At 31.5% G+C, this 288358-nt stretch overlaps 1 protein-coding gene across 1 annotated transcript; it reads left to right on the top strand.

Moving 5' to 3' along the window:
* The first annotated feature begins 141243 nt into the window (after window positions 1-141243).
* Cph (BCL11 transcription factor chronophage) lies at window positions 141244-265220 on the top strand. Its single transcript, XM_088226916.1, has 5 exons — window positions 141244-142072; window positions 237053-237205; window positions 237721-237942; window positions 239169-239351; window positions 261578-265220. The coding sequence occupies exons 1-5, from the start codon at window positions 142036-142038 to the stop codon at window positions 263623-263625; spliced, it is 2643 nt and encodes an 880-aa protein (XP_088083042.1). The 5' UTR covers window positions 141244-142035; the 3' UTR covers window positions 263626-265220.
* The last annotated feature ends 23138 nt before the right edge of the window (window positions 265221-288358 follow it).

Here is a 288358-nt window from a genome sequence, read left to right as displayed (position 1 = left end):
TTCTAACTACAGGCAAAAGTCTTGTTTAACATGTACAAAAGTGCATTAAAATGCAATCATTCTGCATTCCACTCTGATGCTGGGAAAACAATAAAAAATTAACACGAATTTTGGTCAAAGAGGGTTGCATACTTCTCGAATAAAATCTACAACCTTATTCCATGTCCATAAGGACAATTAGTAAGTACTCTCAATCAATAAAACTGCTAATAAAAAGCTGTTAATGGAAGAGGGAAAAGGAAAATTTGATGAAAGAAAAGAAAGCAATTGTACAAAAAAGAATATATTGTTTTTAAAGTAAATAATTTTTAAAAATTCATTAAGCTATTAAAGGTAGAATTCAAATTTTTCTAATTTCTTACTTCCAGTGTCCATTAACCAAGTCAGAAATATTTTTTTTTAACACTTAACAATGAATACAGCTTAATTCAAGGTTTTTAACAACTTCAATTAAATCAGGTCGCAGAAAAAGGATTATTAGATACTATAATACATTTGACAGTTATATGCCAATGGTTGTTAGAAAGGCCTTTGATGGTAAAAACCAGTACAAAAATATTTGTTCAATATATAACGAGTAAAATACGTATTACAGTACTGGACAGGGTCTCCACATGGTACGACTGGTACCATCAGATAAGAAGGTACCGAGGCAGACAATTACCTGAGTTGGGTTTCAAACAACCGATCAATAGTTTCCATAAAGTGTAACTTTTCCCCCCCTCCATTGTCTATGCGTGATGCATCGAGTTCGACTCGGGTTCAAAATATTTTTTGATGTTTTTGACTCGATGGCTGCTCTCAGATAAAAGTCCTGAACAAGGAAATCGAACGGAAATAAGTCCGTTTTATTGTGTAGTGGTTTCCGTGTTCGCCTACCATTCTTAAGATCTTACTTTCAATTCTTGGCAGGTTTGCGTGAAGTCATGAAATATTCGAATATTTTTTAAACTGCAATATTTCATTGTTTCTGGACTGGCACCTGAAGCGTAAGACAAATTACCTCACCTTTACTGACGATCGAACTGCCCGGTTTTTGTTTGCCAAAGCAATGTTCTATGCACCACTGGATGTGAAAAGAGGGATGATGATGCATTTAATATTTCATGGTCCCTGGCCCCTATTTTAGTGGAAAGTTTAGTTATTAACCAAGTTTTCTTCAACTGATGTCTATAAAGTAAAATACGTTTTCTAAAGACAATTGAAAATAAATATCTTAATTTCCCATTAAAAGCAATGCCGTCGACTAGCACTTGAAACCTTAAACTGAGTCATTTTTTCAAAGTCTTTTCAAAGTCATTTATTAAAAAAAATATTATGAAATGGGAAAAAACGTTTATAGTGAAAAAAAATATCCATATTTTATCTTAATATTTACCCTTTATTCTCTAAATATTAAAAAAAAAAACAAATTTATAGATTTATTATATAATTAAAAGACGAGTGATACTTTAATCCACCAATTTGGAATATCCAGTCACCGGTTTCATCGCTTTCGCGACATCTTCGAGACCGGTATCTTTATTAAGGAGTTCAACGTATTTATACAAAACAGAGGTATGGATAGATAATTCAAAATTATATGAAAGTTAATTCCGTTATTTTTATCTTAAGGATTATTATCATTTTTTTTTCAGGTAAACTAATGAGTTGATAAAATGCTATTTTAATGAGTTTAAGTATTTTATTTTTAGCGTCCCATCCTTCGTGAGTGTGATTTTTGTCAATTGTGATTATGAAACCGGTCACTGCATATTCTAAATTTGTGGATTAAAGTATTACTTGTCTTTTATTTATATAATAAATCACAATGAACTTCCATCACGAAATTTTCACTTACAAACTTAAATTTTTTAGATTTTATAGAGTTTTTGAACTTTTTCTTTTCGTTAACATATTACAACAGCGATGAAGAACATTAAAGAGAAGGTAATATTGAAGTCTAGGCATCTACAGGGCTTATGACCTATCATTGGCTGGTTTAAGTGGCCACTTTACACACTGTGTAACATTCACCATTCTGCCCATATTTGAACATCTATATTCCTTCAACTCTTTTATCTGTTGATGTTTGTGAAATATGTTATTTACACCAATTCCATTTTTATTTATTTTTCTTTTCAAACTGTTTATTTAAAAAAAAAAAATTGCGATACAAATTAGTACCCTAAGGGAATTAAAAAAAAATTTGGTATATTTACAAAAAAATGAAAACCTCGTATTAAAGTAAGTATTTGTAGTGTATTATATAAGTGGTAATCAAATCACAAAAAAAAATTGACTTGCCATAATTTTAGTTTTGCAAAGGAATAGATATTTGACACCAACCAAATGGCTCTCTGTGAAACTGATCCCTAGGAGTAATTTAAAAAAAAATAATTTATCGAAATTGCCGAAACTACTCAAAAATGTCCTAATATGTACCGACAGTGATAAGTTACATCAAATGCATTATCATATAAGAAATGATATCTGTACCTTAGAGAATTAAGCAAGGGAGTCTAATTATTACCGTTTGAAGGTAAACATGCAGAAATTATCACAATAAGCTATTTATATAAAAATGCTTCATTAAATTGAAATAAGAATCTGAAGGCAACTTTGTTTTAATGCCGCGATTTAACCTTTAAGGTACAGATATATATATTTATTTATTACATATACGGCCTAAGCCAATTACAACAGTTACATGAAGAAACATAAATACAAGAAACTGAACAAAAAAACATAAAACTATGTAGCAAAGACAAACAAGGGCAATACAATAATGGTATACAATATATTCATTAAAACGAAAGACATAAGACTTCAAACTAGACCATGCCAATCGATCTTTATCCCACACTGTTCTAGTGATGAAAAGATGTACGAAAATCCGGAAGATTTATCCGAAAGAATTCCAAGTCGTGTGATGAATTGACTAATCTACGCATTCTGGATATTGAGGCATAAAAACAAAAGTTGCCCTTGGAAGGTTTGATAAATAGCAGATTTTGACGTCTGGTAACATGGTTGGGAACATGAAAAAAAAATAATTGCAAAAGAGACGGGGCATCACTTATAACATCAAGTATTTTGAAAATGCATAAAATTACACTTGGACAAATTTGTACCGTGCGTCGGGAAGCAAAGGGTTATGTATTAAACTATTGTTACATTATAAGTATATGTAATGTTGTTATTTTTATTTATTGAATTTTTTGTACATAATGTTATTTGTACATTGGCGAGCTTATTGCCAAATCGAAATTTCTTCCAACCAACCAATAAAATAAAAGTTTTATTTTTATAATTCAAGTTACAGAACATATTCAGTAGAAAATAAAGATTAAAAAGCTGAAGATATATCAAAATATAAATAAATGAATTTGTTTATAAATTACCTTTAATCAAAACTATTACTTAATGGGAAAAAGGAAAAAAGAGGAAAGAGGAAAGGAGGAGAGATTAAGGAAGAGAAAGGAGATGTTTCTTCAGACTTGATTTAAACAGAGATAATGTAGTAACATCTTTTATGGTGGATGGGTGATGATTCCACAGTCGAGCCGCATGGACACTATATGAGTTAGAGAAGAAAGAGGAATTGTGGATGGGTATTAAGAGAGTGCCTTGAGAATTAGAACGAAGAGGTTATTGGAGTGCACATAAGAATTTATTATACATACTCGTATATCGGTCCCTTAAGAGTCAGAGAAACGTATCTCGATTTTGTCTACTGTACAGAAGAGGTCAAAAACAGGTTTAAAAAATAGTAAAAATTTAACTTATTTTTTAACAGACGACATGTCAAGTGTTCAAAAACAGGTAATTTTTTAAATCTGTTTTTGGCCTGTGTAAAGTAAGTCAATAATATTACGTTTCTCTGACTCTAAGGGACCGATATGTGTGCACTATTTCAAGAATTAAAATAAAATAAAAAAACAAAACAATTAATACGAATTAATAATAGCCTTTCGCAACACTCCCGCATGCTCGCAATCGCTCGATATTTCTTTATCGATGGACTTTCCCCCAATCCCATATTATTTATGTATATAGGCGTATGCAGCATTTAGCAACGTTTTATAACCGTGGCATTTACTTGCCGATCCCTCATTTACTGTTAGAGTTACCTATAGCGATATAAATAATGTTGTGTGCGCTAACGGCCTAGAGAGCTATATGAATAATGTCGTTGAAATTATTTTAACGTCGCGATGCGCTTAAGTGAAATGTTTTATAACAAGGACGATCTTGTATTCTGGTATTAAATGATGAGTATGCTTGTATTCTTAATTTACTTTTACTCCGTATATGAGGCAAGCGTCTTTGCAATAATACCACGGATACCTCCGATGTTTTTTTTAAAATTCATAATGAGAATGTTCTGTTCTTTGAGAAATTGGGTAGAAAAAAGATTTTCTCACATGCGGTAAAAATTAAAACATTCAATCGTAAGGCGGAGTTTCTCGATAGTGCATAAAAACAATAAACCATTAACGAATCAATAATGGGGCTGTTACAGAACCCGTTAATAAATTAAGGGTTAAATCAGTCTTGTAGAGCGTCGTCATTGTCATTCATACAATTAAGAAATATAACTTTTTTAAACATTTTTTAAGTAATAAAGATCAATAAAATAGTGTCCAGTACAAAAATATTATTTGCCAAATATTAGTAGCGTAAGAAATATTTTAAATTTGTAAGTTTAAATTCCCGCAAAAATGGTCATTCCTTCAGCCACGCCTCTAATACGTCACTATTCATATTTATTTATTTGTTCCTGGCCATTGAATTTTATTTAGAACATTATTATTTTTATGAAAAACTTATGAAGCGCCATTTTCATAATATAATACCTCAAAAGAGCTTTTCAAAGTGATTTTATAAGGATATAAATGTAATTTTTACTTTTTAAATTTTTAATTTAACAAAATACAATGTACTTTGTCACCACATGCCAAGGATTTATTCAAATGATTTAAAGAACAAGTGGGTTTTAAGTTTTTTCCGAAACATCACTTCACTCTCACAGTTTCGCACCTCTGCTGGATAGCATTCCATGCCGTAGGGCCTGCGACCGCAAATGCGCGTTCGCCGAATTTAGTGCGCTGTTTGCGTAGGGGTATAATAACATTTTCTCTCGCCATAGACCTTGCTGATCTGAGCGTAAGACGCCTGTCAGCTAGTTCATCTGGAATGCATAGTTCCCTTAGATATTCCGGAGCAGAGTTGTGCAGTGATTTATACATAAGCCAACTGAGTTCGTATTCCACCCTTTGTGGAAAACGTAGCCAATGTAATTTCCGAAGCAGTGGAGTGATATGACTGAACTTGTTCGGTGATTTTCATGCACCAGAAACAGCGCACAAGAATTTTGACTTCACAACAACTAAGGCCAAACACGTCACGTTTTTCTACGAACGTATTTATATTGAATTTCTTTTTTACATTTAAGTATGAAAACCTTTTTCCACAATTCCTTACAAAGTCAAACCACCGCACACCTAAAATTCTTCTCAGACACCTATTCTCAAAACTTAGATTTTTGCTATTTTGGGCCCTAGTGTGTTTAGGTTTGAATAAGTGTTATGCAGGCGTTATAAAGGTGGCAATTAGTTTTCACTGAGTAAATATCCGATCTCCAGACAGCCTTCAGACAGTTGAATGTGACGCCTGCTACTCCTAACCACACTCCTAGTTTTTTTTAAAAGCTATATTTACTCCTTAGGCGGTTAAATCCATTTCTTGTATAAAATACATTTGGACATACTCAAAATATTGTTGGTTAAAATATCGACGCAAGAAAGTAAAAATTACCAAGCGCCACGTAGCAACTTTACAGAAGAGCTAATTATTATTTTTTTAAATTTATTTTAATTAATAAAAAATCTCATAAATACATATAATCTTGGCGTGATTTCTACATATTTTAAATTTAAAAAATTGATACAAGATTCTCTATGAATTCAATAAAACATAAACTTTAATTGGCTTTTCTGTAGAGTTGCTACATGTCGCTTGGTAACTTTTTTCCTTTCCAGCGTCGATATGTATTTAATTTTTATTTTTAGATTATTTTGATGCGTATAATATTCATACAAACTGGACAGTCACGTCGAAAAAAATGGATTGTGCTTTTTCTAAATACCCCTTAAATCACCCTAGCAAAAACATCTATGATATTTAAAATTTACGTAAACAGCCACAATGGGAAATCGCAATGTCTATTGACCAGTATGCCGAAATTACACAATGCTGGATGATCGCCATTTTTATTATTCCAGTATGTTTATTGATATAGTACTTACTACCAGTATGCTCGATCAGATTTTGACACTAAAGCGTTATGCGAAAAAATCACCAAGGCATTCCATTCAGGGTTACCAATTCGATTGAAATGAAAACAACCGGTTTTGGATATTTTTTTTGAATGGCTATTTTTCGGATTTATTTATTATTTATTTATTATTACATTTATTTATTTATTATTATAATTATTTATTAATTATTTATTTTAAGATTTATTCGTGACGTTGGATTGTATTATTATTATTTATTATTATTGTATTCTTTTATTAATTAAGGTTCACAAACAGTAAGCAATACATATGACATTGGTATAAAGATCATAAATTGTTATTTTAGATATTCTATATCAATAGATCATTGATTCCAAATTTTCAAAATTTTCCTTCTTTTAAAAACACGCACTATCCTGGATTCAAACTAAAGATATAAACTCTTTTTTCCGATGATATATTTTGTTACCCTTTGATAATATAGAATATTTTTATGTTTTGTTAATATTTTTTATTTCCCATTTTAATTACTTTAAAAAAAAATACCATGTAATTTTTTACAGAATATTTTATTTTCTCTTTCTTATGATACACAAAAATAGTGTAACTGTCTATTTATTATAGGAGCGAAAAATCATTAACATTTCTTGTATACCAACGAACAGGCCATGCCTTTGTGGGATTTTTGTTTACTTTTTTTACTATTAACATGTATTTCATTGCTATGTAATTATCCTTTTTTTAATACTCTGTTTTACCTCTTATGCATATCGTAAAAAAAAAAACTAAAAAAAACTAAATTAATTATATGTGAACATAGCATGCACAAATAAAGAAAAAAAGGTTAACAATATATTTACTTTTTAATAAGCTGGCTTTATTGAATTCTATGATTGTTTTAAAAGTTTAATTTATAAATTTAATAACTAACATAAGTGACTATTTGATTTTATAATTTGAGTTACAGTTTTCCTATTATTATTTAATGTATCGTTTAATATATCAATATCAGCATAACTTTCTACATTATTATACAATCTGAACATATGTGATAATTCATTAAAGTGCGCCGTATTATTATTGAAGGTTGGAAGATAAAATGTTGTGAACGATCTCATTTGCCGACTGGGGACATTCAGAGGTATATTCTCTGAACAAAATGTAGAATCATCGGCATGGGTAACCTCAGTGAGGTCACATTATTTTTGATTATTGTTTATAGTTTGTACGAGTAAAATATGAATAAATAAATAATTATAGTTTAAATACATATCAGGGTGGGCACATTGCCTAAAGGCAATTTCTTCCTACCTATTCAAACCGTTCAGTTTAAGAAAATTATAAGTACATGGACATATTGCATCTTACACTTTTATACAACATTAAAAACAAAGATTAAGAAAATAAAAATACATTAAAAAATTTAAAAATATACAATGAAGAGAGGAGAGGGGACGGGAAGGAAAGAATAAGCATAAAGGAACAACTTAAATATTTAGATAGTGACATTTAAATCTTGACTTAAATGTAAATAAAGAAGGGTCTCTGACATTAGTGGGTAGATTATTTCACAATTGAGCAGCCACTACTGTAAAAGAGGAGGCAAGAAAATTAGAGCGATGAAGGTATTAAAAAGGTTATCTTGTTACTAGAACGAAGAGATAGTCCGTGTTGTGATAGAGGTTGGAAGAGCTCTCTCATTTAAACAGGCCAAGTGGGGTAATTTAAAATATTGTAAAGAAGTCACAGAATGTGAATGTTTATTCTATGCCTGATACTGAGCCAGTGTAGTAGCGTGCGATATTCGGTTATTGGTATCGATCGTCTTACCTTCATTTGACTAATGATCGTGGTACCCTTCCTTTAGTCTAATATATCATTACCGGGTGAGGGGCGTATAGGGGCATGATGATACGAGTTTTCTTGAAATATATTATTTCGATAGTTACTATATATTTATATATATATCTAAAAGTATGATGAGCATAAATAAAAATCAAATTATGAAAACACAAATATATTCCCTAAAATTAAACAAAAACCGATAAACCAAATCAGGTTGAATTCGACCTTTTAATAAAACCGGTTTGGAAGCCCTGTTTCTCATCCCCTACTTTTGCTGCCCCTTGTGCTAAACGCACGTGCATTTTGTGGAGGTGGTCGCAAAACGGACAATAAAGGTCTCGATTGGATTTATTGTGAAAAAATCTGGACATTTTTGCATCGTATTGTGTTTTTGTGATCATTTAATGAATGCATATTTTTGTAGACGCATTTGAATTGTAAGCCGGACCAGGTTCCCCCTGTAAACGGCAAATCGATCAATTACATGAGTGCATTTCTGTAGCAGTAATGTTTGTGCATAATTTTAATGCATTTGCGTGTGCAACATAAATGTTTATAATTTTTACAAAAAAAAATACGAATAAATGTATTTCTTTATGGTTTTAAAAATTTAGTATTGAGGATATTTTATTGAAACATTTTTGCATTTTTTTAATATTTAAAAAAAAAATCTTCTAATAACTTATTTTTTATTATTTAAATAGTTTGTTTCTAGTCAACAAAAATCAGTTTGTCATAAGATACCGGGTATGATTGTATTATACTTGACACTAAACTTTCTTTTACAATTCATATTGAACATGTTATCATTATTGATTGAGGAGTTTTAAGGATAGAAATAAAATAAAAAGGAATCAATTCATTAGTTAAGTAAACCTTGACAATAAAGCTTGTTTGCTTTGAAGCCGGTCGGTGAAAAATAAAAATTAGTGTTTAAAAACAAAGTCGTTTTATTTATTTTATTATAAATATAATTTCATTCCGATACTTTTTATAAAAACAAAAAAACCTAATTGCTTCAGTTTTTAGGTGTGGAAAACGGGACACGAAAACGTCGATTTTGTCAATTTTAGTTAGGCATAATCAGTCTAACTTTCCGTTGTCTTTTTTGTATCGAGGAGAAGGTATTTGCGAGAGAGTAGCTTGCCCACCACATACCGCACACCGCATCTGAGGACATAAGTCTCCTTGGCGGTGCCCACATACACGGAAAATTTGCTCGTTGTCAAACGAAAAAAACTGCCCGAAGGAGCTCTCTGTAATTTGGACTGAAAGAAAGTAATCCATAAGTATATAATATGTACTTCATTGGATTGAGAAAAGAGGGAAGTGAATTCTTCACTGACTGGGATTGAATATATTGGACACGATCAATTTGCCGAAATGATTAGAAAACTTTTTGAAAGCCATGAAATTCTTTTTGGAAGCCACCAGATCTGTATATCCGACAGAACCTATAACAGGGCCACGGATAGTAGCGAGAAGCTCCATTCGGTAATCATAGATATTTGCAAGAGAGTGTCAAGATAACAATGTTGTCAAATACCTATTCATCAAATGGTCTCTTTAGTTAGTGCATAACATCTTAAGAACTTTTGAGTTCGTCCAAATTTTTGTAGACAAGGAATGCGTTTCACTGCCCAGAGATAAGTAAAATATATTACAGCAAAAATCGAGAACATTTTAGACATGGATATAATAGTCTAGGCATTTACAGGGCTCATGACCTGTCATTGATTGGTTTATGTTGCTACTTTACATACTGTGTAAAATTCACCATGCATTCTTAGGGTAATGGTTAGCGCATTGTGGTCCCGGGTTCCATTCCTGGCAAATTGGACATGAAATATTTATTGGTATTGTAGTTTTACACTGTAATATTTTACTGTCACTGGACTGGCACTTTAAGTGTTAGGCTGATCACCTTGCTTTCCCATAACAAACAATTCTGGTGCCCTATGCACTATAAGGTGCGGATAAGGGTTTGAGGAACAACCAAAAAAAAACAGCTGGGAAAAAATTGTTCTTTCAAATACGAGTAAAAAGTTCTATTTATCAAATAAACATACCCGACATATTGTAACGCATCATAAAACCAATAAAAAAGTGACAAAATACATCCATTTTCAAAATAACAACCCTTTAGCGCCTATAAACTTAAGACATTTTTTATGCGGGAAATCGAGACCCCAGACAGTAATAAAAAATAGGCCGCTTGGCACGCGTGATCCGCGGACAAATGTTCAACCATTCCAATTACTTTCGTTAGCAACCTGTTATTATAGAGGGTTAAAAAACTTTATACCCCTTTTCACCCACGCCGGTAAAAAATGACCCCGGGATTAACATATTTTTTATTGCTAGTCTTGCTAGGGTTACGAATTATCCATGATACCCCTTGTAAAAGCATTTACTTGGCAAAACAGTAAGTGAACCAATTAATCCAATCGATCGAATCAAATTATTTACATATGATAATAAAATGGGGAGTGTCAGGCTGATTTTATACGATATTTTTTGTATAAATAATTGTTTTAACGCCATACGGGGAACTTGTTTTTTAACTAAAATAAATAAAACTCTTATAATACAATATTATTTTGAGTAAGATAGGTAGTAACGTTTTTATATCTTAAAATTTTTTTGCTAATCGAAACATTAAATTATTTATTATTATGTTTTTTAAATTAAATATTCTAGCATATAGATATGCTATTACCGAATTGAATTATAAAATAACTATACAGTATTAATAGCATATTTTAATGTACTATCAAATGACTTTTCTATATTCCATTTCTTAACTTGTATAAATTTTAATTATTTGTATTTTTTCAATTAATATTTTGTATATTTTTTTGATTATTTTGTATTTTTTTTTTATTATGTTCATATATGTTTAAGATTTATATAAAGAAAAGTTTCGACCTAACACGGAATTTTTTAACAAGTCGGGACATAAAAAAATATAACTTTGCTATGATAAAAATGTGTATTTTGTGAATTAAGTCAATTAATTCATTTCAACTTTAACAATGTTCCAAGAATGTCCAAATGTTTGCAGACTAGCTGAATTTCCTCCCTAGGAAGTCATTTAGATGTAAACTTGTTGCAACAGAGAGAAAAAACCTTTTTGAGAAGTCAATATGGAAGTGTAGGCATTTACAGGGCTTATGACCTGTCATTGGCTGGTTTGAAATTTAGATTTAGATATTAAATTGATTCATATTCACATATAAGAACACTTATCTTCACAAGATATCACACACACTCATTCTATACTTGCCAATGTTTTTATTTATTCTATTTTGTATTTTCTGTATTACTGTTGATATCATAAATGGATAAATAATCCAGTTTTGAGTGAGAAAATGAACCAAAACCACGGATGAGCATTTTTACTCGATGGCTACTCTCAGGTAAAAAACATGATAAAGGAAATCAGGAGGAGATAAGTCTACCTCGTTATGTACTGGTTAGCGCGTTGATTTATCGTTTTTGAAGTTCAGGGTTCGTTATCTGGCAGCGTTAACGTAAAAACATGGTTTAAAAGGTAATATATATAGCACCATTTTCATGATAAAATAACTAAAGAGTGCTTTACAAAGTGATTATTAAAAGAAATAAATTTTATTTAAACTTTTTTAAATTTGTAATTCAAGAAAAGAAACGTATTTTGTCACCAAAAACTAAGGATTTAATCAAATGATTTAGAGAACAAGTAGGTTTTTAGCTTTTTCTTTAAAAAAAAATATTTATTTATTTTTAATTTAATTTATTTACATATATATATTTTAATAAATGTACATTGTTATTATTAGAGCACACATAAAAAATGTAAATGTGTGTCCTATTTCAAAATTAAAAATAAAATATTGAAAAATAAATTTAATATTTTCAATTTTCCTGGACTGACGCCTGATGCGTATCACTGATCACATTTCCAGCTATCATGACAGCCTAAGAACGACTAAAAATATTTGCAATGCAAATGTTGATAGATGCGGAAATAGAGGAAGATCGAAAAAGATATTTCATGACCAATTCTAACAAATACTTAAAGATGGACATGTTGCAAGTCAGAATAATCAGCGCGCGTGCATGAGAAGATGAATGAATGTAGAGGAAGCGAGATCTGTATGCAAAGATAGCCTGATGTGGCGTTCTATCCTTTCTGCCTACAATTACTGACTGAAACGGCGTGGTGGTTTGTTGTTTTTGTTGTTAAGAAGTAAACTAGTGCAAAAAACTCTGTCAGTCGAACAGCTAATATCTAATCTAACGCTAAAACAAAAAATAAACAGTAAACAAAAGAACACAAATATTTAACAAAAATAATTTGGGCTATTTCGTGTCCACATGCCACCATCGATTAATGCACCTGCTCTAGGGCGTCGTATCGAAAAAACAAAAACAAAAAACGTGTTTCAAAAGCAACAAAAAATTATAAAACAAATGCGAAACTACCGAAAAAAATCCAGGCATGACATCTGACGACGGACCCTAATGTTTTTTAAGGGTAGTGTAAGTTGCAAGTTTTTAAGGCACCTTTTAAGGGTGGTATTTTTGTCTTGCCGCAAAGGGATGAAATGACATTAAAAAGTTTTTATTTCACCTGTGAGGGTCAGTGGAGTGACAAGAATCATAAGACGCAAAATTAATGCGAGTTGTTTTTAGTGGACACTATTTGACAAACTGCTTACTTACTTTACAAAGATTTTGTCAAAATCGTTCGGAGTATGAGTTATATTAATCTTGTTATTACGTACCATTTTTGTAAAAATAACTTCGTTATTATTTTTTTGTTTGCACCGCAACAAAAAAAATCAATTTGTTTGATACAGGCCAAAAGATAATGCATGAATAATGTGACCATTTATTCTGCCATCAAAAAAGACCATCTATTAGTTTTTAGGTTATAATATGAGTATTAAAAAAATCAAATGTGTGCATTGTTTTTATTTTTATTGTTATGAAAGATAACACTAAGTATCTTTAAAAAAATCACGTCCCTATCTAAATTGGTTACAAATAAAAAGAATACTGTTGTGTATGTTTGTTTATAATATATATATTTTAATTTTTCAACGTTCAAATGCACAAATACTTCATGAATAAGACAGTTTTATAAGAAAAAAATCATAAATATGTTACTAAAAATAAGGATAAAATAAGGCTGCCTAATTGAGCGAATGATTGGTGCAATTGAGTGGTATGTAGCTGGATGGACCGCCAGTTGATGAAAGTCCACCTATCCTACACATCCTGTGCTTTCCTAACATTCAATATTTATTTATTTTCTTCATCGCTATGGCCATGGGTAGCTACGGTAGCTTTGAGAACAATTTTCCATATCCATAGCAACCAACATTGAAAATCTCGGTTTTTCTCTTTGCATAATTTGTTCTGTCAACAACCGCATGTATCGTAATTTATCTGCCAGCATGCGCTTGCCTTTTAATCATCTGCCTGCATCCGCACACTTTTACATCTTTTGATCGCCGCGTCGCCACATTCATCGATATATTTTCCGCATAATAATAATGAAAGTGCTGTGTTTGCCGAAAAAAGGATACACTACTCAAAAGCCAAGACTTAGAGATTTAGCATCCGGATTCCTGTCCCTGATTCCCTTTCCTGACCTACAAAGGTAGGATTTTTGTCTGTTGTGGTTTGTTTGGCCACGTACTGTTTTGTCCGCATCTGCTATCATCGCGCAAATGCATTTTTCTTACCCCGCAAAAATTAACACAGATCAACGATTCATTCAAGTAATAATTAATAACGCAAATTATAAATCGCCACCCAACTGCCATTGAAAAAAAAAACAGAATCCCAAAAGTACATTTAACTAATTTATCTATAAGCTTACTTGAGAAATATATATTTTTTTTAACATAAAATCAAATATTCTTCCTGACTGATTGCCAGTGCGATAAAATATTGCATTTCTAGACTCTCCATTCGCCATTATTTCAGATATTTTAGTATAACTTTGTTACATTTTCCACCGACAATTACGCTAGAAAATCCGTCACCTTCTAAATCCTGTTGGACACATTTTTTTTTCGATTTGAGAAGACTCTTGATTCGCTAAACATGCCGTCATTGCCGCGCTACTAGACGCTATCTTCAAATGTTTTTTTTTGTTTCTAGCAACTTGATGAAAATGTGTTATGGGTGAATCTTTTTCTCAAAACGGGACATTTCGGCAGTATAAAGCTGTGCTTGAACACAATGGGACCGGCTGCCTAAAACCAGTAAAAACTATTTATTAGCAAAAATATGTAAAATGTTTATTTAAATAAAGAGAAAATTCAATATAATGGATTAATTCAACAATGTTTGAGATTGTCCAAATGCTTGCAGACTGGCTGGATTTCTTCCCTGGGGAATTATTAATATTTAAATTTATTGTAACAGAGAGGGAATTTTTTTCGAGAAGAATGACCTGTATTAATAATAATAATAATAAATTTTGACATTTTTTATAGCGCCGTTTTCGTGAATAATCACTTCAAGGGCGCTGTACATTATACTTAATTCTATCGGCTTACTCTTAATTACTATTCACTGACACACTAATTTTATAAATTACCCATACACATATGTATTATGTTTGTATTCTTTTTAAACAGTAGCACTTTTCAAATCAGGAAACGATTTCACAAATAAATGAGTATTTAATTTTTTTCTAAAAAGCGATTCTGTTGCACAATTTCATAGTTCTGAAGGTAAGGCATTCCACGCCAAAGGTCCGGCTATTGCAAAGCTCTTTTTACCAAATTTGGAACTCTGGTTGCGTAATTGGGGTAGTATCACCTTCCCTACAGCAGAACAGGAGGCTGAGCGAAGAGTGAGGCGCCTATCTGCCAACTCATCCGGAATGCAGAGTTCCTTAAGGTATTGAGGAGCTGGTTTAAGTGGCCACTTTACACACTGTGTAACATTCACCATTCTGTTATGTTTGAACATAAAAATTTCTTCAACCCCTTTTTGATACCATACTCAAAACATTGTTGAATTAACTACCAGGTAAAAAAAGAAGTATAAAATTGGAAAAAAAAATAGCCTAGTAGGAGAATTGGTTCAGCCAGATAAATCTCACCCACATGATAAAGGTTTCAGCTCTTTTACTTCACAAAAGCCAACAGACGGAAAAGTTGGGGAAATGTGGATGTTCGAAAATAGGCAGAATGGTGAATGTTACACAGTGTGTAAAGTGGCCACTTAAACTAGCCAATGACTGAGAGAGCTCAATCCAACCTCTTTAACAACACGGACTATCTCTTTGTTCTAGTAACGAGAGAACCCTTTTAATACCCTGTCATCGCTCTTACTTTCTTGCCTCCTCTTTTACAGTAGTAGCCGCTCGATTATGGAATAATTTACCCACTAATGTTAGAGACGGCTCCTTCTTTATTTACATTTAAGTGAAGATTAAAATGTCGCTATCTAAATATTTAAATTGTTCCTTTATCCTTCTTCTTTCCTACCTATCCCTTCTCCTCTCTTCATAGCATAGTGTTATTTTTTTATTTTGTTAATCTTTGTTTTTAATTTTTGCATAAAATTGTAAGATTCAATATGTCCATGTATTTATAATTTTCTCAAACTGAACGGTTTGGGTAAGTAGGAAGAAATTGCCTTAAGGCAGTATGCCCGCCCTTATATGTATGTATAATGTATATTGTATATGTATATAAAGTGTCAAATAAATAAATAAATAAATGAATGACAAATTATGAGCCAAGACTTCCATATTCTCTTCTAAAAAAAATTTTCCTTTATTGCAATAAATTTAAAAAATGGATTAAAATGATAATGAAAATAAAACTTTGCAATCAGTGTTGTACAATTATATTAGTTTACACGAACACTACTAACTACAGTTTCGGGAGAGCACTTCTCCCATCGACGGGTGATATAAATTTAGTAGTACATACATATTATTGTTTATTTATTTATTTATTTATTAACCGACATTGTCCATGTATACAATTTATAAGGTTTAAATATTACAATAATGGAATAGTTTAAAACATTTAAAAAAAAGAAGCATTGACAAACATAAGGGACATCGAGACAAGATCTGGACTATTTATTTAGTGCTCGTTTAAATCGTTGTAAACTTAAACCAAAAATGTCCAGATCTTGTCTTGAGTTAACAATACGACGAAGGCGGGTCATTGGAGAATTTAGGCCATAGTTTGTTCTATGCTGATCGATGAACAGCACTTCATTGTTTCTTAATCTACGAGTCGGAATATTGAATTTTACTTGTCCCAGTAATGATGGAACATCGATTATACCATTTAGTATGCCGAACATATATATGGAGTCAATATTAGTTCTACGTTTTGTAGACTAGAAATATTTAACATTGACTCTATTTCAGCATAAGAATAATTATCTCTCTATAGTCCGAGCATCCACGCTATTTTTCGAAGCAAGCGATGTTGGACTGATTCAATGTGATTTATGCGATTGACATAGAATGGAGACCAGACCACTGAGGCATATTCTAGAAGAGGGCGAACAGTTGAGCAAAAGAGTTTTGATTGTACGGACATTAGTAAAATCAGAGGATATTCTGTTAATGAAGCCAAGTAATTTCAGTGATTTATTTACTGTATTATCTATATGCTCGTTGTATGTCAGTTTATAGTCCAAAACAACTTCTTAATCTCTGATGGACTTGACTACATCAATTTTGGAGTTTTCTAATAGGTACTCGAAGGAAATTGGTTGTTTTGTTCTATGAAATGACATTATTTTGCATTTTTTAATATTTAGTTCTAATTTATTGACTTTACACCATCGGTTAAAAGAGTTAATGTCTGATTGAAGAAGAAAACAGTCTTGTAAAGTTGAATTATTTTGAGAATTTTGTTGTCGTCCGCGAAGAGCCAAAACGAGAGTAAGAGAATGATTTAGCAACATCATTAATAAACAAATTGAAAAGCAGGGGTGCCAAATGAGCACCCTGAGGTACACCCGATGTAACATCAATATTGTTCACGGTTTCACCATAGGATTTTTACAAAAAACCAACAAATTAATCAGTGATGGAACCTGAAGAAGGGAGGAAATTATTATTATTATTATTATTATAAATTCTGTGATCAAATTTGTCAAATAAAAAAATTGTGTAATACTGATAACCGAGTTTTATTTCCATAATAATTCATAATTAAGTGTAACGAATTGGACGCCTATTCAATTAATAATGTAATGGATTAACATTTAAACAATAAAGATTAATGTCATTCGCATTAACGCAATGAAGATGCAATTTTCAAAAAGTTTTTAATTGTCAATGAATGATTTATGTAAGTTGTTTTAAAAAAGTTTCACCCGTAAAAGGCCGGAAGGCATTTTTTATTCCAAATTATAAATATTAACGGTCTCATCTAGAATATTCTGTTATGAATATTTTATAATTCAAAACTGTCAGATCACTTTTCTTTTTTTCTCAAAGAGTTTTTGCTGTCATCTGTACGCAAGAATAAGGTTGTTGAATAAATTAGCATTAATTTGCATGAATCAACATGTTATTACGTAGATAAATAAAGTCAATTGTATTCCTGCTATATCGGTTAAGATTTATCGACATTTCGATAGAAATAAAAGTTTCGTATTAAGTTGTTGAAATCATAAATCACCATGGTACTTTCACGACCTTTTCTACGTATTTATTTGAACCAAACTATTTGCAGGTTAAATAAGTAATATATCATAAATATTATTGTGACCCATTTATGAGTTAAGATTTTTATTCAGTTTTATTTTGTGATTGCAGTCTTAACCTATTTGGTATCCATGTTTGCATTCCTGGACAATGTATTGATAAAATCAATTGATAAAACAAACATTGACAAAATCTCTATTTATAGAATTGAACTCCAATACTCGAAATATTATTTTATATCTTCGATTTGTGACTGTATTAGGAACTTTGGATTATTCTTGATTTGATGACTTCTATAAAAAATACTAATACTATTCATCGGTTAAGTTTTACTTTTTTAATTTTTTAAATTTTTTATTGTTTTTTTTACCATCTACATAAGAGGTTTAAAAATAAAGGATAGTTACATAGCAATGAAATACATATTAAAAGTAAAAATAAAAACAAAAAAATCCCACAAAGGCATGGCCTGTTCGTGGGTATACAAGAAAATGTTAATTAATTTTTGCTTCTATAATAAATAGACAATTATAATATTTTTGTGTAACATAAGAACGAGAAAATAAAATACTCTTTAAAAGATTACATGGTATTTTTATTAAAGTAATTAAAAGGAAATAAAAATAATAAAAAAAGTAAAAATTTTCTTTATTATTGTATATATTTTTTTTGCAACAGAGAGGAAAAACATTTTCGAGAAGGAAATATAAAAATATGTGCATTTACGGGGCTTACGATCTTTCATTGGTTGGTTCAAATGGCCACTATAAGCCTTTATAATGTGAGTGAGATTTATCCGGGTGAACCAATTGACCTTGATAAAAGTTTAAGCTCTTTTACGTTGCAAAAGTCAACAGATGAAAGATAATGGTTTTAGCTCTTTTACTTAAAATAAGTCAGCAGATGGAAAAGTTGAGGAAATGTGGATGTTTAAACATAGGCAAAATTATGAATGTTACAGTGTGTGAAGTGGCTACTTAATTCAGTCAATGACAATGTCATAAGTTTTCCCTATATGTTGCAATCAAATAGATCTTACTAACTCTCTAGGGTGGAAATCCAGACTGTTTCCAAACATTTGGACGCATTTGAGACATTTTTGATGAGTCCCAGTCAATTTAAACAAAGGTTTATGTCTTTTAGGGTGAGGAGGTATAGTATAATAAATATTTTGCAAACGTCCAAAGAGTTAAATAGGCTCTTAATAATGTTGTAGGACATTCAATATTTTTCTTTGTGTTTAAGGAATGATTTCGTTATTATTATGATTAATGTTGTCTACACACATAGACTCATAGCACTGCATTGATACATAATGTACATATTCGGTCATTTTTTAGTAGAAGAGCTGTCGCCCGTCATGTTCTGTAAAATTACTACTTCACTTTTGAAAACCTCAAAATTACAATTTATACATTATTTTTTTTTCAAATATTTTTGTGCAAACTATGAATTTTTTTCATTTATTTTTGTAAATACATATATCGTATTGAACTTACAATATAAAAACGTTTGAAAACGCTACTTAATACGCTTCATACCAGTCAGTCCGGAGAAACACATGATACCGTATTGACAAAACACAATTTAAAAATCGTATTATTTTAATCGCAAATCGAACCCAGCTCCCCAGCCAAAATAATCAATCGCGTAAACCACTATACCATGCTTTTTTACTCCCTAAAAATAAGATACATACAACAAAAAACGTCTTTGAGTCTCCCCAGCAAAAATTTACCCGCAACCGGTTAAGGAATGCAATTTTTTATTTTTGATAATTAAGAGTGAAATTATACCCTTTGGGTTGAATATATTAAGGCTGAGTAACGGAAAAAGAAAAAGATAACAAAAGATTTTTTACAATCTAGCCGTCAACGTTCATACAAGTTATTTGCAACTTTTTTTTTCATTTTTTGTCCGCAAAACTAATGCAATCGGGATCACCGGTTTAGCGTGATATATTTTTATGATAATTGCGTCAAATTAACATTCATATTACCATTGAGTTAAATTCTTTTATCTTGGCATCTCGGTACACCTAAAGTATTCAAGTTTTTGTATGTTTTTATGGCATAAAAAGTGCACCCTTTACTGGTTTTATTTTTTATTCAATGTTGTAAATTGCCAGGACTATGAATCCTTCAAATAATTAATAAGCTTCCTTGCGTTTCCGTTATCTTCATTATACGGAAGTTATCTTATTTTTTTCGTATAACCGACGCATAATTATTACTCGCAAGCAGACTCTTTTGTCATTTATGTTTAAACCAGTTTTACTTGATAACTTTTAAAAACATATTTCTTGAGTAACGCATATGTATTATGGAAGAGAAAGATGATTGAAATAAACAGCTAATTTTATTTTTTATTTTTATAAATTTATCAACAGAGTACATTTTTAACATTATGTTATGGCGAAAATTACAAATGTATACAGTTATATAAAACTGGAAACAAAAGAATAAAGTAATAGGCAAATATAAAAAAAATAATTCAGAAATATTATTTGATTTTGGTTAATTATAGGTGTAATGAATTTATTGAACGTCAATATTTATTTTTTATTAATGTATTAGCACTAAAAACCAAAACTAATATATGATGTTTTATGTTTTCATAACTTTTTATTTAAATTAAAATTAAATTTTTATTATAACTTTTACTAAAAATTTTTTTTTTATTGGTTAGACTTGAGAGATTGTAAAAATATTAAAAATAATAGTTTGATATTATGAAGATTTTAAATTTTTATTAATATTAAGCAAATATAGCGAACTTTTCCAAGTAATCTGAAAAAAGGAGAGATTTTAAAATTGGTTCCGAAGGACAATTTATTTTATTTCTACCAGCTTTCATTTATCATTTTGTATGCCAGGCCCTTCTAAACGTTTTTTTGTTTTTTATTGTTTTGATGGACATGTAAGTCTGTGATTTATTTTGATGCCATAAACAATTACTAAACATATTAATCATCATTTAACAAATATTTCATATTTAGAACCACAAACATAACCGAATATCGCACGCAACTACACTGGCTCAGTATCAGGCAAAAAAGAAACATCCAGATTCTATCACTTCTTCACAATATTTTAAATAATCCCACTTCACTTGTTTATCTGAGAGAGTTCTTTCAACCTCTATCACAACACGGACTATCTCTTCGTTTTAGTGACGAGAGAACCCTTTTAATATCCTTTCATCGCTCTTATTTTCTTGCCTCCTCTTTCACAGTAGTAGCTGTTCAATTGTGTTGCTACCCACTAATGTAAGAGACCTTCTTTATTTACATTTAAATCAAGATTGAAATATCACTATCTAAATATTTCAATTGTTCCTTTATCATTCTTCTTTCCTTCCCATCCCCTCTCCTCTCTTCATAGTATAGTGTTAATGTTTTTATGTATTTTTATTTTCTTAATCTTTGTTTTTATTTTTTACATAAAATTGTAAGATTCAATATGTCTATGTACTTGTAACTTTCTCAAACTGAACGGTTTAGGTAGGCAGAAAAAAATTACCGTAAGGCAATATGCCCGCCCTTATATGTATATAAACTGTATATGTATATAAAGTGTTTAAATAAATAAATAAATGAACGAGGAATGCGCCAACCCCTTGTTTTCACAAAAAATGAGTAGTTTAAAGCTCTTGTCGACTATTATGGAGCTATTTCGCAGAGAAACTTTTATTGTTCATCCCCCTGGACACAGAAAAAAGAGTGTTAAAATAATCGTAACTGTACGAAAATTTATTTAAAACCAGTGTAACTAATGAGAAATTCCTCACCCTATGACGTCATGCCACCGCCTTTCTAAGTAAGCCGTCTCACCCCCGAAGCGTCCGTGTGACCCGGCGCTACCCGCGGTCCGGCCTTGTCGTACCTCGTACCATACACTGCCGGTCACTACTGGATACCGAATCAATTATTGTAACTACCTGCTGGCTATAAACTATCAGAGTAAATATACGAATTATATGGGTAATTCGATCGAATTGGGGTGATAACACAAGAAACATTGGGCACGCGAGATTTTGATTTGTATGTCATCTAAAAACATAACTTTATTTTGAAAATATTTTTTCCCTGAACCGCACTTATTTATTCAGAATATTTTATTTTATAAGGGAAAATTACAATTTTCACACAACAATCAGTAATAATATATTTGCAATAATAGTTTTTTTTTAATTCGCTAATCTAATAATACAGGGTTTACATAATACGGAAATATCCCATTTTTTTTACAATTTTAAATTAATAGGGGTGTATGAATAAACGATGTAGAATAAAAAAAATGGGTTTGCACCTACTTAGTAACACAAAAACCTATTTTTGTCTATAATTTTTGATTTCCGCGGAAACGGTCAATTGCATTGGCCACGCTTCTAATATTTCACGATTCGGTTTAATTTTGAACTTTGTTTATGGCACATTAAATTTAAATAGAACATCGCCACGAACTAGCAGTCATATATCTTTTTAAATTTATGCATGAAAACATTTCTTCATAATATTCATAGAAAATACGATCAATTCTTCTTAATCCATTTCCCATAACTTTATCGGTATTTGTAATAAGTAATATTTCCCTATTGTGTGTATGCGACGTTTGTGTTAATGTGTGTGCGTATATGAATGAGGGTGTGTGCGTGCGCGTGTGAAAATGTGTGAGTGCGTGCATATGGCACTGTATTAGTACACTAATCAAACCATATCTCCGACTTTTTTTATTTATTTTTTTATATATTTATACATCAGCGGTTTAAAAAACCTTTTACAATAAAAAGTTTTACAGAAATAACTGCCGCAGTGTACAATTCATTATGTAATAAATAATATGAAATGTAATAGAATAATTAAAACAAAATAATTAAATGAAAATAAAAAAAAACAGCAAAAAAGTAAAAAAGAAACATAACATACTCGTATCTAAGATGACAAATAAAAGATAACAATTAACATGAGAAAATCTTATCTTCTAAATATAATTATAACAAAGTAAAGTTTAGAATAATTTAACATGAAAATAAAGTAGCAAGCATTTAGTTTATTTTTTATTTATTTATTTAACTTTTTGTACATAACGTTAACTGTACAGTGGCAGGCTTATTGCCAAATGATAGTTTCTTCCAACCAAATGCTAAAATAAAAGTTTTATTTTTATATTTCAAGTAAAAACATATTCAATAGAAAATAACGATTTAAAAAAAAGCTGAAGACACATCGAAATATAAATAAATAAATTTGTGTATAAATTACCTTGAATCCATAATATTACATAATGGGGAAAAGGAAAAAAGAGGAAAGAGAAAAAGAGGAGAGATTAAGGAAAAGAAAGGAGATGTTTTTTTAGACGTGATTTAAACAGAGATACTGGATACTGTAGTAACATCTTTGATGGTGGATGGGGGATGATTCCGCAGTAGAGCGGTGTGGACACTAGATGAGTAAGATAAGAAAGAGGAATCGTGAATGGGTATTAAGAGAGTGCTTTGAGAATTAGAACGAAGAGGTAAACCATGAACTGATAAGCGTTAAAATTTTTCACATAGGTATATAGGAGCGTTGGGACTATGAAGTACATTAAACAGAAGTGAGAGGGAGTGATTGTCTTTCCGCTGTCTAATTTTGAGCCATTACGAGCCATTGAGCCTACGATAATCAGAAATGCAGTCATATATTTCCCAAGACCAAAAATATACTTTATGCATGTATTCTTAAGTTGTTCAAGTTTATCGAGTTGCTCACATCTTAAATCAGTCATGCATCAGCGTAATCTAGAATGGGTAAAAATGGTAATAATTAACTAGGTAATAATAAAAAAGAAAAAAATATGCGACAATAATACTTGTAATGATATTATAAGTGATAATACTTATATCAGTGTAACGTACCGGATTCGTTGCACATAATCTGGGTCTTTTTAATATTAATATCAAGACACAGAAAATAAAACTTTACTGCCAGAATTAGCATCAATTTAGGAATACGTACTGGCATCATAAATACATAAATTACATATTTATAATCTTCTTCTGCAGACATTCGAAATATGACAATTCTATGTTAAAAATAAAAATTCTTGAGTTTTTCTCTTTCTAGTCCATCAAACTCCACGATAATAAAACTCGGCCTGAGTTATTGAGCTACCCCTACCCCTGCCCCCAGTGGGCAGGAGGGTGGGTGGGTGGTAATATTTGTGGTCGGGGGCGGTACCAGGTACGGCCAGCCATGACCCGTGGCCATTCGCGTGTACGGACAAACAACCCTCTCTCCACTCCGTGTATATATATATATATATATATATATATAATATTGTGCTCATGGTGAAATATATGGATACAAAAATAATGCTTCCGTTAACTGCAAAGTACCATAAAGATATTAATTGCATTTCTAGCAACAGAGTGAAAACATAATGACAAGTTTTAGAGCGGCAACCTTTACTGATGTGGGTGAGATTTATCTGACTGAATTATTTCACATGCATACTAGGCAATTCCTGAAAACATGATTTAATTTTGATTCTTCTTCTTTTTGCACCCGGGGTGCTATTATGAATCTTCTCGCGGAGGTAGAGAAGATTTCTTGTTGTGGACTTTAATTGTTTGCATCCGATTACCTTTTTCTTCAAATATGACCACATTGATATTTAAACGTCATTTACGTTTTAAAAACAGAAAAAAATAAATATGGTTTGGTTAGTTCAAATTAAGTGTTTTGGGTAATACTTAAGATCGCATTTCCAAATGGAAATTATTATGTTTGGTTTTACGTGTGCGTATTTATTATACGTATTTTAACGTTTATTCATCAGTGTGGCCATACATGAAGCAAAGTGTAGTTGCATGCAAAAAATAAAAATCCCAATTAGAAATCTTCTCTTCCCCCGCGAGAAGATTTATAATAGCACCCCGGGTGCAAAAAGAAGAAGAATCAAAATTAAATCATGTTTTCAGGAATTGCCTAGTATGCATGTGAAATAATTCAGTCAGATAAATCTCACCCACATCAGTAAAGGTTGCCGCTCTAAAACTTGTCATTATTATTATGGATAACTTATATACCGCCATTTTCGTAATATAATACCTCAAGAATGCTTTACATAGTGATTGTATAGATAAATCAATTTAATTTAAGCTTTTAATTTAAATAATTTATTTTGTTGACACGTGCTACGGATTTATTCAAATAATTTAGAGAACAAGTGGGTTTTAAGTTTTTTCCGAAACATCACTTCACTTTCACAGCCTCGCACCTCTGCTGGGAGAGCATTCCATGCCAAAGGGCCTGCAACCGCAAATGCACGTTCACTAAATTTAGTGCGCTGTTTGCGTAGAGGTATAATATCTTTTCCTCTCGCCGTAGACGTAGCTGGTCGAAGCGTGAGACGCCTGTCAGCTAGTTCATCTGTAATGCAGAGTTCCCTTAAATATTTAGGAGCAGAATTGTGCAGTGATTTATACATGAGCCAACAGAGTTTGTATTCGACCCTATGTAGAAAACGTAGCCAGAGTAATTCCCGAAGTAGTGGAGTGATATGACTGAACTAAGAGATTCCGAAAATAAGTCTCGCTGCATTCAATACAGATTGTAGGTGAGTCATTTTGTTCATTGGTAAATCTGCATAGATACCATTACAATAATCAACTCTAGACACTACAAACGCATTTAATAATTGACGGGTGGCATCAACCGACAAATTTTTGCGTATGCATTTAACTTGTCTCAGCTGGTAGAAGCATGAACTTATCGTTTTGGTAATTTGAGCGTCAAGAGAAAGGTCAGAATTAAATAAACCTCTTTAGTTTAACGGTGGGTAAAGCGAAACGTATGTATTTCTGAATCATCCATCTGTCATTTTTTTATGAAACAATAGAAGTAAAACTTTTATTGATGTTGGCCAGATTAATTTGGTGGAATTTTTCACCATCAGTCAACATTTAAAAATTCATTTTAATATTTTTATTTTTTTTACACCAGTTAGATTAATGAACAATGTTTTGAGTGTGTCCAAACGATTGTAAATAAAGCTGGTTTCTTAAAAACTGATTATGATTGATATGTGAATGTTACACAATGTGTAAAATGCCCACTCAAATCAACATGTGACAGGTTATAAACCTTGTAAATGCCTAAACTATAACGATTGAAATGTTTAAGGACTTTTTTTTGAAATATCTTTCGAATAGATAGATATTTAAAACGTATTGTTGTATTTAACGGAGTTTTTTTACGTAAAACCGTCGTTTTTCCTAAGGGTAGTACGACCTTTCAACCTCCCACCTACCCCGTGCGCCCCTTATTTTCCCACCACTCCCACCACAGACCATATCATCCACACGAAAGGCTTTGAACTTAACAGAATGACACGTCCGCTGTCCTTTCTAGATATTTTTATTTATTTCATTACATTTTTTTATTATTTATTATCAAGTCCTAACTCAATCGGACTAAAGTACAAGAAGTAGACAGAGAACTACTATGGGATAGAACAATAGGTAGTGTAGTACCAAAACTGTACAATTTAATACCAGCTGAAAATCGTGAGGAAAAAAACCAAAATTCATTTTAAAAAATAGTCAAAAAATTATTAAACAGCAAGTGAAACTTAAGTGTCTATATAAATATATTTTATTCTTCATTTATTATTAAACAATGTACTTACTAATAATTTTTTTTTTTAAATGCAATGTAACCCGCAGACCAGCTTCGGCTTTGCGGGAACAAAAATACAATTATGGATGTTACTGATTTGTTAAAATGAATAAAACTTTTAAAAAAAAAATATATTTCTAATTAAAACCACATATTTATAATTTAAAATATTTTCTTTTTTTTTAAACAGAGAGGGAAAACATTTTTAAGAAGGTAATATGGGAGTCTAGGCATTTACAGGGCTTATGACCTGTTATTGGCTGGTATAAGTGGCCACTTTACACACTGTGTAATATTCACCATTCTGCCTATGTTTGAACATCCACATTTCCTCAACTCTTCCGACTTTTGGAAGCTAGAACCATTATCATGTGGGTGAGATTCATCCGGCTGAACCAATTCACCTACCAGGCAACGCCTGAAAACAATTTTCCGATTTTTTTATACTTCTTCTTTTACCAGGTAGTTAATTCAACAATGTTTTGAGTATGTCCAAATGCTTGCAAACTGGCTAGATTTTCTCCCTAGGGAGTTTTTCATATTTAAATTTGTTGCAACAGAGAGGGAACATATTTTTGAGAAGGGAATATGGGAGTCTAAGCATTAACAGGGCTTATAACCTGTCAAACATAAGCAGAATGGTGAATGTTACACAGTGTGTAATGTGGCCACTTAAACCAGCCAATGACAGGTCATAAGCCCTGTAAATGCCTAGACTCTCATATTTCTTTCTCAAAGTGTTTTCCCTTTCTGTTGCAACAAATTTAAATATGAACACCTCCCTAGGGAGAAAATCCAGCCAGTCTGCAAGCATTTGAACATACTCAAAATAATTTTGAAAAATATTTTCGTATTGTGTTTTTACAAGTTTTTTTTGTATCTTTAAATTTTTGTCTTTGAGTATCAAATATTACACAAAAGTTATGTATAAATCGCTAAAACTGCATCACCTAATATCATGTTATACTCCATAAAAAATTTCTGGACGGATTAATTTTCAATTTCTACATTTTGGATCGCACAAAATCACACGCATCGAGCAGCTACTTAAGAGCTAGGCAACACAGACCGTTAATTAGTTCTTTGAGAAAGCAGGATCTATTGACTGATTGATCTGTTGAACGGCCTACCAAAAAGGTGAATATTTTCTATGCTAGAGTTACCAGTTTTAGACGTTTCCTTTCTAACAATATTTGAAAAGAAATGTTTGTTTTTATTCAATAAAATATACATATTATTACAATATTAATACATTATAAAGAAAACAAAGTATTAAGATATATTTTGTCCCGATAAACTATTCAATAATAGTTTGTCATCGGGTGCTCAGACATTAGTTTTAATCAATAATCAAATAAGAAGATTACAGACATAATACTGTATTCGTATAAAATAATAAACATGAAAATAGTTTAAAGAGATTTTTTTTTCTTTTTTTAAGTAAGAAAATAGAGTAAAATAATACAATTAAAATTAAGGATTAGTAATTTACTGAAATATATTTTAAATATAAGAAAAAAAAATAGACACATATATAAATAGTGTGTGCTCATAAATGTAATCAAAACAAGATAAAAAAATAAATTAAACAAAGTAAAGTAAATCGAGAATTTCAATTCATATCTACAGAAATAAAAATTAGTTAGAAAATTAAAAGTACATATTAAAATTAAGATCTAAAAAATGTAAATGAAATATGAAAGTAAGAAAGTAATAAAAGAAAAGAAAAGGTTAACCCAAGAAAATAACAAAAATGTATTCAATGAGGGATAAAAAAAAATTAAAAAAATAGTGGTAGAATATCAATATGTTTTTTAATATCAACCATTCTGATTAGATCAGCTCCAGGTTATATTTGTGGTTATGTGTGTTTTACAGTTTTTAAGGACGTGCATATTTATAGGTCTATGTCTTTAAATGATATATTACGCATTATTTTTTTCTTATGCATACATTTTTTTGGCAGGTGTGCTGAAATACACTTGCAAATTTTAAGTAAACAAATAAAAATGGCAATTTATTTCTTCCATTTAGTCAAATTTCATTCTCATCTGATTTCATCATTCGTAACCCTGCGATAAATCAATTACACATACATTCGTCTAAGATATCAAATTTTGACCGCGTTTACTCTGCTTTCATAATTTTTTCTTCCAGTCTTTGTTTTTCTTTCATACATAAGTTTTAAAACTAAAACTCTGATGTGCAAAAACCCTTCCTCAATACACTTCACTTGAAAGACAGTAAAAAAATAGTAAAACCTACGCAAGAATGCACATTAATAAAAGTTAATGATCATTTTTAAAACGATGGTATTATTGAGGTTATTTTGATTTAGATCATCAAAAAATATTGACATTCGAAACATTCATAAAAGCCTTTAGAAACGTTTTTAAATTCAATACCTTTTATAAAATACCATATTTTATACGCACGCCTACAATTTTATATCAAAAACCGACGCGAAATACCCTTCATCAAGTTTCTCTTTATTGTCCCATAAATACAAATACATATGTCCTTCGCCAGGTACCTATCTAAAAAAGATAATGCGTAATATTAAGGATAGGATCCAATACCATGCCATGATTATCTGTCCTCTTTAAATCGGGACGTGGCTTCCGTTACAATGAGCTTCAAATTCTCTATGCTTTTTATCAGTAACGGACATCGTGATTAAAGGACTAAGGACATACCTAATCTCTCTTTTCGCATCCTTTCTCGGTATCCCTTTATTAAAAAGATTTTTCAAAGAATCCTCCTTTGTCAGTTCGATGCGAGGGTCACCCTTTTTAATATTTTTTTTAATATATTTTTTTTATTCAATAGCGTATTTTTTAGTCACGTCTTTGCCACCAAAATTAAGCGTTCAATACTTTCAAAAAAAGGATGTCAACTTTTGATACTAAAAGTAATATTTATTTTAAAAGTGGTGACAATTCTATTCTTACTGAACAAAGCTTTATTTGATTTTTCAAAATATGCTGACGTTTCGTGACATTTATATATATTACTGATCATAGCATGATACAAAACGACAGATTAAAAATAATTCAAACGAAAATTCATAGTGTAATCATTTGATTAAAATCAAAGGCATTATTGATCATTTGCAGGCATTTAATACAAACAAATATGAAAAACTCACTTTAAAAAAAATTCAAAATTATCCGAACCCTCCTGGAATATAGAAATACCGCATTTTTCGAACCGTAAGATGCTCTTTTACGCTGTGAAAATTCAACTATAAATTTAGGTGCGTCTTATGGTCTTATGCGCCTTATCGTCCGCAAAATACGGTAATATATAAACAAAAAACTAAACATAACATTGACATATTACCAAAGAGATGACGAACATTTTAGAGAAAGTAGTATTTAAGTCTAGGCATCTACAGGGCTTATGACCTGTCATGGGCTAGTTTAAGTAGTCACTTTACACACTGTGTAACACCCACCATTTTGCCCATATTTTTTTATATTTATTTGGACCCATGTATTTAGTAGCCTCACGTGTCATGTATAAGGCTAAGGTACTCGGTAAAAAATCTTTTTTGTTTGTCTTGGAAATGGGAAGTTCGATCACTGATTTCAGTTTATTACCTTTATGAGCCCAATCACCATTGTTGCAAAGTTCAAGAACAATGGCGGGTGATAACTACTTTTAATAACAGTATGGATATCTGTTAAGGATATTCCATCTTTTCTGCATTCTGCTTTAAGATTATGGCGTTGTAAACTGAAAAATGGGCTCTGAAATAACAGATGTTCGATACTCTGTGAAGAAATATCATCGCATGGACAATAGTCATAATTCCTTAATTTAAACCTATATATGTAACTTTTCATAGCTCCGTGTCCGGTAAAAACTTGGGTCGTTTCAAAAGTACTTTGGTGATGACGACGGAAGTTTGCTACATCAGCCAGCGTTGGGAAATCATTTTAGTGATTTTACCTGTAGAAGAAACTCTTATTTTGCCCATATTTACCTTCTCCATACCTTCTTAAAAATGTTCTTCATCTCTGTTGTAATATGTTAATGTTAACTGCTCTTCGAGGAGTTGAATTTAGTCCTTGTCTACAAAAATTTGGACAAACTCAAAATATGGTTGAACAAAACATATTAAAAATCATCATCATTTCCCTTATCGCACGAAGTGGTGCTCAGGAAACTTCCGTGGTAAACCAAATTCAGCGTATTTCAATTATCTGTTACGTAAAGGTATGGTTTTCAGTATTTTGTTCCCGGAGCCACTCCCGAAAGAATAAAATATCGCAGTTTAAACAGCCATCGAAATAAATATTTCACCTCCATCTTTCCAGGAATCGAGCCAAGCATCTCGAGAATGGTAGGCGAAGACGCCAACTGCTGCTCTACGAGGTGGTTATCATCGGTTATATTACAAATTATTCTACTTGATTTCCTTATTCAGAATTTTTAATTAAAAGCAGCCATTGAGTCAAAAACGCTTATCCAGGGTTCTTGTTCTATTCCACACTTACATAGAACTGAATTCTCCATCCCCTGGAAAAAAATGTTTAAAAAGTATTTAAACAATATAATGAAAATATTATATTGATGGTTAAAGGGCTTAATGCCCAATCGGTATTTTTTATTTTATTTATTGACCTTTTACCATGTTGTGGTAATGTTATCCAGAAACAAAAATGAGAGCAATTAAATTAATTTGATTTGCATTATTTTTTACCTTGCTCATAATGTACGTACAAGGTTTATATTTACTTTAAAGCGATAGGTATTTATTTGTTCACTTCAAAAAACAATTATAATAAGAAAAAAACGTGTTGAGTTTTATTCCAGTTTTACTTATAATTTTTACCAGTGATCAGGTTTTGACGATAGCGACATCGTCTGACTGGTAGGTGAAATTGCCCCTAAAAAATAATATTAAACAATCAGGTAACACGCGTTATGAAATCCATTAAAATACAAATTATAACACTATTCAATAAGAATTAATAACCGGGAATTTTTCTTTGGTAAAAAATATAAATAAAAGTGGAATAAAACTAAATACGTATTTTTATTATTATTATTGAAATGTAGTTCCACCAAGAAATGTCAGTAGAAAAACTTAATCTATCAAAAAACAATGCTATTAAATTTACTTAATGAAAAACATTATTTAGTCGATATGTTCATGATATGTAAGGATCGGATGGGATGTTCCGGCTGTGACTTGTTTTAGAAGCTTCTCTGCATTTGCTCTAGTAAACCGAGGAAACCTCAGAAAACTCGTCGGGAGAAGATGGACTGATGTCATTCGTTCGTCAGTTCGGCATTTGGTGTCCTGCTATCATTGGTACCTTTTATTGCCTTTACTTTATCTATAATGTATAATGTAGCCTCTCTTGACAAGTCATTATGACTTATCTCTGTATGTACATCATGTAAATCGTCATCTGTCGCAAGAGACCAAAATAGTATTACATACAACAACACAAATAAATGAAATATATAATATAAAACCTTTAAAAACACTACAAAAAATACATAAGAGAATGTAACTGATTATTAACGCATGCGTTTCTAAAACATAAACAGTAAATAGTTGAAAAACATAATGAAATAGTTGCATTTAAAACAAAAATGATTAAACTTGAGTCTTGACTTTTAAATCTCTTTTGCTCTAGACAGTCCTTCCTAAAGCTAATTGAATAGCCGTCCTTCAAAAAATTCTGCTTTTCGGCTTTTATATGGAAGTCCTGTTCTCTGGACTATTCCATGTCTGATTTCGAGTACGATGTATTTATTTATTTATTTTTGCACTACAACAGGCCAGGAGTTATTAACCATATTCTTCATCATTATCAATTTTCAAGCAAACACAAATCGCTGTTTCGCACTAAGTATTTCAAACTAAATCACTAAAATGTCTATCATAAGTGCTTCGTTGTTGGATCCTTGGGGTTGCTAGTTTGCCATCTGGTCTCCAGATCTATCCCCCCTCGTGTGGCAAGATGCCCCTCTGACCCTAAGATTTTTTAGGGTCTCTGTGACGAGTTCTGTTTTTAGACGCCAGTTTTTTACAGCATATTAAAATGCATCCTTCTGAGTATGAAGTGTTTTACTATGAACGGGGTGTTTAAAAAATAATGAATGTAACATTTTAATATTTTTTTGTAAACTTTATTGTTATTGGTATTTTAATTAATAATTAATACAACGCCATTTTATTGAAAATCACATGAACAATAAATATTTGGCTCCATTAAATTTATAATATACATGAATAGTCAAACATTTCAATAAATGTATGGTAATATTTAAACATAAGTACAACCAGTTACACGTTGGTGTTAGTTACTGATAGCATGTGCCCAATGAGCACGATGCTCTTATATTTTTATGTAACTACTACTACTTTTGTGGAGATGTAAGGTGGTATATCCATGTTTGTGTAATTTGTGTCCTGACGAAGAGACGTGTAAGTCTTGAAACCGGTATACAGAGAAAGGCCGGAAAAGGCCGGTCATATTTAATTTTATTTTAGAGCAAAATTTTGGAACATAATGCATATAATTATACAAAATGTTATTAGAAAACCTAGCACATACTTTCCAAATACAAAGTTAAAAAATGCTAAGAAAAACGAATGTTTAAAATTCCTTAAAACAGTAATAATAATACAAAAGTTAAGATATTAAAAACAGAAAAAGAACAAATAATGTTTAATGTGAAAAATCATTTAAAAATATGTAAATCAATTAAAACCGTTTATAAATGTATTAATTTGTGACGCGAATGTACCAAGATTTAATTATCTGGAACACTAACAAGCTACAGAAAGTGGCTTTGAAATTTTTTGATTTCAGTAAAAATCAAGAAAATTGAAATTACATTACATTAATAAAATAAATAAAAAAAATAAAAAACTACCTTCCACAACAAATTACAAAAGTGCTACTAAAATGAACTTATTAATAAATACATAATAATTTTAAAATGTGCTTTCTAATAACACACAAAATAATACATCAATCCTTTAACCTATTTCATACATGCATGTATTTTTTAAAAATTGTAATGAATGTTAGAAAAATAAAAATTAAACAGGAATATTTTACCCATTACTAAACGAAACAATACAGACCAAAATGGATACATAGGCATCTACCATCTTCCATGAATGACTTATTACAGAATTACAATAGTAACTACCTACAATCTACGAAAACTACCCTATTTGTTCTAGTGTTCTCTTTCTGAGCACTGAAAATCAATATAATGTCATGCAGAAAACTCATAATAAGGGGGTGCGGACAATATTGAGATGTGGCAGATATACGAAAATTCAACATATGTTGACGGTGCTAAAAATGCTTTCGGTAAAGCTTTAAATACTTTAGCGTTGATTTTTAAATTTAAAAAATAATTATTGCCCAAATACATGTTTTGTGATCTTCAGCGTAATCACGAAATTTATCGCTATCCTACGAGGGAAGGTGAGGGTTTCAGACTCCCCAACACAAGAATCCAGAAAACTCAAAACAATCTGTATCATAAATGACATTAATGATATTTTTACTGATTTGCCAAAAGAGATTAGGGATGCTGGGTCTATAGCGTTGTCTCGTGGGATGGCCATGACTTTTGTTAAAAACAAACATCCATATTGGTAGAGTGTCATTGGAAAGCGTCTGGATTTTATAACAACGTTACGTTTTTGAAATATTTTTTTAAAATAAACTTAGTTTATTAGTTAAGGTATAACTAGATTAAAAATTATTTGTACAACTATCTAAAATAAATACAATACAATTATAGCACGTTTTGCTGTGCTACGGATGTTTTTCTTTGTTTTTAATCATAGTGTGGAAACGGTTCTTTATTTGTTAAGTTTTTTATTAGTAAAGTTTAAGCATGAACACTTGATAAATTTACTATTCTAGTTTAAATTTCCATCTGTAAATTTATTGATATAATTTTAAGTTGCTTGAATTCCACTCATTCATGCGCTTTGTAGCTGCTAGACGATAGGTAATCTAGCTTCGATAGGTAAATGTTATCAACTCGCAAATACCTAAATTTTGTAAATGGGGTTGAGAATTTTAACCGTCAATGCGCTCAGAAGCTGGAAGAATTGTTGTAATCTATGTCCTCTTTTTTTTAAATATCATAAAAACTCTAAGCCTTATTATCAAATAAAAAAATTAAATAATAGTGCTAGATTTCTTACTTTCCATGCTCTCTATAGCTGCAAGACGTGGTGAGATTTTTATTTATTGTAAAGCGCCCTTGAGGTGATTTTCAAAAAAAATACTATATATAAATTATACAAATATAATCATATGAAATAATAAAAGATTTTTAAAACCACCCTGTGTTTTTTAATTTGAAGCAGCCGATTCAACCGTGGGGTTAACTAAAGGCTTTGTTAAAAAAACTATTCGGCCGTTATAAAAAACTGCCACCCTTAAGACGGGGCAATATGGCCGACATACGCACTGTTTTTTTCTTGCGTACTCTCTCAAGGGCAGAGCTTTTCAAAAAGAACTATTCTGCCAATACACGATATTTAAAACCAATAATATCAACTGATTGATTTCGCACATAGCGGCGCATAGGACACTGCTTAGGTACAATAGATGCAGAGTATCCAGCTCATTAATTTGTTACTTTAAGTATTGCAGTGTAAAACCACATTGCAAACAAAATGTCGACCATCCAAATAATCGAAACCGTAATTCGATGTAGAAATATCTCCACCAAAAAGACACAAAAGTGGCCTTATGAGGTTTATGTATTTTTTCATTGATATTGTCTTATGTGTTTTGTATCATAATGTTTTTAAAATCTCATAGAGATTTATTTAAAATTCGTTGAAAATGCCGATCAAAATTGAAATATTTCCGTAAATTACAAGAACGCAAATATTTATTTTAAAAATTATAGATATTCTTATTTACAGAAACACTTAATTTTTACGCCATTCTTCTTTAAGGTCTTGTCGTAAATCGTAAATTGTTCAACTTGCGCTGGAAAGATGGGATAAAAAGATGGGTAAACAATTATATCGCAGGAGGCTAAAATAGCAGTTCACAATGGAGTTCTAGTGCCAACTCTAATTATAGAAGAGAAGTATGGAATTTGAAAAATTATTATGAAATTAGGTTAAATGCTGTCAAAATGCGATCCCTCAGGCGAATGTGTGGTAAAACGATGTTTGATAGGTGCACAAATGTCGATATCCGTGAACTGTGTAAGGCTGAGACATGCATTATCGACAGAATCAAAAAAGGCTGCGTTGGTTTGGACATGTAGAGTGAATATACAGCGAAAGAACGGCTAAAAGGTTCTACTATGCGAATGTTAATGGATGCAGAAAACAAGGAAAATCGAGAAAGACATGGCACGATCAAGTCCATCAAATACTTGAAGATGGACATGTCAAGAGTGAGAATAAACGGCGTGCGTACATGAGAAGATGTATGAATGTAGAGAAAGCGAGGTCTGTATGCAAATAAATAGTGATACGGCGTTCTATCCTCTCTGCCTAACACTTCGGAGAAACGGCACGATGGTTTGTTTGTTAGGTAAGATGGGAATGGAGTTGTGGTAGAGTGGGATTAAAACCTCGTACCTTTGATTTGTGATTTTACAACACTACCACGGGATGGCAGCCTGGGCTGGTATTCCAAACGCTCTCGCGGCCGTAGAATTTTTTTCATTGTCTTAGAACAGGATAACCTACCCTAGGGTCTAACTAGTTAGACATTCGAGGTAACTTTGCATTAATTATTAAGTAAATATATGTAAAATAGGATAAAAAAAATAATATTTTTTAAACACTTCACAAAAGAACCTTTCTTGTTACAGTAATGTATATCAAAACTAAATAAATGTTGGTTGGTAAAATAGAATGTCATGCTATAAATAGAAAAAAATACCTTTACCAATGGGTAAGTCAAAATCGAATGCTTCCTAATTTTTTTTTCAATTTAATTGTCAACTAATTAAATTTCAATTACATAGGTTGAAAACCACACTATTGACGAATTATTTGTCACTTTTCAATATAATCTCCATACGTTTCCACAGTTTTGGTCCATCTTTTAACAAGAACGTGTATTCCATTGTGGTAAAAATCACAAACATTTGAGGTTGACAAATAATTGTCTTTACTAAGGGAGAGAATACGATATAATGCATATCTACTTATCCCGCAGTCACCACGAATGATGTCATAATATTGGTAAATGTCGCGTGGAGTTACTGCAGTCAACGGCCTGCCACTCCATTTTTCGTCAGCCAATGGTGTTTGTCCTTCAGTTTCGTTACAGCAACGAGCCCAACGTCTAACAGTGTTAACATCCAATGCTGGATCGCATTACACATTTTTTAGTTTTTCATGAATGCAAATAGGCATTTCACCTTCTGCATTCAAGAATTCAATCACAGAACGCTGTTTAATATGAACATCGATGTCGGCCATTTTGCAATCGACTGCAGTGCTGCCACCTGTTGATGCAGAAAGTTACTACGGAAGTAAATTGTAGAAGGTTTGAGGACTAGCGTCCTTTTTTCCCGTAACTAACTTGATTTAAGTAGAGAGGAATACGTTTTTGACTAGCCTTCGTATCACGTAAAATAATGTACATTATTTGTTGTACGTTTCTAACTAAAATCTGCTTTATTTCATATCAAAATTAAACTCACATAAGTTAGATATTCTTGAGCAATTTAACAGTTATTTTGGTCCACATATGGTCCCGTTATGCGTTTTTCTGTGACCAAACTGATGACGAAAAAGGTCGGGTTTGTCTTTGTCCATAAACGCATGGCTTAGTTTAGTAATATGATAGTTTAAACAGGTAGGTAAATAAATATATTACTAAGAAACCTTTCTCTGCAGCTCGTATATTACAGTAAATATGAATTTGTTATTAATTTCTTCACAACTTGGCGTATAATGATGGATATGAGCTTTTTTTTATAAATTGCAAATAATGTAATCCACTCCCTAGTTAGAGTATATGGTGTTCACAAAGAGCCAAGTCTGGTTGAAGGTCAAACAGCACAAGAGCGTCACTGCGCTGTAGTGTGTGGCTCGTCGCAGCAACACGAAATATAATTTTATTTTATTTGGAAAATCAATAGTTCTACATACATATTTATAGTAAACAAACAGATATAGTGTATAAACTCAGAACTAATAAAAGATTTCCTATAGATAAGTTTACAAAGTTAGTAAAGAAAATATATTGCATATTAAATAAATACATATAAGTTTATACATTTAAAAATATTATTTTCATGTACACGTAAATATTTTTCCAAAATCTTACAATTTTTTATATATTTTTTAAGAACAGTAAGTTATTGTAAATTGGGCGAGAAAAGGATAAAGATGCTTAAAGAGAGGATAAGGAGGGGAAAGGAGATGTACATATTTATTATTTTATGTCTACTAAGTTACATAACGTATTTTTAGTGTAAATTTTAAATCTAACAAAATGATGTTTGTGTAATCGATATTTGTAAATTTTGTATTGTACACTGAAAAAGTCCAACGAATTTTTTTTAACAAAAACCAATTTTTACTCATTGGTACATGAAACAGGAATGAATGAATATTATTATTATTTATTTATTTTTAAACCCTTTAATCACATATAATATGATATATTTTACATATATACGAGGGCGGGCATGTTGCCTTAAGGCAATTTCTTCCTACCTACCCAAACTGTTCAGTTTGAGAAAATAAAGAGTAGATATATGGACATATTCAAGGTACATTTATATACAAGAATTGACATATTAATACATAGACGGGCCCTATAGAATAAAATATTTTTTGAGCTGGTGACAAAACGTACCCATAGTTACAAAGTTTGGTTTTTTTATACAACGGCTGCATTCATTGAGCATGCATATGCTACCAAAAATTGAAGGATAATCATTTTTGGTAAGTAAAAAAGTTAATATTTTACCGTTTACAATCTACGCTTAGTTTTGGTATCTACGCAGGTCTACCAACGAATAAAATTATTCGCTTACAGTCTGTATTGAATGCCGCAGCGAGATTAATTTTTGGAATCTCTAAGTTCAGTCATATTAGTCCACTACTTCGGGAATTACACTGGCTACGTTTACCTCAGAGGCTGGAATACAAACTATGTTGGCTTATGTATAAGTCACTGCACAACTCTGCTCCAGAATTTCTAAGGGAACTCTGTATTCCAGATATACTAGCTGACAGACGTCTTACGCTTAGATCAGCTACATCTGCATTGAAAGAAAAAGTTATTATACCTCTACGCAAACAGCGCACTAAATTTGGCGAACGCGCATTTGCGGTCGCAGGCCCCACGGCATGGAATGCTCTCCCAGCAGAGGTCCGAAACTGTGAGAGTGAAGTGATGTTTCGGATGAAACTTAAAACCCACTAGTTCTCTAAATCATTTGAATACATTCCTAGCATGTGGTGACAAAATTTATTATTTTTCTTAAATTAAAAAGTTAAAATTAAATTCATATCTTTATATTATCACTTTGTAACGCGCCCTTGAGGTATAAAAAGTTAAAATTAAATTCATATCTTTATATTATCACTTTGTAACGCGCCCTTGAGGTATTATATTACGAAAATGGCTCTTTATAAGTTATTCACAATTATTTTTTATTTTTTTAATATCCCAATCAGATTCGTTCTTTAAATTCCTTGTAATTTGACCCATATATTTATGTTCACTGAGTTTTGGGGAATGTAAAAATAAAATTAAGTTCCAATATTTCAAAAGCGCATTCCTATCAGTGCATTTCTGTAAGTTAAAAGAACAGCTTAGTTTGACGTTTCCAAAAAAAACATATTTACATTTGAATACATTTTTTTTTATGCTTTCTTAATCACTAATGAACAAATATTTACCAATGAAAAGTTACACAATCATTTCAACAATGTTCATTCAAAAGGTTTTTACATGCTTTTATGACACAAACAGACTTTTTGTTTTGATTCTAAACGTCTCGCCTGGCTAAAGAACGACTAAATGCGAGTTAAGTTTCATAATTTTTAAGGGCTCAGGGCATGTCTTTGTGTATTAATATGTCAATGCATACCAGTCTTTTTTATCTGTAAAAGACTACATAATTTCGGCAATAAAATAAATATATATATATTCGTCAACAGACCCTCACTAACTCAAACCTTTACTAACACAGCCCGACAAACATCCGCAAAACTGAGCAAACAACTTTTTTTATTTGTTATAAACGTTCTTTTTTGTTTGTTTTACGTCTTTGTAAAAAAAAAACAACTTTGAAAATCTGTATTTGACCAATGAGGAAGTTCAGTGTTTTTATTTATTATTTGTTAACAGACTATTAAACAAAGCTTTTTTTTTGTTTATCGTATTATCAGCGCTACGACTTTATAAAGTTTTGTATTTCTGAAATAACTTCGCGTGTGATGTCAGAGGTTTTTCTCTATCAGTTCTTCTGATTGGTTCCTTTACGACAAGCAAACCGGATATCATTCACAGCCCTCATATCATTGGTTGGTACATATGAACCAGTGACGTCGTTCAAAGTAGTGGGTTTTTATTATTGTTTTTGTCCTTTTTCAAGTATCTTTGCCTTTCAATTTAATGCTGTATTTTTTTCCACGCTCAAGAAAACATTTTTTGGATCTAATTTTTCAAAGGACTGAAGTTCCTCGTGGAATAGATTAAAAATTTATTAAATAAGTTTTAAATGTCAAGGCTGTAGATATCTTCATAAAAAAAAATATATTTAAAATATTTTTCTGTGTTAGGACAAATAAAGAATGACTACAGTTTTCGTGAACTATTGACGATTGTTTTTGATAAAAAACTCAATCAAGTAAAGATTAGTCTACCTTGTAGTGAGTGTTGTGGTTAAAACGTTTGACGAATATGCTTTTGGTCTCGGGTTCGATTCCTTGTAAGGTCGATAACATTGCATAAATTATAGTTCTTGATCTTTTAATTATTTATTTTAGTTTTTTTAAATAAAATATTGAATATGCGAAAGAATCATATGATTTTGAGATATTTAGTTGTGTGACACCTATCATTTGTAGGAATCGTGCTAAGATTACATATTGTAAATCTCCGATGATATAAAATGCATGTGTTTTCAAGTTAAGGCTCGCAATACAATAATGATTTAACATTTGTATTTTTTTCCATTCTTACAACTTTTAATTTTTGTGAAGTTATAATGGCCACTCAAACCAGCCAATGGAGAAATTCAGGCCACCGAGATATTGGATACAAAAAATGTATTCTTACGCGCGGTAAAAAATAGAGCCTTAAATAGTACGGCAAAGTCTATGAATATGTATTCAAAAAATAATTAAAATTATTAAAATAAAAACGAGCTCATTTGAATGACGCCACTAGTTCTTCCAATTCAACCAATGGTACAGATAAACTAGCTGACAAACGTCTTACGCTTAGATCAGCTACATCTTCGTTAAAAGGAAAAGTTATTATGCCTCTACGCAAACAGCGCATTAAATTCAGCGAACGCGCATCGCAGGCCCTACATCATGGAATGCTCTCCCAGCAAAAGTGCACAACTGTGAAGTGTGTTGCGGAAGAAACTTAAAACCCACTTGTTTTTTAAATCATTTGAATAAATCCGTAGCATGAGATAACATAGTGAATTGTTTTTCTTAAATTACAAATTTAAAACTTCAATTAAATTTATTTATTTATAGAATCACTATGTATAGCGCCCTTGAGGGTTTAATTTTATGAAAATGGCGCTATATAAGTTATAAATAATAATAATAATAATAATTAATGGTAATTGTGATAGATTTCCAGTTAACGGTAAGGTAACTGACCAATTAGCGGAACTCGCCGAAAGGAACAGAAAGAGAACTTGAGACGTCATACGCGGAGTAATTCCAAAAGTATAAAACTTTTGGACAAATTCAAAATGTCCATGGTGATGCGTAAAAATTTGAAACTTACCTAGTATTTACAATATGTAGATGAAATAATTCAGATATATGAATTTCGACTATTTTAATTCACAGAAATCAAAATCTGGAAGAATCGAAGGAATGAGGATGTGTAGTGAAACTCATGTGGAATTTAGATTTACCGAAAGTATTGTTACAAGATCGCGTGTATTAAATAAAATATTGTAAGTTTATATTTATCTGTAGTTTTATTATTTACTTAATTGAAGGAAAAATACAATAAAATAAATGCCGGCAATACTGGCTGAACCTAACCGTGATATTTATTATTATTAATTATGACATCTGCATGGCATGTGATGTTATCTACCTTAGTAGATTCACAATTTTTTTTTATTCTTAAGCGTTTGTTTTAAATGTTTATTCTGCTTGAATAAGAAAAGGTTTTTGACATGCATATTGTTGTGCTATATTTGGTTATAAGGTGCTAAACTTGCTTTATTTCTTTGTTGTTCTCATTATATGTTATTTTCTAAATGTTAATATTATTTATGTCCCGAATTGAGTTGTTGTAACTCCTGGGAATGTAATTCAACGAATTTTACTTGTAAAATACTTTGTGTAATATGATTTATAAATAAAAAATAAAAAAATACCATAAATGTTCGTAATCGTTAACAACGCCATATCAAATAAACTGAAATCAGTGTCGGGCGAAGAGTCCGAATTTAGTTTTGAAATTGTTGGTATCGTGTTGCGTTGGCGAAGTGTCAAATGTTGCAAGTGCCCATAGATTTTTTTTTTTTTTTTTTTTTTGCACCACAACAGGCCAGGAGGCCTAATTACAGTGGTGAATTACATCACAGAGCACCCAGGCTTGAGAAAAATCACATTTTAATTTTTGTGTTCTCACCGGGAATCGAACCCGGAACCTTCCGAGCGTGAGTCAAGCATCTTGACCACTACACCACGGAGGCCGCCGATGTAGATGTTCAAACATAGACAGGAATAACGGTTTCAGTTCTTTAACTTTACAAACATCAACAGATGAAAGAATTGAAGGAATGTAAATGTTCAAATATTAGCGGAATAGTGAATGTTACACAGTGTGCAAAGTGCCCACTTAATATAAAAAAAAAGTTTCCCACACTCACAACACTAGATTAAGAACTAGGGGCTCCCTGATCGTTCCCCGAATTATAAATTACTTCGGAGAGCGAACATTAAATTGCGTTGTTCCAAGATTGTTCAATGATCTCCCACAAGCCATCATTAACATGAAAGACATTCAAAAAAAAAAATAACTGAAAAAATACCTTCTAAATACTTTATAGAGCCTGTTTATAAATAAATTCGTAAAATATTAATAAAATAAATGTAATATAAACCATTCATAAAAAAAAAAAAAATTAGTCCCACCGAAAAGTTTTTAGACTTAGTGGGTAACAAATTCTTATTTGTAATTTTTAATTTTTTAATAAATGCTGCTCTGTAGTACTGAAACGGAAAAAAAACCAGCCAATATTATTATTATTGTTATTATGGATAACTTACATGGCGCCATTTTCGTAATAAAATACCCCAAGGGCGCTTTACATGGTGATTCTATTGTTCAATTAATTTAATTGAAGCTTAATTGAATTAAAACCATTTATTTTGCTGTCACATGCTACGGATTTATTAAAATGATTTAGAGAACAAGTGGGTTTTAAGTATTTTCCGAAACATCACTTCACTTTAACAGCCTCGCACCTCTGCTGGGAGAGCATTCTATGCCATAGGGCCTGCAACCACAAATGCGCGTTCACTAAATTTAGTGCGCTGTTTGCGTAGAGATATAATAACTTTTCCTCTCTCCGTAGACGTGGCTGATCTAAGCGTGAGATGCCTGTCAGCTAGTTCATCTGGAATGCATAGTTCCCTTAGATGTTTTGGAACAGAATTGTGCAGTGATTTATTCATAAACAAACAGAGTTTGTATTCGACCCTCTGTGGAAAACGTAGCCAGAGTAGTTCCCGAAGTAGTGGAGGGATATGACTGAACTTAGAGATTCCGAAAATAAGTCTCAATACAGATTGTAGTCTAGTCATTTGGTCATTGGTAGACCTTCAAAGATACCATTACAATAATCGACTCTAGACACTACAAACGCATTTATTAATTGACGGGCGGCATCAACCGGCAAATTTTTGCGTAGGTCGTAAGCGCTGTAGGTGCCTAGACTTCTGAATTACCTTGTTTTAAATGTTCTTCATCTCTGTTGTAATATGTTAAAATAGACAGGATGGTTAACGTTACACAGTGATTAAAATAGCCCTGTTAAATCAACCAATGACAGGTAATAATCCCTCTGAATGTCTGGACTTCCGTATTCCCTTCTCTAAAATGTTTAAGTGTGAGAAATGTATATTTCGAAAATAACTTGTAGCGCACTTGTTCACGAAACCATTTCAATAAATCCGTAGTATGTTATGGCAAAATACGTTATTTTATTTTATGTCAAATTAAAATCATGTGATTAGAATTCCATTCTTAAGCGCCCTTGAGGTATCGTATTACGAAAATGTACATTGAACATAATAATTACTAAATTGTATAAATATCAAGTTGAAAATCTCTGCTCTGTCTAATGCATCGATGCAGTTTATCACGAATGTTCCAACTCCGCATCAGTACATACATCGGTAGAATATGGAGATGTTGCATTTATACTTTATATCAACACGAAACCATCAAACTATGCAAGTAGACCAAATCCATATTTTGCTTTCAACTGCACGATACTTCGTGGATGTGTTGTCTGACAAAATGGAGGATCTTCAACACATTTTATATTTTCCACATCCGCTCTGAATGTATGTACATATATACATTTATGCTTATTTACCGCATTCCCATGATATATACAATGACATTTAATTTATTGACATTATGTACTCTTCATATTTATGTCTCGACTCGCAAGTAATAAAATCGGATTTTTTTATTTGATTTTTTAAAATTTTTTAATTTTGTTTATTTATTTATTGTTTTTTAAAAAACCGTGAAGGTTATAAAGGGCCGATAAAATGCATTAAGAGGTAAGACAGCGTTTGTTTTGAGCGTTTCAAGAAAAATATTATGAATTGAATACCAAGATGTATTAGAATTTTTGAAGAGCAAACTAAATACTAACTCGTACACATATTTTTCTGAAGCCATTTTTGGCAGTCGTCAAATTTTTTTAGGAGCAACAAGCCTACGTCAAGCAAATCGCTATTTTCAAAAGGCTCTGACTGTTTGTGTTCACACAACGACGAAGTGGCCGATGATGGGGCTAATCGCTGTTCCGCGGAGATAGCCTGCCCGTCTATCTCGGTGGCGATGTATCGGGAGAATTTTTTTTCCTAAGAATTGCTATATACGCGTGGACAATGGTCTAGTCCTGAGACAAAACAATGATGTATTTTCTACGTGTAAACGGCCTTTAAGACCTCTTATAGGGTCTTGTAATGTTATACCTCGTCTGGTTAATGTCGTAATTATGTGCTTTTTTGGATTGATATTAAATTTGTCTACAGTGTAATTTTTCAAATAGCAAGGTTAGTCATTGTAGTGTTTTAGTTAATTGTAAAGTATTTTCGACTACCCTACCGTTGTCTTTGCTTTTTTAATGTGATGGTGTTATTGTTGTCTGGTATTATATTTCTGTATGTCAGCATTGTTAGTTAATGTTATGTCAGTCTTGTGTTTTCCGGAGCAATTTTGAGTACAATTTTAATCGTCTCAATTTTAAAGTATTTAAAATAAAATTAAGGTATTTTTTCGCACAGTTCAGTCACACATATAAGGTAAGTTGTACATTAGTTTAACTATTTTATTTTGTTGTATTTGTATACTTGTTATATCTGTCTTTCTACCGGTTTTCCTGAAGGGGATCATGTAACATAATTTGCTTTTAACATAAGCTTCTTACAAAAACTAAATCTCAAAGCCAAATCCCTTTCCCTGGGTCATCTTTTTGAGGTTTGCAAACAACCAGAAGTCGCTCGAGTTCAAATGTGGAGAATACAGTAGGTGCAGAAGCGATAAGAAGTTCAACTCGTAAAACTTGGTAATTTTCACCATCACCTAGTGACACTGTTTACTGCTTCGGTGAAAAAGAACTTTTTTCAGCTTCATTTGGGGTCATTTTTCCACAATTTCGTCCATCAAACGCACCAATAACGCCATAAAATAATCACTATTTATGTTTTTTTCATTTTCAAGGTAAGCAAGAATAAAACAATTCGCATGTACGGACCTTGACATTTGCGCACATTTTTTTTTTTAATATTAAAAGAGAAATACTTGAGTTTGTAATTTTTACACAAATATTTAAATTTTCAGACCATTTCCTAAAGGTCGTAAATAACCTGTGCCGGAAAAAATTCAAATCGAGTTGTGGTAGAGTGGGATTTGCATCTCGGACCTTCGGCCCGTAAGTCTACAATACTACCACGAGACCACAACCCGGTTCTAAACTTTCTACTAATCGCACATAGTTTACTTATTAACACTAAATGCCAAGAAATGCAATATAATACATTTCGAAACACAAAGAAGAACCATAACGTGAACATAAAAATAAACAACGAATTTCTTAAAGAACTAGAACATGTGACTTACCTAAGACTCACAATGGACAGACAATTAAAATGGACAAAACACATAGACGGACTCACTAAAGTAATGGCATCACTACATAGCCTCTTCTAAAAAATTAAAGATTTTATACCAAGAAAAGAAAAAAATTATGATTTACGAAGCCTATGTCAAAAGTAAATTGAGTTACATGATCGCCTTCTGGGGAACTGGTAACAAGACAGACATAACAAGAATACAAAGACAACAAAATAAAATTCTTAAACTAACATACAACCTACCCTACCTGACCTCTACGACTGAACTGTACAAAAAAACACACCAGTTTGACATAAACTACTTGTCTAAAATTGAGACCTTAAAAATTGTGCACAAAATAACACTGGGAAACATACAAGATGACGACATAATATTAGCCAAAAATGCTGACATACACAAATATAACACCAGACAACAACAACACTATCATATTGAAAAAGCAAAGACAAACACAGGACAGTCAAAAATACTACAAAATGGACTTAAACACTACAACGACTTACCTTACTACTTGAAAACTTTTACTGGAGACACATTTAAAATCAATCTGAAAAAGCACATGATGACTGAACTAACTAGTCTAGACGAGACATAAAATGACTAGACAATATAAAATTTGTAATGTAACCCTAACGGGCTTTTTTAAATTGTAAATAAATTTTAAAAAATATTTAAAAAACCACCTATTTTTCTGAGAGACAAATTATAAGCAAGGAAAAAAATAAACAACTCCCGTTTAAAAAAAAAAATAACACCATAACAAAAAAATTCCAGGTAATTTACAAGGCTTATGGCCTGTCATTGGCTATTTCAATACAAAAAATATGGTTAGTTGATATTGTGATGAAATAGCGTGCCAACAACTTCACTTCAATATTCAAACATGTATTTTTCCTGCTAAAGTTTTAGTTCTTTCAGTCTGGGGTCATAGTGTGCCACTTCCATTTCGTAAATATCGGAAAATGGATTTAGAACGCCGCGCCGGTGCCTGGCCCGAGCAGTCACGACGCCCATAAATCCGAGGCGGCGTGATTCCATTGCACAATAGCTGTAGATGTCAGCAGGCTAGGAAACCTTACAATAATTAGGCATTGATAAATATATTTCAATTATTGTTAGCGAGTGGCGCACGCACACACATAGGCGCGGGACGATTCGATGCGACATTCCCACACTAAACTTATTTTTCATTCACTTCGCTCCATTGAGGAACTCGCCGTGAAAGTATAGAGCAAACATGGGATAACAAGCGTACATTTCATTACGCACACAATTCTTCGAAAAAAGTTCTTCGAAAAAAGTTTTTCGAAAAAAGTTCTTCAAAAAAAGTTTTTGAAAAAAAGTTCTACGAAGAAAGTTTTTCGAAAAAATTCTTCAAAAACAGTTTTAAAAAAAGTAATTCAAAAAATATTCTCCGAAAAAAGTTCACCGAAAAAAGTTCATAGAATATTTTACTGAAAAAAATAATTTTAAAAATTTCAATGTTTAGTTCAGCAACAAAAATTATAATCGTCATCTTTACCATATCCTTATCCGCTCCCGGTGGTGCATAGGGCGCTGCATTAGAAAAATATGTTTTTTTTTGTTACCTGGAAGGTAATGTTAGTTTTACGCATCAGGAACACTGAAATGTTGCAATAATAATAATAATATTTGGCTGATTTATATAGCGCCATTTTTGTAAAAAATCACCTCAAAGGCGCTTTACAATTGTATACCTACACTTCCATTCTAACTAAACTAAAGTGGTATATTATATTTCCAGATTTAAAATTGAGGGTATGATAGTCGAAAGGAGTGGGATTTTAGTTGGGATCTGAACTGACTGGAACTGTCGATGATTCGTAAGTTTGAAGGCAATTGGTTACATGCAGAGGGGCCGGCAGCGGCAAAAGCACGATCTCCAAATCTAGTGTTTGGGAGCGCCGGATTTCGACAAGTTTTCCTCTTCCTGAATCAAATGCTGACCTAAGAGTAGATTTTCTTTGACATGTATTTTCCCTAATACAAAAGTCCGATAGGTATTTGGGAGCCATTTCATGAAGGGATTTGAATACTGTCCAGCACAGCTTGTATTTTATTCTCTCTGGGTTTTTTAACCAATGCAAATCTCGAAGATGTTGTGAGATGTGAGAATATTTTTTTACTCCCGTAATAAGCCTTGCTGCTGCATTGAAAACAAAATGAAGTTTGTTAGTTTGATATTTTGGGAGATTTGCGTATATTCCATTACAGTAATCTAGACGCGGAACGACATAAGCATTTACAAGAGTTTTAGTTGCATCTATAAGAATATTTCTTCGCTCAATGCTGAACAATATTAAACTAACCGTATTTTATGTCCAGCCTGTCAGGAATCGAACCTGGGTCCTCAAGCGTGGTAGGAGGACTTATCTCCACTCGATATATTTTTTCAGATTTTTACCGGAGAACAGCCATTACATCGAAAACACTCGTCCAGGGTTCAATTTCCACTTAACACACATATGTGTATTCTTTATACGCCAAAACACACAAGATCAAATCAATAACTTGCATTAAAACACATATTTTTCATTTCATTCATTTTTTTAAATATGTGTGATATCGTAAATAAATGTTGATTGATGAAAAATAACCACCCTCTCAAACAACTGTAAGAGATGCAATCTAACTGCTATATACATACAAAGTATTATTTGTATTTTTTATTATTTATATATTTTAAAGTATACTTATCGCCAGACTCGTGGTATAATGATCGGCGCGTTTGCCTGCCATGCTAGAGGTCTCGGGCTCGATTCTCGACATGGTTGATATAAAATTTTTAATTAAAAGGGTGTTTTTTCACACAATAATATTTCATAGTCCCTCGACTGGTACCTGAAGTGAAGGACTGATTATCTTACCTTTATGTAAAAAATGATCAGGATACGTGGCGATTGGTGTAACAATACAGTGCCGTATGTACCAATAGGTGCGGAAAGGGAATGATGATGATACAGTAATGCCTAGTAGGAGAATACCTGTGCTAAGGCAAACTAACAAATATGTTTTTTTTATATGTCTCCATATACATACACACACCCGTCTGCACCCTTATAAACATTCATACAAATACACACATACATATATGTACATATATGTACATATCCACATACAAATACACATACATACATATATACACACACATATATATACACACCCTTACATGCACTCACATATATATTTAAAAAATATCCTTCTTGTCTTTGTATTGTATAATTGATAATTTAAAAAATCAATAAATAACTCGTATGCCCCGTAAATAATATGATAAGAATGCCTAGACTTTCTTATTACTTTTTTTTTAATGTTCTCTATCCCTGTTGATAACATCCTGGGGGATCAAATTCAGTCCTTGTCTAGAAAAACTCAGATAAACTTGAAATACCGTTCATTAGTAGTTTATACCATTTTGAATTTCCCACACACAATTAAAGGTACGACCGCGAATCCGGAAGGGAACCCTAAGCTTTTATGTTGGTAAGTAGTTGCGCAGAGCACGCGCACGGCAACGAAGTGGAACTAATTGTCAAATCATAAAAAAATAATTTTACATCGTCTTTAAACCAAATATATTATAACAGAGAACATATGAGTATGCAATATATATGAAGTCTAGGCATTTAGACTCGTCATTGGCTGGTTAAAGTAGCCACTTAACATACTGTGTATCAGATGAATCACTTCACAACAATAAAGGTTTCTGTTGTTACAACAACAAAGCACCACGGCGTTTCCCCGGAATTGTAGGCAGAGAGGATAAAAAGCCACATCACTCTATCTTTGCATACGGATCTCGTTTCCTCTAGATTTATACAACTTTTCATGCACGCGCGCCGATAATTCCGAATTTTAATCCGACATCTTCAAGTATTTCGTCATGCTATGTCTTTCTCGGTCTTTCTCTATTTCTGCATCCATTAACATTTGCATTTAAAATATTTTACCCCTTCTTTTGCTGTCCATTCGCTCTACATGTCCAAACCAATGCAGGACTTCTTTCTTGATTTTGTCGGTAATGCTTATCTTAGCATTACAAAATGAACGGATCTCAACATTTGTGCATCTATCGTAGATGGTTTTACCACAAATTTTCCTGAGAGATCGTATTTCGACAGCATTCAGCCTACTTTCAACCCTGTTTTTCCAAGTCCATACTTCGCTCCCATACACCAGGGTCGTAACCAGGACACCATTGTGAACTGTTAATTTTGCCTCTTGCGACAAACATTTATTTGCCAAAGTTAATATTTAAGTTTACCGTTTACTCTGTTCCTGGCACTCATCCTTCTTTCAATATCTTTCTGAGTTATTCTATCCCTAGTAAACATACTTTCTAGATACACAAATCCATTGTCAGTGATTTCACATTTAGTCATACTTTCATTTCTTTAAAAAACCATCACATTCGATTTGTCATTATTCATCAGCAAATCGCTTCCCTTGCATACATTGTAGACTTTTGTTCCCAAAAATTGCAGTTCCTTTTTGTTATTAGCAAAAAGCACGGCATCATCAGCATACAAAAGGCAATTGACAGTTAAATCATCATTTGCATATGCTATTTTACTTCGCTAAAATCAATTTAGTCGGCTTCGTGGTGTAGTGGTCAGTGCATTTACTTACCATGCAAGAGGTCTCAAGTTTGATTGAGAGTTTGAAGAAACTGGAAAATTCATGGGTATTCTGCGAAAAACAACTGAGTCATATTTACTACTTCTGAGATAATTGAAGTTCAAAGTTTGTAACGAAATGACTTTTTTTTATTACTAAACATTACTAAGCCAACTTGAAAAAATGGTAAATTGATCTATTTACTACATTTTATTTAATATTTAAATAAATAATAACTGAACTTTCAAAACATTTTTTTCAAAATAATAGTGGGTTGACATGGCTAAGTGCATTTTCGCTGATACATAATACCACAGTAAGGAATTCAAATTGAAGTCCCATTGTACCTACTATAGTCACTTTATGAGAAATGTTTTATTTTCTTTAATTTCTAAAGTTATGTAATCATTTTGTCTAATATATAGTACCTATTACATTAGGTAAAGTAATAATTAATCAGTAAAAAGAAAGAAAATTATAATTGCAGCGTTTGCTCCTGAGTGAAGCACGTAGAAATCTCCAGGATATCATGTCGCTGACTTGCTCCATAAGCTACGCTGAATACACCCAAAATATTGTTATTGATGGCTCACCAATACGGCGTCCCTTGTCCCTTGGTGCTTTTTCTCTGAACGGATTTATGTTATATTGACTAACTACAGAAAATATATCGACTTGTAGTGTAAATAAGTAAGTGTTAATATTTTGCAAATTATTTTTTAATCATTGAAATACTTAAGCATAAACTTTGATGCGTGGCAAGGAGCTGAGTCCTGTTGAAATACAGCCCCACCATTAAGACAACATTTTCTCAATTCTGTACTCAAGTGCTGTTCCAATAGAGTTTTAAACTTTAGGTTATTTACAATTCCTTCAATTTGTTTCAAAGATTCGGTCCTCAAACACGAAAAACAGCCCCAAAACATCTTCTTCGCAGGATATTTCACCCTGTTATCAATATGAACCACAGTAAGTTTTCATTCCCACTTTTTTAAACCAAGTCGGTGCGATATCCCTACACGAGAAAGTGGGTCTCATCTGAAAACAGCAGCTTCTTCTAGTCTTCTACAGTCCTTTACAGCTTGTCTTCCAGATTCAATAAGTCTTCTTGGTACTGTTGAGTCATGTATCATCATCCCAGTGGCTGCTAAATCTCGTTGAAGTTTGTCACTTGTTTTTTTGGTGTTAAATTTACTATTTCTGATTAAAAATATTGCATTTCGGACACAAGTTTTCCGGTTTCTTACACATTTACTAATTCTCTTTGCTTCAGCTAACCCTGTTTTTCTTTTCTGCTTAAAAATCTTGCTGACTGCTCCCCTGACTCACAAAACATTCATTTGCAGTCTCTTTTTGAGTCATTGATGTATGTTCACTTTGGGTTATAACCTGGGTTATAAATAAAATTTCTGGCGCTAAAGAACTGTCAAATTGACATTTGAGTGTTGCTATACGTAAAAAATGACAAAAATTACAATTGATTCCATTAATTCGCAAAATACTGTCAATTTATGTAAATTGTATAGATAAATTACTTCAAATTGTACGTTTTCTAGTATGTATCCTGGCTGAATTACCTTACAAAATAAAATATCACACGTCCAAACCAACTCCATTTTTTGATTGATTTTGTGACGTTACAAAGTGCATGAAGTGTGACAATGACGAGTCATGATCTGTAAATGCCCAGACTTTCATATTTCCTTCTTGGTTTTCATCTCAGTTGTAATTTGCTAGTATCGGTTATTAATTCAAGTTGATTGGCTTTACTGCATTGTTCGATCTTTTTTACAATCATTCTTGTGAAATTATAATGTTAACCTCGCATAATATGATAATTAATTATTTTCTAAGTAAATTAGTCCATTGTTGATTAGATAATGAGGAAGAATAAATATACACAAATATGACAGGAGAAAAGGCAGGCAGTGTAGTAACATAATAAAAACGTGAAAAGCAGGCATTTCTTTTGTTCAGTGCAATGGTTTTAATGAGAACTAATCAATTGTTACATGCTTTGCTATCATTTCCCCGGGAACTAAGTTGAAGCCAAGCTTTTTTTGTTTGTAAGGTATTTTACGTATTTCCTGACTTAAATACAAGTGAAACAAAACCGTACCACAAGAAAACTAATGAATTGAAATATATATATTTTTTAATTTATTCGGGATTTTTACAGCTTTTTACATATTTTTTATTTTTACATTTAAAAAAAATAAAAATAAGTACATATGTATCAACAATACTAAAGCCAATTAAAAAATTTACCGTTTATCTAACAATACATAATATAATATAAGAGTCGCCTAGTCTGTATTAAAAGCAGCAGGAATCTCTAAGCTCAGTCAAATCACTCCACTACTTCGGAAATTACACTGGCTACATTTTTCACTGGGTGGAATGCAAACTTTCTTGAAGTCGCTGCACAACTCAGCTCCAGAATATCTAAGGGAACTTTGCATTCCAGATGAACTAGCTGACAAGCTAACGCAAACAGCGCACTAGATTAGGTGAACGCGCATTTGCGGTCGCAGGTTCTATGGCATGGAATGCTCTCCCAGCAGAAGTGCGAAACTGTGAGAGTAAAGTGATGTTTTGGAAAAATTTTAAGCGTTCTTCTTTCTTCAAAAAAGCAAGACAACTAGGCTTGGCAATTTATTCTAGTTAAGAATTGAAGATGGAGAAGTTTTTTTGGTGAGGTGGAATTGAGGACGGAAAAGCTTCCAGTTATGACCCCGTAAATTTGTCCATGCTGTTTCCAACTGTCCGTGTACTCTGTAGCTGCATGATGTGATGGAATATTTAGAATGCGGCGACCTGGAAGTATTTTTTATAAAAATAGCGCTTTGTAAATTAAACAGGTAATCCATTGAACCCAATGCGCTACTAAGGCCTGTTGTTGGGTCAGTGACAATAGTATGGCGGAGGATTGATCGTTTTGTGGAGGAATTCTCCTTTTTAGTTTTTAAAGTAGAAAGGTGATAACATTCTCAGAACTGTTAGACTTACCTATATGAACGTTGGTTGCAGACCCGACGCCAACGGTTGGGTCTGGTTGCATACTGCGAAGAAGTTTGTTAATCAAATAATTTAACATGACATTGGTAAAAGCATCAAATTTAACACGCAATGCCATTTTATTGATTTTTTAATGAAAAAAAAACTTATTAAAAAAAACTTGTATGTAAGTTTGTCCAATTGTTTGTAGACAGGCTGGATTTCCTCCCTGCGAGTTATTTATATACATATTTTATCATATACACAATTTTATGTTTACTTTGCCCAGCTAATAAGGGTACATACCCCGTTCCAAGCTAGGCAATTACATTTTAAAACATGATAATAATTTACAAGTTAATAGAAAGCACAGACTAATAAAATATAAACTTACTCGTATACAAATTTTGATACACATACATACACATACACACGTACACATATATTTGTATATATATATATTTATATATATATATATATATATATATATATATACATATATATATATACATTTTATTTTATTTTATTTTTCTCATAAAAACTAAACACATTATGGAATTTATACAATGGTTACAATATGTCGGTAGAAATATATACGTTAAATGTGTCTCAATTACATATTTACACATTTACATACACACACGTGTACACACACCGATGCGCATATCCATACATACATTCATAAAACATAGACAATTCAGGTCTAAATTTGTTGCAACAGAGAGGGAACACATTTTTGAAGGGTAGATGTAAGTCTAGAGCTTATGACCTGTCAAGGGCTGGTTTAAATGGTCACTTAACACATTGTGCAACATTCTTAATTATTAATTTTGTAACTTTTTCTAATTGTAAGATTATTTTAATATAACTTATACTTTGCTTACTATATATAAGAAGAAGTATAGAAATTGAAAAAATAAATTTTTCAGGCGTTGCCTAGTATGTAAGAGAAATAATTCAATTAGATTAATCTCACCCGCATAAATAAAGGTTTCAGCTCTTTAACTTTACAAACATCAACCGATGAAAGAATCGAAGGAATATGGATGTTCAAATATGGGCAGAATGGTGAATGTTACACAGTGTGTAAAGTGGCCACTTAAACCAGCCAACGACAGGGCATATATCCTGTAGATGCCTAGACTTCCATATTACCTTCTCTTAAATGTTTTTCATCTATGTTGTAATATTTTAAAATTATGTTTATTGTAAAAAACAAAAAAAAATGAAAATATAATAAATCCTAGACTTACATATTCCCTTCTTAAACATGTTTTCCCTCTCAGTTGCTACAAATAAAGGTTATTGTAGTTTTTAGGCTCTCCCGAATATTCTGTTTTTATTTAGTTGTGACTCTATTTTATTGGATGCGCGCTATGTTTTATTTCACGTTCAACGCATATCATAATCATTACGTCATCATCAGCTACTTGACGATTTACAGTTAAGTCATCTCGATATTATTTCTGTCGCGTCGGCGCGTGCCGTTGTCACCGGAGCGATAACCCGCACGGATGACTGCGCAGGAGACAGGAGATCACGATGATGCTGATGACCGTCTCCATCATCATCGCCAGCCACCGGCACGGCTCCATCGGTTCCACTAGCTTCACGAGGACTAACGAACTCGGCCGAACTTTATCTTGATGGACGTCCGGAAGAATGCGTTTGGCGACATGTGCTATTGCAGCCGTGCATGAAGGTAACGGAGTTTCTTCATCAAACAAGGAAGAATTGCATTTGGCACATAACGATGCGTGCAAATTTAAGCATTATTACAATTTTTAAGCATTATTTTATTTTTTCAAGGATTACTAATAAATTTGAAAGTATCACACCAATCAAGTCACTTTATTGCTCCCTGGTTAGAAGTCGTTTAGAATATATTTCTCCAGTCTGGTCGCTGTTTGCCCCATTATCGTGTACATCATGATTCACTCGAGCGCGTCCAGAAGAAATTTTTAAAATATATTAATTTTAAACTTCATATTCCAGCTGCTTTATTTAATTATAATCAATTGTTGTCTTTAGCAAATCTTTTAAGACTTTCTGATAGAAGAATCGTAACTCACCTAATATTACTTCATAAAGTGATCAATTCATTGATTCACTGTCCTGATTTGCTGGAGTTGGTGTGTTTCCGTGTACCTGGTCGACATACCCGCCACAGATCTCCTTTTTGTTTTGCAAGTTCTAGGACCAACTATCACATGCACTCGCTTATCCCTAGGCTCAATAGATATGGCAATCAGTATGAGGACAGAATGATATATTTGGTTCTGGACTTGATAGTTATAAAACGAGTCAGATTTTTTTTTCTCTCGCAATATTATTCTTAAACTTTTCTTTATATTTAAAAATGTTTTTCCTTTTTTTGTTTTTTTATATTTATGTATTTATTTCGTTAATATTTTTAGTTCCTTATGTGTATTTTCCTTCTTATTACTATTGTTATAGTTATGCAATTTTATATTTTTTTGTTAAGTATTTATATCTGTATTTTTTTTTCATATTTATGTTCAATATATGTTAACTCATGTGTGGCTATGCGGTAACGGATGTCTACCTCGGGTAAAAAACATTTAATAACTCTGTTATTTTTTTAAATAACCAACTCATATTTTTTGTAATCCTTATATGGACTTTTTTACACCAAAATAAGGAAACATTTTTATAAAAAATGCACGGGCTTTTTCTATAAAAAACAGTTTCTTCATTTTGTAAAATAAATTAAAACAAACGAAAGAGATGCCAGTATTATAAGTGGTTTATTAAATTTTATAAGAAAGAGCACGAGAATATAGCATATCAGAAGACCGACAAGGACACTATTCGTTAGGGGCGGAGCTTGAGTGACCGAGAAAACAATACCGAAAGAGCACGATACAGAATTATACCACTTGTGGGACAGAGAACACATCAGTCGCGTGAAGTTTTTTGTAGCATAATGAGCTGACGCTGTATTTAACACACCGTGTTCCCGAAATGTTTCCATAATTTATTCACAATTTATCTGATTTAAATTATTTTTTGACAATTCTTGATGGAATTTCATTGTAATGATGAAATATTTACATACATTTACATATAAGTTATTAATCAAAAATACTTGGTACACTTCCACTCATTTCCACACTTAAGATAATATTTTGATTTCTATAAATCATCCTTACATTGTATAATATTCGCCAGTCTGAAGATGTCCATTAGAGGATGAAAGCGCTAATTGGTCAAACAAATAAGTGGAAGTGTACCCAAGGAAGTGTGCAAAGTTATTTCATTTAAAGTGTTCAAAAAATTTGTTCGTAACTAGTTTTAAAAAACGTGTTTACGTTGTCATTTTTGTGTATGTTTAATTATGATTTGATTATATCACGTATTACGTACTATTATTTTATTTCTTACAAGTTTTTTTTGCTATTTTTTTAGGTTTTATTTCAATATTATTCTAAGAATATGTTTTAACAGCGTTTTTATTTATTCCAATAAAATCTAGTATTTATTTGCAATAAAAATTTGATATTCTTTTTTGCATTCAAATAGTTGTATTAGCATAGCATACTTTCTAGTCTCCCGGTTGATCTATTTCCGCTAAATTCAGTCGTAAGTGTAATTCGGAATTCAGTCGACAACCGGACGCGGGCGGCAGCGCTTGCTGGCAGGATTTTAAAAGGAATGAACACAATTTCTAACTTTATTTTGCATAAATATGCTTTAATTTTATATTTTTTATGTAACATCTTTGAATAAAGATCATTTTTAACACATACCATTGTAAATAATTTGGTATTTTAGCTTACATTTCAAAATATCTCGACTTATGCTTGTGGTCACATTGTGTTACACCACCGGCTGCAAAGGGATTATTCAGCACAGTCTTTTAAGAGTTAAAGGCAATTTATGCCGTTTATGTAAAAAATTAATAAATAAATAAATTTTACTTTTTGTAGATAAATGTTTGGTTTTCTGATAAATGTTGATTAATCGGGTTATGGTCCCGTAGCTAGTGTCTTGGAGTCAAAGGTCCGTGGTTTGAATCTCACTTTACCCCAATTTGGTTCCTATTTTCTAATAGTAAGTTATTTAAAACTCATTTAAAATGGCCCTCAAAATTAAATACTAAGGCATAGATTATTTTTACATTTCTTACCTAACATTTTGTCATTCCTGAATTTCTTTCAAAAACCATCACATTCGATTTTATTTATTTTTTTTTGTAGGAAATATAAATATTTGCGTTCTAAATTATTATGAAAATAAAACTTTGTTTTTAGTGCTACACAATTTTTTTCTTTTACAAGAACACAACTATAGTTTCGGGAGAGCACTCCTCCCATCGACAGGTGATATAAAACTCATCACCCGTCGATGGGAGGAGTACTCTCCCGAAACTATAGTTGTGTTCTTGTAAAATAATAAAATTTTGTAAGACTAATATCAAAGTTTTATTTTCATAATTATAATGAAGTGTTACGAAGTGAATGCCGATTCAATTAAAAATATATTTGCGTTCTTTCATTTCTTTAAAAAAAACAGTACATTCAATTTTAATAAAAAAAATTGCAGGAAAAACAAATATTTGCGTTCTTACGATTAAAAAAAAATAATGTGATAGTTTTTGAAAGAAATGAACGCTTGACTAAATGTGAGGTCACTGTAAATAGGGTTAGACTGAAACAAAAAGAGAAATTCGTATATCTAATAATAATAATAATAATATTATTAAACAAAAAGAGAAATTCGTATATCTAATAATAATAATAATAATATTATTAAACAAAAAGAGAAATTCGTATATCTGGGAAGTATGTTTACTATCAATGGAAAGTTGCACTTAAATCAACAGTTGTCGCAGGTTAAGTTTGTCACAGGTGGCAAAATTAGCAGTTGGCACTGGAATCTTGGTGCCGACACTTATGTATACAAGCAAATAATGGAATTGGAAAATCAAGGATGAAAGTGCTGATTGAATTCTGTCGAAATGCGAATGTGAGGTAAAATTATGTACGATAGTTGCACAAATGTCGAGATCCGTACATTATCTAAGACTGAGATAAGGAAGAAAGGAGTTATGCATTGGTTTGGACATGTAGAGCGAATGGATACAGAAATCCAAGAAGACCGAGAAAGGCATCGCATGATTGAATCCAAAAAATACTTGAAGATGGACACGTCAAGATTCGGAATCAAAATACTGTGGAGTCATCTTTTATCCTCTATCAAACATGTTTCTATAGTAACTCAGTTTAAATCACGTCTGAAGAAGCATATATCTCCTTTTTCTGCCTTAACCTCTCCTCTTTTCTTCTCTTTTACTTTTTTAACATTTAAGACTTGTATTGATGTTAATAAATTAATATGCACATTTTGCTAGTTCTGTTCTTGTATCGCATAATTTTAAAATAAAATTAGATACATAACACGTACAATTTTAGTGGTTAGTTAGAAGAAATTACCATTTGGCAATAGGCCTGCCAATGTAAAAAAATATTGATGTTTAAATAAATGTATAAATAAACTAAAACGAGGAGTGAAGTTCAAAAGCTGTAAATGACTTAAATATTACAGTAAATGTAAATAGAGTAAAAAAAGTTGTTAATCAAAGTTTCATAACTGTATTAATTATTTACCCTTATTTGCCTAAAGAATGTAAGATTCATTTTATGAATGTTAGTTATAAAATAATCACGTGTATTCATTTAATTTTGTTACTGTGTTTTTGAAAATCTGTTATAAAACATTAAAATAAAGCTCGTCGAACACAAACACCCCTTATTGCAGTTTCTCAAGGAGCGAGTTTATTTACCCTGATCATTTCACACATTCTTTTAAGTCAACTCCACGCAGCATGTATGTATGTCTATTACCAATCACCACCCTATCTATGGTGATTTAACACTTCATCCCCTAAACATGACAAAAATAACCAAATCCTTTGCGATAGCGAGGAGAACATTTTTTGGAATTTGGCATAAATGCACTGCATTATAAAAATATAAAGTTAATCATCATCATAATTATACACTTATCGACGTTTTATGGTGCATATAGCACTACTGACTTATATCAAACTAATAAACTTCAATCTGTTTTCAATGCAGCAGCAAGGCTTATTACGGGATTAAAAAAATATCCTCACATCTCACAACATCTTCGAGATTTGCACTGGTTAAAAAGCCAAGAGAGAATAAAATACAAGCTTTGCTGGACAGTATTCAAATCCCTACATGAAATGGCTCCAAAATACTCATCGGACCTTTGTTTTAGGGAAAATACATGCCAAAGAAAATCTACTCTTGGGTCAGCATTTGATTCAGGAAGAGGAAAACTTGTCGAAATCCGGCGCTCCCCGAACAGTAGATTTGGAGATTGTGCTTTTGCCGTTTCCGGCCCCTCTGCCTGGAACCAATGGCCTTTAAACTTACAAATCATCGACAGTCCCAGTCAGTTTAGATTCCAACTAAAATCCCCCTTCTTTAGACTATCATACTTTAAATATGAAAATATAATGTGTCACTTTAGTTTAGTTAGAATGTAAGTTTAAGTATACAACTGTAAAGTGAATTTTCACAAAAATGGCGCTTTATAAATCAGCCAAATATTATTATTAATATTAAGGAAATTTGTCAGTTACATTACAATGCTTATAAGAAGTTGCGGGGCCGGTGGTTAAAAAGTTGTCTTTAATATCCGGAAAAAAAAAATTTTGGCATAATATTTTGTCTGTTTAAGCAACATTTAATCAATTTATATATAGAGTCGGATTCGAATCACGGACCTTTGATCCGTGAGTCCAAGACCCTAGCCACAGGACCACAGCCCACTTATAATGTTTTAATAAACATCCAGCCTAAAAACTAAAAATTCCTAGATAAATGTCCCAATAACAAGAAAGCTATGTGTTCATACAGTAAAACGGTAAAATAAATCAATTGCAGCGATCGCAAGACTCAATAATCTAGAAACAAAAAATATCTGCATCTAGTTTTGATTATATTTCATACACAGAACTGTACTAATTTTGTTCCAATACTGCTCCGGAACATCCAAAAGAACCTGATAGGCGTGTTACACTCAGATTAAGTACATGCGTTTGTAGTGTCTAGAGTCTAGAGATTATTGTAATGGTATCTACGCAGGACTACCAATGAATAAAACGACTCGCCTACAGTCTGTATTGAATGCCGCAGCGAGATTTATTTTTGGAATCTCTTAGTTTAGTCATATCACTCCACTTCTTCGGGAATTACACTGGCTACGTTTTCCACAGAAGGTGGAATACAAACTCTGTTGGCTTATGTATAAGTCACTGCACAACTCTGCTCCAGAATATCTAAGGGAACTCTGCATTCCAGGTGAACTAGCTGACAAACGTCTGACGCTTAGATCAGCTACATCTGCGTCGAAAGGAAAATTTCTTATACCTCTACGCAAACAGCGCACTAAATTCGGCGAACGCGCATTTGCGGTCGCAGGCCCTACGGCATGGAATGCTCTCCCAGCAGAGATCCGAAACTGTGAGAGTGAAGTGATGTTTCGGAAGAAACTTAAAACCCTCTTGTTCTCTAAATTTAAATAGATTCTTGTGCATGTGGTGACAAAGTACATTATTTTTCTTAAGTTAAAAACTTAAAATTAAATTTATATCTTTAAAAGCACCCTTGGGGTATTATATTACGAAAATGGCGCTATACAAGTTATCCATAATAATAATCTATGGTGATAGGAAAAGTTATTATACTCGTACCTGTACGCAATAAGAGCACTAAATGGAATGCTCTCCCAGCAGAAGTGCGAAACTGCGAGAGTGAAGTGATATTTGGTAAATTAAATTAAAAACCCATCCGTTCTCTAAATCATAGCGTATGACGACAAAGCAAACTATTTAAATGAAATGATTACAAAAGTAAAAATTCTTCTTTTTCTTGTTTTTATGCCTCAATGTTCAGAATGTGTAGCTTGGTCAATTCGTCACACGACTTGAATACGTCAGGATAGATCTTAGGGCTTTTTGTCGATCTTTTCGCCACTAAAACAGTGTGGGCTAAATAAACATGAATTATCATGGTTTAACTCAAAGTCTGTATGTTCTATCACTTATTAATTTTAGAGTCCCAGTAACGCCGACCAAAAACCAATCTCTTTTTAAAATTTCTAAATGTTCCACTAAATCTTTTCAAAATTCATTTGTAAATAGAACCTGCAATATGTGTAATCAGAAATTAAATTGTTTTGATATTATCAACATATCTTTAACTTCCTTGAAAAGTGAAATTTCCAAAAATAATTCAAGTTATGATGTTGAGCCTTGAATCCGCAGCCTATATTTTGCAGGTTATGTGCAGTTATGTATGTAGGCACATTATAAATGTACACTGTATGGTCAACTATATTTGTATTATATATTTTAATGTGCAACTGTGCGCTCAATATTCAAAAGTAGATATATTTTAAATAATATGTAGTACATTTACATTTCTAGTAATATTATAGTTACGAGTTTTGTATGATTAGTTATTTTATGGTATGTATTATTTTCATGTGACAACATTTACAATAACAATATTATGCGGAACCCTCTAATTAGACTTTATGATATGTATTTATGGTATAATTGTATCTTATAAATTTATAAATGTCTGTTGGCTTTCCGATGAAATAAAATAAAATAAAATGCTGATCGTGTTTGTGAATATATTGTATACCATTATATTATTGCACTTGTTTGTCTTTGCTAAATACTTTTATGTTCTTTTTGTTCATTTTCTTCATATATATAACATAGTAAAATGTTTTAATTAAACTACAAATTCAAAAAGTTAAAATCAAATTTATTTATTTATATAATCACTTTGTAAAGCGCCCTTGAGGTATGATATTACATTAAGGAAATAACGCTATTTAAGTTATCCATGATAATAATAATAGCGTATATTTCTTCATATAACTGGTTTTGATCGTATTTGTAATAAATAAATAAATAAACGTTGTGTCATAATAAAATCAATATGAATGTTTAATATTAATATCTTTTTGTAAAGCGCCCTTAAGAAGAAACCGCGGTCACGCTTTTCTTCATACAAACGTATTCTCGTATTTTCTCCCTAGATTATGGTGGGACTTACACATCATAGCCATATTTAAATTGCTTTTTTTTATCAATTGTTTATTATGGGTAAAACTATCCAAAATCCTTTAATCGCCCAGTTTTATCTGCTGTCTTCGGACGTATGGTATCCAATATAGGATTTTAAAAAACGAAAATGTCTCAGACACAGATAATTTTATTCTGATGCGCCTTCTCCATAGTAGTAATAATTGACTACAAAGATTAGCGTCGGTTTTTGTCAGCTTTGTGGTGAAGTAGTCAGTCGTTTGCCTGCCACGTAAGAGGTCTCTGGTTCGATTCCCGACATGGTTGTTATGAAATATTTATTTAAAAAGGTGTTTTAACACAAGAACATTTCATTGTCCCTTGAATGGCACCCGAAATGTTAGACTGATCACCTTTTCTTCATGCAGCAAAATTGATCAAGATACGCTGCGTTGTTGTACCAATGCAGTGCCCTATGCACCAATGAATGATTATGTTAAAGATTAACAAATAATTTCCCGTGTGCTTTTTTGTCGTCAGGACAGCACAGCATGTGTGAAGGTAAATGGGTCATTGCATCGTGGTTTAATATTCCGAAAGGAGTCAAACAGGGATGCGTAATGTCACCATGTTTGTTGAACATATACGTCGATAACTGTATGAAAGAACTAAAAGATTTAGGAATGGGAGCAAAAATGAGTGGTATAACTGTTGACTGTCTTCTGTATGCGGATGATGCCGTGCTTCTTGCTAGCAGCAAAGAAGACCTTCAACTTTTGGTAACAAAAGTCTATGATGTATGCAAGAAAAGCGATTTGCCTATGAATGTTGATAAATCGAAAGTGATGGTTTTTGAAAGGGATGAAAATATAACTAAATGTGAGATCAGCGTGAACGGAGATATTCTGAATCAGGTAGAAGAATTTGTGTACCTACCTAGGAAGTATGTTTACTAGGGACAGAAAGGCCGAGAAAGATATTGAAAGGAGGGTGAGTGCCGGGAACAGGATGAACGGTGCACTAAAATCTACTTTGGCAAACAAATATTTATCGCAGGAGGCTAAACTAGCAGTTCACAACGGAGTTCTAGTGCCAACTCTAATGTATGGGAGCAAGGTATGGAATTGGAAAAATGATGATGAAAGTGGGGTGAATGCTGTCGAAATGCGATCCCTCAGGCAAATGTGTGGTAAAACGATGTATGATGGGTGCACAAATGTCGAGATCCGTGAAGTGTGTAAGGCTGAGACTGAGATGCATTATCGACAGAATCAAGAAAGGGGTGCTGCGTTGGTTTGGACATGTAGAGCGAATGGACAGCGAAAGAACGGCTAAAAGAATCAACGATGCAAATATTGATGGATGCAGAAAACGAGGAAGACCGAGAAAGACATGGCACGATCAAGTCCATCAAATACTTGAAGATGGACATGTTAAAAGTAGGAATAATCGGCGTGCGCGCATGAGAAGATGTATGAATGTAGAGGAAGCGAGGTCTGTATGCCAAGATAGAGTGTTATGGCGTTCTATCCTCTCTGCTTACCCCTACGGGGAAACGGCGTGATGGTTTGTTGTTGTTGTTGTTGTTAACTAACAATCATTTCATTTCATTTCATTTTTTTCATTTCATTTTTTTGCACCACAACAGGCCAGGAGGCCCAATTACAGTGGTGAATTACATTACAGAACAACCAGGCTTGAGAAAAATCACATTTTAATTTTTGTGTTCTCACCGGTAATCGAACCCGGAACCTTCCGTGCGTGAGTCAAGCGTCTTGACCACTACACCACGGAGGTCGCTTAATCAAAGCAATCTGGAGGACTGACAAGACCTTTGCGATGCCCATTTTTATTAATATCCCTAACACGACCAAAATATGGGCGCGGTGAGAATACTTCAACACATGTCCTCAGTCCCCATATGGTCGTATGTCCTACAATATACATAAAATCTGTGTTCCACTTAAAAAATATTTAACATGGTGAACAGTGCACGATAATCAACGATTTAACATGAGCATATCATTAAGGAATTCTAGAACAAACCCTAGTGTACTTATTTTATTTTATTTATTTATGGATATTTATATAAAACGATGCATCTCAAAAAAGGTCGAACTGAGATAATCTCTTTTAAAATGTTTTATAGCAATTAAATCAGAACTTTTCGATAGTTACACTAAGTTGCCAATTGGCTAGGAAGCTTAATAAAAAATAATCTTAATTACCATATTACAGATCTCAGAGAGTATAATATTATGAGCCGGATTACGGCAAAACGATGCAACTATAGATGCGTCGTTTTGTTGTCTGACAGTAGAACCGTTCAAAGAACCTTTTACAAAAAAAATGTTTTACCGAAAAACCCACAGCAGTGAACAATATTTATGTAGTACCTACATGATATTAAATTTAAAAAAAATAATTAAAACTAAACAATCTAGTGAGCATAAATAATTTAAAAAATCAAAAAAGGAAAAAAGAAAAATAATATCTCTAAATAAACTATTAAAATTAACATGAAAAAATCTTAAAAAATCGCAAGTTAATTGTGTATTGTTATGTTATGTTTTTCCATAAAAAATATTTTACTGACAGGACTTTAAAAAAACAGGTACTTTTATTGGACGAACGTAAAATATAAATCTTCGAGACAGGTGGAGGTGACTTAGTGACAGTCTCGAAGATGTCACGAAAGCGATGAAACCGGTCCCTGGATATTCCAAATTATTGGATAAAAGTATCACTCGTCTTGTTTCGTTATTTGTAAATTTTAAAATTGACTTTATTCGTTATATTTATTAAAATTATTCAAGCGACCCCTGTGGTGTGATTGGTAACACGTTTGCCTCCTGCACGGGATGTTTCGAGTTCGATTCGGGGAATTATGTAGTGTAATTCCCTACTGTAATTAGGCCTTTTGCCGTATAATGCTAAAACCATAGAATTATAATATACCAGAAGGCGCGTAGAATTGTGTTTGCATGCATCGTACTGTGTCCAAAAGTCTGCTAAATGCCCCCTCCCTCCTGCCCGATAACCTGCCAGCGCGCATGCGTAATGTTACCAGACCGTAAACAATATATTATCTTAACACAAATATAACATGATTTTGTGTTATGTTATGTTATGTTTTATCGCAAAAACATTTTACTTACTGGAATATAATTCTATGCATATTACATTACCGGGAATTAGATATTTATGCTAATTCCGGAAGACGAGGAATTATTTATACACTATAAAACGCAATTAAAAACAATACGAGACATCAATATCATCATTCCGTTTCCGCTCCGAACGGTGCATAGGGTATTGCCGATCGCAGCGTATCTTGATCATTTTTGTTACATTTAGGTAAGATGATCAGTCTTACGCTTTAGGTGACTGTCCAGGGACTATGAAATATTTTTGTGTGAAAACACCTTTTTAAATAAATGTTTCCATGTCAACCATGTCGGGAATCGAACCCGAGACCTTTTGCATGGCGATAAGAGACTGATTTGAAAAAACTTTTTAAATGTTATTTTTTTAATTCTTGAAAAAGCGCACACCTACACGATAAAAACATATCGCTCAGAATGTTTTAGAACTGACTTAAGAAAAAATCTGTACTTTGAGAGTTTTGCTTTAATAGGGAAATATCACATACTACAAATACCGATAAAAACATATGAAATGGATTTAGAAAAATTGATTTTGAATCTTGTGAATATTGTGAAGAAATGCTCTCATTCATAAATGTCAAAGAGAAATTTGATAAAAATATGTTGCTAGAAAAAAGCGACGTGTTAGGCCTTGGTGTTGTGACATCAAGATTCGTGATTATGTTCCAAACAAATTTCAATGGCCAGGAATATATAAACATGAATCGTGACGTATTAGGGGCGTGGCCAATGGAATGGCCGTTTTTGAGGGAATTCTAAATCAAAAAATATTTTTTATGCTACTAATAATTAGCCAAAAAGTTTTTTTTTATTGGACAGTATTTTTTATACCTTTATTACTTTGAAAATGTTTTTTAAAAAGGTGATATTTCCCTATTTTACCGGGTGGAATATTCATATGATCGATCCGACAATATAATTAAGCGACTTTGTACATTATTATAATAAAAATACTTTCTAGTTTTATTCCACTTTTTTAAATTTTTTTTTTAAATATTTTTTTTTACCAGTGACCGGGTTTCGTCGTGACCGACATCGTCAGACTTTGTACATATTTATAAAAAAATATTTCTCAAATGTTTTATTTATATTTATTTCCAGGGATGTATGCAACTCAATGTGATTATGTAGTATCTATTTAACGTCAACGACACATGTAAATATTTTGTATTTTGTTCTTAGCTTTCTACTCTCATTACAAAACCTTGAATTCAAGACTATCGAGTGGAATGTGTTTTTAAATTCTTTGTATCAAATTTCGTCTTCCAGCGTCGAGGCATTTAGATTTCTTTTGAAAAAGGCAATGCGTCATTTTTAATGAATTAATAATTAAGGCTTAAATATGAATAATGCTTTGAAAAATGTTTATTGAATTAAGTATTTAATTTAACAAGCTTTCCTGAGCCATGCATAAATTACCAGGTTCGATTCCAGAAAATAAACCTGAATTTTCTTACCCACTAGGTCTAAAATTTTTTTGATGGGACACTTTTTAATTTTTTTTTAACATTATTTTATTTATTACCATTTAACAAATATTTTTAAGTATTTAGAAGATATTTCTTAAGTTCTTTTTTTTCAGCTGAAGATTTTTAAAATTCATGATGATTTGTGGGAGATCATTGAACAACATTTCGCTGCATACATTGAAATGTAATGTATTTGCTAAATATTATGAAATATTTGTATATAACCACTTACTGACTTTTATATGCCTACCGATTTTGAGACGTACCCGTCTCTTCGTCAGAACACCAATTAAACCGACATGCAAAACTCACTATACACCTTTTCTATAGTTGTTGCACAAAAATATATAGCCAACACGACATGCATTTTAATACGCACATTCACTGATTAGGTCAAACAAACACTGATTAAATTTTGAAAATATTTTACGTTGTTTGAGAAATAGTTGAAAAAAGGTAAAGGAAATAATAAAGGGCTAAGAGTAAATAATATAGAAATATTTTAAATTAGGAAAGCTCTAAAAAATGATGTTCCTTTGATCAATAATCAGATAACCTTTCAATATATTCCGTTATACGATGTTCCACTGTAATGATCACCCTAAAGTCATTAAGCTTACCTTCCCTCCCCTCCATCCCTTCTACCTTTTTTCAACTGTTGATGATTAACAACATTCTCCATTCTGCCTATGTTTGTACATCCACATTTCCTCAACTCTTCCATCTATTGACTTTTGTAAAATAAAAAAGCTGACACCTTTATCATGAAAATGTGGATATAAATGTGGAATTATTTCGATAAATTTAGAAAAAAATTAACACTGAACAGAGAAGTATCGATTTAATAAATTCTCCCGTATAAATGTATCTACAACGAATTACAGTGCACACTCGCCTATAAGGAGAATTCATGTGTTTGCAAATGAATACGCAAATGATATATATATATATATATATATTTTATATAACACTCTGGAATTTTAAAGGGCAGTGTATCAATTATTTTTTTATTTATTAATTAATTAATCTATTCATTATTCTCAAATTTAAATACTTAAATAATATTATGTTGTTTTAAATTATGTACCCTTTATTAACTTACATCTCTATTTTTAATCATTTTTTTTCTTACTTCTTCCAATTTTGAGATTTTTTTATAAAACCGTCTATTCTTTATATGTAAATATATTTAAAACATGAAAAAGTCTACAAGGCGTTTAAATAAATAAATTTTAAAAAATAAATTAAAAAGTAAACAATAAAAAAATAAAGCATTGCTTTATTTTAAGATTATGCTTCTTTGACGACTTTAAAGTTCACTGACCTTTAAATACCTAGAAAGTGCGAAGCGAAGACATATCGAAAAATTCCCACGAAATCCATGCAACATTTGCTTTGGTCATTCTTTTGTATCGTCTCCCTAGATGCAGCCGTTGCACCGAAGTGCAGTGAAAAAAACACAACTAATTGCGTCGGAGAGGCATCGGCGTCGCCTTAGTTTATTTTTGTTTTGGGTTAAATGTCCGGGCATGGAATATATTATGCATGTTATGGTAAAAACTGGCGGTCCCAGGGAGCAGGATGGCAGTCTTGTCACATGTGTGACGCACACGTGGTCCAGATCTTGGAGGTGATTCTTGGGCTAAATATCTCAGGCAGACCCCTCTTCAAGGAAACGGCTTTACGAGTTTGTTTTATGTTTATCACCCGTATTTGTTATTTTTAAAGTTTTATGCCACGCGGTGATCAATGGCCGAATTGGACAATATTATTAAAACCATGAATAATTTATACAGTGCCATTTTCGTGGGCGCAAAGTAATTCCATAAATAAACTAATTGAATTTTAGGTTAAATTTTGATTTTTTTATTGAAAAAGATAAATATTTGTATTCTTATAATTTAACAAAATATTTCAATTTTTGTGGCCATTTTCAAAAAGTTGTAAATAACTCACTTTTAGCGACCTAGAACAGGTGGTAATATAAACGATTTAAAACAACTACAGCGCAATATCACTATACTTAAAGAGAAATCTTTTTCTTTAATGAAATGAACAAAAAAAATTAAAAGTGCAGTCAGGAATAAAAAATATTTAAGAAAGAAGTGAATATTTACATTTATGATTACAGAAAGTAGCTTGGTAGGATTTTGGTTTTAGTAAAAATATAACAATTTAAATTTTGAAAACTGTTAAAATGTATAATTGTATTATTTAAATAAAAAAACATATTTTTAAAATATTGTTAGACGTCACTACCCATTATGTACAACGTTAATGGGAAACGTTAATGTTAATGTACGTATTTAATGAATATAAAAATTGTATTCCGTAGTAATAAAGCATACTTATATTTGTCCTCTGAAAAAAAAGGGAATCAAATTGGGGTAGAGTGGGGTTCGAACCTCGGACTTCTGATCCGTGAAACCCCAACACTTGCCACGAGACCACAACCCGGTTCGATTAATTTATGTAAAACAATTTACTTTGTAATCACATGCTACGGATTCGTTCAATTGATTATTTAGAGAATAAGTGGATTTTGAGTTTTTTCCGAAGTAACACTTCACTCTCTCAGTTTCGGACTTCTGCTGGGAGAACATCCCCTGCCACAGAGCCCGCGAGCGCAAATGCGCGTTCACTGAATTAAGTGCGCTGGTTACGTAAAGCTATAATAACTTCTCTCGCCGTAGATGCAGCTGATCTAAGCGTAAGACATATGTCAGCTAGTTTATCTGGAATGCAGAGTTCTTTGAAATATTCCGGAGCAGAGTTGTGCAGTGACTTATACATATAATACTTAGTGAAAATTATAAAATATGACAAATTATCATCGGAATAATATGTGTCATACTTTGTTGTGTGGACTTGCCTTAGATGACCAAAGATGGCATTGTTTTACATGGCACTGCAGAGAATTATTTAAATACAAAACTATCGTAACATTTAAATTATAATACACGTCAAAAACAATAAAATCTTGTATTTGTATATAATATATTATAATGTGCAACTGTGTGACCAATATTCAAAAGGAGATATATTTGAATAATATGTATTACATTTACATTTCTAGTAATATTATAAGCTTTGTATGATTAGTTATTTTATGTTATGTATAATTTTTATGTGACAACATTTACAATAACAATATTATGAGGAAGCCTCTAATTGGATTTTATGATATATGTTTATGGTATAATTGTATCTTATAAATTTATAAATGTCCGTTGGCTTTCCAATGAAATAAAATATTATTATTTTTTAATTAAAAAATAAGCCAACAGAGTTTGTACTTCACCTTCTGTGGGAAACGTAACCAGTATAATTCCCAAAGTAGTGGAGTGATTTGAAAAAAAAAAAAGTTTTGCTGCGGCATTCAATACAGACTGTGGGCGAGTAATTTTACTTTCTGTAATTTCGTTGTAATCAACCCATTTTGTCCATATTGAACTTAACTTTTTAGACGCAACAACTTTGTCATACTACACGATTGAAACCATTATTACGCCATCGTTTTTTCTTCTAAGACTAGAATCACTAGACATAGCTCAAAGCTTTTTCAAGTCACAAAACGAGACCCTTGTTTACCATGCCCAAATTAATGAACATTTCATGGCGTCCCAAGGATAACCACCCCAGACAGGACACACGTGGGGCTCACACGTGGTTTGAGATGAGAGAGAAGATGAAATGGAATTTAAGGATTGTGCAGAAGAATGCAATGTGGACCACATGTTTCTGCAAGAAAGATAAATGCATACCTTAAAAGGAATATGATTTCAACTTGTTTTATTTTTATTTGTAACTTATGTAGCGCCATTTTCGTAATATAATACCTCTTTATTTATTTAAGGGGAACTGGAAAGCTGAGACAGATGAAATGCATATGCAAAAACTTGCCAGTTGATGCCGCCGTCAATTAATAAATGCGTTTGTAGTGTCTAGAGTCGATTATTGTAATGTTATCTACGCAGGTCTACCAATGAATAAAATGACTCGCCTACAGTCTGTATTTAATGCCGCACCGTGACTTATTTTCGGAATCTCTAAGTTCAGTCATATCGCTTCACTACTTCGGGAATTACGCTGGCTCCGTTTTCCACAAAGGATGGAATACAAACTCTGTTGGCTTATGTATAAGTCACTGCACAACTATGCTCCAAAATATCTAAGGGAACTCTGCATTCCAGATGAACTAGCTGACAGACGTCTTACACTTAGATCAGCTACATCTACGCAGAAAAGAAAAGTTATTGTACCTCTACGCAAACAGCGCACTAAATTTGGTGAACGCGCATTTGCAGTCGGAGACCCTACGGCATGAAATGCTCTCCCAGCATAGGTCCGAAACTGTGAGAGTGAAGTGATTTTTCGGAAGAAACTTAAACAATTCTAAATAACAACAAACGTGTTTATTGCCGATAACTGGCAGAAGTCTAAACATGTGTCCCCCCCACTTCCCTACCACTTCACCATAGTGGTGGCGGTGCGCTCTGATACTTTTTTATTTAGAACTATACCACTGACTAGAAGCCCTGATGCTAACCAAGAATTACAGTTCCCAACAAGCGGTGGTAGCAATAGACATTGGTTTATAAAAATATATGCAAAACCTAGGCGGAAATAGTACGTAGTTATGCAGAAAGCAGTCAGCCATTGAAAAGTGAAACAGACATAATAGCTCTTTTGTCAAATCAACACAAAATATCGTATGTTAAAAATGCTTTTTTTCGTAGGGCTTTTTCAATGTACAATACAAAATTTAAAAATATGGATTACACAAACATCAGTCTGTCAGATTTAAAATTTACACTAAAAATGTATTATGTAACTTAGTAGACATTATAATAATAAATATGTACATCTCCCTTCCCCTCCTTATCCTCTCTTCAAGCATTATTGTCTTTATCCCGCCCAATTTACAGTAACTTAATGTTCTTAAAATAAATATTTTAAAAATCTTTGATTATTGAGTACATGAAAATAACATTTTTATATGTATAAACTTATTTGTGCTTATTTAATATGTAATATATTTTCTTTACTAACTTTGTAAACTTATCTATAGGAAATATTTTATTAGTTCTGAGTTTATACACTATATCTGTTTGTTAACTATAAAAATGTATGTAGAACTGTTGATTTCCCAAATAAAATAAAACACAACCGTTGAAATATTTTTTTCTTTGACAAACAATAAATAATGCATATTCAAGTTGTTTTAAAAAACAAAAATTAATTGGATTATGTATTTGACCAGTTTTCATGATTTTCAAAGTCCGGTTGACCACACAACCTAAGATTAGCATTAAACTCTGATGTACAATACTTTATGTTGTATCATTATTTATTAAACATATTATTTTATACTTATTTTAGGGTACTGACTGTAATGAATCACTTTTCAAGTTATAATAACTTTAAAATAAATTTTGGGGATTTTTTAAGTCTGGCAGACCACACAACCTTGAATCCAGATTTTGCAAAAAAACCAGCCAAATCTAATACTGAACAACACCTTATTCGAACATTGAATGTGTGAGGTGACATTCTGCACTAAAACGTATTTTTTTTATAAAATCAATGAATTTATAAAATTTAAGTACTTTTAACACTATTTCCAAAAGGGAATTATTATAGTTTTATGTATGAAAGCGACCTGACTGCTTTTAGCACAACATAGAATTTAACGTTGTTATGCAGAAAGCAGCCTGTCCACAATAAAGAAATAAAGAAATATTGGTGTTATTAGGTGCTGTTAACGAAAAGGCGGACTGTAAATGAAAGACGAATTTCATTCAGTTTTGTGAATTGGGAAATATTTGAGAAAGGAATAGGTACATGGAGTGGATACCTACCTTTAATATCTTTTTTTGTATTTTTTGTATTTTTTTTGCACCACAACAGGCCAGGAAGCCCAATTATAGTGGTGAATTACATCACAGAACACCCAGGCTTGAGACAAATCACATTTAATTTTTGTGTTCTCACCGGGAATCGAACCCGGAACCTTCCATGTGTGAGTCTAGCGTCTTGACCACTACACCACGGAGGCCGCCATTATGATCTGAATATGATCTGAATGTTCTTCAATTTCTGGCACAACAAATGAACTTTAATATAACAATGTTATCCTCGACGCGCGACGATTCCAACCACTATTTATCCGATTTTATGTCAAGTAAAAAAATTTGTTTTGTTTTTGTTCTAAATCCGAATCTTCTAATTTTGAATATCTTCTATCTTGATGTTGGGTAGGTACCATAAGGATGGGTCAAAGGAAGGATGGAAACGAAAGGTAATCGGCCAGGATTAGTATCGATAAATGCTGTTATTTACTTAACAGGTGCAGTAACGTCAATTTTACGTTCTGTCAAAAACAACTAGGCCGCTTTAGTACAAAAATCTGTAATAATGACTTTCTGAAAATAGAGTTGTGCCTCCAGAAATATAGATCTATCAAATAAATTGAAGTGGATAAATACACAAGTAATTTAATTGAATAAATAGATTAATCAAAAAATACCTGTATTTCAAATAACATGTTTTAACTTAGAATGTCACCTTATACATTCAAAGTTCGAATGAGGTATCATTCAATATAAGATTTGGCTATTTTCGGCAAAATTCATATTTGAGGTTGTGTGGTCCCGCAAGACTTTAAAAGTCGTTAAAACTGGTAAAATACATCAATGAATTCTTATTTATAAATAAAAAAAATCGAATGTATGCATAATTTATCATTTGTCAAAGTAAAAAACATTCCAACTGTTTTTTGTAGATTTGATTATTCACTTATCCAGAAAAGTGCTATTATCTCAGTTTCACTTTTCCATGGCTGGCTGCTTTCTGCATCACTATCTGCAATCGAGCCCTGGATCATGCGTTGTAAGTAATCTTTAGTTGTGCTTGTTACCACTACACCGCAGCGCGGAAGAGCAACGTTGAACACCACAGTTCCCACGTATCTATTTTTCCTCCACCTGATTTATCAGCACATCTAGCATTGTTACCTGGAGTTACCTGTGAGCATGCTTCTTCTTTAACAGCCGGCCATCCCGTGACACGTCCCTAATGGTTTGGCCACTTGAGCTCTGCCAGATTCCCTGGACATGATAACTTCATTATTTATCTCGGTGGCGTCCACACACGTCCACATGGGAACTCGAGCTAATTTGTACAATCGCTGCTGTATTATTTATTTAAACACTTTATATACAGTTAACATGCATAAGGGCGGATATATTGCCTTAAGGCGATATCTTCTTACCTACCCAAGCCATTTGATTTGAGAAAACAGAAAGTAAATATTATTTCGATTTACCAATACTTATACTACACCAGCTAGGAAACGAGTATGGTGAAATGGATAAATTTTCCTTTTTTATATTAAAAGCGATAACTTTGTTGTTATTCTTTGTAATAAAATAAATAAAAAAAGCTTTGTTTTTAACCACTTTTTTTTAAAAACTTTTTTTACTGACCGGTTTCAAAGCTATACAAGCTTCCTTATCAAGATATACTTAACTAATGAATTCTATTCTAAATTATTATGAAAATAAAACTTTGTTATCAGTGTTACACAATTTTATTCTTTTACAAGAACACAACTATAGTTTCGGGAGAGCACTCCTCCCATCGACGGGTGATATAAAACTAATATAATAAACACAGAATATTGTTCACAATGTCGTCGAATCTAAACAAAAAATCAACAGATTAATCAGTGAAACATGATGACATTGTGAACAATATTATATGTTTATTAAATTAGTTTTATATCATCCGTCGATAGGAGGAGTGCTCTCCCGAAACAATAGTTGTTTTTTTGTAAAAGAATAAAATTGTGTAACACTGATAACAAAGTTTTATTTTCATAATAATTTATAATGAAGTGTTACGAAGTGAATGCCGATTCAATAAAAAAAAAATCTATCCTATTTTATTTTATCAAGTCTTTGATTTATTTGCTTCATACGCAGGATTAATTCATTGGTTAAGTAAACCTTGATAAAGAAGCTTGTATAGCTTTGAAACCGGTCGGTAAAAATAATGTTCGAAATGCTACTCTCCAAATAGAGAAGGTTCTAATTATATTCGTAATCTGCGAGTGAACTCAGGAAGAAAAATATACCTTTTGGGTTTTGAGATGTTAAAATACAGTATAAACTTTGTATAGAGAAATAAGCTCCAGTAATTGGCTAGTTTCTTTCTCCCACCGGGAACGGGCTAGGCACTGGGTGTGTTAATGGATGTTTATATATATTTTGAGGAAAATATAAACGGTTACGTTATTTAATAATAAATAAAGATAACTTTGTTTATTTTCCCATAATTAGAACTAAAATATTTTTTTATTGCTGATAGTCAAATATAATGGTAAGCTGCGCGTAATCAATAATGTGGACAATTCGCCTCTGCTAACTGGCGTATTTTTTCATACAGTTTAGTCGACCGTGTTCACTATAGGCGCTAGGGCTCTGCACCGTGTTTTTGTGTATATATAGTTGGTTATATTAGTACCTTCCTATCTTTAAATTCTAATGCACACTTTTAACTTAATGTTTATGTTTGAAATTTTTTTGGATGTTTACCAATAAAATTATTACATTTTTAAGCCATTTTATGAAAGTCGTAAAAAATGTGCTAAAAACAGGAATTAAACTGTAGTAGTGCGGAGCTCAAACCTAGGACAATTAATTTGTAAGTCTCAGTAAGAAATGGTGTTGCAATAGGGCATTTTCACAAGTCGGGAATAACGTCAAAAACACAATATAAATTTAAAGCGGATTTTAACGATTCTAATGATATAACAATCAATGTATTGAAAACATGTTTTCATTTATTATTTTCGGGTTTAAAAATGAGCAAATACAAAACGGCTCGCAGTCGGCATCACGTCATTTTGACGCCACGCATTATAACCACCGACTGCGCTTCCAATAAACATTTTGTACAAGCTTGAAGCTAAAACGTCATTCATGCCGCTTTTCCCACAGTGCGCGAAACGTCTCGTTTTCGGGTAATTCAAAATAAGCATATTTAAAACCCTTGAAGAAAATTTATCCGACGTTGCATGAAAAAAATATTTATTTCTTCTTTGTATTTTTTTTTTCTTATTTATAATTAAAAATAATAAAAAATCTTGAAAACTCCATATTCTTACCAGAGAGTCATTTTTGGGTTAATGTTAATATTTTTTTTAAAATACGTACAAAGCAAGAATTTACATCGAGGTATTTTACTTATTTCCTAGCACACTGACACCGCATTAAAAAATTTGAAAAATTCCCTAATTAATATTTTTCAGCATTTTAACAAACAGCGTTTTTGATAAAAGCATTTTATCTTAACAACTATTATGATTAATTTTGTGTTTTGGTCTGGATAGTGTACGAATGCTTAAATACGTGATAAATGAAATCCTCCAAAAATGAAAATAACAAGAGGTACGTAGTAAAAAAGTGTTGACCGGTTTAAATGTATATAAATCTGATATAGTTTTCAATGAAACCTTTTTATTTATTTTTCAACTTTCATGTTACAAATATTGTCACGTATTTTAAAGGTAAAATTAAACTTGATAAGCTGACCAGATTAAAGTTTTAATGGTTGAATTTCTTTTCTCGGAAATTTAAGTCACGGTTTTTTTCATAATAATAAAAGTATGTTTTTTTATAATATGTAAGTATTCATAAATATGTGTATGAATATAGTTTTGTTGAAACGACAGAATAAATAATGAAAAAAGGATGAGATAAGCATTTTCGACAAAACCAAGAAAGTAGTTCTCCGTTGGTTTGGACATGTAGAGCAAACGGATGGCGAAAGAACGGCAAATGTTAATGGATGCAGAAAACGAGGGAGACCGACAAAGACATGGCATCACAAAATCTAACAAATACTTGGTGAAGGACATCTCAAATGTCGGAATTTTCGGCGCGCATGCATGAGAAGTTGTATGTATGAATGTGAAGGAAACTAAGTATGTATGCAAATATTGCAATTTGGCGTTATATATACTCTGTTGATCCCTACGGGGAAACTGCGTGATAGTTTGTTGGTTCTGTTTATGTTTTAATAAATATAGATTTTTTTATTATTTATTATATTTAAGAAGTATCTTCATTAAAAACTATATTAATATACGATTGACAAAAGATATTTGATAGGGAACATTTTGGAGAAGGGAATTTGAAAGCAAATAAGCACTACATATTAAAATAAACTCATTATGTGAACTATATTTGTGCTCCAAATCCGGATAAATCATTATTTTGTTATTTTTGACTTGAATAATTTTATGGTAATAATTAAAACAAAATCTAATTCTACAACTATATGTTTGTATCCTACACGCATATTCGTATAAGGGAATAGTTATTTCCAGGGCTAATGATCCATCATTAGCCGGTTTAAGTGATTACTAAACACACTGCATACAATTTGCCATTCTGCCTATGTTTGAAGATTCATATTTCCTCTACTCTTCCATTTGCTGACTTTTGTGATGAAAAGAGCTAAAACCTTTATTTACGACGGTGATATTTATCTAGTCAAACCATTTTACCTGCTTAGGCAACACCTAAAATATAGATCTCACCCATATAAATAAAGGTTTTCAAGTCTTTTACTACACAGATGTCAGTAGATGGATGAACTTAGGAGAAATGAATATTTGAACATCGGCATAATGCTAAAGTGAACACTTAAAATAGGTGGTTACAGTATTGGTTCCGTGGTAGTGTTGTGGACTCACAGATCAAATTACGGTCCATAGAATTCCACTTTCCATAACTTGATTCTCACTTTTCAAGCACACGACTGAAGATATGGTGTTAAAATTGAAATATTTGAGTAAATAATAACACCTTGAATATTTGTATTTTTTTAAATCTAGCCAAAAGCTCTAAAAATTCTTGTACTTCACGTTTACTTCACAAAAATGTGTGTTTTAAAACAATTAAACTTAATTTATATTGAAGTGTTTGTTTATTTCAAAAGTGATTCACGTCATACCAATCGTAGAGTCCTATGCACCATAAGATATGTTTGGAAATTTAATAAATAATATTCTTAATCTTTTCACGAGTCTTTTCTAAAATAAAAATCAGTTCCATTTATTTCAAAATTCAAATTGATCGAAATACATCAATAAATATTTTTCTCAAAAATCTCCCATGTATTTTTTATCCATCTTTGTCAAAATAATCACGTGCGCCATTATGGCTTCGTTTGGCCATTTTAAAAGTCCGAGATGTCCCTGATTGGACGAATTCAATTTAAATTCCGAACGCGTTCTATCACTCCAATCTTTAAAATCGAGCCTATAGAGTTTCATATATCAAAAGACCCTTATTCATAATCGTGGACAGGACTTTCCAAGGATGAATTGAAGGTGTGGGTCGTCCTTGAATTTGGACACACGGAAAAGGTCAATTCATTCCATTTTAGACAGGTGAGATAGTACCTGCCTACGTTTCCGAAAATTTTATAGTTGGATCTTAATAAGTTGGCAGAAACAACTTAATTAATTACCACATTTCCGTGTGAGACACATTAACACCCGTCATAAATTTTTCATTTTATTTTTTATTGTATCCTTTACATATTCATATTTTTATAATTTCTTTCTACATTGGCCAGCATATTGCCAAACTAATGGCAACCAATCTTTTTTTTAGCGTACGAACGAAGAAATATAGCAGTTCAAATATGCCATTTAAACCAGCATATTCTTATTCTTAGAGGTGACGGTCAGTGTTCAGTGCTCCCGACATAACTGCAACCTGTGAAAATCTATTGTGACGGGTCCTGTAAATAATTCTCGCTCTCCAAGTCAAGGCCCTTAAATATCCTGGCTACTCAGTGAAAGGCGAGAGTTTACATTTTGCTAAATCTCTCCCTCTAAACCCAGATCCGTAAAGTATCGGGCTATAAGGTAGAAGGCAAGCTCTTTCACATCCTCAGGTTTAACCAGTGGTCCAATTCCGGTAAAAACTCAAAAAATAAATGTGATTTTTCTCAAGCTTGAGTGTTCTTTGTTGTAATTCACAACTGTGCCAACAAGCCCAATGGCTTCCTAGCTTGTTGCAGTGGATTTTTAAAAATATATTTTTGAATACTGCAAAGGTTTCGAACTATAAATGGCAACTTAATTTCCATAATTTCATCATCATCAGTAGCGCTACAGCCCATTGTGGCCCTTGCTTCCTCCAGAATCTATCTCCATCCTTTCCTGCACCCTGCGGCTCTTCTCTACTTCGTCAGACCAATTATTCTCATGTCACTTTCCATATTATGTAGCCAACTTAATATTTAGTCTCCCTCTGCTTTGTCTGCCTTCCGGAGTGGTTTAAAGAACTTTCAAGGATACGATTATCATTTATTCTCTGCACATGGCCCAACCATTGTAAGCTTATTTTTATGAATTGTCCAATGCTAGGTTTGCCATATAGTGCCTCTAATTTATAATTTAAACATCTCTACTCTCCGTTTTGATTGACAGCCCTAAACATCATTTGTACCGTTTTTTAAAGTTATTTTATATTGTAAAGTAAACACTTTACTGATTACATATACACAGAGAGTTACTTATGGTAACAATAATTAACTAAAATAATAAATTATCTAAAACGGAAAAATGTGGAGAATGCCATTTTTATTTTAACACGTCTCTAATGTACACTGCATTCAAAAATTTCTGAAAAACGGTTTACAGCAAATAAACTACAAGATAAATAAAAAATATCAATATTAATGTTTAATTTACTGAATGTCTTAATTGATGTACCATCATTACTGGAACAAGTGGCATTCAATGTTCCAATCCGCCGTTTGCGAAATAATAATGTGCTGTTCCTGGATTAACACAGCACAAACAATGGTTTGCATGCACCAATGTCCCGATTGTGTCGTATTGTAAACTCGAGATAAGATCTGGACTTTTTTGGTGTAAGTCTTTATAGATTTAAAAAATCACTAAGATAGACCGGATCTTGTCTTGAGGTAATATATTTTTTTTTGTCCTAGATTTAATTTCATTTAGTTGTATTTTATTTTATTAGAACCTATATTTATTATAAGAAATTGTATTTACCATCGTTAGAATGTGGACTGCATAAGTCCTTCAAATAAAAAAATAAAAAGAAAAGCAGCCACGTTGCCAACTTTCTTTAACTCTAGTATACTTATATTCGGACGAGAGTGACCGTGTAAAATACAAAAGAATCTGCAGTTTATCCCCGGGTAAGGTCCAACCATTACTCACGCAAGGGATGCAATCCCTAACAATAGAATAGGGCGGTAGAAATACCTAAAAAACTTTATAATAATGTCCTCCATGGTCAAAGATTATTATCGGACCCGTGGATTAAATAAAAAAATACAAAAAAGAGCCAAGGTGAAAAAATGATTCTAAGAAATGCTTAAAATCTTTGAGAAAATGCGCTTCTGTTTATTTTTAACCTGTTTTTGGTGGTTTCAATCAGAAATTTATCGTAAGCAAACGTACAAACACTTTGTTGTTAATTTTTTATGATTTTTGCTGTTATCCGATAGGTTTTTTCAGCCGTTTTGATTTGGACGCCAAAATTTTTACAACTTATGTTAAAAAATGTAAGTACCTATTTAATCACTTACTGACTTTTAATGTCCGCAGATTTTAAAACGTGGTCGTCACTTCGTCAGGACTCTGTCGAATGAATCATACGAATTTGCCATTTTAAAACGCCGTTGTTTCAAAATCTAGCCATTTAAAAAAATAAAGATATTGATCATTAGATAATAACAATAATTTTATTGGGTATTCTTGATAAAACATGTATTAATAAAAAAATTATGATTACTTTTAGATAGGCAGATTACGCCTTTTGAAATTTAGGCTAACTCTGGTACAGTGTAGGTACTCATATTTATAAGATAAATCATTTTAAAAAAAGATTACATAATGATTTAAATAAAAATAATTGTAAAAAAAATCACATTATTTGAGGGCTTAGGATCACATAAAGTAAACTACAAAAATTCGAACTGTGAGGTAAGCTCAGTTTTAGTAGTACAATAATCATATTGTCTGAGTTTCATACGATTAAACCCATATTTTTGTAGTTACTTTCTTGTGATCCTAAACCCCTCAAAATATGATTCAAACTAAGCTCAACTCAAAATTTGTGTTTTTGTAGCTACCCTCCCCCCCTTGTGATTCAAAACCCTCGAATTAAAATTTTGGTTAAATTATGCCTGCAATAATCGTTTTAAAAATAAAAATACATCAATTTTAGTTCAACCTGTTTTAATGGAATTAGGTTTTCAAAATGTATTTAAAAATTTTATTTTGCTTGTGAATATTTCATTTCTACAGTATGTTTTTTAGAAATTATAACAGTATTTTGTAACTAGTGTAAATGAGTGGACGAGGTATGAAGAATACTTCGTCCTAGGAGGAGGAAAATTTAGAGTGGACTGTATTGTTAGGGAAGGAAGGTTGCGCAAATTCACTAACCCGCTGATGAGGCGTGACGTGTGCTAGAACCTGACTGGTGAAGCTGGCACACCTTTTATGGTGCTGGCGGTCTAAATGAACGCTGGCACAGCTCGCTTGATGAAAGATTTGTTAAGCACTTCACTTGGTTGAGGTTTGATTAGTACTACAATTTTAATGTTGTTGTTACCGGCACTCATACCTACAATTATTGTTACGTGGAGTGCGCTAGAAAATGGGGAGGACAGGTAGGTATATATAGATTTAATCTTGAGTTGGTCAGAACAATAATTAAGGCGGATCAATGCTGTTTAGAAACGACAAACCTCTTTTCCTTAATTTCTCCATGTTTTTTTTATTTTGAAGGTTCTTTATCTCTGTTGAAAAATTCAGTACATAAAAGTATTGTTTTTATCTTTGTTCATATTTCACAGCTTTTGTTTCCAGAATAAGGCTACTTTCACATTTGCGTCTGTTAAGCGCTTTTTACAAGCTTCATTTATGTATAGTTTTATACCGACATCGCATTGTCCTTCTGTGACAAGTTGAAATCTACATTAGCGCGGCTCGCCCCAGTGAGATTTGCATATTTATTATTGAAGTGTGTGTTGGTCCTCCACTCCGCCACTCGCGACTCGCCCACAACCAAAATATTCCTCGGTGTGACCGCACCTTAACACTGCCCGGTATTTGATTGTGTTGGGTAACGCAGTGTGAATCAACCTTTGGAATTATTAAAAATATCCAACATCCCTTGAAAAAATTTAAAAGAGTGTTTTGATAATCACGTATTCAAATTTATTTTTGATTTCATCAAAAAAATCTTTGTACCTTTTTTTCAACTAATCAATACGAATATGTATGTATACAAAGCAATATGTGAAAGATCGTATGTTAAAAATGCTTTTTTTAAATTACAAAAACATCACTCTGTCGGATTTAAAATTTACACTAAAAATGCATTATGTAACTTGTTAGACATTATAATAATAAATAAGTACATCTTCCTTCCCCTCCTTATCCTGTTTTCAAGCATCCTTGTCCCAATCCCGCCCAATTTACAATAACTTACTGTTCTAAAAAATAAAAAATAAATGATTGTTGAAAAATATTTACGAGTGCATGAAAATAACATTTTTATTTGTATAAACTTATATGTACTTATTTAATTTGTTATATATTTTCTTTACTAACTTTGTAAACTTAGCGGAAATTTTTTATTAGTTCTGAGTTTATACTTCCAAAAGTAGATTTCCAAAAGTCAAGCAAAATTCATGTTCAAGCGAACATTTTTTGCTTGAATTGGGATTTATTGGAGTTTATAATCGCTTTGAAGTGAGCACTTTTTATTACAGAAGCCTATTTAAACTATAAATGAGAACTATTTTAAATGTTAATGACGTAAGGAACGCGGACTAATTGTTTTGCGATCATTCCATTGGCTTGTTTCGATCATATGATGTCGGTATGACAAGTGGGTAGAACATACCAAGGAGGTAAAGATAGTACATAAGTTAAATATACCGCCTCGATATACACAAATGAAGATAGCGTTCATAATCGAGGCACAGGCCTGCTTCTTACTATTGCGGAGGGCATGTGTGAAGGCACGAATTACAGACGACGACCTCGTTGAAGCTACATGGACCAGATTATCTCCGACATTGGTTTTTGTCGGCCCTGTGGTGTAATGGTCAGTGCGTTTGCCTACCAAACAAGAGGTCTCGGGTTCGATTCCCGACATGGTTAATATGAAATATTTATTTAAAAGGGAATTTATACACTAAAATATTTCATGGTTCCTGGACTGGTAGGTACTTGAAGCGTAAGACTGATCATCTTACCTTTACATTTAAAAAATAATCAAGATACGCTGTAATTGGTGTACCAATGCAGTGCCCTATGCACCATTAGGTGCGGAAAGGGAATGATTTTATTTTATTTTTTTTTTTCATTAGAACGCCAACAAACAGTTTTAAATTTATAAGATACAATTATACCATTAATACATATCATAAAGTCCAATTAGAGGCTTCCACATAATATTTTTATTGTAAATGTTGTCACATAAAACTTAAACACAACATAAAATAACTAAGCATACAACACTTGTAATATTACTAAAAATGTAAATGTAATACATATTTAAAAAAACATATCTACATCGAATATTGGTCACCAGTTGCACATTATAATATATAATACGACTTTAGTTGACCATACAGTGTACATTTATTATGTTCCTACATACAGAACTGCACATAACCTGCATATTATAGGCTGCGGATTCAAGGCGCAACATCATAACTTGAATTTTTTTTGGAAATTGATTGATGATGATGATGCACGGTTTTCGGTTAACACACTGAGGTATAACAGATAATTTGTATATTTAAACTCATAAAACTATTTTTTCTGTAAGTATTTTCGTTTTTTTGATTTTTTGATTTTTGTTTTTTTTATTTATTTATTGAAATCTTGTCATATATACAATAATGCGGGAATAATATAAAAGATACAGAATACTATACTTAAAATTAATTCAAACTAATAATTAACAATAAACATAATGTGTCATAAATAAAATTATATTATTCAAGAACAGAATTTGGAAAACCATAAATGATATGTTTGTACATTGGTAAATTTATAATTTAAAAAAAAATATATTTTATTTACTTATCACTGCTCACCCACGACGACAATGCCTGCATGCTGTCGCTGATTTCACTTTTAAATTTATTATTATTCAATTTGAATACATCACTCGCATTGGCTCCAATAATATTATTATACAAGTTGCAAATTCTATGTATGCATAATGTAGTTTTGGATCGTAATTCTGACACTAACTTATTTCTTTCAATTTTGTGGCTTGGCACATTTTGCTATAAAACCGTCCTACTCAAAACAGCCAAATTTACGCTGACCACTTTTGGGGGCGCGATATTAATTTGTCTTCTAAATTGATAATAATTTTATTATTTTTAATTCCTTTGCATTTCGGCCCTGTTTGAGTGGCGTCTCATTCCTGATCTTACTCCTCTCTCCCTCTCTCGTCCCATTGAATGCAAATACTCCCCCGCACCCCGCACCCCTCACGTCACTGCCCGAGATGCATGAGTGTCGCGGCGACGAAATACGTGTCAATACCACGCTTTCGTATAGAGAGGCAATCATTGCTATTTAATTTGAGAAATTTAGTTGGGCAAGTGAAACGCTATTCCTCTGCTAATTTGAGTCCATTACAGGTAAAGCCAACTAACTGACATTTTAAAGGTATACTCATTGCTTATATTTAAGTGTAACATTTTAAAGGTAAACTCATTGCTTATATTTGAGTATAAAATTTGAAAGGTAAACCCATTGCTTATATTTAAGTATAACATTTTAAAGGTAAGCTCATTGCTAATATTTAAATTTTACATTTTAAAGGTAAATACATTGCTTATATTTAAGAATTACATTTTCAAGGTAAACTTTATGTGGCTGCAGGACGTGTTGGGATATTTATTGTACAGCGCCCTTGAGGAGATTTTCACAAAAACGGCAAAACTATTAGAGACTTCTTTGTTTACATTCAAAACACGTATGGAATGTCACTTCCTAAATATTTGAGTTTTTACTTTCTCCTCCTTCTTTCTTCCACTCTTTACAACCTCCTTTCTTCATAGTATATTGCAGATATTTATTGAATTTTTATTTTTTTTTATCAATATTTTGCCATATAAAGAAAATATTATAATATACCAACAATATAGTTATATACCACTGATTTTCTGAAATTGGACGGTTTGGGGAGGTAGGAAGAAATTGCTTTAAGGCAATATGCCCGCCCTTATGCATATGTAGATAAACTGTATGTATATATAAAGTGTTGAAATAAATAAATAAATCTTTAATATAAAGTTAAACTTTTCGAAGAAAGTATTATTACATAAGATTCTCTATTTTCATAAATGTATACTTTTATTTTATTTGAATAGACTAGTCTTCATTTAATTTTTTTTTTATCTGCACCCAGTGATGCATAGAGCACTATATTAATAACACTTCTCGATCACCCGTATATTGATCATTTGATACAGAAATGTAAGATAATTAGTCTTACGCTTTAGATTCCGTCCAGGCACTAAAAGACACCCTTTTTTTTAACATTTTTTTAATTCCCGCCAAACTGCAAAAGCAGTTTTTTTGCAGGGATTTCTCTCTTTAAATATTTTTGCAACACAGTATAATAATGTTTACATAAAAATACAAAAAATCTTAAGTTTATCAATAAAATAAAAGTTAAATAAAAATTAAATACAAGTAAATTAAGTATAAAAAATAATAAACAAATACTTTTTTAACACTGTTTTAAATTGTTTGGTTTCCCTTTTTTTTACAAACTAAACTTAGAATTTGAGAAAAAGATATTTAAAACCAATTTTACACTATTTTTATTTATTTCACTGTTCTTTATTTCATCCGGGAGTCTATTTACTATGCGTGGGAGTATATACGAGTACGCCATGGTCCTCTCTCATTACGCATTTAGAGCTGTTTTTTCTATGAAATTTTCTTTCACTTTTTGGCGGGTTTCATGCTTATGTGATATCGGCGTTTTGTAGAAATCCATGAAGTCCTCTGTTACCAGGCGAAAGTATATTATACTTTGTACTGTCAACACATCGGGAAAAGATTTTCTTAGTCATTTTGACCCTTTTAAATGAATATTTAATGTCAACCTTGCCAAATTAAACCCTGGATCTCAACCTCAACACAAATAAGCTGACTTATCTCTATTTATTTACATTTTAAAGATTTTTAACTGAGAGGAGCGATTGAGTCTTAAAAACTCGTTCAAGATTATATTTGTATTTCATACACAGAACTGTATTCAACACCTCACAAAGTTACGGTAACCAGAAACTGTAAAAAACCAACTGATCAATAACTAGTCACAAGCCTTAGAAACGGGATGTTTACATTACCTTATTTAAGAAAACTCGTTTACGAAAAATCTTAAAATAGCCATGAAATTTAGCGTTTGCTATTGCTATTGTAAACTTATTTTGAATTCCCAACGCTCATGCTAATAAATTATTGCTTCACTAGTTCCATGTACATTTGGTTTGTACTACACGCCTCAATCTTGTACCTTATTCGAGGAACGAAGAGGACCTTTGGACACAATAACAACTGTTATTTCTATTGTATCTTCACGTTTTTTTAAATTTTGAAACGTGAATTATTGCTTAAGCTTGCGTCTATTCTATTTTTAACTGTAGGTAAATTAATTATGTTTATTTGGTGATATTTTGAACAACTACACTTTTTAGAATATTAAACAATATTTTAAGTACGAATACATATTTATAAATACAATTTTCCCAAAACGCTGCCTTGAGGTACTTCAAATGTGATTTGTAGCGGGTCACTCAAAATCCCATTTTATTTATTTATTTATTTATTTATCTATTTATTTATTTATTCACACTCTTTATCAAAATACAAGACGTGACGCTGTTTTTTTATGAAATACAATGTGCTATGCTCGATCTAATATTATCAAAGCAGTTTTTTAAATAATTTGTCATTATGTCAGGTTATGTAGAGTTATCTAAAAGAAAATATTTCTTTCTGTTGAATTTTTTATCTCAATTTTTGCATTCAAAACAATATTTTAGTTTATTTTATAGTTTCAAATTTATATTTATAGTATTTTCCTTTTTTTGTTTTTTAGCTGCACACGTTTCTGTGGTTGCGATTAGAAACTAGACAATTTTTAAAAATTCCTTGGTGGAATACATCAACAAACATCAAAACTCAAAATGTAGTAAATTAATTATTTTTTCGAATATTTCGTATTTTTGCAACTACTTTTTTACATGGATTTTTTTGTATATTTTATTAGTTTGCCAGAATCTTAATGTTAGTATTATCGTTGGATAATTTATAAAGCGCAGTTTTTTGTGAAAATCACCTCAAAGGCGCTGCACAAAAAATAAATATCCCAGCACGTCTTGCAACTACAGAGCACATGGACGACTCAAATTCTAGTTTCTCCTTTTCAATGAGTAAGTTTAGTGTCATTTTTAAATTTTTTATTTGTTAATGGAATATTAAACTTAGTCAAAATTTCAAATTTTTATATATCGTATTATCAGCGCTATGATTTTTTAATGTTTTGTATTTCTGAAATAACTCCACGTGTGACGTCAGAGGTGAAAACTATGACAGTGTTTCCGATTGGTTCGTTTACAGTGACCAAACCGGATATCCTTCAAAGCTCTCATATGGTTGGATGGTTTATATGAACCAGTGACGTCATTCAAAGTAGTGCGTTTTTATTAAAATATTATTTTTTTTTCGTACATTTTTAAGAAATTTCACCATACAATAGGATGCTGTAATTTTTACAGCGCGCAAGAAAACATTTTTTGTATCCAATTTCCCGTAGGGCTGAAGTTTCTCATTATAACAAATAGGAGCTTGACAACAGCACGTCTTGCAGCTACAGAGCACATGGACGATAAGTTATCTAAACCCCATTTACATTATATTTTAATTTGACAATGAAGTTTAGTGTTTGAATAATATTAAAATAAATACTCGTATTCGAAAATAGGATTTTGATTTTAACAAGTCTTGCAGCTACAGAGCGCATGAGCTGTTGAAATTCTAGACCCTATTTACGAAATTTAAGTATTTTGTTGTTGATTACATTTACATATTGAGGCAAGATTACCAATCGTATATATATTTATGTATGTCTCTTTACGTGTGAAACTGTGAATATTCAATGTTATCTCTATTAATATCGATTTCGTGTATACACAACAACCTAGATATTATGTTTATTTTTAATAGTTTAAAACAAAAAAACATTTAAACAGTAGTCCACAAAGTAGAAAAACGTCAACAATGGTTATACGCGGAATACATCATATTTAATGTATGCAAGCTTTTGTTGCAACCTTTGTACCTGAGCTTAAGCCATAACTGGCCTACATGATACTATCAGGCTGTATGAAAACCTCATTTTAACGTACTAGCACACTTTTCTTTTATAACTTACAGAAATTCACATATATTTTTTTGGTTTTTATTTTCTATTTTTTTTTTCAATTTTATCCTCATTAGTTTCACTATTTTTTAATTATTTTATTTTCACATAAACGGCGTGAATTGCCTTTGACATATGCATTGAACATAAATTTGGAAAAAATATACGTAAATAGATAGTAAAAAAAATAAAATTGCCTAAGTTTAACAATAGCAACAAGTAAACACACGTATGAAACAAAAAATATTTACATAAATATTTACATATTACAACAGAGATGAAGAACATTTTAGAGAAGGTAATATGGAAGTCTAGGCATATACAGGGCTTATGACCTGTCATTGGCTGGTTTAAGTAGCCAATGTACACACTGTGTAACATTCACCATTTTGCCCATATTTGAACATCTACATTCCTTCAATCCTTTTATCTGTTGATGTTTGTGAAGTAAAAAACCTAAATTCTTTATTTGAATCCAGACCAGGAGTTGAATCCAGTCCTTGTCTACAAAAACTTGGAGAAACTCAAAATGGTTTTGATCCATAAATATGATAAAATAAGAAAGAAAACCATTTTTAAACATAGAGAAAAGTTTAAGAATTATATTTCGATTATTACCAGGAAAATTTTTCTCATAAATATTTTCTCATCTTAATTACAATTTATGTAAATTATATTAAAATAATCGCAAACATGTTTAAATTTTTTGCAAAGGCTATCCTTCACGAAAACATTTTTTAGAAAGGATTATGGAAGTCAACGCATTCACAAGACTTATGACCTGCCTTTGGCTGATTTAAGTGGCCACTTTGCACACTGTGTAACATTCACCATTCTGTTTAGATTTAAACATCAACATTTCCTTAACTCTTCGATTTGTTGACTTATGTGAAGTAAAATAGCTGAAACCTTTATTGATGTGTGAAAATTAATTTGGTTGAATTATTTCACCAACTAGATAACGCCTGAAAACACTTTTTGATTTTTACACCAGTTATTTTCATAAACAATATTTAAGAGTATGTCCGAATATTTGCAGACCAGCAGGATTCCACTCTCTAAGGAGTCATGAAGATGATTTTTTTTAAATACACAATATGATATATTGTCGGGTTTTTGGCACAAGTTAGTTACTACATTGTACTAGTTGAGATAAATTGCTCTTTTAAAGTTAAAAGCTCATCCCAAAAAAACAGTTCAAATAAAATTGCAGGCTGAATTACATTTTAAATAAAGATTCTTTGATGCTATTTATGAAGACTCATTTTCGAAAATTTGTGGTTTCAAATTCGTGTTATAAACTCAAAGATATATTTGTGAACTGCGAAGTGATATACTATAAAAAATAAAAGAATTCAAAAAAAATAATATACATTTAACTGAAATAACAATAACGCGATTTGAGCACAAAGTGGTTAAATGACGCAATTAATTATTATATCTAAAGGTGAAATTCTATTTTAGTATTTGCATGATGGTGTAGTGAGCGTCCTGACGAAGATACGGGTACTTTTATATTTTTTATTTTCTTTTATTGAGGAAATATACAGTACAGTTAGACTAAACTCTAATGGACTAGTCAAGTTTCCATATTAGCTATGTTATCGTTTTATCTAATCTTAATTCTATGATCTAAGGTTATCAATGAACTTTTTTTTTTTAATTTTAAGCGCAAAAAAGAAGGAAAAAAAACACAAATGAAAGTAGTTTGAAAATTAAAATCAAAGAAAAAAGCTATTTTTAAAAGTTTGTATAACTACTACTAACGTATTTACATAAACAAAAAAATATAAGGTTGCGTCTCAAAACCGGTACATATAAAAAGGCGATAATTGGTAATATGGTAATATTTATTAACATAAGTTAAAATGTTTGACCACAGAGTTAACGGTTTAAACATAAATAATAGTTTCTTACACGATAAGAGATTCATTCAAAAGCTATCTGAGAGTATCATATTATTATATTGTGTACTAAAACGACATTACAAGTTTGGATCAGGAGGTAGAAACTCTTTCAACCTTTGTTGTTTTGTATGCTTGGCCATTTAATAAGTCGTATTATTAGCGACGTGGGGCCGCAATTGAAATGTTATATGAATGGTATGATGTACAAATAATTCTCCATCTTGTAATTCAATAATAACATTGGCTAAATAAAATGCTTACAATAATGGTCATCTCTGCATACTATACAGAATTTCCTTTGTACGTATTGAGTCGCATATACGCGAAACGAGTTACATGGATATATTATTATGAAATAAAAACTTTTTCAATAGCGTGAGATTTTGGTGTGTGGATGCAGCGAGCTCCTGCTCCAGTTAGAGATGACAGAAATAAAACGGCGTTATGCTTTGATTTGTATTCATTTTATGTTAAATAATATACAAGCAGTCCTCGGCTTTCGTACATTCTACTTTCGCAAAATTTGCTATTTCACACATTTTTTTAATTTATGTTTTTTACAGATTTTTATCGATAATGCAAAAATTGTTCGCTTCCATGCCGTTGCAACTGCGGTCAACTAGTGATAGCTACGTTTAAACGGTATTAAATGAGGAAAGTAAAATGATTACATAAAAGACTGTAAATATACCGTTCCTACCTAAATCCTTCCTATTTCAAATTCTTGTTCTTCTACCGTCCTGTGAGCAAGTCACATGTGAAAAGTTGTCACTTTGATAAATCTTTATTTTATCTTGTTTCAGCATATTTCGTACAAAGTGAAGTGAGTGTTGTATAAACAGGCTAAATTGTACAGTTCATCATCATCTACACGATACCGGTATCCGTGCTGCAGCAATAGTGAAGTGCTCCATATAAGAAACGATTGGAAGAACTTTAAAAGTGAATAAAAATTTCCAAACAGTCCACTAAACTCTAAATCCCGCTGTTTATCATTACTCAAAGCCTGAAAGACATTGAACTGACCAAACATAAAGTTTGTGGCGTTTTCCGAATAACCATATATTTAGTCTTGTAAATATTTTTTTCTAGCCCATTATGCACATATTATATTGATAAATATAATTTTCGATGATTTTTTTTACATCTCTTGACTTTCGAACATTCGACCGTCGCAAACATTTTTAGGTACCAATTATTTGCGAAAGTCACTACAAAAGATCTTTTGTAATATGTTATTGGTAATTGCATAACTTTAACTTCTGTATTTCTCTCCAAATTAAAAGGATCCACTTCAAACTACTCCACTAACTATGAGTATTATTGACTTTTCACTGACCGCTGGTAGTTAGGAATCCACAGCTTTTGCAGTAGACGTCCCAATTGTTTTATTTTCTTTCGAGTGAGGAATTGAAGTCATTTTCTATTTCTTTAACTATCAGAAAATTGACATCTGCACCAAGTTATCAGTATTTTGAGTGTTTAAGTCCAGAAAATGGATGTGAAATATATACAACTCGTTGAAAATGGCCCCCAAAACTGAAAGGTAAACAATGTTTTACTTGTTTTTGTTTCATCTTAATGGACAAGATTGAAATTTTTGGAAACAGAGAAGAAAAACATTTTTTAAGAAGGAATATTGAAGTTTAGGCATTTTCAGGGCCTATGAAATGTCATTAACTGGTTTGAGTAAAATATCAATAGAAGTTTTAACTATTTTACTTCACAAAAGTCAACAGATAGAAGAGTTGGGGAAATGTGGAGGTTTAATCATGGGCAGAATGTAACACAGCGCGTAAAATGGTCACTTAAACCAGCCAATGTTAAATTATAAGCTCTGTAAATGTTCAGACGCCATGTTCTCTTAAAAAAATGTTTTCCTTCTGTATTGCAACTAACTTCAATACAAATGCTTCTTTAAAAAAAACTTATAAAAGTTTTTAAGTTTTTTTTTTAAATGTGTGTTTGGTTTAGGAAATGTGCGACCCGTTTAAAGTGTGCCATGTATCAATACGTTGTATTGTCCTTTAATACTAATGTATGAAATGATATTTAAATGCAGTGGTAATTTGTGTCTGAGGCTGTAGTAAATAATTATATTAAAACGTATTCGTAATTAAATCATTCACAGTTAGTTCCGAACATTTTATATTGAATAAAGCCCGAAGAAATCACTTATTGCTGATTTTTCAAAAGGTGGAGAAATAAAATAAGTAAAAACGTTTTAGTTATATGAGTACTCAATAAAAGATATATGTAGATAACCAGATTGTGGTCCCGTGGCTGTCGCGGGCACACGGATCAGAGTTCTGAGGTTCGCATCCCACTCTACCACAACTGGATTGTTATTTTCCTTTAGTAATTTGTTTTCAATTTAACAACAGGGATGGAAAACATTTTAGAGAAGGGAACAATGAACAAGGGTTATGACCTGTCATTGGCTGGTTTAAGTGGCTTCAACATTTTGAAAATGCCCCCTGAAATGAAGATAATAATCAAATGGGTTAGTCGGAAAATAGAATGGTATTATTTCACCAAAGTATTTTTTAAATCTGAATATTTAGAGAAAAATTCATTGAAAAAAGACACTGGACGGGTTTGTAAAGTGAAAAGTATTTAGAGGAGGATATTTGAGCTATAGGCCATATATATGTGGAACTAAAGAAGGCCGCACAGGACAGACTGGAGATACAAAGATATAATACTATTGTATTGATGATGGTATCACCGCATTCAAATCAAGGTAGGTACGGTTTAATGATGTTGACGATCCAAAGTCAGTTATTTTTCTTGGACATGGTTTGCCATTGTCCAAACCTCAATTTGAATAATTGCCATATTAACATCTGAAGACAATGAATCAATGTACGTATACATTTGTTTGTTGGCAAGCACTCGCTTCTCTATTATCCTGAATTAAAAACGTTGACCCACATTTCTAATATCTACCTCTTTTGTTGAGAGTTTATATATTTCAACTCCCGTCAAGTTCGTCAAAGGGGTTGTTTCTAAATTATATAGAAGATCTAAAACCTCATGTTGATAAAATTCAGTAAATGAAGCACATTGAATAAATCATATATATTAATAAATATTTGTACATAACCACAAACCACCTCTTCGATATCTACCGGTTTCGATACGTACGTGTCTCTTCGTCGGGGCGGTAATTACACTAAAATTAAAATAATCTACTTTTAGAAAGCTTTAAAAAATAAGATCCAGTTAATAAATAACCAAATAACTTTTAATGTTCAAATGAAGTGCTCTATGCACCATCGAGTGCAGGTGAGGGTATTATGATGATGAAATGTAATACTTATTTTTTATATTTTATAACAAAAAAAAACATCACGCCTTTCTCCGTAGCGGACAGAGAGGATAGAATGCCATATTACTATGTGTTTGAATACAGACATCGTCTTCTGTATATTCATATATCTTCTCATGCACATACTGGCATTTTTCCGACTTTTGACATGTCCATTTTCAAGTATCTGTTAGATTTGGTCTTGCCATGCTTTTCTCGGTCTTCAACATTTTCTGCATCCATTAACTTTTGTAAAGTAAAGTGGCTGTTCTTCTGCCATCCATTTGTTCTACATGTCCAAACCAGCGCAGAACTCTTTTTTGATTTTGTCGATAGCGTTTATCTCAGTCTTACATAATGCACAAAGGCACATTTTTACACTGATTGTACATAGTTTTACCGCACATTTATTTATTTTATTTTTCAATTTTTGATTTGTTTATTTATTTATTTGTATACTCGCTCAATAGGCATTTTTAATTATATATTTATACAAAGAAAATTATTATAAAGGAAAATAGAAAGACACAATCATATTTAAGAGACTTGGTGGGAGTGGAAGCGGGAAAGGGGTGTTTAGATTTGAATTTGATTCATCGATTGTTTGAAAGAAGATAACTTGTTTTCAAAGAAATCAAGACTAGTATGTTTGTTGGCAGACCTAAGAATTGACAGACATTTGTCTAAGAGATAGCATTTTGATAGCATACAACATATTTTATAAATGTACCAGTTTAATATTTTCAATAAAACATGAATATTTAAACAAATTAACAATGTTATAAAACAAAGCTTAAAGCACTACGCAGATTTTTTTGTTTAAAAATACACAAAGGTAAAGTTAATGTTAAATTAAATTTGGAGAAATAAAACTTGTACTTTGTTTTTTGATACACTCACTTTATTTTCACCAAATAGTTTCGGTAACCAACTGTTACCTTCTTCAGGGTATTTTTATAACTAAACGTACATAAAAGAAACAGTGAACAAATAAGTGGGTGTCGATAAGGATGATGTTTTATTTCTCCAAATTTAATTTAAAATGATACACAAAGTTATTGCAGAAAATATTAAAAATATGATGTTAAATTAATTATAAATACCAATATTATATATAGGCAAATAATATTAAACAATACCATGATATTTGTGCATAAGTAAAATAATTAGAAAAAAAATATTTTGGAAAACAAATTTTCAAAATCAATAAGAACTTGAAAAAAAATATTCTGAAATGGGGAAAACTGTTCATGAAGAAAAAAAACATTCAACTTTACGTTATAGAGCACACATGAGGGACATGAAATTGAGATTTTATTTGTAAGCGATTTTTTATAAATTTAAAAAGGGGGCCATAATTCTAAACGTCCGTGCGCTATGTAGCTGCAAGACGTGTTGTAATCTAGCTCCAATGTAATTATTACAATTTTACCTTGTTGGGAATGGGGAACTAGAATCCCAATTGCCTATGGGCTCTGTAGCTGCATGGCGTGATGGAATGCTTATTGAACAACGCCTTTGAGATGTTTTTCACAAAAATGGCGCTATACAAATTCGCCTAAATAAATTAATTAGAATATGTTTTAATGTACACTATTTTAATGTTAGAAATTTAAAAAATGCATGTTTATATATTATTAAATAACGTAATTAAAGAGCGTGTGGAAATAACTTAAAAATGAAGACTATATTTACATGAAATGTGAACAAAAAAATTACAGATGCGAGCTAGATCATTACATGTCTAGCAGCTACAGAGCAAATAGGGGGTTAGATTTAATGACCTTATTCATATATAATAAGCTCCGTAAGCTAGGCTTTTACTCTCTGTAATAAGTGCTTCATCTCTCTGCACTAATACCCTGATAACTTTTCGTTCTCTGTAAAGTTTCTATCTATTATACAAGTTAAAGTGTCACTTTGAAACAAAACTCATAACAAAAAACAGAAGTCGTAAAATGGGGATCTGCATTGTATGAGATAAAATAAGATTGCCATTAACATTATTTCGTTAATCTTTTACTGATTCAAGTGTCACTATTATGCATTGTGTACAACAGTGACATAATAGATAGAATGACATTATTGACAAAACATTTGTCGGACATCACAAAAGAAAAGTTTAGGTGCAGTCAAAGCATTTTTTTGCATGTCTTTTCAAAGACCGGCTACCTACTCCGCCCAAATGGGTAATTTATTTAAAAAGGTTTTTATTTCTAGAAGTCTCTCTTCCGTCTAGATTTACATCATTTTAATTTATCTGTGTCCAGGCTGATGGAGAATACAGTTCTGTGTGTGCGTGAAATATGATGTTTTATTATTTGAAAAATCTTGAAATGGTATTATTTCAATAAATCCATTTTTGTAAATATTACCTCAAGAACTCTGTACAATAAATGCCCCAACACGTCTTGCAGCTACACAGCGCAAGAATGGTAAGAAATCTCACCCCCCATTTACATGATATAAAAATGGAACTTTTCATGTTTCTAAAAAAAAATTTAAACAAACAAACAGACCGTCATGCCGTTTCCCCGTAAGGGTAGGCAGGGAGGATAAAACGCCACATCATTCTATCTTTGCATACATATCTCATTTTCTGTACACGCGCGCCGATTATTCCGGCTTTTAACATGTCCATTTTCAAGTATTTGTTGGACTTGGTCATGCCATGTCTTTCTCGGTTTCCCTCTATTTCTGCATTCATCAACATTTGCATAGTAAATATTTTCAGCTGTTCTTTCACTGTCCATTTGCTCTACATGTCTTAACCAATGCAGAGTTAAATTCTTTATTTTGTCGATTTTTTCTATTGTATCCTTTTCTTTTATCCTAATATTTTCTTATCCTTTCCATCCCTCCTAACGTTTTGGTAAAAAAATCATTATTATTTCATTTAACTCACTCGTATGATATTTTAAAAAAAATTTTAAATACTCGTACATATTTTTAATCTGTTCATTAGTATGTCTACAAAAAGTAGTGTCGTGGAAAACTTTAATCGGACTAATACATTATATTACAACATGGATTGTTTATAAATTTTATATTGTTTTTCCAAAGAAAAAAAAAGTTCTACCATACACTCGCCTGAGAGATTGTATTTTGATAGCATTAAGCCTACTTTCACCCCTGTTTTTCCATGTCCATACTTTGATCCATAGGCAGAATGGTAAATGTTACACAGTGTGTAAAGTGGTCACTTAAACCAGCCAATGACAGGTCATAAGCCCTGTGGATGCCTAGATTTTTATATTCCTTTTTGTAAAATGTTATTCATGTCTGTTGTAATATGTTAATATTAACAGCTCCTTAGGGAGTAAAATTCTGATTTTGATTAATTGAAAAAAAATGTTTGTTTATCTTTTTATATATATGTCGATTTTAAGTACAAATTTCAAACAATTCATCTTTTGACTGGTCCAATTTTTTTTATGACTGGAAGATATTGATTAAAGCTATAGGTCCGACAAAATACGTCTTTCTTATACTTTTAAATAAAAAATAAATAATGGAAATGTATCCACTGAATGTCACTGTGGTATTTTTTTATAAACTTTTGCGCGAGTGTTGTATTAAAATAGTGTAGAATATAGATACAAAACAGGGGCGAATCGTCCATATAATCGATTACACGCAGCTTACCATTATATTTAACTATCGATAAAAATCTTTTATCGTAGTTCTAATTATAATCTAAGTTCTAATCTAAGAATAAACGAAATAATCTTTATTTATTATAAATTAACGTCACTGTGTGTATCTTTCTCAACAAATAAATATAAATATCTAAAAGCGCACTGACTGGCTGATTACTGCAGCTTATTTCTTAATACAACATGTATTCTGTATTTGAGCATCCAAAAAGCCAGTAGGTATATTTTCCTTGCTGAGTTTACTCGCAGATTACAGATTTGAAGCTTCTCTATTTGGAGAGTAGCATTTTAAACATTATTTCTAAAGGACCATTTTCGTTTGATAGTATTCTGTTGACATATGACGCCAGTTTTTTCGTCTGCGCGTCTTAGCTAGTGGCGCTGTGTTTGGTGTTGTCAATTTTTGGCATTATTAATTTTTAGTTTAGAAGGAAACGAAGTTGGATTGGCGGTCACAACGCTGACGGTCACGTGACATTTTTGTAGCAATATTATTGCGAATATGCCTAATGAATGTTATAGTTATGTTATGTAATTTGATGTAATATGTCAATTTAAAACTATGTATTTTGGCATAAATAAATAAATCTAAATTTAATCTGATTATTTATTTATTATATAAATAAAACACGAGTGATACTTTAATCCACAAATTTGGAATATCCAGTGACCGGTTTCATCGCTTTCGCGACATCTTCGAGACTGGTATATTTATTAAAAAGTTAAATGTATTTATACAGAACAGAGGTAAGGATACATAATTCAAAGTTATATGTAAGTAAATTAAATAAAGTTATTTTTATCTTAAGGATCACTCGTGTTTTATTTATATAATAAATTACAATGAACTTCCATCAAGAATTTTCACTTACAAACTTAAATGTTTTGATTATTTATTTTAAGTTTTTTATAAATAAATATATTTTAACGTTTCCCATTACGTAAAAGAAAAACAATTTTTGTGTACTTAATGGGTAGTGACCTTTTACAATACTATGTTAATTTTTAATTAGTAAACATTTTCAGTGTAAAATGTAAATTATAAAATAAATATACGGTGTTTTCAATCAGTGCTACACAAAAAGGAATTATGAATATAACTATTTTATTAAAGTTATTTTTTAACATCTTTTATTTTTTTTAAGTTTTACATACATGATACATGTATTGTAAAATAATTGATAATACACCTACATATTTCGCCAAGTTATCAATTATTGTTTGTTTGTTGTGGATTACTGGTAATGATTATTTTTATTTAAAAAAACTAAGTATTCAGACTTCTGTTGTCAGGAAGGGAAGTTGGCGCTGGAGAGATAAAATTGTTTTTTCCCAAAATCATAGAAAAAGAAGCCGTGTGCCTGTACTGTATATACTTTATTACTTATATGTATGTTTGTGCATACACGTACAAATCATTAAAAATATATGGCTTACTCACAAAAAAAAGTCACCGTTTGCCACTGCTACATACTCGTACATCGGCAAGTTAATAATAATTGTTGTATGAGTTGATTTGATAAATACTGGCTGTCGTTTGGTAAAACGCACGCAAAATGAGGAAATCATACGATTTTGCCATTTTAAAACGAATGTTTTTTTTTTTAATTGCGCAACAATAATAAAAAAAAACAAACGAATTAAATAAAAACCATAATTTTTTTAGGTATTTTTATTAAAAAATACACTTTTATGTAACTAAAATATAATTACTTTTAGACCGGCAGATTACGCCATTTCAAATTTAAACTAAACTTAGGTATCTGAGATCTCAATAAAAACTAAGTAATGAACTAAAATTTGTTTAAAAAAATGAATGGTAATAAATTAAACATGAACGTGGTCTAAGTAAAATTTGAAATTTTTGTTTTTGAAAAGAAATACAAGCATTTTAAATCACATGCATTTTTGTGACATTTTCCTATACTTTTACGTAAATTTATGCCTTTGGTAATACTTAAAAAAAAATAATTCTTGTTTACGTTTTATGACCTTCATACCTGCCTTTACCGGTACCGGTAATGTGGTAATATTAATGGTAGTAATCATTAGTTGTCAATAGCTTTAGCAGAGAAATGATATTCCTAGAACCACAGAAAAACTACCAATTTAAATTGTATTTTTTTAAATTACTAAATTTTTGAACATTTATTGTCTTTATACCTTTGAAATAAATCACAGTTCGTTACTGCTACATACACCTCTCTTACATTACATTACAATCTAAGTATGGAGGCCCTCGCAACTTATTCCAATAAATTCTTCAGCGATCTCTGACAAAGGACATAATATGACACTCGAAACGTCCCACTTTCCGAATGACAAGAAGATTAGCCTCCGGCTTTGTTGGGGGCACAATTTTTCCAATATGTGCTTATACGCGATACCATCACATTCTTAAAACCTGACAATTATTATTATTCCCATTTTAAGATGGCCATTGTCAAAAGATGCATCAGGCTGTTTCCATTCATGAATGTCAAAAATATTTTATTACGAAATAAATGTTTTGTTACGAACCTAATTCCTCTAAATACACGTTACGTAGTATATAACATCTGACACTACCCAAATTAGGCACTATTGGTGAAATAAATGTAATTATAATGTATTTATTAATGCCCTTATTACAGATTTTAATATTAAATGAGCGCTGTTTAAATTTGTTGCAACTGAGAGGGAAACCATTTTTGAGAAGGGAATATGAAAGTCTTATGACCTGTCTCGGTTGGTTTTAGTGGTCACTTTAAACACTGTGTAACATTCACTTTTTTGCATATGTTTAAACATCCACATTTTCTCAACTCTTCCATTTGTTGACTTTTGTGAAGTAAAAGAACTGAAACCTTTAACAAGTTCAGCCTCACCCATGTGATAAAGGTTTCAGCTCTTATAGATGGAAGAGTTTAGAAATGTTGATGTTCGAACATAGGCAAAATGGTGAATTTTACTCAATGTGTAAAGTAGCCACTTAAACCTGCCAATTTTAGTTCATAAGCCCAGTAAATGCGTACAATAAAAGCATCCTCCCCTTTCCTGAAACTGTTCATAAAAACTTACCTCTTTCTTTAGTTTCGCATATCACTATCAATTTTTTAAAAACTAATTAAGCGATACTTTATTATTTCTTGACAATCAAACCGCGAAAATAACAAAACAATGAAACTTTAAAAGCTTTCATTGTACCCCTCACTGCAGTATTGTCAATTTGTGATCAATTAAATACACATGGTCAGTACAATCACCCTTTTCCAATTTCCCAGTATGACGGTGAAGGAATATAGTGTTAGTTGCAAATTGATACCGCGGCCGCACGCTCCAGACCCCGCCTCGGAAAGGAAGAAGAACGTAGTAAATGCATAGACTTCCATATTTTCTTCTCAAAAATGTTTTCCCTCTCAGTTGCAACAAATTTAAATATAAACAACCCCCTAAGGAGAAAATACAGCCAGTCTGCAAGCATATTCAAAACATTGTTGATATTTCATAACGTCAAATTAAAGAAAATATTTTGAGTTTGTCCAAATTTTTGTAGATAAGGACTAGATTCAACTCCCTGAGGAGCTGTTCATATTAATATATTACAACAGAGATGAAAAATATTTAAGAGAAGGTAATATAGAAGTATAGGCATCTACAGGGCTTATGACCTGTCAATGGCTTGTTTCCCAGCTCCCCAGGAAGTTGAATCCAGTCCTTGTCTACGAAAATTTGGACAAACTCAAACACCTGGTCCATAAAGAAGTATAGAAATTGAAAAAATAACATTTTTAGGCGTTGCCTAGTATCTAGGTGAAATAATTCAATTAGATGAATCTCACCCGCATAAATAAAGGCTTCAGCTCTTTAACTTCACAAACATCAACAGATGAAAGAATTGAAGAAATATAGATTCAAATATGAGCAGAATGGTAAATGTTACACAGTGTGTTAAGTGGCCACTTGAACCAGCCATTGACAGGTCATAAGCCCTGTATATGCCTAGACTTCTATATTACCTTCTCTTAAATGTTTTTCATCTCTGTTATAATATGTTGATGTTAAAAGCTCATCCCAAGTCAACAACTCAAATGAAACTGCATGCTAAATATTATAAAATATTATCTTTGTTGCAATATGTCAAATAAGAGGTTTTCTCGTAATATTGGTAACGTAAATAATTGTCACATAAATATTATAAATAATGCAAAATGACTAATGGTACACACATTGTTTTTTTATGTATTTTTATTTATTATTTTATGAACATTACGATCTGTAATTGTACATAAGTAAGTTTTTTTTTTAGATTGGCTATTTTTTTATAAATCTTTCTGTAGTCACTAATTTGATATTATTAGCTAAGTTATAATATTGTACATTTTTAGTCCATCGTTCATAAGTCGGGAGTAGCCTGTTCTTGTTTTGGCTCTTTGTGAGTCGTGGTGTTGTGATCTTCTCGTATTGTGATTGTGTACGTCAGTTACTCTTGTCAGCGAAATGTCATCGTCCAAAGAGGTCTATCGTCCACAAAATAACACAAGGACACATCAAAATGTGTCCTTGTGTTATTTTGTGGATTAGTTTAAGTGTTATTGATACGTAAATAAAAAAAATATATTTTTCTTGCTTGCAAAAAAAAAACGTACAATTCTTTGTAAAAAAAGGTCTATCATGCATGCAGGTTGAGTTATTTGCTAATGAATGTTGGTTAATCGAAAGTTGTAGTTTATGAAAAGGACAAAAATGTGAGGTTATTGTGAACGGAGATTTAAGATGAATTGGGTAGAACAAATAATGTATCTAAAAAGTGTGTTTTCTAGGGTTATTAAAACTGAGAAAGATATTGAAAAAAGGGTTTAGGAAACCGGGTGGACGGTGCAAATAAATCAGTAAGATAAATAATATTTGCATCAGAAGGCAAAACTTAATTTCAACAAAGGAGTTGTGGTACTGACACTTATGTTTAAGAGTAAAGTATAAAATGAAGAAGTTTAGTGCTACCGAAAATTTGATACAATTTTTTTTTTCTTAAGTGGAGTAAAAATTAGAGGATTTATTTTTCTGATAGTACAAAAAACATGGTAAAATATGCAGTAAAAAGAAAAAAACATGGAAAAAAATCTAATAAAATACAAAATAACATGTATATTTACATGCAAAAAACATTTGTAAATAATTAAATAAACTATACCTAATGAACTAAAAACTAATATCCTAATAAATAAATACAAAGTAAATCGAAAGAATTTTTTGAACATGTTTAAAAACTGCATTCAATGTTAATTGGAATGAATGTATTATTATTTTCTGTTTTACTTTATATTTCCTATAAGTTTTTTTTCTCATGTACTCATTTATTTAAAATTATATAAATTCTAATAAATAAGCAACTATAACAGTGTAGGTCACTTTCCAAGCACAAGAGTTAGTCTCTTTTTTGGAATGTTAGATTTACATACAATAAAAAAAAACATGTTCCATTTATGAAATATATTAAAAAACAAAAAATAAAATAAAATAAGAAAGTAAATTGGTTACCAACACATTGTTGTGAGATATTGCACTTTTAACGTTATAAGCTCATCACAAATCAACAATTCAAATAAATCAGCAAGTTGAATATTATAAGGTATTCTTTTTTTGTGTGTTTGAAATACCAAATAGTTTTATTTACCTTTTTTTAAAAAAAAACACTAGATACCAGTTACCAGTTATGAAGTCATCTCATTTTTCGACAATTTGCGATTTCCGACCTGATCCAGAAAACCGACGAAATAAAGTAAAAAAGAAAATGTCTTCCTACCTGCATCTTTACTGCAGACCTCTAACATTGTTCACTATGACCCATACTCCATGCATTCTCAGTATTAGAAATGAGGGTCCAAAGTATGCAATATCTTCACAATACAGCTTACTATAAACGTCAAAAGCAAACTGAGGTCTCACTTCTAACGGGATCCGTAGATCATAGATCACGGATCATCTTTATTTAGTCTATTGTCCGGGTTTGTGTGGAAACTGTTTTCTTTTTTTAATTTTTCTTTACTTATTACTATTTTTTTGTGTTTATTCATTTTATTTTATTTTATTTTGGTTAACTTAATCTTGTTTTATTTCATTTTATTTATTTTCATTTAACATATTATTTTACTATTATTTGCCACACCACGGACCAGGAGGCGAAATTAAAGTGAAGAACTACATTACAAAACTCTTATTATTATTATTATGGATAACTTATATACAGCCATTTTCGTAATTTAATACCTCAAGGGCGCTTTACAAAGTGATTATAATATAAAGATATTTAAATTTAATGTTATCTTTTAAATTTAAGAAAAATAATGTACTTTATCACCACATGCTAAGAATTTATTCAAATGATTTAGAGAAAAAGTGGGTTTTAAGTTTCTTCCGAAACATCATAGGCTTAAAAATAATAAAATTTATTTTTTGCGCTCTTACCGGGAATGAAACCCGGAACTTTCCGTTAGAGAAAAGCGTCTTTACCACTACTCCACGAATGCCACCTTATGATTTGTTTTTATTTCGCATTATTTAATTTTACATATTTTGTTTTATTTTATTTAGTTTTAAAAGGCATTGTTTTAAAATTAGATTTATAGTGCCACTTGAATTTCAACCATCCTTGCGCTCTGTATCTGCAGGACGAGTTTTAATCAACCTTTATCTGCAAAAGATTAAAAAAATTAAAAGATCTTAAAATCCAATTTCTAAATAATCTAAATGAAGGATGGTTTTCCTCGTATCATGCATGCGCTCTGTTGCTGCAAGACGTGCTGTAATCGATCTCCTATCTGTTAATAAATTTGATCATATTTGGAAACGCAAACTAGAATCCTAACCATCCATGCGCTGTGAAGCTGTCAGGATACGTTTTGTACTGCGCCTCACTCGTACAAAGTTTACAAACTATATTAATTACGGAATTAAAATTACATGTCAAAATTAAATATTTTATTATTTTATTATTCAGCCCTGTTCTATAAGTTGTTTACTTGTGATACGCTCGTTAAATATTTTTAACTTTTTCGTTAATAAGTATTGCAACAATAACATTGGTAAATGAAAACATTAATTACAGTATCACTCAAAATTGGGTACTTCGCGGAGAAAAAAAATTAAAAGATATCTGTAACTGAAAAAAATTATGGACAAAATTTAGGCTGGGTGAATAGTAGAATATTAGTGATAATTTTAAGTGACCGACAGAAAATATATTTTTAGCCGAAACTGAAACTTATTTAAATTAGTTCAAAGTTACTTTAAAACGCCCAATATTAGATGTTTTTATTGTTAAACCTTACGAGTTCATTAATAAATGTGAAATAATATAAAAGACGATAAAAATGCTGACCTAAGAATAGATTTTCTTCGACATGTATTTTCCCTAATACAAAGGTCATATAGGTATACTCACTCTTGATATACTTACTGTGTTCCGTCTAATTCTGAAATGAGAAACTGCGTAAGTTTGTTGCTTTCTATTCAGCGAGGCAGTCGCCCAGTTCCAAATTCACAAGTCGCGCATGCGCAAATTGAGATATTTAAAATTTCTGTGGAAGCAATTCTAACAAACCAATACTGTTCATGTTTCGTTTATTGTGACTATTTTGCAGCAAATTTAGCTTTCAAATCGGTGTAAACGATGTGATGGTATCATACTATTAAAATACGAAATGTTGCTGAAATTGTGACTAAAAATAGCTTTTTGGTTTGTCTCAAAGCACTTCATTCAAATTACTGTGTAAATAGTACACATATTTTAACTATGTACCTAGAACCAAGTAACTGTTTCCCTTATCAAAAAACTCCCTGGTAGGTACAGTGCTTTCAAATGTTTCATATGCCTATGTTAACGCCAATTGGTGAGCCAACTTAGCATACAAATTTTGATCATGTTTGTCATATGCAAATATTTGAATTGCTGTATATTGTTGTAGTAAACTTTTTGTCTTTACCGTCATAGTTATGTTTGATTGTAATTTCCGTTAAATTGATTTTCGAATCACTAACTTTGTAATTTATTTTTTTAGCATTGACAACAGTCTTGGTCTAAAACCGGTTAATGATTTCACACCAACTAAACAAAGTTAATCAACTATGTTTAGTCATAATCAAGTCTAATTTTTTTACCTTCATTATGTACTCATTTTTATAGAAATGTGTTTTGTGTCTCAAGCTTAAAGTGAATATTGGTATAATTTACAAAACTAATATGAAACAGTTAACAATCATTTTGCAGGCATTGTTTATCTTCCTAACTGCGCATAATTTTTAAAATCTCATAAAAATCAAACAATATCTAACTGTGAAGAGATTGCATACGGTTCTTTTCCATAAAGTAAAATACAAATATACTGTACATCACAATGTAGATATTGACGGGGTCTACGTTCACAACAAACGGAAGCAATGCGATAGTGTTGTAATTCTGCCCGGTTGAGTTACAATAAAAATAGGATCGTAGATATTGGCGAATATATAAACGTGAGCTTTGGTGATTTTTGTATGTATTTATTTACGGACTTATTCAGTTAATTTTCACATTTCTAATTTTTAAAATGCATATAGGCACAATCGAAATAAAATAATACAACTAAAGAAAATTAAAACCTGGACAAAAAAAAATACTACCTCAAGACAAGATCTGGTTTATCTTAGTGATTGATTAAATCTAGAAAGATTTGCATCAAAAAAGTCCAGATTCTGCCTCGCGTTTACAATGCGACACAATCGGGACATTTGTGCTGTGCTGATCAAGGAACAGCACATTATCATTTCACAACCGATGGATCGAAACATTGAATGCTACTTATTCCAGCAACGGTTGTACATCAATTAAACTATTCAGTAAATTAAACATGAATACGGAGTCAATGTTATTTATGCGTTTTTGTGGACTTGAGATTTTTAACATTGACTCCGTATCTCCGTAAACGTAGTCTCTCCTTTCGATGCCAATCATCCATGCTACTTTTTTTAGCGGACGATATTGCACCGATTCAATATGGTTTATCCGGCCTTCATAGAAGAGAGACCAGATCGCGGAGGCATATTCTTAAAGATGACGAACAAGTGAGCAATAGTGTGCTTTAACTGTGAACATATTATTCACGTATTTATTTATATATCAACGGTTCAAAGAACCTTTTACAATAAATAGTTTTAAAGAAATGATCACAGCAGTGAACAATTCATTATGTAATATATAATATGAAATATAACTACTTAATTCAACTAAATAATTAAAACTAAACAAATCAATAAATATTCCAACAGAGATGAAGAACATTTAAGAGAAAGTAAGATAGAAGTCTAGGCATCTACAGGGCTAATGACTTGTCATAGGCTGGTTTAAGTGGCCACTTTACACACTGTGTAACATTCACCATTCTGCTCATATTTGAACATCTATATTCCTTCAATTATTTCATCTGCTGATGTTTGTGAAGTGAAAGAGCTGAAGCCTTTATTTATGCGGGTGAGGTTCATCTAATTTAATTCTTACACCTACATACTAGGCAACGCCTGAAAATGTTATTTTTTCAATTTCTATACTTTTTCATGGACCAAGTGAATTTATCAACAATATAAATAAATATAAAATACAAAACCGGTATTTCTTATGTATCTACTCTCACTGCCTCCACCTTCCATGGAATCACTTCTCTACAATACCGCAGAGTGTGTGCGGACCAACTACTGCTTTACAAAATTATGACAGGAATGGTTGACTGTACAGAGCTGCTTGGAATAATAACAATACATGTGCCGGCCAAGATTTGTAGACGGTACAACTTGTTTCATGTACTTATAAATAAAACATCGTATGTTCAAAATGCTTTTTTTCGTAGGACTTTTTCAATGTACAATACAAAATTTAAAAATATAGATTACACAAACATCACTCTGTCAGATTTAAAATTTACACTAAATATGTATTATGTAACTTAGTAGACATTATAATAATAAATATGTACATCTCCCCTCCCCTCCTTATCCACTCTTCAAGCATTTTTGTCCTTATCCCGCCCAATTTACATTAACTTAATGTTCTTAAAATAAATATTTTTTAAATTTTTGATTATTGAGTACATGAAAATAACATTTTTAAATGTATAAATTGTATGTATTTATTTGATATGTAATATATTTTCTTTACTTACTTTGTATACTATGTGGAAATCTGTTATTAGTTCTGAGTTTATACACTATATCTGTTTGTTTACTAAAAATATGCATGTAGAACTGTTGATTTCCCAAATAAAATAAAATAAATAAAATAAAATAAGTAAATAAATATTTTGCCATATCTATATTACCTTCTCTAATATGTTAATATTAGCAGCTCCCCAAGGAGTTGAATCCAATCCTTTTCTACATAAATTTGGACAAACTCAAATATTGTTGGTGAACATATTAGTTAAGTCACTGAATGTTCTGCCCACAAAACCTGAGAGTTCTAGATAACAATTTAATAGAATATTAATGTGTTCATTAAAGGTAAGTTTATAGTCGTGATAACTCCGAGGTCTTTTATAGATTTATATATATAGAAATCGAAATATCGATCACACGCATTTAAATTGAAAGAACAACACTAACGACATGGGCCCATCAGGTATGAGACGCTGGAGCGGGAAGTTTCTACCCCTCCAGCACCTCTTACCGCGCTCGTCATGAACGTGGACCTCGTCTGTACATATCTATGTAGCTGGAACCGTCAATATGCGGCGAAGTGTTAGTGTAATAAAACGAGAAAAACGTATTTACGATCGCCATTTTATGGTCCTCAACTAACTTCATACTCTATGCTTCAAACTTCTAACCCTAAGACCCAAGACTAGCGATGCACATCCGACTGATAAATGTATAAATCGAATAAGATTTATCATTTATATATCATTTATCATTTATCATTATCATTTGTTTATTCAAATATATGTACATTACAAAACAAAATATCTCAATTCATACATATAGAAATAATTAGGTAAAATTAGGTATATATATAAAAAAACACATTAGTATACATAATATCCAAAGAATAATATGTTAAAAAAGTAAGAGAATCTTGTAACGAAAAACTCCCTCAGAGACGTGAAAAATGTCAATGTCCAAAGTGATATTGTTCAACATAGAGATAGCCCTTCCAAAAGGCATAACCATTGGCAGGTTGGTCCTGTATATTGGAATGTGAAACAGTCTATGTTGACGCTGTCTAAAGTAATTATCAGGAACATAAAAGCTAATGCTCCGCATAATTTCAGGGTTGTCAATAATACCGCGCAACAATCGAAAGAAGTGCGTTGTTAAATACACATTCCTTCTAATCTTCAAACTGCTGTAACCAAGCATACCCTGGAGGAACTCAGTGGGATAAAGCCATGGATAATATCCGCACTCCCTCATGCAGAGAAACCGAAGAAATTTCTTCTGAACCCTCTCCACCATAAGAAAGTTCTTCAACTCACACGGTCCCCAAATCATCGAGCCACTCTCGAGTCTACTTCGGATAATCGGTTGCATATTGATGTTTATGTTTCAATACCAGCTTATAAGTTGCTTTGTCCTAAACAGAGCCGCATTAAGAAATACAGGGTCTAAAGGCCCCTAGGACTCGGTGGTTCGCTTTTAGTGAAATACTGCATTTTCACTTTTCGAAGTTAGGTTCATACTGTCATTTCACGGTCAGCACTTCTAAGCGAAACAAATGCAAAACAGTGTTATTTCCGAAATATCATACTTTTTAACCAAGTGAGATAATTTCATCCTAAAAAGAACTTTCAATGGAAAATAAAAAAAATGGAAAATTAAAAAAAATAATAGTACATATTAAAAAAATGTATCGGGGACACTGATTTCTTTTGCATTAAAACAAAGTGGCCTTAAGATTTTCATTTCAACTTAAAAAAACGTTTTTACAACGCAATCAGGATTTCGTGTTTTATTCACGTATCAAACAGCTTATTACGATAATTTTTCCATTTCTAACTTCAAAAAGTGGACTGTAGTGTTTTATCCCCTAAAATACAGATATTTACAGACATATTCACATAATTATAATAATAAAACTACTTTATAGTTTTATTCCACTTTTATTTATAATTATTTCATAAATTTTTTACCAGTGACCGGGTTTCATCGTGACCGACATCGTCAGACTGGTGGGAAACTAAAAAAAATTCTATGTTATATACAAGCCCAAGCAGGGGTTGTAAATCATGATTTTATATAATTATGTAAATAAAAGAATTTTAATTAAAATCATTTAAGTAAAAGGTAATAACAATTATAAGAATTTAAGTTTTGTTTGAATGTTTATAATAAAAACTGGTGTAAAATATATAATTTTATGAAGTTTTATAGTGAAAATGTATTTGAATTACATGTATTTAAATTTAATTAAACTATAACAGGGGCCGCTGGTTGGTAGTTCCATCGACAGCTGTCTCCGGAAACGAAACCCGGTCACTGGTAAAAAAATTATAAAATAATTATAAATAAAAGTGGAATAAAACTATAAAGTATTTATATTATTATAATTAAAATGCAGTTCCACCAAGAAATGTCAGTAGAAAAACTTAATATTCACATAAAATAAAACAAATTAACACAAATCCAAAGATTCAGGTAAGGAATTCAACAAATCAATGGGTTAACAACTTTCGGATCTATGTGTAACTCAATAATTTAATAATTATATTATGGAAAAAATAAACTTCATTATAAGTACAATACTCAATTTAAAAATGAAATATTTCCAAAAAGGTCTTGGAAGAAGAATCAAGTTAAAGAACTGGCTTGAAAATATATACTCCGATCATTCGATTATTTAAAGAAAGGATTACATCTCTATGAGATAGTCGGACGAGTAACGGCATGTGGAATTTACCTTTGAACTGGACTCTGCATAAATGTCCGAACGATGACAGTGTACGGGCCAGAAGTGTTTGGATGACTATGCAAAATGCATTTACATGCACGGCGCGTATCACACCATAATCCTCTAATACACTTGGCCGAGATGCACTCCAATAGCGAAACATTGTATGAACTGAGAATATTCATTGTTTAGATCGAAATTTGCTTCGCGGAGGACGAGCAGTGTTGCCAACCAACAAAACGTCCCGTCACGCGTGGCAACCTCACAAATCAAAATTTGCCAGTATCTACTTACATGCGATTTTTCTGGCTAAAATACGTAGAAACAAATTATCGGCTCAACCAAATATAGATGTACATATATACCTTGTTTTTAAAACTGTGAAAATTTTGTTAATTATCTCTGTTTATAAGGTTAGTCTTCTTTGTTTATTCTCTAATGTCAAAACATTAATAAAAAAATATACTGTTAAGTGTCTTTGGCACGGGTAAACCCAGTGAGAACACATTATTTTTACTATTAATTAAAGTTTGTAAGAAAAAAATGTAAATAAATAAATAAAAAAATAATAAAATTGTTTGAGAAATTAATTTATCGGTGCTATTAAACAGTAGTTGGCAGGGACCTCGATCTGTGACCTGGAATCTTCAAAGAAATTGCTGGAAAGGATTCTAGGAAGTCAAATTATCGAGAATGATGAAGTGTTTATAAGAAACAAAATCTATTTAATCTCTATAAGACTAGTTGTTAATCAACAATTTTTTGAGCATGTCCAAATGTTTGTAGATACATTGTAGTAACAATTTCTCCAAATTTGCAAATCAGCTAATCAATTTTAATCCTGACTTCAATAAAAATACCGGGGCTAAAATTTTACAAACAAATAATAAAAGGTTAATAGAAAATCATGGAAATATTTCACATTTGGAAAGCTATAAAAAATCATGTTTCTTTGATCAATAATATAATCAAACAACCTTGAAATAAAGCTCGTTATATGTTCTACTGAAGTGGTCACCGTTAAATCTTTTACTCTCACGCCACTCCCTTTATCCTCTCTCCTTTTTTTCAATTATTTCAGCAACATAAAATATTTTCATAATCTAATCAGCGCATGTTTGTCCAAATCACTGCATGTGCTAATTAAAATGCATGTCGTGCTGGTTTCATCTTTTTGTTCCACAACTATGGTGAAGGTGTAAAGTGGGTTTTGCATGTTGGTTTAATAAGTATCCTGATGAAGAGACGGGTACGTTTCGAAACCGGTAGACATAGAAATGTCGGTACACAAATATTCAATAACATTCAGATAATTTATAATTTAGTGGGGTGAGGAGTTAGGTTGACCCTTCATTCAAAACATAAATAAAAAAATAGAAATGTCTGGTATTATTAATTAAATTTATTAAAAAAAATTCAGCGGAAAATTAAAAAAAATGATTTTTTTAAATTCCTTAGGAACTAAAAACAATAAAAAAATTAACTTAAGTTCATATTGTAAAATCGAGACAAGATCTGGACTTTATTGGTGTAAGTCTTTATACAACAATGTTTGCGTATGTCCAAATGCTTGCAGACTGGCTGGATTTTCTCCCTAGGGAGTTATTCATATTTAAATTTATTTCAACAGAGAGGAAAAACATTTTTGAGAAGGGAATATAGAATTCTAGGCATTTACAGGGCTTATGACCTGTCACTGGCTGGTTTAAGTGGCTACTTTACACACTGTGTAACATTTACCATTCTGCCCATGTTTGAACATCCACAGCTCTTTTACTTCACAAAAGTCAACAAATGGAAGAGTTGAGGAAATATGGATGTTCAAACATGAGCGGAATGGTGAATGTTACACAGTGTGTAAAGTAGCCACTTAAACTAGCCAATGACAGGTCATAAGCCCTGTAAATGCCTAGACTTCCATATTCCCCTCTCAAAAATGTTTTTCCTCTCTGTTGAAATAAATTTAAATAAATCTTTAAAGATTAAAAAATCAGTAAAATAGGCCGGATCTTGTCTTGAGGTAGTAATTTAAATTATTTTTTTGTATTCATTTTAATTGTATTTTATTTTATTAGTGCCTGTATTTATTATAAGAAATTGTATTTACCATCGCTAGAATGGACTGCATAAGTCCGTCAAATAAATAAATAAATGTAACTCGACAAATGGAATTGATTGAGCGTTGTTAAGCCAAAATTTTGCATCTATAGATACAGCGTATTGCCATAATACGGACGCGGGAGGAATACAGGAGTACCATGGAGCAAGACGATGAAGAAGAAGATGTTCCCCAAGTTTTTTTGGAATCCAGGTAGCTGAAGATAAACACTACTACAACTACTAATACCATCACGCCATTTCCCCGTACGGGTAGGGAGAGAGAATGGACCGCCACACACGTCTATCCTGGCATACAATCCTAGCCTCTTCCACATTCATACATCTTGTCATACATGCCCTTCGGTTATGTCTGCTTTTGGCATTATCAGACTTAAGATTTTGGTTTATCTGATCATGCCACGTCTTCCTTGGTCATCCTCGTCTCACGTTGCCGTTCATTTTCGCCATATTTACTTGTTTTACCATTCTTTCGTCGTCCATTCGTTCTACATGACCAAACCATCCCAGAGACCCTTTCTTAATCTTATCAATTATACTTGACTCAGATTTACACTCTCGCCTGATTTCATCATTCGTAACCTTGTCATACATTGATTTCCCACACATTCGAGATCGCATTTCAACCGCGTTCACTCGGCTTTCATTCTTCCTCTGCCAGTTCCATGTTTCACTTCCATACGTAAGTGTTGGGACTAAAACTCCGTATAATAATAAATGCAAAACGTACTCCTTACATAAACACGAGTTTTCATTCTGTTAGAGAGGTAAAAACGTTATTATTATTATGTATGTACCAACCATTTTATAATTTTATACTTATTTAAAAAAAAAAAAAAATCCAACAAATATTTTTAAAATATTAAAAAATTGCTTTAAATAACAATTCACAATATTAAATAATACGTAATATTATTTCTAAAGAGATAATTATATTGAAATCTAGTGGGAGAAAATAATTTAAAGCCGGACAAGTTTCGAGCCTAGTTTACAGCTCTTTTGAAGTCGAGTGGGTGATTTTGCGCTTATGGTCAGTAAGGTCAAGGGTACAAATCCTAAGTATTAGTGATTTTTATTACAATTTAACGATCACTTATTATCGAACTTTATGGGCTTTGTATTAATAACGGTGATTCATTTCATTTGTTTTAAATGCTTGTTTCTCTATCGTATTTTTAGCCATTTGCCCATTTCACACCGTGGTAAAAATCCGCACGGCACGATTAAGGGGACGACTATTTTTTAAATTAAAAAAAATATTCAGTGCCAGACGAACGCCATAACCAGTACCCCATAAAGTCGACAAATTGTAGGGTTTCTGGCACAAGCTGGTAACACCAAATATTCGAAAAAAAAATGTATAATACGATAATATTATATAATATTTAGCATGCAGTTTTATTTGAATTGTGGACTTGGATGAGCTTTTAACATATATTGTAACAGAGATAAAGAATATTTAAATAAGGTTATATAGAAGTCTAGGCCTCTACAGGGCTTATAACCTGTCATTAGCTGGTTTGAGTGGCTACTTTACACACTGTGTAACACTCACCATTCTGCCCATATTTGAACATCTAAATTCCTTAAATTCTTTTATCTGTTGATGTTTTTGAAGTGAAAGAGCTGAAAGCTTTATTTATTTAGACGTTACCTTCTCTAAAAAAATGTTCTTCCTCTCTGCTGTAATATGTTGATAATAACAGCTCCCAGGGAATTGAATCTAGTGATTGTCCACAAAAATTTGGACAAACTCAAAATATTGTTGAGCTTTTAACGTTAAAAGTTGGTTGGAAGAAATTGCCATTTGGCAATAAGCCCGCCAATGTACAAATAACGTTATGTGCAAAAAGTTAAATAAATAAATAAAAAGTGCACAACTAGCAAAATTTGTTTCAAATCTGTCGTGGTTTAATAGGATTATGTGCTGCTGTGGTGGTAGGTATGTGGTCCAGTGATTATATTGTAGGCGATTTTACATGAACCCATATCAACAAATCTTTTAAATGTACGTATACGTATATATATATTTTTTAATTTTTTTAAAATTTAAATTGAAAACTTATTATACATAATCTTTATATATATAATTCTTTTGTACGTGTGATGTCACTAAACTCCTTCTAAACGGCTTAACCGATTTACATGCGGTTTTCAGCAAAAGGTAGATCTTTGCACTGCGCGTGTTTGTAAATATTAAAATTTTCAATCGAATCTTTAACAAAAAAGTTAGAAGCATAAATCTTTTTTTCATCGACTCACCAGGGTCGCATTCGATAAGAATGCATATCCAAAAAAATGGAAGGATGTTGTTTTTTTGTGTTCAAAAAATAGAAAAGCATTTTTTAAACAACGTCTGTCGGGTTCGCTAGTTTTATTGAATATTCCCAAGTAGTTTTCAAAAAAACTCATTTAGTGACATGAAAATAACAATATTTATTTACAGACGTTTTTATATTTTAAACTATAACATAATTTACAAACGCAGAATAGAAATTGTTATAGACTACCAATTAAACGGGTGTGAAAAAGTTTTAAAAAATTACAAAATAAACATAGTACAAGGCATGGAAATTTTTTTTTAATTTAAAATTTAAAAATTATATGTATGTATATAAACAAGCTGAACGAGTAGGAGAATGCAAATGTTAAAAAATACAAGAGTGAAAAAGTTGAAATTAACAAAATATATTTACCCAATACAGGTTTAAAAAGTACAAAAAATCATAAAAATCGTTTCAAAAGTATTAAAAATTACATATACAAGCAAAAATGGTAAAATATTAAAAATTGTTTAGAAATGTTAACAATTTGTATTTAGTGTAATGATAAGTTAATATAAGGACATTCACATGTTATGTTTGTACTATTTTAAGACTAAAAAAAAGGAACTTGACGAAATCTCCATTCGATGGCATTTTGCAAGAATTTCACCGTAAAGTAAACGCTAAATAAATTTTAGGTCGATTTTTATTTATTAAATATTTCACGATTATAAATTATATAAATGAATTAACAATATAAAACCATAATTCAAATAATATAATAGAATAAATATATATGTATTATATTTATAAATATAGTGTTCTGTTCACGACTAGATGGGTTCATATGTGGAAATTATTATAAATAATTAATCAAATAGGTCGATTCCAGTTCTAGAGAAAGGCATTTTTCAATATCAATTCTGTTTTATAATTTTGACGTTGGTCAACAAACACCTACCGGTAATGAACATTTCACGATTATTTTCGTTCCAATTATCGGACAGCTTTTTATTCCATTTTCCACCTTGTCGGCGTTCTGATTGATTTCTATAAGTAATTCGAGTGTGGCCTTTATAAAGCGCATATTCAAAATAACCTTTGAAACGGGAGGATCCAAATTCGAGATGAAGAAATCCCCTTACAAATTATTACAGCTTGGAGGTCATCTTCAATTGCCAAATCATTGCTACAACAAAAGAACCATAGTTTATGCACAAGTAGATCTTTCATTTTAAATGTAATCGCTCTCGATTATTTTCGATATCAAGGACTTATTAGGAATGTAAATCGGAATACTGAACACTTCAATTGTCATTGTTTCAAATGTCATAACGGTGATTTTTTTGACAGGTCACGTGATAGAGTAAGGTGCCAATTACTGAACAGCGCGTACGATAATTGGGTCGCTAGTCACTACATTGCGTTTTCAAACTGGTTCTGATACCACACCGTCAGTTGTAACTGCGCTAAAAAATCAAATGTATTGATGAAATGTTACTAGTAATTTTTATTTGGTTATTTTTTTTTTTTTTTTTCCATTGTACTTTTTTCAGACAGAGATCTTTTAGCTTTATGACTCCTAGAATTTATGATAAGGTTAAAGATATTTTATTCACCCAACACGACATATTAAACACTTTACAATACAATGACAAGAACAATAAAATGTATAAATATATATATATATATATATATATACATGTACGTATGTGTATGTAAGGGTTATAATGTATATGTGTGTGTTTATATGTTTGACTACTTATGTGGGAATGTGTATGTATATATGCATGTTTATGTGTGTACGTACGTGTATGTATGTGCGTATGTGTATAAATGTTTATAAGGGCGCACACGTATGTGTGTATGTATATGGAGATATATAAATAAACACAAATGTTAGTCTGCCTTAGCACGGGTCTTCTCCTTCGAGGCATTACTTTATGAAATATAAAAAAAAAAAAAAAAATATAATAATAAAAATTAAATGATTAAAAAAAAAAATATTTCGATAAACATACAGCAATTTATGTTAAATAGAATACCGATATTTAAATATTAAAAAGACTTATTAAGTTTTCATGCACTAAGTAAAGAAAGATAAAAATTGAAAGTTACATAATTCGGAAAAGGAAAAAAAAAAGCGAACGTTTTATAAGAAGGTGATTATGCCGAATGCACGCTCTGTGTCAACCACATACAAACACAAACACATTTACAAATATACAGTCGGTGATCTTAGTATTAGAAACGCAGACACATTTTTCAAACTAGTTAAAATCATACAAATTTTAAAAGTTTTTTGATATTTAATTAGTATTTTTATATGCAGATAGTTTAATATTACTTGAATATCCAAAAATTTTAATAGACATCTGTTTTTTTTTAAATCATCGAACGATTTGAAGACTATTTTTTTTAATATTGAATTAATTCCGCCTTAGCTATAACGGCTACAATCTATTTTGACATACTCTCTAGACTCTAGACATTTATTGGCATTATCTTTATTATTATACCAGACATTAATAAGCATTTCCGTTAATTGAAAAAAAAGAGTTTTATGTCATTTTTAAAATATGTAAATAAACATATAACATATGTGTATTAGATGGTATAATAAAAAAACATTTATTATTCGACCTTTTCTTATATCCTTTCTGCGTCTACAGGGTGTTCATTAAACCCTGTCACGTCCGAAACCACGATGATCAGTATGAGCAAGAAGACATATTGGCACATCTAAATATTTTTTTAGGACGAACAAAATTTAAAAAAATAAAATATCAAAAAAAGCGAATGATTGTTTACCTTTTGTTTTCTTCTGCAGGGGTAAAACGAGGAGGAAGAAGAAGGAGTTTGATACTGCACCGCGCTCTCCTCACTTTTCCTTTGCAGAAGTAAGCAACCATTAGTTTTTTTTGATATTTTCTTTTAAAATTTTTTCTTTGTTTTAAATATTTTTTTAAATTTGCTTATGTCTTCTTGCCCATACTGATCATCGTGGTTTCGGATGTGACAGGTTTAAAAAAACACCCTGTATAACTCTCTTACAAATCGATGATAAAAAGGAAAAAGTTACCAATCAATATATCTCAACTTTGAAAAGCCAAATAAAGTTTTTTTTCATTTTTAATCAATAAAAAAATATCGTACATGCGTATTATTTTGAAGAGATTCCTTTATAATTTATATAAAAATTTGAAACACGAGATTCTTAATTAATTTATAAAAAACTTTTATCGGTTCTTGTATAAAGTTCTACGTATCAATTGGTAACTTTTTTCTTTCCAGCTTCGATATGCATTACATATAGCACTGTACATATATACATGTAATACGTCACAAGTCATATGATATAATAAACCACACAAAAGACGAAACAGCAAGACTGTAATATAACAATTATAAAGTGCATATAAATAATATCCAAAGAGTTTTAACGTAATTTTTTACGTTTCGTTAATTTTAAATTGGGTATTCTAGTTGAATACATTAATTAATCATACTCAATTAAACACTTAAAAGTACAAAACTAAGAAAATAGAAGAAAACTAAAGTTTTTTCAGATGGAAGAGTTGAGGAAATGTGGGATGTTCAAACATAGGCAGAATAATGAATGTTAAACAAACGGTGTGTAAAGTGGCCACTTAAGCCAGCCAACGACAGGCCATAAGCCCTGTAAATGCCTAGACTCCCATATTCCCTTCTCAAAAATGTTTTCCCTCTATGTTGCAACAAATTTAAATGATACGTAATGATTTGTTAATTTTATTTAAAATATTGAATTCAATATATGATTGTTCCCAAATGTTACAACTAATTAACTTGCAAGTTCCGGGCCGGGTTACCCGATTTAATAAACATATGTAAATACATCCACAACAAACTACAGTGCACACTCGCCAATAAGGAGAATTCATGCGTTTGCAAATAAATACGCAAATGATATATTTGATATAACACTTAAGAATTTTAAAAGGCAGTGGCAGCATTTACTATCTTCAAATTAAAATACCTAAATAATACTATGTAAATTTCAATTGTGTACAATTTATTCTAAATTATTTTTTTCTAACTTTTTTAATATGTATATGTATATGTTCTAAATGTATAGTATACCCATAAATTTCATACAAATATGTAAAGATAATTTCTTTCATATTTTTATTTTTCTTCTTAAAATCATTTATATTTTTTACTACTTCTGTGTAAAATACACGTCTGTCTTTATATGCATATATGTATGTAAAACATGCCAAAACCTACAAGGCGTAAAAAATAAATCAAATTAAAAATAAGTGTGATAAAACAAGATTTCAATTTATTTCATATAAATCTCCATAACTAAATAAATAAACATAAATTCGCTGATCACGCATAGCACAAACTTAATTTTCACTTCGACATATTGTGTTTGAGTGGACGATACACTTAACCTTATATCTATATGTTTCAAATGATGGTATGCCATACCCGTTATTTCATTATTGACAGGTGCTATTATGCTAAGGATTGCGCTGTAGAGTAGAAGTGCATATGGAAGATCTGCTAACATAACCTGATGGTGCATAGAATGGCATTTGTACCTATCATGATTGTCATGGCAGGAGGGGAATTTGAAAGTCATCCTTATTGCGATTATTATTATGAAGGCATCATCCAATAATGCAAAATAGAAGCAGTTAAATCCAACGGGAATAAATATTATTGAGAAAGGAAAATGGAAGTCCGAAGCTCATATTATATGCGTTAGAAAATTATAGAAGATCTCTTTTTTATTATGATTATTATTTTTAAAATTTATTTTGTTAATATTATTCTACATTTTTATAGTTTTTAGCTTTTTGGTGGTGATTTATATTTATCCTAACTTAAATTTATTTTATCAATATTATCTACATTTATAAAAACAATAAATTTACAGATATAATTAACAGTCGGAAAGATCAGAATATACACGTGCATACATACATACAATATTATTTGATTTTTTACATACAACAAAATATATGAATAATAAGTCTAATTTTGAATATCTTCTATCTTGATGTTAGGTAGGTACCATAAGGATGGATCAAAGGAAGGATGGGAACGAAAGGTAATCGGCCAGGAATAGTATCGATAAATGCTGTTATTTACTTAACAAGTACCTACATTAAATGGATAAAGGTTTGGCACAATGCTAAATTATTCCACAAGAAACGGTAAAAGATTTTGTATTATTTTCTGATCCATATAATACAAGCTTAAATATTTACAGGGCTGCCATTGGCTAGTTTAAGTTATAACTTTAGACACCGTTAACACAAGTATTTTGTATTTGTTTGTATCACAATAGGCCAGAAGTCCCTATTGGTAAATTAAGAACAGAACGCCCATGCTGGAGAAAAATCTAATTTAATTTTTGTGTTCTTACCAACACATAAAATCAACTTATAAAAAACAGACTCAACACGATTTATGCATTGTGTCTAATGAGCTATAATATTCATCAGAGAGTATAATATATACTAAAACGTACATGGTAAAATGTATCTTTGTTCTAAGGACTAGGACCGAAAGCGTCGTACATTTGTGTAACAATTTTTTAAGATACACCCTATTTGATATTCCAATACAGTGCCCAGTTTATAACGTGTCCAGATGTCCCATTTATATCCGAATAGTCCCGTTTTCAGGCGGCGTGTCCCGGTGTCGTCGGACACGGCTTCGAGACGCCAAAATGTCACGTTTTCGAAAAAAGAGCAGTAGATTTTTTTTTTTAAATAGTTCAAAGTCAAAATGCTCGCTGTACACATGGCATGACCAAATTCAATAAATATTTGAAGATGAACATGTCAAAAGTCAGAATAATCGGCGCCCGTGCATGAGAAGATGTATAAGAGGAAGTGAGAGCTGTATACAAATACTGAGTGAAATTGTGTTTTATCCTCTCTGCCTGCCCTTACGGTGTGATGGTGTGTTGTTGTTGTTGTTTAATTACAATGAACTTCATCTAAGAATTTTCAATAACAAATTTAATCGCTTTTCTTTTTATTTTTTATAAATTTTCATAGATATCGCTGCAATTTTGTGTATTTTTTATAGTAAACGTCTTCAAAAATTCATAATCCTTGAATGTTTCAAGAAAGTATCCTCGAAAATTCATAACTCTTTAATACGAATGTGTTTTGTTTCAAGAAAGTATCCCCACTACTACTACCATCACGTCATTTCCCCGTAGGAGTAGGCAGAGAGAATGGACCGCCACACACGTGTAATAATAATAATAATAATAATGTTTGGATAATTTATATAGCACCATTTTTGTTAAAATCACCTCAAGGGCGCTGTACAATAAATAATATCCCAGCACGTCTTGCAGCTACAGAGCGCATGGACGGTTGGGATTCTAGTTCCTCGTCTCCAATTATGATATATTACAATTATGATATATATGAGCTAGATAAAAGAACGTCTTGCAGCTACAGAGCACATGGACAATAAGAAATCTAGCCCCTATTTACATTATAATTTTTTTATTTGACAATGAAGTTCAGAGTTTAAGTGATATTTTAAAAACGAAATAAAAAGCAGATATATAAAATTATAATCTAGATAACAACAAGTCTTGCAGCTACTGAGCGCATGGACGGTTGAAATTCTAGACCCCATTTACTAAATTTAGATACTTGATAACATTTACATAATATGATAGCTAACATAACAAAAAGTCTGTGTATCCTGGCATATATTCCTAACTTCTTCCACATTCATACATCTTGTCATACACGCCCTTCGGTTCTGTCTGCTTTTGACATGACCAGACTTGAGATTCCCCAAAAATTCATAATTCTTAGCAATGCGTTTTGTTTCAAGAAAGTATCGCCAAAAATTCATTATTCTTTCAAACGAACACGTTTTGTTCCAGAAGAGCAAAATGAATGAAGTATTTAGTCTGTTTTCGGGAGAAGGTCTATTTTTGTACAAATCCCCGACTGCCCTCCACTCGACAATGACTTGGCCTAGGTTATTTTTCAACCGTTGCACTGGAACAGGAGACTGGAGATGGGGGCTTCGTCTCCCTAACCTTGAAACTTCTCGAAAACTAAAACTGTCTGTGATGAGACGTGTCAAAAATAAAATAAATAAATAAATTTAACCAGCGGGCCGGCGTTACTGTAATCGGTGTAGGTATGTTGATTGGCAACAATATGTAAACAGTATCTGCATACCCTCACGGTGACTTCCTTGGTCAGCTTATTTCACCATAGGCTGTTATATAAATAAAGGATGGTTGATACTTTAATCCACAAATTTGGAATATCCAGTGACCGGTTTCATCGCTTCGCGACATCTTCGAGACTGGTATCTTTATTAAGGAGTTCAATGTATTTACACAAAACTGAGGTAATGATAGATAATTCAAAATCATATGAAAGTAAATTAAATAAAGTTGTTTTTATCTTAAGAATCATTATCAATTTTTTTCGGGTTAACTAATGAGTTGATATAATGTTTTTTTAATGACTTTAAGTAATTTATTTTTAGTGTCCCATCTTTCGTGCGTATGATTTTTGACAATTATGATTTCTAAAAAAAAACAAAGGGTAAAAAGTTATTAGTAAAATCACATTACAATGGGTAAAGTAATGGATAATGCACTGGATATTGATATGCAATGGATATTCCAAATTTGTGGATTGATGTATCACTCGTCTTTTATTTATATAATAAATTACAATTAACTTCCATCAAGAATTTTCACTTACAAACTAAAATTCACTATAGTTTTCATAGAGTCAACTCTTAGAGTCAACAGTTCACAATAAATTAGTATGTATATTGTACAACTATTATGTATAACTGTGCTTCCTTCCGAGCGGAACGCACACACTATATTTTGCTGTGTCCTCTCCTCACTGGGGTGGTATTCGGATCCTCTGCCTCTGACCACCCAGGGAGTCCTTCTTTATTCAAAGCCGTTCTCTCGTTGTGAATATCCGTGTTTTTACTTATGTTTGTTGTGTAAGTCATGTTTGTAGTGTTACTATAGTTTTTGGATACGTTTATATATGTAAAATGAATGCATTACAAGTGCCCTTACTCAACACGGATTTTATAGCGAGTCGGAAAAAGTTTACAGGCACAGGTCGTTCTTAGTTATGGCGCTATGACCTGTGTCTCTGTACTTATAGATATGAACAATATGTAGATATATTAAATTTTATATTTTCGAAGTTTCTCTGCTACGTTTTCAAGTCCTATGCTCTGCCACGGTGTCACACTGCACGTCGCCGTCGTGCAAGATGTCTATTTTCGTCCTTTCTTTAGTCCGATTTCTCTCATCACTATATTTCCGAGGCCCTTGGGGACCCTAAGCCCTAGACATGCCCTGGAATTAACAGTTAGAAGTTAGACGAATAAACAACAAGATTTACATGTCCCGACTCTAGGGCGTAGGAAAAAAAAACACTTGTGATTGATATGCCTGTGTAAGTTCGGCCTAGCTTTGTTTCTTGGTCGTAAATTGTTATTTCAAGTGACGTTTTTCTAGAACATTATTTTAACCTTACTTTGTAATCTGTATATTAAAAATGTTTTGCCTGTATCTGATAAGAAGAAATTTTGATAATAATTCATGTCAAATTATTTACATCAAAACTATTAAACCACACATAAACTACTGCGGCAGTTATTTTCATCAAACCAAGATAATTTGAAGCAATAACAATATAACTAGAAAAAACATTAAGTTTTTTTTTTAAATAGATACACGAAGGTCAAAGCAAATTAAAAATACTTACATATAGGCAAATAATATTTTTAAATACCATGATATTTGTGTATAAAATTGGTAAATTAAGATGAATTTGGAAAGCCCACTGGAACGTAAACATATTATTATTATTATTATAGATAACTTATAAAGCGTCATTTTCGTAATACAATAACTCAAAGGCGCTTTATTAAGTGTTTATATTAAGAAATAAATTTAATTTTAACTTTTTTAATTAGTAATTTCAGAAAAACAAGGTACTTTGTCACAACATGCTAAGGATTTATTCAAATGATTTAGAGAACAAGTTGGTTTTAAGTTTTTTCCGAAACATCATTTCACTCTCACAGTTTCGCACCTCTGATGGGAGAGCATTTCATGCCATAGGACCTGCGACCGCAAATGCGCGTTCGTCGAATTTAGTGCGCTGTTTGCGTTGAGGTATAATAACTTTTCCTTTCGACGTTTAGAAAAAAGGCGAAGTCACAGAACTCTATTTCGTATAAAGCGTAAAAACATGTAATGAAATCTCAAAAAGCGTTTATAATGAAAGGAATATATCGAAGTTTAAACTTATCGCATATTATGTGTTGAAAAGTTTATAAATGACAAACAAACAAACAAACCATCACGCCGGTTCCCAGTAAGGGTAGGCTTAGAAGATAGAACACCACATCACTCTATCTTTGCGTACATATCTCGCTTCCTTTACATTCATACATCTTCTCATGCACACGCGCCGATTATTCCGACTTTTGACATGTCAAGTATCTGTTAGAACTGGTCATGCCATGTCTTCTCGCTCTTCCTCTATTTCTGCATCCATTGGCATTGTAAATATTCTTAGCCGTTCTCTCGCTGTCCATTTGCTCTACATGTCCAAACCAGCGCAGAGCTCCTTTCTTGATTTTGTCGATAATGCTTATCTCAGCCTTACATTTTTATACCATTTAATTTATAATAGAAAACAGTTTACTTATATTACGGAGACCATATTGATATTTAAAAAGTTATTATATGTTTCGGACTTCATAGTTATAAGTCTGATTTATTTATTTTTTCTCGCAATATAAGTTTTAAACTTTTCTCTGCTTAAAAATGTTTTTTTTCAATTAGGTATATATTTTGTTATTTTTTTTAATTACTTATGTGTATTTGCTTGTTGCTATTGTTATGGTTATCCAATTTTATCATTTTTATTATGTATTTATATATGTATGTATGTCGGCCTTGTAGTATAATGGTCAACACGTTTGCCTAGCATGCGAAAGGTCTCGGGTTTGATTCCCGACTTGGTTTATATGAAATTTTTTTTAAAATTCAGATACCAAATATGAGTATATAATATTACTACTAAATACAATTTTTCAATTTTTACATTAACATTTCCCATTACGTTAAAGAAAAAAATATTATTGTGTACATAATGGGGAGTGACATTTTACAATAGTTGAATTATTTCATTTTTAATTATAATTATTTTTAGAATAACCTATAAATCACAAAAAAATAATAAACGGTGTTTAAAATCAGTGCTTCACAAAAAAGAATTATTAATGTTACTTTTCACTTCTTTTAACATTTTACAACAGAGATGAAGAACATTTAAGAGAAGGTAATATAGAAGTCCAGGCATCTACAGGGCTTATGACCTGTCAATGGCTGGTTTAAGTGGCCACTTTACACACTGTGTAACATTCACCATTCTGCCTATATTTGAACATCTATATCCCTTCAATTCTTTCATCTGTTGATGTTTGTGAAGTTAAAAAGCTGAAACCTTTATTTATGCGGTTTTATTATTTATTTATACATGTTAATATAAACAGCTCCCCAGGGAGTTGAATCCAGTCCTTGTCTACAAAAATTTGGACAAACTCAAAATATTGTTTCACTTCTTTCTTAAATATGTTGTATTCCTACTGCTCTTTTAAATTTCTTTGTTCATTTCATTAAAGAAAAATATTATTCTATGAGTATAATGATGTCGTGCTGCAATTGTTTCAAATTTTAAAATCAAGATGTTACTAGGTCATGTACTTACGTTTTGTGACGTAGAAACACTTCTTTTTATGTTGTATTTGAAGCAAACAATTCTTTTAATCTGACAATTTTATGTCTAAAACCTAATATTTTTCAAATAAATGAACAGTGGAAAAAGTAGACGGTTTTTTAAAAATAACTTTTATAATCAATTTTTGTATTCTTTCGACCGGTAAAATATTTGTTTTAGAAGCACCACCCCAGCCGATTATTCTTTATATGGATTGGGCCAATGCAGAATAAATTAATTTGAATTTTTCGATGGGTTATATATTCCTGAACATAATGAATAAATAAATAAGTAGTATTTAAGTATATAAAACGTAATACTTGAAAAAAAAATTTCACACCAGAATATTTTATAGTCCCTGGACCGGTACCTGTAGCGTAAAACTGATTATCTTACCTTCATGTAACAAAAATGATGAATATACGCTGCGATTGGTGTACCAATGCAGTGCCTTATGCACCATTAGGTGCGGAAAGGGAATGATGATTATAATATGTACATATATACTTTTTTTTTTCACATTTATGTTCTTTGTTAAAGCCAATTTTTGCCGTTTATGTAAAAATATTGTACACATTATTTTTTCCATTGAAAATATGACACAAAAGCGCATACTTATTTTATTTCAAATGAAGTTTTATAATCACAACGTCGTTAATTTGTGTTTTGAGTAGTCGTGCAAGTGTACTGTTTATGCCATTGATGTAGGCATACACAAAGAAGTTTTCTCACATTATATTAATCGTTAAAAAAAAAAAAATCCAGTTATACAGTTAAGTCCGCCTTTTAAAGCATTAACAGTGTATTTTGTAACATCCTAAGATGCCACCCCCTCTCAGGCGGTTATATAATTAACCGTCCCTGTATAAGACCGCTGCAGATAAACAAATATGTACTGACTGACTACCCTCCCAGGACGAATGAGTCTGGGCTAAAAATAAGACACCCCAAACGTATAATCTGCAGCCCGGACACAACATAAAATTACTTCCTACCATCCAATTTTTTTTTTTAAGTCCTTTGAATTTAATAAGTCAGAGGATACCTATAATATGTGTGATTTTTATTTAGAAACTTTGCTGGTCTGTCTTTAAACTGTATTTTTTTAATGTTATTATATCATTGTCAACTGTTTGTTTCTTTAAAATAAATACTTTTTATAATTTTAAAGTAACGGGTGCACTGTTTGAAAGTTTCCGTTGTTCACCGCTTGTCACATATTTTGTTTAAATTAAGTGTTAAACAATGCAATAAAATAAATAGTCTTCTTTTTTACCTTTTTGTCGGCACATTGACCACTTATGAACACAAACTTAATAATTTTTAACAGCTAACAAAATATTTTCGAATTTTAAGTTAGGAACTATATTTCACGCCCAGCCGGTTACGGCGGCTAAACGTAAGCTGTACAGTATTTTAATATTAACAGCTTCCTAGGGCGTTGAATCTAGTCCTTGCCTACAAAAATTTGAACAAACTCACGATTTTAATTAAGAAATAATTTTCAATTCTATTCATTTCTAATATTCCATCTCAATTCTAAGAAAAATTTCCTTTCCAGCAGTGTGGTTTCAGGCAGGAATGAATTTATAAAAATAATAATATTAATAATAATATTTGGCTGATTTATACAGCGCCATTTTTGTAAAAAAATCACTTCAAGGGCGCTTTACAATTGTATAAACAATTGTGTAAAAATCGGGTTGTGGTCCTGTGGCTAGTGTCTCGGACTCACAGACCAAAGGTCCGTGGTTCGAATCCCACTCTACCCCAACTCGATTCCCATTTTCTAATAGTGAGTTATTTACAACTCGTTGAAAATGGCCCCCAAAATTAAACATTTGGGTAAATCATAAGAACGCAAATATTTCTTTTTTAAAAAAAAAAAAAAAAAATTATCTAAACTTACTAAACTAAACTTAAGTGATACATTATATTTCCAGATTTAAAATTGAGGGTATGATAGTTTAAAGAAGTGGGATTTTAGTTGGGATCTGAACTGACTGGGACTGTTGATGATTCGTAAGTTTTAAGGCAATTGGTTCCAGGCAGAGGGGCCGGTGGCGGCAAAAGCACGATCTCCAAATCTAGTGTTTGGGGAGCGCCGGATTTCAACAATTTTTCCTCTTCCTGAATCAAATGCTGACCTAAGAGTAGATTTTCTTTGACATGTATTTTCCCTAATACAAAGGTCCGATAGGTATTTTGGAGCCATTTCATGAAGGGATTTGAATACTGTCCAGCACAGCTTGTATTTTATTCTCTCTGGGCTTTTTAACCAGTGCAAATCTCGAAGATGTTGTGAGATGTGAGAATATTTTTTTACTCCCGTAATAAGCCTTGCTGCTGCATTGAAAACGGATTGAAGTTTATTAGTTTGATATTTTGGGAGATTTGCGTATATTCCATTATTGTAATCTAGACGCGAAACGACATAAGCATTTACAAGAGCTTTAGTTGCATCTATAGGAATATTTCTCCGCACGGATTTGATCTGTCGGAGATGGAAGAAACCAGCACTTACCGTTTTATTGACCTGAGAATGAAGAGAAAGATCTGAATCTAAATGAACACCCAGTAGTTTAACATTTGTCCTAGGGGAATTTGTGCCTTTTAAAGGAAAAATAATGCAGATATAAAGCCGAACACTCAATATAGGCACACTCGCAAAGGCTGTCTGCCTAAAACAAATACTATCGTTTAAATTTGCGTACTACAATACAAAATTGGTATGTTAAAAAAATAATAGGAAATTAAGTATCTACAGGTATAACGGCTGTCATTTTCATGTCATGATACACGTCCCGTAATTTGTCTTGAAATAATCAATATTTGTTTCGGGATTCTCAGACAAATGCCGTCCAACCACGCCATCCCTTAAGCAGTAGTTCATTGCACCCAGTACTGCCCCCACACCCTTAGTATATAACTGTTAAACAGGATGCTGTCGGGCCAAAAAAATACCGGCCCAGATTTTAACATCTCGTGACGCAAACGTCTTAAATCTCTTGAATATTTTTGAATATGAGACAGGATGTGGACGATTCCCTTGGTGGGTTTTTCAGGTACCGTTATGTGGGCAAAAAAGGCTAGCCGAAAGAAATATGATCAAATCTGTTTCTTAATGTGGCAGGGACAATAATATTATTATAACGGAAGGTGGTTTAAAATAAAAACACAAGAAGTATAATAATATTTACTCCTTGTGTCCGGGCGAAAAAATATCACAGTTTTGAGGGAGAAATAGATCTAAGACGTTAATAGTTTTCAACTTGATTAAACACTCATATAAAATTCCTGAAAAATAAAATTGAGTGAAAAAAATGCATAACAAACTTGAAATTCTGAGGGGCAATTATAAACGCTATCTTTATAAAGAATAATCGATATTTTTGTACGAAAATGCGTATATTTGTATAAAAAAATTAAAGTATCTTTGTCGGTAACTTGTAATTGAATATGTTTTTCATGCAGGAAATTTCATTTTTCTTTGTAGATAAAATTAAAAATAAGCGTTAACTTCCCATTGTAATATGGGCTAAAGTATCGACTTATCGGGGGCGACATGAAATATTTGTTTATAAAGTTACGCTTCAATAATTCACTATCCCTGGACTGTTACCTGAGGCGTAAGACTAATTACCTTACTTTCCTGTACAGACGATCGAGATAAGCTGCATTTACTTAATAAATGCAGTGCCTCATAATGAATTGGTTGGTGCGTTCGCCTACCATGCTAGAGTCCTCGGTTCGATTCCTGGCAGGGAAAATGCGAAATATTGATTTTAACGTTTTACATACCGTGCAAAAAAACTTCCTCGAGTTATTGTGTAGTAACCTGACATTATGAAATGACCGGCTCATAATAACTGTCTCTTTTCATCTTATTAAAAATACACGTGTGTTTTTCCTAGTGATCTAATTTCTTCACACATCTTTCTCGAAAATTAATATTTATTATATTTGTCTCCGGGTACTCGATATTTTGTCATTTTTGGAGATCCTGATGGAACGAATATTTCATCAAAAATTATCTACCTTACCTACCGAAATACGTGATATATATTTTTTTATGGTTTACTTGAAGATTCCAACAAATTTCCTAATAATACTCACAGTAGTTGCCTTGTTATTAATTAATTTATTGCAATTTGCAACGCCGGCAAGGGCAAGTTTAAAGGTATATATAGTTCCTGGACTGACACCTGAAGTGAAAAATCCTCACATTTTATCGAACAAAAATGATCAAGATACGCAGCAATTGGAGTACCAATGCACTTCTAGTTGCAGCACTGGGTACAGAGATGGACACAATGATAATGATATATTCCTTATCGAGCGGAGATACGTTGACCACGTGGTGTTAGTGGATTTGCATTTAAGTACAGTGAATTCAAATCTTTAGCCAAAATCAAGTGAAGGTTAAATTTTTATGTTTTTATACATAGGAGTTGATTATATTTTGCCTTGCTAATTTATGTACAACAGTTAAATTAAGTGCTGGGACAGCGTTCGGCATTTTGTGTCCTGTTTTTATTTATTTCAACAATTATCTTTATTATTTTTACCACGTATGATATTACCTCATGCGGTAAGTTCTTATGACTTATTACAGTTACGATATATTTTAAGTCCTCATCCAGAATTTTACATCGCGCCTCTAGCTGCATTAGCTCTAAGCTGAAAATGGGACAATGCATCAACAAATGTGGGACACCTTGGGGTGTCTCGTCATCGCATGGACAGCCATTGATTTATATTGAAGTAAAAGTTATCACTAGAGCCTTTACAGGGCGCTGCAGATTGAACAAACACCTTGCTAGAATGAACCTTTCAGAAACTTCTAGATGTAGGTTTGGCAGCGTAGGTGAGGAAACACCTATACACATTTTATGCGGGTGTGATGCTTTGCATTATAAAAGGAGCCTCACCCTCGGGGACCACTGGTTAAACCCGAGGATGTTAAAGAGCTCGCTCTCTGCTTAATAGCCCGATACTTTACAGATCTGGGCTTGGAGGGGGAGATTTGACAAAATGTAAGCTCTCGCCTCCCACACAGTAGCCAGGCTCTTTATAGACCTGGGCTTGGAGGGCGAGAACTAATAGTTCTTCACAGGTCGCAGTGACGTAAGAAGCTTGCACTGACCCCCACCTTTCAGAATAAGAATAATTCAAATCTTTAATGGAGTTCATTTTGTGTGAGTGGCAAAAATTAAGGCATTTAAAATAGTATAGGTAGTGTGCGTACTCGCACAAAAAAAACGTTTCCTTTTTCCACCGAAAGGCACTAACACATAAATATCGGTTATTGAACACTCGAACGCACTGTAATAAATCAATTATCAAGAACTTTATAACTATTGCTCGTTGAATAAACTATCTTTCCTTGAAATAAAATGCAAAATCTCAAACATCATTTATTTCAAAGAACACGGTAAGAAGATGGTTAGATAAAGAAATATAAGAAAACAATAAATAAAAGTGTTTAAATAAATTTAGTATGAAAATGGTACAAAATAATAATAAGTAGGTACAGTTTAATTGTACAAAAAGAAAAGAAAAAAAAAACGAGAAATAATATTGTTTATAAAATGTATACTTGAAGAACTATGTGTGTGGCTATTCATTATAATAATATAAAAGAACTTAGTTTTTGACCAAATATTTTTTATTGTTTCAACCGACCAGTTTCAAAGCCACACAAGTGTTTTTTTATTAAGGTATAATCAATTTACGAATTCCATCCTATTTTATATAAACAGTGATGACTAAATATTACATCCAACCTATGGAGCTAATATGTCAAGTCCTTACTTTTTTTATTTTCCCCTCTGCCAAGGACCTCAGAACAGTGAACGAAATCTCACTAAAAGGTACTGTCGATGTGTTGCTACAGCAAGGGCAGGCATTAAGGAAGCAAGCGGTGTTGTCTCTCCTGACTCGCGATGTTACATTTACCATTTCCGCCTAGATTATGCCATATTTATACCTTTTGTTAATTATTCGTTTTTAAATTTAGGTAGATTTTAAGACTGTTTAGATTAAGTATTATTCATTAATGCCAATCTATTAGAGCTCACTTAAGCCTATTGATAGGCTTTATAAAAAAATCGTTTTGTCATGCTGTTCTTCTTAAGATGAAAAGTATGAAGAAAACTAAATAAGAGTGAACCAAAGGAAATTTTGTTTATTTCGTTATTTATAATTTTTTTCTTGTTATGAATCACTTTTTTAATTTCTGTGATTTCCAAGTTGTCTAATTTTAATATTTTATTTTCAACATGAAGATCCAGTGTCTTTATTGAAATTATGATTATTTTCTATCTGACAGTTTGTATGAAAACAGCACACTGTAATTATTAGATAACGAATTGCCACAGTAGAATAATGTATTAATCCAAAGGACTCGAACAGGCACTTGCGTCTTTATAAAATTCCTTAGTTGTCACAAATCTAAAATCGATATTAGTATATTAAATAAAATAACAATTTGTTAAGTTAATCCCTAATTTTATAATGGTTGATAATTCAAATAATCAATTAAAGTTTTTAAATTGATAAAATGCAATCATTTATGCTAAACTCTTCGATGACGATGTTTAAACATGAATCTTGTAATACAGTAAATAATAAGTTAAACTGGTTTGAGTCTCGGCTAAAACCTAGGCGTCTCGGCGCTGAACCCCAAAAAGGCGTCTTAAACAACCCGTAGCGCATTCTCGCGGCAAATAGATTAAACTGGAAAAGCCAGCCAAATTTTCCTTTCACAGCTAACATTTTATCAGAATGCTCATTAAATCGAGTTGTGCAATTAAATTATTTCCACATAACTTTATAATCTATTCATTGATGTGGCTTACATCTAAAAGTATCAAATCGCAAATTTTTTCAGGGCCAAATACGGCCTTTCAATAAAAATACGTATTTTTAAGCCATTTTTATGGCGTTAAACTAAAAAGTTTACGACAGTTAATAAAAAAATATCAACCAGATGTACGCATCTATATTTTGACTTAAAATCAATATTTATACTTCAAAAATTGTTAGCGAGAAAATTGTAAGAAATTTTAAAGGATATTATGTATTGTTCCTTTAAAATTTAAGGTGCATAGTCATAAGAATAAAAAAATATTAACCGGTATATCTGTATTAGATTTTTACTGTTAGAAAATATATACATGGGTAGAAACTAGTAACATAGATTTTCAGTTTCCTTTCTAATCTAAGGTCTGTTTTTTATCGATTTTGTTTAGGTACATTTACCCTTAAATATAAATAAACGCGCAGTTAGTCACATGTATACATAATTTATATACAGATAGATTCGTGAACACATATTTTATTTCCAGGAGTATCCTAAACTGATTCAGGGACATAATCAATTATCAATACATCAAAAAATATAAAATGATAAAATCATTACAATACAAGGATCGTATAAAATATTTATTATTTAAATTATCACTGCATTTTCACTAGTACTGATGAAACATTTATTTGAGAAAAACCTTTATTGCTATGATTTGAGATTTTAATGTTATGTTTGCATTTAGTTCACAGGGCAATTTATAATACAGTACAAAGACCGGGCAATATTTTACCAACCACTGTCATACAAATAAATAAGAAAAACAAACGAATTTTTATTTATGAACAAAACGTTTTTTTTTCAAATTATTTTATACGTCTCTACTCGTTAGCAAACAAGGCACATAGACTAACTATAAAAACCGTATCTTTTTAATTTGAAAAAACCAAAAAAGTCATATGAAAAAACGTTGAAATAATTTAGAGATGAATTTTGTTTTTCAAAAGATTTGAATATAAAAAACCATTTGAATTTAAATAGGTGCGAAGGTTTTTACGATCACTGTTATCAATATCTTTCTTTTTTGGGTGATACCGTCAGTGTTAAAAAAACTTAATTTGTGATTAGATAAATTTTTAACCACTGTATTTGGATCCAAGCTTTTGTTGATCTTGGTCTACGCCTTTTGAAGCTTCTTAAATTTTCGTTTAGCAAAACACACGGTAACACCCAAAAAATAGACATTTAAATTTAAATAACTAACTAACCATCACGCCATTTCCCCAGAGGGGTAGGCAGAGAGGATAGAACGCCACACCACTCTGTCCTGGCACACTTCCTTTGCTTCCTTCACATTCATACATCTTCTCATGCACGCACGTCGATTATTCCGACTTTTCAAATGACCACTTTCAAGGAATTTGTTGTACTAGATCATGCCATGTCTTTCTCGGCCTTCCTCGACTTCTACAACCAGACACATTCGCATCATAAATCTTTTTAGCCGTTCTTTCATCATTCATTCGCTCCACATGACCGAACCATCGCAAAAGACCTTTCTTAATTTTGTCGATAATGCTTAACTCAGCCTTGCATTCTGCTCTAATTTCGACATTAGGGCACCTATCATACATTGTTTTTCCGCACATTCGCCTGAGGGATCGCATTTCAACAGCATTGAGTCTACTTTCGTCCCTTTTTTTCCAACTCCATGCTTCGCTTCCATACATTAGGGTTGGTACCAGAACTCCATTATTTATCTAGTATTATATCTAAAATAAAGTACGAAAGTGTGGTAAGTTTTTAATTTAGTTACTTAACGTCGATGCCACATATATGCAAACTCCGTATACGCATTTAATGTTGTACCGATGATAGTTTAAGCTGATTTTTGTCACAACTTAAAGGTAAGATCAATCAACCTTAATCAATATGCTAGTTTGTCATGAAATTTCACTTCAGGGATTGAACCGAAGTATTGTTGCACGGTAAGCAAAAATGCTAACTAGTGGACTTTGTAACAAGATACGATATTATCTTTTAAAACCTTAAAATCGAGGAAGTTAATCTACTCCAGAAAACAAGAGAATGAGTCCCATTGATAATTTCTCTCGTAGTAAAATTGTAGCCTTATTTCTTCCCTGAAGGGGTGGGCGCCTCATTTCTTTACTTTTTCCGTATTTAAGGAACCTCCCCCAATGAGGCGAGGGGGTTCTAACGACGAAGCAAAAAGAAGAAGTATTTTCTCTTTTAATTAACCTCACTTAGGCAGTGAGATGGTGCGGTGAACTTAATAGATTTTTATTCCAGCGCTCCCGCTTAAATTTTTACAAGATTTGAGCTTTTAATTTTATCGGAGGGAGGGGATATTTTGGCGGGAAAGTTTGTATGTTTTGACGGGAAATTCTTATTAAGAGGCTTGTTTGTTGAATAGATTTTATTCTACCGCTTTCTAAGTACTGAACACCTAATTTGTATGAGCTGCGAAACAAAGCGTAATTTTAATTTTAAGCTGTTTACATATTTAGTTGGTCGTTTCTAAAATAAGTTTTTGGACAAATTACCAATGTGTTTTAACACTCTTTAAGCTAAAATACTATACATGGTTTGGAGAGAGATCTCTCTGAAGTAATTTATTTACATATATTTTTTGCTTTTTGTACCTAGATGGCAATTATGGATCAATTTTTCTTTTAACTCTTTGGAGGCACAGTGGTATAAAAAACGTACCACATATTCAATGTATATTTTTAATACCAGAACAATAGTAAATATTAATTACAACATCGATAGGAATCGATCGATCCATATGAACATTACGTTTTTGCTAACATAAGTCATTAGCCTCTGACTGATTTAAAGAGTTGTTTACTTCCTTACTGTCATGGTGGTAGTCAAATTTATACTACCCAAATAAGCGTTTACTTATTTTTAAAAAATGTGTTTGTTTAACACTCAATTAAAGTAAAAACAAAAGTTTATTATTAAAATAAAAAGCTGTACCTCAAAGCTTAAAGCGTATTTATAATTTTATGTGGATATTTTCATGTTTTTTACTATTGCATGTTTTCACATACGTATACTATTGTTTTCTTTTTCTTTTGATGTACTATGTATTATTTTAATTTGAAGACAAAACATATGTTTTATATGTATAAAAAATAGTCGAGAGTAAAAAAAAAGTTATTTCGTGAGATTAATTGGCTTGGAAATAGATCTTTTTTGAACGGATTTACTTGAGTTGATGGTAACTATTGGTAAAATGCTCGTTATTCAATCTATCTCTTATTTATATATACTTTTTTATTTATTTATAAAAAACATACCAAAATTTTAATACAAATTGTCAAGTCCTACTGAACTATATAAAATCAGCAGGTGCTTATAGTTAAGTTCTAATAATACATAATCTTATCTCTTAAATTCTATAACACATAAAAACTCTAATTACTATGGACAAAAAAGAAAATATGTATTCCCATATGCATCTAAAATAAAAAAACGTAGAAATACAATATGAAAAACCACGTTTTAAAAGCCAGATTTTCATTTTAAAGATTTTATTGTATGTGTTTATTTTCATAAATAATTATCTTTACTTAGAATCGTATTATTTAATATTTTGCACCATCCGCATTTGTATCTGTTATTCATAACTTTTAGCTAAAAAATAATGGCTAAAAAAATTTACGATGCGTATGCTGATTGATGAAAAAAAAAGAAGAAGACCGAAAATTACACGGCATGACCAAAATAATGAGTCATGTGGCGTTCTATCCTCTCTGCCTCATGATTTGTTTATTGTTTTTTTGATGAGTAGATAAATGACAAAAATTGCAAGTTATCCATAGGAAAAATAATAAAAACTGTCTATAAATTGAACTTTCAAACCCGTCAAGGAAAAAAAAATTTTTTCTCTATTTGGATTAAGTTCATATTACTTTTTTGGATTCATTCTCTATTTTTTCGTTCTCTGCAATTTGAATTTCCCCACCAATCTTGTTAAGTTTTCCACCCTTAACTTCACTTCCTGTCTCCAGTTTTAATTTAACACTAAGCGATTGGCGGGTAATAGAATTACGTACTGCACGAGCGTAAATTTGATTCTAAGCACCTGTTTTAAGGTGTAAAACGATTTCCGCGTACATGAAATTTTACTTTTGTAACTTAAAAACACCTGATTTTAATTTTTTTATTACCGCTGTTTTGAAAAGTGTCCAGGCTTATGAAAAATATAATTATGTGTGAGAAATAGATCCAGAATCCCAATAGTGCTTTCGACTCTCATGTGAAAATCTTGAAAAGTAAATTGAGTGGAGCTACGTCCGCCTCGATGTGTACTTGTTGGTGCAATCGCCTACCACATTCGAGGTTCTAGGTTCAATTACTGGGAAGATGGGCACGAAATATTATTTTAAAATATGGTTTTATACTGCAACATTTCATTGTTCTTGGACTGGCACCTGAAACGTAAAACTGATTAACGTACCTTATGTGTAACAAAAATGATCGAGAAATATTCCAATTGAGAGGGTTTAAAGCCGAAACGCCACTGTCCACGGTCATTGTTTTTGGGAAGACCAACAAAACCAGTCTCGAAAAGACCGTTTCTTGTACATGTAGTGTAACATTTACCATTTTGCCTTTATTTGAACATCCATATTTCTTCAATTTTTCTTTCACGATTTTTGAAAAGTTAAAAAGCTGGTGAGATTTATCAGACTTCATTATTTCGTTTGCATACCCGAAATGTTTGTGCTTCTTGAACCATTTGATTGTATCAATATTATTTCTGTTTTAATACAAATTTTTATTTTGACATTTAACTTAAATTGTACACTAGCAGCCCTATTGCCAAACGGTAATTTCTTCCAACCACCCAATAAAATAAATGTTATATTTATATCATTTAATGTAAAATAAAATAAACAGCTAAAGATTAACAAAAACACTAATAACTATACTTGTATATAAATTTCTATAAATCAATTCCATTACTCGATGGGAAAAAGTAATTAAGAGGAAAAGGGAAGAAGAAAGGGGGAAAGATTGTCAGATAGATATTACCAGATAAATATTATCAGGTAGATGGATTTCTTCTAATCTCTCGTATCTATTAATTTTGATTAAAACAAATAGTCCAAGAAGACGTAAAAAAATTGAAGAAGCACAAAATAAATAAATTAAGATAAAATAACTTTATTTTAAACCATTTTTTATTACTATTACCGACCGGATTTAAAGCTTCAGAAGCTTCTATTTCAAGAATAAAATATTATTTGAAAAAATAAAAAATATTTTCAGGTGTTGCCAAGTATGTAGAAGAAATAATTCATCGATAAAAGTTTCAGCTCATTTGCTGTTTTTTTTTTTAAACAAAGGCAGAATGGTGAATGTTACAGTACATAAAGTGCCAACTTAGACTAACTTACGACTGATCAAAATATTGTTTAAATATACACAATAATACAAAGTATGTTACAAAGTTTAAAACGTATGAATTACATTCCCAGCAATTACTAAAACTCAATTCCGGATTTAAATAATACTTACAATTTTTTCATGTGCCTACATATTCAGAACAACAAATAAACAAAGCAGGTTTAACATATGTATAACTAAATATCTCACAACAATATATATCTCACAACAATATATGAACCAAACAACTTTTTTTACGCTTATAAAATAAATATATAAAAACGGTTTCAAGAATTGAGGAAGTGTTTAATCTAGGTCTAAGGGATATAAGGTCGTTAAAATTATATATGCAGATTATGCAACCATAGTGGCGTGGCAGTGGCAATTTCGGATAATTAGAACATATCTATCTCAGTTAGTTAAACAAAGAGGTTTTTTTTTTTTAATTTTTAGGTTTTAAAATCTCGATCCGCGACGTTCTAAACTCCGAAGTGAGGGTAAAAACAAATAAGTCCTGTTAAACGTTTTCCATCTCTGTTGCAATTCGTTGCAGAACATTTATTTAGGCATTTGTATTTCTGCAAACATTTGGTTCGCAGGTTTGTATGCAACAGTAAAAATAAGACTCGAAACTTTTCAGAGTTGTAGAACTTTTTATTTGTTCACGCCAAGAGAGTATTCCTCCCCTCCCCGCCATTTCTTGAATGGAATACTCAGTTCAAAGCCTTTTCCGTCATACTCCCCCACTCTCCCCCTGGCGGGAAAATAATTAATGTATAAAAACTTTAGTTAATAAAGACGCAAAACGTCTTTAGCCCGGATATTCTCTTTTCCCGCGCTTTTGACTATGATCTTAATATTTTCGCGCGATTAATTACGCGGCCATTTGTTGAATGTGCCACTTCATTTCGGCGGGAGATATTTAAGAATTATCGTACTGACACACTTTTTTACTTTATTTATTTTTAAAAGATGGAACTTGAAAAACATTTCGTTGTAAACAAAACAAATGAACAAATGGATGATTTAAAAATGGTAATCTAAATATTGATGGCTAGTATGAATAGCAATATTTTTGTACCGCGCCGCGCCTTTGACGTATTTTATTTATTTACGTTACCAATATGGCGCTTTATAAGTTATCCGTAATAATGAAGCTTATTTGAAAAACTAGTCGAACTATTAGTTTCAAAATTCGCTTAAATAAATTTGCTGGGAAAAGAAGTACTTATAAAAATTAAAAAAGCTAAGATTGTATGGTAATACTGACGCGAATGGTGTTTCATTACCCCTAACAAAAACTACCTTGAATGTCTTTGGTTTGTTTTTTGCCTACAAAACTGTTTTTTTTTTTAATGCAGTAGGTATTTTTTTGTATATGACTTTATTTAATGTTTGGTTATTTACTTTATGACAGTCTGATTATTTTATAGCATAAAATAATGTAATATAGTTCCAGATGTCTGCTAAATTATTATTTTTTAGACATTTAAATAAGCTAGGGTTTACAAATAAATTGTTTACCCATGTGTATACAGTATGGACATAATTTGAAATTCCTAAACAATTAAGCTAGGGTTTCCTAGGACAGCGGTGCCCGTATCTTAACGGCCGTAGTGAACGGTGATGCGGTGGACAGCCGTCGTAGTGGTGACTAGAGAGTGGTTTTATTTTTTAACGGTGTTATCAACACCATTTTTATAGGAAACCACTCTCTAGTCACCGTTACGACGGCTGTCAACCGCATCAATGTTCACTACGGCCGTTAAAATACGGGCACCGCGCATTACAATGATTATTTTAGAAGAAACTGAATTACTCTTTTAATTATGTGTCTATACAAAGTTTTAAGTTAAAAATAGAAGTAAAATAAATAAATTACCTATATGGAAAATTAAAAAGCAAAAATGGTACCCTAAGTTTTTTACAAAAAATCTTAGTATTAGATTAAACCTTTTATAAATAATTACAATTGGTTTTTAAAATGTACATTGAAAAAAATGAAAACGTTTTGTTTTAATAGATTGTTTCCTTTGGTTTTTTTTGGCAAAATAAATATTTTTTAATATTTGTACAATTTATTTTATAAATTTATTGCATAAATAAGTATGCATATTGATAACCAGGGAATCTATATAAAACTAGTAAATTAGAAAATGAATACGGAGCGTCCTCTGGTTAGAAACGTCTCCATCTAACATGGCTCAGCCTGTTCTAAGACGGAGATTTTTTATATTTTAAGGTAGGTAAAAGTAGTTCTATTAATTTGTGATTTTTACAATACGAGTATATCATTTATAATAGAATGGTTAATTTCCCTAATTTTTCATTTTCATGTTTTCCGTAATTACAATAAATCTGCGCAAATAAACAAAATACATTTTTAGTTTTTTAAAGTTCAATGTAGGTAAGAGTGAAATAAAAATAATACCATGAAATGAAAAACACCCGTAAAAATAAAAATTCAATTAATCTTAATAATTTAAAAGTATTTGCTTTTTCCTTTGTTAAGTTGCAAAATAGTATATAATCTTAATTCAAAACTTTTGGAACGATATTTGAAATTTGAACTCATCGATAGGTACCTACCGAGAAGGTACTTGTGTAGCCACCCCTAGCCCCACATGTTCTCCACTAGAGGGAGATAGCACGTGTGAGGGGGTGTGGGTGCGTGTTCTTACGGACACCGTCTCAAGAGGAAAATGTTCAACAGCCGTCTCCCTTCCTCTCCTTGCAAACTATTCCGCTCGGCAGAAACGCAAGATCTCATCCCCGGTCATACGTGATACACACATTCATACTCGGGAAATCTACAGATGAGCGTGCGAACCGGCGCTTACGCCGTTACACACGCGAAGTAATCAACTCTAAGCTCTTCCCACTCCAAAGGCGCGATATCGGCGTCCCTCTCCCACCCTCGGCGGGTCCGCTAACCTTTGGCCAGCTTCGGACGTCGCGAGCCGCGGCGGAAGCTGCCGAGCGGCGCGCGGCGTGCGAGCGAGACGGCCATCGGCGACTGCGCACAACCGCGAGGGGGGAGACAAGGACGGGGATACGCGATACTGGCACGATGGACAGACAGTGGGCCGTGGACAGACCGCGCGGTACAGCGGCCGCGTGTGGACGGACCCTGCCGAGCTTTGCCGGACCGAGCCGACGACTGCCGGACTTTACCGAAGACGAGAAAAGCGATCGTGAAAAACACCCGCTAACTGTGAACAACAACCCGTTTCAAACATTTTGCTTTTAAAAGATACCGACAAAACAAAAAAAATCTTTTATTTACATTTAAAATTTATTTTATTGACTGTCAACAAAAGCTCACGTGCAAACAATTTTCCATAGTGAAGTGAAATTAATGACTAAGTTTTTTTTTTCAAGTGACGTTAGTGAATAAAAAAATCCACGATACAGAAATGTCAATAACAATGTTTATCAGCAACTGTACTTGTGTATTTTATACCAGAAGATAAGATAATTATATTTTATCAGTAATCAGTGGCCCTTAAGGCGTATTGGACACGGAAATTAATTATTAAATCAAAAACTTTTTTTAAATCACTCGAATTTGAAAAAAAATTGTGCTCAAAATTAAACGTCAAAATGAAGAATTTTGCGAAACGTCGGAAAAGATAAATAATTTAAAAACAAAGTTTGGGATTTGTTAAAACAATGAAGTGTATAATGTTTAATTAAGACAGTTTATGGACAAACAATTGAATAATGACAAGTAAACAAAAACTGAAATTTTCAGCTGTTAAGTGAAGACTAGATCATCAAATTAAATTAATTATTATACTTTTCAGTGAACTTATTCTGATACATTGAGTTAAAACGCAGTTTTTGAAAATAAACCCAGTGATAGGAATCAATCTTTTCAAGATGAGAATCAAAATGCCAGCGGTCAGAATTGCGCAAGGTAAATTAATTTATCTATTTAAATTATTTTAAACACCATAAAAGTCTCATATACACTAAAAGTCGGTGCACAATTAAAAGTGAGACGTAGGTGCAATCACACAGAGGAAATTTGTGCAATTTTGGGTGCAGAAAGTATGCTTTGACGCGTGTCTAGTGACGTGTAGGTATTTTTAAATACGATTTTAAAAGTAGACTAAAAATAATGCACATTCGATTATTTTTTTACATTACAAATAATTTACTACTGTCCTAACTTTTCGGCGTATGTAATAATTTTAAGCAATACATTATTGCACCTCAAAAACGATGATGAATATACAGATATGATTAAATGAAATTTTCACTACATTGAATTGACAATTATTAAAATTAGGTTTAAACTCAATAAAAAGATACTTCAGGAGGTGTTGTGCATTCTATTGTAAAATTGTTGACATACATGCAAATAAATTTATAACCTTTAAAAAATAAAAACTAGTCTGAAGGTGCTCGTTTAAGGGTGAAAGCGTTATTTAGTCAAATAAAAAAATATTAAGTGTCCCAAGTATTTTTTTATATATAACTAATATTAAAGTGTAATATTTTTATGTTTAACTATAATTATAAATACTTTGATCTATATGTACCTACTGACCTAACACAATTTATTTCCTATTTTGAGTTAAAAATGTTTCGTGTTGATTGAAAATATTTCCTAAAATGAGAACGATTAATTAAAAACTGATGATGAAAGATGTCACGTGAATTTAAAACAATATATTTATTTATTAAATGCTGATTTCTATTATTTTCAAGGTGGAGACATGATTTCAAATATTACAATAATTTCCAATCAAACGATTTGTTTATTTCAAATTATGTAGAAAAATTTAAGGTACAAAATTTTAATTAAATTTGGTATTTACAGAAATACAATTTCACGTTTATATTATAATTAGGTTTAATTTTAATTGATTACACTCTATTTTTCACATTAACATCCTTTTTAATTTATGTAAATATTAGTATTCCTTTGTTTTAAAAACAAATACCTACATTAGAGCATGCATTAAACATAATAAAGTAAAGGATTATTTTATTCGCAGTGATTAAATTATTTACTCTAGGTAATTTGTAAAGCACTATTTTTTTTATTTACTTCAAGGGCGCAGTACAATAAATACCCCAAAATGTCTTGCATCTACAGAACGCATCGGCGGTACCGATTCTAGTTGAACGTTTCCAATTATGTAAAGTTTTAATTATTTATATGAGGTAGATTACAACACTTCTTTGCAGCCTCAAAATCTAACCCCTCCTTCCCCTATTTTACATTAAAATTCTAAGAGGTTTTTCAAAGATTAAATTTAGATTAAAACAAAGTGCAATAGCGGATAGAAATAATACCACAGTAAATCAAAACTTTCAACATTTACAGCCAATTTCACTTACATGTAATGAAAGCTAACATAACTTGAACTCAAAGCGAATAGACAAATAAATAAATAGCAACTCAAAAATAGTTTAAAAGTTTACAAAAAACGCATTGCACAAACTGGCAAATTGGCCAATTTACATGTTAAAACGACACAAGAAGTAAACAGTTTAAAACCAAACAAACATAGCTTTTTTAAGCAAAAAAAGTATAAGTAATCATGTTATCTTCAGGGATTATATAATTTTTTACTTAGCAGAGACGGAAAACCTCTTAGAAAAGCGAATGTAAAACTTAAACCAGATGGTGACAGAACAAAAGCTCTAAAATTGATATTTTTATTCACAGGAGGTTATACATCCATGCAGAAATATCCATAATGTTTATAGAATATCCATAATTTTATAGAAATGTCCGTTATAATTTAAAAAAATAAAAGAGGTTTAAAAATGTATGATGAGATGCACAAATGCAAGAAGAATGAAAAAAAAATTTTAAAAAATGAGCTAACTTAAGAAATAAATAAAATAAAAAAACAGTTACTAAATATGGCTACCTACATCATTGTTGTGTAAAAAATTAAATACAAATACACTAAGACAGTCAACACATTTTTTTGCATTTGTTTAATTGTTTTAAATACTAATTATAATATTATAATAACCAAATTTTGTTATTTACGCAATTAAATTGTACGCTATGACATTTAAAATGTTTATTTTAAATTAACTTTAATTGTTTGGGTATTTATGTTTTTTGAAAAGTGCTTGAATTAAAAATTAGATTGTAGTCCCACTCTCCCACAATTTGGTTTCCGAGAAGAACGCGAATAGTTGTGTTTGTTAAAAACATAAACGTATTTTTTACGTAGATGTTTAAATACAAATTATGCATTTAACAAAGAAAACTTCATAAACGCATTTTCCCCAGACATTATTATCTGTTATAGTGCTGCATAATAGCATTAAATAAATAGCTGTATTACAACAGAGATGAAGAACAATTAAGATAAAGGAATTTAAAAACCAATCGTTTGCAGGTTTATGACTTATAATTGAATGGTCTGAGTGGCCACTTTTCCCATATGTGACATTCACCATTCTGCCTATGGCTGAACATCGATATTTTTTCAATGTTTTCATGTCTTAATTATCATTAATTAGTTCTTGGAAGGTATTCGAGCCGTGTATTACTTATTACATTTGATGTTGTTTGAGAAGATAGCTCCTGCCTTTATCAACCAGCTAATTAATTTGCGTTAGAATCCAACGGCATTGGGCGTCGTAAGAAACTTTATTAATTCTAAAATTAATTAATATATCATTGCTTTAAATACACGGGCTTCCTTTTAAATTAAAAAAAATATATTTAAAAATGTTTTATAGATGTTGGTGATAAAACTAATAAGTCCACGGAAAAATATGAAAATGAAAAATATTTTCAGGCGTTGCTTATGAGGTAGGTATTTAGGTGAAATGATTAAGCCAGGTGAATCTCACCCGCATCAATAAAGACTTATAATATTGTTTTATGTAAACCATTCATTAAATTGTCACATAAATATTCTTACCTACATTTCAACCAATGCACGGAATTTCTCCTAAATGTAGTGACGTTTTTAGCTGACCTGAGTCTTTCTGGAAACTAATTGAACTCTTAAGCTTTTGTAGAACAGAAATCGTCTCCACAAATAATTACTTAATCTAGCTAGTGACAGGTTCACAGCCTTTTAATGCCTACACTTTTAAGTTCTTTTTCTAAAATAGGTTCTTTATCTTTGTAGTAACATAGCAATAAATATAGCAACTTTAAAAAAAATCGGCAAATCGACTTTTGCCTATGTGTCCTCAGAACAGTTAACAAAATCTCACTAAACAGTTCTGTCGATGCGTTCCTACAGCAAAGGTACGACCATGACCATGCCTACTGTGCTTTTAAATAGTTTCTTAGATGCTAAGACTGTTATTGTTTAAACTGTATATGTATAATACTATTAATTGAATCGGCATTCACTGCGTAACACTTCATTGTAAATTATTATGAAAATAAAAATATGCTAACACCTTAGATAAGTGGAATTTTTCCATTTTCAATTTTATTTATTCATATATATGTACATTACAAAATGGAAAATCTTAATTCACGCGTATTAAAATGATTAAAATTATTAGATAAAATCAGGTATATATAAAAAAAACACATAAGTATACATAATATCCAGAGAATAATATGTTAAAAAAGGTAACGAAAAACTCCCTCAGAGACGTAAAAAATTGTCAATGTCCAAAGTAATATTGTCCAACATAGAGATAGCCCTTCAAACAGGCATAACCATTGGCAGGTTGGTCCTGTATATAGGAATGAGAAACAGTCTATGCTGACGCTGTCTAAGGTAATCCGAAACAAAAAAGCTAATGCTCCGCATAATTTCAGGGTTGTCAATAATACCACGCAACAATCAAAAGAAGTGTGTAGTTAAATACACATTTCTTCTACGTCTTCAAACTGCTGTAACCAAGAATACCCTGGAGGAACTCAGTGGGATAAAGAAACTTTTTTTTGAAGGAACTTTTTTTTTTAACCCATGCTGTTCATCTATTGTAAATGGCTCGACTCAAGAAGCGATGATTTTACTTATTAAAATTTCAAATACCTTGGCTGGCGCTGAAAGTACAGCTACACTCTTGTGTATAAGAGTAACTTTAGATATCTTCCAAATTTCTGGAAAGACTCCTCTATTTAATGACAAATTAAATAAAAAACAAAGCGGCCCCTTTAAAAAATCTACGCATCCTTTGAAAAAAAAGTAATAACCGCCCTACCTGAGGTTCCATCACAGATTAATTTGTTTGTTTTTGTATAGATTCGATAATGAAACCATAAACAGTATTATGAATGTACTATTAGTTGTATATCACCCGTCGATCGAAGGAGTGCTCTCCCGAAACTGCAGTAGTGTTCTTGTAAAATAATAAAATTGTGTAACACTGATAACGAAGTAAGATTTTCATAATAATTTGTTTACGTTTAATTTAATCAATATATTATATACATATAGTCATTAATGCCAATCCATTAGCGCTTTCATAAGCCAGTTAATTGGCTTTAAAAAAACATGAAATTTTCTATATATAACGTTTAAGTGTGCACACATACATAAGCAAAAATTATTTCTTGGTTCACCGACAAGCACAAACACATTAACATAGGTCATTAAACATTCGAACGCACTGTACTGTTTCTCGAACCATAAAAGAGAAAACGAAGACGCTATGGGATTTTACACTGATGTCCTCAAATCTGCGATTTACGTCCAGAAGTAAGTTATAAAATAGTGATCATAAAAGCCTCCATTTCAAATATAAATACGGCCATCAATCATTTTAATAAGACAACTACAGTAAACTTCATATTTCTGGATTCCTAGAAGCAGTTGAAGTACCACTTAGATAATTGTTTTGCAAGATGTCGGTCAAGTTAATGGACGTATTATAAAATCGTCAATGAAATATAAAGAGATCCTAACTTTTGCAAACAAGGCTAAAATAAGCAATATCGACAAAATTAAGAAAGGAATTCTACTTTTGTTTGGACTAGAGCGAATAGACAACGAAATAACGGCAAAAAGGTACAATGCTAATGTTGATGGATACAGAAATCTAGAAAGACTGAGAAAGACATGGCACGATCAAATCCAACAAATACTTAAAAATTGACATGTCAAAACTTGGAATAATCAATACAATTATCATTCTGTCTTTATGTACAGATATTGCTTTCCCTACATTCATACATCCACTTTCGCACGCTTGCCGATTATTCCAACTGTTGACATGTCCATCTTCAACTATTTGCTGAATTTGGTTATGCCATATCTTTCGCAGTCTTCCTCGTTTTTGCATCCATCTACATTCGCATCGTAAATCTTTTTTGGCGTTCTTTCACTGACCATTTGCTCTACATGTACAGACCAACCTAAATCTCTTTTCTTGGTTTGTCGATAGTGTTTATCTTAGCCTAACATAATGCACAGACATTTGTGCACCTATCGTACATAATTATACCGCACTTTCACCTGAAAGATCGCATTTTGACATCAATAAACCTACTTTCATCCTAGTTTTTCCAATTCTACACTTCAAGGATTTCGGGAACCTGAATGAAGTTCCGTGTTTTTTTTTAAATTATTTTCTTAGTTAATTGACTATAAAACCAAGAAAAAATGGATCTAAATAAATTATATTTTTATTGATCGTAATCAGCGATACGTTTTTATAAAGTTCGATTTTGAAATTACTCCGCCTGTGACGTCACAAGTTCAATTTGGTGAGTTCTGCTGATTGGTAAGTTGGCTTCCGTAAGCCGGAAATCTATCACAACACTCATGGGTTGATTCGAAAGACCTACCGACGTCATTCAAAGTTTATTATTTATTTTCATAAATTTTCGAAAAACGTCGCCATTCTCTAATTTTTACCCCGATTAAAAAATCATTTTTATATGGAATTTCCAGTAGTACTGAACTTCTTTTTCGTGAATGACTAAATTCGCCTCCTCCTCTTCTTCAGCGGCAAACAATAATCTCAATATCTGTACCTTCTAATATCCGTATGCAAGAGGTAAACTACGGTAACTCCAAATATGATGAAATTGAGTTATAACTATGTTGAAATCAAAATTTTCGTCCTCTTTTACATGGTAGAATTAACTCCTAATTTATTTGATATTAAAGATTATTTTTTTATAGTGACTCAAACTAAATTAGAGGTAAATGATAGTAAAAAACTATCCAGTACTCCTGAAGATTTTTGAAATGTGATTTTTTGTAATGTGTAACAATACACATACTTTAGAAAACAAATTTACTTAAAAGCATGTCATTAAAAATTACAACATGCGTAAAGTATCTAAAATCACTAATGTGTCTCTTCTGAAAAGTTGGGTTTTTGGAAATACCATAGTTCATCTCCGTATACAAATATACTCGTATGTACCCATATTCATATGTTTTATTTCTCTGACAACAATTGGACAGACAATGCAATTCAAAATATAAATTAAATTGGACCGAAACGTAGGTGGACTCAAGAAATCTCTCTTAATTCCATTTGTCGTCATATTCTCACGATATTGTTAGGTCCAGAATCTCTAAAACACTGTCACGAGACTTATAATTAATGAGGCTTCTACAGCATATAAAAAGCCTTTACTGATTATCCGTCCACGGTTTGCTTTGGACATATCTCTTGCCAGACAATAGAAATGATTTGCGACCAAAATACGTCAACGTTGAAATTGGACGCTTTTTTGGACTTTTCTATACTCGATTCACCAAAATAAACAACGTAGCATTCTAAAAAATATGTTGAGATTTTTCAAATCTTTACAGATGAGTATTTACTACGCAAATTTACCCACTATTTTTTTTATAATGTAGATACCATGCAATAATTAAGTGGTTAGTCAAAAAAAAAAATGGAAAAAAGCATCTCGGTCCTGCGCTACTTTTATAGTCCGCAGCCAGGACAACTGCTTATTGGATATACTCGCCATAGTGATTCCTAGGAAAAGATGACCAGAGTGGTTTTCCGTTGCCTTCTCTGGTGAATTATGTCATTGTTACCTTCCCTTAGCTAGCTGGTTTTTATTTTGAGACGCCAGAAACTCGGCTTTCATCCTCTCGTTATCTGCTGTGAATACACCTTCATGAGTGTGATCCCATTACCCAGGGTTTGCGGCGTAGACGCCAACGAGTTGGACTAGTCAGTAGTGGACTACGCAGCATTTTATAGAATCACACCCTCCAGCAAGATGTGACTCACCGCGACCCCACTGACAGTTTGAACCCCCATTGCTGATGTCATCAAACATTTTCATTGTAGGGCCATTTTCAAGGACTTATAAATAACTCACTTTTAAAAAATAAGAAACAACTTCAAATAAATGTTTTACGCCAACTTTTATATTGTACACCCTTTTAATTTTTTTTAACAGTGAATTCATAAAAATAAATGATTTATTCGATGAATTTTGAATTTTTTATTTTAGCTAGAGTATGGTCAATTTTTCGGAAGCAATCAATGTTAGTGTTTTATCCAGTAGACACATTTTATGTACCAACAAATGTTTCTTGCATTTTTTTGCATTTAAAAAATACTCTTACTAAAGTACAATGCGTTAAATATTATTGATGTCAGAAATGTATTTTTATGTTTGCTGAACTTCGTAGTCTTCAAGGATGTCAGGCACTGGGTGTGTGATAGGACTGATAGTTCTTCTTTGGTCCCAGATCATCTGGGCCAAGGGTTTTACATATAAGGAACCCGTTAAATCCTTTATTTGGTCTGACAATTTGTAGGAGACCTCTTTCGCTTACCATCAACTGTCCGTGTTACTAACAGCTTTAGTCAATTTTGATGAAACCCAAAGCATTGTTGAATAAAGTAGATACCGTCAAAACATAAAAAAATACTTTTGATTTTTATTTTAATCAACGTTTTGTCTTATGTTTGGAAGTACGTATTTGAAATCATAAATTAACACGTTTTCGGTAAATGTGTCGCTTAACCCAAATCTTGTTACAATATACTAATATTAATTTTTAAATATTTTGAAATAGATATTAGTATGTTGCTGGAGCATATTAGCATTACAAAAAGTTAAATAAATAAAACTGCTCCTCCTTGGCACTGCTTATTCTAATGAAAGGGATTCTTATGTTAATTTTGTATTTAAACATCATATATAGTATAAATAAACAACAGTAATCTAAGCATCTTTATTATTGTAAAAGTAAGAACGTGTTTTTATATTAAAGTTTTTTTGTGTTTTTCTTTTTTATTTTGATTTTTTTTTATTTTAGACGTATATATATTTTTTTTTTCTATGGTAATAAAAGATTTTATGTGTTTATAGAATTTAAGAAATAAGATTATGTAAATATATATTAGAACTTAACTGTAAGCACCTACTGACGAACTGCATTTTATGCAGTTCAGACTTGAAAATTTATATGTTAATTTTTGTATGATTTTGATAAATATATTTTTTTTAAATAACAAATATATTCGGCGATTAGATAACTCTCTGTTTAAAATAATGTTTATTAGTAAAACAATAATAAATTTATGTCTGTGAATCAAGTGTAATGTGAGTAAACCTATCTAAATAGCTTACGAGTATCAGACATTAAATGATTTATTTGAACTCATATTGATTAAAACACACATACATTAATACACACTGATTTCACTTTCTTATTTTAAAACTTAGCAAATTAGCCGTAAACTGTAATAAAATAGACTAATTAGCCGTACTTAATTTTTCACAGCATTTTGACCACAGGCCTATATAAATGTTCGCAAATATACTCTATGGTCTAAATTCTATACAGAGTTCATGTGATGAGGTAGTTTGAAATAAATGTTATTACGCCTTTATTCTTTTAAAATAAACTGTATGTATATATATCCTTTGTCTGCATGAGATTGAGACACTCTTTAGACTATCATACCCGCAATTTTACATCTGGAAATATAATATATCACTTGAATTTAGTTAGAATGTAGTTTAAGTAGACAATTGTAAAGTGCCCTTAAGGTGATTTTCCACAAAAAATGGCGCTATATAAATCAGCCAAATATTATTAGTATTATAAAGATAAAAGAATCCCAAACAAACAATCGGCTTAAACTAGAGCGATCTCTTATTCAAAAAATAGTCAAAAAGCGCCGAATAAAAATATGTAATTTTGCGAATGTCAAAACTATTATGATTATAATGTTAGCCGTTAGAAATTGATGACCCTGAATGAAAATAGGGGAAGATTCAATTTGCAAAAAAAATGTTAAATTATAAAAAAAACAATTACAAAAATAATAGTACTAAAAAAAATAATTTTTAAAATTTTGTTCATGAAATCAAAATATACAATTTTTTATACATTTTTGGAGTTATTATATTTAATATAAAACAATGGGATAGGTTTAAATGTTGAATTTTCCCCCTTTTGCAATAATATGTAAAAAAAATATATCACCATTTTAAGGAGCATAGCCAATAAATCACAAAAATAGTAATATTTTTAATTTAAAAATCATAATATCCTCGCCGTTCAGGCGAAAGTCACTTACCCTAAATATGATTTTTGTTGAATATACCATTCGAAGCGTAAAATTATGTTATTTAAGAAGTAAACGTCCCCAAGGTAACACAGTTAGAAAAAAGGCTTAAGTTCGGATTATTATTTTAAATTATATTTTTTTATGTTATATTTACGAGTTTATTCATAAATATTCAAACATCAGCAACAAAAAACATTTTAAACAATTTTCTTTTAATTAAAATTTTTTTTTTTACTAAAACATTATTCCTAATATTTATTTCCTTTCACCAACTCTTATAGCTTACATTGTCCAGATTCTAAACAAGTACTTGATAACTTACAGATATTTTCTCAATGTATCAGAAAGAAAAGTTATAAATGGAATTTAATAAAAATACATGAATTAATAGTGTTGTTTGCACGAAACCCCCAAAACATAAAAATCAGATTTCACTTTCTTCTGCAAACTATTAAATTGCAATTTCTCAAAATGATGGTTTTTGGGTTATTGAGTTTAACCTAAACGCGGACGATATAATTGAGTGTTTAAATGGATCTTACATTGAAACACTTTAAAATTATTATCGTTACGAAATATTACAGATTAAAATAATTATTTATTTCCTTAGTCGATGGCATTAATGATAAATGTAATCTTTGAAGTTTATTTATTTAACTTAGAAATACCAAAATATTTTAATAATTCGCTGGAATATTCTAGAGGGTATGTTGAGTATTTTAAACCTTGATTTAGTAATTAAAAATTTGTTAGCGCCGTTTTTAAAATTACTTCAAGAGAGCTGTAAATTCACATTCAATAAACACAAAATCATGTAATAAATACACTAAATACGAAATCATTATATTTTTTGAAATAATCAATTTATTACACTGGGCTACAATTATTTTTTTTTTTCAAAAAAATGTTTATACCTATATACTATTAGTATTTTTTTTTCTTGAATTCAAATATGACATCATCACCACGCAAGATTTCCAAGATACGGGCATTTATAATTTCATAAATTTAAATACTTACTCCATTCTAAACTGCACGATATTCAAACATTCTGGCTTACCTAGAAAACAGTGAGTAACATTTTTGAATGCTTGCAAAAGTGCATTCTGCAATGGATTCAATAGTTCCTAAAATTTTCATCATGCATTAGTGATTGTATTTGTGAGCCCGCAAATATTCCCCCTTTTATTTTTGCATAACCGATTCTAGGAAACTTCTGTCTGAGGTGCATGACACCAGGGGTATTGCCCATAGCTTTGACGAAATTCTATGGGTCATGGAGAAATTCCAAAGACGTATTTGAAAACAAGATAAAAAAACTGCGTTAGCTGCACCTTTTGCTAGACAAAAATCATTATCAACAATGTTTTGAGTATGTTCAAATGCTTGCAGACTGGCTGGATTTTCTCCCCAAGGAGTTTTTCATATTCAAATTTGTTGCAACAAACAGGGAAAACGTTTTTGAGAGGGAAATATGGGATTCTAGGAATTTACAGGGCATTCATTTATGACCTGACATTGGCTGGTTTAAGTGGCCACTTTACACACTGTGTAAATTTACCTACTAGGCAAATTGCATTTGGACATACTGAAAACATTGTTGAATTAACTACCTGGTAAAAGAAGAAGTATAAAAAAAAGAATATTTTTTTTCAGGCGTTGCCTAGTAGGTGAATTGGTTCAGCCGGATGAATCTCACCCACATAATAAAGGTTGTAGCTCTTTTATTTCACAAAAGTCAAGAGATGGAAGGGTTGAAAAAATGTGGATGAATAAAGGTAGGCAGAATAGTGAATGTTACACAGTGTGCAAAGTGGCCACTTAAACCAGCAAACGACAGGTCATAAGCCTTGTAAATGCCTAGACTCCCATAATCCCTTCTTAAAAATGTTTTCTCTCTCTGTTGCAACAAATTAAAAAATCATATTAAATAGTGTTACCTTTATTGTTAGCTAAGCAATAAAGAAACTAATATCTGACAAAAAATTGGAGTATGAGATTAAATTGAGTTTAATTAAATGCTTTTTTTATCTACCAGACATGACATGCGCTAAAAATATTTTTTTTCGATTTTTTCCGTCGGATTACGTAAAAAAATACTGGGTTAACAACGAGCGAACTAAATAGCCTTTCAAATGGGTGTTTGGACAAGGGCGTCCGAGGGAAATGGACACTGGCCGACAACGCTTATGCAAGTCCGAAATCATTAATAACCCTTCTTTAGGTTTGCTGGCCTATTCAATTCACATCAGTGGTGGTTCGAAAAAAAAATAAATTAAATTAACATTTTAAGCACTTATTTTACAAATTTCCATGTTAAATATTTTAACTGTGTATTTATTTTATGTAAAACAAAAATAGTAGCTGCTTCAATAGGTAAATGTTATCAACTATTAAATATCTAAATTTAGTAAACGGGGTCTAAAATTCCAACCATCCATGCGCTCAGAAGCTGCAACTTGTTGTAATCTATCTTCTATTTTTTTTTAAATCGATTTTTAGCTAGTTTTTGAAAATATCACTTAAACTCTAAACTTAATTGTCACCTAAAATAAAAAATGCAAATAGGGGCTAGATAACTTAATGTCCATGCGCTCTGTAGCTGCAAGACGTGCTTTAATCAGCTCCCATATATCAGAATTGTAATATATCATAATTGGAGACGAGGAACTAGAATCCCAGTCGTCCATGCGCTCTGTAGCAAGACGTGCTGGGGAATTTATTTATTGTACAGCGCTCTTGAGGTGATTTTCACAAAAATGGCGCTTTATAAATTATCCAAATATATATATATTTACTAAATAACAATAGTATGCCCAACGGGTTTGAAATACGGGAATTCTTCTGTCAAGGCGTAAAAAAAAAACGTATTTTAAATCTCAACTTTTGGGCTTAACTTAAATACATCTGCTGACAATGACATGCGTTTACTGTTATTTTTTTGTACTACAAACTTAAAATATATACTTTATTACATACGTCCACAAGATATCAAGAACTACTACAAACATTTCATTTACATTGCATGCATTTAATCTATCAATAGCAAATTTTAAAAATAGATTCAAGATATTTAAAAAAATGTTTCTTCTGAAACATTGAAAGTCTTTTTAAATTGATGTAAAATTTCAAACCTGCACTTAGTTTCAGACTATTTTACTCTTCGTTTATATAAATATATACATATTTTTGGCTTTTCTAATTAAATAAAATAGTTAACCTGTTTGTATTGTATTTTTTTTTAAAAATATATAAGCATTTAAGCGTTTTATTAACAAAAGTACAATGAAATCATTTTCAGGCAATTTAAACAGGTTATTTTACGTGTTTAAACTCTATCACCATCAACACTCAAATTAAAACTTGTACATAATTAACTCAGGATTCGTTTTTTAATAAAACAGAACATTTTTTAACGAACAAATTCTCATAATATTCGGATGTTTATGAGAATGATAAAGGAATGAGTAAAGCTTTTTAACATTGTTTAAAAATATTTATCCGCCTCGCAGTCCAATGGTCAGCGCGATTGCCTACGTTTGCGAAGCGAAAAACTACCTTTATGTAACCAAAAATTATCAAGATACGCTACGGTTGGTATAAATATCCAAAGATACATTAATATATTACCAAAAATAACATAATTTAACATATTAACCAATAACACGAATTTTGTCGATTCAGGAATATACATTACATAAAAATTCATTTTTTAAAAAAAAATTGTTATTTATTAATATCACTGTTTTAACAATGTACGAAGGTTCTTTGTTTCAGGTCCCGACAAGCAAAGGTTTAGGCATGACCTTATTTTTCCTTTTTTTTTTCATTTAATGATCCTAAAACAATTTACATCAACAGTCATAATAGTAAAAAATCAAACAAAAAATTTAAATTTTAAATTTTAAAATATTAATAAAAAACAAGACATGGGTAAACAATTCAAACAAAAATAAAATTATAAATTCAATATAATTTTAAGGCGTAAAAAATAATACAACTTCAACAATAACATTATTTTGCGTATGTACCTATTCACTTCGGCGGACTTATCTTCAATCGAATTCTACATATAACGATAACTACAGTAAAACTCTGACTATCCAGATTAATGAGTGCCAGATTTGATTAGTTTTGATAATACAGCGAGTGGGAATCACATTAAAAGCTTACTTAAATATGTCCAGTAAAGTCAGATGACTCAAGTTCGGATAAACGGAGTTTTTCTGTGCATACATAATCTCTACAATCAATTTATTTTCGCACCAATCTCATATAACGCCGATCTCAAACACCGACTTCTAAGAAAAGTGGCATTGTTGCTCGGATTGCAAATAGGTCATTATTCCTATTTCGAAATAGAGGATCTCTCAATCTGTCATCATTGGAGAATCATAGAACGAAGATGGAACTTATATGCATATTTAAAATAATATTGCAATCAATTTCTTTTCATGTTCAACCGTGTTACCGAAAGTTAAAATACTTTGTTTATTAAATGTTCTAAGAGGAACTTTTATTTTTATGCCCCAATACGCAGAATGTGTAGATTAGTGAATTTATCACAAAACTCGAAATTCTTTAGGATAGATCTTTGCCATTAAACACAATGTAGGATGAAAAAGTTGATTTAGTTGTTTTTTAAATACATTGTGTAACATTTTTTTATTGCCCTTGTTTGTCATGGCTACATTTTTATGTACTTTTTGTTCAGTTTCCGGTACATATATTTCTTCATATAACTGTTTTTATTAGCTTAGGGCGTATATACAAAGAATACGCTGATTTTCAAAAATATTTTTTCATACGCCTCCATTCGTTTGCGAGTGATTTTGAACAGTGGTCTCTTCAAATGAAATGTAATTATAAGAAAGTTTTTTTTTTCGTTTTGAAATGTTTATTGTTTACTTTCTTCGGCTACACCACTGCCCGCTCTACAAAGGGCTTATTCACAAATCCGCCCACCGTTTGAATAGTTTGCTTGGTCAATATTATCTACCCCGTCCCATTTGAGTGGCCCATTCAGTCGGTACAGGGCTGTATGTAGTGTGTTGTATGTCGGCCTCGCGTGCACCGCAGATGGGGAAAAAATTGGCTACGCTTTGGCTTTTTTAATCGTAGGTACCTTGCGTATCAGGGGTGTAGTCGAGTAAAATACGTATTGCAAAAAACATTATCATCATCATTATTTTTCAATGCGGGCGATTTCAAAACGCCGAGGCTTACGAAAAATAACAAGTTTAAAAATCGTTGGAATTAAACCCAAAAGCCCAGTGCTTGAGATAAGATCAAAGTGTGTTAACATGATTAAATTCTCTTATTAATTTTACTTAATGGTGCATAGCACACTATTGACATACGTTAATTTTTGCGTACTTGTTCAATGTAATAAACGAAGGTAATGTAATCAATGGCTTTCAATACTAAAGGGTCGTTTCTTCTTCTTGCGGTGCCTTATCAGGTTCACTCGACGTTGACAGTCACTACAGCAAAAGCATCTAGGTCCTGCGCTACTCCGAAGCCAGGACAACTGCTTATTGGATGAACTCGCCATAGTGATTCCTGGGAAAAGATTACCAAAGTGGTTTTCCGTTGCCTTCTCTGGGGAATTTTCCTGTCGGAGTTACCTTCCCTTGGCTGGTTCGTTCTGGTTTGGAGGCGCCAGAAACTCACTTTTCATCACCTCGTTATCTGCTGTGATCACACCGTTATGAGGTTAATCCCATTGCCCAGGATTCACGACGTGGACGCTAACAAGTAGGACTAGTCAGTAGTGTTGCCGGTGAAATGCAACTGGGCGTTCGCAGCATTTTATAGAATAACACCCTCCAGCAAGATGTGACTCACTGCGACCCCACTGACGGTTCGAACCCCCGAAAAAGACCGTTTACATGTGGACAATTCAAAAGATATGACAAGATTGTCTTGTCTCAGCTTCGTGAACAACCTCGACCACGCGGGACAGAACGCTGAGACAATACAAAAATTCGGCAGCAGTTGACTCGTGAGCGCTGTGAAAATGAATACATGACTGCGTTTATTACGAGCGAGTTCACGAAAAATATTATTTGTTTTTTATCAAAATGTTTTGGAATTGATGAAGACCGAAATTAATAATCAAAATCGTTTTTATCTGCCTCAACTTTCGGCAGAAAAAATGGCGGATATGTGCGGAAATGTGCGGAAGCGACACATTCACGTCGAGTAAATGGCTATTGTCACAAGGTTCTGTCTGTGCGTATTCATTCGTGTGGGGTTTATTATTGTTCCGCAAATATAGCTGCCCGTCTATCTCGGTGGCAATGTCTCAAAACAAATTTTGAACTACAAATTGCTCCTAACACGTGGACAATGGTCGAATCCTAAGCCAACGCCCTTTAATCCTTGGGACTAAAAATATTCTGGTTGAAAACAGTTTTTTTTTTAAATAATTTGTTGAATTTTTACCATTATCATTCCCTTTCCGCACCTAGTGGTGCATAAGATACTCCATTTTCACAAAAAACGCAGAGTTTTTTGTTAGTTTTGTAAACATGGAGGTAAAATGATAAGTCTTACTCTTCAGGTGCCAGGTCAAGAACTTTCAAATATTTTACATGTCATAAGCTCTGTAAATGCCTAGACTTCCATATTCCCCTCTCAAAAATGTTTTTCCTCTCTGTTAAAATAAATTTAAATATGAATGACTCCCTAGAGAGGAAATCCAGCCAGTCTGCAAGCATTTGGACATACTCAAACATTGTTGTATATTTACTTCATTAAAAAAATAAGGTATTCAAATCTGTTTTTTTATCGATAATTTCATATTTCATAGTTTAATGATCTCTATTTCAAAAAAAAAAAAACACTCTTCATAATAAAAAAAAGAACTATAATTATGTATGTAAGTAAAATAAACACAGTATTATGTAGACAACGACGCACCTGCCTATAAAGTTAATTGGATTATTACGAGTATCTTGATGTTTGTTAGATCAGTAAAGCTTTGTCGGCGTTTTGTTTAGGTGTGCAGTTAAAATGATGTGCACTTGTATATTGACAGAAGTAATCATACGCATTTCGCTTCAGTCCATTTCAACGTTCTGCCCGTACAAATGCATAAAACCATACATATTTTTGTTTCACACGTGTCTATACAAAGATGTACATGGAAATAAATTATTTTTTATTTGCCCTCATGAGACTTTTACAAATTTCAAGATTAAAATACAAAAAAATATTATTTATTTATTTATACTTTCACATTATTTGTATTCTTTTTTTTGTACATATTATTGTTCCCTCACTAGGGTGTCACGTGCCGAGGGAAAATAACCTCATTATCATTAATATAATAAACAATATAAACTAAAATAATCATAAAAAACATTACCAATTTATATAGACCAAATGTCATAAACAGTACACACATTTTACCTATTTGGCTTGATCCACTCATCGATCCGTGCGCAACCCACCTCCACTATCCATTTCTTAATAGCAATTTTATATTGTGAGAACTTACTAATTGTCCTTATAGATAATGAAAGTAGATTGTACACTTTAACCGAGTAGTAGGCCAATCCTCTTTGACCGAAGGTTGTATTAATTTTTTTTTTTTTTTTGCAGCGTCAGGGTGGAGTTTCTAGTTACTCTTGTATTTGCGGAAGGAGTTATGGGAGGTAGAGAATAATATTTGTGTGCGTATAGTAACAGAGCTTTTACATAAAGTTTTTTTATAGATTTTACATTAAGATTTTCGAATATACCGAGGGAGCTAGTTCTGATTGGCTCTTATGATATTTTTTATTATTGGATGACAACATAGGTTGTGTTTGTTTTTTTTTAAATGAAGAGAACAAGAAAAATAAAAAATAGAACAATTAGTCAATAATGTATTTCGAAGCATAAAATTATCATTATTATGCGGGTATCGAAACCATTCAAACATGCAGAGACATATGAAAAACTTTACAAAACATTAGTTCGTCCCCAGCTAGAATACTGTACTCTTATTTAGTCACCTAACTATAATGTAAGTATTAATAGACTAGAAAGGGTCCAACAATTTTTTTAAGCAGGTCGACTACCGGTTAAACAAAATTTTCTCTAGCCATGCTGAACGTATGTAGTACCATGGAATAAACTCTCTTAAAAATCAAAGAATAATGTTAGACCAGTTATTTTTATACAAATAATAAATAATAAAATTGATTCTCCTAACCTACTTGAAAGACTTCCATTCCGTGTGCCATCTAGACCGACAAGACAAGATCTTCTGTTTTACACAGAAAACGTGCTAACAAACTATTGGAAACAATCTACAATACCTAGAATATGCGACCAATATAACAATAAATTTACCGAGGCTTATATTTTGTGTGACAATCTATGTAAATTTTGGTCAAAAATTATAGAAATTTTGAGAGATATTTAACTTCATTATTATATACATAATTTTTCAATTCGTTTCTTTTACATTTGTTACGTTTAACATAATTTAAATTATTGTATAAGTGTAAACAATTTTTTTGGTGTGTGCATGAGAGTTCTACACTAATATACAAAGAAATTGACAATACTTGTGTACATATTGTTTGTTTACCCAATAAAATAAATAAATAATATATTTTAACTAATATTAGTATATAACCACTTTCCGACTTTTTTAGTCTACCGGTTTCTCCGGTTTCTCACCTTTAGTTAGTGTCCTGACGAAGAGGCTAGTACGTCTCGAAACCGGTAGACTAAAAAGTCGGTAAGTAGTTATATACTTATATTTACTAAGATTTGTTCAAATGTTTGACCACAAATTTAATGCTTTAAACAGAAATAATCTGTGTTAGGTAAAAGAAAACACAATATCCTGTAGAGTAAATTGAAAGAAAGTTAAAGCGAAATAAACAATATTGCAAAAATAAATAATAGTAAGAAGAGAAAAAAATAAAAACACAAAAAATATTAAATGGTTTTTGGGCATGTAGGCATGTAAAGGGAGTACTTTTTCTGAAGTATTTTTTCGTCCGGGGACTGGCACCTGAAGCGTAAGATTGATTTCCTTACCTTCCTGTAACTGATGATTGAGATACGCTGCATTTTATTTACCAATACAGTGCCCTGCGCACCATCGTGTGCGGATAACGGTTTGATGATGATGTCGCGACCAGTGATTTATATTAGACCGAAAAACCCCTTTCAAATCAAGTATTTTTAGAAGCGCTTTTTGTATTTTTCATGGTACATATTTTTGGCCAATTCGCATGTTATATTTATGTAGCTCCGTTTCGTTACAATTCTACCTATTTACTATCAGAACCTTTTTATAATAATCTGATTAAACGCGTAATCAGGAATTACATATTTTTTTATCTTGGATTTTTCGCTATGGTCACTATCGATAAAATATTGATCAATAATTATATAATTTAATTTTTTTAACACATGAAAACATCAAGAGATTACTCAAAAGGATGCAAGGTCTGAATTTTCTTCCAAAATATCAACCATTTGCGAGTCCCTGTCTTTTTGTTGTTTGTAGATAAAGTGTCTTTTATATGGGCTAAAATCATCTAATAACCCTTCAACACAGAAAATTTCTTTTTAATACTTTTTTTTTAAAAAAAAGCGAAATCAGATCAGTTTTGGGGTACGAAAAATGGCAACACGGGTAGGTACTCGATTTTGACGATTTAAGATAGGCATAACTAATCACTCTTATCAGACCGTTTGTTTCGCACAGTATTCTGAGAGACGAGATAGTGTCAGAAAAAGTATATTCAAATACCTTTTCATCAAACCGCTCTCACGCCGCATATTCTACATAAACAACCAGTAAAAGGCTAAAAATGTTTTAAATGCTTAAATAGTGATTCGCCCCTCTAAACCGGAATCTTGAGAGGTAATTTTACAACCACTTTAGTTTTTAATTTAATATGGATTGACCACTTGCCGTTTGAGGTGAGGGGTTAATGGCGAATCTAGTCTATCCAGTTTTTGTAAGAATCGTTTATTTAAAGTTAAAATCGTTAACCCAGTTTATAATCATGCTGATTGTGTCGTAAAAGATATGGTAAGAATTCATTTATCTACCTTTTGACAAATTGATTCCTTGATTTCTACGTTCCTATCTGCCGATGCTAAAATATACGCATACTTTTACTAATTACGTGTGTTAATTACATTATTTGTTCAATATAGAGTAGGAATTAAATAAATTATATATTCGAAGCTAACTTTGTGGTTATTCACTATAGTAAAATAAATATAAACAACTTTTTTTTTCTACCGACCGGTTTCAAAGCTATACAAGCTTCTTTATCAAGGTATACTTAACTAATGAATTCTATCCTATTTTATTTTTTCAATGCTGCGTATGGAGTTAGTAAATCAAGTTTTTTTGTATTGTAAGGGTGGCAAGCGTAATGTGAGATGGATACGATCTTTAAATCTAGACAGGAGAAGACTAAAAGAAATATAGATTATTTCTTATAAGTTATTTTTTTCAAGACTTGATTTATTAGCTCCATATCCATAATTGTAGTCAACATGGACATAATACGAGAATATCAGACAAATACCATATACAACTTTCTAAAACAAGACAAGGACAATCAAGACTAATGAACCAGGGACTGAAATTATACAATAAACTACCAGACAAAACTAAACAAAAGACTCAGACAAACTTTACAAAAGATGTAAAAAATATTATTTTGAACAACAGAGTATAAATGAAAAATGTGTATATTATTTTATGTAAAATGAATGTTATAATCCGTAAGGGTTTATAAATAAATTTTCAAATAATTTCAATCAATTTTAATTATATTTAGGTACATTATGTTTGCTTCATAATTTAGTGTGGTTAGAAGGATTGAAATTAAACAATATTTAATCTTATTAAAAGTAAAATAGTAGATATCAAATAAACAAACTGTCACGTCGTTTCCCCGTAAATATAGGCAGAGAGGATAGAACGTTATTTTAATATGTATAGACAGACCTCAATTCCTTTACATTCTTAAATAATATTCTCATGAACGCACAATGATTATTTCCACTTTCTGTTCATCTTAAAGTTGTCGAATTTGATCATGGCATGCCTTTCTTGGTATTCTTCGTTTTTTGCATTCATCAACATTTGCCTCGTAAATCCTCTTAGCCGTCCTTACATTGTCCATTCGCTTTGCATGTCCAAGACAACGCAACACTATTTTTTTTACTTTTCAATAATGCTTGTCTTACCCTTTATAATGCGCGGATCTTGACATTTGTAATAACTTAAACCCCCAAAAAAGGTTTTCCATACCGTATTGTATCTATCGAAATGAACACCTACTTGTTTTTAAAATTTTATTTACCACCAGTTTTACGGGGTTACGGTAGAAGGTACCCAACATCGAAATTAACCTCATAATTATTCGTGTAAGGTAACCCGTTAACCCCCGATGACAATAAAAACAAGTTTACAATAAATTGTTCAAAATTTAGGGATGTTCTGACTTTGAGTGTCTGTTAGGCCCGTGCCTTATTAATTTCTATGGCCTTTTCGACCCTTGATATTTTTTATTGTTGTTTCTATAACGACTAAAAAGAAGAACATGTTTATTGCTTAGCACGTGCTATGGACCCTTTGGTGTCTCATAGACATTAAGGTTTTTAAAAAAGTTATCTTAAGAAATAAAATTGGCAGTGTTATTGATGTTGGCTATAAGGATGTTAATTTAAGACAATTTAACGTGTAAAATGTAAATGCGAAAAAAAAACAAATAAATATAATAAAAGTTTTGTTCTAGTACAAAATTCCAAAACTAACTTTTACATAATTATATTTATCATACTCGTATATCGATTCCGAAATAAGGTATTTTTGTTTTTTTTTTTTTTAATTTTTAAATCTGTAATAAAATTAATATGGTAACAATATTATTATTGTGTCCGTGAGTTGTCGGAATTTTTTTCTAAAATGGCTTAAAACACAAAAGTTTTGAATTGCTTTAAAACGAAAGCTCTGTGGGACTCATGGCATATATGGAATCCTTATTTTAAGACAGTTTTATAATAAATATCCTGTTTTTTAGTGATTGTCTAGAGTTAACCCGTTAACATCATGTTTCATATTGATGGTATTAGATCAAAACTTGGTAACTGAAATTTTGGTGATTTCATGTTTTGTGTGAAATTTCCCTACTTTTTACCAATGTATTTATTTCAGTTTCAGTGCTGCAGAGCAGCGTTTATTTGATATTTTAAAATACATTATAATTTGTTACCCACTTAGTCTAAATACTTTTTTTTATGGCAGGTTTATTTTACATTATTTTATTTATATTCTACAAATTAAGTAAAATAAAGTATTAAGAAGAGATTTCTTCAGTTCTTTTTTTTTCATTTGAAGATCTTTCATGTTAATGATGGTTTGTGGGAGATCATTGAACAACCTTGGAATAACGTAATTCAATGTTTGCTCTCCGAAGTAATTTGTAATTCGGGGAACGATCAAGGAGCCCTTAGTTTTAAATCTAGTGTTGTGAGTGTGGGAAACTCTTTTTTTATATTCCGGAACAACAAAGCGATCTACAATCAATTTGTAGTCACAAAGTTGTTTTACCGGCAGGACATTGCAAAATTTAAAACATACACCTTCGCCCATTTGATCAAAGCCTGTTAACTTTGTCGTATGAAAAATATTATTTTTATTACAATATTTTATTTTATATTATACTACAGCATGTTATGTATTTTCATAATATTTTTCATTGAATAAGCATATTTTACAATAAATTATTACAAAGTTATTTACGCGTTGAGAAATAAGCACGCGTAAATAAATTTATCGGATTATCGTGTTCGTCACCACGTTAACCCTTTGAGTCAATAGAGAACAAACGTAAATTAAAAATATCTGTCAAAAAACAAAAGTTATGTTACCATAAAAAATAAAATTATTTACATAGGACATCATATCAACGTACATATATATTGTTTGGATGTGATGTCACATGAGTATACATAAAATACCAGACTTGATATATCTCTCTTATTTAAAAATAAATATGAAGTCGTCTGTTGTAATAAAGGGGCCTTAAGTTTTTTTTTTTTTTATAAATATTTGCGTTCTTATTATTTACCTAAATATTTAATTTTGAGGGCCATTTTCAACGAGCTGTAAATAACTCACTATAAGAAAATGGAATCAAGTTGGCGTAGAGTGGGATTCAAACCACGGAACTTTGGTCCGTGAGTCCAAGACACTAGCCACAGGACCACAACCCGATTATGATTATCTTTATAAAATATGGAAAACTGATCATTAAATATTTACTCATACGGATCAGAAACCATGCCTGTGACACAGAAAAGTAGCCAGAAACTAACTTTCCATGGAAAGACTGATGCTCGGGGTATGTTTAAAAAATATTATAATAGATGAAGAAATAAGCCGTGGATATCATGGAACGTACACCAAAATTAAAATGGCAGTAGGAAAGACTCTTTGCGAGGGGCAGGTGGACAGGAAAATAATAAAGTGGAGACCATGGGTAAACAAAAGAAGTGTTTGAAAGTCACAAAAAAATGGGTTCACGACATTGCCTCGATTGGCGGTGGAACATGGATGATAAAAACAGGTGATAGGAGGGAATAGAGACTTTTGGAAGAAGCTCTTATCCAGCAGTGGAGAGAACTTGGCTAATGATGAAGATATAAGTTAAATGTGTATTTTTTTTCTTAATATCTCTTCTTTTACAGAGGGATTTTCAGCAAGTATTTTATGAGTTTTTAGTCCCGATTTTGGTCTCGTGTTTTAGAAAGTGTGGCAATTAGTCTAAATATGTTTTATTATTTATGAAAAGGATATAAAACTTAAGATAATTTTTTAAAACACATTTTAATGATTTGCGCTTGAAAGGGTTAGGATATTGTCGTATGACTCGGTCAGCAACTTATAATGACGAAATACACTTCTTAGAAATTCATACGGAACAAACAGAAAAAAAACGAAAAGAACTCATAAATTTTGTGTGCGGTGTCGTAAAAAAAATATTCAAAAAAATACATAATTACAAAAATATAAGTAAATTGATTGTTATTACAACACGGCGCCTTCTCAACAGGTACGTCTCGTGTGAAAAAATTCGAATTCATAGTTTCGAGAATTTAAAAAAAAAAAAAAGTTATTATTATTTTCGAGATCAAACTCTCTTAATTTTCAAGCAATGCAATGCATTGGCCCCCATGTGTCGGGAATACATATATACTGCTGAAATAGCAAGATAGATATTATATCATGATCCTTTTCCGACTGTTGCGAATACCCTATGCACCATTAGGTGAGGAGAGGGAAAAATAAAATAACACTTTTAACAAATTAGAATCCACAAGAGAGATCTATACAGATAAGAAACAATTTTTAAATCTATGAAGTATTTCAAAACGCTGATTTAATGCAGATTTAAAATTTTAAATGCTTTATTTGATATCCTGACTATTCTCAAACAAACATATCTTAATTTTCCATCACGTAGACTTAGAAATACATAATGAAATAGTGTTCCTCAGTCAACATAAAATTAATTTTGGCTTCCAGGCAACTCTACCCAAAATGGTCAGATTTGCCAACAAAAATCAGGATCATAATAATTTTGTTTGTAAATTAAATGATAAAACATTATATTTAATAAATTCCTAGCACCAACTAACCTGAATCCTATAATGTTTACATTTAATTAAAAAAAATTGCTCCTCAACCAGCCAGGAGGCCCGATTATAGTGGTACATTTCAATATAAAACACAGGCGTGAGAAAAATCACATTTTGAATTTTTTGTTTTCACTGGGAATCGTACCCGAAACCTGTCTTAACCACTACTCTACGAAGGCCGCCAATGCTTTTTCATTATATTCATTAATCTTCTTTTTCTTATACTGTTTTGTTTCTAGATTCATGTTACTGTACAAAATTGTTTTTTATCTTAATAATATAACTGTGTTTAAAATCATTATTATTTATATTGTGGATGACCTCAGGGGCGCCATACAATGAATGTCTCAAGACGTCTTGCAGCTTCATGGACGGTTGGAATTTTAGTTCTTCTTTCCCAATTATAATTAAGTTTACCAATAGATAACACATAGGAGCTAGATTACAGCACGTCTTGCAGCTACAAAGCGCATGGAAGATATGCAACCTAGCCCCCATTTACATTATTTATAAATCGAATTTTAGTGTTTCTCATTATTTTTTCAAAATCGTTTACAAATCAAAGCACCTGCGGCTACAGAGCGCATAGACGGTTGGAATTCTTGACTCCATTCATCAATTTTAAGCTTGAAATAATTTTATTATTTACTCACGGAAGTAAGTTTAACGAACGTCTTGCAGCTACAAAGCGTTCTGACGAATAATATTCTAAAAACCTAAGAATGATCGAAAAAAATATACATTGAGTAGAGTAGTAAGTTAGTCGAGGGTATACGATAAAAGATAAACAATTAACAAATATCAAATTTAAAACAGCGCTGTTTTCAAATATTATATTATTGCTTACAAACTGAAAGCGACAACCGATCTTCGAGGGAGATGTACTCAAATAATTCAAATATAATATTGTATTTGAATGTTTTTTTTTTACATTAACTTGGGAGTGAACCTACAATTAATGATGATCAAAAATTCATACAGAGAGTTTTATTAATAATATTTTAGTGCTTTTGAGTTTTGTGACATAGGTTCTCTAGATAAAGATGTTGATTGTCATGAATTGGCATAGCCAGCCGTGTCCACGTAGGCTCGGATGATAAAGGCTTATAACAAATATTTATTCAAGATAAGATATGGACACGAGTGTTAAGGGAAATACCACATATTCAGTTCTAGGCGCACATATAATCATTTTTATTTAAACGTTCATCTTTTTAGAAATACCATTTTATTATTCAAATTAAAACTATGTTCTTAATTTAATATTATATCCCCAATGAGGTTTTGAAAAAAACTGATTTAGGGACATGCAGATAACAATATTTATTTACAGACGTATTTATATTTTCAACTATAATATTATTAACATATGACAGCAGAACTAGAGAACATTTTAGAGAAGGAAATGTCAAAGTCTAGGTGTCTACAAGGCTTATAACCTGTCATTGGCTGGTTTAAGCGGCCACTCTGTGTAACATTCACCATTCTGCCTATATTTATTCAATTCTTCCATCTGTTGATGTTTGTGATGTTAAAGACCTTAAACCTTTATTGATGTGTTTTAGATTCATCTGATTGATTTTTTTTTCTCAATTTCTATACTTCTTGGACCAGGTGGATTTATCAACTATGTTAAAAGTTTGTTCTTGCCTACAAAATTTAGGACAAACTCAAAACATTGTTGTATAATATTATTTACAAAAGCAGAATAAAAATAATGATCCATTTTAAATCAACAACTGATCGCAAAAACGAATTATTATTACAAACTTCATTATCATCATCATTCCATTTCCGCACATTATGGTGCATAGGGCACTGCATTGGTACATCAATCGCAGCATTTATAGATATATTTTACATTAAGGTAAGATAATCATCAATCTTACGCTTAAGGGCGGAACTAAGAAATATTTTGGTGTAAATACACCCTTTAAATAAATATTTCATTTCAACCATGTTGGGGATCGGACTCGAGACCTCTCGCATGGTAGGCAAACGCGCTGACCATTACCTACCAATTGGTTTTGGAATACTAACGAAAAGAAACTTGTCTACATTATTTTTATATTGGAACAAAAAAAACATATTTATTCCACTCTATCTTGCTTATAAGAATCGATTTGTACAGTAGAAAAACAGTACTCAACGGAAAATACCATAATGTTAAAGCGTTATTACTTAGTGGTTTTGAAATGAATCAAGTGACTTTGAACTTCTGGATCACCTTTGGTAATCTACAAATGCTTAGGTATAAATAATTGGCTTTAATTGACTTGGGATCAAACTTAATTACTGACATATCCACCTTCTGGTCAATTCTGAAATACAAGACAGAATTAAGATCGAAAGAAAAATATTCGACGCGAATAATGAAAAATAAATCAACTCAATAAGGTTTCTTGTCAAGAATATGGGCATAAATCTGTTGTCTAATGGTTAGCGCGTTTGCCTGCCATTCAAGAGGTCGCGAATTCGTTTTCTGACATGGTTGACATATCTAAGGTTCGAACCACTTTCTACCACAACTTGAATCGCATTTTCCTTTATTTGCCTACGTTGGCCAAATTAAACAAAGTAATAAAAGTTAACATGAATTTTTTTGATATTCGTATAAAAATAACTATAAATTTATGTTTTTAAAAATAATAAACGAACATTTCTTAAACGAATTAACTAGAAAATACATATCAATGTGAACATAAAACTGTATAGTGAGTTTTTATTGATAAATAACTCGGTTAAAGTGTACAACCTACTTCCATTATCCATAAGAACAATTAGTAAGTTCTCAAAATATAAAATTGCTATTAAGAAATGGATAGTGGAGATGGGTTGCACACGGATCGATGAGTGGATCAAGCCAAATATGTAAAATGTATGCACTGTTTATGAATTTTATTAATTAGTCTATATAAATTGGTTATGTTTTTTATGAATATTTTTGTTTTTTATTGTTAATTATAATTAGGTTAATTGGTTTAATTGCGTTTTTTTATCGTTATTATTTTGTTAATTTTGTTAAATAGCTAATCTTAGGCATGTTTCACATTTTGTAAAATGTATAAAAAAAAGAATACAAACATTGTAAAAGTATAAATAAATAAATGAATGACTAATTTATTTATTTTTTATTTATTTATTCATGCAAAGATACGTATTACAATATATATATATATATATATATAACGTATCCCTCACTCTATGATGTCAACAGCCCCGTGTTGAGTTAGGATACAACATAATGGAAACTAGAAAGATGCATATTACTAAAGAATACCAAAAAAATATTAATTACTTAAGCATCAATTTTAATCAACTCCAGGACAACAAGCTTAATAGTATATCTATGCAATGTCTCGCAGGAGTCTCCTGCAATGGTCTCCTCCCTTAGATAAAATCTAAACTTGTGGGTACACTTTTTCTAAAAACGACTTTCGTTTTGGAGAAATTTGTTCATCGCGGACATTTAACACTCTTGGGGCAACAAAAGATAAATTTCTCTGAGCAAAAGTTACACGTGTTTTTTGTATTAAATCATTTAAATTACCAAAAACCCCAGTACGCGCATTCTGCTAGGATCTCTGCTTTTAACCGCGTGAACAGAAATGTATTAACGGCTCTTTTTTTTTCAATGTCTAATGTCCAGTACTTTCATAAAATTGAAACAATATTTTAGATGGTAAATATAAAATTAATATTTGAACCACTAACTGGATGGATAAAAATCTTATTTAATTAATATTTTTAGTTTCTTTTAGTTTTAGTATTGTATATATATTATTTGTAAGGCCACTTAAATAATATATATAAAATTCTTAAACTCATTAAAATACCATTATATCAACTAATTAGTTTACCCAAAAAATTTTGGTGGACAAAAATAATTTTGTTTAATTTACTTTAATATAATTTTGAATTCTCTATCCTTACCTCTGTTTTGCACGTATACATTGAACTCCTTATAAGGATACCAGTCTCAAAGATGTCGCGAAAGCGATGAAACCGGTCACAAGATACTCCAAATTTGTGGATGAAAGTATCACTCGTCTTTTATTTTTATAAGAAATTACAATTAACTTTAATTAAGAATTTTCACTTACAAACATAAATCTTTTTTATAGTGATAGTTATTCATATAATTTATAAAGATAGTATTTATGTTTCTAATATCTATTATGTTTCTTTACTTTTTTGGATTGTATAAACTGATATTATGTATTGTCACAAAAATGTTTTATTTTTATGTACCGTCCCAAATGAGTTTTTTTTAAACTCCTGGGAGTATAAATCTTGTTTATGTATTATAAGTTTTATTATTAATAAAAACATATTATTCCTTTTAATTTAAATTTTAATTATTACATATTTTACTGATTTAGGTACTGATCTAATTAGATAATATTAGGTAGGTAATAAATAGATTTAATTTTTTTTTAAAATATATTATTGAAAATGTTAAATTGGGCTGTCATATCAGGAAAGCAGCAAAACACGGTGGTTATTCGTCACTTGGCTATAATTACAGTTTTCCCTCTCTTCACTTTGAACCAATCATTTTTTGTTGAGAGGTCGCATGTTCCTTGTGCGATTTGCATAATAACTAGGAACTAAGTACTGACTTACCTTTGCCTCGTGTATGTGTGCTAGATATAAGTATATGTACGACACACCACATTATTTGTTGTACAATACATTCACAAACACACACAAGCGAGGCTACTCACACGAGAGCACGAAATTATCATAAAAGTAGACCCAATACGTGTTTGGAGTCCGTTCACTGGTGATGTATGAAATTAGCCAGTTGAGGAAAATCTTCGGGCTCCGGGCGTGTCGAATCATGATAAAGAATGATAGAAAAAAAAATTAAAATAATTATTCTTATTTTATTTCATGTCTAAAAAAAACTTCTTTTTTGTTTATTTTGTGTTAAAAAAATACTAAATACCTACAAAAATTTACGTTCTAACAATTATGATTTTGCTATTTTTAACCGTCCATTATTTCAAAGTATTTATTTCGTTAAGTACCTACATATTTTTTTCTGCATTCTTATGGAAGTTGTTTTCACAGTACTAAAATAGTTATTGAAATATATAATATGAATAGGCTGATATCATTCAATCAAAACTAATCACAAATTCAAACAAGACGAATTATTAAAATTCAAAACACCATAGTACCAAATTATTACTGTTTAAATTATACCATCATCGACCTAATTGGGAATACTATATTGATGACGGTGATAGGTGCATTTAAATTGTACAAAGTGATACTTGGGATGATACTTTAAAAAAAGCCAATATATGTATAACTATTATCAAGGAGTGATAAGATCGAAATCATCTCTGACTAAATTGTAATTAAACACTGTTTATTCCATTTTATAACTCAAAATCATCTTCCCCTTCTTCTTCCTTTAATGTAATGTTTCATAATAAATGTTATTATCTTGACGAACAACTGCAAAAAAATGAAGTCTTAAAGGTGCATTAAATACCTGAGAGTAATCATTGACTGACAACTTAAATGGCCCAATCATCTTGAAATAATTGTTAATAAACTGAGATATTTAACTTATGTGTTCAAAGTATTTACGCCTAGCTAAATACTATTGAAATGGTTTATTATGCACTTGTACAGTCATCGCCTTCCTTTGGAATAATTGGATAGAAGGGAGCTTATAACAACCATATTTAACCAATATAAACTGTTAAAAAACTTATATTAAAAATAATTCTTAACAAAAATTGCACTTTTCCCTCTTTCTAACTGTTCCAAGAAGCTCAACTTTCAGATTTACGACAAATATATTATTTTCAATGTTTGAAATATATATTTAAGAACCAAAGGTTATTATTTAATTTATTTACAAGTAATTCAAATAGATCAAGTCAAAGCAGGAATCATGTGTTAGAAATACCACATTGTAAAATAAGGCTAGCACAGAAACATGCATATTTTATAGGCCCAAAAATTTTTTTATTCCTTTTTTACTGGTGATATTTCATTGATCCCAAACTTTCAAAACTTTTATTCTTTTAAAAAACACGCACTATCCTAGATTAAATTTAAAGATGTGAACTCTTCTCTTCTATGATATATTTTGTTGCCCTTTAATGATGAGGAATATTTTTATGTTTTTTATATTTTTTATTTTCTTTTTTAATTACTATAAAAAAATAAAATACCTTAGAATCTTTTACAGAATATTTTTTTTTCTCTTTATGTTACACAAAAATATTGAAATTGTCTATTTATTATAGGAGCAAAAATTCATAAATATTTCTTGTATACCCACGAACAGGCCATGCCTTTGGAAGATTTTTTTGTTTACAAGGTATTTTTAATGTTAATATGTATTTCATTGCTATATAGTTATCATTTATTTTTAATACTCTGTTTTACCTCTAATGCATATTGTAAAAAGAAACAAAAAAATTCAACAAAAAAATTAATTAAAATAGCAACAAAAAAATCTAAAAAGCGGGAAACTTTAAACAACAAAGATTTTTTTTTAAATATACATACAAACGTTTATTTTAGCTTAAAACTTGTTTAAGCAATGTGCGGATTGATGAAAATGCCAGAAAACCTGTAGAATTGATTCAGGTAAGTAGAGAGGGCATTTAATTTGTGAATAATAATAACTTTAAGTAATGAAAAGAAAATCAGTATATTATTAATAAAAAATGCAAAAAAACAGTAATTTAAAAAACATTAATAGCTTTTGTTTTTAGGTGTGCATACGACGACTTTACCTTCGAAAATAATGATGTTTTAAAGTATAAATGATTTTTTTAGTAAATTTGATGTACTTTTTTTTCGTATTCATTGTTAGGTACTAACTTTTGACCGTTTAGGGGCCGCGCATTTACCTTCCCTGCCCACACACACATTACCAAATAATAACACCAAAGTACCACCGTGCTCATTACAAACACGACTTTTTAAATCATCGTGTACCGTGTGCGTACACGGGATCCGTTGACTGTGTGTGTGAGAATAATGGTGCGATTTGTATGTGTCGAGGAGGCCCGGTCGTGTCGAACGAAGTTTTGAAACAAGACCCACGATTGGTCCAAATATGTCAGCGAAACTCAAGACTGGCCATTATTGGTCGTTAGCCGAACTATAATTTTAAATATATTCTAAGAACGAGCTTTCTTCGCGCGTACAATGTTTCGCAATTTTTTGACAATGCTTACCAGCACTGTGGTTCTAAACACACAATAGGAAAGCGGTTTAAAGTGTTACTTGATTTGTCACATATTTATTTTGACTACTTTTGAAGCAATATAAACCAAACATGATAAGGTGTAAACTTAAGTTTTGTACGTTTTTCCAAATTTAAAAATTAGCACCGTAAAACAAAATGGTAAAGGTTTTACGTCATTTGAAAGAAAATTTTCTGCCGTACAAGATATTGTGTTTGCATTAACGTTACATATATTCTATTTGAATAAGACTTCAAAATGGAATATCAAATATACAACCTCCTTCTGTTCACGTTCAATCGAAGAATAAAGCTGCCAAAGCTACTCACGATATTTAAGATGCTATGAATTGTAAAATAATGAAGGAAAATATGTTATTGACTAATTTGTGTTACTTTTATTTGATATTGTATTCTTTAAATTTCTTTACTATTTACCTAATAATAGTTTTAAATAATAATGTTTGTATTTTTTTATCATTGAGTGTTATTTATTTTTTACCAAATTGTTATTTTTTTATTAATATTTTTATAACTGGTAGTATAATTTTTAAATTGTTTATCTTTTTTATACTTCTTAATTTGAAAATAACTGTTATGTATTAATTTGTTTTAAAAGCTACATATTACAGCAAAATTTTACTTACATGTATGTTTATGATTGTATTAGCAAATATGTTAAAGGCACTAAGTGCCGTTTATTTCAATAAAGTAAATAAATAAATATATTTTACGAAAATAATACATAATAAACTATCGAGAATAAATATAAATCGGTCTCACGCTTCAGACCTTTCTAAGATAATTTATCAGGGTCAGATTTATTTAAAGCAACATAAGCAAATTCAATTAATAAAGAAATATGTTTAAATTATCAAACCTAGGATCTCATGCGTCCCACGTGCCTACCGCTTTGCCACACGTGTAATAAAGTACATTGCAACGCTTGTATTTTTAAGGTTGTTTTTTATTTAAATCAACATGCACGTACCCAGTCCCTACTACTACTACTATAACTATCACGCCATTTCACCGAAGGGGTAGGCAGATAGAATGGACCGCCACACACGTCAATCCTGGTATACATTCCAACCTTCTTCCACATTCATACATCTTGTCATACGTGCCCTTCGGTCCTGCCGGCTTTTGACATGACCAAGCTCAAGATTTTGGTTTTTCTGATCATGCCACGTCTTCCTTGGTCGTTCTCGTCCCCCGTTACCGCTCATTCTCGCCATGTATACCTGTTTTACCATTCTTTCATCATTTATTCGTTTTTCATTTCCAAACCATCTCGGAGACGCTGTCTTTATATAATCAATTATAACTGAATCAGATTTACACTCTCACCTGATTTTATTATTCATAACCCTGTCATACATTGATTTCCCACACATTAGTCTAAAGCGTTCACCCTGCTTTCATCGTTCATCGTTCCTCTGCCAGTTCCAAGTTGCACTTCCATACATAAATGTTGGGACCAGAGGCGGTTCTTTAGTATGTGCATAAGTGTTGTGCACTGCCAAGTTAAAAATTGTGTAAATAAATTATTTATTTTATTGATAGTAAAAATGTTATAGGTAGGTACAAAGAAACAGGGATTCGTTTCAATATTATACACGTAAACATCATAATATTCAATACTAGCGCCAAAAGATCTAGTGAAATCGACTCTAGCGGACGATTTTCTCATCTTGTCTACGCATGCGCAATCGTTCCCGTGCATATTGTGTTTTGCACATTTTTTTTTACCTGAATTTGTTTGAAATATAACATATCTCCTAAAATCGTCATTTGAGCGAGACAGACAATCCTTCATACCGATGAATTGTGCGTTAGAGGGAGAAGATAATATACATATTTCGGGCATTGCCAACGCATGGGCAGATTTGAAGTTTGAAGTTCGTTTATAATGCCACTTTGAATATGCGCAATGACATGATATTAGTACGAATTTTGTTAACTATACCGTGCGTATTATGTTGGGTGCATTTAGCGTTTCTAGTTCCGATGCGCGGGCTGTCAAACCATTGCTCGTTTATCACGTCAGACCTATCATATTAGTTTAATATTATAAAACTTAATATACAAGTTGACTAAATGTAAAGAAATGCACTGCCAATGTTTTCGGTCAGGGGCCGCCAGTGGTTGGGACTAAAACTCCGTTGTGCACTGCCATATTTTTATTGACATGTTTTTATTAGCAATTACTGCTCTTAGTTTATTTTGATCCCCGCATTCACTCTTCTTTCAGCATCTTTTTCTGCTTTTCCATCTCATGAAAACATGTTTCCCAGGTACACAAATAAACTCTTCACTTGTTTACGTTCCTACATAAAATATATTCTAAAGAAACTAATTTAATAAGATAACAACTTTGAAAACATCAACATAATATTCTGCAATCATTAAAGATCGCTAATAATTTAATTTTACAGCATATAAATCAGTGGCCGAATGGCTAAAAACACTATTTACGGACTGTGAGGTCAGTATTTCTATCCTGGGTTAATGATGTCAGTAAATATGTCTGCACAAGAAAACTATTTGTTTGTTTTATGTTTAATTATTTAACCATGGTTTATTTGTTTTACCATTACAAATCAGAATTATTGGCGTTAAGGTAAACGAAGCAATCTTAAATTCTTAGAAACGAATTGTTTATATATTTGCTATTTATTTATTTGTATTTAAAATATGCATTTTTGTAGGGTTTCAGCTCTTTAGGTAAAATCGTGTCTAGCGGAAATATTTAACATGCAAAGGTTAAATATATATATATGATTTGAGACTGGTTTGTCACATCGCATCTTTAGGATGAAAGCGACTTAACTCCAAAAAAGCTTAAAATGAGTTAAGATCATAAAACGACTTCAATGAACATTATCTATCTTTCTGCATTTAAAAAAACGCAACATTCGGATAGGAATAGGACAAAACCGTTACATTGGTCTCTTTATTACTTTAGAATTTAGATTCCATGTCAGTACGGAAGCAACGCAATTAGTGTTGTGTTCACATTCCTGTGTGAAGGACGCAACGCAGACAAATATATAGTGAACGAAAGCCAGTGGAGTCGATTTTATTCCGATACAAATGGCATTTTTAAAAAAAAAAATTTTTTTTTAATTTTAATTTTTTTAAATATTAAAACGACCAATCTAGCTTTGTGATTGTTTTTTTCCCACTTACCGATAACCTTAGTAACTTATTTAAGTTAATGTCATTCTATTATTTAAACCATCGATAATTTTAGTGACTTATTTAGATTTATGTCATTTCGTGAATAAATAAAAATATGTTTTGGGTAACCTGATCTTATCTAATAAAAATTATATAATTATCTTTTTTTTCAAAGTGCTTTTGTTTGTTTGTTTTTTCAATCTAATAATGACTCGTTAAATAAATGTCTTGCTTAAAATTATAATAATTTCATTTTATTACGTCTTTTTTTCATAGATTCATAGCTGAAAGCCTTCGGTACAACTTTTAACTCAAAATTTGGTGCTTACTTCGAAAAATACGAAAAAACATTTTATAATTGAGTCGTTTTCCTCTTAAAGGTGGGACGCAACATATTCAAAATTATAATATCATAAAATAAGATTTAAACGATATAGATACATCATAACTAAGGAAATACATTTAATAACAAGTTAATTTTTTTTAATAAATTATTTTTTTAAATAAGTTTTTTTTTTTTTTTAAATAATAATTTGTGGTATAAAATCACATCTGACACACGTTATTAAAATAAAATACAACGGGTTCTCAGTGTATCATTAAAGCGAACTCGTAAACAACAAAAATTAAAGTATTTTTTACTTATTTTGTCAAAAAGTCTTCTGCATTCACGTCACAGAGACAAGGTCCAGTTTTGACATTGTCTTTTAGTACATATTTCGAGCATTGTCACCCCCAAAACACCCGCTATCCCCCTGTGCGAAGGGGTGAAAGTCAGTTGATAGCTGGCGGCGCTTTTTTTTCATTTGGTAGGTCTCTGGTCGCCGATTGTGCAAGTTTTAATTGGCATAAAAAAATAAAACAATTTCAACAAAATTTGAACCGTAAACTCTTTACCATTTATCTCATTTACTACAAATAAACAGCACATTCTTACAAAACTTTCGTTTTTCAATGAAATTTATTAAGAATTAAATTATTCAGATAAATTGAATACAAAATATTGTTATATATTTATTGGATATTATTTATTATGCTTATTTATTTTCAGAAAATCTATATAACAGTAGAGTATTTTAACATGAATATATAAAGTCCTCTGATTATGTAAGTTTCTGTCTAGCATGGTTTAGCATCTTCTAATGTGGAGGTTTTTTGTATTTGAAATTATATGTCTTTACCAATATTAAAGGTCTATTATTATGAAAACAAATACTTCTCAATTATTAATAAATAACTTACTAAATTTAAGAATAACATCAAATTATAAGCTTTATATAAAGCGTGGATAATCATTAGTTATGGGCTCATTTTTTGAAAATTATTTACTACATGTATGTTGATTTAATGTATGCATTGTGAATGTCTGATAACTGAAAACAGGACCAAAGTCCCATTAAAAAACTTGAAATATATCAATTTTATAGGCGCCAACTAATTTATCCAAAGCGTAGAATTTGCTTCAGGATACAGAACGCAAGCAAACGGAAGTACCTACTACCACCGAATAAAATACTTTAAAACGAACACATTAAAAATTAAATTTGAAACAGGTTGCCATAAAAAATTCACGCATTAAAATGGAACGATTTCTAAATCCACTAAAATAAATAAGGGTTTTTAAAATTCAACCCCTTCAGACAGATAAGTAATTACATTTATTTATTCGGAAGCTTTTTTCCGGCAAGTGGTTTTCGGCCTTGTGTGGTTATTCCTTTCAGCCCCCGTCTCAAAAATCACTCTTCATCTAAAAGTTACACCGCAGAGGGGGCGAAGGGGTCAGCCTAACTTTATTTCGATTGAGTCGGAAATTTCAATTTGCTACCCCTGTTTTGAAATTCGATCCTTTTCAAAACATTCCTTTTCCAAATTTTTGAAATTTATTTCCATTTATCTCCTTCAGTATTTCGATTTATTGACGCGTTCTTAAATAACTAATGTTCTATTGCAATAAAATTTATTCTTATTTCAAAAGTTTTTTTAAAAAATTACATAGAAAAACGTATTTTTTTAAGTGCTACAATAATAACATTCTACACATATTTATTCAATATTTGTTACATAATATATCTTAACATCAACTTAAAATTTCGATATGTTTTTTTTAATAAATGTTTTGCCCATTTCACAACATTTCTTTTCTAAAATATTACCTTTTAATTATTTTTAAATTAATTTTATTCGGTATTCTGGTGGATGAAGAATACAGATCTGAGAGTAAAATATAACTAGAACCTAGAACGAGCATTTTAAAATGATTGGGGTTCAGGATTCGGAGCCTGTCGGAGTCGCAATTTTAATATTTCGTTGTCCCTGGACTGGCACCTGACGCGTAAAACCTGATCACCTTACCTACATGTAACAATTTTTTTTTTTTAAATACACTGCCATCGATATACCAAGGCAGTGCCCTATGCGCCATTAGAAGTGGAAAAGTCATTACGAGGATAATGAAGTACTTGCGAAGTATTAATAGTAATTTAAAAGTATTAATAAATTCAATCCTTTGGATGTTTACAAAAATTTGAGTAGATTCAAAATATTGTTGGTGAAATCAGAAAGTCCAAAAAGAAGTATAAAGATTGAAATATGTTTTCAGGTGGTGCTTCGTATGTAGGTGAAATAATTCGATCCGAATGTCGCCCGAATCAATAAAAGTTTCATCACAAATATCAACAGATGGAAGAATTTAAGGAATATAGATATTCAAACATAGGTAGAATATGGTGAATTTTACGCAGTGTGTTAAGTGGCTTCTTAAACCAGCCAATAACATGTCATATGCTTCGAAATTCCCTTTTATGAAATGTTATTTTTGTTTCATTTTTTTGCACCACAACAGGCTGCGAGACCCAATTACAGTGTTGAATTACAGCACAATACACTTAGGCTTGAGAAAAATAACTTTAAATGTTTGTGTTCTAGCTGGGAATCGAACCCAGAACCTTTCGTGTGTGAGTCAAGTGTCTTAACCACTACTCCACGGAGGCCGCGATCATGACTGTAGTAATAAATCAATATTTACGAAGTATTTGAAAATTACTAGTATTCAATTTTATTTCGAAATCGCTCTGGGGGGCATTCGAATCCCAAAACTGTTCTCGAAATTCAAAAATTACCCCATTCCCACGATTCAGCGATGCCCATTGGGCAAAGGTTCGCCGCCCGTTTTATAATAGTTTTTTATTTATTTATCTTTCGAAGCACAAATCATTCCGAGGATTTCCTTTGAAATGTGGTCGTTTTATTCATTTGGTTTACCTGTCAGTTGACGACGGACGTTCCATCTTAATTTGCATGCTGCGTCCCCCTCTCCTCCCTACCGATCCCCACCCGTCCTTACTCTGACCAGAGGGAACAGAGATTTCGATATAATTGCTAATTAAATGTGGCCGGAGTAGAGATTTATTATCAATTTACATTTAATCAATTAAATCCCATATTTTTTAAATGTTATTTATTTGACTTTTGTAAAACATAATATACTTCAATTAACCTCTGATGAGTGCCAGACGTTATCCGAATATGCAGAAATCAGGATAATTTAGTTAACAATTAAATTAACAGAATGTTTTTTAAAAAATACAAATTTTAATGTAAGATCACTTTTTCAATGTTTTTTAATTGTTTTTCAATTGTTTTTAATTGTCATTATAACACTTCTTTTTTTCTGATAACCATCCGGATATTTGGCAATCCGGGTAACTAGAGTTTAGATGAACTAAATTCTTCTGTAATAGGTTATTAAGATATAACAAACCCTAATATAGAAATTTTCTATCGAGGTCTATTTTTTTTTCGAATAATCACACGTTTGTCGTGGGTGATTTACAAAATTATAAAAAGAACAAGGATAATAAAGAATAAAGAAGATATCTTGAAAAAAATAATATTTTGTTGGAAATTTTTATAATTTATATTGCCCAATATTCCTTTAAGAAATAATATTTTCAATCTGCCCAAACCACTGTAGGCTTCAATAAGGGTTTCAGTTCTTTTGCTTTCTAAAAATTAACAGACGGAAGAAGAAAACGTACCTCAAGAACGGCGGGCAAACGCACCAACGTGGCGAACTTATCTCCACTTGCTTCACTTATTCAGGATTTTTTTCTGAGAGCAGTCATCGGGGTAAAAACACTCGTCCAGGGTTCTGGGTCTATTTCGCAGACAGAACAGTATTTTTCATCCACCTGGGTTCACAGAAAAAACATTTTTTTTCTTGTGCCAAATAACCATTACTAAAATAAAAAATATTGTTATATCGTACAAAAACAAATATATAAATAAATATATGCGAGCGGTTCCGTATATTGATTTGTATGTATTTTTGCGTTTAAGTTATAAATTCTTTAGTGGTTTGCATTCGCTAACGACCGATTGAATTGAGATGTCCCTAGGATGTGGACGCCAATCAAGCTACAGGAAGATACGTACGTACATGTACATATGTCATCGATATATGCATTTATGTATGGAAACCTATATAAATCTACGCACCAGATTATAATATTCTAGATTAAGCTAGAAAACAGCGTGTTCTGAATTTAGAATCTACAAAATTTTATTTGTAATATTTTTTGTTAGTTTAAATCTATTTTTGGCAACTGATTGAAATTTAAGTGTCTTTTGAAACAAAAAAAAAATATTCGCGTTCTTTTGATTAACTGAAATATTTTAATTTTGAAAATGAGAATTAATTTGGAGTAAAGTGGAATCTGAAACTTAAGCCTTTGATCCGTAAGTCCGCATCACTAGCCACGGGACCACAACCCAGTTTTTTAAAAACTATATTATAATACATAGAAACTAAAGAGGGGATACCCACAAACAAATAACTGAAGACTGGTTTCATTGTATGCCGAAATTTTCAAAAAAATATATGTTATAGATGTCTTAATCGAGTTAATTGGAAATATAGAAATCTAGGCAATAACCGGGCATATGACATATCGTCATTGGCTTGTTTAAATTATCACATCACACGCTTTGTAATATTTAAAATTCGCAGTACGTTGGTTATATATGTTTTTGAGCAGCAACTACGGTAAAAATTAGTGTCCTGACGAAGAAACAGGCACGTCTCAAAAAATTGGTGATATGCAAATATTTACAAACATTATTTGAAAGATCACAAAGTTAATGCCTTAAACATTAATAATAACTTAAATTTCCTTTTTTCGAGACAAGGGGGCCGATAGTAAATTTTACCTTTGAACAGACTATATTTGTCGAGAGTCTGTAACTTCGGGAATACCTTATAGTTGGGTGGCTGGTATTCGAAGCAGTGTGGTCGAATCACCATATCATTAGAGGGCATTAAATCGCCGATCTCCATACATTGTGCCCGGTGAAACAATTATACTGACGAAAGGAAATAACTGTCCCCTCGGATCAAATGTCCGCGGACGGATGCGAACCCATTATTATTTAATCTGCCCTTCACAGTCTAAACTTACTACCAACTACGACCATAAAACTCGTCTGTATTTTATCCATTAGGATATGCGGTGGCAGCGAAAAATGTGATTAGGTATTTGAAAATAGTTTTCCTGTCACTCTCTCAAAATCGACGTTTCGTAGCCACTTTTTCCGCACCCAAAAACTGAACTGATTTGGTTGTTTTTTTAAAGAAAGAGTATCAGCATGAATGAAACTGGGTGACATGATTTTTTTTAAAGTGATTTAACGAAAATTTCGTATGTAGTTATATTATTTAACATGGAAAATCGTAATGATACATCATCATCATCATTCCCTTTCCGCTTCTAATGGTGTATAGGGCACTAGATTGGAACAGCAATCGCAGCATATCTTGATCAATTTTGTGACATGAAAATAGGTGATCAGTCTTACGCTTCAGGTACCTGTCCAGGGACTATGAAATATACTAATGTGAAAACACCCTTCTAAACCGAACCGAATTGAATAAACTGCTCTACAAATGTATAGTTTATGTTACGTCTTTGTTTGTTCTCACATGAAAAAATATTTTTTAGAAGTATATTGCCAAGTGTCCTTGGCACGGGTAACTTCCAGTGAGGTCACATTATTTTTATTATTAATCTTTGTTTATAATGGGAAAAAAATAATCAATAAATATTTCATATAAGCTATGTCGAGAATCGAACCCGAGACCTCGCGCATGGTAGGCAAACGCGCCGACAATAACACCACGAGGTTGCAATGATTAGTGCATTAAATATTATTTGGTAAAAAATTTTCCATTTTTATGATATACCAAAATATTAACATTTTTGGGGCCACTTTCAACAATTTTTAAATAACTCACTTGGAAAATGTAAATCAAGTTGTGATAAAGGGGTTCGAACTACTGACCCCTTATCCGTTAGTCCGTGACGCTAGCCACAGGACCACAACCCTGTTAAATATTATTTACCCATTTATACTGTGTTTAATAAGTTGTATCTAATAAGTTTTGTTTTTTGTTACAGGTATGACAAAGCTTAACTATCATCCAAGGAACTCGATTTTTTACACTTCAGACGGTGATTATGATTTTGATTTTTTTATGCACTAACCACCGCCTTGATCAAACAGTGTATTTGCTATGAAATGCGATTATTGAGGGTGTTACGCGAGTTTTTAGAATCTATTAAATTCGGCGCAGCTGCAATAAAACACATCTTTAATTCAATACAATTCAATGTGTGACATTTTCCTTTCAACTCCTTCGATTCTAAATCCATCTCTAACAATTTCTCCTCGGTCCATACATCGCCTTGTCCAACATAATAAAATCACTTTTCATTCTTCACAATACATTCTGTCTCATTGTGCACTATTTTCGATCAGAGTTTGCGATAAAAAGGTCCTGTTTTATCCTTTGTGATCGATCTGGGATCCGCATTTTAGATCTGAGATTATTTTAACTTTATTTTGTCGCTGTTTTCTTTTGTTTGACAAGGATTATAACTCAACTACAGAGTATCTTAAGGCAAGAAATATAAAAAAATCTACTTTTTTTAAAGTTTTTTTTTCCATATTTAGGATTTGTACTTATGGGAGTGTTTTTATGCTATAAAAACAACAATAATAGTACAAACACGGTCAATAAATGTTAGTATATATTTGAATATGACAATGAATAGGCAAACACGTCAACGAAAGGCATATTCTTAGTTTTCATAAACATATTATTTAAGTATGTAAAGAGTCTCTCTACAGTCGAATTCTCGTGTTATATCATATAAGAAAATTGTAATTTATCATATAAACATACTCTACACAAATCCGAATTGCGAGTACGCTTATAAGAATATAAAAAAATTAAGAAAACACAAAATATTTTTTAATTATTACAACAGAGGTAAATAATATTTCGTAAATAGGAAAATTGAGGTCTTGGCATTTACTTGGCTTATGACCTGACATTAGCTGGATGGCCACCATACACACTGTGTAAAATTCACCATTCTGCCCATGTTTGAACATCCATATTCCTTCAACTTTTCCATTGAACCAGCCAATACCAGGTCAAAAGCCCTGTATATGCCTACACTTCTTTATTCCCTTCGATAAAACGTCCAGTTATACGTTTATAACTCCCAAGTAGGTTTTCTTTTCATAAAGGTTGTTTTAGTGCAAAATGAACCTTCCAAACTTTGCATTTTGTTTCTGTTTTGAAACTTATTAATTTATTTTGATTTAAATTTATTTTTTATTGACATTCTTTAAAATGTACTATACACTTTATTGATATTTTTGTTTCTGAAAAAAATATGTGATCTTTTGTTGTATTTTTTTCACTACTTTTATCATAATTTTGTAATCATAAAACAGAGTATTAATAAATAAATAAAAAGTTCATATCTAAAGACATCGGGAACTGAACTAAACCCAACGCCGCATGCGGTTCTCGGAGCAGCATTTGCCTGGACTCACGTCTGACACATAACCACTTACCCACTTTTCTATTTCTACCAGTTTCGAGACGAACCCGTCATTCTGTCAGAACACTAAGTACGGTATATCTCGATCATGTGTTACAGGAACATAACGTGATGAGTCTTACGCTTCAGATGTAAATCCAGAGAAAATGAAATATTTCATTAAAAAACCACCATATAAAAAATATTTTTTGTTGACCCTTGCACGAATTAAAACCAGGACCTCAGGCGTGATAGGCGAACACTTCAACCAATACACTTTTCTCCACTCAATTTCCCTTTTCAGGCTTTTTACCGAGAAAAAGCAAGAGTAGAGAATCGAAAACACACGTTTGGGATTCTGGTTCTATTTCACACATTGAACTGGCCAACGTGATTATTGTGTCGCGAGTCCAAATCGATGAGCTTAATGCAGAATTTCTCCGTCACCCACAAAATTTCGTCAAAGCCATGGACAACACGTCTGGTTTCATCTACCTCAAACAGCAGTTTCCTACAATTAGTGATTGGAAATTAAAGAGAAAATATTTGTGGGTCCACAAATACGATCACTAATGCTCGATAAGAAGTTTGAGGGACTATTGAATCCACTAGAGAATGAAGCTTAGCAAGCATTTTAAAATGTTTTTTACAGTTTCTAGGTAAGTCAGAATGTTTGAATATCGAGTAGTTAAGAATGCAAAAAATATCGAAATGTTTGAAATTACAAACACTTGTTTCATGAAAATATGGGGAATGGGGAAAAACTGATATCGCATTCAGTAGAAAGAATGAATAACATATTTTTATTTCTGAGACAAAAAAAAAATTGTTTGTGGCCCAGTGTAATTGTTCAGAATTATTGTCATTAATTTGCATACTCAATACAAAAAATGAGCAATGTACAAAATGATTTGATAAATTTATGTACGAAGTATTATTATTTTATTATCGCTGTCCACCTACACGGATCATTTGCAGAATTTAATTCCACATTGTTCATTTTTTAAATTCGCATTTGGCAAGTAATGCGTAGGAGTAACTTAGGTATATATATTGTTTGATGCGCATTGCATATTTAGGTCATAGAAGGCAATACAGTGTTCAATATTCAGAATAGCAGAATGAAACGTTTACCGTTATATGCGAGATGCAAGGCATATCTCACAAGCGAACATATCTGCTTAAATATGCATAAATACCAATATTTTAATTTGATGTCAAAACCAGACTCGTGCGAAATTCATGTCACGAGAAGATGAGTAAAAATCATTCAATTAACTTCGATTGGAAAGTGAAATTTGATATTTTTTATCTGTTCACTCTTTGTCAGGCTAGCAGTTTTCATTAATTAATTAATTAATTCATTTTAAGTTACATTGGTTTTAGATACTTCCTTTCAAGGTTATGCCACTGCATGACATAACTAATACTGTTTTAAATATCATCAACTTTTCTGCTCACTCTAATTTAAAATACACATTCAGTCATAATATTCATAATTACAATACGCGTTATTCAGGGAATCTTCATGTGTCTAAGTTTCGCTCAACAAAGTTTGGCAGTAGGTCCTTGGAAAATATTGGCCATTCCGAATATAATAAACTGCCCGATGAGCTCAGACACGAAAAACTGAATAAAAAATCCAGAAGTGTCGCAATTAAAGAATATTTCTTAAATATTTTTGATACTGATAATTATAAATGTATTTTATATCTGATGGTGTTTTATGTTTCTTTTACAATAATGTTTTCTTTTTATTTCGGATGAATTAATTTGTATGATATTATGTGCTGTCAAAAAAATGTTTTTTCTTATGTACGGTCCCAAATGAGTTTCTAATGACTCCTGGAAGTATAATATGTAATTTTTGTATTATATGTTTTATCAATAATAATAATAATAATTTATTACATATTTACCAACATATGATGGCTTTTTAGGCTGTGCCCGTGTTAAGCTTAAGTAATTAACAACAACAAAATTTAAAGTAAATTAAAATAATTTATTATTTCACTACTAAATACAAGAAATAACATTAAATGCTTTGATAATAATAATAATTAACATAAAACATCGCAGAACCAACTATATTTATCATATTTACACAATACTTAGACAAAATGATCATAAAAATCTTATTGAAAGAGAATCGGTGTTTATTGTGTGTTTATAAACTTTTTCTTCTTTTACTAAAATTGAAAATCAATGTACATAACATAAAAAGCAAACCAAAGAAATCAAAACGAGAAAAAATGTTATGTAATCTCTGGGACAAGCCTCGGTTTTGCTGAAACAATGATATGTTATGTGTAAGCTAGATAAAAATATTCTACAAGAAATAAATTAAAAATATAAACATATTAAATATGTTTGTTGTTGACATTAATTTATTTACTAAATTTAATTATCGAGATAGGTGAACTTAATTGATTCCCTTAAGATTTTTTCGACCGCATAAACCAGCGAATGAGAGATCCCTGTAAATGACTAGATTTGCAAGTTCTCTATATTAAATTCGGTTGTAGCTCCATCTCAGTTGTAACTTTTTCAATCCGTAGGGGGTGGAATCCAGCCCTTGTTTCCCGACATTTGGAGAAACTCCAAACATTGTTGTAAACCAACAGGTCGAAGAAGTTAGAAAATTAAAAAATATTTTTATTTTTATTTCCATAGTTCATACGTAGTGAAATAATAGAACGTCAATCTCGCCTATATCTGTGAAGGTTCTTAACATCACAAAAATTAACAGATTTAAGAATTAAAGAAAAGTGAATGCTCAAACATAATCAGAATGGTGAATGTTACACAGGGTATAAATTAGCCTAATGTTCTCCATTTCTGTTGTCATAATATGTTAACCCTTTGTTTCCTGAACATACTCGTAGATTTAGTAGAGATTTTAAATTTATAATTTTGAATTATATGTATTTGAGCGCTTAAAAACAATAACGTATTTTTAAGTTTTGAAAAAAAAAACTTATTACCCATAAAAAAACAGTCGTTAAAATGTTTACCGTCAGGGAATTGCAATATAAAAAAATGTCGTTTTTCCAATTCAATATACTCGTAGGTTTTCTAAAAATAAATTAAAAGCCCGCATTATGATCAAACCACAAAAATATTTTATAAAAAAGGAACCTACTTGTTATCGTAGTTAAAATATTGAGGTTTGTAAATCAGTAGTTATTTTCCACAGCCAAACTAGTGACAGCTTCACGCAAAACTAATCTGCTGGGGTAATTTTTTTAGACCTAATTACTTAAAAATTACTGAAACTACTTTAAGATGTACCGACAGTGATAAGTTACATCAAATAAGGGTTTACTACCTGATTTTATAAACAATTTGAATTGGAATCGGTAGATCATTTCCAATAATGGTCAACAAAGGACCCTTTTTGACAGTTTGCAAAAACATTTGACAAAACGTGTGAAAAGTCCAATCCTTTTGACCGCTGCCTCTCATAGACAGGTCCTTACTATGGTTTCCAGGACAGGTCCCATGAATGGTCAGCATTGTTATCATGGTCCAAATTATGGCGATCGAAAGGAAGCTGATTATTATCTTTGTACCCCATCGATCGATGGTGGGTATCCTGAGATACAATAGACAAAGTTTACTATAGAACAGATGAAAGGTGTTTGAAGCTATTGTTTGCAATGGTTTTCTTAATAACAAAAATATTTTTGAACTGAAAAACTTGATTTATATCTGATATGTTCATATTCAATAATCTTTTTTTCTTGTAAATTTAAAGTTTTTATTATTTGATGTCGGGTATCATTTCGAGTATCAACGTAAGTGAATCTTCAATATTATACATTTTTGTATTGAAATACGATATTTTATTATTATGAGTATTAAGAGGATATTCAGAGCCAGACAATTTTGATAAATACGTATTTGAACATTTTTTTTGCTGACACTCACTCGCAAATGCCTCCCCGATACTCTATGAAAAAGATAACTACACGTCGAACTGATTATGCCTTACTGAAATCGACTAAATCGTCGTTTCGTTGTCCGGTTTTCGGCACACCAAAACTGAACCGATTCCTTTTTTTTTTGAGAAAGAATTAGAATGAAATTTTCTATGTCGGTACTATATCCGTTTTTCAAAATTATTCATCATATTTGATACCATACGTCCTAAGACGCTAGATAACACTGGGTGCTTTTTTTTTATTTATAATAATCCTTGCTTGCGTGCTTTTCTCCACTCGATTTCCTTGTTTAGGATTTTTACCTGAGAGCCGCCACCGAGTCAAAAACACTCATTCAAGATTCTTTTACGCACACAGGACTGTTTTCTTGATTTGCACGCTCTAATAAATAATAATATCTCTTTAAAGACTTTGCGTCCACCAACCCTTCTATAAAATAAATCCTTTACATGGTAACTGACCGCTCGCTCAAATGATCCGGCACTGAACTAAATAAATGTCTCTGAAGATTCATCAATACAACGAATGCCATTATATTTCTCTGTCCGTCTTTCTTTGCGAATTTCACAATAGAGCGGATTTTGTAGAGCGTGGGAACGCCGTACAGGTGTGACGATGCTCATGATTGATACCTGTATTAATGTGTGTGTGAACAGCACATAATTCACTGGTTGAATACTACTATACTAGGATTAAAATACCTATGTGTTTCAATGGTGTGTCAGGTGTCAAATACGCAGGGACATGCTACACTTATTACTCAAAATTAATCATTAACATTTACGTTTTGATCGCATTGTTTAAGTGCCATACGACGTACAGGTTACAATTTATAATTCACATACGTACAAAGAAAGCGTAGTTCTAAACATCTTAACGTTTTTATACAATTTCTTTTTCATAGCCCGCTTCTAAATATACTAACGATTTCATTCATAGCCTGCTTCAAAATATACTGATTTCATTCATACTGTATATTGCACACTAATATTTCGTGCTCATAAAAAGATGACAACATTAATAATGAATCCAGACATTTAAAAGTAATTTTCAAAGAACGTGTTTTTCGATTTATCTTATTTATTGACAATTTTTGATGGAATACCAATTTTGTAATAATTCATATTTTACTTATAAAATTACTTACTGACTGTTCTATAGGTATTGACCTCTTTCAAGACATACTTATCTCTTCGTCAAAACACCAACTACACTAACATGCAAATCCCACTAAGCATTCACCATACTGCCCTGCTAAGGCTATCTGCTGAATTGCAAAATTTTGCGTTTGATTACTGTTTTATGCCTTTCCGATCTGATTTGATGTAATTTTTTTATTTTATATTTGAGATGGAGAAATGACTGGTTGGTTCAATAAATATGTGAGGCTATCCAATATCTATTACAAAAAAAACAAAACCAACGTAGGACACATATAATAAGAAGCTAACACCAACATGCACTCTGGCGTTAACCTCGTGCAAATTCTATTATTAGAATAATTATATAAATATAAAAATATTGTGAAATAAAACACTTTGTTCATTTTCATTTAGTCATTTAAGGTGCATCCTTCTAATATCATCTATTTTATAAGCACGTTTGGTTTTATATTTTTGTTCATGTAAAATGGTGAACGTATACGTAGTAGGATTTGCATGTCAGTGTAATTACAGTCCTGACAAAGAGACGGACTTCTTGAAACCGGTAAACATAGAAACCTATATGATAATGGTCTTGTAGTTAAGAGTCGCGGACTCACAGATCTAAGGTCCGGGGTTTAAATCCCGCTCTGCCACGGCATGATTCCCATTTTCCCATAGTAAGTTATTTAAAATATGTTATAAATCATAAAAACGTAAATTGTTATTTAAAAAATGTTAATACTCGTACATCAACTATTTGAGAATCAGTAAAATAAAATACATGAATTTCTACACCAGGAAAAATGGCTTTTCTATTTTTAATTCGTTTCGTTTATTTTTTATTTTTCTTAATAGCCATATTACAGGAAAAATTAGCAGTTCACAATAGAGTCCTTGTCCTGACTCTGATGTATGGACTCGGAAAAACAGGGATGAAAGTGAGCTGAATGCTGTCGAAATACGATCTCTCAGACGAATGGCTAGTAAAACAATGTACGATAGATGCACAAATGACGTAATCCATACATAATGTAAGGCTAAGATAGGCATTTTCGACAAGACCAAGAAAAGAGCTCCGCGTCGATTTGGACATGTAGAGCAAATGGACAGCAAAAGAACGGCTAAAAATATTTACGATGCGAATGTTGATATATGCAGAAAAAGAGGAAGACCGAGAAAAACATGGCAAGACCAAATCCAACAAATACTTACGTGAGAAGATGTATGAATGTAGAGGAAACGAGATCTGTATTTAAATATAGAGTGATGTGGAGTTCTATCCTCTCTGACTTCTCTTACGGGAAAACGGCTTAATGGCTTGTTGTTTGTTTACTCATATCTAGGCAGAATGAAAAAAATTTTTTTGCACATTTGATGTTTGAAATCAGAATCAGAATATTTGTTTTTGTTTTAATTAAAGTTTATTATGAATTTTGATAATGCAGTTAAGAATGAAAAATATGGAAAAACAGTTTTAATTTAATACTGTTGTACTCTACTATGTAAAAGGATTAAGTATGTACCATTTAAAAAAAAATGTATTTGATAGTACTATTGATTGGAAATTTTTAACCATAGTCTTAATAATAATGTCTGCGCTTTTTAAGTAAGTACAGCCCTAAGTTTGCTTCCCCATATTAATTATTCGAGTAGACAAACAATATACTTCATGTTCTATTTATGTACTCTAGTTGTAAGTTGTTTTTGTATGACCAGTTCAAGTTAGCTTATAATTAATGACCATCACAATTCTCACAGAGATTATCGCATTGCATACATCTAAAACATACTCTGAATATTTTTTTAAAGTATTTTCATAAGTTAACTAACAAAAAAAATCCTATTTGCATTTTTATGATTTACTCAAATATTTCTATTTTGGCAGCCATTTTTAACAAGTTGTAAATTACTCAGAATCAGAAAATAAGAATCCAGTGGTCTTTGAGCGGGGTTCGAACCTCGGATCTTCGATTCGTGACGCCGTTTTTATTTAGTTAATTGAAATTTTGTAATTATTATAAACTTAAGTAAATATTGTTTGCAAGGTTGAGGCATCCCGCGGGTTGGAGATTCTTACTGGATGTTGAAAATAAAATATGAAAATAAGGAATAATTTTTAAAAAAAATACAAATGCCAAGCATGAAGTTTCGCATTATATTAAATAAATTTTCAATGTTTTATGTATGTGTGTGCGCATGGGTTTATGTACATGTGTGTGTATATATATATATATGTATAAATATGTGTATATGTGTGTATGTGTCTATGTGTATGTGGATGTGTGTATGTATATGTATCAATATGTGTATACGAGTAAGTTTACATTTTATAAGTCTATGCTTTCTTTTAACTTGTAAACTATTATCATGTTTCATGACAGGCATTGTGGCGCAGTTGGTTTGACGGCCGACTGTGAAACTGGCGTTGCGGGTTCGATTCCCGCCAGTTGCAAGAAAAAAATCCATGAAAAATTTTCTTCTCAATTAGTCTGGGTATTGTGGTGAATTTTTCACTACCTCCTTCCATATCCCCTTTTTCCCGCCTGCTGACAAGCCTCTAAAATAGAGGCTTAGCCGGTTATTCCTTTAAAAAAAAGTATTAAAATATAATTGCCTAGCTTGGAACGGAGTATGTGCCCTTGTTAGCTGGGTAAAGTGAACATAAAATTGAATTTAGGATAAAATGTATAAATAAACAGATAAAAAAAACAAAAAAAACCCTATCCAATAATATTTTTATAATGTTCAGTAAATTTAAACATTTCGATCTGCGAAGGTAGTCAATAAAATAAATCAAATAAATAATACAAAATTGATACAATTATTAATTAACTTCATATACTGGTTTCAACTTGTGTAAATTGAATGTAAAAATGAATGTTCAACTCGCAAAACGTAAAAGCTTGAATTTACTGCGTGACAAGTTTCTCGACAACATTATTTCCAGAAATGGTTCTGTTAATTGGCCTCCACGATCCTGTGATTTAAAACCATTGGATTATTTTCTATTGGGTTACGTTAAATCCAGAGTATGAAAAAACAAACCATCAACACTCGAAGCTTTGGGATTTTATATAACACGCAGAATTTCGAAAATAATGGTGGATTTGTTGGGAAAAGTAGTCAAAATTTATATCGACAGAATACGCTACGTAACTGCTAGTGGCAGTGGACATTTTTAAAAATATTTTTCGAAATCGTGTTGCGGACTCACGGGCCAGAGGTCCGAGGTTAAAACCCTACTCCCACTCTACCCCAACTTGAGTTCCATTTTCCAATAGTGAGTTATTTACAACTCGTTGAAAATGGCCACCAAAATTTAAATATTTGGATTAATCATAAGAACGCTAATATTTCTTAAAAAAAATAAATATATTTTCATTGTTTGGAACACAATAACAGAAATTTTTTATCAATAAATATGGAGAGCAATCAAATGTAGACTGAAAGAACATTTAGTTTCACATAGATTAAATAATGGTATATCAAACTATGCATCACATTTAAATTAGTCAAAACATAATTTTGACGAATCAAATAACATAAAATTATACATGTAGGACATAAAGATCCAAAGTTAGATAGATTTGAAATTTTAGAAATAAATATATTGTAAATAAATAATTTCAATGAATCAGCTGATAGAATTCAAAAACTCACCCTTATTTAGCCCCCTTAGTTGGACCCTGTACATTGTAATAAAACAATAAATATTTTTCATAGAATAGAATCCTCTCTTACTGTACACCGCCAACACATGTGTCAATAATTTGTCTCACTCTGTTCCATTGAAATATTGCGTTTTGTATATTTTTCAACTTATTTTTAAATGTACCTACACTTACGGTAATATTTAGTTTTAAATTATTTATCATTTCACTGTATAATATGAACCAGTCTGAAGATGCCCATTAGAGGATGGAAGCGCTAATTCGTCAAACAAATAAGTGGAAGTGTACCAAGTATTTTTAAATTAATAACTTCTATGAAAATATAAGTTATTACATCATTTCAATGGAATTCCATCAAGAATTATCAATAAATAATTTAAATAAAAATTATGCTCTTTTTTTTACTCTAATAAAAGTTATATCGCATCACTCACACAGAAACATCCATTATGTTGCCTGTTATAAAGATACTGGGGTTTTTAGTTCAATGCCGTAGGAATTATTTTTCTTTGGATTTAAAATGGTAATTTTACAACATGGAGAGCATGCGGAAGAAATATCGCTGTCATGTCGCGGGAAAGTCGCTTTTAAACAAGCAATTGTCAGTTGAATTCATGTGATTAAATATTGAACTATTCCAGATTATTAATTTATTCATTGCTTATCTAGTGTTCTTCGTAGCAAATTGATTACGCTCAATTAAACACTGGCAAATTCACGAATAGGCCAAAAAAAGAGCTTTGCAACGGGGTCGAAGAGAAAATATAGATTTTCACAAATTACAAATTGAAGATATTCAAAATTAATCGCCGTGGTAAAAAAATTTGATCCACAAAAATATTTATAAAATATATTTGATGCTCTTACTTTGTAGTTATTCATTTTAACAAAATAATTTAAAACAACTTTGTTTTTAATAACTTATTTCTTCTTCTACTGACGGGTTTCAAAGCTACACAAGCTACTTTAACATGGTGTACTAATAAATTCTTTCCTATTTTATTTTAAGAGTGATAACTAAATTTAACATTACTTATAACTCCCGAAGGAGTAAATCCAGCCTGACTGCAAGCATTTGGACATACACAAAACATTGTTGAATTGACTAACTAGTAAAAAAAGCAGTACAAAAATTTGAAAATTGTTGTCAGGCGTTGCCTAGTAGGTGAATTGGTTCAGCTGGATGAATTTCACTCGCATAATAAAGGTTTCAGCTCTTTTACTTGACGAAAGTCGGCAGATGGAAGAGTTGAGGAAATGTGGATGTTTAAACATAGGCAGGATTGTGTGTAAAGTGGCCACTTCAACCAGCTAATGACATTTCATAAGCCCTGTAAATACTGAGACCTCTATATTCTCTTCTCTAAATTTTTTTTTTCTCTGTTGTTAATTTACATATTACGGAGCTTTGTTCTAGTGTTGCCACTGTATTTAGTTATCACTGTAAAAATAAAATACAATAGAATTCATTAGTTAAATAAGCCTTGATTAGAAATTTGTGTTGCTTTGAAACCGGTAGGTAGAAAAAATTAAAAACAAGTGGTTAAAAATAAAGTTGTTTTATGTTAATTTTATCACAAAAAGATTATTTGGAAAAAAAAAACAAATATTTTATGAGTTCTAAAAAACACAAAGTTCCGACATTTATATAGCTAGGTAAATGAAACCCCAATGAAATATATTTACAAACTTTAAAAAAAAAATATTTGCTTTCTTATAATTAACCCAGGTATTTCAATTTTGAGAGTATTTTCAACGAGTTAAAAATAACCTATTGTAAAGTCGAAATAGAGTGGGGTTCATTTTATGGCGAAATTTCCATTTAAATCTTTTTATTACTTACCGTCACTACGACAATATAAATATGCAATTTTAATGTGATAAACTTTTTTTTTTTAAAGTTTTTGATTAATTAAATATTATTTAACAATGTTTTGAGTATAAGCAAATGTTTGTAGCTTAGTACTGGATCAGGTTCTTGGGAGTTTTTCATAATTAAAACTACAGCATTGATGGAGAATATTTATGAATTTGGCAAAGGCAGAATGACGAATGTTGCACAGCGTGTAGAGTGATTGCATAAAACAAACAATGATTAGATTTCAATATTCCCTCCACATTTTTTATCATCTGTTGCATTAAATATGAATAAATTTTAAAAAATATTTTAAAATTTTACTAATACTTATTATGCTTATCTATAACCTACTTCCACTGTGCATTAAAACAATTATTAACGAGAAAATGTTCAAAAAGGCTATTAAAAAATGGAGCGGTTGAAATGCGATATCCTAGACAAATGTGTGGGAAATCAATGTATGATAGAGTTACGAATGATAAAATCAGGCAAGAGTGAAAATCAGAGTCCAGTATAATTGAAATGATTAAGAAAGGGTCGCTAAGATGGTTTGGTCACGTAGAACGAATGAACGATAAAAAAATGGTAAAATTTTTATATATGGCAAAACTTAACGGTAATGTGGGACGAAGACGACCAAGGAAGAGGTGATATGATCAGAGAAACCAAAATCTTGAGTCTGGTCATGTCAAAAGCAGACATAACCGAAGGGCATGTATGACAAGATGTATGAATGTGGTAGAAGATGATATAGAAATGTATGCCAGGATAGACGTGTGTGGCGGTCTATACTCTCTGCCTACTCCTACAGAGAAGTGGCGTGATGTTAGTGGTAGTAGTAGTAGTAGAGCTGGGTAGAAGTTAAATATATTGTCTCATTCGCCCGAACCAATATTGAATAACCAGCACCACAAACTTATAGTTTATGTTATGTTTTTGTTCTTTTATTGCGCGTTTTATAATATATATAGTGTAGGTATATACATATGTGTATGTAAATATTAAATAAAAACATAAATACGTAGTTCTTAAACTGTGTAAACATTATATTATTTTCCTCTATATATTAAGTTTTCTTTGTTTATTTTTACATCTATTTTTTTTTTAAGTATGTTGTTAGGTGTCTTCGGCACGGGTAATGTCATTACTACGATAATTTCTTATTAAAAGGAATATATCGAGCTTAATAGTATTTTTTTTGTTCAAGTGTCAGTCAAATATTTTTTTTGATTTCTTATTTTCTGTTTCTGTCAGGAATTTAACTGAATGCATGCACTTTACACATGCATATCACTGCACCACGAGGCAGGCGTACAGTTTTCTGGTTATTGTGCATTATGCATGCGTTTACACCTTATGTCGTACATTTAACCGCAATTTCTCACCTGGGAATCTATGTGAAAAAAAATACAGGCAATCTGACATGCATACAAATAGCGATGCTCATAACTGATTAATAGATCACTAAGTAATTCATTACCATAATCCGATTCATAATCGGTTATGACCGAAACAAAAACAATAAGTCAATCGTTAGCTTTATAAATTATTTGAATCGACTAACACACTCACAGAGGTACCTAGAATTCCACATTTTCTATCGCCCTTCTTTTGCCTTTTTACAAACGTTTGTTAAAGTAGTAGAATATTGCACTTTTTTATATAAAAATATTTGCGTTCTTACAATTTACTCAAATATTTCGGTTTTGGTGGCCATTTTCAATGAGTTGTCAATAACTCACTAATAGAACATGGAAATCGAATTGAGGTAGTGTGGGGTTTGAACCTTGGACCTCTGATCCTTAATACACAACACTAGCCCCGTGACCACAACCCGATGCATTATCACATCAACTTTGTGAAATAATCGAATATTTCAGTTGTAAATTATTTAATAATTCGGTTGCGATACTAATCGAATAATACAGTTGTGGAAATTCTAGTGAACCACGTAGTCAGATGAATTGATTCTAATGTTATTAAAAATGTGAAATCATTGGTCGTAAAAGCGAGCTGGCTAGTTTTTACGGGGCAATTAATGGCACGAAGATCGGAAGAAGAGCATGGGAGTTTTCCCATAGCTTTGGTCCATTGTTCTTACCAATTGTGCTCGCATTTCCTACCGTTCTTATCCGTTTTTCCACACATTATGAATAATGTGATGAGTGCGGTCACAATACGGACGCATCTCCTAACAAGAGGTTATTACACCCTTTGTTACGATAATTAACCGTTATTGTTATCCGACGTAAAAACAATTTGATTTCTATTATATCTAAATAATGACGTATAATTCAATAGACACGTTGCAGCGAAGAAGACATGGCACTTAAATTTGTGGGTAAATGCCTTCCTCACCCTTATTGTTTCATGAGACGTGACGCTACGTAGAAAATTGCCATCATTTGTACCTTAAAGAAAAATGCATTATTTACAGCTTACCCACCACATACCGCACACCGCATCTGAGGACATAAGTCTCCTTGGCGGTGCCCACATACACGGAAAATTTGCTCGTTGTCAAACGAGAAAAGCTGCCCGAAGGAGCTCTCTGAAATCTGGTAGCCTTAGCATCTTTGTGCTGAAAGAAAGTAATCCAGAAGTACATAATATGTACTTCATTGGATTGAGAAGAGAGGGAAGTGAATTCTTCACTGACTGGGATTAAATTGATTGGACATGATCAATTCGCCGAAATGATTACAAAACTTTTTAAAAGCTTTGAAATTCTTTTTAGAAGCCACCAGATCTGTATATCCGACAGGACCTATAACAGGGCCACGGATAGTAGCGAGAAGCTCCATTCGGTAATCATAAAGAAGGGGAAAGGGACAAGACCACAGGATGTGTTCAGAAGATTGGTTAGGATATCCGCAGCAGCACGAAGGAGAGTCAACAATATTAAAAACAAATAATTTTTGATTAAATTTACCATGACCTGATAAAAACTGCGTAGTCCAGTGATCGGGGATAACCCAAGAAGATTCTAGGCGCTGACGGATCGAAGGAAAAAAAAGAAAGGTAACCCTCCCTGAAGAGGAAGATTCCCATCGCGATTGCCAAGCATTAAGAAGAGCATTTAAAGTCATTTTTTTAATATTTGATTGAGACATTCGTTCAGTTGGGAGTAGACGGACGCCACCAATAACAGAGGAACGCCTTCTTTTTAGGTGGAAATTTGCAGATCGTCGCTGAACCTCCAGATCTAAAGGAAACAAGCCCGTTAGAACCGGGAGTGCATCCGTTGAGCATGTCCTATATGCTCTAGAAAGAGCCAGAAGAGGTTGCCTTTGTCCGCTTAAAATAATTCGCCTGAAATATTGCAACTCACATCGGTGTGCCCAACAGCCAGCTGCATAGCAAACGATACCTAGGAAAATGGATTTATAATAGACCGTTGAAGTTTCAAAAGACAATCCCCAGCTGGCTCTGGCCAAGCGTGCAACTTTGTGGAAAGCCATCTTTCCCAAATTTACGGCTTTCCTAGCATGGGAAGTGTAAGATAAATTTCTTTCAAGGATTACACCAAGGTTTGAAACCGAATTTGACGCTCGAATAGAAGTGCCCATAAATTTGATTGAAGGAGGACACACAAAATTACCTTTTATTATTGCATTATTTACAATAAAAAGTTCAAAAAAGGAACAGAGAAGTATACAGTTTGATAAAAAACGTTCAATTGGCTTCAGTACCACCAACGATTGGACTTCCATCTTTGGGAACAGGAAAAATTTCTTAGAGCCTAGTCCGGTGAATACGGTAGCTAGGAGCATCAATGCGGTCTGGTTTTTTAGTCCCTGGAATAATCTTAAGAATTTTCCGATCACACCAAAACACGTCTTACTAGTTTGTCTGAAAGTTCGAAATGGCTGAAAGTTCGCAGATTAATAATAAATATAATGTAGCTATTTTTATTCCTAAAATAATTAAAGGGATGAATAAAATATAAAAAATTATAAAATTTGTCCAACAATGTCATACATATGAAACAAGGGATAAAAAAATATAATATTACCATTGAGGAAAAAAACAGAATCTCAAAACTCATTGAACAAGGGATTGAAGCTGTACAATGAGTTACACCAAGAGATAAAAGAAAGAGAAGGAATTGAATTATTTTAAAAAATTTGTTCTTGAGAAATTTTTAAAGAAATAGTTATGTTAATAAAAGTTTCTATTAGTTCTTAAGGTTTTATGAACCAACTTAATAAAGCACAAATAAATTATAAAAATGTAGACATACCAATATAGGAAAAAAACATGAGATTACAATTACGTATTTAAATTCAAAATTAAATTTTTGGTGTATGTACACTTGTGCGTCATTTAATTTGTAAATGCAATCAAATAAATTGAATAAGTAGATAGTTGTTTTAATTGAATTTTTAAATTCAATCATTTTAAACAAACAAATAGTTAAATTTAAGAAGCTGTTTTTAACGAACTGAATTTAACTGACTATTAAAAAATGGAAATCATGTTGGGGTAGAGGGGGTTCAAACCTCGGACCTCTGATCCGTGAGTCATGGACACTAGCTACAGGACTACAACCCAATTTAATAAAAAAATGTGTTTTTATGTACTTAGGTATAACTTACGGAAAATAATATGTTCATTCGTGTTTCATTATTATTTTAATAGTTAAGATTTTTATGATTATTATTGGGGTATTACGTGCGTTCGGATCTTTTGTGCCGATCTCACTGAAACATAAAACCGATCAATCTCACACAATTCGATGTGCAACAAAGCGTCCCAAAATACCACGATTTCCAGATAAAAATATAAATAATCTATTGTATTGATTGGCCGGACCGCATATTTATATTATTCGGCGTTTTATTCAATTATGAGTCTACCAGTAATGCAGCAAATAGGTATCGGAAGCGAAGTTTCTACCCACCCCATACAAAGGAAATCATATTTGTGCAAGTAAATTATGGATGCGAAAATGAACGTAATATCCGTTGTACCGGGTGCCAAAAAAATGACATCTGTACCCAGAATAATGCACTAAGGAAATCAGAAAATGAGGGGTAACTAGTATTGTTTGATAGGGCGTCACTTGAAGTATGGTATTGTAATAACAAACGAAACGTTTACTTGATTATTCATACATGATTTTCATAATCTAAATGATTGGTATTTTAAATCTTCATGAGTATTTAATCATATTGTTTTACTTAGCTTAATTGACGGTAATCTAACTCATATTTATAAATATTCGAAGCATTAAAGATTACAAAGACTGAATTTGATTGAAAACTGAATTTGTTTTAAATGTTTTGACTGAATTTGATTGTAAACTGAATCTGTTAAAAATGTTTTGATCTCTGCAAAATTTTTCGTGATAGCTTTCAAGTGTACATTTATTGTTTAGAAATGTGAATAATTAGTATATATTTTAATGATTATTAGATATAAGTTAATGTAAGGACATTCATGTATTATGTTTGTACTATTTTAAGACTAGTAAAGTACTTGTAATTAAAATATTTTTTAGGGGCTATAATTTTTACTGCCTTTACGCTCTTTACCTGCGTGATATATCGACATGCTTACTGTAGAGCGCTGCGCGCTCCAGACGCTGTGGCTCGAGATTTTAAATACTAAATATAAAAAAATATTAAACTTTTTGTTTTACTTACTGATATATATTATGTTCCAATCATCGAAAATCCCACTGCCACTATAGTAGCATCATCTGCGTAGCATGTTATGTAAATGACATTATCTCCCTTAGTCCTAGATTGACCAGGTCCTCCGTTTTTAAATGCATTTTTTTAAATATTGATTTTGCTTATGTAAGAAATATTTATGGTTTATATACGTATTATTTTGATTTATTTAGTTTTTCTTTGTTTCTTTGTTTTTTTTTTAAATAATGGTTACACAATTTAAGTCCCGAATTGAGTTGTTGCAACTCCTAGAAATGTAGTTCATACTTTTCATAACATGATTTATAGTTAAAAATTTTTTTTTAAAAAGATTTTGTGAATATGGCAGTACATAGTTTAGTGAGTTGAAAGAAGTCAATCAAAAAATTTTATACAAAACAGATTTAAATGAACTGACTTTTATTTTTGCAGTTTCGGGCAGAGTAATTCATTTATGAGCATTAGTTTTTTAGAAAATAAAATAATATTTAATAGCTCAAAAATTATTTTTTTTTGAAAAATACATATCACATGAAAAAAAACAAATCTTAAAGAAAACTCTATTGTTCGTGTTAAATTCATTAATATTCTTAGTTTTTAATGTTCGACTTTATCTATTCTAAAATTTCTAAAACGTTTGATTAGAAATCCAACTATAAGATTCGTCTTACAGTTTGAAATGCGAACAAAAAAGTGCGTAAAAAAACGGCCAATTCAACGCGCCTATCCCCGCGAGAAGTAAGATAGGACGCCCGGAATAAATTAGCTCACCAGATACGCCGAAAGTCCTGAATTCGGGGGTCCTTAGCTCCAGGTCCGCGAGGGTCGGGGCTTTGTGGGGTCGGTCGCCCGGGGTATGAATTGATACCTGAGGTCCCTTTTTTTATTTTATAATCGCGAACCGGGAAGAGTATTGTTTGATTTTGTCGGCCAAAATATACGGAACATCCCTCAGTCGTGGACCGGCCTTGAGGTAGACAGGATCTCCTGGACAGCCAAAGACCAACCCAGTCAAAAATCTTGAGAAAAAACAATCAAGTCTGAATCTCCGAGTGCGATCAAATTTCGTTTCGAACTAACTTTTAAAATTTGAACTTATAAGTCAAACCTTTTCAAATAATTGCATTTCTGTGTTGTTTTTCGGATTCAATTTTCGAACTTGATGTTTGGACATTTTTGTGTTAATTTCGTTGTGTTATTATGAACAATTTATAAATGACGAGTGAATTTATGACATTTATGACGCTTGAAGCTCTATGCAATATTTATAGAAATAATGTGACACTACAAGAAAATAGAACAAATGTACTGAAAATGCTGCACGACTCAGGAATTTACATGAAGAGAAAAGGTTAGATGCATTTTAAGTATTAATTTATTTTAACAAACAGTTAAATATTAAAACCGGGATTATATTGAATGTAAAATAATATTTCTTTGATTTTTATCTTATTCCATGTTTTTCCGATAAATCCAAATAAAACAATTATTAAAACAATTATTCAGCCTTAAAATCATCAAATAAAATAAAAATAGAGTAATTTGATTTTTTTGTACTATATTTTTTTTGTTTCGAAGTTTCTTGTTTAAATCGAGGTTTATTAAAATCTAGTCAGAATGATAATCGTTATTATAAAATAAAAATTCTTCAATTTTTGCGTTTTTATGGTACCTAGCTTACAACATCAAAATAAATTTATTTTATAATTATTTTTTTTTTACCATTATCGATGTAATATATAAAAATAGCCCCTTAAATTTCATGAAAAACGAAGACGTCCGAATGATCATCAAAGGAAATATTTTTTTATTTTAAAACATGTATCTATATCTTGTCAACTACTATGTGAAAATCAAATAGGTTTTTCATCCAAGGAACATAGTATTAGGTTAGTAACGTTATTTTTGTTATTTAGTTATTTATTTATGTTATTTAGATTATTATATTTATTTTATTATTCTAAATAGGTTTAAATAATCTGTTTTTTGGGAGATATTTTAAGATACGAGTTGACAATAATCTACATCTTTATATGCATCATTATTTACATAAAAAAGATCTTTAATGTACTTGATTCTACTAACGTTTTTCCACAGATTGATGAAATTGATCAGGTTTATATTTAAATTTCATGTAGAGGTTACAATAATAATGAAAACAATTTTTTTTAGTAAACCGAAAAGCTTAAAAATTGATTCGTGCTAGTATTTAACATAAATATGATATTTGAAATCACATAAATTTATTAAACTCGTAAAAAAACCATTCGGATGATTGAGTGTATATTTTATATGCGTTTAATAATATTATATTTTTTGTATGAACTTTTTCACATAACAGACAAACATGAACATATTTTGAATTTTTGGCTGTAGAAAGTCGTTCATTCAAATAAAAAATCAGCAGCATTTGCGAAAAACGTTATGCGTTTTGTTATAATAAGATAAGTTGTAAGTAATATTTCTTTATATTTAATGATACTAAAATCAAAACACCGAAAGTGTTATGATTACAGCTAGTGTTTGGGACCTCAGAGTTAAAAAAAAAGATAATTCGGATGTTGTTTTTTTTCTGCAAACAAACAAACCATCACGCCGTTTCTCCATGGGGGTAGGCAGAAATGATAGAACGCCTTTTTATTCTGTCTTTAAATAATGACTTCACTATTTTACATTCATAAATCTTCTCATGCACACGCGCTGATTATTCCTTCTTTTGATATACCCATCCAAGTATTTGTTATATTTTGTCATATCATGTCTCTCATTTTCCGCGTTTATCAACATTTGCAATTAAAATTGTTTAGCCCTTCTTTCGCCGTCCATTCGCTCTACATGTTCAAACAAAAACAGAATGAGGAAGTTCAGTGGCATTTTTAATTTTTGAAATCTGACTTTTAAATTTCCTCTTCTTCTTCTTCAACCTTCTGTCCTCCACTGCTGAATATAGGCCTCTTCCATGTCATTACATTTTTTCGGTCGGTTGCTGCTAGCAGTCAATTTATACCCCCCACAGCAGCTATGTCGTCAGACCATCTTTTTTGAGGTCTTCCGACGCCTTGCTCATTCTTCCAAGATCTCCATCTTAAAATTTTACTAGTCCATCTTGTAGGGTCTTGTCTTTCCACATGTTCTACCCATTGCCACTAAACTAAGCCGCAAAAATATTTTAAACTTTTTTTATGTACCGAATTATCAGCGCTATGATTTTTAAAAGTTTCTTGTTTCTGAAATTAATCCGCGCGTGACGTTTCAAGTTCTCTTCCGCTTCTTCTCGGTCAGTTCTACCGATTGGTTTGTTGTCGGTCAAACCTTTCAACTGGATATCTTACACATCTCTCTTGTCATTGGTTGATTCATATGAACTAGTGACGTCGGTCGAAGAAATTCGTTTTTACTAAAATATTTTTTTCGTACATTTCCAAGAAACTTTGCCATATGCCATATTTTGCATAACGCGCGTAAGAAAAACATGTTTGTATCCAAGTTTCCTTAGGGGTAAAATTTCTCATCCTTTTCTTAATTTTGTCGATAATGCTCATCTTAGCTTTGCGTAATAATTGACTCGGACCTCAAAACTTTAAAACGATAATTGGTACGGTGTTTTTTCCTGAATAAAATAAAACGTTTTGTTATATTTGGTTGGACTGTCGCGTCGATACAAATGTGCTTAAATAATTGTTTTTTTTCTGATGCGAAGTAAACCTGGAATAATCTAGAAGGCGCATTTCCAAAATATCTCCCGAAATGAGAAGCACTTAGTCTCGTAATATTTCCCATAACATTTGCAATATTTTGGGTCCACAAGCTCCGGAGATAGAAGTAAGTAACTCGATTCTGGCTTTTACGATTCGCCATTAATACGAGATGTATATCGAACAGAGCAAGTAGCCAATTGACTGCGAATTACCATATAAATGGCTGTTTAGTCGAGGGTGGACAGATAAGTCACCAATTCGTATTGCATCAACTGATTGATACCGAGTTGTTTCCAACATACCCCATCAATGTTTCATATCCTTTTGTACGGCGTAATACAAAAACATTCGAAAAATTAATCCGCAATCGCAGAGAATCGAAAATTAGAATGTGTATTAAAAGCAGAAACCAATCTATATTTAAATTGAAACATATTAATATAAATAGAAATCATTTTTGAAAGGAGAGTATGGAAGTCTGGGCCTTATGACCTGTCGTAGACTGGTTTAAGTACTTATGTCGTCGCTTTAGTTCGTTTTTGTCCAACATACCATTTTTGACGAAATTGAGTTAAGTGTACAGAAGTTCCAGACAGATTTTATTCGTAAAATTTTTTTTTTAAATTTTTTATTATTATTTTTAATGTTTTTAACGAATTTCGTCTTACGCTGTGGTCATTATTTATGCCTATTTCGTAAAAAAAACTTTAAAGCTCTATTTCTGTTGATTCGTGTTTTGATCTGTTGGACAAAAACATATTGAAGCGACGATATGTTGACTTTTCGGGAATAAAATAGCTGAAATCTTTACTGATGAAGGTGAAATATTAATAATCAAAAAAAATAATTTAATAATTATTATTAGATTAAAAGAACACTTAAGATGCTTAAATAATAATTATTTTTCTGAATTCGCAAATCATCTGAAAGAAAATAATCATAACTTCAATAAAGACACTGGATTAAAAGTACTTCATGTTGAAAATAAAATATTAAAATTAGACAACTTAGAAATCTTAGAAATTAAAAAAGCGATTCATAATAAGAAAACAATAATTAATAACCAAATAAACAATATTTCTTTTTGTCCTCTCCTGGCTTACTTTGAAAATAATGATATCAAATTACCACCGGTGTAAGAAAAAACCACTTGATTTATTGGGTCCACGTGTAGTATTTAGTGAACATGATAGAAATAAAATAAAAAGTAATCAATTCATTAGTTACGTAAACCTTGACGAAGAAGCTTGTTTGCTTTGAAACCGGTCGATAAAAAATAAAAATTAGTGGTTAAAAACAAAGTTGTTTTATTTATTTTACTATAGTTTTATTAATATTTGTTTTACTTTATGATGGGTTAAAACAAAAGGTTTAAAGTTCAAATTTGATTTGTTTAATCAAAGAATAATTATTTAGATTTGTTATGTATTATATTAACTAATTAATTCAGTTTATTCAACAATACCAAACACATTTCCTCATAATACATACAAGTTCAATTAAAATAAAATACAACTAAAGCTAGGACAAGAGTTTTGATCATAATAACTACCCCAAGACAAGATTTTAGTAAATGTTTAAATCTTGCACCGAAAAAATCCATATCTTTTCTCGAGTTTACAATGCGATACAATCAGGACATTGGTGCATGCAAGCCATAGTTTGTGCTGTGCTTGTTAAGGAACAAATGAATGCTACTTGTTTCAGTAACGATGGTACATTAGTTAAGCTATTTAGTAAATTAAACATATACATACTGTCGGAGTATTAGTATTTATAACGTATCTTTATCTTAATTTTTTTTCATCTGTTATAATGGAATTTCAAATGAGATGATATTTTAAAAACTTATTTTTTAATTTTGACAACCCTCATGCAAATCTTTCAAGTGACCATGGCAAAAATCCTTTTAAAAATCATGTCTGGATAAGTGACCTCAAATAAGAGGCTGCGCTGTGTTCATGGACCATAAATCTAAATAATGACCGCAAACTGATGGCAGGAAGGGTGGAAGAGAAGCCTTCTCCATATCCGGTCATGTGATTCTCTATTGCCCATACAGTGGTTCTCCATATATTTTATTTTATTTTGTTGCAACGCCGTAACATTTTTCACATTTTTTACAGAGTAAACGAGTTATTTAAAATAGTGATACAATAACTTGTAAACATGAAATTAAAATTAGATAAAAACAAATTTATTGGAAATAAACTGAATGTAAAGATAAATAGAATATAAATAATATGTCTAGGCAGATTGAAGAATACCTATTCTGTGTGTAGGAAAGAACAGGAACCCTGGATTACTGTTTTTGCTTATGGCTGCTGTTAAATAAATATCCAGAATAAACCTATCAAGTATGGTGTATTAATTAGCGCGTCATTTTACCATGCGTAAGGTTCTGGGTTTGATTCTCAGGAATGTTTACGTTTTTTTAGTGTGTAAAAATGACTGACCAGTACACAAAATACATGGTAAAAATTTATTAATGTCAAAAAATATAATATAGAGCAGTGATTTAATAATACACGGTGTAGCAAAGTTAAAATCATGATTATGATATCTAGTGATCTTTAGGTTCACAAAAGCCACTGCGATTGGTCTCCTGATGAAGTGCCAAATTCACCATTAGGTTCGTATAAAGAAATGTTTATTTTATTTCTAAGTTCTGTATTTTACGAATAATGAAACTTTTCAAGTAAAAAAATTGTTATTTAAATATTTTCGATGAACGCTTTCAATTGGTATTAAAATATAAATAATGCAATTTAAGAACTGTTGAGCATCACTGTTCAAGCCATTTTTCACAAATAATCGGAAAGGGTAGCGTCGCGACGCCGACGTCCGGAAGTCGGAAGTACTACTGTGCATTCTCACATCGTATCCAACTTCCGGTACACATCACAAAAGTCAGTTTAAATTCAAGTAGCTAACACAAAACAGACTAAAACGACTTCAGAAAACTATTTGACGGAGAGCATTTTTAATATTTTACGTTTTAATTATCTTCAACGGAGGTATTTATTTAATTAGTACAACAATTTTGTCACGATTGACGAAATATTATCATTCTCCTATCCGCACCTAGTGATGCATAGAGTAATACATTGTTTATCTAACTATCTTGGCGATTTGATCAATAAAAACGAAATGAGTAGTATCATGCTTCAGACTTTCAACAAGTAATTTATCTAGGGCAAAAAAGGTAAAATTCCAATAATCATGAATTCTTAGTTTCTTCTCCATTCAAACATATTTTATTCATTACTTTTGACTCTTGACATTTTGTTTATTTATGCTATATTAAAAAGTTTCATAACATCTAAAGAACTTAAATAAACTTTCATTAACATTTAAAAAAATTATCAAAATTTTTCAAGAACATATTTTCAAATTAATTTTAAATAGTTCAATTATTTAAATTTATTTTATTTCTTGAGGTAACTCATTGAACAGCTTTAATCCCTTGTACAAAGAGTTTTGAGATTCTTTTTTTCTCCTCATTGGTAATATTATCTTTTTTTATCATTTTTTTTATATTTATGACATTGTTGGTCAATTTTTATTATATTTATTGTTTTATTCTTCCCCTTAATTATTTTGTAGTATAAAAATGGCTACATAATATTTTATTTGCTGCTATAATGTGAGTAAGCCAATTTCTCCGTGCATTCTTTCTACATTATAGTATTTTTTTGATCAAAAAACGAATTGAAGATCAGTAATTTACATAATTTAAGTCATTTATGACATGACCACACTGATTTTTTTTTTTATCATGCCACTTCTATCTTGGCCATCCTCGTCCAATGTTACAATTTGTCCTTACCATATATATATAATGGTATCATCCATTCATGCCACATAACCAAATCATTTTAATGGTCCTTATAATATTTTTATTCATGCCTGTGTTAGTTTGATTTGCATTTTTGGCCAATTTCATCATTCGTAACCCTGCCATACATCGATATCATTATATTAAAATTTTTACGATAATATTTTGACTTTGGGACTGTTTCCTTGTAGTCGTAGACAACCATATAAGAAAATGTAAATCACTTTTGATAGGGTGGGATTATTTTTTTTCACAATAAACGTAAGAGGTAAAACAGAGTATCGAAAAATAAAGTGTAATTACATAGCAATGAAATACAAAATAACAGTAAAAATAGTAAACAAAAAATCCTTCAAAGGCATGGCCTGTTTGTGGGTATACAAGAAATGTTTATGAATGTTTTCTCGTATAATAAATAAACAGGTATAATATAAGAAAAGAAAAGAAAATATACCGCAAAAGATTATAAGGTGCTTTTTTTTAATTTATGGTAATTAATAAAGAAAATAAAAAATATTATTTAAAAAAACATAAAAATATTCTTTAGTATTAAATAGCAACAAAATATATCATAAAATAAGAGAGTTAATATCTTTAGTTTGAATCCAGGATAGTGCGTGTTTTTTAAAAGAAGGAAAATTTAAATCTCGACCTGATCTGGAGTCCTTTACTCTGCTAATTCTACGTTTCTTTGCCATATAAATATTTTTTAAATCTTGCCATAGTGTATAAAATATTTTGACTGCGTGCAGTTTTCAACGTAAAGATTACAAAAAATTCGTAATTGATTTAAAATTTCTTTTTTTAAAGATTGTATCGTATCTCTTTTCGCTAGATACATTTCGGCCCTGCCTCTTGTAGTTTTAATTCACTATCCTGAGATGTCACACTCTTGTAGCGTCTCAGACTGTGACTTTATGGACCATGGGGGTTGAGGGTGACAAATAGTCCTGGAGGTCATGACATTAACTACCCTTCAGAACAGTAAAGGGTACTCCCCCTCAACCTTCTCCCAGATGGATGGACACTCGAATTGTTTTGCGGCTATTTATGTTAAGTAGGGATTTAATATAAAATACCGGACAAAAAAATTAGTGAAATTTTTTTTTTGCCAAAAAATGGTGACAACAATGTTGTATTAGCAAGACAATCGTGAAATGTCTCGAATAAAAACCAATTTTTAATATCTACTCCCATTCCAACACTTAATTGAATAAATCTGTTCTATTTAGACGCGTGTAGTGTAAATAATTTAAATAATAAATAATGTTTTTTTATTTCATGTTCATTTTTATATTTGATGTGCCATATATTTTTTTAATGATGTTTTTGTTACACGTAGTATATATGGTGATATTGAATGTTAAAGTTTTATACAAACTCGTATATTCGTCCTAACTCAACACAGGACTCTGGTTCCATGGAGTTTGGACTTGTGTCTTAATAAATATAAAATTTATGTTGGTTAATAAAATGAAGAAGAGAAGGCAAGGGAAAACCAATTTGGTCATCTTTTCCTAGGCAAGAATCACTACAGCAATTACATCAATAAGCAGTCGACCCGGCTGCGAAATGTAAAATTAGCGCGTGACAGATACATATGCATTCGTTGTAGTGATCGCCAACGTTGGGGGGACCCGGCAAGGCACTAGAAGAAGAAGAAGAAATAAAATAAATAAATATATATTAGGCGTTTACATAAGTTGTATCCGTTTTTTTTCCAAGTGAAGAGAATGAGAAGATACAAAAAAAAAAATACATCAAATTTACCAATAATGTATTCTATTTCAATATTTTTATTTTTTTATTTTTGCACAACAACAGACCAGGAGGCCCAATTATAGTGGTGAATTACATCACAGAATATCCAGGCTTGAGAAAAATCACATTTCATTTTTTGTGTTCTCACCGGGAATCTAACCCGGAACCTTCCGAGTGTGAATCAAGCGTCTTGACCACTACACCACGGAGGCCGCCAACAAATACAAATTACAATTACAATTACAACAAACTAGTCAATAATTCGTTGCATCTTCACCGTTCACCGTGCAAAAATCGCGAGCAGCTTTGGCAGCTTTTTACCCTTGATTGAACGTTAACAGAAGCGGTGTTGAAAATTCCAACTTTGGTCTACTTGACATTCCATTTTGAAGGCTTATAATCAAATATAATAATATACATACCTATGCAATATAAAAGCAAACACTACATCTTATAGAGCAAAAAAAATTCTTTCGAATGAAGTATAACCTTTACTGATTTGTTTTACTTTTGACGGTCATTTTTAAATTTTGAAAAAATGGACACATAACACCTAATATTTGTAGAAAACGAAAAGTAAGGTGATCAGTAATACTTGCTTGTTAAGGGACAGTGAAATATTTTACGGCCTCTCTACCAGAAGCCAAACCAGTGACATGATAGACAAATAAATTAATCACTACACAACGAGGCGGTTATTATCTCCACTCGATTTCCCTTTTCAGGAATTTTACCTGAGAGCAACCGTCGAGTTGAAAACACTCATCCGGGTTTTTGGTTCCATTTCACACGCAGACCTCTATTATTTATCCACCCGGACACAAAATAACGTTAAATTAGAAACTAAATATTTTATTTCACAACAATTTTGACACACCGCGTAAAATCCAAATATATCAGCCAATTAAAAGCCAGGGGATATTTTTTTATGTCTTCTCTTTCCATTTTAATGAAATAAAAAATATAAATATTATTAAACCACCATATCATCATTCCATTCCAAGAGCCTCCGTGCATCTCTATCAGCTGCCAGCTCTTGTACGTCCTGCTGAGTCAGTTTTGCGTCCCGTAGTTCTGACATAAACTGCCATTGAACAGTCAGCAGTCGACGTCCAGAACGTTATAAATATTGAATAAAATATTGTCAATTGTAACAATTCGCCGATACAAACTTTTTCAATGTATGCATAAGTCAAATTTAGGTGAAAACCACCCTTTTAACCCTCAGGAAACCGCCCCCTTATAACGGCAACTAACTCCACTGTTTGTTATGTTCAAACCTCGGACTAGAAATACGCACAATAATGTCACATTTGTATTTACTTTGGATTTTTATTCCTCGTGACATCTTGCTGTTACAAAAAATACGAGTGTAGTATTTTGATATTGGCGAGTTGATTTTTAAAATAAAAAGAAACCCAAATATTCAAAAACATGATTTATTTTGATGTTGATGGATGCAAAAAACGAGAAACACTGAGAAAGACATGACCCCACCAAATCTAACAAATAGTTGAAGATGGACATCTTATGAAGAGTTCCATCCATATTTGTGTATGAAACCTACCTTATGGTTTATTATTACGTCGTAAAAGATAAATAATTTTGAGTAGAGTATTAAAGTAACTTAACAGTGTATAATTGTTTTTGATAGTGCCCTTGTTAGGCAAAACAGTCGTCACTCGAAGTAAAATAAAATTTGCAGAGCGAAACACCTGTGAATGTTGGTTTTGAAAACCTAATATATACCTAATTATTAAAATGGCAGGAGGTGCTATGTTTTAATCTCGCTTTCCCGCAACTAGGAAAATAGACTCAAATTGAAATATTAAAGAATATTTTAAGAACGAAAATGTTTGTTTTAAATCATTTATAAATTTTAAAAACGAATTCAAAATTACATTAAATATGTATATTTACAATACCTACGTTGTTTTGTTTTTTTTTTCTCCAATAACTTACACATCTGTAGTCTTCTTCCGATATTTTCGACCCCCTTCCTAAACTACCTTTTGTATTTCTATATTTCTTCCCCGCGGCTATTTCTCTACCCTGGTGATATTTTTCATATGTTTATGGGTGCGGAAAATGTGTTAACAAATGACAAAACTTTTTCTTTCGTGAAAAGGGATATTTTTCTTCACTTTTGTTTTCTTTACTTGAAAAAGAACTTCAAATGATGCGTGTGGCAGTGAGAATCTGTTGGTATATAAAATAGATCGAATATGGAACACATCGATGGTAAAATATATAAACGTTTTTTCAGACAACAGAGTAAACATTGCCAAATTTAAATCATTTAGTATTTAAACTTATTTTTATCACATTTACTCTTTCTGTCACATAAAAATTTCACTATGCATACTTATTAAATAACTATATAATCCGCCCCATAGTCAAGTATTACGTTTTATGACGAACATTTTTGCCAAGTATTTTTCTAGATTTCTTCCAAACGTGGTGTAATCTGTCTAATAAATACATTTTCTCGTATTCACAAACAAAACTTAAGGTTAGGAAAGTATATTTTACTGTTCTCACCTTTAAGTTATTAGCTGCACATGTGATTAGGAAAGTTTATTCTACATCTGAAGGTAATGGCAGTAGAATATACTTTTCTCACCTTAGTTTTTGTCTCTGAATAAGAGCAACTGCCGGGTATATATTTATTAGATTATGTTTTCTATCAAATCAAAAATGAACTGATTTTACATTATTAATTAATAAGAATTTTTACATATTTTAGGTTATATTGGTAGATGTAATTTAAAAATAAATAATACAATTTTTCTCATGGCAATTGTAATCCATAATCAAACCGCGAGTATTTTCAAAAAATGATTTTGATTTTACTATATTTCCAAATATTTAAACGTATAGAATAAAATATTTTCTTCTCAAACGGTTTTCAACTTCTGTTTAAATACCGAATTTATCGTTTTAAATATCCATTTTAAAATTCATAATTATTTTACTCTCCTTGTTTCAACGATTTCATTTTATTCAATAATGTTTATACAAATTTTAGGTTTTCGTTTATAATTTGACAAAATTTCATCCAAATGTTATAAACCTGCTTTTTGTTGATTTTAGGTTAGCACAATTTTCTTTCCTTGAAGATTGTTAAAGAAAAGCTTTTTGGTCATAAAGTGACAGACTTATTTATAAAGCTGTCGCTTGGGCGAAGCTTCCTTTCGATTTTCGCTTCCGGCTGTAGTCGGTCGGAAGTTCCGTCAGGGTTCGAGCGGAACTCGAATTTATTGGATGTAACGCAATTACTGACCGCGCCGCCTCTCCTAACGCAATAAACGACGCTTTTTCGCCGTCCCGACGCCCGACTGTATCCCCGCGGTCCGTCTTATTAAGAGAAATAAAATAAATCCTCCGAAGGACAAATAAGGCTGCTATTTCGGGAAATGCTACGCTGTAACCCTGTTCATTTGTCTCCGATGCTATTAAGCCGGTACCCGAAGCCCTAATTGTGTCTCAGATAATAAACAACCCTTATTTTTATTAACCCATTATTCTTTAATACTACCCGATAAACCTGCCAATGGAAACTTGTAACCATTTTGAAATACACGACAGTGAGAAAAATAAAAATGTTACCAATTTTACATTTGAATTTATTACGAAGAAAAAAATTATATACTTAGGTACAAACACGTAAATAGTAGACCTTTTTCTAAAATTATTAAATTAACGTTAATCGGATTTAGATAAAGGTATACTTTTTAGCACTTTATTTATATATATATTTTTAAATGTAATTACCATTTAGTTTGTTCGTTGAACAGAGGGCTTACATGATAGGTACAATATGATAATTCAAACGTTTCATTACTAAAGTTAATATGTAGAACTAATAGATACGTATCCAATTTTTTTATTTTTTTTGAAGTATCGAATTATATAATGCTTTAAGGATATACATAAACAAAGATAAAATACTACATAAAAGTAAGTAGGTATGCAATTAAATGTTTTCAAAAATCATAACTGTTTTAGGCAAAAAATTTAGTAAACAGTTGGTATTATTTACTATATATGAGTGCAGGTAAATCAAATCCAAAAAGTCAGTCTGAATTTTAAATTTTGAAAACTGACAATGGAAAACAAAAAATATACATTTCTCCATCCTCGTTTCCGAGCCGGTAAAGTCTGACGATAGGAGAATATACAAAATAATTATGTGTACTAGACGCCAAAGGTAGACTGCAGTCTTGCACATTTATTTGGCATTTTGATACTCCTCAGTCTTTTTAAATCAGGGACGTCCAGTGTGCCATTTTATAAAAATTAATTTTATCATTAAAATTCTTCGCTTAGAAAGGGAAGACAAGTTCAAAAAGTGAATTTAAAAGTTAGAATCAATCAGATTGAATTTCGGATTTTTAAATATAAATGCGTTCATTAAATTTAGAACCGTAAAACTCAAATGCAAACAATCAAGAATCACGATATTTTTACATTAGAATATGCAGCGAAAATGGAAAGCCCTTCTAAATCAATCTCTAAATATCAATATGATGTGCAATATATGAATATTTGCATATTATGTGTACATAAAGTTTTAAAAAGTTTCAATTAGATTCTTCTGTCAAAAAACGAATTTTACCGTCCTAAATAATTTGATTTATTAGTCAGGCATATTTGTAAAACAGACTTTTAATGAAGTTATTCCAAAATAATTAATCATTATCAATTTAACGTACCTAATGGTGCATAAGACACTGCATTTGTATACCAATAGCAGCGTATATTTAAATATATTTTTATTAAAAAAAAATTGACAAAATAAGTATAAAATTACAAAATGGTTGGTACATATATAATTAATAATAACGATTCTACCTCTCTAATAGAGTGAAAACTCTTGTTAAGAGAGGGAGTTTGTTTAATCTTGATGGATTTTTATTTTACATGAAGGTATGTTTATAAGTCTTGCGCTTTAGGTATCAGTCCAGGTACTTTGAAATATTCTAGGGTAAAAACACTCTTTTAAATAAATATTTCACTACAACCACTTACGGAATTGAACCTGATACATTTTGCATTATAGGGAAGTGCGTTGGCCATCATATATATATTGAAAAACGTGATTTTTGATATAGTTTTTAATTACAAATGGGAATGTTTAACGCTCTAATTAACAGAATTTATTTTTTATAAAACTTCCCGGCAAAAAAATCTACCTGCCGGATAATATATTTTTTTGAAGTATACTCTTTGCTGTTGATAATTAAATTATCAATTTATTGATTGGTTGATCAAAATACTGTATGGAACATTCGCTAATTGGATGAACGTGTGCGTGCAGTCATGAGTGAGACATTTAGACAAGAATTGCGGCAATGTAGTTACCTCATTTTTTGAGTCCTGTGTCCCGCGGGAAATTCTTTATTTGGTTTCCTATAGTTTGGTACAGAACTAAGTGGATTATTTTCACCCTCGTCAATTACAACTCTTGCCACGGGGTAGCTGAAAAAAATAAAGAAAATATTTCCTAATATATTATGAAAACGCTAAATATCTACGTAAATTATCACTTTTTTTTTTAAATCGCATTTTTAAACAAATGAACATCTTGTGTAAATATTTAAAGATTAAAATATATGAATTTTTAAATTTTACATTCACCTTTCTGGTGTTGCATTATTTACCAATACATTTTTACAAAGAAACCGAAAAAATGTAAACTTATGAATTGTTTGATTTTCGTCAAAATTGATCAAATTCCATGGAAAGTAAAAAAAAATAACAGGTTTTTTTTTTCATGTATTTAATTTTTACGGAAATGTGGCAGTAATTTTACTTTCAACATTGAAAAAAACTTTTTTGGTTTATCCAGCCCTTAGGTTATTTAAATTTTGATGAATATATTTAAAAAAATAATAAAACAATTAAAAATATATTCACATAGATGGCTTATTACTAAAATCAATATCTAAGAGCCAACCAAAAAACGGACTGTTCAAAATAAAAACATGTACATAAAAACATGTTTGAATTTCAATATTTTTGCATTAAAACACATTACTCGTATATAAAATTTAAGTTGTTTTTAGTGAATATAATATATTATAAGCTTCAAAGAGTACACATATAAATTTATTAATGAAAATACTTACGTTGGACACATTAAATCACGAGGAATATGGAATCAGGTAATGGGTTTGTAAGGAAACGGGCAGAGGATCCAGAGAAGAAAGGAATAGCAAATAAATTTATAAAAATATTAAAACAATAAGGGAGGAGTTTTAATTACTTATCTCAACTAGATTTTTCTTTTCAGTTTAAATTACTCGTTTAGATTTCTGGATCCTTTTTACTCATTTGAAACTGTATAATTCATCCCGATGTACACAGATATAAATAAATTGATAATGTACCATATTTTTTTTATTGTAAACCAATCTTAATAAAATGTTATAACTCATTGTAACAGCTTCACAAAATGGATGCCTTGGTTTTGTCTTTTCAAAAGCTACTTACACATGTTCTATAATAATTAAAGCTGTTTAATCTTCGCTTTTGATCGTTCTTAAACCTCCTCCTCGGTTTTCATTGGTTCGTTTACCATTTTCCATGCACTTTCCTAGCGCAACCATTTTGAATTTTATATAGCACTGCCCTTTCATGAATGTTTGTAAAGAGGGATGCGTTGAGCCTATCCGATGTGCGAAATACTTTAGAGGTTTTTCGTTATATTGCAGGCTTGATTTTTATTACCACTACATACAAATATATTCTTAATACAATTCAAGACTAAACGCACAGCAATATTAACCTGCTGTAATAGAAACATTCATAAGAACAGAACCCGGTCAAGGAACAAAATTCATATTGGACCTATAAAGTCAACCAAGTGTGATACTAAATCCCTGCAACACTTTTTATACAATTTTGTATTTATATTTCACATGAAATCAATATATTAAAATTAACATAATAAATATATAAATAATGTAACTATAACATATTTCAATGAATTTGTTTTCAAAACGCGTACGTTTATAAAGATAAAACTAGAAATCTTAGAAATTAATTTATTTGTTTGGTCAATTATTTTAATTTTTTGCTTCAATATATTTATTTCTCAATTAATTAACTTCAATAAATTGAAATATAATGAGTAAATAAATAAATATTCGTATACGATTTGACAAAACTATCCAAATGAATATGTGTAGTTAAGTAGCTAACTCCGCCTTTGTACATGCGCTAATTCCTATTTTCAATATATGCAATAATTTAGGGGTTGCAGAATATTTAAGGTATTTAATCATCCCCTTTGACCCGTTTGCTCGTTGCATTGCCGTACTGATCAGTTTGGGGGTAGGAGATTAGTTAATACTACCTATCTACGAACTATCCGAACCGAGGGGAGATACACAAGTTTGATTGTGAACGAACATTTGTACTTACCTATGCGGAATTCGAAATGCAACGACGATCGTGGAAATGTATTAATTAAAAAATTACATGACTAATATTTATATGATAATTATGCTCTCAATCTATTCATTGGTCTGAAAATATGATTGTGGTCTTGTGCGGGGTTACAAAGTTTAAACTTTGCTCTAATAACACAACTTTATTCTCGTTTACATCAAATATTGATTTATTTATTGAGTTGACGTTTCTTGTGCAGAATTCCATTTTACAATTTAACATTTTTTGTCAAACATTGATTCGAGTCTACTAAAACTATTTAACAATTTTACGTATTTTCATAATATGAAAATACGTAAAAAATATCAAAGCACTTATAGATTTACCATTTTATTTATCTGAACGTTTATTAATTCAATAATTATTTTCTGTTTGACAATAAATTTATTGTTTTATTGACTGATTTAATAAAATATGCATTTTTCAGTTATAATTATTTTTAAATGGATAAGTAGAAATAAACAATTATATTGAAACCAGTGTGACTATGATGTTTACAATTCAACCGGATTAGATATAAGATATTATCTGTAAATATTTTTTGAATAAATAAAAAAACGTGTTTCCAATCTTACAAACAGGTAACGTCTTATTGTTTGCCAAGGGTTTGCAAAAACAGATTTTTTTCTCTTATTTACCGCTACGTGTGTACCTAATTCTTTTCAGCAAAAAATCGTACCAAAATATCACCTGAAAATAGTTATTTGTCCACCAACTACCCTTCGAAGGTACAAAGGAGAGGATTCCAAACAAAACAGATTAGTTGAAGGGTATGTGACATGAATCCTTTCATTCCGAACACCAGTGCTACTGGATGGCAGATGTATGTACCGAGCACCCACCCCTAGAGAGAAAGGGGATGCAGGATTATAACGGTCGAGAGGCGAAAGGAGACGGGTAGAGAAAGAGACCGGGGTATAGTGACCACGGGGCGGCTGACAAGAAAGGGTAGAGATGTGACGTATCTTACTGACCGGTTGAGGGAGGGTGGGCATGCGCAAACTGCCCAATGGTCAATTGTGGGTGTGAACCAACAACTTTCTTTCTCGTCTACGAAAGAGACAAGCAACCGGTGTTTCTCTTTCTAAAAAACGCGATGTGAAAGTTTTTATTTCAAACTATTTTTAAATTTCGCCTCATCGATTTTTTTTTAGTAAAAGCGCGGTTGTTAAAAAATTTTAACGTTTGCATTTCGTTTTACGAGTAGTAAGCATACATTAGGTATTTATGATATTTTAAGTGAGTCTAATTTACTGTGTTCATGACCTGTCATTGGCTGAATTTTTTTTTCTGAATATCGTTAAAAGTCTTTCGCTTATTGAACACGCATTTGTTCCTCATTTAGTCTACAGTTACCTGCACTATATGTCAGACACATAGAGCATATGCCTTACTTTTTTCCTGTGTCCATGTTTCCACTCTATACAATGCAATGGAGAACACCAGAGATTTCACAAGACACCATAACTATTGTGTGATGATAATATGTAGAATGATATGAATGAATGAAGCATAAAGTAATGAAAATAATTATAAATTCTACGCACCCATCGAAGTCCACTGCGGTATGTGTAAATTGGCTACATTACAAGACAGAAAAAAAGCATTTTAAAATTTGTTAATGCTCATAACTTAATGTATATTGACATTATAATTCCCAGATTTTTTTGGGTTATTTACTAATTTGACTATTAATATATGAAAAGAGAACTGTACAACTGTTAAAATAACCGTGGAGTTACGATGCACTCTTAAGAAAGAGAAAATAAATTATTCTTAACTCAAAACAGCCAAATTTATACTTACGACAGTGGACTTCTGGGGGTGCAATTAGTTAGTCTTCAAAATAAAAAAGTTCCGGTAAAAAATCATATTTTGTAATTTTATAACATTAACCCGTTCAAAGGTAATGATACCTCCCCTCGCGAAAAAACTCGCTTATGCAAACTCGCCAAAACGCACCGAAGCGGTGTTTTACAAAGCGTCGACACTTGAGCTAATCTGCGTTACTAACCGACCTACAAAAGGGCCAACTCAGCCTTGCATTGGTAGGACAATAATACTTTTTAGTAGTGAGTGTAAAAAGCCTCGACTATGGGGCTTTTTGTAAAATGCACTCGCCCAGGTCCGCAGCTGATGTTATGGGGAATTTATTCTGGCGAAAAAGGGACAAATTGTATATTTAAATTTATGGGGCTCATCCGGAAACCAATTCCTACTGGGCGAAATGTGAAGAAATACCCGAGAAGGATAGTTAAGAGTGCGGACTGTATGGTTGAGGGGTAAAGTTGCGCAACTCCACCAACCAGTTGTTGCGTTGAGGTGTGACGTGGTGCTGGAACCTGGTGAATAAACTGACGATCGCTTGGGTATGCACTAAAGAACTTCACTAGCTCAATGTTAGATTAGTACTGAAGATTCAATATGTTTGACGGAAGCTAGGAAAATATTGTTAAAAGTTGATCCGAACACGTTCTATTCTTGAATGGATGAAAAAACGAGTTAATTACGGCAATCTTTGCATTTTTCAATCCTTTTTCGACAGCAGGAACCATTTCCTTATACAATTTATAAGACGAGGAACAACACTTTTTAAGTTTTTGATATTTTGGTCTATTGAACCCATTCAGGATAAAAAATGGTTTCGAAAATTGACAAAATGCAATGAACCCGTTTTTGCCGTGTACCTTTCACTTACATTTTTCCTTTCTTATTATTTTTAAACTCATAGCCTTAAAAAGAATATAGCTTAAGCCTTTATTAGGCTTGAAAAAGATTTTAATCTGAAATCATATTTTCTTAAGGGTCAAACTTTAGAGACCTATTACTGGGTATTTGATTTTTTATTAATAAAAGTATTTAGTATAAAATCAAGATAAATTACAAAGGTGTATTCTTGCCACGCGATTGGTGCGTTGATTACCATACTACTTTTGAAGTGTGTACACGCTTCTGAAAAAGGGGCTTTAATACCTAGGTACGTTATAAATATTATTTTGTTATCCAATTTGTAGAATATGTTTTACGTGGATACCCTCATTAGTGGGTCCTTCGTAATATTTTGACAGTTAATTTGAAATTGGATGTTTTTTTTTGTGTTATGAGACTTCTTTAGAAACGGTGCTGTAACGTCGTATAATAAGTTGTGTGCTAAGCAAAAGGTGGCATGTTTTAATATACAGGTATTTCAAATAAAATTTTAAAACATTTATATCTACTATGTTATAATCTGTTTTCCATAATACAAAAAAAATCATATGATTTAGGTCGTTATAACAAAATACGACTTTTTTTTAATAGACAGTTACTCGTATATCCAGTCCTACATTTTATAAAGATTCATGTGACATACAAGGGTTTGAAAAAAAATAAACTAAAAAAACTAGAAATTTAGGTCAAATTAAGCGAACTTCAATAATGTATCTTATTTATTTTAACAGCCCTATTTTTATAAAAGCTCTTTACTAATCAAGCAACTGTAAAAATGAACTGAGATACAAATAGACAAACGAACAAACCACCACGATATTTCCTCGTAGGGGTAGGCAGAGAAGGTAGAAGCCATGTCCCTGTATTAGAAAACAGACCTCAGTTCCTCTGCTATATCACATCTTCTCATGAAAGCGCGATGATTATTCTGACTTTGATATATCCGTCTTCAAGTATTTGTTAGACTTAAATATGCCTTGTTTTCTGCATTCATCAACATCCACATCGGATATCCTTTTAGCCGTTCTTTTGCGTCCATTTGCTACACATGTCCAAACCATCGCAGAATTCCATTCTTGATTTAGTCGATAATGCTTATCTCAGCATTACATACTTTTGCCATACATTCGCCAGCGAAATTGCATTTCGACAGCATTCAGCCTATTTTCATCATAATGAGATTATCCTTATCAATTTTATTTTACTAATAATTTAATTGTATATATAGATATTAGAGCTCTATGACTTGGGTAGTTTAATTTGTCCGTGTAACATAAGAGAAATATTAAATTTATTATATTGTTTACGAATTATTGATTATAATTGGCGAATCGCAAATCAGTGTGCGGTTCAGATTAAACTCCGATAACCCACATGCGCTCGTGACTCAATCGTCATACAATAAGTCGGTACTTTCGCACAGTGTATTTACTTTAGAAATCTAACGGTCAAATTGCATAACCAAACAGATTGCAGAGTTCAAGAAATGTCATAATCGCTCTTAGGATTATCAAACTTTGACAAATTTCCGACAAAAAAAGGGTTTTATTTCTATTTTTCTCTTGTTTTTAATTAAAATTCGTTATTTAATTGCGTCAGTAATTTTTATTCCTTATTAAAAATCATTTAACGAATATTTTTTATATTTTAATGTGACTCAAACTAAAGCAGTAACATTTGATTAGTAAAAAAGTAATGTAAAAAAGTAAAAGTAAAAAAGTTAAAACCATCTTTGAAAACACTGAATTTGATATTATACCCGCTGTTAAGCTTTTAGACGTTCACATTGATGCTGAACTTTTACTTAAAAAACAAATCAGCAAGGCAGTCAGTACTTGTTTGTGCAATGGAATATATGCCGGCTTATTTTAATACATGGAGCGATTGCAGTCCATTCTAAATGCATCTTCCAGGTTAATCTTTGGTGTATCAAAGTACAATCACATTACACCGTTGCTTCAAAGTCTTCACTGACTACATTTTCCAGAAAGGGTCGAGTACAAGCTATGTTGGTTAATGTACAAGACAATACATGGCTCCTCAATACCTTAAGAAACTCTGCGTTCCGAAGTAGCTGGCAAATAGGCGCCTATCTCTACAGTTTCTTGTTTTGCTGAAGGGAAGGTGATATGACCTCATTTACGCAACCAGAGTTCTGAATTTGGTGATAGAGCTTTAACAATAAACGGACCTTTGGCGTGGAATGCTCTACATCTAGAAGTTTGAAATTGTGCAACAGAATAGTTTTGAAAAAAAAAAAAACTTGTTCATTTGTGAAATCGTTTTCTGACTTGAAAAGTGTTACTTTTAAGATATGATTATTAGAATTACAAATTCAATATGTGTGTTATATGATTTTTTTTGAAATTCTGTAAGTAAATAGTCAGTAAGTGTTTGCCTAAATATAATGTACAACGCCCTTGAAGTAATTACTTACGAAAACAGCGCTAGAGAAATTGGCGAAAATTATTCTTAATATTATTTATATTTTACTGGTAATATTTCTTTTTATTTGTATTTTTATATTACCTGTACTCATATAGGTATTTCAATAAATAAAATAAAAACAGTTGAAAAACTAAACTGTTCATTACAGTATTTTTTTAAATCATTATATTTTTAGGAATATGTTTTTTTAAGGGCTGTATTTTCATAAACATGCATTAATCATAATATAAATATTGACTGATATTTTGAAAATGTAAACGGCGCTCTCCGTGATAGAGGTTAAGACTCAAGCATTGAAGGTTCCGGGTTCCTGGGTGTTCTGTGTTGTAATTTATGACTGTAATTGGGCTTCCAGGTCTATTGTGGTACAAAGATTTAAGGAAAATAAAAATCAGTAAAAAATAAAATGAATGTTTGAAAAACTAACTTTATGGTTAATCATTAAAATAAAGTAAATTAAAACAGCTTTCTTTTTAACCACTTATTTATTATTATTTCAATCGACCGGTTACGAAGCTATACAAGCTTCTTTATCAAGGTATAATTAACAATTGAGCTCTATTCTATTTTATTTTATCAATGTTTACTAAATATTACATCTAGAGCTAAAAAATCAAGTATTTTTGTTTTGTAAGGATGGGAAGCATAATAGCTTTGAAACTGGTCGGTAGAAAAAGTAAGTTAAAAACAAAGTTGTTTTTATTTATTTTATTATAAAAATCTGTGTTTAAAATCAAAACTAATTTAATGTTTTTTTTCGGTATTGTTTCTAAATTCTACCGCGAAGGGCAGTTGCGTCGAGCGGGTGGAGCCTTGGGCGTGATGACGTCACGAGCCCTCCAAACTGCGGGTTTGATCTTGAGATTACCGAGTACGTCAGTTTCCGGTCAGTTGAGTTAACGGGTTTGTCGCCAGATGTGACGATAATATTTCAACACACAAAGTGTTAAGAATAGCGTTATCGAGCTTACGCATTTTACATGTGTAGATAAAAGACCCGACGAAAACTATCGTATCTGATAAAATCATGTATGTAATGTCAAATTCTCAAATTAATTGGCACCCTTTTTTCACCAATTTTTATTTTTAACCGCATTGTGTTAAATAAGACACTGCATTGGTTCAATATGTTAAGAGTGTTTAACTTAACATCTGCTTATGTTATTATTACAACTATCATCAAGCCGTTTTACTGTAGGGGTAAGCAGAGAGAATGGACCGCCACACTCGTCTTTCCTTACATACATTCCTAGCTTCTTTCAAATTCATTCGCGATCTTCGGTTGTGTCTGCTTTCGACATGTTAATTTAGTTGTAACAACAATTTTTAGACAATTATTGGGCGGTAATTGATCCGACGCGGCTTTAACATACGTATATGTATTTTTAAAACAAAAGTTCAAATACTGCTGTCTTCCAAAAATGCCTTATTTAAAAAAATGAAGTATTCTGTTGAGGTAAAAACAAATTTCTTCTTATGTATTTTAAAAAGATGAGTGCGTCACACATCGTAAAAATAATACATACCTGTTATATTACTGTGTTAATAATACGCGTCATTTGTACCTACATAGATTAAAAGTACGTAATATATTTAAAAAAAGAAATGGACATTACACTTTGAAAATATTAATCCTCACACCTGTGTCTGTAATTTATGCTTTCCCACTAATTTAAATATTCAAATTTTATATTGGGACAATAGAGAATTTGTCCATTCGAAGGCGACAGCAAAAAACGTAAGTGGATTATCTTTTTAACATAAAGTCGAATCATTGAATAAAAATTCGACAAAAATTCTTGCAGCACCGGCCACAAAAAACGTCATCGAAGGCTACGTTTTAATAAAACATTGTTAAATCGAATATTTGAAATCACAACACAAAAATTTCACAAATTAAAAAATTTTTTTTTTTTTTTTAAAAAAGAAATATTTGCGTTCTTATGATTTACCCAAACATTTAATTTTGAGGGCCATTTTCAACGAGTTGTAAATAACTCACTATTAGAAAATGGAATCGAGTTGGGGTAGAGTGGGATTCGAACCACGGACCTTTGGTCCGTGAGTCCGAGACACTAGCCACAAGACCACAACCCGATTTTTTAATGTTAACGAATTAATAATGTTGATATGTGCAAGCCTTATCTCCGAATTAAAAAACAGCTGTTTTTTTTTATTAATTAGGTTTTAAAAAAAAAATATTTTATCATAATGCATGTATCTTTTGATATGTAATTATGGTTTTTTGGTTCAAAATTATGACCAATATCTTCTTTTGACTAGTCTGTTTTTTGGGGAAGATATTGCTTCTAGCAATAAGTCCGCCAAAGTATTTAATCTTTATATTTGAAGTTTTAAATAAATAAAAGTAAATGACTTTATGGAGAGAGATTAGAGTTCAGTGCTATGGAAAATTATATTTAAATAATGTTTTCTTACACTTGTTAAACACTAGAGGATTAAATTATACGGCGAAGTTTCCTGGAAATGTATGAGAAGTACAATACAAATTATTAAAATAATAACAAACAACTTTGAACGACGTCACAAGTTCTTCTGAATCAATCAATGATAGTGTTGTGATAGGTTTCCGGTTTACAGAAAAACAAATTTCAAGTTATACATTATTTTAAAAACGTAAATTCTGCTCTACAAGATATTGTGTTTGCTTCCACGTTACCTATTATATTATTTTATTTGATTAAAAGCCTTCAAAATGGAATGTCAAGTAGACGAAAGTGAGCATTTACGACACCCGTTTTGTTTGCGTTTAATTGAGGGGATAAGGCTGCCAAAGCGGCTCGCGTTATTTGCGCAGCGTATGGTGAAGATTCTATGAATTATTTACTTTTTTATTATTTGTTGTAAAATAATGAAGGAGAATACGTTATTGACTAATTTGCTGTATTTTTTTTGTTTTTTACTGCTATATTATTTTATTTATATAATTAAATATATTTATAGTTTTAACATTCCGATTTTCTTATTTTTTACTAAAACTAAAATCCAACTAAGCCACTTTCTGTAGCTTGTTGGTGGAGATTTATATTTATACTAACTTATACAATATCTGAATTTATAAAAACAATGAATTTAGAGATATAATTAACAGCCGGAAAGATCAGTAATATACAAATAATAAAACTAATATTTTTTTATTTTTTTTAATACAAGAAAATATATGAAATTGTGTCTTTTTGTTCTCTCTATTTGGAAAAAAACTAAAAAAAAAACGAACAAATATTCTAGTCACTAAAAAATAAGACTTTTTTATGGTCCGAGGAATGCCATGTTTTTCCCTTCGATGAATATTTTTCTTATAATTTTTCTTGATACAATAAAGTACAAATTATGTCCTTTGCTTTTCTGCACATAAATGCTAAGGCTACTTAACAACAGTAAACTCAACTCCTTCCGACAACTCGTTAAACAAAGAGCAATTTTTCTTTGTATTTGGGCATCGTTAAGGAAACTTATAAATAAAATATATTATGTTAAAAAGAACTTGAATTTTATAATTCACTCTTTTTCATTACTCTTAACGTTTTCATGGCTGTGCTGTCAAAATCGTGTCTCTTTTTTAGGAAATAGTCAGTGTAAAAGACACTGGCAGTGAAAAAACAAGTATAGCTTAAGGAAATTTTAAATAATTACATGGTATTCGGAGATATTATATTCTTTTAACAAACAGTTAGCAACAAAAGTGTCCCAATGTGTTTCCCAAAATGCCAAATAAGATTTACTTCAAACCACCAACCTCGGTTCAATTAATTAAATAAGTATATTTATGTTTTTATTATATATGTTAAAAAAGTATCCACGAACTTGTTTAACTATTTTCTATTCAAGAGTAATCATTTTTCAAAAAAATAATTCAGTAAACGTGTTGCAAACAGTTATAATTTATTTTGTAAGTTGATACGTTCTTATTTACAAAAATATAACCTATTAATGTTTTATTTCATGAGCATTGTTATAAAAACAATATTATCGTAAATTACTTTTTACTATAAAAAATACCAAGGTCTTTTTCCTAAAATCGGTAGTTTTTGTTTGAATCGTATTTACAGAACATCAATATTTTCCTGTAAACATAATGCCGAATGTCTGCTACAAAAAATAAAATATATATTTAATTACACAGTCCGAAAAACTGTCGCTCAGTTGAGATATTATTTCAAATAAAGAATTGAAAACTCAAATAGAAGTTCAAATAGTCATGCGAAATAATACACTTTCTACAAACGTAATTTTAATTAGCGAGTAGGTATTCAACGTTGGCACAGTTATGAGTTATGAGTAAACGTTTGACTTTATCTCTGGCCAACCCATTTATACGACAATGTTTATTTTTTAAGTCATATAAATTCTAGTTTTTCTGTGACTTTTAATACCTTAGATCCTTGACTACAATTATCCAGATTAATGACTCAGAAAAAATATGCAAACAAGCGAATAAGAACTTGCGTTGTTAAGTTTTATGACCTGCCACCTGATCACTTTTCACATTTTGTAACATTAATTATTCTGGCATGGATTATGTCATGTCTAAATCCCTGCAACTGTCTCTGTTGAAATATCTATGAATCTTGTTATTTAAAATTTTGTTTACAAAAATACAGACATACCAGAAATATTATAGAGGCGAACTTTTCTTCATCCAGCTAAAGTTTTACGCAAAGCACACATTCTTGTAGCACGCGAACAAAATGACTATCAGAAGCAGGCTAAGCGACATGTGGAAGTAACATTCCTTCTCTATACGCATATGTAAGTTTGAAGGCGTAGCGCTCATCTAGTAAATTTTGAAAAGCGGAAGTATGGAAAGGTGTTTTAGTGCTATGAAAAACTACTGAAAAAGTAACTCCTGCTGAGATTTATCGTCGTTTAAAGGTATAAATTAAGTGCTTGTGAGCCTGGAAAAGCCAAAATTGTTGATAAAACGCGCAGCGGACGTCCGATTACTGCCACAGACGATAAACATCGCAAACTCGTCAACGATTTGATTCAAAATTAACAACAATTAACTTAAAAGCGTATCGTTAATCATGATTTGAACATTCAAGAAACGCGTCGGTCTCTGATCTTGCAACGTAACAACGCTCGTCCATCCACTTTGCGCGCAACTGAAGAGGCTCTGCGAGACCTGAAATTTGCATTTCGGCAGCATTCAGCCTACAAACGTAAGTCTCAGTACCAAGAATATTGATTTATTGTTTAAAAACGCAATACTTCATTGTCTCTAGACAGGCACCTTAGACGTAAGACTAATTTTTGCTGATTACTTTACCTTCATGTAACGGATGAGCGAGGGAAACGATGGTGACGATGAAATTCAAAGTCCATCATAATTTTCGGAAAATCGGAGAATTGTGACGAATTGTTTTCCTAAAGGTGACACACCTGATTACTAATTACAGTGTCCACATATAAATGATGAAATGCAAAGAGATTTGAATTGTAAATGTGGCTAGCAATATAATCCCCAGTAACGTGTAATTACGCGACATTTCTTGCTTTATGACGTGCGGGCGCTAGATAAAGCGGACTCGTATATCTGTCGCTAGTTCCGAGAATAGTGCATTTTAGTGATGCGAATAGAAGAAAACTACAATAATCGAATAACTTGGTTGTTTTTTAAACGAATTTATTTCAAACAATATTTTTATCATTTATTTTATTTGTGAAACCACCAGTTCTACATACGTATTCATAGTTAACATTGGATTTATTGCATGAACTCGGAACGAATAACAGGTTTCCACAAATTGAACAGATAAAATAAACTAAATGTCATTAAATCATTAAATATAACAAATTACCGACTTTTCTATACCCACCGGTTTCAAGATGTGGCCGACTCTTCGTCAGGACGCTATTTAAACTCACATTCAAAACCCACTATACACCTTCATCATAGTTGTGGCACAAAAATATAACACCAACATGCCGATTTGAAATCATATACTTTCAGTAAGCAACCCTTACAAGCATTGGGTTTGAAAAAAGGCATATTAACATTATAACAGTAGATATGTTAAAAAGTTAGTAGACAAGGCTGGATTTCTCTCCCTAGGAATTGTAACCGAGAGGAAAAATATTACTGAGAAGAAAATTTGGAAGACTAGGCATTTAAAAGGCTTATGGGCTGACATTGGCTCGTTTAAGTGACCACTTTACACATTGTGTAAAATTCCGTTTCTTCATTAAAATTGTGGGTTTCGGATATCAGGTGATTCTGAAATGCTGATTAAGTTATTATTTTCGAGACAAATATATATATTTAAAGTCATTCCTATTTAAAATAAAACTTTTATATTAAATACGAAGAACAAAACAAATGGGGTTTTTATTAATTAGAACTAAAAACGAAGAAAAAAATATCCACTAAAATTGTTTTAATGTTCAAAAATAATCATCCACGTCTGTATGTTCTTTCATTCTAAATAAAACATTTATGAATTTTAAGGGCGTACATTAATAACAGATTGAATAAAAATTATGTTTAATAATGAAAGGAACAAAATGGTTTTATTTAAGCATCTAATATAGGTGTCACAAATTATGCTGTTTTAACTATTTTGGTTATTAACTATCCTGTGATTGGTTTTGATGTTAGTTTAATAGTAGTTTTTTAGTAAGCATATACAGCGCGTTCGAATATTTAGCTTTTTGTTTCCTGAACATAGATTCATTGTAGTTTTTGAACTTTTTCTTTTTGAATTATTTTAGGTTTTTGTTGTTTTTTTTCAAATTCTTTACTCAAAAAAAATTGTTTTATAAATTTGTGTCATCAGGAAATTGCTAAATAAAAAGTTATTATTTTCTCAATATGACAAATTTACAAAAATAAAATAAAAGAAAAACAAACTTATTTGCCCTCATAACTATAATATTGAGCTATGTAAAGAAGTAGTAATTTAACACATCTAAGCGGGTAACAACTCTACGCCAAATTGATCCCACGAGTGATTTTTCTGCAAAATGGTGTTTGATATGGTGTAAGATTGCAGAATTTTTGCCGTATAAAAACGAACGGAAGGTAATAATTTATTTTGTATTTGAATATCTACGTAGGTGTCAAAAATGTTGTTGTTTCACCTCTATTTCTTTAGACTTGGAAAAATCGCGACGTTTTCCATCGATCGGTTTCCAATGGTTTTCCACGGTGGGCAATTTATTACTTTTTTATTACACCCATCCTCTCTGTCTGGCGCGTACCCTTGCCACGAGCCAGAGAGGGATGGACACGGCTCTCGGCTCCGTCTGGGATGAGACGGCGCCAATATAGGTACGCGAGGTAATAACTAATCTATATTGTAATGTGACCGACCAATAACGTATCGTCTTACCAATAACGGCGAAGAAATCCTTTCAAATTCTTGATTTCGAGAAAGCGAGTTCCTTTGTTTCTTAATTCGAAATGAAACAAAACAAGTCTCTTTTTCCACCTGGAACAAATTCAACTTTCTTTCCTTTTTTAAAAATAAAGTAACACGATACTTATTCATTGAATCTGATGGATAAAAATAATTTCGCATGAGTCCGGGTGGATGGGTTACACAGCTATTTGTTTGTGTGTGAAATAGAATCAGAATTCTTGACGAGAATTTTCGAACAACTTACTCTTAGATAAAAATCCTAAAAAATAAAATCTTTTATGGAAAAGTCTGCCCCGTATACTGCTGGCATGAGCAAAAAGGCAGTTTTTTGCCAAAAATAACAAAATAAGTTAAGTATAAGGAAATGTTCTGCAAGAAATTTTGAACCATTTGATATGTAGCAAAAAGCAGTAAAAAAAATTATTTCAGAACGAAAAACAGTATGATGTTTTTTAAGTTATTAAGTTTTTTAAACGATAACACAATTTCTACAGATCTATAAGAAAAAACTTAGGTTAGATATGACACACACAGGTTTTAAGATTTAGAAACAATTTACATGCTTTGTTTTTACTTATGATAAAATACAGTTTTTTTCAAATTTGCATCAAGTTGATTAATACTAAAAAGTGTCATATCTCAAAATATGACTTGCAAATAACTGACTTTTTGCATTTGAAAGTATGTTGGCACGTATTTAAACCAAACTTGAGGTTCTGGGTTTGGTTCCTAGGAAGTAGGAAAGTCAGTAGTAAATTCCTGTTTGTAAGACAGTTTTGCACTAAAATATCTTACTGTCAATGCAATGCCCTATGTACCATCAGGTGCAAAAAAAAAGTTTAATATATATTCGTTTTCATGCAATTTTAGACTAATATTAGAAAATGGATAGTTATTTGGTCTATTTTTTTTTTGAGAAGAGAATATTGAAGTTTAGGCATTTACAGAGCTTAATACGTGCGGGAGCAGAAACAGTGACAATATCAGTAAAACATATACCGACCTGCCTAAGTTTGGAAATCCTCAATTCAAGTACTCCTTGTTTAAAACTTATCAAAGCGCTCTGCGTCCCTTTTTACGTCTGCATTTTTTATGTAAAATTGTTTATTAATTAAACAGGTGTTTTAAACTAGGTTCTTGTGGAACCGTATTGAACTAAGGACCTTAGCGAGGTAGCCAAATGTGTTGCCTATGACCAGTAGTATCGTCCGAAATAAAAAAGTACCAGAGCGCACCGCCACCACTTTGGTGAAGTGGTAGGGAAGTGGGAGGGGCGAGGAAGGGTGGACACATGTTTAGACTTTTGCCAGTTATCGGCAATAAATACGTTTGTTGTTATTTCGAACTGTTTGAAGAGACTTAAGTAGATATATTTTTGAAAAGTAATATTTGTTCCTGACTAGAGCCGGAGCGCCGCTCCGCTCAGATAAAAAGTGGCGGAGCGCCGCTCAGGTGCGCTCCGGCTCGACTACACCACTGCCTATGACACTATTAGGTGGACTCAATTGTTAATCGATAATGTATTACCGACTAAATTAAGTCAATAAGACCGTTTTCAACTGTATTAAATAATTTAAAAATTAAAATTAAATATTCTAGTTTAGTGAAAAACTGTATCAACAAACATCGACAAATCTCTTACATCGATACGAGTCTCAGTATCAGTAATGTCAGTTGCAGCGCATAAAAGTATATCACAATAAACTAATTAATTTTTTGAAATCATTAACACCTCATTTTTAAAAATATCTTTGAACTGACGAATCTGTTTCACAATCGCCCCAAAGCAAACACCAGCAGACGTGGCGACCATTGTGCGGCCGCCGAAGCCACCCCCCGCCCGCCGCCTCCCTCCCTGCATTCCCCTCGCCATGCACCCACGAGCTCAGAACATTTGGACATGTGTTATTGTAATGATAAATATTGTAATTACCGCTGAGGCGAGTGTTACCTGTATCACCTCCCCACTCTTAAAGGCGATAGCTTTATTTGGGCCGGTAGGGTTGGCAGCTAGAAAATAAAACTTCATAATATTTTTTTATTGAAAACAGGGCTTTGCGGCGTCATATATGTCATAGATGTCTTCCTACAGAAATACTTATTATGCAAAAAATACATAATCGGCTCAGTTTACGATACATTAATTTTCAATAAAAATATTTTTGCTTACTGTTTATGTTGCAAAATTGCTATTTGTTTATGAGAAAGAATGGCCATATCCGATATAAGCCCTCCATATAATTTATTTACAACTCGTTGAAAATGGCCACCAAATTTGAAATATTTGGATAAATTTTATAAGGACGCTAATATTTATTTTTCTTTTAATAAACGAAAAAAAAATTCCTGAACCAAAAATGAAGTTGTAAATTTAAATTTACTACAGATTTTTTTAAGCGTTTTTGTCGCCATTACAGGATTGTTATCTTTTACCGGCACAAAGCGGTGGACAACCCTACAATTTCATGTAGGTTTTTATGAGGTTATTGTTGCAGAATGTCGGGTGGTAAGCATATCATTATCTGTACGTAAACCGGCGACAATTGTTATGCCTCACCCGTTGTTATCTGACGAGTCACTTTTTTGTTCAAATTTCTTAATGTCAAATAAGTTTTTATTCAAATTTGTACTTACAACACTCCGCGTGTCAGCTGGGCTTTTAAGAGAGGTCATTTTTTCACTAAGATTTTTTTGTTCGTCATAAAATAATTTTTCATGATATCAAAATACATGGACAGTATTTTAGGTAACTTGAATTTAAATGTTTTTAGACTTACGAGTACAAGACAGAGTAGAATACTTTCTCAGTTACGAAAATTTCTTGAGTAGGGGTTAAAGATCCGATAAATAATTCTCCAAACTTAAATTAGTAAAAATATTTCGAGACACTGGACTCGCCTGTCTCTATACAAATTTCGCTATACACGGCGCTCCACGTCCTTTAAAAATAATTCTTATAGTACATTTATTTATTTGTCAGAAGTAGACAAACTTTGAGCTAGACGCACGTCAGTTTGAATTGCTTTTTTTTTAATATACGGAGGGATAATTACTATGTGACTGTGACCGGCTAGTGTTAAACCTTATTGCTAGGTAATTTATGCATTTAGTTGCCATATCTGAGGTATCAGAATGTATTCCTTTATTCCTGGCGAGTTTTTTTTATTATTTTTTTTAATGAAATATTTGCGTTCTTATGATTTACCCAAATATTTTGAAGACCATTTTTTACGAGTTGTAAATAAAATACTATTAGAAAATGGAATCAAGTTGGGGTAAAGTTGGATTCGAACCACGAAACTTTGGTACGTGAGTCGGAGACACTAGCCATAGGACCACAACCCGATTTATGAAATGTAAATGTTGAAATGAAAATTTTTGCAAATACCTTAGTAACTTCATCAGGGGAGATTTTTATGTTTTTTTTTTTTATATATTTAAATGTTTTTTTTTCTTACAATAAACATAATAATAAAACAGAGTATTAAAAAAATAAAGCATAATTACATATCAATGAAATAAATATTAAAAGAAAGATAGTAAGCATAATTACATATCAATGAAATAAATATGAATAGAAAAATAGTAAACAAAAAAATCCAAGAAAGGCATGACCTGTTTGTAGGTATACAAGAAAATGATAATGAATTTTTGCTCCTATAATAAACAATGGACAGTTATAATATTTTTGTATAACATAAGAAAGAAAAAATAAAATATTCTGTAAAAGATAATATGGTATTTTTCTTTTTACAGTAATTAAAAAAGGAAATAAAAAATATTTTAAATAAACACAAAAATATTCCTTATAATAGGGCACAAAATAAATCATAGAAAAAAAGAGTTCATATCTTTAGTTTGAATCCCTGATAGTGCATGTTTTTTTAAACGAAGGAAAATTTTGAATGTTTGGAATCAATACTTTTATTTCTTTTCAACCCTGCCAAGAATCAAACCCAGGATCTCAAGCATGATAAGCGAACGCGCTAACCTCTACACTGAAAGATGGATTTAACACAACACGATTTATTTTTTTAGGAAATTGCCGTAAACTGCAAAAAAAAATGTTTAAATTAATATAGACAGTTATGGCAAATGGAAAAAGGGTTATTTGCAAAAGAACTGTAACACGCGAATGATTTCGGGACAGTAGGGGAAAGATAAACCATTAATTTGGTCGTAAATCAGTTTAAGAGTACCTGAGTAATTAAAACAACCGCTTGATAATTTAAGAATGTTTTGTTACAATGAGTTATTCCGATCTAAATTTCTTACAACCTTCTCATTTTTTTTTTCTTTTTGCTGCAACAAATTGGTCGACGATTACCTAAATTGTTCTATCCAAGTCATGTTTTATTTTATTTTATGTCAATTTTATCCAAGGTGATAAAAATGCATCATTACTTAGTTGATTACTAGCCACGACTTTCCTTTAATTATTTCGTTTTTGTAATTAAAAGATGACGACTGGAACATAATAATTTATATGTTTGTGTACACGGTCATTTTAATATCCTCCTTATCAGCTAATGTTATTTTATTAAAATACCCGCAGGTGAAAATCCACTTTAGTCGGTCGATAATTTTCAAATCACCTACATGTTAGAAAAAAACGATATTTTTGAATTAGCTACAACAATTCTATCTGGCGTCTTGTTTATTTAAAAAATATTATAAATATATAAAATAAACTCTCGTATATCTAATCTTTAAATAACTTTAAAAATATGTGTTAAGTTCAGATTAAGTTTATTTTAAGAAAAATACACACTTCTTTCTTATGCTTCCCTTAAATTCGTGATTTTTTATTTTTTTAAATATATTTCGATACAATATTCAGACATTGACAAAGTTTAAAACTAATAAAAATATTATACGATTATTTAATAATTTTTCATAGAAATAAGGGTTTGTTGCCGTTTGCCAATGCGCATTAGTAAGTAAATTTATTTTTTATAAACAATAACGATAATATTTTTTGGAAATTTTAATCCATTTCGTATAAACTAAACAATTTAATGAACTTTCCAGAGTTTTGTGAAATTTCAAAATTTGGATGGTAAAAACGTTAGTCGTAAAACTATATAATATGGAAAAAATCTCAAACTATCTGTTACACGTGGTATGTAACTAACTGAATATAGTGAGGTTTGAGTACTCAATATTATAATTTGAATTAATATTGATGATTAAACGGTATGTTGCAGAATTGCAAGGTTCACAGAAAGAATTGCGAGTAACAAAAAAAAAAAAACATTTTGTGGTGTTTCACAATAATTAGAGTAACATTTTAAATGTCTTCTTTAAAGTGTATTAATTTATCATATCTAATAAAGTTATGTAACTTTTAAGCTTAGATTTTTTTTTTCAATATCTCCGAGTGTTCAGTTGAAATATTATTAAATGTGTTTCATATTTTGGACAACAAACGCTATTGAAAAATTCAAAGTTTTTTGTCATTATCTTTTGAAAGTTAAAACAAATAGCAGTTTCCTGTCTATCTAGTCCAGTGTGGACGCCACAATACGACCGGTAGAACTGTTTGCCAGAACTTAATAATGGACGGTGAAGAAAAGCAGCGAATAAAAGGTAAAATATAACTAGTAAACACACCGCTTCACCACCATTTGTTTAGCGAGCACAGAGCAAACATGTCCGTTTATGTACACAGTATCGCCGTCTGTAAATATGTGGATCTTTTCCTCACACAATACAAGTAGCTCGCGTACTGAGTATTCCGGCAGCCTGTTCCTAAATTATATAGAAATACAGACAATACCCTCTGACCACACCGTACACCTGATGCCACCAGCTTTTTTAATTCAAAAGACATCGTTTTAATGTTTTCTAAAGGTCGTGTTTTAAAAATATACTCTATATTCTATATGAGTATTTTTCACGTAAAATTAACGGCGCACTTAGTGCAGTAATTGCTAATAAAAATATGTCAATCGAAACGAGACTGGCAGTGCACAACTGGGTTTAAGTAACTGAATCATGGAAATGGCAGTGGAAGGATGGAAATAGAGTGAACGCGGTCGAAAAGCGGTGTATTAGACGAATGTGTGGGAAATCAATGTATGACAGGGTTAGGGATAAGTTTGTTGTGACTCCTGGGATTACAAAAAAAAATGTATGTATGATAATTGAAATCAGGCTTGAGTGCAAGTCTGAGGCTGGTGTAATTGATAAGATTACGAAAGAGTCACTGAGATGGTTTGGTCATCTAGAACGAATGGACGACGAATAATGATAAAACTTATATATATGGCGAGAACGAATAGTAACATAGGACTAGGACGACCAAGAGAAACGTGGTATGATCAAAATTTCAAGTCTGATCCTGTCAAAACCAGGCACAATCGAAGGGCGTATATGACAATATGTTGGTATGCCTGTGGAGGAAGCTAGGAATGTATATCAGGATATACGTGTGAGGCGGTTCATTCTCTCTGCCTACATCTATGAGGAAATGGCGCGATGGTAGTAGTAGTACTAGTAGAGTATAAATGTATGTCTCGTCATCATCTTTTTAACTAACCGATTTAATTAAATGGAAAAATAATATTTACTGCTTAAATATCAACTCTACAATTGTGATAATTTTGTCGACTTTCAAATAAACAAAATTTTATCTCCGAGTGTAACATCTACGTGTGAGCGAGGTAACTTCAAATGTATATTAAATGATGTCATAACATTTTGGCTTGTCACACAACTCTGTCAACGCTACCCTTATGATCAATTTTTTTTTTCAAAATACAGTATTTCTGGATCTTCAGTTTCATCTTTTAAATTATCTGCTTTATTTTTTGCCTTTCTCAATTACTAAAATGAATAATCATGTGAACAATTTTTTTTATTGGTAATTTTTTTAACAATGCCTTTTTTCCTTTTTGCAGCGGACGCAGATAGCGCCGAAGGAGACTCCGCGCAGGATCTTCTGACTTGTGGTGGGTGTCAGAAGGCTTTTGCTCTGGCTGACATCGTCCGCTTTATCCAACACAAAGTGCTCGCATGCAACAAGGAGAACTTCTCTCAGTGCTTTCCACAAGGTAACTAACTCATTGGGATTATGCACCAGAGAAAAATATGTCAAGATCGAAATATTTTTTTTCCAAATGAAGAAACCTCCGACTGTTAATTTGATATTAAAAATAACCGCTTATTTTTGTCTACTGTCTTTGTTATACGAACATTTTTTGGTTTCATTTTCTATCAAATTATCTTCTCCGAGTACAGACAAAATAATATTATCTGCTTAAATTTCAAAAATACAAACAAAACGATTTTATCAGCTTAAATTTCAAAAGATACGAAAATCGCTTTAAATCTAATTCTGTTTAAAATACGTGAACGTATGAAGATTTAAAAAGGTAATTTAAACAAAAAAAAGCCTCAAAAATGGCACCAGTGGAAGCATTTCAAAGCAATGTTATAATATTAACCAGACCTCTGAATTTGACCTATTAGTTAACATCTTTTATTTTTTCAAACTGGAATAAATTCAAATAGCTTAAATTTTCTTCTGAGCAATATGTTATTAATTATTTGAACTTTTATTTTTCAGGACCTAATGCTGATCGTGATAGTGACGATGGAGGTAGACCGCTCGGGGTGGCCAACGCTCGCCGTCAGTCCATCTCAGCCCCGATGGGTGGAGGGACTCGCTCTGGCAAGACGGGAGCCGCCCGCGTTCACACTCCTCCGCCCGCATCACCAGCCCTACTGGCGCCTCATCACCTGCAGCAGGACGGCGCCGCCTCGAGCACGCCCAAGAGACTGCACGATGGTCAGTATTCAACATTTTTACCTAATCACTATATTGGAAGAAGGCATAGCCTGCACACATAGCGACGTAAAACGTTTTGAATTTTTGACATAAAAGCGGTTAATAAAATTATGAGTTTCTTCACTATCTTAAAGTGGCCTCATCTTTATATTTCATTACGTTCCGACGGTCAAACTGTATTCTGAAGATAGCAGTATTGAGTAATTATATCTGTATTTGCAGTATACTGAATTTTTAATTCGTCTTGTGATCAGCTTTGGGAATTTATTAGGAAAAAGATGAAATTTTAAAAAAAATTGCTCAGAAATAGATTTCTTCAAAAGCCTCTTTTGAAACAAAGTAACAAAGAGCAGTTGTAGTAAAATATAGCAATAACGTATCTTAAAAATGTGAATTAGGTAGGTATCTTACATTAAACGGCCAATGATGGTATTCCAAGCGCTCTCGCGGCCGTGTTATCTTGTGTATTTACATACAAAATACAAGAGAAAAACTGTTTTCTCGTGCTGCGAGAGTGTTTAAGAATAGCATCCCAGGCTCATTGATTTATGAAAAGGTTTTAGTGTCGAAAAATCCGTTTTTTAATGATGTTACTAAACGAAAGTCCTAAAATTACAAATATCCAATTCCAAGGCTGAATAATTACAACACCGATAATGAATTCAACTACACACTCGTTTACAGTTAATCACTAATTTATTGACACGCTAGTATTTATTTTGCAACAAAATGATCGCCTGTTGAACAAAAAAGCAGACAGGAAATTAAATACGAAATGCAAATGCCGAGTAAAATGGCCACAAAATATTTTTCAAACAGAAGCCAACTGAGTCAATAAGTGATCACATGTTGACCGGTCTCATGCATCCAACTGTGATACAAACGATGAGTTATCATTTAAAGTGGAAAATTATCTTCCCATCCTTTGGAACCAGAAATTCAAATACGTAACTTGCTTTGAACAGTCGAGCAAACACCGTAACCAAAATTTCGAATAATTTCTAATTTTCCAGTAGATTTTTTCTTTCCATTAGCAAAATACTTCCGTAAAGTATTTATCATCTATGTGATACTACTGACGATTTTATGTCATTTTGAGTTTTAATAATAATATACCATTATAGTGTAATTCACTTTAGTTTTAAGTAAAATTTAGTTTCGTGACATTTACTTAAACAAAAATTCATTATTTGACAACCTTTTTAATGTATTCAATTCGGTTTTAGATGGTGATTCCAACACTCCAAAAAGGCGAGCATCCAGCTCCCCAATTGCGTCTAGCTCCCTCGAGGAAGACGTAAAGCCACAAATCAAACAAGAACACCCCATGGATACCAGTTCTTCACCTGAAGATGGAAGAAAAACAAGAGCTGAAGTTGCTGATGCTGAATCCAACACAATGCATAGTGGTGAGTAATTTATTAATAAATTTGAAACAGTACATTGAATCAGATTCACTTTCAAATAATCTCACACGTTCTATCGTTGTTTTTCTGGTATAATTTTTATTTTAGTAAAATTTTTAATGATTTATACCATGTTAGAATTGTAAATGATGTTTTTTAGGTTAGGTGAGAGGTTTTTTACAACTGCCGTAGGCTCCAAACAGAACAAAAACCGTACAGGTGTATTATGGGTGTCATGGTCTCAATTTATTCATGACAAACAAGTGTCCATAATTTAACTAGAACAAAGCTTTCGATTCATCCGCGCATTGATTTTTTATATTATCAAAAGACGGTGGTTTACTGCTTTTGGATTCTTTAATATGTATATTAATTACTTTTGTAATGTAATTTACTTTTACATCGCTAAAATAAATTTATTACCAAATAAAAACAAAACGTTAATCGCTTGATAAAAAAAGACCTACAACGGTAATCTTTGAAATTATTAATCATTCAAATTCAATAGAAAACGACACTCCTTCATTTTAGTGAACAATTTATTGTTTTTTTGCGAATTTAAGACTATCTTCTTGATAAGACATAATTTAGACGTGATCAATTAAATTTCCAAAGGATTAATATTATCCTTTGAAATATAATTTCTAGGATGAATTTCACCCACGTTATAAAGGTTTCAGCACTTTTGCTCATAAAAATATACCGATTAAGGTATCTCGTACGCCAGAAGAGTAAATTTTACTAGTAAACCTGCCAAGAGGGAAATATCACAAACTACGAATACCAATAAAAATATATGAAATGGATTTAGAATAATTAATTGTATTTTCAAAATTAATATGGATATGGTTGAGAAATGTTTTCATACATAAATTTAATAAAGACTTTTTTTAATACGCCACTAGAAAAACACGGCATGTTTGGCCTTGATAGTTGTGACGTCGAGATTTATGATAATTTTCTTAAAAAATGGCGGGTCGTGGCCAATTAAATAGCCGTTTTTGCGGGAATTAAAATTTACAAATTTAAAAATTATTTTAATGCTACTAATTAGTAATAAAATATTTTTTTTGCTGGACAGTATTTTATAGATCTTTATCACTTTGTAATATTTTTTTTTTAAAGTGATATTTCCCCATTGCAGGTCATCAGCCCTTTTTAATGCCTAGACTTTAATACTCCCCCCGCAAAAATATTCTTTATCACTTTTTTATGCACTTTTTTTATTACCTTTGTTTGTTTTATAATATAATAACGCCAGTAACATAAGTGGCAGTATTTACCCCATTTTTCCTCTCATATAACCCTTTCAGTGTCGCGTATCCACGGTTGACAGTGATATCTAATTTTAAACCCTTTCGGCCGCCTGTTTGGCCCCGTACATTATCTTATTGTCGCGTCACTCACAGCTTTCGTTTGTTTCGTTCGCAGTACCGCATTGCCCGAAAACAACAAACACCATTTTTTAAATTCTGTATGTAAATAAAAAAAAATTCATCGATATTTTTTTACCAAAGCAGACAAATATTTTCAAATACAAAATCATCGACAAATATTTTTAGAGATGCTGATTTTTTTTGAAAGGGAAATGTGGAAGTCGTCTGATTGGGCGTATCATCTATCGTCGATTTGTTTAAGCGATCTTTACTCACTGTTCATCATTCTTGTTTGCCTTAGTTAGTATGTCTTTTTTTTTGATTCAGAGAAAATGCAAATAAATAATCACTTTAACATTTTAAATGAAATTCCAGTTTGATGGGTTGACGATCACGTATTAAAAAAAAAAATAATGTCAAAATGGAATCGTCCAATTTTTCGTTTTTTAAATAAACAAAATAAGCGGACTAAATCTGTGTTTAATTTTAAAATTAAAATTATGATCGAGTTTTGCAAAATAAACATCAAAATAATAAATGAATCCATTTTATTGCTTAATTCGTGATAAAATAGTGAACATGTTGAATTATAGTACATACGAGCAAATTCACACCTGGTCAAAATAAAATTCAAAGAAAGCTGTCGATAAATTTCTTCTTCTTCAGCCTTGTTCTATCCACTGCTATTCCAAAGGTTTCCACTCCTCTCTACGCCCCGCTTTTGTCCATGATCAACCGGCTATCGGGGCAATGTCGTCGGCCCATCTTTTTTGTGGCTTTTCTACGCTTTTTTTATTTGCCAATGGTCTTTACTTTATATTCTGGGTGTCCACCTGTCGTAATTTTATCTCACTAAGTGTCCTGCCCGTTGCCATTTTAATTTTGCTGTACGATCCTTGATATCTACGCCTCCGGTTCTGCACCAATAAATTGCAACAAAAAAACCGTTCACAAACTTAAATCCCTTGGTAAAAAAATCTTATATCTTGTGATCATAAGTGTTTTTAAAAAAAAATATATATTGAGTATTTTTATTGCAAATTTTGCTGTATGTAATTAATAGGGTATGTGCATGTAACTGCTGCAAAATGGCAATCGTATGACATATTTGAAATATTTTAAATAGAACTTGTTGAAAGTATAACACTACGAAAAAAAGTTTTAATTTTTTTTTTGCCGTGCATTTTTCTCTGACCACTCGTTACTGTGTGTACTCGCTACTCGCCCTCCCATTGGTCCGCTGGGCGGACGCAGAATGAAAAGCGAAAACAATAATGTATTCTTCTACCTTCGCCCGTATACTCGTACATCGCGCTGCATACAGTATATACACGTAGGTCGCATGTTATTTTCAACGCTTTCCTAGATAAGGGCATTCAATCTATCCTCTGCCTATTCTGTGCTCCTGATCCATTGTTCACAATCCGTTACTGTGCAGACCACCAAAATAAAAATTAAAAACAAACATACAATAGTATTAAATTTACCATCATCACTATTAACGTATGTGCGCCTAATGGTGAAAGGGCACTGGATACGTGAAGGCAAAATCAGGGTGAAAGTCATTCGCATTAAGCAGCAGTATTTGTAGAAACTACAATATGTTGCAGTTAAAAAGCAACATTAAAACAAATCCACCTGGTCCATGTAGAAGTATAGAAATTGAAAAAATAACATTTTCAGGCGTTGCCTAGTTGAAACAATTCAATTAGATGAATCTCACTCTCATAAATAAAGGTTTCAGCTCTTTAACTTCACAAACACAACAAATGAAAGAATTGAAGGAATATAGATGTTCAAATATTGGCAGAATGGTGAATTTTACACAGTGTCAGAATGACAGGTCATAAGGCTTGTAGATGTCTAGACTTCTAAATTACCTTCTCTAAAATGTTCTTCATCTCTGTTGTAATAAAATTATTATTATTGTTTGGCATGATTAACAAATAATAATCATATTTTGATTTTTTTGATGATTCTATTTTGTTTATATTTTTAGTTTCTGTCTTAAGATTAATCGTATTAATCGCTAAATCGTATTTATGCTAGTATTTGAGTTTTATTTTTTTTTACTTTCATTTTCAATTCCTCGGGCTTACTGGCCCAGTTTTATATTGTATTGTATATGTTTTTGCAAGTGCTGTTATTGATTATAATTGTTAAAATAAATAAAATAACACGCGTACATATTCGTATGTAGCAAAAATTTTAATGTTACTCACTCGCAGCTGCTGTCAGCCAAACTTTATTATTTTCTTTTGTTATTTATTTATAAGTTTATTTTTATTTCTCATTTTGAACATTTTATTTATTGGAAGAAATTGTTCAAAAATTTATCTCATTCAAAATATGATTTTTTGTATGATTTATAAACGTAGCCTAAAAAGTTTATATGCTCTTGTTTTCTAAAATAAAATAATGTGAACGGATTAATTAACTTTATTGTAAAAAATAATGATCTAAGAACCACAATTGATAGTTTAAATGTTGATACACTGTCTTTTATCATTCTTATCATATGCTTTTTATTCCCTTTAGATTAAAGATTTAAGTTATGTTTTACTTTTGTAATACATTGTATGGAGATGACATTGTTATGATATATGTATCACATTGTTTCCATTGAATACTATAAAACATTAAATCATCGTTTTTATCGTAGAAAATTTTCTTATAATAAAATCTTTTAGAAAATTATTACGTATTGAAAAAGACAAAAAGATAAATTATTAAATCACTGGATTGATAAAATATTCTCATTACTACAAACATTTTCTTATCAGAAGTACTTAACAAATGATATCTTTATAAATATATTCGTCAATACATTTTTTATATAATGAAAGGAAAACAAAAAATTCTAAAAACTCAAATTCTACAGAATAAGGCAATGAAGAGTATATTCAAAACAAATATATATATTCAAATGTAAAAATAATGCTTAAGAAAATTGTCTTTGTCACAGTAAAGGAACAGATAAAATAAAATGTGTCAATTTTTGTTCATGAAATAATGAAGGGGTTAAATCATATGAAAATATTTTCAAATATACGAAACCAAAGATAAAAAAAATGAATTACTAAAAAAACAGAATCTCAAAACACATTGTACAAAATGATGAAAAAATAAAAGAAATAAAAAGTCTTTAAATATTTAAAATTAATTTTAGCTTCAGTACTCATAGTATTTTTTAAAATACAAATTAAAATTTGTTACACAAAAAGTCTTAAGATTTTTCGGTGGGACACTTTTTTTTTGCAGGTTTCTTTTCACATTATTTTATTTATATTTAACATTTTTATTTATTACTATTTAACAGACACTATAAAGTATTTAGAAGATATTTCTTCAGTTATTTTTTTTCAATTGAAGATCTTTCATATTAATGATAATTTGAAAAAATATGTTCTAGACAAATTTTGATGTTAAATGTAATGTTAATAAAAGTTTATATTCATTCTTAAGGTGGTCTGAACTAACTGAATAAAGCATATTAAATAAAAGTATGTCAAGATATTAATTGTTAAAAAAAATGCTAAAAATCTATTTTAAAATACGTAAAACAAACATATTTTTCACACGTTTATTCGTATCCATTGAGTCAAAAACACACGTCCAAGATTCTGGTTCAATTTCGCACACAAAACTTTATTTTTTATCAGCCTGGACAGACATAGTACTAAATCATGATATTATTTCGATCGATCTGTCATATTTCCATCAAGCTCATAATATAGAGGCTGATATTTTTTGTGACAATGTATGTAAATTTAGGTAAAAAATTATAGAAATTTTGAGAGAAGCAGACATTTAACATTATTATCATTATTATATAAATATTTTTTCATTTCGTTTCTTTTACATTTATTATATTGAACATAATTTAAATTATTGTATTAAGTGTAAATGATTTTTTTGGTGTGTGCATGAGTTTCTTACACTAATATACAAAGAAATTGGCAGTATATGTGTACATACTGTTTATTTACCTAATAAAATAAATAAATAAAATAAACAAATAATATTATGTACTTCAGAATTGCCTTCTTTCAGCACAAATATGCCAAGGCCACCAAACTAGATATAGCTCATATGGGCAGCTTTTTTCGTTCGACAACGAGCAATTTTACCTTGTATGTCTGCACCACTAAGGAGATTTATGTCCTTAGATGAGATGTGTGGTACGCGGTGGGCAAGTTGTCGTCTTTGAGTGCTATCGTTTAACTTTGTAAAATCAATTATCCACAAATTTAAAACGGTTTTACCTTATCATATGATGAAACCGTGTTATAAAAAAACATTTAAATATGGGGACGAATGGAATACCAAAAGTTCAATTGAAAATCATTCTAGCGTTTTCTAAATTAAGGACAATTCATTTTTTAGTCCTGCTTTACGAAAACCGGTTAATTATAAACCCATTCTTTCCTCCCTCTGTATCGCTGTGACATTTTCACAATACACCAGCATCATTTTTGACAGGGGTTAAAAAAAACACATTTTGGAGGTGAATGGAATAACCAACATATTTCTGTCTAATTGTAATTAAACCAGATAAATTATTTATCAGAAAAACATTTTGATTAAGTGCTTTATCTTATTATATACAAAAAACATTGATTAATTGAAATTAATATTGGTCCGTGGTCAAAGTAAGATAAAAAATATACCTATTTATTATCGGATTTTCCGCCAACAGTTGCCAAGTCAAATTGTGATCCCGTGATAGGGTCGCTGACTATTAATATGACTACAACCCATATTTAGCACGGGTTTTCACTTATTATGTCATAAGCAAAAAATGTAATATTTCTGTACAATAAAAAAATAAAAAAAATCTTCAAAATATATCTTTATTTTGTAAGTAAATTAGGTATATGGATAATATATTTTTACAACATTTAACCATTATTTATTATACTCTTCAGTCCAAAGGGTCATAAGCTCGCTGTAAATACCTAGAAGTCACTACGATCCGAAACGTGAATACCTCAGGACACAGTACTAAAAAACTGTATTTTTTTCATTGCCACAGCCGTGAAAATCCTAGAAAACAATATTAAATTTCCCCGTTTCAAAAAGTTATCCATCTCTGTTAAAATGTCACATATTAAATTATCTCTGTTGTACAGTACTAATTTCCGAATATAAAAACAGGACTTGTGAATTGAAGAAATATTGCTGAAAGAAATTGTTTCCTTTTCAATGGTATTAAACAATGTTTTTAACATAATTGGTGGTAATATTTAATGTGTAAATACGATTTTAAATGAACGCCGAATTGTGCCTCATTAAGTTTTTTCCCAAAAACTTCTAGAAAATAATGCATGAAAAAATTATACCAGGATCTTCAATAATTCAAATATTCATTAAGATTTTTACTGCTGAACGATAACGCGGTGAAAACATTTTGAATATTATAAAACAAGAACATTGAAATATATCATCATTTAAAAAAAATTAAAAACTCTAGTTAATTCAAAACACAATACACATATATTTTTTTTACGGTATTTTGAATACAACATGTAAAGGCCCTGATTCGAGCCACGACCCTAACACGTGGCTAGAATGTCTGTTTAGCATAAGCCTATTCATTCGTCTGACCCCACCTTTGCACGGACGGGTCGTATGTAAACCCGCCTTTATGATTTAATTTTTTAAACTTTTTTTCTCAATCCTTTATGAGAATAATGCGGTGTCACTTTACGCTTTTTCTGTTGAATATTTATTTGTTTGTCCTTTTACTCTCTTATTCGTCTTTTATAACACGTTCTTAAAAACATTAAGAATTTGCATTTGTACGTTATTGACATAGGTTCAGTTGCATAAAAAAAGTTAGTATATATTTTCAGCCAAAATAGGAAAATTGCATAGATAATTAAAAATCACCTCAAGGGCGTCGTAGGAAAAATAACTGCAAGACAAGTCATTATAACAATAATAAATTATTTTTTTTACGTTATATTTTTCAGTAAGAATAACCCTTTAAAAAAAAATTTTTTTTCAATGAAACGCGTACAGAATGTATAAATAATATACATATATTTTTTTATGTTAATTTTGTTTCACCCAGTAAATGATAGAAACGATATATTCATAAACAATAAATAGCCTCTAATAAATTAAATCAACAAATAATAAAATTTTCGTTATTAGAAATACAAAGCTTATCAAATCATATTAATTTAAAATGCATTCATTAGTAATACTAAAATCTGTTTTCAGAAAAAACATTATGATATCAATATGTTCAAGTCTTTTGAATGTTAAGCTATTTTTTCATAAGCCGGAACAGAAATCGCTAGTGAAGACAGACTTCTCAACAGAGATGATGAAATTTCCGAAATTCATTTATTGAAAAAACATGTTTACGAGTAAAAAAAACGCACGGAATGTTGAATCAAAAAATATTGGAAACAGTGACACATTTTTAAAAAAACAGTGACAATCAATATTAATTCGTATCTACAAACTTAGACGACAGGCTAAAAAATTCATGTAGAGTCGAAGCACATCGAGTGGTTTAACAGTACATCATTCATATTCTGCTGGAACTAAATTACATGGTCAATACCAAATACTGTCGAAATGCGGTCTTTCAGATAAACGTGTGGTTAAACTATGTCCGATAGGTGCATAAATGTCCAGATCCGCAGATTATGTAAGGCTGAGATTAGCATTGTCGAATAAATCAACTCCCAACTAAACGAATGTCTCAATCAAATATTAGAAAAATGACTTTAAATTCTCTTCTTAATGCTTGGCAATCGCGATGGGAATCTTCCTCTTCAGGGAGGGTTACCTTTCTTTTTTTTCCTTCAATCCGTCAGCGCTTAGAATCTTCTTGGGTTATCCCCGATCACTGGACTACGCAGTTTTTATCAGGTCATGGTAAATTTAATCAAAAATTATTTGTTTTTAATATTGTTGACTTTCCTTCGTGCTGCTGCGGATATCCTAACCAATCTTCTGAACACATCCTGTGGTCTTGTCCCTTTCCCCTTCTCTATGATTACCGAATGGAGCTTCTCGCTACTATCCGTGGCCCTGTTATAGGTCCTGTCGGATATACAGATCTGGTGGCTTCTAAAAAGAATTTCAAGGCTTTTAAAAAGTTTTGTAATCATTTCGGCGAATTGATCATGTCCAATCAATTTAATCCCAGTCAGTGAAGAATTCACTTCCCTCTCTTCTCAATCCAATGAAGTACATATTATGTACTTCTGGATTACTTTCTTTCAGCACAAAGATGCTAAGGCTACCAGATTTCAGAGAGCTCCTTCGGGCAGCTTTTCTCGTTTGACAACGAGCAAATTTTCCGTGTATGTGGGCACCGCCAAGGAGACTTATGTCCTCAGATGCGGTGTGCGGTATGTGGTGGGTAAGCTGTCGAATAAATCAATAAAGAAGTCGGTTTGGCGACCGCTGAGGTATGATGGTTTAAGACAATAGCACACACACAAGGTTCTGGGTTCAATTCCCGGTGAGAACAAAAAATTGGCATGTGATTTTTCTCAACCCTGGGTGTTCTGTGTTGTTATTTACCATAGTAATTGGGCATCAAGGCCTGTTGTGGTACAAAAACAAAACAATACATTTATCGAGAATGTCGAGTAAAAGAAGGTCTAAAATTATTTACGATGTGAATGTTGATGAACACAGCAAGCGAAGAAGACCGAAAAAGACATGGCATGACAAAATTCAGCAAATACTTGAAGATAGACATGTCATAATGACAAAACGTATGAATGTGGAATATGCGAGGTCTGTATTCAAACACAGTTTTATGTAACACGGTTATATGACACAACGGATTTTTTTATTTTGTTTCTTATTTTTATTGATGCTGACTTTTGGTCACCCTAACAATTCGTTCCACCGCATTGTCCATTGAATTTTTTACCAAAAAAATCAACTACCGAACATAAGAGGATTCGCAACCCCCGCTCAATGACCGTACATCCCCCATTCGCATTCCCATCTCCATATGAAAACCTTTCTCCTCGTCGATAGGAATGGGTGAACCGCGAATATATCACCGTAATCTGGACTGACCATGAATAACAAGTGACAGGCGAACGATAAAAGGGCACTTTTTAATACCCGAAACGTTGTAAGTCAAATAAATTCGAGTAAGGAATAGAAGCACTTAGATAGGTGGTTGCAAGTACTTAAACTGCGTAAAAAATTAAAACAATTCTTCCCACACATTAAAATATAAAATTAATATTTTTAAATTGTACATTCTTGTAAATCGTCTTTTACAAGAATGTACAGTTTTACGTTTAAAATGCAGGTCCAGGAATGAAAAAATCCTGCCGTTTAAAAAGCTTTCTAAACCAATACTCCACATCTACCATCCCAAGAGTCGAACCTGAGACCTCAAAAGTGATAGGTGAATGCGTCAACCACTACAGAACGAGGCAAAATCGTCTCGACTCGATTTTCTTATTCAGAACTTTTACCTGAGAGTAACCATCAAGTTAAAAGAAAGAAAGCTCTCGTATAAGGTTCTGGTTCCTTTTTACTCACGAATCTATTATAATTCATGCACCTGATCACAATCATGGCGGCCTCCGTGGTGTAGTGGTCAAGACGCTTGACTCACGCACGGAAGGTTCCGGGTTCGATTCCCGGTGAGAACACAAAAATTAAAATGTGATTTTTCTCAAGCCTGGGTGCTCTGTGATGTAATTCACCACTGTAATTAGGCCTCCTGGCCTGTTGTGGTGCTAAAAAAAAAAAAATGTTAAAAATGTTAAAATGTTAAAAAGAGTGAAAGGTACAGAAAAAAATTATTAAAAAAATGTATTTTACTCAAAAAAATATTGAAAATGGGACTTAATGTGGTCCTTTATTAGTATCGCGGACTTTGAATCAGGATGTTCAAGGTTCGACCTACTAGAGCTTTTGGTCCATTTTCTCGCTCAGTTATTTAAGACTAATAGAATTTTGAACATTTTGAGTTAATTTTATGAACGCACTTTTTTATTCAAAATATATTACATGCAATAGAACTATACATTCCATTATTAGATTTTTGAATAATAAATAATAGATAATAACTTTTTTATAATAGATCGTGCCAGGCAGCTGACAAACAAAACTATCCCTTCCTGATTTGAGATCTATTATGCTTATTTAAATGTTTTTTTTACAATCTCATTGAGGTAGAAGTACATTAAGTCGTTTATTACCAGGCAAAATCCTTTATTGCAACAAGAAGTTATTATAATGAAGAAATAGTGATATTAAAAATTGTAAGAGCAAATATGACACGTGTACTCTCAAAAGTGTGACAAAAATGTACTAAAATTAATCAACAATGTTTTGATTAAGTCCAAATCTTTATAGACATGCTGGATTTCTCCCCTGGGGAGTTGTTTAGATCTTAATTAGTTGCAACAGAGAGGGAAAACATTTTTGTGGAGATAATATGGACATCTATGCATTAACAGGTCTTTTGACTTATCATTGACTGGTTTAAGTGGCCATTTTACACACTGTGGAACATTCACCATTCTTCTTATATTCAAACATCTGCACTTCCTCAACTCATCCATCTCTTGACTTTTGTGAAGTAATATAGCTGAAACCTTTATCATATGGGTGAGATTTATTAGACAACGCCTGAAGACATTTTTTTAAATAAAGTTTTACACTTCATAAGCCCTGTAAATGCCTAGACTTTTATTTTCTCTACTTGAAATAATTTTAAAATCAACAGTATTTTTAGTTTGCCAAAATGTTTTTAGACAAGGACTAGATTTCTTCCCCTGGGGATTTATCAACATCAATATATTAAACAGGGATGGATAATATTTTAACGGAATAAATATTTGCATTTATAGGGCTTATGACCTGCCTGCATTGACTGCTTTACGCACTGTATAATATATGTCGACGCTGGAAAGGAAAAAGTTACCAAGCGTAATATAATAATTTTACGAAAGATTTATAATATTTTGTAATTAATAAAGAATATTGTATTTAAAAAAAATATTTAAATCATGCAGAAACCATGACAAAATTATACGCTCAGTGTGAGATTTTTTTATGAATTAAAAAAAAAACTTAGTGTTAATTTATATTTGAAGCACTAACTTTGTGGTTATTCATTAAAATATAAAAATAAAACAACATTGTTTTTAACCAGTAATTTTTTATTTTTTATTTATTCAATTAAACAATATTTTTTTATTCCACTGCTGTCTAGTTTCAAACGTGTCTATATCACATTACCATCCTTTTAAGAAAAAAGACTTGATTTATTAATTTCATTGGCAGCATAAAATAAAATGGGAAAGAAAGTTAAATATACCTTGAAAAAGAAACTTGTTTAGCTTTGAAACCAGTAGGTGAAAAAAATATATATATTGGTTTAAAATAAAGTTGTTTTATTTATTTTACTAAAAAAACTTCGATTAACTCTTTTGTTAAGTTGCTACATGTCGCTTAAAAACTTTTTTATTTTTAGCGTCGATATTTTTTTAAGCCAACTAAGAGGCTTATGCAAGCTCTAGATTGGCATTTAAGATAAATTATACATTAAATTAATTTAACCTTAACAATCTTCAAATCTACCCAAATTTACAATGGGTAATGTCGTGGTATGATCTAGGCAAACATGGCAAGTGTGTCATCACAAGTTAGGAGTGATAACACCGCTGGCATCTTAAATGCTTGGTTTTGCTATTAGAAAAATCGACAGCACTATAATATTTATAATTCTGCCTATGTTTGAACACCTTTGTTGCTTTTGTTCTTTCATTTGTAAATTTTTGGTAAGTCAATAAAATAAAACGTTTATTAATATGTGTACGATTATTTTAACGGTATTTAGAGTGGTCACATAAACCAGCTAAAGACTTTCATTTTCGCTTCTCCTCCTTCGCTGTTTTTATGTGTTACCTTTAAAAATTATTCAATGAAAAAATAATATGCATAAATTATGGTAGGTTTGATCTGTAAGTAAATGAACAATGAAGATGTACCTTAATTTTAAACATCTTAATTTTACCCTTTTAAGGCAAGTCATACATTATTTTAGCACGCGTTCATAGGATACCTTTATCATTAAATCCAAAGAATAAGGGTGGCTTTTTTCTTTTCAGTATATCTGTCATGATAAACAGATGGACCAAGTTAGGCGTACTTATATCATAATTCAACATAATACGAAGGGTGCATCGGATTAGAAGGGGTGGTTTTTTATCATTTAATATCTTGGCGTGATTATACCACGTGGCATGCACGGGGTACAGATTTGAAGAGAGTGATACTCTAAAGACGATGATTTTAATCTAGAATAATAATTTTGGGTTATTATTTTATCAATTGAAAAGCAAATATGAATGCAAATTGAAAACAATTAAAAACATTGTTTTTGTGTGTATACATAAACACATGTTTATTTAAAACTTCCAGCACAAAGAATAAGTACTTTGGCGGACTTATAGCCAAAAGCTATGTCTTTCAGCCAACCAAAAACAGACTGCTCAGAAGAAGAGATTGGTCAAAATTTTGTACTAAAAAACCATAAATATATATTTAAAGATACAAACATATTTATTTATTTATTACATATACGGCCTGAGCCAATTAATCCTCATTTATGAATTTTTAAAAATAGAGCTGTTTTTTTAATTGCGAGTAATACACATATTAACATTAATTTTAAAAAAGGACATTATGTTAATGAGTTTGGAAGGGGAGAAAAAAGGGAACCAAAAAAAGAGAAACGGATAATAATATATATTTAAGTGAAAAAAAGCCATTTACAAACGAAAACCCATATTTATTGAAGAATTGATTTTACTTAAATTAATTAGTGATCGTACACAAAGTTGATGATATAACGCATATGGAATTATATCGTTTTAAATATTTCAAACACTTTCGATTTTATTCAAATGTGTTAAGTATTATATTCACTCGGTTAGTTTTTTTCATTCATTGCCAAACTTGACAGTTGCGTAAGTGCATTTTATTTTGTCAAAAAGTTTTAAATGTTCAACTGGTCGTATGCAAATTGCAATCGCTCAAATTCGACAACAAATAACTCTTTCATCCCCAATCCTCTTCATCTTCATGGTCACGTGAATACATGAGAGAAATCGAATAAGTGGTTCTTTTGTCCGGTAAATTGAGAATCAAATCCCCGCTGTCAATTTATCCAGTGGAAAATTATAAATTATTTCATATTTGCTTGGTGATGTAGTTTTTAGATAAACAACTACAATGCAAATGAGCAGAATCAATGCAGAAAACGAGAAAGATCGAGAAAGACCAGGTAAAAACATATCTAATACACCATAGATAGACATGTCAAAAGTCGTAGGTAGAGGAATCACGATTTGTATGCAAAGACGGGGTGAAAAGGTGTTCTACCCTCTCTGCTTTTTTTTTCACTTATTAGATTTACAAGATTTCATATTGTATTTTCGATTAAGTATAGCCACGCACAGGCCATGCATTGGTGGATTTTTTTTATTTTAATGAATAAAGTGAGTGAAAAAAAAATGTTAAAAAATAAAATATAAATTTAACCATCAATATGTCACATATAACATTTGTCTTGTGTTTACGCACGTATGCGTCAAAAACCCTATTTATAATAGAGCATCGAATGATCAGACGAGGGAAAAAAAGTCTAGAAAAATACAAAAGACGATTAAGAATCGTATCATTACCAGATAGTTAACCTTTGTGTTTGGTCTGGGAAGAACGTACAATGACGAAGATTGAATAATCGTTATCGTTCGAGCGTAATTTTCGTCTAGTCGTTCGTCTGTACTTGAGTCTCCCGGGAAATAATTTGTCCATTGTCCAAAACCCCTTTCATTTGATTTTTTTTTCATTTTTGTCGTTGCCAAAATAAAAGCAGGCGTGCTATTGCATTTACGTTAAAATTGACAGTGATATAATACTGATAATGAGGAACTTCAGCCCTACGGGAAATTGGATACAAAAATGTTTTCGCGGGGTAAAAATTAAAGGCTAAATTGTAGATCAAAGTTTTTTTTAAATGTACGGAAAAAATAATAAAAAATATTTTAATCAAAACGCACTACTTTGAATGACGTCACTGGTTCATGTAAATCAACCTATGATCTGAGAGCTATGGAAGATTTTAGGTCTGCTCGTCGCTTCTGGACCAATGGAAAAAACTGAATGAGAATAAGCGGAAATGAACCTCTGATGTTACACGCGGAGTTATCTCAGAAATACAAAACTTTAAAAAATCGAAGCGCTGATAATTCGTTATATAATTTTTTTTTTACTTAGTTTAATAGTCTATTAACAAATAAAAAAAAATTAAAAACCATTGAACTTCCTCATTGTAGACGAAGAACTAAAACTTGAAAAAAAATGCAGTAAACATGGACACAATAATATCAGAACAATATCATATATGACCTTTTAAAATGAGACAAGGGCAGTCGAGTACCACAGTCTACAAACATTTGGTCGTACTGAAAACATTTTTGATTCAACAAACATTTCCTATCATTATTTTCTTATCTGTATCAAATAATACACGGAAGTTTAAATGGTACTCCAATTCTAGCGTAGTAACAATCATTTGTAATATCGTCGTTTTGATGGTGGAATTAAAATGAAAAAAGCATCATCGTCATTTTCTTTCCGCACTTAATGGTGCAAAGGGCACTGCATTAGCATACCAATCGCAGTGTATCTTGATAGTTTTTGTTTCACGAAGGAAAGGTGAAAAAGTCTTACGCCGCAGGTGCTTGCAGGACTTGTGAAAAAACACCTTTTTCAATAAACATTTCATGTCAGTCATGGGGAGGAATCGAATCCGAGACCTCTTGCATGGTAGGCAAACGCGCTGAACACTGTGCAACGAGGCCGCCGATAAATAATTAAAATCAACGAATTTCAGTTCAATCAAGGAAATTGTTAATAATTAAATACTTTTTTTAGTTTTAATTATTTTGGCAGCCTCGTTTGTGTAATAGCCGAGACGTTTGCCTCGCGCACGGTGGGCTACAGATTCTATACCCGGCAAGATCACAAAAAATAAATGTGTTTTTATACTAGCCTAAATGTTTTGTGTTGTAATTCGCCATATATTTTTTTAATTGTTATAATAAGGTCCTAGACCTGCTGTGATTTAAAAAATAAATCACTGGTATATTTTACCGACTATACTGTTTTAAATGATCATTTATGTCTTAGGAGTACAAAGGGTTAAAATCTGAAATCCGTTGAGACTGGAAAATATTCCCCACACGTTGCTCAGTTTGACCCTTTCTCTAACATTAATACTGCTTTATGGCGCCTTAGAATCAGATGGAACTAGCATAAAAGAAATTCAAATTTCTAATATCATCGCCCTGTATATTTAGAGGGATGAAAATAATATATATAATTTAATATATTTCTAACATCCAACTATAAAAACATTTTTGAAAAGAAAATATATGGTAGATTTAACAATTTTTTGATTCTTGATATCTTTTAAGATCTATATTTCTTTCATTCTTGCATAATAGGTCATGTAAATGCCCAAGCTTCCGTATTTCCTCATCTCCGTAAAGGTAAGCAGAGAGGAGAGAAAGCCATATCACTCCACTAAACTGCAATAGTGAAATTTGCATGTTTAAAAAAAATATTATTGTTTGCGTTTTGGGATTTAGCCAAATATTTCAATTTTGGGGTCATTTTAAACGAGATGTAAATAACTCAAGATTTAAAAATGGGAATCAAGTTAGAGTAAAGTGGGGTTCAAACATCAGACCTCAAAACTATCCATTATTTTCGTTGATGTTATTTTTTTATTTAATTTAAACGCCCTAGCAGGCTTTTACATTATGAAAAATATACAAATATGGTAATTATAAACTATAAACTATATGGTTATAGCGTGTATATAAAAAGAGAAAAAAAAAGAATACAAATGCAATGGAAAGAAATTGAAATAAATAAATCCATAAAAACAAGAGGGACACAAAATGACTAAATTACCAAATAAATTATTATATAGTTTATTACAATTTTTCTTTAAATTGAGACATGTTAGTATAGCTGTTGTCCCTAAGAAGAGATGGGTACGTCCCGAAATCGGTAGACATGGAAAAGTCTGTACATTTAAAGTTAGATAATTTATTTAGAGCCGTTTTTGTGAAAATCACTTTCTGGATGCTGTACAATAAATAAATATCTCAAAAAGTCTTGCAGCTACTAGGCGCACGGGAAATTTCAAATTATGATTTATTTCAATAACAGATAGGAGCTAGATTGCAGCATGTCTTGCAGCTACAGAGTAAAATAAAATTATTAAAAAAGCGTTTATTAAAATAAGAGTTTAACTGATATGTTTCCTGTAACTATTGAGCACACTGACAGTTGGAATTCTAGACCCCTTTTGAGTGGTTATATCGCATCCCCTGTCCAGAGTGCCACAAGTCTAAATGCGTCAAACTGAGAAAAATGACTTTGTAAATTTTAACATTTGCAATTTTTTAACACAAAATAAAATAAAATAATTTACTTAATATATTTAAATAGTAATACACATACAACGACAATCATTATTTATTAAAAAATATATTTAATTGTTCATTTTGACACTTTGAGTGTCATTATACACTCTGTATATGGTTATAATGAATTTTTTACTTTTGTCAGTTTAACACTGTGTATTACGTTCTAAATTCTATTAAATCACATACTTAACTCAAAACACATTTTTTTAACTTATGACACCCTTGACAAGGGGGTAGGACATACAAATGTTAACTTACTTATATTGTAAATTCATCATCATCATTATCATCATCATTACCTTTCCGCACCTAAATGGTGCATAGGATACTACTTTGGTAAATCGCAGCGTATCTTGATCAGTTTTGATAACATGATCAGTCTTACGTTTCAGGTACCAGTCTGGGACTAGGAAATTTTCTAGTTTAAAAACAAATTTTTAAATAAAAATATCATGTCGACCATGACGGGAATCGAACCCGAGACCTCTTGCATGGTAGGCAAATGCGCAGAACACAACACCACGAGGCCTATTTTAAATTACTTATTAAAATCTGTTCAAAGCGATATATTACGGTTCATGCACACATTTACTTGATTCATATACACATGTAATGATATTTTTCTACGTCGTTTATTTTATTATTTTGTTTCGCGTTATGTTTTTGGGGCGGTAATGGATTTTAACAACACATGTTGACAAGTGTCGCGATATTAGTTTAAAACTCCCCTTGCCCACCTCCTAACTTTACCTCACCCCATGCCAATGGAGTGATGGCGTCTTACCACCCCCTCCTATAAAGAATAGAGGGACTCACAGGATAAAAATTTCAGTGTAATGTAGAACTTTGTGTTACTATTCCGATTCAAGTAAAAACGTAGTTTTAAATATACAGGATGTTATTTTAAAATTATATCAAAACAAAACATCATCCTCTTATCTGCATTTATTTAATGGAGGATAAAGTTCTGTATTGGTTCTCCAAATAAGACGTGTCTTGATAATCTTTTACGTAATCTGATGTAGAATTCACTATGCGTAAAACAGAATTAGAACCCTAGATGAATACTTTGTACTCGATGGTAACTCTTAGGTAAAAATCCCGAAAAAATGTTAATTAAAAAGTATGCATTGTCGGTCTAACCAGGAATTTGAATAAGACCTCAAACATGATGAACGAATGTATCAGCCACTTAACTATATGTTGAGCTTATTTCATAGTATCAGGGATGAAAATGTAATGTAAAAAACCACATTTTTATATTTTATTTACTACTATATTTTTTTGTTTTTTTTTCACAATATACTTAAGAGGTAAAACAGAGTATTCAAAAACTAAATAATAATTAAATAGCAATGAAAAACGTATTAACTGTAAGAATAGTAAACGAAAAAGAGGGTATGCGTGTCTCAATCTGTAAAAAAAAATTGCCCTTATAGTCTGGGACATCCATATATACATATATTTATTTTATGATTATATTTTTTTTACATAAAAGATAAAACAGAGTATTAAAAAAATAAAAAATAATTAAAAGCAACGAAATACACATTAACAGTAAAAATAGTAAACAAAATATCCCACAAAGACATTGCCCGTTCGTGGGTATACAAGAAATGTTGATGAATTTTATGCTTCTATAATAAATAGACAAGTTTATTTTTTTTGTATGATATAAGAAAGAGAAAAGGAAGTATTTTGCAAAAGATTAGAAGAATTAGAATTCTTTTTTATTTGATAGTAATTAAAAAAACTAAATAAAAAATATAAAAAAACAAGCAATTATTCCTTATTATTAAAGGGTAACAAAATATATCATAGTAAAAAAGAGTTAATATCTTTAGTTTAAATCATGTCTCTGTGCTAACCTCGTTTTACAATGTGGTATTTCTAGCACACGATTATTTTTCAGACTTGATCTGTATATCTTTGAAACCAACATTTCATTTTCAACTTGGCAGAAATCGAACCCAGGACCTAAAGCATGTAAGCAAACACGTTAACCACAACATTACCAGGCAAAGTAATCTTTTCTCGGTTTACTTTTTTTGGATTTATGTTTGTTTACTTCAAAACAATTGTTGAATCTACAACAATCGTCGATGATTTACAATTCAAGGAATAAAATTATTGTTCCTAATTTAAAAGTAGAATCTATTCCTGCGTAAAGAACTTTCATAAAAATAATATTTTTATACATATACTTTTCCTGGCAGTTCTTCTGACTAAGGAAATAATGATTATTGATTATAATTAAAATAACTACTTTCTTTATTAGAAAGAAAAAAGAGTGTCACAGAAAAAAATATGTTGCTTGTGTTAAAACACATTTACAAAAACATGATTTTAGTGTACAGAATATAACATATTTTCATGCTGAGCAAAGCAATTGATTTCGGAGCACCATGTAAATATTTCTACACCCGCATTATGTTTTTTCCACCCTGACCGTAAGGGTGTTTTTTTAAACGACAGGGTGTGACCGGAGAAAGAAAAACCATAAAACTGAATCCATGGGGAACCAATATTTGCTACGGATATTTACATAATTAGATAGTCACCTCATGATGCCTAAGTCACGCGTCAAACTGTAAAAAAAATCATAAACAGCATGGTTTAGTATAATGTATAAAGTTAATTGCTAAGCATATGAATAACACACATATACAACACACCCAGCCTTCATGAAACAAATTAAAAGCTGATATACACGTCAATGTTTTTTTTAGAAACCAATTGTTCAAAACAATTTCGCAATATATTATGAAATCAAACTCAATCCTAAGCAAATTACCAATAATAATAAAAAAATATATATTTAAATCAAACACTGATATAAGTCTACTAATTTTATTTGTTTTATTTATTTAAAACGACAAATCGGCAATGGTTTCGCCTTATTAGGGAATTTTCTAACGAATGAGAAGATAAAATAGACGGTAGATTTTTATATGCAGTATATCAATACCTTAATTTCCGATCATTAAGTACTTACACCTTGCTTTGCACTGAACTATTGGTTATTCCCATAAAAATAATAAACACACGCCACGCATGACGCGTCAAATTATTATTGAAATACCTAGAGTTGTATAATCTTAAGTCTACTGAATTTTCACATTCGTTTGAAAATACCTTAGTAAAGACGAAGCGTTTGTACGATTTTTCGTTTTCAAAAACAAAATTAATGGAACATGTCAATTTATAAAGTGTTAAACTTAAATATCAAGATTCTAATATGAAGTTCTACAAAATAAACGCCAACTAAATAAATGAATAATGACAGAAATGTTTAAATGAGCTTCTCTTTTGAATCTGTTTCAGTTCTGGGTAGCGAAAAAAATTCTGTTTTTTTCACTAAATTATTTATTGTAGTCCCTGGAAGCATTTGTAGTACTAGATTATCATTTCTGATGTAACGAGTTTTTAAATTTAAGTTGATTAAATTTTAGAGTGTAAACATTCGTTATTATATGTTGTTGCGTATGTTAGTTATTCTGTCCATGTCCGGGCTGAAAGGGAGACATCGAGTAGAGATAATATTGCTTCTTACTGTAGGGGTTGGCGCTTTGGCTAATCATCTGATTCTTAGAAAGTTCATCGACGGATGCGTAGACTTTTACAAAAAAGGATAACAAAATTCCGTCTCAAAATTAAGTAAGTTTCTATTTCCTCAAATTGTATTAAATGCAAACCTCTTGAGGAGCAGTCACTGCAAGGTAGAATGAGCGGAAACGGGAGCAGCCACCTCTTTGGGGAGGCTTTCAAGGGAAGGGCTTCGGGGGTATGGGAAGCTGTACGTCTAAAGAGATGAGATTGTTATGCGGCGGACGTCCGAGCGGCGCCCGATGCGCGAAGCAACGCCAGGAGGGGGTGGGCCACCCGGTTTCATATGTCGAGGCGGCGATGGACCTCCTAAAAAATTAACGCTTTCAAACAGACAAAAAACTTTTAAAATCTTGAAAACAAATGTGACTTTCACGCTGACTAAACTTCCTAGAGTTTTACGACCTTTCGGGTCGTTATGGCGTTTTGATGGGTTGTTAAGCCGTGTCTTAGCATTTATTTATCGACAATCAACTCTCATACCTTCTAGATTCGCAAGGTTGAAAAAAATGCTTCAGCATTAGTAGTAGTATTAAATTCAACACGTTCTTTTTTTTCGTATAAAACAATTCCAAATAATAGTATTAATTGCACGAATCTTTTTAAATTATTACTTCAACTACATTTTTAAACTATCGGATACTAAATGTTCTATTTTAAATATTTGTTTGTGAGCAAATACTAACAAACGAATAATTGTTTTTTTTATATCATAAATTGATGCGATGTTTTAACATGATGATATATTATTATTTTATTTCGATAATCATTCAAATTCGGATAAAATGTCTCACAGTGATAAAATGTTCCAATTGTTTTAGTCTGAATTATCCACAAAACCTCCGCGAAATATTATTAAAAGTGTCACGACGCAGGCTTGTGGCGTCGTTTTTACTACCTGTCGCTGTATTGTCCCCCATTTCTGTCCAGCGCCGGAAGTCTGCACCGTTTCCGCTTAGAAAATTGCGCCAAGTATTCGGAACGGCATGCGAATTTTTTTTTCTCTCCTAGAAAAAACTCCACCCAGGAACAGTTATTAAAAAATGTATCCAACCCTTTCTCTCCGCTTTTTTAATATGGCGTATAGAACATTAACATATGAGAATGCACTCAAGATTACTGTAGCAAAGATTTTATCGAGTTTAATATTTTGTGTGTGAATATGAAGTTTTGTGAACTCATTATTGATGTAAAACACATGTGACATTTAAGTCTAATTTAAAAAAAAAAACTAAGTAAAAGCGATTCCCTTCACTCACGTTAGACTTTTGATACTTGCGGCGTGACCCCATTCAAAAACCTAAATACCGTGAAGTATTGTATAGAGGGTATCGTATAAAAACCTGAAAAAACCTTTTCAGCTAGTACTCCATTGAAGATTGTAAAGGATTTCCACCCCTTTTCTCGACCACCGTCCGGAGTCCAACTTCCGTGGCGCTATTAGCCTTATGGCCCTCCGCCCTCTGAATTCTAAACAGCCCCCGTTTCGGGGAGGCTCTAGGAAGCTATGAGTAATGGCCTGTTCATGTGGACAGTGTGTGGAGATTCCCTTCCCCTCGATAGGTGTAGACCACGAGTAGTGTTTGGGTTCAAGATGACCCTTTCTTTGAATGATAAACGGCGGTGAATTCAGTGTGATTTACGAGAAAATTATTCATAAGTTCGCCCATAGATTTTTCGCACATTATAAAATAATATACGATATTTATATTTGTTTTTTTGTTTGTTACAGAACCCAGTAACTACGTCTGTTCGACATGCAAAACTCGAGTCCATTCCGCGTGGCGACTTCTGCAACATGTTCAACATTCCCACGGAGTTAAAATTTATGTTGAATCACCGGGACCACACAAAAGCAACCACAGTTCCAGTTCATCATGCTCCACGAGCTCGTGTTCTTCTGGTGGTGGTGTTTCACTTCCTCAGTCTCTGCGTCATCACCCTTTATTGCCGCCGCCACCACCTGACATACACAGTCCATTTGGAGTAGGAAGTCTTCTAAGAATGCCTCTCGGGGGAAATTTACCTTCATTAGGACATCCTCCTGGCCCACCAGCTCCGATGTTTGCCAGACCATCTCATCACGATCATCGCTTTAGAATGGAGCAATTAGTTTCGGAGCAATTCAGGCACCACGGTCTCAACTTGGCTGCGGCTGCGGCTGCTGTGGCGGCTGGGTCCCTTCCACCCCATGCCCCTTTTCCCCCACCCTCGGACAGACCTCCCGCACCTCCAGTACCTTCGAGAGACCGTTCTCTTCCTCCTCCAACCCAACAACTTTCTCTAGAACCACAACTGGATTTTTACTCGCAGCGCTTGCGGCAACTGGCCGGTACAACCAGCCCGGGGGCGGCCACAGGCAATTCAAGCTCACCTAGCCCCCGGAAGCAATCTCCACCTTTCGCTTCCCCCTCGCCTTCTCACCTGCCGCCTACTCCGGTTACGAGTAACAACAACAATAACAGTAACAGTAACTCGAGCAGACCACAAAGTGTTACACCACCTGAGAAGCGATCTGAACTTTCTGCAGCTCCTTCGTCAGCTCCAGCTATTACCACAACCCCTCGATCAGCATCAACACCGCCTTCGAAACAGGCTCTTTTAAACAATTCGGAAGATTCAGTTCATTCTTGTGAATTTTGTGGGAAGAAATTCCGTTTCCAAAGTAATTTAATTGTTCACAAACGTGCTCATACTGGTGAAAAACCATACAAATGTACGGTCTGTGATCACGCTTGCGCTCAAAGCTCCAAATTAAAGCGTCATATGAAAATTCACCAAACACCGGAAGATCGTACCAGTAATGCAGGATCTGTAGAAACTCTAGATGAAGAAGATTCCAACGAAGAGCTAGAAGAGGAAGATGTTGAGGAGGAGGAAGAAGATGATGAATACCAGGAAGATGAAGCTGAAGACCTAAGTGTTCCTTCTACTGGTTTACCTCCTAAACCTTTAAAGCCTCTAAATCATTTAACACAAACACCTGTTAGCGCAGCGTCTTTAGTAGGAGAGTTGATGGATAAATTTGGCTTGTCAAATATTGCTCAATATAGTGAAGCATACAAACAAGCTCTTCAAGAATCAGGCAATGCACTGAAATGGCAAATGTCAAATAAGGATCATGATAATAATAATGGTCTCGGAGCCATTCCTCCTGGAAGCCAAGAGAAGATGAACGGTTTACCCCCTTCAGCTCTCAGACTAAAAGAAGAGTTTGCCAAAAATATGCTCGGACAGGCAGGTCCAGGTGGTCCTCCTCATCCTTTGTTCAATCCATTTGAAAACCCCTTTGAAGCGAGCAAAAGATTGAAAATGGAAATGGAGAGAGGCGAGAGCTGGTGGTTGCCTAATTTACATGGTCAACGCCCACCAGAAAACATTTTCGACAGCCTAAAACCCAGTTCCAATAGTCTTTTACAGAACCCTTTGTTGAAATCTAAGGACAGTAGACGGAATGACACTTGTGAATATTGTGGAAAAGTGTTCAAGAATTGCTCCAATTTAACAGTTCATAGGAGGTCACATACTGGAGAGAAACCGTACAAGTGTGAGTTGTGCTCGTACGCTTGTGCCCAGAGTTCCAAGCTAACCAGGCACATGAAGACTCACGGCAGATTGGGGAAGGACGTTTACCGTTGCCGGTTCTGCGAGATGCCTTTCTCCGTCCCCTCGACCTTAGAAAAACACATGCGGAAGTGCGTGGTGAACCAAAGTAAGGGTGGTGCGCCTCTCGGAATAATATCCGACGACTCCAACGCCTGCAAGGAGGAAGCCACGTGACTCTTTCCCTGGGGCGGGTTCCGCTTACCGCCGCCCGCCCCCCCCAGCCAGATATTTTGATAACTAAACCCGACTCCCGAATTGCGAAAGTGGAACGATTAACCAAATAAGGGCCAGTTATATTTAAGGTTTTTAATTGCTCCCACAGAGCGAAGCATTCTCATCTAGTCTAATTTCGGCAGACTTCTCTACAGTCTATTTATTCTCCGGCATTTTGTGATTTTAAGTTTGTAGTGGTGGGCATTATTTACTGCATTAAAACCGGTGGTTTGTGTTACTTTAATGTTAACCTTTTGTGCATATAATCTCTATTACACCTGAACAGGGGTAGTTTATTTTATTGCGTAAACTTGTTTTATTCCAGAAAATCTACTTGCAATGTTTATCTTATACTTTGTTGATTCTCAAAATGCGCTTTATGTTTTGCGTGTTTATTTTAAATTAATATGTTTAGTTAAACTGTATACATTATAATGAAAGAAAGGAGTATTGAAAAATCTATGCCAAAGTACTAGCGTTGAGTTAAAGATCCGAGTATTGTATATTCAAGAAATTGTACATTAATTAACTTTTAATTGTTGTGTACGTAATTCCTATTAATATTAACATAGAAATTCTTGTAAATACTTTCACAAATGCAATTATATTTAATATAATTTAATTACTCTAGATTAAGGATGTAAGTTATTGTAAAACTACGGAAAATTTCCATCGTTCATTCTTACTGTTTTATTACTGTTAGATAATTATTGTTGTACTATATTATAATTATTGAAAGTGTATCTAACAAAAATCGAAATAGTATGAATATAAATAATTTATTAAGATGAAGACAACCACGTTAATTTGTAAGACTGAAAATAAAATTCCAGCTATTTATAGTTTTTTTAAAGCTTGTCCATATGATATTGTAATATTTTACCGTTGTGTTATGTCAGTTCATCAAGGGTTGTATTATTTTTATTAAAAAATTAATTTCAAAATTTAAATACTATTAAAAAAACCTTGTTCCCATAAAACATTATATTTCCTCACATTTTATTTTAAAACAATGACGTTGGTTTATACTTTTTTACTGTAGTCAAACTGACTGTATTTTTCTGTGGTAGCATTTCCTGTATACGTACTTAATTGGTATAAAAATAGTTCCAATTTAATATTAATAACGCTCTCAGGAAACCAATCTTAACTAACACAAAATGTTTTTTTTTAAGTTCCATGATAACTTGATTATTTATTTTGTATTTAAATAACATATAAAATCTTTTGAAGAAAATAAATTTATTGACTATTTCTGTAATAAAATTGTTATCAAATCGATACTTAACTAACATTTTGTGTTTTGGTTTTCTTCGACCGTTTTAAAAACATAGTATTAAAAATTTATTTATTTTTCATTACATTAATTTACCAAAATCATACTAGAATAGTCCAATCTGCCAGTTTATTATTTAACCTTGTTTTAGAGATACATATTGGTAATACTGCAAACGAATTTTTTGGAATGTAGTAAAAATTTGTTTTGTGATAATGATCAGTGAAATTTAAAGGTGTTTACTTGTTTCTTTCAAAAATAAACATTTCATTTGTTAAAATATGTTTTCGTTGTTTTTATTTTATGTTTTACCCCTCTTTTTACGTTTTCGTAAATTCTTAGCCAAAATATTTTGAGTGTGTTATATTTTCTGTTATGCAGGAGTCTATTAGATTTACAGGGTTGATAAATTAAAAAAAGTAATATTTTCATGTAGACATGCAGAAAACATAGGTCTCTTACGTATGCATGTCCATCCATATACATAAGTATCTGAAAATATAACCATAAAAGAAAAAAATTAATGAACTCGAATAAAAATTAGACAAGGTCCTGTTTGTTTCCACAGGGTAGTTTAAAACAATTTTTTGGTTTACACAATTTTTAAAAAAACAAAATAAATCAGGGTTTGTGTCTAAAATATAAAACCGTATCTACTTTTGGCATTGTGTAAATTAAAAGATTTTGTGAATACTTCCAAATAACAAATATCTAGAACATATAAATAAATTATTTAAATAAAACATCAATAACTCTTTAGGCAAGACAGACTAATAATAAATTTAGAAAATTAATAATTTGTTAGCATATCTTAGAATTTAGGTGATATTGTGTAATATATTAATAAAATATGAAAGACAACCGTCGATTTGTCGATTTTGAAATATCCAAAATGTGATTTTGTCGAATGTATTTGAAAATCTACATTGTGATTTAGAAATTCCTGCATTTTTATTGTTAGGGCGAATTGACGGAAGTAAATAATTCAAACCAAAGAATTTCGACAAGTAAATTTGAAATAAAAATATTTCTAATCGGTCTTAAAAATATATTCTCAATGTGGGTATTTTAATTTCTCATTGGTATTTTCGAAATACACACGTCGATTCTACACGAGTTCCTTTAAATAATAAATGTTGCATAATTTTAAGAAGATCCTTATTAATAAGGCAAACTACTTATATAAAATAATGTAAAACTTTCCTTTGGGATGCGAACGTAAGGAGAAAATACAAGTATAAACTGAAAACGTTGTTTATGTAAGAACAAATAACTTAGTTTGACCAGCAAAGTTTTTTGTCAGTCAAATTTCAATACGAAATCTTTGTTTTCTAAATTCCGCACATTTTCGTATTAATCTGTCATCGTTTTAAATATGATCTGTTCATTTGTTTTTTCTTTTGTTTGAAAAAATGTAACTGTCAGATATTTGATATTATGTAAACAAATAAATGTTTTTTATCCTACCCCGTGTAAATTTGCTGTCTAATTTACAATAAATTTCATAGAATTACTTAAATTAAATGTGTTTGTAGATGTTAACAATATTATTACGGACACTTAACGTATTGCTATAAAAGTTGTTGTAAATCAATTAAAAAGGTAAATTAATTGCATTTTGATGTGTGTTATACAGAAAACGATGCAGAACTACAGATGTCATTCATTATAATAAAATAACAAAATAAATACATTGAATGAATTATTTGCTGTTTTATTGTCACCGCCTAATAACAATGTCTCATCGCCTCTAAGTTTGAGTTTTCAGGTTCAATTTGCGACAAAGTTTCCATGAATTACAATATTTTGAGTTTGCCTTAATATTTACAGACAAAATACTGGATTTCACCCTTTGGGGATGTGTTAAGATTCATAAATTACAACAGAGATGGACAAAATTTTAGAGGTGAAATGTGGAAGTCTAGCCATTCACAGGGATAATGGCCCATCATTAGCCGGATTGCACTGTGTAACATTCATCATTTTGCCATTGTTTGAACATGCATATTTCTTCTACATATTTTTCCATCTGTAGATTATAGTGAATTTAAAGAGCTAAAACCTGTATTGTTGCTAAATCAGCCAATGATAGGTTTTAAGCCCTGTAAATGCCTAGAATTCTTTATGTCAATCAAGAGATTTAATTTAAGAATTTTTAAATGATAAACATTTAAGAAAATGTTAATCATTTCTATTTAATTTGAATTTTCAATTTACAATTCTCGATGGAATTCCATAATATATCTTAAATTTCCTGATAAGTTACTTATTCAAAATAGTTGGTACACTTCCATTTATTTTTTTGACCAATAGTAAGTCGTAAAGTTAGTAAAATTAGTTTTTTTTTTTGTAAATATAAGTTATTACATCATTAATCATCTTTGTTGTCATTTGTTTAACATTAATTATTTATTTTAAAATGTACACTGCATCAGCGTCGTAGCTAGGGGTGGCTGCCAAGGGCGCATCCCTCAGAAGGGCGCATTTTGCAGACCCACAGCCTTCCTTTCTTTTTCTCTTCCGAGAAAATAAATCTTGAGAGACGCAAAATTTAAATCTTGCCAGAGGCGCTCACTACCCTAGCTACGACGCTGACGCCATATTTTATAGTACCTGAAAAACATTTAGAACACAGTTGTCAGTGTTAAATAGAACCGGAACCCAGGACGAGTGTCCGTCTCGCCGTGTGGTGGTTCGTATGTTCGTCAACTATGCTTGAGGTCCTAGATTCGATTCCTGGCAGAGTAGACCTAAAATATTGGTTTTGACGATGGTTCTTCGCTGCAATATTTTATTGTTCCAGGACTGGCATTTCAAGCATAAAATTGTCACGAAAAGATGCGCTACGGTTGGAACACCAATGCATTTCCCTATGCACAAATGAGTGTAAGTGGAAAAATGATGATGATGAACAGCATTTAAAATGTACAAATAATCTCTCTTAGACAATCCAAGTGTGGTGTAGTAGTTAAGCAATGTATTGAATGGGCGTAAAGCTGTCAAACTGTGTCCGTTTTTTTCCAAATGATTTTCCAAACGAGAGGACACAACAAAAAAAATACAACAAATAGCCAATAATAAATTCTCCTTCATTATTTTACAATAAAATTGCCAATAATTCATAGCATCTTCACCGTAAACTGCGCAAATAACACAAGCACCTTTGGCAGCTTTATTCCCTCGATTGGACGCTAACTAAAGGTATCGAAAAGGCTTACTTTCGTACTTGACATTCCATTTTGAAGGTTGTAATAAAATAAAATAAAAAATCATATAAAAAAGCGTAAAATCAAACCTTCAAATTTAGTTATTAAAGAACTTGTTGTACCGTCAATTGATAACACATTTCAAAAAGTTTCTATTATATGAGCTTTCAAAGAAAAAAATCCACTGATTCACATAATCTTCTATACCCTAGATTTCTTGATAGTTAAATATTGCATAGATGCAATACATCTGCAGCTTTAAATCATTTTACCTGCATATGTTGGGGAAAAAAATTTAATGATCTTCCAGAAATATAAAAAAAACATTAAATATTCAAATATAAATTTGTAAAAACACATGAGACTCCTATCCCTATCCTGAAGTCGATGCAGTAGAAAATTACGTATCTTTTAGAATATCTAATTTTAAGGAACCAGTTTTAGGATAATAAAACGAATTCTCTCTTGAATTTTTACTCTATTTGAGAAGCAGAAACGTTATTATTAATTATGTGTGTACACAACATATGTTATTTTATACTTATTTCGTATAAAATAACATATGTTTTGTACATACATAATAAATAATAACATTACATTTTTATTTAATAAATAAAAAATATGAATTGTTAAAGCTAACACAATGTCTTTTGGAGCAGAAAATTTTCTTTTTTACTTGTGGTGCTTTTTTTTAAATTTTAAAAAAAACCTAATAGTTTATTATCGTCTAAATTATTTATATTATTATTATACTCGTATCCGCCCAGAGCGTTTTGATATGACAGATAAAAAATAAGCAGATTTTAAAAGTAATATTGAATTACATTATGCTTTCTAGATAAACATAAATAAGGATAAAATAATACTACGTCTAAGTAGCTGCATAGTTAAGTATGCTAGAAAAATTATAACAGTTTTTGGCAAAAAATTTACAGCAGGTATTATTCAAGTGTAGGTTAGCAAAATACAAAAAGGCAAATGTAAATTTGGTAAACTTGGAAATAAATAAATAACATAACGTTGATATAAATTGATATGAAAACTTATAATTAGAAATCAAACACTGATTTGAGTCTTCTGAACACTTTATTTTATTTTTACAAATATAAACATATAAAAATAAAAACTTCGTGACAATTGTTTCGCCTTATTAGGGCATTTTCAAACGAATGTGAAGATTATTTGGATTAAATGTCCTTACATAGTTATAAAATTCAAGGTACTTAAGTAGAAAATAAATATAATCTTATGAACTATAGCATGTACATTAATCATAATTGAGGGAAAAACCAACGGTTAAGGGTGAGGCTAAGTGTTTAATAGGTAATGGGGAATTGAGGTATTTATATTTGAATTTCGGGGAAAATATAACAAAGTAAGTATTTATTGACATACAAGCCAGTCTATTTGTGTACCATGCAACCAGTCTAAGATTAGATTTTCAATATGGTTGACATGAAATATTGATAAGAAAATGTGTTTTTACACTGCAATATTTCATTATCCCTCATCGTCATAATTTAAGTGTAGGTAAGCAAAATACAAAAAGGCAAATGTAAATTTGGTAAACTTGGAAATAAATAAATAACATAACGTTGATATAAATTGATATGGCCAGTCTATTTGTGTACCATGCAACCAGTCTCAGATTAGATTTTCAATATGGTTGACATAAAATATTAATAAAGAAATTCGTTTTTACACTGCAATATTTCACTATCCCTCATCGTCATAATTCTAAAGAAATAGATCGAGATACGCTGCCATTAATTTAGCAATGTTATGTTCTATGTACCGTTAGGAGCAAAAAGAGTAATTATTTAAAATGCCGTATTTTGTGAACGATAAGACGCATCGGGCCATAAGACGCACCCCAATTTTTGGTTTAGTTTTCAGAGAAAAAAGTGCGTCTTATGATCTGATCTGGTGTTCGAACTGTAAGTTGGATCGCAGTGAGTCACATCTTGCTGAAGGATGTGATTCTATAAAATGTAGCGAACGCCTAGTTGCATTCCACCGGCAACACCACTGATTAGTTCTACTTGTTAGCGTCCACGTCGCGAACCCCGGGTAATAGGATCACACTCATAACGGTGTGATCACAGCATATAACGAGAGGATGAAAGGCGAGTTTTTGGCGCCTCAAAACCAAAACCAACCAGCAAAGGGAAGGTAATCCCGACAGAAATTCACCACAGAAAGCAACGACAGGAAACCACTCTAGTCATCTTTTCCCAGGAATCACTACGGCGTGTACATCAATAAGCAGTCGTCCTGGCTGCGAAATGTAAAATTAGCGCAGGACAGATACATATGCTTTCGCTGTGGTGATCGCCAACGTCGAGGGGGACCCGGCAAGGCACAAGAAAAATAAGAAATCCATAACTTGAAATACTAAACACCCATGTTCTTTTAATAGTCTTCAATTTGTTCATTCCAAAACATGTTTTTTTTGTGTTTTTTTTGTGTTTTTTTTTTTTCTGACAATTTCAAAATATTATTAGGAATATTATAATAAAAGCGTATACAGTCCCCTATGAATGCATTTTTGACCCTGCGCCGTTTTACACCCTCACCAAACTAATACCCCTATCTGCCGGCAACGTATAGTGACAACTCATAAGCACTGTAAATGCTTTACGTCATCAAAAATGTTGTCGGCCTGTCTGTCCAGTCCTGAATATATTAAATATAATAAATTATTGTCTTAATGTTTATTTTGTGTTACGCTGATTGCCGCAAAACAGGCGCAAGTCATTTTTTCTTCTTGTGTGGCTGTGATGTCACACTAGTCGACATAGGACACCAGACTTGATATATCTCTCTTATTTTTTAAAATGATGAATTCGTATTTTTCGTAATCTTCAAATGGACATTTTCACACCGGATTTGGAAAGTGAATTTTGTACAACTATGCTGGATGTTAATACAAAAACATATTTATCCTCGCTACGCGAAAAAAGAGTGTCCGCTAATTCAGCAACACGTATGTATAAGAAAGAGCACGAAGATAGAACTCATCACACAGAAGACAGAAACGCTGTTATATGGCAGGTGTTAGTGTGAAAGAGACAAAAACAAAAGTAAGTAAAGTATAAAATAGATTCAGATTTCAGCTGGTTGATAACTGTGATGGGAAACGCACGCGCGTAATCTGAGCGGCGTATTTATGATTATTGATTTATTATACTATAACAGGGCTAAATTATATGTTTATTTGCACAAATAATGGAAAAGGGATTATTAAACAGTGTGTCTCCATGTTTTTTTTTTTTTCAATTTTTGAACTTTAAATTATTCCGTTTTTTACTAGTGGTAACACGATGTTACATCACCGCGCGCAAAGGGATTATTTATCACAGTCTTTTAAGAGTTAACAACTGCGACAAAATATCGACGAGAGTACGGAAAAAGTTACCTAGCGACATGTAGCAATTTTACCGAAGAGCCAATTAATTGTTTTTTTTAATGAATAAAGAATCTCGAAATTTCAATTTTAATTTAAATTATGCACGAATCACGCCAAAATAACACGATGCACGAGATTTTATTTATCAATTTAAAAAAAAAACAAAAAAACTTTAATTGACTCTTTTGTAAAGTCGCTAAATGTCGCTTGAAAACTTTTTCCATTCCAACGTCGATATAATATTTCTCAATTTATCGACATTGTTTAGGACAAAGGCTTTAAATTAAAATAAGGAAGTTCGGTGGTTTTTTAATACTTTTTATTTGTTAATAAAACCAAGCATTTTTTTTATGTTTCAGCAATACCGCAAAAAACAAAATAAAAAATTATACGTTTTTTTAAAGTTCAGTTACTTTAAAATTACTCCGCCAGTGGTGTCACAAGTTCTAGTTGGTGAGTTCTGCTGATTTGTGAATCGGCTTTTTGGTAACCGGAAATTTATCACATCATTATGGTCTATCATTAATTGATTCGGAAGAATTCGTGACGTAGTTCCAAGCGTTTTTATTAAAATCATCTTCATTCGTTTTTTAAACATTTTCGAGATACTTTGCCGTAAAATGAAATTTTCTAATTTTTGCCGTGTGAAAGAAAACATTTTATATATCCTAATTTTCGTATTACTTAGCTTCTACACCATGCAAAAAGTGGATTTATTATTATAAACGTTTTTTCAACCAATAAGGAAGTTTAAAGTTTTTTTTTTATTTCTTTAAAGTAACTATTAAACTATGCCAATAAAAAAAAAATATGTATCGTATTATGAGCGCTATGATTTTTTGATGTTTTGTATTTCTGAAATTAGTTTGCTTGTGACGTCTCAAGTTTTCTTCCGCTTCTTCTTGGTCAGTTCTGCCGATTAGTCCGTTGACGGTAATCAATCAGGAAATCCTCCACAAGTCTCTTATCGTTGATTGATTCATATGAACGAGGGATATCGTTCAAAGTGGTTCGTTTTTATTCAAATATTTTTTTATGCATTTTCCGAAAACTTCGCCGAACAGTTTAACACTTTGTATCCCGGAGCCGTGTAAACACGTGATTATATAACCATGCGTTGTGTCCCGGTCCCGTGTTTTCACGTGATTTACCGGCTGTCTAAAAAAGTACATTTTATTGACATTTAGTGACTTTTATTAGTACTTTTTTGCAACTGGTAAAACACGAGAAATACGGCTCCGGGATAAAAAGCTCAAAAAAAAAGTGAGGCCCTGTATATGTGCGAACATGCGCAATGTGCAATGTGGCTTTCCATAAAGGCCAATGTTGGCAAAACTATCATACAAAAATTACTTATTTAATTATTTCAAATAAATATGAGAAGTTTCAATTGATTTAACTAAGTATTTTTATAATTATGACACTTTTAAGAAACCCTTCACAAAGCATGAAATTTCACAAAAATGGGCCGGGCACAGGGAAAATTCTATGTGTATTTAGCCAGTGCTCAAAGTGTTAATGATCTAATTGTTCCCGCCCGTAAGAAAACATATTTGTATCCAATTTTCAGTAGGGCTGAAGTTCCTCATTATGTCGTTTTTATACCTGCACGTATTCTATCAAAAGTATTTCAACCACAAAACACCTATTGTAGCAATCTTTTTGTCAGAATGTGTAGCACAAGACCTCCGTTATTGGCTTAAAACTAGAAAAATAACTTACAGCAAAATTGTCATTTGAAACCTTTGTCCTAAACGCAGTCGTTATATAAAATCACCATAACATTTATTTATTTATTCAAAATTACACTCGTTTAAATATTAATGAATTTATAAGGGGTTTTTAGGCTGTACCCGTGTTAAACTATAATAATTAACAATAAAACAATACATCGTACAATTTAATTTAATCGTAATGACATACGAGTATGATGCAATAGAATAACAATCCAGAAAAAAAAGGTATAAATAAAAATGAATAAAATTCCAAAGGAGACAGTGTAAAAAAAATAGGTATTTAAATTCAAATATAAATTACACAAATTTAGATTCATACATAATCAAATATACAAAATAATAGTATATTTCAATGGAAATCAATATAAAAAAAATTACAAAAACATAATTGAAATAATAATTGAGGTATGGTTTCTGGAGGGAAAACAAATTCCCACGCGGGTGCGGGGCGAGAAATAGCGGGGGCGAAGCCCTAGAGCTTCTACGATATAGTGGACTGTATTTTTTATGAAAATATATGATGAATGAATATCTTTGAAATGCGGTATGCAATGTCAATCAGTCACAACTCCAACAAATGAAATGGATCAGGAATGGAAGCCACTAACCTGGTTCGTTCTTGATGGGATTGCGGTCCGACTGGTCAATTGCGAGCGGCACCAACACTAGGGCAGGCCCCCGATCTGGAGCTGAACACTGGTGGTTGGTGGAAACAAATGGTGGTGCGGCACACGTTTGGCGAAAAAATATACACGATACGAGGTCTTGCTGAGGCGGGTTTTCAAGGGATACTGGAGGTGGGAAGTGAACAGTTTTTGTGTGTAAAGGATATTGAAGTGTAACAATAATCGACAAATGCATACCCACATAATTCGCAACCAGTTTCTACAAACTCACTCTATACTATAGTAAGAATTGAAAACAATTAATAAGGTGCCAAATAACAGTGAGTTCTTAATTAAATATTACAAAAATACAACATGAAAAAACATTTAAAATGTCAACAAATACAAAAATCAAATAAAAGTATGGAAGAAAAGCAGATTAGTCAATTGTCGCTAATCTCTACATAAAAACATTGACAACCTCGTAAAATTTCTTTGAGCTAGCTTTGAGTGAGTGGTCGGGTAATTTATCCTTCTCCCTGATCGCGCCTGTATATATGCCATGTCCTGACTATCTACAGATTTCCAGAGGTTCACAAGTTATCATACATTATCCACACCTTGTGACAAAAAGTGAACTGAAATCATACACTAAAAACAGCATATTTAGATTGTCTGTTATGTAAAGAAAAAGTGTTAAGTCTTACTCGTAAAGTGTTAGTCCTGGGACAGTGAAATATTTTAGTTAAAAACAACTCTTATAACTAAAACTTAATTTAAATCCTTCCAGAAATCGAAACTGGGACCTCAAGTATGGTCAACGTACGTGCTTACCATTGCACTACATGGTGGTATTATCTCCACTCGATTTTTATTTTTGTGAATTTTTACCTTAGTAGTAGAGTAGAGAGTAGCCACCGATTCAAATACACTCACTCATTTTTTACAACAAATTATTTATTTGGCGACTAATTTGGTCCATTCAACAGTAAAAAAACAAAATAAAAACAAATTTCCTAAAACTTTTAAAACTAATATGCTTAATATGGACACAATACGAGAACATCAGAACAATATCGTATCCAACTTTCTAAATCGAGACAAGGAATGTTGAGACCAATAAACTAGGGACTGAATTCAAACAATAAACTATCAGACAACCTTCACAAAAGACGTTAAAAACATTATCATTAACAGTAGAATATGATTTTTTTTTTAAAGTTAAAATGTTTTTTTAAATATATGTTATCCGTAAATAAATAAAATTTCAAATAAAAAATGGCAAACACATTTCTTTAAAATACAAACATTTAAATTTTGCTTATTTGTATATTTTTTACTCTCTTTACTGTTTTGCAAACATAATATATTAGTACTATGCTAATGATAAACGCCGATAAGCTCTGAACTGAGAATTGAGAATTACTTCATCTCGGTTAAGATATCTATCAAAGTTGGAGTAAAACTTCAGTTCTCCGTATTAATGAGTTGTAGACGTTATTCAAGTATACAGACATCCGGATAGTTGTATTAACCATTAAACTAAGGCAATGTTTTTAAAGAATACGCGAAATGATTTACACTAAGATCACTTTCACATTTAAAATGTCCAAGAAATTTTATTGTTAAGATGAAGAAACTCGTTTACCAGCAGTGAGGTCCTTATTTCGATTTTTTTTGTATTTTCTTATAAAGACTTCTGATCCGGATATTTGACACTCCGGAGGACAGGAATTCGGATATACGCAGTTCTAATGTATTTCATTCGTCTGTGTTGAGAATATTGATATCAATGGAAAAAATATATTTATATGGAGATTGTTTGGCATTTTATTGCATAACTGTATAAGATTCTAGTTGAAATCTGAAGGAGAATAATTTCATCACGCGTTCCAGTCGGAAAATATGCGAACTTTCCAACAAGAACTTGAGATGTTGTAATAGTCCTACTACACGATAGATGGCAGTGATTCAAATATTCCCCTAGATTGCGCCTTTTTTAGTGTATCAAAATGGTTCGCTTCTTCGCTAATGGAATAATGTTACGTTCTCATCTATTTATTTATAAAATTATACATACAAGGCGGGCGTATTGCCTTAAGGCAATTTCTTCCTACCTTCCCAAACCGCATGATTTGAAAAAATAACTAGTAAATACGAGTATGAAAACATTGTAGGTATATTTAGAATCTTTTAATTTTAATTTTAATTTTATCACAAAACAAAACTGACGTGTTTTCTTGTTTTTTTTAAGGAACAGAAATAAAGTAAATAGAAGTTCTTAATCAATAAATAACAACAGAAATGGAAACGTTTAAAAGAAGAAAAAAAATAAGTCTAGGCATTTACAGGGCTAATGATCGGTCACTGACTGATTTAAGTAGCCATTTTACATACTGTGTAAGATTCATCATTTTGCTTATGTGTAAACATTCATGTTTCTTCAATTTATCCATATTTCCTTTCTAAAATGTTTCCCGTTACTTCGAAATGAATAGTGATCTGAACCAAGAACATTATGCATGGTTTGCAAAAACGTAATCCTAATTTTCAAAAAAAAAAAGCTTGACCAGAGTTCAGGTTCTATTTTACACACAAAACTGTTTTCCCTTAAAATGAAAGTAGTGTTGCTAACCTTTAGTATTAAAATTGTCAAACTTAGTACATACCTACTAACAATCTTTACACTTGAAATAGTTATACTCCTTTAAATACACCTTTAAATTAGCGGCGTCCCATGCATGATTATGGAGTTTATCTTTTGGTGACTTGTATAAAGGGCGTTTTTAAAATAATTATAACATTACTTTAATCTGACATTACTCAAGTTTTTAAATAAATGAAAAGGACATAGGCTATTATGATACGAGTAAATACGGCTTTTTTTACCAATCTATTTGCAATATAGTCATGAGGATTATTTTAGTATCCGACGAAGGTCCTATACATAATTTGCCAAACTCACAGTGAAAGAGGCAATGAAAGTAGTAGCGTTAAATTCAATAAAAATTGCGATACATAATCGCGAAATTGAACATTTATAAAGAGTAGATTTTTTTTTCTTATATATTTGGACCCCTGTATTTAGTAGCCTTACGTGTCATGTACAAGGCTAAGGTACTCGGAAAAAATCGTTTTTGTTTGTCTTGGAAATGGGATGTTCAATCACTGATTTTGGTTTATTACCTTTATGAGTCCAATCACCGCTGCTGCAAAGTTCAAGAACAATGGCGCGTGATAACTACTTTTAACTACAGTGTGGATATCTGTTAAGGATATTCCATCTTTCCTGCATTCTGCTTCAAGATTATGGCGTTGTCAACTGGAAAATGGACACTGAAATAACAGATGTTTGATACTCTGTGAAGAAATATCATCGCATGGACAATAGTCATCACTCCTTAATTTAAACCTATGTAGATAACTTCTCATAGCTCCGTGTCCGGTAAAAATTTGGGTCGTTTCGAAAGTACTTTGGTGATGATGACGGTAGTTTGCTGCGTTAGCCAGCGTTGAGAAAAACATTTTAGTGATTTTACCTGTATAAAAAGCGCGGTAATGATCATCTCAACGCTGCTGCGTATTTTGTTTTATACGGCGTTTAGCAAAACTAAAGGGAAATTCTGAGAAGAAAGGTGCCGTTCTTTTACAAGTTGCGGCTCTTACTCGTTCATCCGCTCTCTCATTTCCTACGATACCAGCATGTCCTCTTATCCAGCATATTTGAATGATCATCCCTCTAATTTTTAGATGCTTAATTTTACTCTGAATATCTACAAATAATGGATTTACTGACCGACCGAGTATCAGTTATAGCTTGAACGCCCGAACGACAATCTGATAATATTTTTGCAATAACCCATCTCTCTGGTGGTTTTTTTAATAACCACTCGAGAGCTTTTCGTATTGCGAGTAGTTCAGCCTAAAAAACTGAGCAGAAATTATCTAATTTAAATGTTCTGCTTGGTAATTCTGTATCACTCTCAAAAGGAACTAATACCGCTCCCACTTTGCCATCGAGCAAGCTACTGTCCGTAAAGATTATTATTTCATTGAGAGCATAAGGAGGTATACTCGTATCTTTGTCAAGTAAAAGAATACTTTCGGGAATTCTTTCGCACGGGTGAGGTAAGTCGAAAAAAGTTTGCAGTATCAAACTTGCGATCATCTGGAATGGAATACAGCTTACCAAATTTCTTGACATTATAAATGTCCTTCTTTTCTTGAATTTTAAGTAATTAAATTTAACTAAAGATAAATTACAAATTCGTTTAATGACAAAAAAACGTTGCCTAAAAGGCAACGTTTTTTTGTTGCTCAACGTTGCCTAAAGGCAATATGAGTGAAATCGATGGGCCTACGGTCTTTTAAACTTTCGGGTACGAGAATGAATGTACATGACTTTTTATTTATATTTTTATTGATTTTAACTAAAATGATATCCAATGCTTTCATTCTTCCATACTTTGTATAAAGATTAATAATGTGGTCGCAGTATAGTAAACAAATGCAAGAATTAGTTAAAACAATAATAAATAAAGCAAGAAAAGTAACATTTAGGTTTAATAAATACAATTAAACTACAGATTTATATAAAATAATAAAAATGCTCAATTTAGATGAATTAATTTACACAGAAAAGGTAAAGATGATATTTAAGATGAAAAATAATGAAATAAAGGCGAATATTAAATTAAATTTTAACTACAACATAAGTCCAAGAAATACAAGAAAGTCAAATAATTTAACTCACAAACAACCTAGGACTAACAGAAAAAGAAGCCGCTTTTTGATTGACTTTTTATTAATTTATTTTTAAAACCAACACAGTCATTATAATAAAAAATACATAAAGAATAACAACAAATAACAAGACCAATTATGGGTTTTATGTAGGAACAAAAATATAAAAAAACAAAACGTACAGTTTGCTAGGGGTGAAAGGAAGTGGAATAGGAAAATAGGGAAGGAAGAGAAGAAGAAGAAATAGTAATTAAATATAAAACAATGAAAAAAGAAAAAAAATGTATCTAAATGTACACATACAACATACGTTCATATACATACACACACACACACATCCATATATACATATATACATATATACATATATACATAAATCATACATACACACACATACATACATACATACACATATATAAATACATATACACTCATGAACATACAAATATACATTATACATACATACACACATGAACATATCCGCATACACTAATGCACATACATACGCGTACAAATATATAATTAATAATAAAATAATGATAACTAATAAGTAAAACGATAAAAAAATAGTAGCTAAAAATTTTGCTCTTGTGACGCCTCTATCGCAATTTGATATTTTATTAACATACACGCCAAATTTGCCTTTTCCAAACATTTATAATACTAACATATTTGGCTTAATATTTTTTTTTTAAAACATACATTTCCTTATACCCAAGATTTATTTAAAAAAATAAACCTAAAAATCATAAAAGATTTATATTTAAAAAAATCACCTAAAAATTATACAGCATATTCAGTAGAAAGTTTAAACAATAAATCAATCTACAGTAATACAACAAGAAAATCATAAGTACTGTTTCATACAGCAAAGTGAACAAAAAACTCTATTTACTATGAAATGCATGAATAAATAAATATAATTACCACTCACCATCTTTAAAAAAGTTCAAAAGGTTTGTTCTATAGGAACAATACAGTACACTAAATATATCAGATACGTGGGAATAACTATTGCCGAGTTCGTGAAGTCTATTTAATACGGCATTACAAGTATACACTGTCCGTGAATTGTTGCTACAAAACGGTGACACCTGTCTAGTCATTCTTCCAGGCACATTTATATATAGATATATTTATATTTTAACAGTATTTTCTTTCGTTGAAAAAGATCTCTTGCGCTGAACTTTTTATCGTATGACGATAGCAATACGGTTCTACAATTAACATTTTAATGATCTAAAAGATAAACAAAACATATACGCACTTAAAAATATATTAAAAAACTGTCCTTACAGCCCGTGTGACGAGTGATCTGTGATGTTATGTTTTCGACTTTTATTAGTGTCAAATTATATCCCCTCATACCAGCCCTTTCTAATTAGGAATATTTTGTACAAATAAAATATGTCATGTAATTTAATATGTATTTTAATATGTAAAGTAAAACCATGTATTTTGTCATAAATAAATAAATCTTTAAATAAATATATATGTATATACCTCTACTCCTTTCATTACCTTTTTCACTGTAATTTTGACAGTTACTTGATTTTGACAACTGTTTTTTCTATGAGTGAAACCAACACCCATCTGTATGTAGATCGGTGTTGGTAAAACCAACCAGTCTTTAAAAACTATTTTCTAGTACGTAGAAAGAGTGCTTTCAAATAATTGTATTCTGTATCTATCCAGACAAGGAACTTTTTTATGAATTACTCAAAATAATAACAATATGAAAATGAATTTCTCACCCTGACAGCGTTTCCTTTTCGCACCCTTAATCTAGCCTCCCTTTGCACAAGCGGCCTTCCTCTAATCTCAAGTATGTACATAGGTACAGCATCTAAGGCTGTTATCTTCTCATTTTGTGTGAGCGAGCTTTAGCTAAGGGATCCGCTCGACAAGTAACAGTTAGTGCTTCACAGCAAGTAAAGGTTAACGAACATGGTGTAAATGCTGATAAGAGATTGCCGCCAATCCCATTGGACCGGGTTTCTGATTGGATAACTCCTGTGTACGTCCAACTAGAATATGACTACAATATTATTACTATTATTAATACAGTGTGATAATTTACAAGGCGCCCAGCACGTCTTGCAGCTACAGAGCGCATGGATGGTAAGTAATCTAACAACCCATATTTGAATAATGTTTTTATTTGACAATGAAGATTCTAACCCTTCAATCTCCAATTTTTCTAATTCTAACTAAGAACATATTTTTACGTATTTTTTTTTATCCAAATACCGTGAAAAATAATGACGAAAAAAAATATTTTTGTAGTTTCATTTCATATTTTAGTTTATGTGGCCAATATGCTACATCGGGCATTACAAAATTAAAAAATTAAAGAATGTAAGGAAAACAAGAAATAAATATTTTTATGAACATCTTTTTTTATAATAATGAAAGTTGCAGAAACAATTATAACTTAAAATCATTTAAAAAAAAAAACAAAAAAATCACCCGTTAAACTTACAGCTAAATTACACTTTTGACAGAATACGTGCAACTGACTTTTTATTTTAAATTTTTTTGAAATTTTTACCCTAATGGCGACTTTTTAAAATAAATTATAATGGTTAGTTTATATACAATACAATAAACTAGTCGTCGAGTGATAAACATGTTTGAAATCACTTTTATACACCAATTATCGATATGTAGCATATCGTCTAAATTGGGCATTGTAGGGTTAAATTAAACAACAATTGATGATTAAATGATATGAAAATAAGATGTTTGAATGATATTAAAATAAAAAAACTCATTTTTTTAAATATTTAAATCTTAAAGTAGGGCACACATATCATACATATTGTTATGTGTGTTCTAATAATAACATTGCAAATATATTTCATCTATAAATTGTTTATCACATATGTCTTGACCATTATTTTAAATTTTGATATGTTTTTTTCTTCATAAATATTTTTTTCCATTTCGTAATACTTTTTAATTGCTTTATATAAAATTGAATTTTGTGACTTTGCCTTTTTCCTAAATGGAAGTCTAATTTTGTTCTTTTCTCTAGTATTGTGATCGTGTTCATGCTGGTTCCGATCAATTTTTTTCCAAAATTCTGTTTTTTTATTAGAGTTTATAATTTTATGAACAAATATCATTGTATTGTAAAATATTCTTTGTTTAAATGTTAATAATTTCATTTCATTTACCATCGACTTTACCCTCGTATATCTGTTTTTTTTCAAAATGATTCTAAAGGCTTTATTTTGTAATACAGTTAGTTTATCTATGTTTTCTTTGTTTGATAAAAATAAAATGCTACTACAGTAGTTAACGTGTGGTTCAATAATTGCTTTGTAAATAGTTTTGCATTTTTAATAATAAAAGTTAGATTCTAGACCCCATTTATAAAATTTAAGTGTTTCTTGGTTGATAACATTTAAATATTGTAGCTAGATAACCAATCGTCTTGCAGCTACAAAGCGCATGAGCAAGTAAAATTCTAGCAACATAAAATTATATGTTAATTTTTTTTTAAATAAATATTTAGCATAGAAAGTCATTTGTCAAGTGTTCATGCTAAAAAGAAAACAATAATAAAATTAAATAAATAAGGACTATTTCAACATTATGGTCAACGAAATAAAAAAAGATATCCGAAAAATAGCTTTTGTTGGTTGTAGGTATCATAATTACTACCGGACATGTGGCTAATATGCTGCTCGCTGATTCCTGAAAGATAGTCTGCACATATGTGCAGTTACCAAGGGATGGTGCATTTGTTCCAATGAATTGGTGTTCATTAAGATAGGTACGCAACATCCCATTGGTTTTGATTGTTTTTAAAAAGTGTTTAGATTACGTTTGTCAGATCAATTTTGTATTATTAATGTCTTCATAATTTAAAAAACCCTTTAGGTTAACGAGTATATGAACATATTTTTATTGCTTATCGTATTTTGAATATGTACAAATGTTTGTAGAAAAGGCTGGATGTCACTCCCTAGAGACTTATTAAGATTGAAATCTATTGCAACAGAGGGGTAAAACATTTTTGAGAAGGGAATTATTATTATTATTACTGCGGATAATTCAAAAAGCGCCATTTTTATAAAAAACTACAATAAATGTTCCAACCCGTCTTGCAGCTGCAACACGCATGGATGGTTGGGATTTAAATTGCGAATTTAGTAGTTAGGAATATGGAAATCTAGGCATTTACATAGCTAATGACCTGCCATTGACTTGTTTAAGTGGCCACGTCATACGCTGTTTAATATTAACTATTCTGTACATCAATATTTCTTCAGCTCTTCTATGTGTTGACTTTAGTGAAGAAAAACGCAGGTCTCGCAATAAATATTGTAGTCGAATGGCTGATACAAATATTAAAATTTTGCTAAAAACATTATGTAAAAATTAAGTAAGTGCTACCAAAATAATATTTTTAGAAAAACATGTTTAGTTAAGAAAGGGTTTTAACCAAATTTAATAAATCTGTTTAATTTATTGAACAATATTATTGAAGGCATCATTAAACCTTAAATTTTAAAAAAATGTCTGATTTAATATGTGTTTTCTTAAACCACGTGTTTGTTTCTGTAAAAACTTTCCAATTAAGTTTATCATCTTTAAATCATTTAAATAAATCCTTATTAATACTATTTCATTATAATATGAGTAGCAATGTACGTAATTTGAGTCAAAATTTTAATCATCTTTCAGTTGAAAAATTAATTATCTCAGGTGAAATAACTCAAAAAGATCTATTTCATTGGCATAAATAAAGGTTTCAGCTCTTGAATTGAATTAATTTACCTACACAGTGTGTAAAGTGGCCACTGAAGCCAGCCAATGACAAGTCATAAGCCCTGTAGATGCCTAGACTTCTATATTACCTTCTCTATAATGTTCTTTATATCTGTTGTAATATTTTCATGTTAACAGCTCCCCGGGGAGTTGAATCCAGTACTTGTCTACAAAAATTTAGACAAACTCAAAATATTATTGAAATGTATTATTATGTAAAACAACTACTTAGATAAATAGTATATACATATGTTTATAAAAATATGTACTGATATAAAACAATATATATATATAAAAAAAATATTGTATCCATAAATAAAATCAAGAAAAGAAAAAAAATAAATAAATATCATTAATGATAAAAAAAGGGGTTTTTATGATTAGAAAAAAATTAAGTACTTGTATTTAGTAGGCACTGTTGAAATTATAAAATAAGATAGTATTCATTACCAAATCAAACCTTTATAAGTAAGTTTGTGTAGCTTCTAAACTGATCGGTAACAAAATAAATATAATTGAGTTACTATTTTTATTTTATTCTCCATCTTAACGCATTTAACGATGAAAAAACTTTGCATTGAAGTAGCAGAGCAGTACCCTATGCGCCGCTGCGGATACGGAAATAATGATGAAAAAAACTACTTTGGCAAATTAATGCAGTATTCTCTAAGGAGTTGATTACAATAAATTACTTATACGCACCACTTAAGGAGCTGAGAGTGGAAGTTTCCTTCAGATCAAATTTTGAGACGTCTTTCCACCTTTGGAAATTACCTACCCTTGGTTATAATATAAGTTAACGAAGAGAAAATTTAGCCATCGAAATTATTACAAACCCTATTTCTTTGAGGTTTTTAAGTCTGAGCGTTCTTGTCACATATGAAATAATAAAAATGATGCAAATTGTCAAGGAAACATTTGGTCAACAAATATACTTTTGCACTTTTTCTTCTTCATTCCTTCTCCGCGCCTATTGGTGAATAAGGCACTAAATCGGTACCCCAATCGCAGCGTATCTTGATTATTTTTTGTTAGGTACATGAAAAAAAGCTGATCAGTCTAACGCATCAAGTGCCAGTCGAGGGATTATGAAATATTCTACTTGTGTTAAAACACCGATTTTTCAAATAAATATTTCACATCAACCATGCCGGAAATCGTTCCCGAGACCTTTGGAATGATAGATAAACGCACTGACCACTACACCACGAGGCCGCACTTTTGCACAGCGATTTTTACGTTAAAAAATTATTTAATAACGATTTATTCATACTATTGTTAACATAAGTTGTGTCCGTTTTTACTCCGAATTTGAAAAATGAGCTCCAAAAGTAAATCAAAATGATAAAGTTGACATATTTCAACAGAGGTGAAGAGCATTTTAGAAAGGGGAATATAAAAATCTAAGCATCTATCTACAGAACTTACGACGTGTCATTTGGTGGATTAAGTGGCCTCTTTCTGACATAATTAATTTATCAAAAAGGTTTTGAGTTTGTCCAAACTTTTGTAGAAAAGGACTGGATTCAACCCCCTAGGAAGCTGTTAATATTACCATATTACAACAGACGTGAATAATGTTTTACGGAAGGTAATATAGACTATAGACTGTAGAATCATCTCCCATCCACCATTAAAGATGTTACCACATTACCTCTGTTTAAATCACGTCTGAAGAAACATATCTTTTCTCTTCCTTAATCTCTCCTCCTTTCCTTTTTCCTCTTTCCTCTTTTTTTCATTTTTTCCATTAGGTAATAGTTTTGATTTAAGGTAATTTATAAACAAATACGTTTATTTCTATGTTTATATATTTTTAGCTTTTTAATCTTTTTTTCCTATTGAATATGTTCTGTAACTTGAATTATAAAACTATTTTTTTTATTTTATTGGTCGGTTAGAAGAAATTGCCGTTTGGGCAATAAGCCCGCCAATGTACAATTAACATTATGTACAAAAAGTTTAATAAAATATAGAAGTCTAGGCATCCACGGGGCTTATGACCTGTCATTGACTTGTTTAACTGGCCACTTTACACACTGTAACATTCACGAATCTGTGTATATTTGAAGATCTAAATTCTTTCGACTTTTCCATCTGTTGACGTTTGTGAAGTAAAAGAGCTGAAAACTTTATTGCTGCGGGTGAGATTCATCTGATTGAATTATTTCACTTACATACTAGGCAACGCCTGAAAATATTTTTCATTTTTATACTTCGTCTTAGACTAGGTGGATTCATTAGGTGAAATGAATCTGAATGTCTCGGAATCACGGCTCAAAGGTCCGTGGTTCAAATCCCAGTCTACCCCAACTTGATTCCCATTTTCTAATAGTGATTTATTTACAACTCGTTGAAAATGGCTCCCAAAATCAAATGTTTGGATAAATCATATGAACGCAAATATTCCTTTTAAAAATAAAAAAATAATCTGATGAATCTCACCGCAACAATAAAGGTTTAAGCTCTTTAACTTCACAAACGTCAACGGACGGAAGAGTCGAAGGAATATAGATGTTCAAATATGTTGAATGCAAATGATCGAATGTTGAATCAACATTTTTTTTAGTTTGTTCAAATTTTTGTAGACAAGGACTGGATTCAACCCCCTAGGGAGCTGTGGACAAACTCAAAACATTGTTGATAAATCCACCTGGTCCAAGAAGAAGTACATTAATTAAAAAATAATTTCAAGCATTGCCTGGTTTGTAGGTGAAATAATTCAATCATATGAATCTCACCCGCAACAATGAAGGTTTCAGTTCTTTAACTTCACAAACGTCAACAGATGGAAGAGGCGAAGAAATATAGATGTTCAAATATGGGCAAAATGTAAAGTGGTTACTGAAACCAGCCAATGACGGGTCATTAGCCCTGTGGATGCCTAGACTTCTATGTTCCCTTCTGTAAAATGTTCTTCATGTCTGTTGTAATATGTTAATCATTTATTTAAAAATGGTTTAGCCCTTGCATCACGTGACCTACCAAATTCGTTTCTCGACGCTTTGACAAAACTAAGCGGGCTCTGTAATAACGGCCCGCGACTTGCTAAAATGTAGCAGCGGACAGAAGATAGCGATAGAAGTTTTAGGAGGATTTTAGGAAATAACCGATTTAACGAGACGAGTGGTTTGCTGATCAACGGCCGTTACTAACGACTTTCCTCGGGGAGGGGGTGGGTAGGATGTGGGAAGGGAGGGGGGCAGGTAACAGGCACTCACCCACGTGTTCCAACCACCGGTTCGTCAACTCTGTTCATAATCACTATCTTCGTCATCCCCCTGTCCACACCCATTGGTGCATAGGCCACCTGTTACACGGGACCACTGCTAAGTGTTCGTCGGCAGTTCATGTCAGAACTACCGGATGCAAACCTAACTTGGGAGGATGCATAGGAGCTAGCAGCCGACACAGATGTCTGGAGGATCTTCGTAGATACTATATGCTCCGACTAGGGAGCGGACACAAGTTTTGTCTGTTTTTTTCCAAATTCGCAAATGAGCACCGAAAGTAAAAGAAAAAGGTAAAGACGTCAGAATTAAAATTTCCGACACTTGCTTCTATTCGTGTTCAATAAATCGTAAAAATAAGGAAACAAATAAGAAAAACAAGGAAAATACATAATTGACTAATTTGTTACAAAAAATCGCTCTTTTTATAAGTTCCTCTCACCCCTGTCAGTACCTTAATTTTTAATTTATGTATATTTATATACAGTCTATAATTACACCCTTCAATGGAAGGGTTCGGGCTTTCTGAAACTAAAAGTTTTTCAAAGAAACTCAAGTGGTCTTAAAACAATGTGTTTTATTCAATTTATTTGTAGGATGTTTGGTAAGTGTTGGTGATCATGTCCCAGTTAAAGATACTCAGAAGAAATAAAATAAAAGTTCCAATGTGTATTTATTTTGTGTTGAATAAAAATACGAAACTTTGTCGTAGAGCGCCTGAGCGTTGACGTGGTTGCACTTAAAGTACGTGCTGGAACTGAGTGACTGCGTTGAGCTGACTTTGTTGGGCTAACTTACTTAAGCTGACTGTTTGGGCTGACTCTTTGGACTGACTTTTTGGGTTGACTGCATTTGGAATACACACTGAAACTGTGTGACTGCGTTAAACTAACTTGGTTGAACTGATCGAGCATTACCTCGCCCAGTTGTCTCGGGGCAAGAATGAAGTTTTAAATGTTTTTTTTATACAACAGGGCATTGTTTTTATGTAAACGGATGTTTTATGCGCAATACTGTTAGCATTGCAGAATATAATGTATAGTATCCAATAGAAAACGCTGAGCTTTTTCTTGCAATCCTTGCAGTCGTTACTCTATATTTCAGGTGAAATCATTGCAGGTCTACGTGCTGTCTATCAACGCTGCTCTCTGTATGAAGAGTGCGGTATCTCAGTTAAACATGTTTCTGAGAAAAACGCGGTCAAATAAAATAATGTTGTTTTTGTAGTAGTTTCAATACTATAAATGTATCACTATATTCAAAGTGTCAAGTGAAAGGAAAAAATTAGAGATTAATTAGTTTTATATTTCAACTTCAAACATAAATTAAACTCAAATTAAACTAAATTAAAGATAATTATAAACTGAAAGCCTAGTAGCCGCAGTTTTGATTCCTGTATTTCAGGGTATTGAAGAAATATTGATACGTGAATACTACTACAACCATTACGCCATTTTCCCATAGGGGTTAGAAAAGAAAATGAACCACCACACCCGTCTATATGAGAATCAGACTTAAAATTTTGGTTAATCGGTTCATGCCACGTTTTCCTTGTTCGTCTGAGTCTCACGTTACCGTTCAATATCGCCATTTATACTTGTTTTACCACTCTTTCGTCGTCTATTCGTTTTACATGACCAAACCATCTCAGATACCCTTTTATAATCTCATCAGCTATACATTATAATCTTGCCTAATTTCATCATTTGT

Source organism: Micrasema longulum, unplaced genomic scaffold, assembly GCF_059751315.1.
Source record: "Micrasema longulum isolate JH-2025_06_02 unplaced genomic scaffold, ASM5975131v1 h1tg000472l, whole genome shotgun sequence".
In the NCBI taxonomy this organism is placed as follows: Eukaryota; Metazoa; Arthropoda; class Insecta; order Trichoptera; family Brachycentridae; genus Micrasema; species Micrasema longulum.
The sequence above is the reverse complement of the archived record's forward strand: the minus strand, read 5'-3'. Positions and strand labels throughout refer to the sequence as shown.

Coding starts and splice junctions, on each gene's coding strand:
- Cph (XM_088226916.1), top strand. CDS start 142,036: ATGAGAATCAAAATGCCAGCGGTCAGAATTGCGCAAG. Junction 142,073..237,052: donor AGCGGTCAGAATTGCGCAAG/GTAAATTAATTT, acceptor TCCTTTTTGCAG/CGGACGCAGATAGCGCCGAA. Junction 239,352..261,577: donor ATCCAACACAATGCATAGTG/GTGAGTAATTTA, acceptor TGTTTGTTACAG/AACCCAGTAACTACGTCTGT.